Source organism: Aotus nancymaae, unplaced genomic scaffold (genome assembly GCF_030222135.1).
Source record: "Aotus nancymaae isolate 86718 unplaced genomic scaffold, 86718_ANA_hifiasm-v0.15.2.pri h1tg000089l, whole genome shotgun sequence".
Lineage (NCBI taxonomy): Eukaryota > Metazoa > Chordata > Mammalia > Primates > Aotidae > Aotus > Aotus nancymaae.
In genome coordinates, this window is record NW_026988504.1 from 27,078,170 (window position 1) to 27,360,357 (window position 282,188).

Here is a 282,188-nt window from a genome sequence, read left to right on the forward strand (position 1 = left end):
AAAAATACAAAAATTAGCTTGGTGTGGTGGCGCACGCCTATAATCCTAGCTACTCGAGAGGCTGAGGGAGGATAATCGCTTGAACCCAGGAGGCAGAGGGAGATGGAGATTGCAGTGAGCTGAGATCACGCCACTGGACTCCATCCTAGCCACAGAACGAGACTCCGTCTCAAAAAAAAAAAAAAAAAAAGAAGAAGAAAGAAAGAAAAGGGGAATTAATTGTGCTAGGCTGTCTTTGAATGTCATGTTACAATGTGCCACTATCTTTCTTAGGACATGATTATTGCATCTAGTATCTCACGGAAAATATACATTCATTATACCAATAGCCTTTGAAAAGATAGTCTTTCAGTAGAGAGACCTGGAGATTTTAATTTGCGAGTTAACTGCTAAAATTAAAAAAAAAAAAAAAAATGCTGGTTTCCGCAGGGGAGCTGTAAGCTACCCGCCCTCAGTTTTAACAACCAGCAGCGCGTCAGGCCTGAGACAGCCCAGAGCAAAGAGAAGTCTAGCTTGAAGGAAATCTCGCGAGGCCCACGCATTGACATTCGCGAGATTTCGATGCCCTGTCTTCTTCCTCTCTCTGGCAGGACCACGGTTTATCTCGCGAATTTTGGGAAGTTCCGTTGGGTAAGATGGCGGCGGCCTCGAGCACCCTTCTCTTCTTGCCGCCGGGGACTTCAGACTGATCTTTCCCGGGAAGAGTAGGGACTGCTGGTGTCCTGCGTCTCGGGATCCCGGGCCAACTTGTTTTCCCCGTTAGTGGTGGGGAAGGGCTTATCCTTTTGTGGCAGATCCAGGCTCTCCCCGCCTTCAGGATGAAAGCTCAGGGGGAAACCGAGGGTAAGTGACTGAGGGGGAAAGGAGGGGGCGGGACACAATTTGGGGAGCCAGTTTGTGGGAGGAGGTTCCTGCCGATGTCCGATAGGGGCCACTTTATGGGCACAGAGTCCAGGAGAGGGAATGTTTATGAGTTTTAGATTCTCACTATACCTTCCTTGGTGAATATAGAGCTCCGACTTTGGGGTGATGGGGACTCTCAACTTCTGTGAAGATTTCCTGATCGACTAGGGACAGTCGGTTGGGCCTCAGGGCACTTTTGGCTTAAAGTGGTGGGAGACCGGGCTACTGAATACAAAACCAGCTTACATCTCGTTCCAGAAGAGACGTCTGAATAAATATAGGGCTGTGTGTAAACGTACTGGAGGATATTTTGGCATAAATGAAATGATTAGGTCCTTATATTTATTAGCAGCCAGCAGTTCCCTACAATGTCAAGTGTTCAGATCCCGTGCTATTATTGTGTGTTTTTAAACTGCGCTGAATTTCATTGTTTTTTTTTTTTTTTCCATTCTTTTATTGACCGAACTAAGAACTGCAGAAAGACAAACTTTTCTGTGGAACTTTACTAAGATTCTTTAAAGTTCCACACTCTAGTTTAGATGCTTCCTTAGCTTTTTGGGCATAGTTCCTTTGATACAGTGAGCTGTATTGTTTGTTTATCTTATCCAGTTTACTCTGAGCTTTGCAGATTAGGGACCTTGTCTGATTAATTTTTGTATAGTTTCTGGCATGTAATAATTGCTCAAAAAATGAGCGTTGACGTAATAGTCGCTCAAAAAATGTTTGAGCATTGAAGTAAAGATACCTATCAGCAGGTTTCTCAAGGACAACAAGAAGTGTGTTTTGGAGGAGAGGTGGGGCCTGGTGCAGTGACTTACATCTGTAATCCCAGCGCTTTAGGAGCCTGAGGCTGGAGGATCCCTTGAGCCCAGAAGTTAGAAACCAGCCTGGGCAACATAGTGAGACCCTCTCTCTACAAAAACATAAAGAAAATTGGCTGGGCGTGAGGGCCTGTAATCCCAGCACTTTGGGAGGTCAAGGCAGGCAGATCACCCGAGGTCAGGAGTTCAAGACCAGCCTGGCCAACATGGTGAAACGCTGTCTCTACTAAAAATACAATATTAGCTGGTCATGGTGGCATGCCTGTAATCTCAGCTACTTGGGAGGCTGAGGCAGGAAAATGACTCAAACCCGGAAGATGGAGGTTGCAGTGAGTCAAGATTTTGCCACTGCACTTCAGTCTGGGCAATGAAAGTGAAACTTCATTTCAAAAAAATAAAATTAAATAAGTAAATAAAAAATTGGGGCCAGGCAGTGGTTCAAGCCTGTAATCCCAGCATTTTGGGAGGCCGAAGCGGGAGGGTCACTTGAGCCCGTGAGTTGGAGACCAGCCTGGACGACGTGGCAAAAGCCTGTTTCTACAACAGATACAAAAATTAGCTGGGCATGGTGACACAAGCCAGTAGTCTAGCTACTTGGGAGGCTGAGGTAGGCGGATTACCTGAATCCTGTAGGTCAAGGCTCCAGTGAGCCAGGATTGTGTTACTGCACTCCAACCTGGGTGACAGAGTGAGACTCTGTCTCAAAAAAAAAAAAAAAAAAAAAAGGAAAATTAGCTATAGTGCCAGCTATTCTGAAGGCTGAGCTGGGAGGATCACTTGATCCTGGAGCTTGAGAGATCGAGGCTGCAATAGGCCGTGATTATGCCAGTAGTGCACTCAAGCCTTAGCTACAGAGTAAGACTGTCCTTTTTTTTTTTTTTTTGAGACAGAGTTTCACTCTTGTTGCCCAGGCTGGAGTGCAATGGTGTGATCTCAACTTCCTGCAACCTCTGCCACTGGGCTTCAGGTGATTCTTCTTAGCCTCTCAAGTAGCTGGGATTAGAGGCATGCACCACCACACCCGATAGTTTTATATTTTTAGTAGAGAAGAGGCTTCCAAAGTGCTAGGATTACAGGCATGAGCCACTGAGCAGAGCCTGGCTATTTTTTTTTCTTTTAAAGTGGTGAGATCTTATTATGTTGCCCCAGCAGTAGTTGAACTCCCCAGCTCAAGTATTCTCCCACATTGGCCTCCCAAAGTGCTAGCTAGGATTACAGGTGTGAGCCACAGTGTCTGGCTTCCCCAGCACTTTTTTTTTTTTTAATTGAGATGGAGTCTCACTCTGTCACCCAGGCTGGAGTGCAGTGGTGTGATCTTGGCTCACTGCAAACTCTGCCTCCGGATTCAAGCGATTCTCCTGCCTCAGCCTCCTGAGTAGCTGGGTTTACAGGCGCCCACCACCACGCCCAGCTAATTTTTATATTGTTAGTAGAGATGGGGTTTCACCATGTTGGCCAGGCTGGTCTGGAACTCCTGACCTAAGGTGATCCACCCGCCTTAGCCTCCCAAAGTGCTGTGATTACAGGTGTGAGCCACCACACCCAGCCCTCCCCAGCACTTTTAATAGTGTTTGAGGCCAGGCATGGTGGCTCACACCTGTAATCCCAAAACTGGGAGGCTGAGGTAGGTGGATCACCTGAGTTCAGGAGTTGGAGACCAGCCTGACCAACATGGTGAAATCTCGTGTTTACTGAAAATACAAAATTAGCTGGGTGTGGTGAGGTGCACGCCTGTAATCCCAGCTACTCTGGAGGCTGAGGCAGGAGATTCACTTGAACCTGAGAGGTGGAGGTTGCCTTGAGCCAAGATCATGCCATTGCACTCCAACCTGGACAAGAAACACTGTCTCATTAAAAAAAAATGTTTGTCTTAAAATAAAAATGGAAATTGGCAGAAATGTATCCAGAACTATAAACTGGCTAAAACAGTCCCTAAAGTAGTTTTCCAGAAGACGAGGGCATTGTAGGAAGGATTTTGAATCTTTTTTTTTTTTTTTGAGATGTTGTCTCGCTCTATTGCCTAGGTTGGTGTGCAGTGGTGCAGTCTTGGCTCACTGAAACCTCTTACTCCCGGGTTCAAGTAGTTCTCCTGCCTCAGCCTCCCGAGTAGCTGGGATTACAGTCATGTGCCACCATGCCTGGCTAATTTTTTTGTATTTTTAGTAGAGATAGTGTTTCACTATTTTGGCCGGGCTGGTCTTGAACTCCTGACCTTGTGATCCACCAGCCTCAGCCTCCCAAAGTGCTGGGATTATAGGCGGAGCCACTGCGCCCAACCAGGATTTTGAATCTTGATTTAGAAGATCTCATCCTCACTGCCTTGACTCTGATTGACTGATCTTCTATTCACCTTTTTTTTTTTTGGAGTCTTTTTTTTTTTTTTTGTCACTCATGCTGGGGTGCAGTGCCACTATCTCCTCCGCTTACTGCAATCTCCACCTCCTGGGTTCAAGCGATTCTCTTGCCTCAGCCTCCCAAGTAGCTGGGATGACAGGCACCCACCACCATGCCTGGCTAATATTTTGTATTTTTAGTAGAGATGGTGTCTTACCATATTGGCCAAGCTGGTCTGGAATTCCTGACCTCAAATGATCCCCCTGCCTTGGCCTCCCAAAGTGCTGGGATTATAGGTGTGAGCCATTGTGCCCTGCCTTGTAAGCTTTCTTCTTTTTTATTTTTTTGAGACAGGGTCTCCGTCTGTCACCCAGGCTGGAGTGTAGTGACGTGATCTGGAGTGTAGAACGTGCAGAGGTTCACTGTGTAGTGACGTGATCTGGAGTGTAGAACGTGCAGAGGTTCACTGCAACCTCTGCTTTGCCACCTGGGCTCAAGTGATCCTTCCACCTCAGTCTCCTGAGTGACTGGGACCAAGAAATTACCTGGGCATGCTGGGAAGTGAGCCAGTACGCCCAGCTAGTTTCTTGTATTTTTGGTAGAGATGGAATTTCACCATGTTGTCCAGGCTAGTCTCAGTCTCTAACTACTGAGCTCAAGTGATTCACTCACCTTGGCCTCCCAAATTGCTGAGATTTCAGGTTCGAGCCACCGTGCTGGCCTCGTCAGCTTTCAGTACCAACATCACCTGTCACTTTTGCTGTGATCTCCCCACAACTAATATTGAACTTATCTTCCTTTGAACTTTTCAGTAGTAGTATGTCTCTACTTTTAAGAGCATTTCTCAGTTTGTGTTGTATGATGGTTATTTCCACATTAACTCACTCACATCTCACGGATGTCATCTTAGGCATATTGTGTTTTTCATCTCCATTGGTCTGTAGCACAGGTCCTTGCTCATACTGGAGCTTAGGAGGTTCAATCACATGCTTAGTTCAGAAGCCAGTCTTTTCTGTCTTTCTTGGAAATGCATACTTTGGTTATTGACCTGTTTCTTCCTTGTTCATAAAATTTTAGTTTGAATTTAAGTAGGAAAAATATGAATGGTGATTAGAACCTGTTTTCTTTTTCTTTTTTTTTTTTTTTTGAGACAGGGTCTTGCTGTGTCATTCCGGCTAGAGTGCAGTGGCTCGATCATAACTCACTGAAGCCTCGACCTCCTGTGCTCAGGTCATCTTCCCACCTCAATCTCCTGAGTAGCTGGGACTACAGGTGCATGCCCACATGCCAGCTTTTTTTTTTTTTTTTCTGTCACCCAGGCTGGAGTGGAGTGGTGCGATCTTGGCTCACTGCAACCTCTGCCCGAGCAGTGGCTCACACCTGTAATCCCAGCACCTTGGGAGGTGGAGGTGGGTGGATTACCTGAGGTCAGGAGTTCAAAAGCAGCCTGACCAACATGATAAAACCCTGTCTCGGCCGGGCGCGGTGGCTCAAGCCTGTAATCCCAGCACTTTGGGAGGCCGAGGCGGGTGGATCACGAGGTCAAGAGATCGAGACCATCCTGGTCAACATGGTGAAACCCCGTCTCTACTAATACAAAAAATTAGCTGGGCATGGTGGCACGTGCCTGTAATCCCAGCTACTCAGGAGGCTGAGGCAGGAGAATTGCCTGAACCCAGGAGGCGGAGGTTGCGGTGAGCCGAGATCGCGCCATTGCACTCCAGCCTGGGTATCAAGAGCGAAACTCCGCCTCAAAAAAAAAAAAAAAAAAAAAAAAACAAAAAAAAAACCCCTGTCTCTACTAAAATACAAAAATTAGGCTGGGTGCGGTGGCTCATGCCTATAAACCTAGCACTTTGGGAGGCCAAGGTGAGTGGATCACAAGGTCAGGAGTTTAGCCTGATCAACATGGTGGCTCTACTAAAAATACAAAAATTAGTCGGGCATGGTGGCGTGTGCCTGTAATCCCAGCTACTCAGGAGGCTGAGGCAGGAGAACTGCTTATTTTTTATAATTCTTGTAGAGATGGGGTTTCACCATGTTGTGCAGGCTGGTTTGAAACTCCTAGCCTCAAGTGATGCACTTGCCTTTCCCTCCTAAAGTGCTGGGAATATAGGCATGAGCCACTCTGCCTGGCCAGACCTGTTTTCTTGGTCATACTTTTAAATTGATCTCTTAAAATTGTGATACAAAATTAAGGAAGTCAGTATTACCACATTGAAAACCAACTAACCATGGTAAGGCCATGCTCTGATGTTTGCACTACCCATATCGTGCAGCAGATTTCATGCATATCTCGAAATGACTTTGTCACTAAATTGTAGGCTTAATAATTAAACGTGATTAGGGATTTTTTTTTTCTTTGGTTTCCATTAAACATTTGGTTAGAGGCTGAGCATGGTGGCCCTTGATTCTAATCACAGCACATTGGGAGGCCAGTGTAGGAAGATTACTTGAGCCCAGGAGTTTAAGACCAACCTGGGCAAAATAGGGAAACTATTTTTTTTTGAGACGGAGTCTCGCTCTGTCGCCAGGCTCACTGTATAAGCTAGCTGGGACTACAGGCATGCACCACCATGCCTAGCTAATTTTTGTATTATTATTATTTTTTGAGATGGAGTCTCACTCTGTTGCCAGGCTAGAGTGCAGTGGTGTGATCTCAGCTCACTGCAAACTCTGCCCAGCCAGTTTTTGTATTTTTAGTAGAGATTGGATTTCACCATGTTGGCCAGGATGGTCTTGATCTCTTGACCTTGTGATCCACCTGCCTTGGCCACCCAAAATGATGGGATTACAGGCATGAGTCACTGTACCCCATGGTGGTTCAGTTCTGTAGTCCCTGCTGCTCTGGAGGATCACAAGTCTGGGAGGCAGACTGTGTAATGAGCCAAGATCATGCCACTCATTCCAGCATGGACAACAGAGTAAGACTGTCTTAAAAGGAAAAAAAAAGAAAAGTGGCTGGGCACGGTGGTTCACCCCTGTAATTCCAGCACTTTGGGAGGTGGAGGTGGGCAGATCACCTGAGGTTCGGAGCTTGAGACCAGCCTGACTGACATGGAGAAACCCCATTTCTACTAAAAATACAAAATTAGCTGGCTGTGGTAGCGCATGCCTGCAATTCCAGCTACTGAGGAGGCTGAGGCAGGAGAATCACTTGAATCTGGGAGGTGGAGGTTTCAGTAAGCCAAGATCGCACCATTGCACTCCAGCCTGGGCAGCACGAGTGAAACTCCATCTCAAAAAAAAAAGTCTGGAGAGAAAACAGTCCAGCTGGCTGGGCACGGTGGCTCACGCCTGTAATCCCTGCATTTTGGGAGGCTGAGGTGGGTGGATCACCTGAGGTCAGGAGTTTGAGATCCTGACCAACATGGAGAAACCCTGTCTCTATTAAAAATACAAAATTAGTTGGGCTTGGTGGCACATGCCTATAATCCCAGCTACTCGGGAGGCAGAGGTAGGAGAATCGCTTGAACCCAAGAGCCGATATGTGCCATTGCACTCCAGCCTGGGCAACAAGAGCAAAACTTTGTCCCCTTCCCCCGCAAAAAAAAGAAAAGAAAAGAGAACAGTCCAGCTGTATGGTGTTCCTTACATCGGACCCATAATTTGTGTGTCATCTTGCCATTAAAAATATCTTTTAGGGCTGGGCGTGGTGGCTCACGCCTGTAATCCCAGAACTTTGTGAGGCTGAGGCGGGTGGATCATGAGGTCAAGAGATTGAGACCATCCTGGTCGATATGATGAAACCCCGTCTCTACTAAAAAAAAAAAAAAAAATTAGCTGGGCATGGTAGCGCGTGCCTGTAATCCCAGCTACTCAGGAGGCTGAGGCAGGAGAATTGCCTGAACCCAGGAGGCGGAGGTTGCGGTGAGCCGAGATCGCGCCATTGCACTCCAGCCTGGGTAACAAGAGCGAAACTCAGTCTTAAAAAAAAAAAAAAAAAAAAAAAAAAAGGTCTTTTGGCTGGGCGTGGTGGCTCACATCTGTAATCCAAGCACTTTGGGAGGCTGAGGCAGGTGGATTACCTGAGGTCATGAGTTTAAGATAAGCCTGAGCAACATGGTGAAACCCTGTCTCTACTAAAATACAAAAATTCGTTGGGCATGGTGGTGTGCGCCTGTAGTCCCAGCTACTTGGGAGGCTGAGGCAGGAGAATTGCCTGGGCCTGGGAGGCAGAGGTTGTAGTGAGCCGTGATTACGCCACTGCACTCCTCCAGCCTGGACAGAGTGAGACTTTGTCTCCAAAAAAAAAGTCTTCTGTGGATGTTTTGAAGTAAAATGATTTGGAAAACGTTTTAACTGAGATGAAGTGTGGGAATTTATTTTGCAAGAAAAGCTGGATGGTCTTTACAGAACAGTTACTAATATGATGTTTTCTGATTTAAATCGTAGAGTCGGAAAAGCTGAGTAAGATGAGTTCTCTCTTGGAACGGCTCCATGCAAAATTTAACCAAAATAGGCCTTGGAGTGAAACCATTAAGCTTGTGCGTCAAGTCATGGTAAGGATTGTGGTAAAGTGGGTAAAGTGTTTTGCTTAGATAATTCTTTTTTTTTTTCTTTTTTTTTTTTTTTTTTGAGATGGAGTTTCGCTCTTGTTACCCAGTCTGGAGTGCAATGGTGCGATCTCGGCTCACCGCAACCTCCGCCTCCTGGGTTCAGGCAATTCTCCTGCCTCAGCCTTCCAAGTAGCTGGGACTACAGGCATATGCCACCACGCCCAGCTAATTTTTGTATTTTTAGTAGAGACAGGGTTTCACTTTGTTGACCAGGATGGTCCCGATCTCTTGACCTCGTGATCCACCCGCCTCGGCCTCCCAAAGTGCTGGGATTATAGGCGTGAGCCACCGCGCCCAGCCAATTCTTTTTTTTTTTTTTTGGGACACAGTCTCGTTCTGTCACCAGGCCAGAGTGCAGTGGCACAATCTTGGCTCACTGCAACCTCCGTCTCCCAGGTTCAAGCTATTCTCCTGCCTTGGCCTCCCGAGTAGTTGGGATTATAGGCACGCACCACCAAGCCCAGCTAATTTTTGTATTTTTAGTAGAGATGGAGTTTCCCTATGTTGGCCAGGCTGGTCTCAAACTCTTGACCTCGTGATCCACCCGCCTCAGCCTCCCAAAGTGCTGGGAATACAGGCATGAGCCATCATGCTCGGCCAGATAATTATTCTTAATATGCTAAGCTCCCCAGGTAGATGTGTTCAAACTGTCTTTAGTTTTATTTATTATAAAAATCTGAATACATGGTGGTCTCAGTGTTAGAAATCTATTGTATCTATACTATAGATTGAATATCCCTTATCTGAAATGCTTGGGACCAGAAGTGTTTCAGATTTTGGGATATTTGCAGGTATATAATGAGATATCTTGGGGATGGGACCCATGTCTAAACACAGAATTTATTTGTTTCATAAACACCTTATAGACATAGCCTGAAGGTAATGTTATACAGTATATTTAATAATCTATTTAATAGTTTCGTATGTGAAACCAAATTTTGACTGCATTTTGACCTTGACCTATTGTATGAGGTTAGGTGTGAAATCTTTTGTGGCATTATTGTGAATGCTCAAAATTTCAGACTGTGGATCATTTCAGATTTTTGATTTTCAGATTAGATATGCTCAGCTTGTACTAGTGAAGTTTTTGATTCATTCTTTTTTTTAAGACAGGGTTTTACTTTGTCACCCAGGCTCAAGTGCAGTGGCACAATCATGGCTCACTGCAGCCTCGACTTCCCAGGCTCACATGGTTTTCCCACCTCAGCTTCCTAGTCTCTGGGACAGTAGGTGCATGCCACCATGTTTGGCTAGGCTTTTTTTTTTTTTTTTTTTTTTTTTGAGATGGAGTCTCACTCTGTCGCCAGACTGGAGTGCAGTGGCTCAATCTCGGCTCTCTACAACCTCTGCCTCCCAGGTTCAAGTGATTCCCTTGCTTCGGCCTCTTGAGTAGCTGGGACTACAGGTTTGCATCACCACACCCGGCTAATTTTTTTGTATTTTAGTAGAGACAGGGCTTCACCATGTTACCCAGGATGGTCTTGATCTCCTAACCTCGTGATCTGCCCGCCTCAGCTTCCCAAAGTGCTGAGATTACAGGCATGAGCCACTGCACCCAGCTGCCTGACTAGTTTTTCTATGTTTTTTTGTAGAAATAGGTTTTTACCATGTTGCCCAGGCTGGTCGCAAACTCATAGGCTCAAGTGATCCACCCATCCTGGTTTCCCAAAGTGTTATGATTATAGATGTGAGACACTGCGTCTGGCTGATTTTTTTTTTTTTTGAGACAGAGTTTCACTGTTGTTGCCCAGGTTGGAGTACAGTGGCGTGATCTCGGCTCACCAAAACCTCCACCTCCTGGGTTCAAGCGATTCTCCTGCCTCAGCCTCCCAAGTAGCTGGGAACACAGGCACGTGCCACCATGCCCGGCTAATTTTGTACTTTTAGTAGAGACAGGGTTTCTCCATGTTGGTCAGGCTGTTGTTGAACTCTGGACCTCAGGTGATTCACCTGCCTCAGCCTCCCAAAGTGCTGGGATTACAGGTGTGAGCCACCGCGCATGGCTGATTGATTCTTAATATTGGTGAACTCTGGGTTTTCACCAGTTCACTGTCAACCTTTTTCTCTGCAGTATTACTTCTCCATCCTAAGTCATTCACCAGTATAGGGATCCCTTAGCTGGTAAGTAGAAGATGGGTAATTAGGGAATATGTGATGGCTAGTCTCAGAGCTGGGTGTTAAAAAAAAAGTTCATCCAAGGCCAGGCGAGATGGTTCATACCTGTTATCCCAGCACTTTGGGAGGCTGAGGTGGGCGGATCACCTGAGGTCAAGAGTTTGAGACCAGCCTGACCAACATGAAGAAACCCCATCTCTACTAAAAAACACAAAGTAAGCCGGGTGTGCTGGTGGGTGGCAGGCACCTGTTATCCCAGTTAGGAGGCTGAGGCAGGAGAATTGCTTGAACCCAGGAGGCGGAGGTTGTGGTGATCCGAGATCATGTCATTGCATCCAGGCCTCGGCAACAGGCACGAAACTCCATCTCAAAAAAAAGCCAGGTGTGGTGGCTCATGCCTGTAATCCGAGCACTTTGGGAGGCCAAGGTGGGTGGATGAGGTCAGGAGTTCCAGACTAGCCTGACCAACAAGTGAAACCCTGTCTCTACTAAAATTACAAAAATTAGCTGGATGTGGTGACGTGCGCCTGTAATCCCAGCTACTCGGGAGACTGAGGATGGAGAATCTCTTGAACCCAGGAGGTGGAGGTTGCAGTGAGCCGAGATGGCATCATTGCACTCCAGCCTGGGCAACAGAGGGAGACTCTGTCTCAAAAAAAAAAAAAAAATTCATCCGTATGATTCCAGTGGTAGTCAATTAATATAGGAAAACTTTACTGCTATTTTTTGACCTGGGCGGTGGTTATGTGGGTGTGTTCACTTTTTGTTCTCTTCATGTGTGGTTTGTATACTTTTCCTTGTATATATTACACTTCTTTGAAAGTACCTTCCCCTCTTCATAAAATTTTACTTGAGGCTGTGTGTGGTGGCTCATGCCTGTAATCACAGCACTCTGGGAGCCTGAGGTGGGCAGATTGCTTGAGGCCAGGAGTTCAAGACCAGTGTGGCCAACGTAGGGAAACCTTGTATCTGCTAAAAATGCCAAAATTAGCTGGGTGTGATGGGGTGTGCCTGTAATTCCAGCTACTCTGGAGGCTGAGGGAGGAGAATCACTTGAACCCGGGAGGCGGAGGTTGCAGTAAGCCAAGATCATACCACTGCAATCCAGCCTGGGTGAAAGAGCGAGACTCCATCTGAAGAAAAAAATTGTTTTTTACTTTGGGTCCAGAGTAAGTTCAGTTTGGTAGTTTTGTTAGTGTTTAAATGATCAATCAGTATAGAACAAGCAGAACTGAATTTGCTGTCAAAAGTCTATATTTTAGGCTTTACTCTAGTACTTACTGTGTGACTTTGGACAAATTATGTATTCATCTTAGGTCTTAGTTTTCTCATCTGGGAAACAGAGGCACATAATACCAGCTTGCTTTTCCACATAATTTTGTTGTAAAGATCAAACGTGGTAATGGATGTCAAAATATCCTGTTGCTGAAAGATTTCTGTTAAGTGTAAATTTTATAGATGCCTGTGTATCTTCTGGCTCAGGTTTGTATGTAATAAAGGTATTTTTGTTGTGGGTGTTGGTTGAGATGGAGTTTCACTCTTGTTGTCCAGGCTGGAATGTAATGTTGGGATCTCGTCTCATTGCAACCTCCGCCTCCCAGGTTCAAGCGATCCTCCTGCCTCAGTCTCCAGAGTAGCTGGGATCATAGGCGCCCACCACCATGCCTGGCTAATTTTTTGTATTTCTTGTAGACGGGGTTTCACCATGTTGGCCAGGCTTGTCTTGAACTCCTGACCTCAGGTGATCCGCCTGCTTTGGCCTCCCAAAGTGCTGGGATTGCAAGAATGAGCCATGGTGCCTGGCTCAGGTTGTCATTTTTGTTCCTTAAGGCAACCAAATTCTATTTTAAAATATGATCTGTGGCTGGGCGCGGTGGCTCATACCTGGGCAACAGAGCAAGACTATGTGTCAAAAAAAAAAAAAAAAAAAGAAATAGGTTCTGTGAATGATACTGTCATTAGAGAGACTGTGACATAGAGGGATTCCAGGTGGCTACTAAGGCCCTCTCTTGGGGTGCCACTGTCTTGGTTTGGTCACCTTGACTTTCCTTGTCTACTTCTCAAAGATTCAGAAACCTAATTTTATTAATACCTCAAGATTTTAAAGAGTTGTCAACAACTGACATATTAGCCAAATCTCGGAAATTAACATATATGTCAGAATGTTTGTTTGTTTGTTTCTTTGTTTAATTTATTTATTTAGACAGAGCTTTGTTCTTTTTGCCCTGGCTGGAGTTCAATGGCACGATCTCAGCTCACTGCAACCTCCACCTCCCAGGGTCAAACGATTCTCTTACCTCAGAGAATAGCTGAGATTATAGCTGAGATTATAGGCGTGCACCACCATACCCGGCTAATTTTGTATTTTTAGTAGACATGAGTTTCACATGTTCGTCAGGCTGGTCTCGAACTCCTGACCTCAGATGATCCACCTGCCTTGGCCTCCCAAAGTGCTAGGATTACAGGTGTGAGCCACCACGCCTGGCCAGAATGCCTATTTATTAACTTATAACAAAAACTTTAGTATTCCAGTTTTCCCTAGTACTGGTATTCATTGACCAGAGCACCTCTTCTCCTGTGAAGGATCAAGAGATGTCAGATTATTACTAAATTACTTTGGTTTTTTTTTTTTTTGAGACGGAGTTTCACTCTTGTTACCCAGGCTGGAGTGCAATGGCGCGATCTCAGCTCACACAACCTCCGCCTCCTGGGTTCAGGCAATTCTCCTGCCTCAGCCTCTTGAGTAGCTAGGATTACAGGCACGCGCCACTATGCCCAGCTAATTTTTTGTATTTTTAGTAGAGACGGGGTTTCACCATGTTGACCAGGATGGTCTCAATCTCTTGACCTCATGATCCACCCGCCTCGGCCTCCCAAAGTGTTGGGATTACAGGTGTGAGCCACTGTGCCCGGCGAATTACTTTGTTTTGTAAGGGAGAATTGGAGCAGTGAGATAGATTTATTTGCAACATGGAAAAGCCTGAAAAATTATTCTTATGCCATAAAACCGTTCATGTTTTTAGGGACTGGAATGTTTTCTAAAGAGAAACTTCTTCGCTGCATAGGGTTAGGAACACTATGCTAGGTTTTTTGTTCTTTGGACGTCCCTTTTCTGGACTACATGTTCTGTTTATTCTGTGTGTGTGTGTTTTGTTGTTTTTTTGAGATGGAGTCTTGCTCTGTTGCCAGGCTGGATTGAAGTGGCGCGATCTTGGCTCATTGCAGCCTCCGCCTTCTGGGTTTAAGCATTCTCCTGCCTCAGCCTCCTGAGCAGCTGGGACTATAGGCGCCCACCACTATGCCCAGCTAATTTTTGTATTTTTAGTAGAGACGGGCTTTCACCATGTTGACCAGGATGGTCTCAATCTCTTGACCTCGTGATCCACCTGCCTCGGCCTCCCAAAGTGCTGGTATTACAGGCCTGAGCCACTGCACCTGGCCTACATGTTCTGTTTCTTAAGAGTCAATCTTGTTTTCCTAAAATTTGGTTGCATTTCTCAGATTACATGCAAATTACCTTGTTAAATTTGTACACTACCAAATCTCCCGAGCCATCTCATCTCACTGTTTATATCTTAGAATGTAGTCCTTTCCACAGGAGGCAGATCTCATCTGTTACATTTTGTTTTCTTGTTGTAGATCTGGAAATACGTTTTTCTTTTTCTTTTTTGTTTTTAATTAAATAGAGACAGGATCTCTCTCTCTTGCCTTGGCCGGTCTCAAACTCCTGGGCTCAAGTGATTCTCCAGCCCTGGCCTCCCAATGTGCTAGAATTACAGGCATGAGCCATGTGCCTGGCTGAAGAATACCTTTCTCTACACTCATATATATGAATTTTTCTTGCTGTGGATAGTCTACAAAGTCTGTACACTATATAGCATTTATAGACTATCCTAAAATATTACTACTAGGATAATGTGTATGTTTACCCAAAACACTGTTGGCTTGCTTAATTTTCACCTCAAATGTTTTCCCACTTGACACAGGAGAAGAGGGTTGTGATGAGTTCTGGAGGGCATCAGCATTTGGTCAGCTGTTTGGAGACATTGCAGAAGGCTCTCAAAGGTTTGTAAACACTTGAAATATACTGATTCACAAAACCCCCAGTTTAAGAAGGACTGTTTTATACTTAGACTAGAAATATAAATTGAGGTAGGTCAACTTTATATACTAGTTATTGCTATTGCTTTCATTTATGGAGTTGGAATGACCTTTTTGCTAAAGCTTGAAACATTTGTTTTCTATCCTGTTTTGGAGGCTAAGAGATTTAAAAGATAAATGATGAAGGGTAATAAAGATACCTGGGGAAAGTTCTTTTTTCTCTTCACATTTTTTTTTTTTTGAGACGGAGTCTCAGTGTGTTGCCCAGGCTGGAGTGCAATGATGTGATCTCGGCTCACTGCAACCTCCTCCTCTTGAGTTCAAGCGACTCTCCTGCCTCAGCCTCCTGAGTGATTACAGGTGCCCACCACTACGTCCAGCTAATTTTTTGTTTGTGTTTTTAGTAGAGATGGGGTTTCACCATGTTGGTCAGGCTGGTCTCAAACTCCTGATCTCAGGTGATCCGCCTGCCTAAGCCTCCCAGAGTGCTGGGATTATAGGTGTGAGCCACCACGGCTGGCCCTTCACATGTTCTTTTTTGATTAATCTCCATAAGAAGATGGACATTTTTTTTTTCTGAGACACAATCTCGCTCTGTCACCCAGGCTGGAGTGCAGTGGTGCAATCTCTGCTCACTGCAATCTCTGCCTCCGCCTCCTGGGTTCCAACAATTCTCCTGCCTCACCCTCCCGAGTAGCTGGGACTATAGGAGCGTGCCACCATGCCCAGCTAATTTTTTGTATTTTTAGTAGAGACGGAGTTTCACCATGTCAGTCAGGATGGTCTTGATCTCTTGACTTCGTGATCTGCCTGCCTCAGCCTCCCAATGTGCTGAGATTACAGGCATGAGCCACCACGCCTGGCCAGAAGATGGACGTTTTAATTGTAAAAATATTTTCACGATGTTTATGGAGCGAATTTCCAGGAAAGCAAATGTAAAATATAAGTTGTGAGCTTGATTATTCATGCTTACATTGACTAATTCTATTATTATTATTATTATTTTGAGATGGAGCCTCACTCTTGCCCAAGCTGGAGTGCAGTGGTGCGATCTTGGCTCACTGCAACCTCCTCCCAGCTTCGAGCAGTCCTCCTGCCTCAGCCTCCCCAGTAGCTTGGGACTACAGATGCGTGCCACCATGCCTGGCTAATTTTTTGTATTTTTAGTAGGGATTGGGTTTCATCAGGTTGGCCAGGATGGTCTCCAACTCCTGCCCTCAGGTGATCCGCCTGTCAAAGCTTCCCAAAGTGCTGGGATTATAGGCATGAGCCACTGCGCCTGGCCGACTAATTCTATTTTTTGGGAATAATGATAGTAAAAACAGATTTTACTTTGATCTACTACAAATGGCCCTAATTCAGCTGAGTATTTTTTGTTTTTTTTTTTCTGAATTGGGGTCTCATTCTGTCGCCCAGGCTAGAGTGCAGTGGTGCCATCTTGGCTTACTGCAATCACCGTCTCCTGGGTTCAAGCTGTTCTCCTGCCTCAGCCTCCCGAGTAGCTGGTATTACAGGGGCACACCACCATGCCCAAGCTAATTTTTTTTTTTTTTGAGACAGAGTTTCACTCTTGTTACCCAGGCTGGAGTGCAATGGCATGATCTCGGCTCACCACAACCTCTGCCACCTGGGTTCAGGCAATTCTCCTGCCTCAGCTTCCTGAGTAGCTGGGATTATAGGCATGCGCCACCATGCCCAGCTAATTTTTTGTATTTTTAGTAGAGATGGGGTTTCACCATGTTGACCAGGTTGGTCTCGATCTCTTGACCTCGTGATCCACCCGCCTTGGCCTCCCAAAGTTCTGGGATTACAGGTGTGAGCCACTGCATCCGGCCCCGCCAAGCTAATTTTTGTATTTTTAGTAGAGAGGGGGTTTCACCATGTTGGTCAGGCTGGTCTCGAACTCCTGACCTTGTGATCTGCCTGCCTTGGCCTCCCAAAGTGCTGGGATTACAGGCGTGAGCCACCGTACCCGGTGTTTTTTTCTTTTTTAATTGTGGTAAAATGTATATAACATTTACTATTTTCGCTGTTTCTTAGTGTATAGTTTAGTAGCATTAAGTACATTCATACTGTATCATCATTACCACTGTTCATCTCTAAAACTATTTATCTTCCCAAGCTTACATTCTACAAGTGATGTTCCATTCCTGTCTTCCCCTAGTCCCTGGCAGCCACCATTCTACTTTCTGTCTTTATGAATTTGACTACTCTGTATACCTGATATAAGTGGAATCATACAATATTTGCCCTTTTGTGACTGGCTTATTTTGCTTAACATAATGTCTTCAGGGTTCATCCATGTTGGAGCATTTGTTAGAATTTCTTTTTTTTCAACAGCCTTAATTCTGTCTGTCTGGAAAAAAGAATTTCTTTTTTTTTAAGGTTGAAAAATACTCTTCTCTATGTATATACATTTTGTTTATACATTCATCTGCTAGTGGACATTTGGATTGTTTTAACCTGTTGACTGTTGTGATTAATGTGTTGTTAATGTTGAATATTTGTTTTTATGTTCATTTTTATGTTAATCTTCCTTGTTCTGTGATTAGCAGATAAATGTGTCTTAAGTTAAAGGCAACTTTTTCCACATAAGGAGTAAAGTTAAAGGCAACTTTTTCCACATAAGGAAACAGGAGTGGAGAAAGATTAAGTAATTTTTCAAATAGATCTGTTTTTTTTGACCTTTAGTGCTGCATAGGCCATAGCTAAGCCTTACCAATGAACGTTGTACAAATTAGAAACATTTGAACTACTGAATATGTTTATGGCTTTGGAAGGTTGGATCTTTCTGTCTTTGAAGAATATCATTTCAGTTATTTGGAGCATTCTTTGTGACTTCCTTTTTTCATCCTTTCGTAGTAACATCTTTACCAGCAATGACTGATCGTTTGGAGTCCATAGCAAGACAGAATGGGTAAGTAGTCTTTCTGTAGGCAGAAATGTTTAACTTAGTGTTAACTTTGGGTGGCTTTATTTATGTGTCTTCTATTAATTTTTGTTTTGATTTGTTCCTGCTAGACTGGGCTCTCATCTCAGTGCCAGTGGCACTGAATGTTACATCACGTCAGATATGTTCTATGTGGAAGTGCAGTTAGATCCTGCAGGACAGCTTTGTGATGTAAAAGTGGCTCACCATGGGGAGAATCCTGTGGTATGTGTTGTTGATATTTCACTGGAATCTGTGGGGTTTACTTAGGGACATTAATTTTAAAATTGTTGGGGCTTATATAGCTTGGGTTTAGGTTTTTTTCATGAGCCACTGTAGAGATGATGTGATGGGCTACAAAATCAACAGCTATAGAATGGAATTTAGAAAACATGCATCCCATCTCTGACATCATCCAAGGGCTTTGACAAGTGGAAACACCATAGGAACCCTTTTCTTTTTCTTTCTTTCTTTTTTTTTTTTTTCCTTTGAGGCACAGTCTCGTTCTGTCACCCAGGCTGGATTGCAGTGGCATGATCTCGGCTTACTGCAATCTTCGCCTCCCGGATTCAAGCTATTCTCCTGCCTCAGCCTCCCGAGTAGCTGGGATTACAGGTGCGTGCCACCATGCCTGGCTAATTTTCATATTTTTAGTAGAGACGGGGTTTCCCTCTGTTGGTCAGGCTGGGCTCAAACTCCTGACCTCAAGTGATCTGCCCTCCTCAGCCTCCCGAAGTGCTGGGATTACAGGCCTGAGCCACTGCGCCCGGCAGGAACCCTTTTAATTTCATATCAACAAACATGAGCCGCAATTGAACAATAGGTGGTGGGGATACAGAAAAAGATGACTCAGGGTTCCTACCTTCAAAGAAATTATAATCAAGGACAGATAATCTGAAAAATTGTGTAATAGAGATGAATGTAAAATGTGTGTAGCCAGACAATTTGATATAAATTCCATGTATGGCATTACAGAATTCCTAATGTTTTAAGCAAGCTACTGAAAGTTGATTCCTTTAAAAACTATTTCATATGCTTTGACTTTAAATGTCTCACCCTAATCCTGTGGTTCACTAAGTAGGAAGAACATGCTTAAAATATTTTAATATGAGGACCATCTGTAGTTTTAATGATTTTATCGTAAAGCATGTGCTATAGAAAAAGAGAAAGGCTTTTGATGTCTTGAAATGTGCTAAAGTAGTTTTAATATAATTTTTTTGATTTCAGAGCTGTCCAGAGCTTGTACAGCAGCTAAGGTGAGCAAATAACATTGATATTCCTTGATTCTGACAGACAGTGCTGTTCTTCACAGCTAGGTTTTTTTTCTTTTTGTGACGGAGTCTACACTGTCGCCTGGGCTAGAGTTATAATGGCGTGATCTCAGCTTACTGCAAGCTCCATCTCCCAGGTTCACATGATTGTCCTGCCTCAGCCTCCCGAGTAGCTGGGATTACAGGCATGCGCCACCACACCCAGCTAATTTTTTGTGTTTTTAGTAGAGATGGGGTTTCAGTATGTTGGCCAAACTGGTCTCGAACCTGACCTTGTGATCCACCTGCCTTGGCCTCCCAAAATGCTGGTATTACAAGGCGTGAGCCACCGTACCTGGCCTCACAGCTAGGTTTTGAGACTGGTCAGAAGTTATTCTTCTCGGGAACAAGTTTATTTTCTTGGGCAAAGATTTTTCAGAGTCTGTACTTAATCACATTCTGAATTGACCTAGCATGGATTTCACCCTACTCTATCCCAGGGCTTCTTTTTCTTTTTTTTTTTTTTGAGACGAAGTCTTTTTCTGTCACCAGGCTGGAATACGGTGGCATGATCTCAGTTCACTGCAACCTCCACCTCCTGGGTTTAAGTGATTCTCCTACCTCAGCCTTCCAAGTAGCTGGGACTAAGAAGCGTGCACCACCACGCCCAGCTGATTTTTGTATTTTTAGTAGAGACAGGGTTTCACCTTGTTAGCCACGATGGTCTCAATCTCTTGACCTCGTGAGCCACCCCCTCGGCCTCCCAAAGTGCTGCGATTACAGGCGTGAGCCACCCTGCCCGGCATCTTTTTTTTTTTTTTAATTTGAGATGGAGTATTGCTCTGTCGTCCAGGCTGGAGTGCAGTGGTATAATCTTGGCTCACTGCAAACTCTGCCTCCTGGAGTTCAAGTGATTTTCCTGCCTCAGCCTCCCGAGTAGCTGGGACTGCAGGCATGTGCCACCATGCCTGGCTAAGTTTGTATTTTTAGTAGAGACGAAGAGGTGGCTGGGTGCGGTGGCTCACGCCTGTAGTCCCAGCACTTCGGGAGGCTGAGGTGGGTGGATCACGAGGTCAGGCGTTTAAGAGCAGCCTGGCCAAGATGATGAAACACTGTATCTACTAAAAATACAAAAATTAACTGGGTATGGTGGCAGGCATCTGAAATCCCAGCTACTTGGGAGGCTGAGGCAGAGAATTGCTTGAACCCAGGAGACAGAGGTTGAAGCGAGCCGAGATCAGGCCACTGCACTTCAGCCTGGGCGACAGAGGGAGACTGTCTTGGGGAAAAAAAAAAAAAAGAAAAATAGAGATGAGGTTTCACCATGTTGGGCAGGCTGATCTGAAACTCCTGACCTCAGGTCTCCCAAAGTGTTGCGAGTACAGGTGTCAGTCACCATGCTGGGCCTTTTTTTTTCTTTTTTGCAATCGAGTTTTGCTCTTGTTAACCCAGGCTGGAGTATAATGGTACGGTCTCTGCTCACTGCAACTTCTGCCTCCCAGGTTCAAGTGATTCTCCTGCCTCAGCTTCCCAAGTAGTTGGGATTATAGTTACCTGCCATCGCGCTTGGTTAATTATTTATTTTATTATGTTATTTTTTTGAGACTGAGTCTCAAAAATTTTTAAATTAAAAAATTTTAAATTTTTATTTTTTTTCTTATTTTGCCTCAGATTCCCTGCAGAAAGATATTCCAGGGTCTCTCAAACTTGGTACTGATGACAATTTGGATTGGAAAATTCTTTGCTCCAGGGTGGCCTGGTGCATTCTTTTTTTTTTTTGCCTGCCTTCACCTAGCAACCTGGTGCATTCTTGAATGTTAAATAGCATCCCTGGTCTCTTCATTAGTTGCCCGTAATATCTCCTCAGTTGTTACAGTCTTGTCTCCTGGGGCACAAAATCACCCCTGTCTGGGAATTGCTGATCTAGGCTTAGGAATTCCATATAGCTGGGGGTGGTGGCTCATGTTTATAATCCCAACAATTTGGGAGGTTGAAGTGGGCAGATCACTTGATGTCAGGAGTTTGAGACCAGCCTAGCCAGCATGGCGAAATCCTATCTCTTCAAAAAATACAAAAATTATCTGGGTGTGGTGGCTCATGCCTGTAATCCCAGCTACTTGGAAGGCTGAGGCACGAGATGGCTTGAGCCTGGGAGGTGGAGGTTGCAGTGAGCTGAGATCATATCACTGCACTCCAGCCTAGGTGACAGAGCGAGATTGTATCAAAAAAAAAAAAAAAAGAATTATTTGTGGAACAAAATAAATAGAAGGTAATCATTGAATCAGAGAAGGCTTGATAAAATTGAGTATAATGTTATGAATATAACTTTTTCGCTTTGATTTTGGGAAAAATTGTCTCATTTGGAAGGTATATGTGTGATAAACTGTTACAGTAAAAACACTAGGCTTGAAGACAGTCGCTTTCAGCAGGTCGTGGCTTTTTCTATTTTTAACTGAGTGGAAATTTCCATGCTTAAATTCAGAATTAAGACTTTGGGAATTTAAGGAAGTTATTAATACACTTTGTTTTGAGCATAGTGAAGTTCTTAGGTACTACATGATGTCTTAGAGTGTTCACATTGAGGAAATAAATTTCACGTTTAGCCTGCTCTTTTGTGTGTGTGTGTGTGTGTGTGTAAAAGCAATTTTTTTTCTTTTTTTTTTTTATTGAGATGGAGTCTTACTCTTTCGCTTAGGCTGGAGTGCAGTGGCACGGTCTTGGCTCACTGCAGTCTCTGCCTCTTGGGTTCAAGCGATTCTCCTGCCTCAGCCTCCCGAGTGGCTGTAATTACAGGTATCCGCCATCATGCCTGGCTAATTTTTATATTTTTAGTAGAGGCTCAGTTTCACTATGTTGGCCAGGCTGGTAGCGGACTCCTGACCTCCAGTGATCTGCCCGCCTCAGCCTGTCAAAGTGCTGGGATTACAGGTGTGAGCCACCATGCCCAGGCATAAAAAGCGATTTTTAATTTTTCCAAAACTTGCATCAAGGTAAAACAAAGCTCTAGTTGATGTGGGTGTGTTGTGTTTGGGGTTAGCAGTATTGCCCTCAGTTGCCCTCATTATGTGCTCACTGGACAGAAGCGCAATTTTTTTTTTTTTTTTTTTTTTTGAGATGGAGTCTCACTCTGTCACCAGGCTGGAGTGCAATGGCTTGATCTCAGCTTACTGCAACCTTCACCTCCCTGTTTCAAGCAATTCTCCTGCCTCAGCCCCCCAAGTAGCTGGGATTACAGGTACCCACCACCATACCCAGCTAATTTTTGTATTTTTAGTAAAGATGGGGTTTCACCAAAGTATTGGGATTACAGGCGTGAGCTACTGTGCCCGACTAAAGCACAACTTCAAGAAAAGGATTAGCCTTCTGAATCATCAGTTTAATGTGCATATAGGTAAATATACCAAATTTGAACCAGCTTTAAAAAATTAAAATGTGGCCAGGTGCAATGGCTCACACTTGTACTTTGGGAGGCCGAGGCGGGCGGATCATCTGAGGTCAGGAGTTCGAGACCAGCCTGGCCAATGTGGTGAAACTTGATCTCTAATAAAAATACAAAAAAGTAGCCGGGCATGGTGGCTCACGCCTGTAATCCAAGCACTTTGGAGGCCAAGGCGGGCGGATCACCTGAGGTCAGGAGTTCAAGACCAGCCTGACCAACATGGTGAAACCCCGTTTATTAAAAAAAAAATTAAAAAGAAAAAGAAAAAAAATACAAAAAAGTAGTTGGGTGTGTTGGTGTACACCTTTAATCCAGCTACACAGGAGGCTGAGGCTGGAGAATTGTTTGGATTTAGGAGCTAGAGGTAGTAGTGAGCTGAGATTGCATCATTGCATTCCAGCCTGGGCAACAGAGTGAGACTCTGTCTCAAAAAAATAAAAGAAAAAAGAAAGAATGTTTACCTTTACCTGATATTTAGTCATTCAGTATAGATGGTAATGTTAAGTTAAGGAGTATATTTTGCTGCTACTCCTTTTTCTTTTTACTGTCTTCATAGCACTCTGGACTGTAAGTGCTCAGTAAATGCTTACAGAATGTCTCTGCTCAGGGGTCTGACCTTGTCATGGCAGTTTAGTTTTGCAAAGACCTTTTTTATTTTTCAAGTTTGAAAAAAGATATTAAGAGTTAGAATTGTGGAGGTGTATTGGATTCCTAAACCTATCCACAAAAGCCCATTTGGCTGAGAATTGAAGCCAGAATATTGGGTCCTAGAAACCCAGAGGTCACAGTAGTTTATTTTTTCTGGGGTGGATCTGGTCATAGAAATATTTTCTAATGGGTAGTTTCCCTCCAGAGTACCCACTGCCTTTTCTCTGGGTCTCTATCTCTGTCCTAGTGTTTGTTTTCCCTCTCATCTTTGCTCTCATGTTGCTATATACCCACAAGTGTTGACTTCCCAATTTATTTTCTTCTCATTATCTCTGCAATCAAAAGTTTTATTTTCTGTTGACATCCAAAGTCAGTTATATATTTGGAGGAAAGGAGCTGGGTGTGGGGGTGCACACCTGTAGTCCCAGCTACATGAGAGGTTGAAGTGAGAGGATTACTTAAGTCCTGGAGTTGGAGTCTGGCGTGGGCAACATAGGGAAATATCATCTCTACAAAAAAATTAATAAAAAGGAAAAAGAAAGGAAAGGTATTAATGATTGATTTAAACTAGGTTTTATTACTTGGGAACTAATAAAACAACTGGAAAAGAGGTTTTGACCACCTTTATTTTAACTTTCAGACTGCTTGTTAGAACCTTCTCCAGAAAAAAATGGAGCCGAGAGATAAAGGAAAACATTTTCTTTTCTTTTGCTACTTTTCGTTGACACTAGAAAACTTTTTTTTTTCCCCCACTGCTGCCTCCTCAGCAACACTAGAAAACTTTTGAGGAAAAGGGTTAAAGCCAATTATTAAAATCAGTTTTATGGCCAGGCGTGGTGGCTCACACCTGTAATCCCAGCACTTTGGAAGGCTGAGGCAGGTAGATCATGAGGTCAGGAGTTCGAGACCAGCCTGGCCAACATGGTGAAACCTTGTCTGTACTAAAAATACAAAAAATAGCTGGGCTTGGTGGCAGACGCCTATAATCCCAGCTACTCGGGAGGCTGAGGCAGGACAATTGTGTGAACCTGGAAGGCAGAGGTTGCAATGAGCCAAGATTGTGCCACTGCACTCCAGCCTGGGCGAGAGGGTGAGATTCCATCCCAGAAAAAAATAAAATAAAATAAAATAAAATCAGTTTTATATAGTTGTGACTTTTGGCACTTTGTTGTAAGGTTGAATAGTAAATTTATATTGTATTCTCCTCTCTTTCTCCTCTTCCCTGAACTCCTTATAGGGAAAAAAATTTTGATGAATTTTCTAAGCACCTTAAGGGCCTTGTTAATCTGTATAACCTTCCAGGGGACAAGTAAGTATTTTTAATATTTTTGCTTTTGTTTGGAAAAATCAGTATAAACTTATAAGACACCTTATGCTTAGAAATTTGCCAACTCTTCTGCTATTTGTCACTCCTAGTTTCTACTTATACTGCAATCTCTAGCTCAGCTTCCACCTTTATGCCTTTCACAGATATCTTCAGAGGCAATGCCTGCATTAATTGATCATAATGTTGGAAGACAGAATATAATCTTTGAGATGTTCAGCATTCCAATTTCCAGCTGAAAGGAATTAGTTATTGTGGAACTGGCTTATGATTTCTATTTTTAACCTACCTGGGAGTCTGTTAACCTCCTCGGCTTTTTAAAACAGAGATAAAAATAAGCCTTGAAGTGCTAAAAATAGGCATTAATAGTAGTGAAGTCAGTTGAAGTGGCTCATGCCTCTAATACCAGCACATTGGGAGGCCAAGACAGGAAGATTTTTTGAACTCAGGAGCTCAATACCAGCCTGGGCTACACAGTAAGACCCTGTCTCTAGCAGAAAGACAATAACAACAGCTTAGCTGGGCATGGTGATGAGTGCCTGTAGTCCCAGCTACTTGGGAGGCTAAGGTGGGAGGATCACTTGAAATTAGTAGTTTGAGGGTGCCGTGAGCAGTGATTGCGTCACTGTACTCCAATGTAGGCGACGGAGACACTGTCTCAAAAAAGTACACACACACACACGTAGTGACAAAAATCACTTTATTTTAAAAATCAATGTTTTAGGCTGGTCACAGTGGCTCGCGCCAGTAATCCTGGCACTTTGGGAGGCTGAGATGGGTCGACCACCTGAGATCAGGTCAAGAATTAATGTTTTAAAAGTTATTTTTTTTTATTGGATTGTCACTCTGTCACCCAGGCTAGAGTGCAGTGGCGCGATCTCAGCTCATTGCAACCTGTGCCTCCTGGGTTCAAGCAATTCTCCTGCCTTAGCCTCCTGAGTAGCTGGGATTACAGGTGTGCACCACCGTACTGCGCTAATTTGTTTGTTTGCTTTTTTTTTTTGAGACAGAGTCTTGCTCTGTTGCCCAGCTAGAGTGCAGTGGCGCAGTCTCCATTCACTGCAACCCCTACTTCCTGGGTTCAAGCGATTCTCCTGCCTCAGCCTCTTGAGTAGCTGGGATTACAGGTGCCCGCCATGATGCCCGGCTAATTTTTACATTTTTAGTAGAGATGAGGTTTCACCATGTTGGCCAGGCTGGTCTGAAACTCCTGACTCAGGTGATCTGTCTGCCTCAGCCTCCCAAAGTACTGGGATTACAGGTGTGAGTCACTGCGCCGGGCCATATTTTTCAACTATTTAACTCATGTCCTTATCTACTCTCCAGCAAACTGAAGACTAAAATGTACTTGGCTCTCCAATCCTTAGAACAAGATCTATCCAAAATGGCAATTATGTACTGGTAAGACTGCTAAAACCTTAATTTGATATGATTCTTTGAGTTTTTTCCAAGGAGATTAGGGTCCTATTTTATTTTATTTTAATTTTTTGCTAGGGTCCTATTTTATACATCTCTTATAGCCTGTATGATATATCTCCTTTCTCTTCCAAAATGATGATTGCATTTGAACTTCTGAGTATTAGTATCATTAAGTTGTTGGTTACCATAGGTTTTATCTCAAGACTTGTCAGACCTAGACTCCCATCTGACAAACAATAGTCTAATTGTAATTTTTGTTCACCATATTATATACTGTGTGTACTCGTGTACTTGGAAATAATCCCTTTGCTTTGGACATGAAATACATTTGCTATATGCTTGATTACAAGACAGAGCCATTGTAAAAGTATTATGAAACTTTGGGCCGGGTGTGGTGGCTCATGCCTGTAATCCCAGCACTTTGGGAGGCCAAGGTGGGTGGATCACCTGAGGTCAGAAGTTCGAGACCAGCCTGCCCAACATGGTGAAACCCCATCTCTACTGAAAATACAAAAAATTAGCCGGGTGTGGTGGCACACGCCTGTAATCCCAGCTACTCGGGAGGCTGAGGCAGGAGAATCACGTGAAGCCAGGAGGTGGAGGTTGTAGTGAGCTGAGATTGCGCCACTGCATTCCAGCCTGGGCGACAAGAGTGAAACTCTGTCTCAAAAAAAAAAAATTTAGAGTGGTGAACTCGTATCACAGTGTGTACCAAGACAGTCGGGGATTAAATATAAACAAACGTAGATCACTTGTCTTACAGGAAAGCAACTAATGCTGGTCCCTTGGATAAGATTCTTCATGGAAGTGTTGGTTATCTCACACCAAGGAGTGGGGGTACGTGATCCTATTTGGCTTATTTAGAAACATGTCTGATTTAAGTTGAGGGGTCATTACTTTTCATTTCACCTTTAGTTTGTTTGTTTATATATTTTATTTTATTTTTTTGAAACAGAGCCTCACTTGTGGCCCAGGCTGGAGTATAGTGACATGATCTCAGCTCACTGCACCCTCCACCTCCTGGGCTCAAGTGATTCTCATGCCTCAGCCTCCTGAGTAGCTGGGATTACAGGTTTGCACCATAACACCCAGCTAATTTATTCTATTTTTGGTAGAGACAGGGTTTCACTGTTTTGGCCAGGCTGGTCCTGAACTCCTCACTTCAAGTGATCCACCCGCCTTGGTCTCCCAAACTGCTGGGATTGCGGGCATGAACCACTGCACCCAGCCTATTGATTTATTTTTATTCTTATTTATTTTTCTTGAGACAGGCTCTCACCAGGCTGGAGTGCAATAGTGTGATCTTGGCTCACTGCAACCTCTGCCTCCCGGGTTCAAGCGATTTTTCTGCCTTAGCCGCCTGAGTAGCTGGGATTATAGGCGCACGCCACCATGCTCAGCTAATTTTTGTGTTTTTAGTAGAGACTAGGTTTCAACATGTTGGTCAGGCTGGTCTCTAACTCCTGACCTCGTGATCTGCCTGTCTCAGCCTCCCACAGTGCTGGGATTATAGGCATGAGCCACCCTGTCTGGCCTTTTTTTTTTTTTGCGGAGTCTCACTTTGTCACCCAGGCTGGAGTGCAATGGCACGATCTCGGCTCATCCCACCTCCCAGGTTCAAGTGATCCTCCTGCCTCAGCCCCCCTAGTAGCTGGGATTACAGGCATGTGCCACCATGCCTGGCTAAATTTTTATTATTTTTATTTATTTATTTATTTTAAAGATGGGGTTCCACCATGATGGCCAGGCTGGTCTTGAACTCCTGATCTCAAGTGATCCACCCACCTTGGCCTCCCAAAATGCTAGGATTACAGGTGTGAGCCACCACGCCCGGCCATGCCTGGCTAATTTTTACATTTTTAGTAGACACAGGGTTTCGCCATGTTGGCCAGCCTGATCTCCAATTCCTGACCTCAGGTGATACACCAACCTTAGCCTCCCAAAGTGCTGGGATTGCAAACAGGTTTAGCCACTGCACCACCCCTGTTTATTTATTTTTGAGACAGAGTCTTGCTGTGTTGCCCAGGCTGGAGTTCAGTGGTGTAATCATGACTCTCTCTAGCCTCAACCTTCTAGGCCCAAACAATCCTCCCAACTCAGTTTCTTGAGTAGCTAGGACTACTGGGATACCATGCCTGGCTAATTTTTTATTGTTTTATGGAGTGGTCTTACTACATTGCTTAGGCTGGTCTTGAACTGGGATCAAGTGATCAAATGATCTTCCTGCCACTGAATCACAAAGCGTTGGGATTATAGGCATAAGACACTATGTCTGGCCTCATCTTAGGTTTATAAACATATAAGCAGAGAGATAAAATTTGCAGATATTTGTGTATTTTGTGATGATTTTTTTTTGGGGCGGGGGGTAGAGTCTCATCTGTGTCCCAGGCTGGAGTGCAGTGGCGCTATCTCAGCTCACTGCAACCTCCACCTCCTGGGTTCCAGTAATTCTCCTGCCCAAGTAGCCAAGATTACAGGCACGCTCCTGTAATTGTGTGGCCACCATGCCTGGCTAATTTTTGTATTTTTAGTAGATATGGGGTTTTCACCATGTTGGCCAGGCCGGTCTTGAACTCCTGACCTTAGGCGATCCACCTGCCTTGGGCTCCCAAAGTGCTGGGATTACAGGTGTGATCCATAGTGTTCAGCCTTCCTGTGATGATTTATAAGCTGTCAATACCTGTCCTCCCCATTTTTGTTTGTTTTTGTTTTTGAGACAGAGCCTTGCTCTGTCCTTCTAGCTGGAGTACAGTGACCCGAACATAACTCACTTCAGCCCTTAACTCCTGGGCTTAAGTGATCTTCCCGCCTCAGCCTCCTGAGTAGCTAGGACTACAGGCAAGTGCTGCCATGCCTGGCTAACTTTAACAATTTTTTTGGAGATGGGGGTCTCACTATGTTGCCTAGGCTGGAGTGCAGTGATGCAGTCATAACTCACTGTAGACTTGAACCCTGACCTCAAGTGATCCTCTGGCCTCAGCCTCCCAAAGTGTTGGGATTATAATCGTGAGCCAGTGCAACTGGCCCTTTTTTTAATCAATTGTGTGAAATAAATTGTTAGTCCCAGAATCCGTACTTAATCTTCTGCCATACTTCTTTCTTTGTTTTTTTTTTTTTTGAGACAGGGTTTTGCTCTGTCTTCCCAGCTGGAGTGCAGTGGCATGATCATGGCTCATTGCATCCTTGACCTCCCACCTTATCTTTCTGAGTAGCTGGGACTACAGGCACTCACCAGCATGCCAGGCTAATTATTATTATTATTTTTTATTTTTTATTTTGAGACGGAGTTTCATTCTTGTTACCCAGGCTGGAGTGCGATGGCGCGATCTTGGCTCACCACAACCTCTGTCTCCTAGGTTCAGGCAATTCTCCTGCCTCAGCCTCCTGAGTAGCTGGGATTACAGGCATGTGCCACTATGCCCAGCTAATTTTTTGTATTTTTAGTAGAGACGGGGTTTCACCATGTTGACCAGGATGGTCTCGATCTCTTGACCTCGTGATCTGCCCTCCTCGGCCTCCCAAAGTGCTGTGATTACAGGCTTGAGCCACCGTGCCCAGCCCTAATTACTATTATTATTATTATTATTATTATTTTTGAGATGGAATCTCACTGTGTCACCCAGGCTGGAGTGCAGTGGCGTGATCTTGTCTCACCTCAACCTCCATCTCCTGGGATCAAGCAATTCTCCTGCCTTACTCTCCCAATTAGCTGGGACTATAGGCCCATGCCACCACTCCTGGCTACTTTTTTGTATTTTTACTAGAGATGAGGTTTCACCATGTTAGCCAGGATGGTCTCCATCTCCTGACCTCGTGATCTGCCTGCCTCAGCCTCCCAAAGTGCTGGGATTACAGGCATGAGCCACCACACCTGGCCAATTTTTTTTTTTGTATTAAGAGATAGGGTTTCACCATGTTGATGGCTGGTCTTGAACTCCTGACCTCAGGTGATCCACCTGCCTCAGCCTCCCAAAGTACTAGGATTACAGGCGTTCCTGGCCTATTATTTGTTTTTTTAAAGATGGGGTCTCACTGTGTTTCCCAGACTGGTCTCAAACTCCTGGGCTCAAGTGATCCTCCTGCTGCAGCTTCCCAAAGTGCAGCGATTATAGGTGTGAGCCACCATGCCTGCCATCTTTCATAAGCTGCTTTGGAGCATGACTCTTCATATATGTTAAACTACTTTTTTGAGTATAGGTTTATGTAAATGTTAATGCTTTTCTTTATTTGTAATTTACCTGATAAAGATACCATAATGAGTTTTATTTTTCATAGGTCATTTAATGAACCTGAAGTACTATGTCTCTCCTTCTGACCTGCTGGATGACAAGACTGCATCTCCCATCATTTTGCACGAGAATAACGGTAAGACTTTAATTGTAAAGAAACTAATGGTTTTGTTGGGTGCCCAGCTTGCCTTTAATTTCCGGTTTGCTACTCTTAAATGAGTTTGCTGACCTTACCATTTGCACCTTATACACACAACACTTCACACACAAATATATACATCTGTTCACATGTACATCTATACGTGTGTGTGTGTGTGTGTGTGTGTGTGTGTGTGTGTGTGTATATATATAAGTAACCTGAGATAATCAGGTTACTTAGTGTTTTAAAAGTGAAGAAGGGTGGGCATGGTGGTTTATGCCTGTAGTCCTAGCTACTTGGGAGGTTCAGGCATAAGGATTGCTTGAGGCCAGGAGTTTGAGACTGTAGCACACCATGATCGTGCCTGTAAATAGCCACTGTACTTCAGCCTGGGCAACATAGTAAGTTACTGATCAAAAAAAGAAAAAAGTGAAGTTAGCTTTCTAAACTAAAGAACTATAGTAATGGACATTATTTTCTGTTTACCCTTAATACAAGAAAAGATAAAAGAAATGGACTAATACCTCCTTAGGTCTTTTTGTACTTTCACTCATTGACTCCATCCCTTTATTGTTTGCTTGTTTGTTTATTTAAGATGGAGTCTCAGCCAGGCGTGGTGGCTCACGCCTATAATCCCAGCACTTTGGGAGCTCCGAGGTGGGTGGATCATGAGGTTAGAAGATCGAGACTATCCTGGCTAACATGGTGAAGCCCCATCTCTATTAAAAATACAAAAAATAGGCCTGGCGTGGTGGCTCACGCCTATAATCCCAGCACTTTGGGAGGCCGAGGTGGGTGGATCATGAGGTCAAGAGATCGAGACCATCCTGGTCAACAAGGTGAAACCCCGTCTCTACTAAAAATACAAAAATTAGCTGGGCATGGTGGTGCGTGCCTGTAATCCCAGCTACTCGGGAGGCTGAGGCAGGAGAATTGCTTGAACTGAGGAGGCAGAGGTTACCGTGAGCCGAGATCGCGCCATTGCACTCCAGTCTGGGTAACAACAGCGAAACTCCACCTCAAAAAAAAAAAATACAAAACATTAGCTGGGCATGGTGGTGCATGCCTGTAATCCCAGCTACTCAGGAGGCTGAGGCAGGAGAATCACTTGAACCCGGGAGGTGGAGGTTGCAGTGAGCCGAGATCACGCCATTGCACTCCAGCCTGGGCAACAAGAGCAAAATGCCATCTCAAAAAAAAAAAAAAAAAAAAAAGGATGGAGTCTCCCTCTCTTGCCCAGGCTGGAGTGCAGTGGTGTGATCTCAGCTCACTGTAGCCTCCACCTCCTGGGTTCAAGCAATTCTCCTGCCTCACCCTCCTGAGTAGCTGGGACTACAGGCGTGTGCCCCCACACCCAGTTAATTTTTGTATTTTTAGTAGAGACAGGGTTTCACTATGTTGGCCAGGCTGCTCTTGAACTCCTGACCTTAGGTGATCCACCTGCCTTGGCCTCCCAAAGTGCTGGGATTACAGGTGTGAGTCACCTTGTCAGGCTCCGTTACTGTTACTAAAATTTGGCATGGGGGAGTAGGTCTTTCTATGTTGCCCAGGCTGGAGTACAGTGATTAGATCACAGCTCACTGCAGCCCCGAAGTCCTGAGCTCAAGCCATCTGTCTGCCTTGGCCTCCCAAAGTTCTATGATTACAGGTGTGAGCCAGTGCAACAGCTTATCCCTTTAATATAATCCTACTTAAATGCATTCTGAAGAAAAAAATAATATTGGTACTGAGCCCTTCATAAATGATGTTTTTGGACTGCATTGTTTCTTGTGTTTATTTACTTACAAAAATAATTATTGGAGGGTTAGGAAGGTAATTTTCAGGATTTCTAAGTTTCATAGGAAGTACAGGCCATGTGTGGTGGTTTATGCCTGCACTTTGGGAGGCCGAGGTGGATGGATCAACTTTAGGCCAGGAGTTTGAGAGCAGCTTGGCCACCCTGGCACAAGCCCATCTCTACTAAAAGTACAAAACAATTAGCCAGGCATTTTGGTGCATGCCTGTAATCCCAGCTACTCAGGAGGCTGCCTGGGCAACAGAGTGAGACTCCGTCTCTAATAAAAAATAAATAAAGGAATAACTATCTGATAAATTATGGCTGACAAATACTGCAAAAATTACTCTTTTTTTTTTTAGATGGAGTCTCACTGTCACCCAGGCTGGAGTGCAGTGGCACGATCTCAGCTCACTGCAACTTTCCGCTTCCCCAGTTCAAGCAATTTTCCTCAGCCTCTAAGTAGCTGGGATTACCGGCACGTGGCACCATGCCTGGCTGATTTTTGTATTTTTAGTAGAGATGGGGTTTCACCATGTTGGCCAGGCTGGTCTCAAACTCCTACACCTCAAGTGATCCACCTGTCTTGGTCTCCCAAACTACTGGGATTACAGGTGTGAGCTACTGCGCCTTGCCTAAATTAACCTTTTAAAACATATTGTGGATTGGGCAAGGTGGCTCACACCTGAGAGTTTCTGTCTCAAACAAAAAAAAAAGACAAAAAAAAAAAACCCCACCAAACATATTGTGATCCCTATCATTTGTATTGCTTTGAGGAAAACCCTTTTTCTTTCTTGTCCCCAGTTTCTCGATCTTTGGGCATGAACGCATCAGTGACAATTGAAGGAACATCTGCTATGTACAAACTTCCAATTGCACCATTAATTATGGGGTCACATCCAGTTGACAATAAATGGTAAGTTAAATAGTATTTTAGAGTAGAAAGTCAATTTTTCTCAAAGTGCAGTATGGAACAAATGTTTATTCTGGCTCTTACCCCACTTGAATTTCTAGAGGTTGGCCTTTTGTTTTATCCATTGATTTCTCTTTTGTTCAGTATCTGAGTATTCCTCTCCAAAGTCTGCTTATAGAACACATTCTCTGCCCTGAGAGAGAAGGAAGAGAACTGTGCTAATTCCTCATGTTTAACGAGTGCCCTTTTTATCTTATGTTCATTTGGAGTTACATTGGAGTAATAACTGGAGAACATGCCTTAGGATAAATGTTTGATTAAATGCTACAGCATTAACCAACAGCATGTTTGGGAATTGGGGGTAGGAAGTTTCAAAGAGTGAGCTTTTGAGAGTTTGTAAGTATGTGTCTGTGTGATACATACATGTTTAAGAATAGGTGTTTAGATTTTTCATTTTCATATCAAGTCAAAATCCAACCCTTCCACCCTTTTTTTTTTGAAGGACCCCTTCCTTCTCCTCAATCACCAGTGCCAACAGTGTTGATCTTCCTGCCTGTTTCTTCTTGAAGTTTCCACAGCCAATCCCAGTATCTAGAGCATGTGTTCAGAAACTGCAGAACTGCACAGGTGAGTTTTTAGCATCAGGAGCTAATACTTGTTATAAGTGTGAAAAGGAAACTTCAAAATCAGGTCATCGTGGATGTCTTTCAGTCTTGCATGCCTCACTGAAGTATTAACGGGCGTAGATGTTACAGTGCTTTGTACTAGTAAATGCTTACTCTTTTAAAATAAATGGGTGAATAAATGTAGAAATCATGACGGGGAAACTGAGTTGTCAGTGTTTTCATCTTAACATGATCATTATATTGATCCTTGTTTTTCCAGGAATTCCATTGTTTGAAACTCAACCAACTTATGTACCCCTCTATGAACTGATCACTCAGTTTGAGCTATCAAAGGACCCTGACCCCATACCTTTGAATCACAACATGCGATTTTATGCTGTAAGTAATGCCCTATGGAGCTAGAATGTTACAAGTTATGTTTGGACCCAAGATCATAATCTTCCTTCTTAGTATTATTGAGGTCAGATAAATTTCTTCAAGACTGCTGGATCATGTCCTATTTCCTTAATAAGGCAGGAAATTACAGAAATCTCAGAAATGTACTGAAATAAAAGGGCATGAGCTTTCATTAGGAAACAACAATGTACGTTTCTTTGTTGAAATTTTTGGGTGATTGGCTGGGTGCGGTGGCTCACACCTGTAATCCCTGGACTTTGGGAGGCCAAGGCGGGTTGTTCACTAGAGGTCAGGAGATCGAGACCAGCCCGAACAGCATGGTAAAACCCTATCTCTAAGGCCGGGCGCGGTGGCTCAAGCCTGTAATCCCAGCACTTTGGGAGGCCGAGGCGGGTGGATCACGAGGTCAAGAGATCGAGACCATCCTGGTCAACATTGTGAAACCCCGTCTCTACTAATACAAAAAAATTAGCTGGGCACGGTGGCGCGTGCCTGTAATCCCAGCTACTCAGGAGGCTGAGGCAGGAGAATTGCCTGAACCCAGGAGGCGGAGGTTGCGGTGAGCCGAGATCGCGCCATTGCACTCCAGCCTGGGTAACAAGAGCGAGACTCCGTCTCAAAAAAAAAAAAAACAAAAAAAAAACAAAAAAAAACCCTATCTCTAGTCAAAGTACAAAAATTAACTGGGTGTGGTGGCTCATGCCTATTATCCTAGCTACTTGGGAGGCCGAGGCAGGACAGTTGCTTGAACCTGGGAGGCAGAGGTTTCGGTGAGCCGAGATTGCACCATTGCACTCTAGTCAGGGTGACAGAGAGACTCTATCTCAAAAAAAAAAAAAAAAAAAAAAAAGAGGCTGGGCATGATGGCCCACAACTGTAATTTCAGCACTTTGGGAGGCTGAGGCAGGCGGATCATGAGGTCAAGAGATCGAGCATGTGGCTAACATGGTGAAACCCCGTCTCTACTAAAAAAAAATACAAAAATTAGCTGGGTGTGGTGGCATGCGCCTATAGTCCTAGCTACTCAGGAGGCTGAGGCAGGAGGATCGCTTCAACCCGGGAGGAGGAGGTTGCAGTGAGCTGAGATTGCGCCACTGCATGGTGACAGAGCGAGTCCATCTCAAAAAAAAAAAAAAAAAAAGAAAAAAAATTTGGGTGACAGACTCTTAATGGTATTTTGAACTTTTGGAATATCATAAATAGATGTTATAAATTCTTATTGTTTAATTCTTTCAAGTGCCATGAGCTTATAATCTGGAAAGGTCCTGAAAGTACTTACAGAGAGGAAAATGTTGGAAGCGATAATTATGAGGCTGAGCACGGTGACTCACACCTGCAATCCTAGCACTTTGGGAGGCTAAGGCAAGGCAGATCACTTGAGCTCAGGAGTTTGATACCAGCCTGGGCAATGTGGCAAAATCCTGTCTTTTTTTTTTTTTCTGAAACACAGTTTTTGTTCTTGTTGCCCAGGCTGGAGTGCAGTGGCGAGAACTTATCTCACTGCAACCTCCGCCTCTCAGGTTCAAGCGATTCTCCTGCCTCAGCCTCTAGCAAAGTCTTGTTTCTACAAAAAAAAAAAAAAAGAAAAAAATTAGGCAGGTGTGGTGGCTCATACCTGTAGTCTCAGCTACTCAGGAGACTGAGGCACTTGACTGGGAGGCGGAGGTTGCAGTGAGCTGAGATTGCACCATTGTACTCCATCCTGGGTGATGTCTCAATAATAATAATGATGGAATGTTCCAAAACTTCATCTGGACTTGAATTTGAATCTTTTGACAATACACGAAAGTAGTAGTTACCAAATTCTGGCTGCATTATTACTATATAGGTGTTTTATTAAAAATAGAGATTTTGCATTTATGGTTTAGGAACCTCTTTATTATAGATTTCTGAGATAGTTTTTATGCTAGGTAGGTTGGGAAACCGCTAGCATAGCGCATTTACTAAAAAGATTTCTTCTTCTTTTTTTTTTTTTTTTTTTGAGACGGAGTTTCGCTCTTGTTACTCAGGCTGTAGTGCAATGGCGCGATCTTGGCTCATCGCAACCTCTGCCTCCTGGGTTCAGGCAATTCTCCTGCCTCAGCCTCCTGAGTAGCTGGGATTACAGGCACGCACCGCCATGCCCAGCTAATTTTTGTATTTTTAGTTGAGACGGGGTTTCACCATGTTGACCAGGATGGTCTCGATCTCTTGACCTCGTGATCCACCCACCTCGGCCTCCCAAAGTGCTGGGATTACAGGCATGAGCCACCGCGCCCGGCCTAAAAAGACTTCTTTTCAGCCTAATGAGTAATTGATTGGCATTTATAATACCAGTTGATGAACGCATTCACTGTGGAGACTCTGCTGCACTTTTTTGAGCAGTAGGTTTTTTCAGGATACTTTGGGTTGGAATACAATAGGTAACTAAATAGCACTTATAAACTGTTCTTTTTGTCTAGGCTCTTCCGGGCCAGCAGCACTGCTATTTCCTCAACAAGGATGCTCCTCTTCCAGATGGCCGAAGTCTACAGGGAACCCTTGTTAGCAAAATCACCTTTCAGCACCCTGGTCGAGTTCCTCTTATCCTTAATCTGATCAGACACCAAGTGGCCTATAACACCCTGATTGGGAGCTGTGTCAAAAGAACTATTCTGAAAGAAGGTACTGCCTTTCCTTTGGTATGCTTACTGGAAGATGGAAACTTATTTCTCCAGTGATTCTTTAATTTGGTGGCCCATCAAAATCACCTGTGGAACTTAAAATCATTTTTTTTTTCATTTTTGCATAAAAATCAAGCATATTTGCTGGGTGTGGTGGTGCATGACTGTAGTCCGAGATACACGGGAGGCTGAGGCAGGAGAGTCGCTTGAACCTGGGAGGCGGAGGTTGCAGTGAGCCACTCGTGCCACTGGACTCCAGTCTGGGCGACAGAGTGAGACTCCCTCTCAAAAAAAAAAAAAAAAGTCAAACCTCTGGAGCTTTTAACACTACAGATGATGGCCAGGTGTGGTGGCTCACGCCTGTAATCCCAGCACTTTGGGAGGCCAAGGCGGGCAAATCACTTGAGTCTATGATTTGAGACCAGCCTGAGGAACATGGTAAAGCCCCATCTCTAGAAAAAGTAGCCAGGTGTGGTGGTGTGCACCTGTGGTCCTAGCTACTTGGGAGCCTGAGGTGGGAGGGTCATTGCTTGAGCCTGGGAGGCAGAGGTTGCAGTGAGCCCAGATTGCGCCACTGCACTCCATCCTGGGTAACACAGTAAGAACCTGTGTCAAAAACAAAATACCACAGATGCTTTGTTTCTATACCCAGATGAACTGAATGATAATCTCAGTGGGAAGAGCTGGGAATTTAATTTAACTTCCACAAATCATTCTGATGGAACCAATCTGTAGATTAGTATTTAGAGACCACTGCTTTTTGCAATGTTCTTAACTCTTTTTCTGAACATAGTAATGTAACTGGGTGTTTTACTGCCTGTACCTTGCAGCAGATATACATAAGGTAGAACTTGGAGTGGTGTAGTGAAAGAGGCTTTTTTTTTTTCTGAGACAGGGTTACACTCTGTTGCCCAGGCTGAACTTCAGTGGCATGATCACAGTTTACTGCAGCCTCTAACTCCTTGGCTCAAGTGATCCTTCTGCTGTAGCCTCCTGAGAGCTGGGGCTTTAGGCATTTACCACCAAGCCTGGCTAATTTTTTTCTGTAGAGACAGGGTCTTTCTTTGTTGCCCAGGTTGGTCTCTAACTTCTGGGCTCAAGTGATCCTCTCAACTTGGCCTCCTAAGGTGCCGGGATGGGATAATAGGTGTAAGCCATGGAGCTCGGCCAGAAATTTTGATTTCTAAATTTTAGGTTGTTAGGATAGTGCTTCCCAGGTTTAGTCCTGAGTATATTTTCTCTCTCCGTTGTTTGGAGAACTTAATCATACAGATTTTAAAAGGTTTAGCCCTTTTTTCTCTCAGGATTCTGGAATGATGATGATTTTCAAACACAGTTGGCTATTAAAGCCTGGCTGTAAATTTTGGCCCTCCTAGCTAACCATAGTTAATTTAAAAAATCTTAAGTCATAAGCACTCTGTTGATAGACATGTATCAGTGCCAATTGTAGGCAATAAGAAACAGGGAAGGCAAATCAGATCTCTCTTTTTTCCTTTTTTTTTTTTTTTTAAGACAGAGTCTTGCTTGGTCACACAGGCTGGAGCGCAGTGGTGTGATCTTGGCTCACTGCAACCTCTTCCTCCTGGGTTCAAGCAATTCTCCTGCTTCAGCCTCCCAAGTAGCTGGGATTACAGGCATCCAGCACCATGCCCAGGTAATCTTTGCTTTTTTTTTTTTTTTTTTTTAAGACGAGGTTTCACCATGTTGGTCAGGCTGGTCTTGAACTCCTGACCTCAGGTGATCTGCCCACCTTGGCCTCCAAAGTGTTTGGATTACAGGTGTGAGCCACTGCGCCTGGCCATCTTTGCATTTTTAGTAGAGATGGGGTTTCGTCACGTTGGCCAGGCTGTCTCGAACTCCTGACCTCAAGTGATCTGCCTGTCTCGGCCTCCCAAAGTGCTGGGATTACATGCATGAGCCACCACACCTGGCCTTTTTTTTCTTGATATAGGGTCTTGCTCTGTCACCAAGACTGAAAGCAGAGGTACAGTCATAGTTCACTTTGGCCTCAAACTCCTGGGCTCAAGTGATACTTTTGCCACAGGCTCCCCAAGTAGCTGGGATTATAGGCATGTGGCACTACACCTAGTCAGATTTTAAAGAAATTTATATTATACTCTTTATTTCACTGTACATATTTATACAGCAACATTTGTTTTGTAGTGATGGGGTCTTGGCATGTTGTGTAGGATAGTCTCGAACTACTGGCCTCAGGCGATCCTCCCACCTCAGTCTCCCAAATTTTTGGAATTAAAGGTGTGAGCCACTGTGCGGGGCCAGGAGATACTTCTCATGGGTATAAGAATTGCTTTAGAAATGATAAATTTTTAGTAGTTGGAGTAATGGCATAGAGCATATACATTCAAACTTGTGTCACTTCTGTTTCGTGTGTTTAAATGCTGTAAGAAGTCTCTAGATAGCTTTAGGGCATTTAAAAATCAGTTTTCCAAAGGTAGTTATGGAGCTAATCCTACAGAGAGCCATACTTTTTACAAAGAAGGTATATGATCTTTGTGTCTAGGCTGCTTGCACATCTGGCATATGAACATATGATTATGGCCAGATATATATATTTGGAATAAGTACATCATTTTAGATTATAGCCTCTATATCTCTGCTTGCCACACTATGGGCTGCGCAGCTAACAGGTGCAAATACTTGATAGAAAGCAGAGTTCATGGCAGTGCTTCTGGATATCTGTTTATCAAGGAGAAGGAGACACTCCTTTCGCCGCTTTTATTTTCAGAATTCATTTTTACATTTTAGGGATTTTTTTTCTTTTTTTTTTCCCCCCAAGATGGGGTTTCACCATGTTGGTCAGGCTGGTCTTGAACTCCCGACCTCAGGCGATCCGCCCGCCTTGGCCTCCAAAGTGCTTGGATTACAGGCGTGAGCCACCATGCCTGGCCCATTTTAGGGAATAAATTTCTTCATCTTGGAAAATTGAAAGTCTAGCTATTTTTGTTCTGGAGAAATTTATAACAAACTGGCAGGTTCCTTGGAATCTGATTCCTTCTATCATCTATAGATGACATAGTAAGTTTTGTATGTGAAAAAAGTGTGGGCTTTATTTTCTAAGGAGGGAGAGAAAGAATTTCAGTCTGTACATTTAAGGAATATTATTTGTGTGAAGTCTTTTTTTTTTTTTTTTTTTTTTTTTTGAGCAGACTGTCGCTTTGTTACCCAGGCTGGCATTTAGTGACATGATCTCAGCTCACTGCAACCTTCACCTCCCAGGTTCAAGTGATTCTCCTGTCTCAACCTTCTGAGTAACTAGGATTATAGGCATGTGCCACCACATCCGGCTAATTTTTTTTTTTCTTGAGACAGAGTCTCGCTCTGTTGCCCAGGCTGGAGTGCAGTGGCACCATCTTGGCTCACCGCAATCTCTGTCTCCGGGTTCAGGCAATTCTTGTGCCTCAGCCTCCCGAGTAGCTAGGATAACAGGCATGTGCTACCACACCCAACTAATTTTTGTATTCTTAGTAGAGACAGGCTTTCACCATGTTGGCCAGGCTGGTCTTGAACTCCTGACCTCAGGTGATCTGCCTCCCTCAGACTCCCAAAGTGCTAGGATTATAGGTGTAAGCCACTGTCCCTGGCCTGTGTGAAGTCTTATATTTGGCTGATTGTTTTATGATCTTTCTCTTTGCCTTTTAGATTCTCCTGGGCTCCTCCAATTTGAAGTGTGTCCTCTCTCAGAGTCTCGTTTCAGCGTATCTTTTCAGCACCCTGTGAATGACTCCCTGGTGTGTGGTGAGTTGTGTGGGTGGCTAACACGTCTTTAATGGAGCAGTTTGGTCCCTAGGTCTTTTTTGTAAAGTCAGAAGCTAAATCTATCTCAAATAATTTTCTGTATATTTTGTCTTTCAGTGGTAATGGATGTGCAGGACTCAACACATGTGAGCTGTAAACTCTACAAAGGGCTGTCGGATGCACTCATCTGCACAGATGACTTCATTGCCAAAGTTGTTCAAAGGTAGCCTTGGCCCTTTTTCAGCTAAGTCCCATTTAGAGATGGATAAAGAATATTGTTGGGCCAGGTGCAGTGGCTCACACCTGTAATGCCAGCACTTGGGGAGGCTGAGGCAGGCGGATTATGAGGTCAAGAGGTTGAGACCATCCTGGCCAACGTGGTGAAAGCCCGTCTCTACTAAGAATACAAAAATTAGCTGGGCATGGTGGCAGGTGGCTGTAGTCCCATCTACTTGGGAGGCTGAGGCCGTAGAATTGCTTGAACACGGAAGGTGGAGGTTACAGTGTGCCAAGATCACGCCACTGCACTCCAGCCTGGTGACAGAGCGAGACTAGGTTTAAAAAAAAAAAAAAAGAATGTTGTTTTCAGTATTAGCATGAATTTCAAATAAAGGAGCAATTTAGTTATTGCTTTGATTTCACTCTTCTCTGCTTTTGGATTCAAAGTAATCTGAACTTTTTTTTTTTTTTTTCTTTTTTCTAGACAGAGTCTCTCTCTGTTGCCCAGGCTGGAGTGCAGTGTTGCAATCTTGGCTCACTGTAATCTCTGTCTCCGGGTTCAAGCAATTCTTGTGCCTCAGCCTCCCGAGTAGCTAGGATAACAGGCATGTGCTACCACACCCAACTAATTTTTGTATTTTTAGTAGAGACAGGGTTTCATCATCTTGGCCAGGCTGGTCTTGAACTCCTGACCTCAGGTGATATGCCCGCCTTGGCCTCTCAAAGTACTGGGATTACACGGGTGAGCCATTGCACCTGGCTAGCTTTGTTTCATTTAAAAATAATATTACTATGAGAGTAATAGGAAGTAAAGTAGGTAACTTCAGGCCTGGAATTATGGTACTTTAAGGCAGGAGAGAGCCATAATAAAATACATAAGATATTTTTCTCACCTATCCTATGTGCCAATTCTTAACATATATAACATTTTTATCTTTTTTTTTATTATTTTTTTAAATTTTGAGGCAGAGTTTATTGCCCAGGCTGGACTGCAGTTACATGATGACGGCTCACTGCAGCCTCGACTTCCCAGTTTCAGGTGATCCTGCCACATAAGCCTCCTGAGTAGCTGAGACTGCAGGTGTAATAAGCCACTGGGTCCACTGGGCCAGATTTTACAACTTAAATGTTAGGCTGTGCGTGGCAGCCACCTGTAATCCAGCACTTTGAACTTGGGAGGTGGAGGTTGCAGTGAGCTGAGATTGCGCCACTCCACTCCAGCCTAGTCGACGGAGTGAGATCCCATCTGAAAACAAACAAACAAAAACACCAACTTAAATGTTATATGGGAGATACTTAAGCCAGTCTGCATCCCAGAACCATTAATATGTAATTTTTTGAGATTTTTCTACAGCCAGGTCTGGCAGCCTGTTTTTGTAAATAAATTTTATTGGAACACTGCCGTTCATTTAAATATCTGTGGCAGCTTTGTAGCTAATATTGCAGAGTAAGTGGACAGGAAGCATATGACCTACAAAGCCTAATGGACTATGTGGTCTTATAAGAAAAGTTTGCTGGCAGGGTACAATAGCTCACACCTGTAATCCTAGCACTTTGGGAGGCCAAGGCGGGTGGATCATCTGAGGTCAGGATTTCGAGACCAGCCTGACCAACATGGAGAAACCCCATCTCTACTAAAAACACAAAATTAGTCAGGCATGGTGGCGCATGCCTGTAATCTCAGATATTTGGGAGGCTGAGGTAGGAGAATCCCTTGAACCCAGGAAATGGAGGCTGCAGTGAGCTGAGATCAAGCCATTCTACTCTAGCCTGGACAACAAGAGCGAAACTTCATCTCAAAAAAGAAAAAAGAAAAATATGCTGACATATGTTCCAGAGCAAAACATTTGCAAACTGAGGTTTATGAATATAAATTTATCTGGAAAATAAAAAGTGCTTTGCTTTATAATAAACAAGATTTCATTCCTGAAATAGCACTTTTTATAACAGTTGTAGCTTTGGGATGATCTAGGCCATTAAGGTTTAGAACTTGATGGGTCAAGAGATTTTTCTAATGATTCCTTAATTAAAATAAGTTATATATTCCTGTAATTATCATACAAATCCCCCAGAGGAAGACATTTTTTTTCTTTTTTTTGAGACAGAGTCTCACATGGTTGCCCAGGCTGGAGTACAGTTGCATGATCTTGGCTCACTGCAACCTCTGCCTCCCAGGTTCAAGCGATTCTCCTGCCTCAGCCTCCTGAGTAGCTGGGATTACAGGCACCCACCACCATGCCCTGCTAATTTTTTGTTTTTAGTAGAGATGGGTTTCACTATGTTGGGCAGGCTAGTCTTGAATGCCTGACTTCGTGATCTGCCCGCCTTAGCCTCCCAAAGTGCTGGGATTACTGGTGTGAGTCACTGCACCCGGCCTCCTTTTTTTCACTTTGAGACAAAGTCTCCCTCTGTCACCCAGGCTGGAGTGCAGTGGCATGATCTTGGCTCACTACAACCTCAGCCTCCTGGGTTCAAGTGATTCTCCTGTCTCCTCTTCCTGAGTAGTTGGGATTGCACGTGTGTACCACTACGCCTGGCTAATTTTTTGTATTTTTAGTAAAGACAGGGTTTCACCATGTTGGCCAGGCTGGTCTCAAACTCCTGACCCCAAATGATGCACCCCCTCAGCTTCCCAAAGTGCTGGGATTACAGGCCTGAGCCACTGCGCCCGCCCTAAGGAGATATTTTCTTACTGAGTTCCATTATTACCAATTTTCTTTTAGTTCAGTTTGAAATCCAATTATTTGGACTCTTGATTATAGTTGCTTTTGTTGTGTGACTCTTATTAAGAGGTTGACAATTTCATTTTGGCTTAGATTTTTTGAATGAATTTACCCAAAGCTCTGGTATTTGATGGAACTATTATTTACCCTACCTGAAAACTGCTTACTGCAAAACTCTTATGTTGTATCTAAATCTCAGGTCTCATTCAGCAGCTATTGCAATGTTAACTTTGTTTTCTTCTATCTTATCTTGCAGATGTATGTCCATCCCTGTGACGATGAGGGCTATTCGGAGGAAAGCTGAAACCATTCAGGCCGACACCCCAGCACTGTCCCTCATTGCAGAGACAGTTGAAGACATGGTGAAAAAGAACCTGCCCCCGGCTAGCAGCCCAGGGTATGGCATGACCACAGGCAACAACCCAATGAGTGGTACCACTACACCAACCAACACCTTTCCGGGGGGTCCCATTACCACCTTGTTTAATATGAGCATGAGCATCAAAGATCGGCATGAGTCGGTGGGCCATGGGGAGGACTTCAGCAAGGTGTCTCAGAACCCAATTCTTACCAGTTTGTTGCAAATCACAGGGAACGGGGGGTCTACCATTGGCTCGAGTCCGACCCCTCCTCATCACACGCCGCCACCTGTCTCTTCGATGGCCGGCAACACCAAGAACCACCCGATGCTCATGAACCTTCTTAAAGATAATCCTGCCCAGGATTTCTCAACCCTTTATGGAAGCAGCCCTTTAGAAAGGCAGAACTCCTCTTCTGGCTCACCCCGGATGGAAATATGCTCGGGGAGCAACAAGACCAAGAAAAAGAAGTCATCACGATTACCACCTGACAAACCAAAGCACCAGACTGAAGATGACTTTCAGAGAGAGTTATTTTCAATGGATGTTGACTCACAGAACCCTATCTTTGATGTCAACATGACAGCTGACACACTGGATACGCCACATATCACTCCAGCTCCAAGCCAGTGTAGCACTCCCCCAGCAACTTACCCACAACCAGTACCTCACCCCCAACCCAGTATTCAAAGGATGGTCCGACTGTCCAGTTCAGACAGCATTGGCCCAGATGTAACTGACATCCTTTCAGACATTGCAGAAGAAGCTTCTAAGCTTCCCAGCACTAGTGATGATTGCCCAGCCATTGGCACCCCTCTTCGAGATTCTTCAAGCTCTGGGCATTCTCAGAGTACCCTCTTTGACTCTGATGTCTTTCAAACTAACAATAATGAAAATCCATACACTGATCCAGCTGACCTTATTGCAGATGCTGCTGGAAGTCCCAGTAGTGACTCTCCTACAAATCATTTTTTTCATGATGGAGTAGATTTCAATCCTGATTTATTGAACAGCCAGAGCCAAAGTGGTTTTGGAGAAGAATATTTTGATGAAAGCAGCCAAAGTGGGGATAATGATGATTTCAAAGGATTTGCATCTCAGGCACTAAATACTTTGGGGGTGCCAATGCTTGGAGGTGATAATGGGGAGACCAAGTTTAAGGGCAATAGCCAAGCTGACACAGTTGATTTCAGTATTATATCAGTAGCTGGCAAAGCTTTAGGCCCTGCAGATCTTATGGAGCATCATAGTAGTAGTCAGGGTCCTTTACTGGCCACTGGGGACTTAGGGAAAGAAAAGACTCAAAAGAGGGTAAAGGAAGGCAGTGGCACCAATAATAGTACTCTTTCAGGGCCAGGATTAGACAGCAAACCAGGGAAGCGCAGTCGGACCCCTTCTAATGATGGGAAAAGCAAAGATAAGCCTCCAAAGCGGAAGAAGGCAGACACTGAGGGAAAGTCTCCATCTCATAGTTCTTCTAACCGACCTTTTACCCCTCCTACCAGTACAGGTGGATCTAAATCTCCAGGCAGTTCAGGAAGATCTCAGACTCCCCCAGGTGTTGCCACGCCACCCATTCCCAAAATCACTATTCAGATTCCTAAGGGAACAGTGATGGTGGGTAAGCCTTCCTCTCACAGTCAGTACACCAGCAGTGGTTCTGTGTCTTCCTCAGGCAGCAAAAGCCACCATAGCCATTCTTCCTCTTCTTCCTCATCTTCTGCTTCCACCTCAGGGAAGATGAAAAGCAGTAAATCAGAAGGCTCATCAAGTTCCAAGTTAAGTAGTAGTATATACTCTAGTCAGGGGTCTTCTGGATCTGGCCAGTCCAAAAATTCCTCGCAGTCTGGGGGGAAGCCAGGCTCCTCTCCTATTACCAAGCATGGACTGAGCAGCAGCTCTAGCAGCACCAAGATGAAACCTCAAGGAAAGCCATCATCACTTATGAATCCTTCTTTAAGTAAACCAAACATATCCCCTTCTCATTCAAGGCCACCTGGAGGCTGTGACAAACTTGCCTCCCCAATGAAGCCTGTTCCTGGAACTCCCCCATCCTCTAAAGCCAAGTCCCCTATCAGTTCAGGTTCTGGTGGTTCTCATATGTCAGGAACTAGTTCAAGCTCTAGCATGAAGTCATCTTCAGGGTTAGGATCCTCAGGCTCATTGTCCCAGAAAACTCCCCCATCATCTAATTCTTGTACGGCATCTTCCTCCTCATTTTCCTCAAGTGGCTCTTCCATGTCATCCTCTCAGAACCAGCATGGGAGTTCCAAAGGAAAATCTCCCAGCAGAAATAAGAAGCCGTCCTTGACAGCTGTCATAGATAAACTGAAGCACGGGGTTGTCACCAGTGGCCCTGGGGGCGAAGACCCAATGGATGGCCAGATGGGGGTGAGCACAAATTCTTCCAGCCATCCTATGTCCTCCAAACATAACATGTCAGGAGGAGAGTTTCAGGGCAAGCGGGAGAAAAGTGATAAAGACAAATCAAAGGTTTCCACCTCTGGGAGTTCAGTGGATTCTTCTAAGAAGACCTCAGAGTCAAAAAATGTGGGGAGCACAGGTGTGGCAAAAATTATCATCAGTAAGCATGATGGAGGCTCCCCCAGCATTAAAGCCAAAGTGACTTTGCAGAAACCTGGGGAAAGTAGTGGAGAAGGGCTTAGACCTCAGATGGCTTCTTCTAAAAACTATGGCTCTCCACTCATCAGTGGTTCCACTCCAAAGCATGAACGTGGCTCTCCCAGCCATAGTAAGTCACCAGCATATACCCCCCAGAATCTGGACAGTGAAAGTGAGTCAGGCTCCTCCATAGCAGAGAAATCTTATCAGAATAGTCCCAGCTCAGATGATGGCATCCGACCACTTCCAGAATACAGCACAGAGAAACATAAGAAGCACAAAAAGGAAAAGAAGAAAGTAAAAGACAAAGATAGGGACCGAGACCGGGACAAAGACCGAGACAAGAAAAAATCTCACAGCATTAAGCCAGAGAGTTGGTCCAAATCACCCATCTCTTCAGACCAGTCCTTGTCTATGACAAGTAACACAGTCTTATCTGCAGACAGGCCCTCAAGGCTCAGCCCAGACTTTATGATTGGGGAAGAAGACGATGATCTTATGGATGTGGCCCTGATTGGCAATTAGGAACCTTATTTCCTAAAAGAAACAGGGGCAGAGAAAAAAACTATTGATAAGTTTATAGGCAAACCGCTGTAAGGGGTGAGTCCGACAGGTCTGATTTGGTTAAGAATACTAAATGGCATGGCTTTGACACCTAGCTGGGTGAATTAGAAAGGCATATCCAGACCCTGTTAAAGAGACCACAGGGTTACCAAGAAGTCTTTGTTCCTGTGCCAGAAAGAAAAAGTTAAAATACTTGCTTAAGAAAGGGAAGCGGGGGTGGGAGGGATGTAGGGAGAGGGAAGGGCGGGAAACAGTTTTGTGGGAAATACTCACATATATTTTCTTCTCCCTTTTTCCATTTTTAGGCCATGTTTTAAACTCATTTTAGTGCATGTATATGAAGGGCTGGGCAGAAAATGAAAAAGCAATACATTCCTTGATGCGTTTGCATGAAGGTTGTTCAACTTTGTTTGGGGTAGTTGTCCATTTGAGTCATGGGCAAATGAAGGACTTTGGTCATTTTGGACACTTAAGTAATGTTTGGTGTCTGTTTCTTAGGAGTGACTGGGGGAGGGAAGATTATTTTAGCTATTTATTTGTAATATTTTAACCCTTTGTTTTTATACAGTGTTTTGTTCTAAATCTATGAGGTTTAGGGTTCAAAATGACGGGAGGTGGAAGAGCAAGGCTTATATGGTGGTAGGGAGCTTATAGCTTGTGCTAATACTGTAGCATCAAGCCCAAGCAGATTAGTCAGAGCCACCTTTAAAGTTAAATATAATAGAAAAACCAAAATGATATTTTTATTTTAGGATGTTTTAAATAGGGTTCAGAGATCATAGGAATATTAGGAGTTACCTCACTGTGGAGGTATTGATTTGTAATCTCATTTTCCTTTCAAAAAAAAAAAAGCTGGTGGCTTTTTGGGATGTAAACATGTTTTCAGATGCAGTAAGGTTTAGTGTAGGACAGCCTTCCTGACCCAATGGTATGAAAACCATTACAGAATTAATAGTTCTCCTGTTTCCACAACGTGCCAAAACTCTGCATCCCAGCATTTTGTTTGTTTGCAGGAGAACTGATGCCATTCCTAAGAGCTGGACTCATTGTTTCTCTTTATCACAAGGAGAAGGAGTCCAAACTTTAAATCACTCCAATGTATGCTCCCTGAGATAAAACAGTAAAAAATCTGCAGCCATAGTTCACTTAAAACAATTTCAAGCTCACTTGAAGTAATGGGGGCCTGGAATGCTGGGTGAGCATGAAGATAAACCCTTGCTACTATGTAGCAACCCAATTGGACCTTTTTGGAGAAATAGGTCTGAGTCTGGATTCTGGGGGACATCAATAAGAGCCCTTCACATAAAAATATAGAAATCCAGGAGACTGTTTTGAGTGCAACAGAAGTTCTCAGTATTTGGAGGGTCCTCTCAAAATTCTGCGGCCTTACTTTGATATTGACACCTGCACTGTGCCATTCCTGATGATTCCATTCAGGATCTGTATCAGCGGGATGGGGCCTGGTCCCCAGCACAACTCTTCTGGGTTAAAAAAAAAAAAAAGCCAGGTGATTCCTCTGTGTGTTATGTCATAAGTGGAGTGACTTCATCATATATGGAAGATTTCTATATTCAGCTCTTTCTGCAGGTTGGAGTCAGCATAGAGTTGGAAAATCAGCTTTGGCTTTCTTTCCTGTCTCATTTCCTCTAGTGTTCTCCCTTTTCTGGTCATCAGCTCTCAACAACTCTGCTACTTTTGTGTCCCAAGGTAATAAGATGTAGGAAACAAAACATTGCAAAGTGGAGCAAGAAAAGTTACTGGTTACCGTATCAGAGTCAAATGTCTTGGGTGACACTAACGAGGACATGGGCAGGTGATACCAGAGTGCTTTATCTTGTGATGTTGATACAGTAGCAGCCTCTCAGACATTCAGCCAGGTTCAATTTCTCACGGGTTTGTCACCTAGTTTTGAATCCTATCCCGTTGGTTTCTGCAGGAAAAAAGTTACGTGGTTTTTAAAATTTGTTCTGGGTGGGGAAAATCTTACTGGGAATGTACTGAATAGTATCGGGGCTCAGCTCCCCCAAGCAGGGCCAACAAATACCAAAATGAGTAAACTGGGAAGCTTTTCTCTCTTTCTGTCTTCATCCCAGATCAAAGAATCCCGAGTTAGGATCTGGATGAAGGATAAGCCCCTGAATTGTCGATGGGCTCACCCCCACACTGACCCAGCATCTGAACTTGCTTAACAGGGAGCCGGGGCTAAACTGCTTCACCCTGCCTGAGAACCAGGGAGCACTGCATTTCTCCACAGGGTGGAGGAGAAGAGGCAGAATAAACCAAGCCTGGGACACCTCCCTCCTGTCTAGGTGTACTCATTCTTCTGTTTCAAAAGAAGGCAAGGACATGAAGTCAACTTCTACCTATCTTCTGCTGCTGGTGTCTTATGTATTCTCAGTTTGACCTGATTCCTCTTCTGTCTTTTGGCTTAACATTAGGGGTTCTTGGTCATAACCTGCTCTGATGTACATGAAGATTTCAGGTTCAAAATCAATGTGTCTTAAAACAGAAGTATTTTAGCGGGTGGGGGGTGGGGTGGTGGAGACAAACACAGGATATAATTGCCAAAACCAGGCTTGAGGTTGGTGACTCTTGAAAGATTTTCCTTCTTCAGGCCTAGATGGAAAAATTAAGTGCAGCAATATCATGAATTCTCAGAAGCCCTTTCAGGGAGCCAGTGAGTCATATAGTATCCACAGTTGAGTCACTTAAAGATGTCAGTATGGGAAACATTATTCACAATCCTTGGGCAACCTAATTTTTTTTTCCTTCTCCCCTCCTCCCCTGCCCGCCATACATTTCGAGTTAGTTTTTGGCGGGGCAGGAAGTACTTAACAGCTCAGAAACTAGATTGGGAAACATGCTCAGCTATAAGAACTGAGCTTTAAATTTTAAGTTTAAAAATGTACATCAGGAGCAGCTGGGGAGGGTCGTTTTTTAAAAAGAAATCTTTCAAATTTGGTTTTCTGTGCATATGGCCGTTCTGTAAATACTTTGGGGTTTTTCATTTTTTTGAAAGTAGATTCAATCTGTTGTGGGATTTTTTTTCCCCCGAAACATTACAAAATAACCTGTTTATTTACATGCAAATAAACTTCTTTGATAAAAAGTAATGTGCCTGTGTGTAATAAAATTTTAGCCTTTGAATACTTTTTTGATTTGTTCAAAACTCCAGTGAATAAGAGTCAGTCAAAAGTAAATGTCTTCCCTGAGTACTACTTGAAATGGTCCACTGGAATGGATAATTGACCTGTGAAACTTGTCTTCATTCTGTTAATCTGTAGGCCAGTTTTTCTACCATTTGCCATTGTTATTCACCAAATGCATCAGTAGTTTTTGCTGGGAGAATACAGCTCTTAGATGAGACAGAATGAAAAGGCTTTTTTATTCCACTGGCTGAACTCAAGCAAAAACATTAAAAGTACCTGGGACAGAAGGAGAAGACAGACCTGGGATTATGGGTCTGAGAATGAGTTTTCTGTAGCTAGGTCCCTGGTTTTAGGACGCCTCCTCTAGGATTAAAAAAAAGGGGGGCCGGTAGTGGTGACTCACATGAGGCCTGTAATCTCAGCACTTTGGGAGGAGGCTGGAGGATCACTTGGGCCCAGGAATTGCAGATGAGCCTGGGCAACACAGGAAGACCCTGTCTCTACAAATGAAAAAAAGATCCCAGCATTCTGGGAGCGCAAGGTGGGCAGATTACCTGTAGTCAGGTGTTCCTGACCAGCCTGGCCAACAAGGCGAAACCCCGTCTCTACTTAGCTGGGCGGGGTGCTGCGTGCCTGTAATCCCAGTTACTTGGGACGCTTGAACCCGTGAGACGGAGGTTGCAGTGAGCCGAGATCGTGCCACTGCACTCCAGCCTAAGCGACAGAGCGACAGAGTTAAGACTCTTAGCTAAAAAAAAAAAAAAAAAAAAAAATTTTGTACAGTGCTTTAAGAGTTTGGTAATGTGCCTTCCAGCTAAAATGTGCCTATTCTTAAAGATCAACCGCACTTGTTGCTCTTGTTAATTTCTTAGATACATAACAAGTCAGTCGCTAAAACCATTAATTAAAAGGGGTGTGAGGAAGAACAAGTCATAACTGCTTTGGAAGCATACAATTAGCAGTGCTGCTGCTCCTGCCAGGACTGCTGGAATTTATTATACAGTTTCTAGTATTTCACGCTTAGGACATGATTTCGTAGTTTGTTGCTCTTTGAAGGGGCAATGAAGTACAAACCCTGGGTTATTCCTTCGTGGAAATTCGGTCATAAATTATGAGACCTTGAATACCAGAGTTGTTAAAACATAATATAATATGATGACACAGATCTGCTTCTATACAAGGAGCCCCGGAGCCTGATGAAGCGTTTCTACCGGGAAAATGCCCCCGCCTACTCGCTCACACACGCTCGTTTCTCCCGCCAAAGTGGCGTCAGGCTGAGGCTCTCACCAACCAGCGCCCTGATTGGCGGATGGGCAGGCGCTGCAGCCCATTGGGCGCCAGCGGCGGCCCAGCAAGGGAAGTCAAAGGCCCTTCGGCCTCGCCCGCCCCACCCCCACGGACACACGCCCCTCCCCAGGCCGTCGAAAGGGTTGCCGGGCTCCAGCCCAGCACCCATCCCAGACCCCGGCCCCAAGTGCCTCCCCGCAGCTATCCTGAGAGCAGGGCGGGCACTCGGCCTGCCGCTCAGCACAATCAGCCCCCGCCCTCCCAAGCCATGCACCAGGAGACACGCGTCCCGCAGCGGCCCCCCAGGCCTCCCTGCAGCACCCCGTAATGCAATCCACTGGGGCGGGGGAGGCGGCGGCGGCGGCGGCGGCAACCGCGGAGGCGGTGGCGGCGGCAGCCGCAGTGTCCCAATCTAGAGACATCCAGAAAGAGGAGGAAAATGGCTCCAAGCAGGGACCGCCTGCTGCACTTTGGGTTCAAGGCGACAGTGAGTGACAGGGGAAGGGAGCTGGGTGGCCGGGAAGGATGTATGTGCCTTACAGGCTCCTGGGGAACAAGTGACGAGGGATGGGGGGCGCGGGCAGAGGCTGAGTTCTGTGCAGGTGGCTGCGTGCCTATCTGCCTGCGGAGGGAGGAGAGGGGGACACGGGGCAGAAGAGGGGCCCCCGCGCAGAGTGCAGTCATGCTCTTTTCTCTCTCGCCGGTTCGCGAGCACGGGCGCACTGGCACCCACCCCACAGCCCCCCTTTTCCACACGCAAAGGCACTTCCCTGCCTCGCCTTCTCCTGATGGGTTCAGCTGCGTCGGAGGTGCTGGGGGTCGTGCCACCGCCGCCAAGCTCCGGCTGCTTCAGGGCGCACTGTCAGGGCCGGCCCCGGGTGGGGGAGGGGTGGTCTCGTGGCGCCGCCGCCGCCGCCGCGCTCCTCCCCCTCCTGCCCTTCCCCCTCCTCCTCCCAGGCTCTCCGAGGCCCGGGCGTCTCTGCCCAATGAGCAGCGGCGTTGCTGGCAGGTGGGGAGTGTTTTTGTTTTGGGTTGAAGTTGAGGCTGTGGAGAGAGCTGAGCTAGCGACGAGTAGTTGTCGCGGCCGCCAGCGCCGCGGGAGGTGGTGGAGGCCCCGTCGGAGCCGAGAGGTCTCTTGTTCTCGTCCAAAGGCCCCGACTTCGCCCCTCCGCCTCCTGGTCCCCGTCGCGGAACTCCCGGGCCTGCCCTGGGCCCCCGGTCTGTGCACTCCGCTCGCCGCAGCGCCCGGCCCGGGCCACATCCGCCGGCCCCATGAGGAGAGACGTGAACGGAGTGACCAAGAGCAGGTTTGAGGTGTGAGCTTGGGCTCGGGCGGCGTGAGGAGGGCGGGTCGCGCTCTCTCATCCCGAAACGTCCGCTCCGCACGGAGTCTCCTCCCTGGCGGGCGCCGCCACCCACCCACCGGCGGGGCTGCCAGACTCGGCTCCCTTTTCTCGCGACCTGAAAGCCCAGCGCAGCCTGGCGCCCCAGTCCCCTCGCCTGTTCGCCCCCCGTCTCTTCCCACCAGCAGGCCCCGGCGGGGGATTAGCTCGGGCGTCCTAATTCCCCCCATCCCCCAGAATCGCTCCGCTTTTCATTCTTTATACAACCCTTGGCTTGCCGCCTTCTACTCAACAGAAAAAGCATCACGGCTCCGGTCAGCAAGAGCCTGCTGCTTTTCTCGCTGCCACCTTCGTCGTGACGCGTTTGTTGTCTGTTGAGGGAGGAAATTAGAGGCTGGGGGCCATTTCTCCGAGTTTGAGACCTTGGTGCAACTAGGGAAGTGGGGGCAGTAGACTGGGATGATAGAGGCGACCACGGGTTTTCGGTGCTGTGTTTGGTTTGGGTATTGTTCTGATACTTCCTCTTCTTTCCCGTTTAGTCTGTACTTTTGTAGCTCATTGTTTCTGGGAACACTTGGATGTCTACATGCTTTGAGATTGGGACGAAAGTTCAGCAAATCCATTCCGGTCTGTCTTTTAGGAACTTTTTCTCCTCTAGCAAGGGAGGTTTACAGTCCTGGAATTGAGGAGTGGACGATCTTGAAAGCGTCTGTAGTGAGTAGTCACCGTGCAGGAAAGACATTCCATTGGGAAGCAAAGTATTGTAACTACTGGTGAATTACAATAGTATAACAGTATACTGGAAGGTTCTTTGAGGGGACAAGAGAAAGAAACTTCTACAGGAAGAGTAAATGTCACCTGGTCTTTTCTGGCAGAGAACCAGGCTGACCTGGTATCACTCACAGCTCGGTGGACAATCTCACTCGGTGTTTTTCTTCATCTCCATTTGAAAGATGAAATTGTAAGACGGCGAGAAAAAAGTTAAGAAACTCGACTACTAGGTACAGGGAGTGAAAAATTTTAAGGGTCGTCAGTTTATTCCTTGATTGTTTTTTTTTTAAGTTTCATGACTCCTTTTGTGCCACCTTGATTTCTTCTTATTAGAACGGGAAAATGATTTGAGTTGATCCATGAAGATCAAGATATTAAGTGTTCGGGATGAGTTTAAGTTCAGAGCTACAGTGTTACTGTTGCACGCGAGGAGTGGAGAAAATCAAAGAATTGGCCTTCTTAGAGTTTTAGTATTTAACTTGATCACGAGAAGAAAATACTATGGTAGATACTATTTGGTGTTTAATAGGACATTGGATGGCTCTAATGTACAGAGCCCCAGTAGGTTAATTTATGATGGTTTCATTTTCAGTACTACTTTAAAAATCTTGAAAGGGAGTTCCAGATTCTGAAGATTTGAGTTGGAGACAGTCTTTTGCCTATGGAATTATATCTTTATCAGTTTGCTGTTCATTTTAGGTTGAATAATTGTTGGCAAGTATTCTGTTGTATGTGCTTTAAAATTACGTTACTATTTTCTATTTTTATAATTCTTTTATATTTTAATTTACAATCTCTGTAGTGGTGACATACTATAATAAAATACTAAGAAAATTTGTTGCTTTATTAAGAGGTTTCTTTTTAACTTGACTGTGATGTAGCTGGCAGCTAAAGCTTTCTAAATAGGATCTGAGAAGGTTGAAAAAATATTAAGGAGGGAAATCCTTCTTGGACAAAAAGCTGTTCCCTTAGTGTGATGTGAAGTGTTCCATGCCAGAATACAGATGAGAATGGCTAGAAATGATATGTGTTAATGAAGTTAAATGAGTATTCTTAAAACCATTTACCTCTTTATGGACCTAATTTACAAGTAGTGAGAACAATTAGTAAATTGGCTTCTTAGGAAGTAGTAAACTTACTGCTAATTTGTTGAAAATATTTTGAATATTTACTTTCAATCAATAAAAGATAGGCAAATAAAGCAGATCTAAACCTTTACGTCAAATGATTTTTTTAAATCCTCAAGATTACAGTCTGCTTCTTAAAAGAACTGATAATTTGGCCCAGCGCGGTGGCTCACGCCTGTAATCCCAGCACTTTGGGAGGCCAAGGCGGGTGGGCGGATCACGAGGTTAGAAGTTCGAGACCAGCCTGACCAACATAGTGAAACCCCATCTCTACTAAAAATACAAAAATTATCTGGGCGTGGTGGCTCGAACCTGTAATTTCAGCTACTCAGGAGGCTGAGACAGGAGAATCGCTTAAACCCGGGAGGCGGATGTTGCAGTGAGCTGAGATTGTGCCACTGGGCAACAGAGTGAGACTCTGTCTGAAAACAAAACAAAACAAACAAACAAAAAATGATAATTTTACAACTGTAAGCAGATAGCAGGTATGTTACTGAGAATTTTTGTGGATGCATGAAATCTTTATATCACATAATAGCTAATTTCAAATTGTGACTGTAAAAGATTTATTTTTCTTGGATAAGATAACTGAAACTTAAGATTTTTAGTAGTTGATTCATTTAAATCCTTTTATAGTTATGCTTTCATATGTTGTAACTGGAGGCCACACACTTTAAATCTCCCTCTCTGGGTTAGAGCTATAGAAAGAAAAAAAAAACTGTTTAAGTTAAAACCGAGGGAGAGTACCTGTTAGCCAGATGTGTAGCACTCTTTACAATAGCCAAAGTAGATGACTACTGAATAAACAGTCTCGAAGATATTGAGAGATGTGGAAATTCATGTTCCTTGCTGTGTCACCTTGGCATTAAATGTATACATTAATAACCCTTGTAGGTTAACATAGTATGTGCTGAATTCTGTTAGTCACTTAATTAAAATTTGCTATTCAGATTTTTAATGATATTATTCATAGTGAACTTTGCAGCAAATTTTAGTAATTTTCTTTCAAATTTAATGATGGTTATTGAATACTTCCTGCATCCAGACATTGAGCCAGATGTTTTACCTCTGTTACTTCTAGTTTTACGATTCTGTTTTACATCTGAGGAAAGTGGAGGCCTGAGAGATTAAATAAGGTGTTCAAATTGCACAACTAGTAAGTGGGGGAGCCAGGATTTCCAATCTGCATTTTTTTTTTTGACTCCACTGTTATCCTGCTTTGTTTTTAGCATAACTAGCAAAAAGTCTATAAAATTTTTGGAAAAGACCTTTTCTGCAGTTCATCCAGTATATTTTATTTTTATATTTGTTACTCCTGGGCTCAAGCTATTGTCTCACTGGCCACCCAAAGTGTCGGAGTTATAGGTGTGATCACCACACCTGGCCACCTTCATTTTAAGTGCGATATCTGACATTATCTTAACGCTTAGTGAGATTAGTGTTTAAATATCTAGGCTAGCCCTTGAGTCCAAGCTTAGATTTATTTTAGATAAGCCTCTCCACTTTGTCATATTCTTAGTAGGTTCATTTTGTGGGTGTAGTATTGTTGGAGCAAAATTCTGTATTAATGGGTTTATTAAAAAGCCTAACATTAAAAAAGAATCATAGTGGTAACATTAACTGACATTCAGATATCATTTTACAGTTTAAACAGTGCCTAGAGATAAGGACCCATAAGTTAGAAAACGATATGCTCCAATTTGGGTATTTTGAATCCATGTTCATTATTCTTTTTCATTATACCTCACTGACTTTCTTACAAATCTGTAATGTTACATGCAACCTGTAACACTAGCATGTAATATTTGTTTGCCTACCTGCTTCATTTTATTTAAAGTAATGAAAATTTGCCTGGGTGTGGTGACTCACACCTATAATCCCAAAATTTTGGGAGGTCAAGGCGGGCAGATCACCTGAGGCCTCGAGTTGGACACCAGCCTGGCCAACGTGGTGAAACCCCGTCTCTACTAAAAATACAAAAATTAGCCAGACGTGGTGGTGTGTGTCTGTAGTCCCAGCTACTCCGGAGGCTGAGGCACAAGAATCACTTGAACCTGGGAAGCAGAGGTTGCAGTGAGCCAAGATCATTCCACTGTACTCCAGACTGGATGACAGAGTAAGACTCTGTCCCAAACAAACAAACAAAACAAACAAAAACCAAAAATCTTAAAATGCAGCATGACCAAAAGAGCACACTACATTGTGAATGAAGAGACCTGGATATTAGTTTATCTTAATTTTTGCCAGGAACTAACTTGTAACTTTGGTTATTTCTTTTTTTTGAGATGGAGTCTCACTCTGTTGCCAGGCTGGAGTGCAGTGGTGTGATATCCACTCAACGCAACCTCCACCTCCTGGGTTCAAGCAAATTTCCTGCCTCAGCTTACCAAGTAGCTGGGACTACAGGTGTGTGCCACCACGCCCAGCTAATTTTGTATTTTTAGTAGAGATGGGGTTTCACCATGTTGGCCAGGATGGCTTCAATCTCTTGACCTCTGATCTGCTTGCCTCAGCCTCCCAAAGTGCTGGGATTATAGGCGTGAGCCACCGTGCCCAGACTTTTTAAAAAAATTTTGAGACGGAGTTTCACTTTTGTTGCCCAGGTTGGAGTGCAATGGCATAATCTTGACTCATTGCAACCTCCACCTCCCAGATTCAAGTGATTCTACTGCCTCTGGCTCCCGAGTAGCTGGGATTACAGGTGTCAGTCAACACGCCTGGCTAATTTTTGTATTTTTAGTAGAGACAGGGTTTCGCCATGTTGACCAGGCTGGTCTCAAACTTCTGACCTCAACTGATCCGTCTTCCTTGGTTTCCCAAAGTTCTGGGATTAAAGGTGTGAGCCACTGTGCCTGGCCTCTTTTTTTTTACCTTTTGAAACATGGTACATTCTATCATGTACTTATATAGTAGCTTCCATTATTTAAAAATCAACACGTGTGTGAAAACAAAGATAAACCGTTATGTTGCAAGTTACTGTTTCTATTGAGTCATTAAAAGTCTATCACCTGACAAAAAGTTTATGAAATGTATTATTAACATTATGTCCCACATTCTTAGATGTAATCTACTTTTATGTTGAAGATTTTCATTCATTAAATTAGTACTTCTGTTAGAAATAGTCACACATTTATATATTTATTTTACTTATTTATGTATTTTTTTTGAGACCGAGTCTCCCTCTGTTGTCCAGGCTGGAGTGCAGTGGCAAATTGCAGATCACTGCAACCTCCACCTCCCAGGTTTAAGCCTCCCCGGTAGTTGGTACTACTATTAGCCTGCCACCACACTTGGCTAATTTTTGTATTTTTAGTAGAGATGGGGTTTTACCTTGTTGGCCAGGCTGTTCTAGAACTCCTGACCGATCCGTCTACCTTGGCTTCCCAAGTGCTGGGGTTACAGGTGTGAGCCACTGCACCTGGCCTAGCAAGGGTCACACTTTAAAAATCTTATGTTTTAGGTCATTTGTCAGTTTTAACTGTTAGTGTTGATGGATGCTTTTTAATGCTGATTTTTAACAAATCCGTCTCTTTTCCTTCCCAAAGTTGTCTGTTTTCAAATCTCACATCTCATTTTTCTTGCACATTTGTAAGTGCTTTCTTATAGGCCAAGGATCTCATTCCTGCTCCTTAGATTACTGTTTTCCAACTGGTAATATATTAGAAACTGAATTAAAAATTTTAGTATCTGGCCGGGCACAGTGTCTTGGGCTTGTAATCCCAGCACTTTGGGAGGCCGAGATGGGCAGAGCACTTGAGGTCAGGAGTTCAAGACCAGTCTTGGCCAACATGGTGAAACCCCATCTCTACTAAAAATACAAAAATTAGCTGGGTGTGGTGGCGAACACCTGTAATTTCATCTACTCAGAAGGCTGAGGTGGCAGAATTGCTTGAACCCAGGGGGTGAAGGTTGCAGAGAGCTCAGATCGTGCCACTGCACTTCAGCCTAGGCGACAGAGTAAGACTCCATTTAAAAAACAAATTTTCAGTAATCTAACTAGTACTGTGGTTTTTGGAAGGGTATTTTTAGATGTTCAAAATAAAATATTCCGTGACACCAGGAAAATCCAAAGGAGGGAGGGAGAAGAAAGAATGCCCTTAAAGTGACCAAATTTAGCTACTTGTACATAGTTGTCTTTACACTGTTTTCCTACTTGATCTTCCAGACCTAGCGAGACTTAGTGAATTCTTAGGTCAGACCCCTCCCACCCAAATATTGACTCAGAAAAGCCAAGGTATCCATCTGTGGTTTTACAGTTTTATGTCTTAATGTAGTTGGATCCATTAGATACATAAAACATTTTTACTTGACAGCTACTAACAATAGGTGGTGGTACTGAACTATGCAGTAATATTTGTGCTCAATTCATCTTGCTTAGTTATATAACTTTTATACACAACAAAATATGTATTTAATATGATAAATCCAAACCAAATTTGCATTATCGTTTGAAGACTGTCTCTCTTAAAATAGCGATTTTATTGGGTATTCAGCAAAGATTAAATAGCTAGTAGGCATGTGAGTTACACCTCTAGGTAAGTAACCTACTTATTCTCTAATCATGTATCCTCAAACTTGATTTTATGATACTCTTTTAATGAGCCTCTTATCTAACAGTTGTGGTCAGGTGGAAATACAATGAATTTATCAGTTTTGTCCTTCATCCCAGGAATTTCTGATTGAAATAAAAAAGGAAATGCAGTTCCATGAAACTGAGTAATAAGTTGATCTTAGGCATTACTTTGGTGCTAAGACAGAAATTATATCTAACAACATGTAAGTGAAGGTTGGCAATAAATATATAAAACGCCTGTCCAAACATGATCAAATATACTCACCATTGTGGCGTTTGTTGGTGTGACTTTCTGATCAATTGGAGAATGTAGGCAGAGATAATTCTGTAGTCATTTCAAAGTGAAAGCTGGGGAAGCATTCTCAGTTTATTTATTTATTTATTTTTTTCTGAGATGGAGTTTCACTCTTTTTGCCCAGGCTGGAGTGCAACGACTGGATTTCGGCTCTCTGCAACCTCTGCCTCCCGGGTTCAAAGGATTCTCCTGCCTCAGCCTTCCTCCGGATAACAGGCGTGTGCCACCACACCCAGCTAATAATGTTTGTATTTTTAGTAGAGACAGGGTTTTGCCATGTTGGCCAGACTGGTCTGAAACTCCTGACCTCAGTTGATTGGACTGCCTTGGCCTCCCAAAGTGCTAGCATTACAGGAGTGAGCCATTGCACCCAGTTGCAAATAGATTTCAAATGCTTTAAAGGAACTTACTATTTAAATGGAAAAATTCTTTTATAGAGGGAAGAATGCAACTAATGGTCTTTTTTTTTTTTTTTTTTTTTTTGAGATGGAGCCTCGCTCTGTCGCCCAGGCTAGAGTGCAGTGGCGAGATCTCAGCTCACCGAAACCTCCGCCTCAAACACTTCTCTGCCTCGGGCTCCTGAGTAGCTGGGATTACAGGCACCAGCTACCATGCATGGCTAATTTTCATACTTTTAGTAGAGAGGGGATTTCACCAAGTTGGTCAGACTGGTCTTAAACTCATGACCTCAGGTGATCCACCTGCCTCGGCCTCTCAAAGTGCTGGGGTTACAGGTGTGAGCCACCATGTCTGGCCAATTTTTGTATTTATTGTAGAGTTGGGGTTTCACCATGTTGCCCAGGCTGGTCTTGAACTCTTGCGCTCAAGCAATCCATTCACCTTGGCTTCCCAAAGTGCTGGAATCATTGACATGAGCCACTGTGCTCAGCCTGATTCAGTTTTTTATATTGGGTATATTAAACAGGAATGCCTATGAATTTTAATCTAGTTGAACAGTAATAATTTAGTAGTGTTTCAGTCTGCAATTTATACTGCAACTATTACTGTACTCATTGTTAGGCAAATGTGAATAAATGTCTCCCAAGATGAGAATCTGGCACCACATTTTAAGTTGACATCTAAAACACTAGATCAGCCAGCTTTTACCCCCCAGTAGATAGGTAATTCTTCCTTCTCTGATTTGTGGAAAATAAAGCAATGATGTGATTAAACACAGACATTAAAGATCCATTTGTTTTTTAAAAAGAGCACTGCATTGCTAATACCCTTTCCTGACATTCATCCTTATCAGCTTTTTGAATATTCTTTGCACGTCCTTCGTGTAAAGAAAAGAAGGTCATGTTCAACAAAATCGTATCACAACTTACTTCTGCAATTGCTTAATGCAATCTGAAATGCTTCTTTCTACATTCTACTTTCTACCCACTTGTAGAAAAGAAACCTGATATATCTTGGAATTCTCCTAGGACAGGTTAAAACTTTTCTTTAATACTATAACTTTCCTTGTACATTATGAATAGTAGCTGTAGAAAGATGAGAAACTTCATTATTGCTGGGCGAGGTGGCTCACGCCTGTAATCCTAGCACTTTGGGAGGCCGAGGTGGGTGGATCATCAGGAGTTCAAGACCAGTCTGGCCAAGATGGTGAAACCCCGTCTCTACTAAAACTACAAAAATTAGCCAGGCAAGGTGGCATGCTTCTATAATCCCAGCTACTCAGGAAGCTGAGGCAGGAGAATCGCTTGGACCTGGGAGGCAGAGGTTGCGATGAGCTGAGATTGTGCCATTGTACTCCAGCCTGGGTAACAGAGTGAGACTCCATCTCAAAAAAAAAAAAAAAAAAAAATGGAACTTCACTGTTATTCAGTAGTCTTTGTCACAGCTGACTGGGGTTATATAAAAGAAGTTTCCCAAATGTAGATCTAATTTTAAGCACAAGAGAAAATGCACCTTTTTTTTTTTTTTTTTTAAGACAGGGTCTTGCTCTGTTGCCCAGGCTAGAGTGCAGTAGTGCAATCTTGACTCGCTACAACCTCCACCTCCCAGGCTCAGTTGATTCTTGTGTCTCAGAGTAGGTGGAATTACAGTTGTGTGCCACCATGCCCAGCTAGTTTTTTTGTATTTTTAGTAGAGACAGAATTTTACCATATTGGCCAGGCTAGTCTTGAACTCCTGAGTTTAAGCGATCTGCCTGCCTCAGTCTCCAAAAGTGCTGGGATTATAAGTGTGAGCAACCATGCCTGATTAAAATAAGTTTTTAATATAGAAAGAATACCAAGAAAAGGCCAGGCATGGCAGCTTACCCCTGTAATCCCAGCACTTTGGAAGGCCAAGGCAGGTGGATCACCTGAGGTCAGGAGTTCGAGACCAGCCTGACCAACATGTCAAAACACCGTCTCTACTAAAAATACAAGAAATTAGCCAGGCATGTGGGTTCGCCTGTAGTCCCAGCTACTTGGGAGGCTGAGGCAGGAGAATCACTTGAACCCGGGAGGCAGAGGTTGCGGTGAGGCGAGATTGCGCCACTGCACTCCAGCCTGGGCAACAGAGTAAGACTCTGTCTCAAAAAAAAAAAACCAAACAAACTACCATTTTCTCAAGTGTTTGAATTACTTATTCAATAATGTGAAATTTGCGTTATAAATGGTCTCAATAAATGGTGTTCTGAAGTTGTGGTCAAGATCTAGCTGATCCTTCTAACCACTGTCAAATATATATTCAAATGAAATATGTAATTATCTCATTACCTTTTTAGTTTTTGTAATACACATGGTACTATGCCCTGATAAACCTATAACAGATTGAAAGTATCATAAGTTGGAAATGTAGTTACGACCTGGTGCGGTGACTCATGCCTGTAATCCTAGCACTTTGAAGGCTGAGGTGGGTTGATTGCTTGAGCCCAGGAATTTGAGACTAGTTTGGGCAATATAGTGAGACCTCATCTCTACAAAAATTTTATTTTTTTATTTTTACTTTAGGTATATACTATATCCAGCATTTCTCCCCATGTTATCCCCCCTACCCCCGATCCTCACCACTCCCCACTGTCCCTCCCCTACCCCCTCACAACTGCCCCCAGTGTGTGATGCTCCTCTCCCTGAGTCCACGTGTTCTCATTGTTCAACACCCACCTATGAGTGAGAACATTCGGTGTTTGGTTTTCTGTTCTTGAGTCAGTTTGCTGAGAATGATGGCTTCCAGATTCATCCAAGTCCCTACAAAGGACATGAACTCATCTTTTTTTTATGGTTGCATAGTATTCCATGGTGTATATGTACCACGTTTTCTTTGTCCAGTCTATCATTGATGGGCATTTGGGTTGGTTCCAGGTCTTTGCTATTGTACACAGGGCTGCAGTATCTTTATAGTAGAATGATTTATACGTGTGCAAGTGTCTTTATAGTAGAATGACTTACAGTTCTTTGGATATATACCTGGTAATGGGATTGCTGGTACAAAAATATAGTAGAATGATTTATAGTTCTTTGGATATATACCTGGTAATGGGATTGCTGGTATAAAAATTTAAAAATTAGTTGGGCATGGTAGCGCACACCTACAGTCCCAACTACTTGGGAGGGTGAGGTAGAAGGATTATTTGATTTTAGGAAGTGGGGGAGGTTGTAGTGAGCCGAGATCACGCCACTGAACTCCAGCCTGGGTGAAAGAGAGACCTTTTCTCAAAAAAACAAAACAAAACACAAAGGAAATGCAGTTAATACACCTAACCTACCAAATGTAATAGATTAGCCTAACCTACCTTAAGTATGTTCAGAATCCATTAGTCTACAGTTGGGTAAAATTATCTAATACAAAACTGGTTTTGAAATAAAACGTTAAATATCTCGTGTAACTTGATGACTACTGTACTGATAGTGAAAAACAGAATGGTTGTGTGTGTACTCAATGCAGTTTCTACTGACGCATATTATATGTACATAATTGTAACATTAAAAAATCTTAAACCATCCTAAGTCAGGGAATACTGTACTACATACCTAGCAAGCATCCAGTTTTATTCTTTTCTTTACATGTTCTAACTGTTGTCAAATAGCTGAGGTATGGTCAGTATTACTAGAAACAGTATTTTTTCAGAGATGAGTTAACATAACAGAAAAGCACAGGATTCAATGCAGTATCAGGCTGCAAAGTAGGGGAGAATATATATGCTCCACATAATCTTGACTGGAAATAGTGTTCTTTTGTGGAATTAGAAGTGGATACACATTTAGGTTGAAAGTCCCTAACCATCACATAGTACTTGTAGGTAGGTATTACGCTTCGTGCTAATGGTGCTCTTTAAAAATGGAAATAAGATTGAGGTCTAAGCAAAAAAAAAATCATTTTTCTGAGACAGAGTCTCACTCAGTCACCCAGCCTTGAGTACAGTGGTGCAATCTCAGCTCACTGCCACCTCTGCCTCTGGGTTTAAGTGATTCTCTTGCCTCAGCCTCCTGGGTAGCTAGGACTATAGGCATGCACCACCGTGCCCAACTAATTTTTGTATTTTTAGTAGGGATGGGGTTTCACCACGTTGGCCAGGATGGTTTCCATCTCTTGACCTCATGATCTGCCAGCCTCAGCCTCCCAAAGTGCTGGGATTACAGGTGTGAGTCACTACACCCAGCTGCCTAAGCAAAATTTAATGGAGAACTAGTTCAGTAAACTTTCTTGTAGCTTTCATTCACTGCAGCTGAGTTGGACTGTGCAATCTCTGTGAAGTGTTACCATTATTTTAGCTGAAGGAAACTTGAGCATCAGCCTCCTTGGCTGTCCTACAGTAGACTCAAGTCTCTCAGTTTAATGTGTTTCAGTGACATATCTTTTTTCCACCCACTTCTGTTTTACTAAAATAAGACAGTTATAGGAATAGGCCTATGGTTTAATTTGAGACTGGAAATGGAAGTTAAACTGTTGCTTTAGTATTTGTGCTGGGAAGAGAAGTTAAAATACAATTTTCTATTCATCTTAAAATGAGTTTTGGCGAAAAGTAAGTCTTTCTTCTTTTCCCCACCTCACGGAGTGTTGCCAAGTCTGGAGTGCAGTGGCACCATCATGGCTCATCACAGTCTCAACCTCCTAGGCTCAAGCAATCCTCCAGCTTCAGTCTTGCAAGTAGCCAAGACTATAGGCATGCACCACCATGCATAACTCATTTTTACATTTTTTGTAGATACAGGCTCTCCCTGTGTTGCCCAGTCTGGTCTTGAACTTATAGGCTTAAGTGATCCTTCACCTCCCAAATAATTGAGATTATAGGTGTGAGCCATTGTGTGCCACTGTGCCCCGTCTGTAACCATTGTTAACTGTATATTATTATGTATTCTTTCATAAATTATATCTCCTTTCCCTTTCCTTTCCTTTCTTTCTTTCCTTTCTCCCTCCCCTTCCCCTCCCCTTCCCCTCTTCCCTTTCCCCCTTCCCCTCTTCCCTTTCCCCTCCCCCTTCCCTTCCTCCTCCCCCTTCCCTTCCTCCCTTCCTTCCTTGCTTCCTTGGAGTCTCACTCTGTTGCCCAGGCTGCAGTGCAATGGCGTGATCTTGGCTCACTGCAACCTCCGCCTCCCAAGTTCAAGTGATTCTCCTGCCTCAGCTTCTTGAGCAGCTGGAATTGCAGGCATGCACTACCACACCCGGCTAATTTTTGTATTTTTAGTAGAGATGGAGTTTCACTATGTTAGCCAGGATGATCTTGAACTCCTGACCTCGTGATCCATTCGCCTAAGCCTCCCAAAGTGCTGGGATTACAGGCGTGAGCCACCGCGCCTGGCCAAATTATGTATCTATTTCTATATTTTATGAACAAACAAGATTATACTGGACATATAGTTTAGCGCCTCTTCTCCACCTTTGGAAATAAGTTTTAATTTATACAAGTTATATACAAATTTTATTGTATTTTATTTATTTTTTTGAGACAGGGTTTCACTCTGTCACCCAGGCTGGAGTGCAAGAGTGTGATCACAGCTCACTGCAGCCTTGACTTCCTGGGCCTAAGTGATCCTCCCACCTTACCCTCCCAAATAGCTGGATAGGCACATGCCACCATGCCCTTCTAATTTTTTTTGACATTTTTGTAGATATGGGCTCTCCCTGTATTGCTCAGGCTGGTCTTGAACTCCTGAGCTCAAGCAGTCCTCCTGCCTTGGCTTCCCAAAGTACTAGGATTACAGGCATGAGCCACCAGGCCTGGCCTATAAATTTTATGTATAAAATAAAATGTACATGAATAAATTTTTTAAAAATTAAAGCATTAAGTATAACAAAAAGAGCCTCTGACACTACCTGTAACACTGATCCTCTCTGTTCTACTCCTCTCTACTTCAAGAGATAAGGACTGTTACAGACTTGGTGATTATCCTTGTGGAGTTTTTCTGTTTCATTTTGGAGACAGGATCTTCCTCTGTTACCCACGCTGGTCTCCAACTCCTGGTTTCTTTCAATCTTCCCACCTCAGCCTCCCAAAATGTTAGGATTATAGGCATGAGCCATCACACTCTGCCAAGGTTTTTCTTCTCCACGTTTCTTTGTATGTGTGGGTGTTTACATAATTGACCTTCTATTGTGTCTGTTATTCTGAAACTTTCTCTACTACATTTCTTAAAGGTCTGGTCAATCTATTTCTTTTAATTGTTTCATAGTATTCCATTATATGAATATTTCAGTATTTTATTTTCTATTTTCCAGTGGTTTGGCTGGATATTTCAGTTTTTGTTAATTTTTTTCTTTTTGAGACGGAGTCTCTGTTGCCAGGCTGGAGTGCAATGGCACGATCTCAGCTCACCTGCAACCTCTGCTTCCCGGATTCAAGCAATTCTTCTGCCTCAGCCTCCTGGGTATCTGGGATTAGAGGCACCACACCCAGCTAATTTTTGTATTTTTAGTAGAGACGGGGTTTCGCTGTGTTGGCTAGGATGGTCTTGATCTCTTGAACTTGTGATCTGCCCGCCTTGACCTCTCGAAGTGCTGAGTTTACAGGCATGAGCCATTGTGCCCAGTCTTTTCTTAAATTTTAAAAATTTATCTTTTTAGAGACAAGGTCTCACTCCCTCACCCAGGCTGGAGTGCAGAGGTAGGATCATAGCTTATTGCAACCTGCAACTTTTGGGCTCTAGTGATCTTCTCACCTTAGCCTCCCAAGTAGCTAGACTACAGGTGCATGCCACCACACCTGGGCAAGTTTAAAGAAAATTTGTAGCAGTGGGCTCTTCCTATGTTGCCCAGATTGGTGTAAAACTCCTGGCCTCAAGTGATCCTCCCACTTCAGCCTCCTAAAGTGTTAGGATTACAGGTATGAACCAGTTTGCCCAGCCTTTCCACTGGTTTTGAAATGTCATACCTATAATAAAGCTGAATACATTCATAGGTCTGTTTTTGAACTAAGGCCTATTCCTTCCATCTATTTTTAATTTATAATACCGTAGTGTTTATTAATTGGCTTTATACATTAATTTAGGGGAATTGATACCTTTACAGTATTTTCCTTCTCATTCATGAACATGACATGTTTATTCAGCCTTTATTTATTTATTTATTTATTTATTTATTTATTTATTTATTTATTTATTTATTTATTCCTACAGAGAAGCTTGCTCTCTGTAGGCTAGAGTGCAGTGTTGTGATCGCAGCTCATTACAGCCTAAACCTCTCCAAGGATCTGGTGATCCTACCACCTCAGCCTCCTGGGTAGCTAAGACAACAGGTGTACACCACTGTACTCAGCTAATTTTTGTATTTTTTCTTTGCAGAGATGGAGTTTCACCATGTTGCCAGGCTGGTCTCAAACTCCTGGGCTCAAGTGATCTGCCTGCCTTGGCTTTCCACGATGTTGGGATTACATCCATGAGCCACATGCCAGGCCTTATTCAGCCTCTTTTTTTTTTTTGAGACAGTCTCGCTCTGTTACCCAGGCTGGAGTGCAGTAGCATGATCTCGTCTCACTGGAACCTCTGCCTCCTGGCTCCTGTCTCAGCCTCCTGAGTAGCTGGGACCACAGGCATTTACAACCATGCCTGGCTAATTTTTTGTATTTTTTATAGAGATGGGGTTTCTACCTGATGCTTAGCCTGGTCTCGAACTCCTATGCTCAAGCAATCTACTTGCCTCAGCCTCCTAAATTGCTGGAATTACAGGCATGAGCCACTGTACCTGGACTGTTATTTAGCTTTTATTAGCAACCCTTCATAGTATTCTTTATGATCTTAGACAGTTTTTGTTAGTTTTATTTCTTTATACTTTTTTATGTTAGTACAGGTAAGTTTTCTTTTTTCTGTTACATGTTTCTCATCTCTAATTCAGTCAGCAAGTATTTGTAGTGCACTTTTTACATGTCTGGTATTTTTTTTCCCCCACCCCCCTCCTCCATGTCTGGTATTCTTATAGATGCTAAGGGTATAAAAGTGGACAAAACAGACAAAGTCCTACTCTAAAGGAGTTTAAAATCTAGTGAGGGAAGATTGACAACATAGAAAAGTAAATAGTATGCCAGATGTCAATGCTTGTGATGGGCAAAATAAAGTCCAGGAAAAGTGGGAAGGGAGCTGGATATGGTTCACATTTCATAGGGATGGTAAAGGAAGATGTCACTATTAAGGTACCATTTGAACAGAGTTAATGAAATGAAGCAAGGCGTGTGGTTATCAAAGGAAAGATCATTATAGCCAAAGGATAGTAAGTGCAAAAACGAAAGTTGCAGTGTCCTTGATGTATTCTAGGAACAATAGTAGTTTACTGTGGTCAGATCATAGTGGAGTTGGGGAACAGTGGTAGGGATGAGGTCAGAGTTATTGGTGGGAACTGGGGACATGCTAATGGTGGTGGTTAGAGAGCAGGGCAGATCATGAATGGCCTTGTAAACGATTTTAAGCTCTGAATTTTATTCTGATAAAGTAAGCCATACATTCTTAGATCTGTTTTTGAATTGTGTTCTCTTTTCAGCAGAAGAGGAACATCATATAACTTACATGGAGTATCATTCTTGTTCTGTGTAGACTGTGATGTATAACCAGTGTTCTCAGCTTTTGCAATAAACGAGAAAAGAGATGTTAATATTTTGCATCAAGTTGATTATATTAGAGATGGTGTGAGAAGTAATTCGATTCTAGATATCTTTTAAAAGTAGAACTTCTATATATTTCTAATTTCTTTGTCAAGACTCTGTCAACTCAGGCTGGAGTGCAATGATGTGATCATGGCTCACCGTAGCCTTGACTTCCTGGGCTCAAGTGATCCTCCCTCCTCAGCCTCCTGAGTAACTGGGACCACAGCCACATACCACCACCCCCAGCTAATTTTTTTTTTTTTTTTGAGATGGAGTTTCGCTCTTGTTACCCAGGCTGGAGTGCAGTGGCGCGATCTCGGCTCACCACAACCTCCGCCTCCTGGGTTCAGGCAATTCTCCTGCCTCAGCCTCCCGAGTAGCTGGGATTACAGGCACATGCAAACATGCCCAGCTAATTTTTTGTATTTTTAGTAGAGACGGGGTTTCACAATGTTGACCAGGATGGTCTCGATCTCTTGACCTCGTGATCCCCCCGCCTCGACCTCCCAAAGTGCTGGAATTACAGGCGTGAGCCACTGCGCCCGGCTAATTTTTAAATATTTTATATATTTATTTGAGACAGGGTCTTGATCTGTTGTTTGGGCTGGATTGCAGTGGTACAATCATAGCTCACTTCAGCCTCCAATTCCTGAGGCTAAAAGGATTCTTCCACCTCAGCCTTCAAAGTAGCTAAGAGGCAGGTGTGTACCACCATGCCCGGCTAATTTTTTTTATTTTTTAGTAGAGATGAGGTCTTTCTAGGTGGCTCACACTGTTCTCAAACTCCTGATCTCAAGTGATCCTCATGCATTGTTCTCTCAAGTGGGATTACAGGCATGAGCCACTGAGCATGGCCAGTGTTGTTTTTTTTTAAAGAGATGGGGTCTCGCTATGTTGCCCAGGCTGGTTCTCAAACTGCTGGCCTCAAGTGATTCCCCTTGCCTCAGCCTCCCAAAGTTAGAACTTCTATATTTAACTTTTTAAGGAATTACCAAACTGTTTCCCACAGCAGTTACATCATTGTATATTTCCACCAGCAATATACAAGGGTTCAAGTTTCTCCATGTCCTGCCAACAACTATTGGGTGTGGATGTCAGGTGGTATCTCATTGTGTTTTTGCTTTGTAATTATATAATGAATAATGATGTTCACATCTTTTCATTGCTTGTTGGCTCTTTGTCTATATCCTTTGTAGAAATGTCTATTTAGTCCTTTGCCCATTTAGTTTCTTATTTATATTTTATATATATTTATATTTTCAAGAGAGATCTTGTTATGTTGCTCAGGTTGATCTCAAACTTCTTTGCTCAAGCAACCCTGCCTCAAGTAGCTGGGACTACAGATGTGAGCTACCACAACTTCCTGCCCATTTTTTAATTGGGTTAGTTGTGTTTTTATTGTTGGGTTATAAGAGTTCTTTGTTTTGGATACTAGGCACATTCATATCATTTTAAAATAATTTCTATGCATACCTTGTTTTCTCTTGTTGAAAACAGAACATTTTGCATATTATAATGTGGCAACTCTGGAAATTACATTAACTTCCCTTGAGTTTGTTGTTACTACTTGTTTTATTAGTATTGTTTGTTAAGTGTCTTTCTCAAAGTAATTCTGTACAGTCTGTATTTGTCATTTGTGTTATTTGTGACAAATGACAAATGCAAAAAATCTCTCTCCTTTTTTCAGGGGATAGGTGGGTGGTAGAGGATACAGTCTTGCTCTGTTGCCCAGGCTAGAGTGCAGTGGTACAATCACAGTTTGCTGAAGCCTCAAACTTCCAGGTGCAAGCCATCCTACAACCTCAGCCTACTGAGTAGCTAGGACTACAGGTGTGTGCCACCATGCTGGAACTGCCCAAGGAATTCAGCTTGCCTGCTGCCTGAATAGAGTCGATTTATCAAGACGGGAATTGCAATAGAGAAAGAATAATTGACAAAGAGCAGGCTGTGCGGGAGACGAGAGTTTTATTATTACTAAAATCAGTCTACCCTAGCATTTGGTGATCAGAGTTTTTAAGGACAGCTTGGTGGGTGGGGAAGTCAGTGAGCCAGGAGTGCTGATTGGTTAGGGATGAAATCATAGGGAGTCGAGGCTGTCTTCTTGCACTGAGTCAGTTCCTGGGTGGGGGCCACAAGATCAGATGAGCCAGTTAATCGATCTGGGTGAGGCCAGCTGAGCCATCAAGTGCAGGGTCTGCAAAATATCTCAGGCACTGATTTTAGGAGCAGTTTAGGGAGGGTCAGAATCTTGTAGCCTCCAGCTCCATGACTCCTAAACCTTATATAATTTCTAATCTTGTGGCTAATGTTAGTTCTACAAAGGCAGTCTAGTCCCAGGCAAGAAGGAGGTCTGCTTTGGGAAAGGGCTGTTGGTCTTTGTTTTAAGCTAGAAACTCATTTTCTCTCAAGTTAGTTCAGCCTAGGAATGAAACATGACAGCTTGGAGATTAGAAGCAAGATGGAGTCGGTTAAGTTAAATCTCTCTTTTTTTTTTTTTTTTTTTGAGACGGAGTTTCGCTCTTGTTACCCAGGCTGGAGTGCAATGGCGCGATCTCGGCTCACCGCAACCTCCGCCTCCTGGGTTCAGGCAATTCTCCTGCCTCAGCCTCCTGAGTAGCTGGGATTACAGGCAGGCACCACCATGCCCAGCTAATTTTTTTGTATTAGTAGAGACGGGGTTTCACAATGTTGACCAGGATGGTCTCGATCTCTTGACCTCGTGATCCACCCGCCTCGGCCTCCCAAAGTGCTGGGATTACAGGCTTGAGCCACCGAAGTTAAATCTCTTTCACTGTCTCAGTCATAATTTTGCAAAGGTAGTTTCAATGCCTGGCCCACCTTCCTATTTTTGTAGAGACAGAGTCTCACTATGTTACACAGGCTGATCTCAAGCAGTCCTTCTGTTTTGACCTCCCAAAGTGCTAGGATTACATGCATGAGCCACTGCACCTGGGTTAAAATCTCTGTTCCTTTAGCCTAGTGGTCAGCTAATGACCGTGCAGAAATTTCTAAATACATAGAACCACAAATTCTCCCAGTCTTTCCTGAAGGGGTTTATGTAGGGGCACACTTTGAACACATAGCCAGTTAGTTTACAACTCTGGCTTAGCCTTCACTTCTTACTTCTTCTGCAGAACCTCAAGATCAACTAGAGGGTGTTATCAGGTCTTTCCTGAGCATGTACACAACCCTGAGCATGCATGTGGCCTTCTAAGTCTAAGGAATATCTCAGAGCTTATCAGTGCCCTTATGGACATACATTTCCCTGGCTTTTCCCCTCTCTTTTAAGCTTTTTTTAGTTTATTATCTGTTCCTCAATCAGCAGTGACTAAAACATTTGCCTGTAAATGTTTTTGACAAATGGAGAGTAGCTACTTTAGCAATAGGCCAGTTCTGATTCAGACAGTATAAAAACAAACTTTTTGAGCTGGTTTTCCAGGGAGCACCACACAGGTTAAAGCAAATTGTTACAGTTCTTTGGAAATTAGATCTGTTCCATTCCCTCAGTTACCAGTAATATCAGATGTTATTTTTAAGACTACTGCCAACAGGTGCAGTTGGGGTAAATTAAAATGCTAGTCTTACTGAGATTCAGCCGTTTTTCTTGAATGAAGACTCCTTGGGTTATTGCAAGATTTAGTTAATTTTTAAAGTTCAAAAAAATTTGATTTTTCAAAATTGATATGTAATATTTATATATTTGTGGGGTAGATATGAGTATTACAGGCATGAAATGTATAATGATCAAGTCAGGGTACTCGGGGTATCCATCACTGTATTTATCATTTCTATGTGTTGGGAACATTTCAGGTCTTCTCTTCTAGCTACTTAGAAATACACAATACATCCTTGCTGACTATAGTCATCCTGCTCTGCTATGAAACATTAGAACTTGCTTTTTCTATCTAACTGTAAAAATTTGATTTTTGCAAGTTTTGTTGTTATTGTTGCTTTTATGGAGGGGGTGAAATTTTTTTTTTGTTTCTTATTGTGACATTTTCACTGATGTCACCTCTGAGTACACGTTTGATTGGAGGTTTCTGAAGAGCTCCAGTACCTTATCTTGACCTCCAGTTACACAAAAGTAAATGTGCTTTCTCAATTTATAGTTTTTGTTTTGCAGAAGAGTGGCTGCAACAACTACTTGGGCCTTGTCTTCTCGTCCCTTTTTTTATATACTGCTTATTTTTAATCACTGAAGTCACTGATGATAATACACTAATTCTGTGAGTATTGTCTTTGTCCTATATTCCTGAAAAGTAGCACCCAGGTGCAGTGGCTCAAGCCTGAAATCCCAGCACTTTGGGAGGCCGAGGCGGGCAGGTCACAAGATCAAGAGATTGAGACCATCCTGGCCAACATGATGAAACCCTGTCTCTACTAAAAATACAAAAATTAGCTGGGTGTGGTGGTGCATGCCAGGAGGCTGAGGCACAAGAATCACTTGAACCTGGGAGGTGGAGGTTGCAGTGAGCTGAGATGGCACCACTGTACTCTGGCCTGGCAACAGAGTGAGACTCCATCTCAAAAAAAAAGAAAAGAAAAGTAGCTTGAGTTTAAATTCTCTCCGTTTCATTCGAATTCCTTTGTCACATTTGTCTCTTCAGTGTAAATGGAATTATTTTCAGTTTTAGGTTTAGAGGATGTATGATTGGTTTTCAGGAATCCTAGACAATAAGTACAAAAAACAGAAATCATGACCTGACATATTGTAGAAGAAATTTGGCAAGGAAAAATAAAATCTTAATTATAAAATTAATTATAATCTAGCATTTTTTATTTTTGAGATGGAGTCTCGCTTTGTTGCCCAGACTGGAGTGTAGTGGTACAGTCTCGGCTCACTGCAACCTCTGCCTCCTGGGTTCAAGCAGTTTTCTTGCTTCAGCCTCCCAAGTAGCTGGGATTGCAGGTACTCGCCATCACACCCGGCTAATTTTTTTTTTGTATTTTTAGTAGGGACAGAGTTTCACCATATATTGGCCAGGCTGGTTTCGAACTCCTGACCTCAAGGGATCTGCTTGCCTTGGCCTCCCAGAGTGCTAGGATTGCAGGTGTAAGCCATCCTGCACCCCCCCTTTTTTTTTTTTTTTTTGGAGACAGAGTTTTGCTCTGTTGCCCAGGCTAGTGTGCAGTGGTGCAACCTCTGCCTCTGGGTTCAAGTGATTCTCCTGCCTCAACCTTCTGAGTAGCTGGGATTACAAGTGCCTACCACCACGCCAGGGTAATTTTTGTATTTTTAGTAGAGGTGGGGTTTTGCCATGTTGGCCAGGCTGGTCTTAAACTCCTGAATTCAAATGATCCACCTACCTCAGCCTCCCAAAGTGTTGGGAATACAGGCGTGGTCAACCACATCTGGCCATAATCTAGCAATATTGATAATGTGGTGATGTCTGTCATTTTATATTACCTGAAATAGCAAAGCAAAACAAAACAAAACAAAACCCATATAATCATCTTCACTTTTAGTTGAAAGAAACATTTAGCCCTTCAATCAGTTAATCCAACAAATACTTATTTTATGGCTTGTCATGTGTAAAACTCTATGTTTAATCCACTTTCTGAAAGCTTACAGCCTAGTAGGCTAGACAAAATTTAACACAGTAAGACAAAATTTAAGCTCTGTAACAGAACTATAAGCAAAGTGCTATGGATTATAGGGAATTAAAAGAACATACCTACCTAGAGAATATTGGGATTTCTGAAGAGATCTCAAGAAAAGCATCCCTTATCCTTGCAGAATTTCTGGACAAATAGAGAACACAGGAGTGGCAGCTGGGGGCCAAAATACCACTTTTACTATTAATAGAAACTGGGTTGGAAGATCTGGTTTTCAGTGTGTGAGCCAAATTGTATCTGTTAGCTGAAGTCTTATTAGATAGACATACCCCCGCCCCCAGTTGTAAGCAGTGCTATACTGAATCAAGCTTTTCTACCCAGGAGAGAGCCTGGCCCTGAAGAAATGGAGAATACTGGTTCAGAAAAGGTAGAAACACAGAGCTCTGAGCCAAGTTGCACTTCATACTTCTATGGTTTTCCAGTCAAATAAGAGAAAAAGATAAGTTATACTTAATCTCTTTAAAGAAGTACAGAGGAGCCAGGAGTATGTTTAGAGAAAGTTTTTCCTCATAGAAACCAGGAGTGGAGAAGAGGCATTCCTTTCTACAGAGGGGGCCAGAAAAGGTTTCATGGAGAATATACCTAGAGCTGAGGCTTAAAAATGGATAGGTTTCTAGATAGAAGGTGTAAAGCCACAGAGATGAGACAGTAAAAGCTATGTTTGACAAACAAGTAGTCTCATTTAATAAGACATTTGAGTTCTTGATTTCAGTTTTGTTATCCTTTGGGAGTTCATTATCAAACAGGCCGGGAGCAGTGACTCATGCCTGTAATCCTAGCACTTTGGGAGGCTGAGGCGGGTGGCTCACCTGAGGTCAGGAGTTCAAGACCAGCCTGACCAACATGGTGAAACCCTGTCTCTATTAAATACAAAAAATTAGCCAGGCGTGGTGGCACGCGCCTGTAGTGCCAGCTACTTGGGAGGCTGAGGCAGGAGAATCCCTTGAACCTGGGAAGTGGAGGTTGCAGTGAGCTGAGGTTGAGCCACTGCACTCCAGCCTGGGCAGCAAGAGCAAAACTCTGTATTTAAAAAAAAAAAAAAAAAAAAAGGCCAGCTGTGGTGGCTCATGCCTGTAATCCTCCCAGCACTTTGGGACACTGAGGCAGGCAGATTACCTGAGGTTGGGAGTTTGAGACCAGCCTGACCAACTTGGAGAAACCATGTCTCTACTAAAAATACAAAAAATTAGCTGGGTGTGGTGGCGCATGCCTGTAATCCTAGCTACTCAGGAGGCTGAGGTAGGAGAATTGCTTGAACCCAGGAGGCAGAGGTTGAGATGAGCTGAGTTTGCGCCATTGCACTCCAGGGAAACTCCGTCTCAAAAAAAAAAAAAAAAAAAAAATCAAATATTTAGCCCTTAAACAGTCACTGGCTCATTTTCAAGATTTTTTGACTTAAAATATTACCAAAATCACTTCTTTATGATTTTAAGACAGCAAAGTAGAATTATTCCCAGGATCTTTTGAAGATTGCCTAAAAACAATGATAGAAACTCCATTTGAAATTATGAGGCATATGCAATCCTTGTATGGGAAAAAAGAAAAGAGAAAGAAATAGTAAATGACTTAGCAGAGGAGAGGTAGGTGAAACCCAAGTGTTTCCGGAGACTAATGACAAGAGGCAGGTCATGATTTGTCTGTGAAACCCCTCAAAAGTTCAGAACCTGGAGGTACTCCAGGTACCATGTACCATAGAAGGCAGGGATAAGATGGAGGCCGACAACAGGGTCATTGTCCAGAAGTCTATAATGGGAGGATAGACTTCCCTCTCAGTACTCTCTCCCTTAAACCTGAGTAGTTGGGCAGCTACCATCAGCCTTATAGAAGTTAGGAGATTTGTTCTTTCGAGGAATTGAATATGAGACGTTCAGGACCTAGGACCTCAATCCCAGAAGAAGATGGGGCTAAAATTCCAGACAGAAAATGGAAGGCAGGAGCCAATTAAGTGAGAAGTCTACACAATTATTAGTGAATTATTTCCCCATTTCCTTCCCTCAGCTAGCTCCAGAATGCCTGCAACTAAGTAAAAGCTTAGAGGATCTTCCTCTGCAGTAAGAGAATGCCCCCCACCCAATAAAAGAGAATGGTCCCAGAGGAAAGATAGCTGATTTTTAAAAAATACTTTTAGGCATTAACAGGCTTATGCCTGTAAGTGTTGATTTATTAAAAAAATGTATATAAGCATGTTTTTGTTATTTTTATTTTTTTATGGCTGATGGCAGATGACCTCATAAAGTCATTCACGACAAAACTCTTTATACAACTGTTCTGTAAGACAGATTCTAGGAAATCCACAAAAGTCTGAGATTAGTGAAGTGTGGGGAGAAAGAGAGGTAGAAGGGGCTCATATAAGGTTGCCAATGTTTTCTCTTTTTTTGGCGGGGGGTGGGGTGGGGACAGAATCTCGCTCTGTCACAGTGGCTTGATCTCAGCTCACTGCAAACTCTGCCTCCTGGGTTCAAGTGATGGTCCTGCCTCAGCCCCAGAGGAGCTGGGATTATAGTTGCCTGCCACTGTGTCTATCTACTTTTTGTATTTTTAGTACAGACAGGGCTTTGCCATGTTGGCCAGGCTGGTCTCGAACTCCTCATCTCAGATGATCCACCTGCCTTGGCCTCCCAAAGTGGCAGAATTACAGGCGTGAGCCACAGTGCTTGCCCCACCCCCCGCCTTTTTTTTTTTTTTTTTTTTTTAATGAGGAGTTTTTACTCTTGTTGCCCAAGCTGGAATGCATGATCTCACTGCTCACTGCAACCTCTGCCTCCTGGGTTCAAGCAATTTTCCTGCTTCAGCCTCCCAAGTAGCGGGGAGCCACTGCCACTGCATTCCAGCCTGGACAACAGAGCAAGACTCCATCTTGAAAAAAAAAATTTGTCTTAATTTTTTTCATTTTGCCTTGGGTCACCACTGTTTTAGAGATGGGATTGAACAGTTACTGCTGAAGAGCAGAGTTATCAAGCCTTCGTTCTATTGTTGAATTCTCATTTATTCATATATACAATAGTGATACGGCTAACTTTTTCCTCAATCTGATTTTCATTTTGATAATTCTTTTTATGTTTAAGAAAAATAACAGTAATTGTAAACCTATCTTAATCTTAGTGACTGTAGTCCTTATGTAAATTATATTTCTTTATTTCTATTGGTTCTTTTATTGGTAAGAACCTTAAGGTCATCTATTTCAAGTTCCTAATTAAAGAAGCCAGCCTATGATATTCTTGGTATTGAAAAAACTGACTAGAAAATGGAGAGAGCTCACTGCTTTACAAATGAAATCAAGCTATATTTATTTATTTACTTTCTTTTTTTTTTTTTGAGACAGAGTCTTGTCCTGTTGCCCAGGCTGGAGTACAGTGGCATGAACTCAGCTTACTGCAGCCTTGACCTACTGTGCTCAAGCAACCCTCCCGCCTCAGCCTCCCAAAATGCTGGGATTACAGGTGTGAGCCGTTGTGCTTGGCCTCAAATCTGTCTTATACACATTGGCTCCATTTCTTCTAGGTTGATTATCTGCAATAAAATAGAATTACTTTATTCTAAAGGACAGTTCTTCAGATAGTCTAAAAACAACTAAAATGTTCTCCCATTCCAGAGTTTGAATCTCTCATAATCTCAACCAACCTAACTTCCTTCCTTCCTTGTTTTACATTTTTAAAAATTTTTAGCTTTTTTTAGAGACAAGGTCTTGCTCTGTTGCTCAGGCTGGAGTGCAGTGGTATGATCATAGTTGATTGCAGCCTTGAGCTATGGGCTCAAGCGATCGTCCTGCCTTAGCCTCCCCAGTAGCTAGGACTACAGGAGTGCACCACTGTGCCTGTGTAATTTTATTTTATTGTTTTGTAGAGATGAGTTCTTGCTGTGTTGCCCAGGCTAGTCTTGAACTCCTGGCCTCAAGTGATTCTCCTACCTTGGCTTCCCAAATTGGTGAGATTATAGGAGTAAGCCACTGTGCTTGCCTTAGGATACTATTCTTAAAAATCTTTTGTAGACCGGGCAAGGTGACTCATGCCTGTAATCCCAACACTTGGGGAGGCTGAGATGGGTGGATCAGTGGAGGCCAGGAGTTTGAGATCAGCCTGGCCAACATAGTGAAACCCCTTCTGCACTAAAAAGAAAAAAAAATTTGCTGGGTGTGGCAGTATGTGCCTGTAGTTCCAGCTATACTCTGGAGGCTGAGGCAGGAGAATTGCTTGAACCTGGGAGGCAGAGGTTGCAGTGAGCTAAGATTGCATCACTGCACTCCAGCCTTCCAGCTTGTATGATGGAGCCAGACTGTGAAAATAAATAATCTTTCATAGAAACTTAATGAAAATTTTAAACTGTGATAATCCTCTGTTCTCCAAAAAGAATTAGTAAAAATTTAGAAGTAAAGTCAAAACAATTTGGATATAGGAGAAAAAGTATTTAAAAGATTAAAGATACACTGGGTGTGGTGGCTCATGCCTGTAATCCTAGCACTTTGAGAGGCTGAGGTGGGCAGATCGCTTGAGACCATCACCTGGCCAACATGGTGAAACCCTGTCTCTTCCAAAACTACAAAAATTAGCTGGGCATAGTGGCAGGAGCCTGTAATCTCAGCTACTTGGGAGGCTGAGGCAGGAGAATTGCTCCAACTCAGGAGTCGGAGGTTGCAGTGAGCTGAGATCACACCACTGCACTCCAATCTGGGCAACAGAGTGAGACTCTAATCCCTCCCAAAAAAATAAAGAAAAGAAAAGAAAAGAAAAAGATAAACCAGGAAGTCCAATGTTTGACTAATAGGAATTCTAGAATGAGAGGACAGAGAAACAGATAAATTAAACAAAACTTCCAAAATATTTACCAGATTATTCCGGATAATGTATTCCAGATTAAAAGGACTGATAGAATAATAACCTCAGACCAAGAGGATTGATCATGAAATTTTGGTAAACTTACTCAAGATAAAGAGAATATACTAAAAGCTTCCAAAAGTAACTAGAGGTTACATTCAAAGGACCCAAAATTGGAATGGCATTACATATCACAGCAGAAACTTAGGAGGTCAGAAATGCATCAAGTGTCTTCAGATATCTTCAGTGGAAAGGATTTCCATCTTTTTTTTTTTTTTTTTTGAGACTGAGTCTCACTCTCTTGCCAGGCTGGAGTGCAGTGGTGCAATCTCGGCTCACTGCAACCTCCACCTCCCAGATTCAAGCGATTCTCCTGCCTCAACCTCCTGAGTAGCTGGGGCTACAGGCGTGTGCCACCACGCTGGCTAATTTTTTGTATTTTTAGTAGATACGGGTTTTAACGTGTTAGCTAGGATGGTCTTGATCTTCTGACCTTGTGATCCACCCACCTCGGCCTCCCAAAATGCTAGGATTATAGGTGTGAGCTACCGCACACAGCCAGATTTCCATCTTATAATTTTATTGCAAGCCAAATTATCAATCAAATATGAGTCTAGAGTAAATACGTACTTTAGACATGCAAGAAACTTAAAAAAATGAGTTCATATGAGCCCTTTTTTAATAAAGTACTATGAGGTGTTCTCTTAAAAAGCAAACGAGACAGTGTGGGGTGCTGGAAACAATGCAATAAAAGAGAAGAGCTAGTGGAGAGCCCAAGATGACAGTTGCATAGCCAGTCTAGGGAATTTCCTAGAGTGTAGAAAAAGAAAGAACAAAGGGTTCTGGGAATGTTTAGCACCAGATAAAAACAGTATCTTATGCATTTGAGTTGTATGGAAAATATTCAGACGTCACGGATGTTGGAGCAGTTGAGGGAAAAGAGTATAGAAAGTAGAAAAAAAATGTGATCATCATTAATATGTAGGGTGAAAGAGTCCATGGTCCTGTTGTCTGCTTGTCCTGACACTGGGTCGTATCTAAATACTAAATATTCACACTGACTCTTGATTTAAACAAAGATTGTGATAAAATTACACTGAGGACAGCCAGGGTCAATGGCATGTGCCTGTAATTCCAGCTACCTTAGAGACTGAGGCTGGAGGATTGCTCAGGGGTGTCCTCTGATCACTTCTGTGAATAGCCACTCCACTCCAGACATAGCGAGACTCTGTCTCTTAAAAAAAAAAATTAAAAATTCCATTGTTGTCTTTTAGTATTCACCTCTTAGTTCTTTCCTGTGTTTATAGGTGAAGTGAAACTAAGGGAAATGGAGGAGGAGGAGAGGTGGATGACATGAAATAATATTGTCACTTTGAATTTTAGTTTCTTTCCTTTCACTTCATAACTTCAAAAGAAGTTTTCAGTAGGGCATGAAAGATTTCCAAGGTTAAGCAGCACCAGTTCAACATGAAATTCAGTCATATTCAGTTCTTTTTTAAAAATTTTATTTATTTATTTATTTATTTTATTGAGAGAGAGAAACAGGAGGAGAGAGAAAGAAACAGCTAACTCTCACACTGAGTGAGAGAAAGAAAAGATGGAATCTAGGAGGGGAAAGCCAGCTTCCACACTGAGTGGAAGGGAATAGAGAGAGATGGAATTTAGGAGGGGAAGACAGGCTTCCACGAAAGGAGTGTTCGTGGAAGGGGACCCAAACGTGGAGTCCCAGTCATATTCAGTTCTTCAGAGTTCATGGAGTCCTCCAGGTCCTAGACTATTACTGAGGATGGTTAATGTCAAATAAAGGAATACTGAACAGAAAAAAATAAAAGTGTGTATGTACTCTATTTTGGACTGAGAGCAATGAATGGTAGTGGACATAGGTTTTGGTTGAGTAAATAAAACAGAAGTCACCATCAAGGAAAGCTCAGACTATTGAGTCAGATGTTAGAAGGTGTCCAAAGCAGAAAATTTGACCTATTAAGTAATGTGTCTGTTTGCTAAATGTAATCCTTCCGTAGTGTTTTTATCTAGAGATTTCTTTCTTAGGAGAAATTTAGTCATGAGATGGTAATGCACTGGCAGTGGTTTGCTTCTAAAAAACAATTATATTTCTACTAGGGACAAGATGTTGGGTGGAGGAATTATAAACTTACTTTGTTTTAGGTTTATTTGGCCATACAAAAATGTTTTTCCTTTTAGATTCTGGCAAGAAAACTGGCCAACTGGAAAAACATCTGGTGTTGGTTGAGTGAAGGAATGGCATAATCAGTAAAAATTACTTATAGGAAAAAAACATGTTTAAAAAATCTTCTGCAGCTTCAACTCTGAATTTCTTTATGTAAATTGATTCTTAGTCTCTGACATTTTCCTGCCACCAAAAGATTTCACCTATGTTGGCCTACCTTTGTATGTTAGAAATTTTGCTTAGTCTATGAAATTTTTTTTAAATTTCTTAATCTATTAAATTTAGATTGTGAGTCATAGATTTTTTTTTCAACTTAGAGCCTGTTTTTGTAGTATTTGCTATTTAACAACCACCCTGGAACTTTGTAACTTAAAACAATTAATTGTGCAGCCCGGTGGTCCTGCCATCTCCCTAATAGGTCGCTCATAAGACTGCAGCCATTTGGTGAGTTGACGGGCTCAAGTGTCTAAGATGACCTGGCCTCACTTATACTCTGAGACCTTTTGGTATTGCTGTCAGCTGGTTCTCGTTCTCCACATTAGCTCTCATCATTCAGGAGTTTAGTGTGGACTTCTTAGATGGCAGCAGGAGTCTGTCAAGAGGATAAAAGCTTTATTGTCTCCTAAGTCCTAGCCTGGGAAATCACAAAGTGTTATTCCTGCCACATTCTTTTTTTTTTTCTTTTTTGAGCAGGGTCTTGTTCTGTCTCCTAGGCTGGAGTGCAGTGAGTGGCACGATCTCAGCTCACTGCAACCCTCCGCCTTCCCTGTCTCAAGTGATCCTCCTGCCTTAGCCTCCTGAGTAGATGAGACTACAGGTGTATACCACCATGCCCTGATAATTTTTGTTGTTGTTGTAGAGAGAAGGTTTTGCCATGTTGCCCAGGTCTCAAACTCCTGGCCTCAAGCAATCCATTCTCCTCGGCCTCCCAAAGTGCTGGGATTACAGGTGTGAGCCACTGTGCCCAGCCCCACCACATTCTTTTGGTCAAATCAAGTCACTGTATCAACCTAGGTTCAAGAGGTGGGAAATTAGACCCTGTCTTTTGAAGGGAGAAGCAACAAAATTGCATTGCGAAAGGGCATTGCCACAAAGAGGTACGATTCATTAGGAGCTGGGCACAGTGGCTCACACCTTATAATCCCAGCACTTTGGGAGGCTGAGGTGAGCAGATCACTTGAGGTCAGGAGTTCAAAACCAGCCTAGCCAACATGGTGAAACCACATCTGTACTTAAAAACAAAAATTAGTTGGGTATGGTGGCACATACCTGTAATCCCAGGTACTCAGGAGGCTGAGGCAGAAGAATCACTTGAACCCAGGAGGTGGAAGTTGCAGTGAGCCAAGATGGCACCACTGTATTCCCGCCTGGGCGACCGAGTGAGACTTTGTCTTAAAAAAAAAAAAAAAAAGATATGATTCATTGGGGTTCATTATTTACTTTTTGTTTTTATTTTTTTGAGATAAAGTGTTGCTCTGTTACCCAGGCTGAAGTACAGTGGCCAGATTACGGCTCACTGCAGCCTGGAACTCCTGGGTTTAAGCAATCCTCTCACCTCATCCTCCCAAGTAACTGGGACTGTCAGCATGTCTCATCATGTCCAGGTAGTTTTTAATTTTTTTTTCCTTTTTTTTGAGATGGAGTCTCGCTCTGTCACCCAGGCTAGAGAGGGCAGTGGTGTGATTTCGGCTCACTGCAGTCTCTGTCTCCCAAGCTCAAGCAGTTCTCCTGTCTCTGCCTCCTAAGTAGCTGGGACTGCAGGTTCGTGCCACCACACCTGACTGATTTTTGTATTTTTACTAGACACAGGGTTTCACCATATTAGCCAGGCTTGACCTCGTGATCCACCCGCCTCAACCTCCCAAAGTGCTGGGATTACAGGTGTGAGCTACCCTGCCCGGCAGTTTTTAAATTTTTTTCTAGAGAAGGGGCCTCACCTTCTTGCCCAGGCTGGTCTGGAATTCCTGGCGATCCTCGCACCTCGGCCTCCCAAAGTGCTGGGATTATAGGCATGAGCCACCTTGTCTGTCCCATTATTTATCTGTTTTTATAGACACGTCACTTAATTTATAAACACTCAGATATTTGTAGAGAATGCAAAAGGAGGCTAGGTGTGGTGGCTCACACGTGTAATCTCAGCACTTTGGGAGGCTGAGGTGGGAGGATCACTTGAGGCTAGGAGTTTGAGACTAGCCTGGGCAACATAGGGAGACCCTGTCTCTACAGCAAATTTAAAAATAAAAATTTGGCCAAGTGCGGTGGCTCATGCTTGTAGTCCCAGCACTTTGGGAGGTGAGGTGGGTGGATCACCTGAGGTTAAGAGTTCCAAACCAGCCTGACCAACATGGAGAAACCCTGTCTCTACTAAAAAAGATTAAAAAATTAGCCAGGCATGGTGGCACCTGCCTGTAATCCCAGCTACTTGGGAGGCTGAGGCAGGAGAATCATTTGAACCTGGGAGGTGGAGGTTGCGGTGAGCCAAGATCATGCCATTGCACTCCAGCTGGGCAACAAGAGTGAAACTCCATCTGAAAAATAAATAAAAAATAAAAATGTAGGAAAGGAATGCAAGAGGCCATTTAATACTGATTTTGGTTATAATAAATGCTTCATTAGGAAAAGTTATTAGGCTGGGTGCGGTTGGCTCATGCCTGTAATCTCAGCACTTTGGAAGGCTGAGGCGGTCAGATCACTCAAGGTTAGGAGTTTGTGGCCAGTCTGGCCAACATGGTGAAACCCTGTCTCTACTAAAAATACAAAAAACAATTAGCTGGATGTGGTGGCGCATGCCTGTAATCCCAGCTACTCAGGAGGCTGAGGCAGGAGAACCTCTTGAACCCAGGGGGCGGAGGTTGTAGTGAGCTGAGGTCACGCCACTGTACTACAGCAGCCCGGGCTACAGAGCGACTCTGAAAAAAAAAAAAGTTCATTAGAGTAATTTGTAAAATAATGGAACTTGAGTTTTTGATAATTGTGTTCATTTTCGTTCTAAAGTAGACTGAAAACACAGTGTGACTTCTTGTCATAGTCTGTCCCATCACCAGTTTTCTCCTGTGGTGAATATTGGGATCATACTATTGTAACCTCTGCCTCCTGGGTTCAAGCGACTCTTGAGTCTCCGCCTCTCAAGTATCTAGGATTACAGACATGTACCACCACTCCGCCTCCCAAGTATCTAGGATTACAGACATGTCCTCAGCTAGCTAATTTTTAAATTTTTTAGTAGAGACAGGGTTTCACCTTGTTGGCCAGGCTGGTCTCGAACTCCTGACCTCATGTGATCTGCCTGCCTCAGCCTCCCAAAGCGCTGGGATTACAGGCATGATCTGTCATGCCTTGCCTGTTGTATCTTTTAATCCAGCCGCTGCAACTTCCTTTCAGATGTTTTAGATTTTCTGTGAATCTGTCTTGGTTCATTTCATGTCCCAAAAGTTGTATCTATCACACACTTCAAGACCTCTCTACTTTGGTTATGTCACGCTACTGTGACATAATTTCCTTAAACTTAGAGGCCTGGTTGTTTAGCTGAGAGAATCTACTAGGCATGGCCTTAAATCTTGGTATTTCAGAGGAATTTACCGCCCCACCCTTGATCTGATATTTACACTTAGGGCATTTTTTTCCATGCTCCAAAATCCAAAAGCATTTTAAAAAATTTATTATTTTTAAATAATAGAGATGGGGTCTTGCCATCTTGCCCAGGCTGGTCTCGAACTCCTAGGCTCAATCAGTCCTCATACCTCAGTTTCTAAAGTGCTGGGATTACAGGCATGGAGCCACTGTACCTTGCCAGATTTTTTGTTTTAGAAAATAGCCTTGATGGGGCAAGGTGGCTCAAGCCTGTAATCCCAACACTTTTTTGAGAGACCAAAGCAGGCGAATCACCTGAAGTCAAGAGATTGAGACCATCTTGGCCAACTTGGTGAAACCGTGTCTCTACTAAAAATCAAAAATTAGCTGGGCATGGTGGCAGGTGCCTGTAATCCCAGCTATTTGGGAGACTGAGGCAGGAGAATGGCTTGAACCACAGAGGTAGAGGTTGTAGTGAGCCAAGATCACACCACTGTACTCCAGCCCGGGCAACACAGTGAGACTCCATCTCAAAAAAAAAAAGAAAATAGCCTTTTGGTTGGGTGCGTGGCTCACACCTAATCCCAGCACTTTGGGAAGCGGAGGCGAGTGGATGAGTTTAGGAGTTCAAGACCAGCTTGACTAACATAGTGAAACCCCATCTCTGCTAAAAATACAAAATATCATCCAGGCGTAGTGGCAGCTGCCTGTAATCTCAGCTACTTGGGAGGCTGAGGCAGGAGAATCGCTTGAACCTGGGAGTCAGTGAGCCAAGATCTCGACACAGCCCTCCAGCCTGGGTGACAGTATGAGATTCCATCTCGGAAAAAAAGAAAAAGAAAATAGCCATCCTAATGATTGTGAAGTGGTATCTTGTGGTTTCGATGTGCACTTTTCTAATCATTAGTGATGTTGAGCATCTTTTCATGTGATTATTGGTCCCTTGTATATGTTCTTTGGAGAAATGTTTGAATATTCAAGCCATTTGCCCATTTTTTAGTTGGATTGTTTTTTGTTTTTCAGTTTGTAGGAATTCTTTATATATTCTGGGTGTTAACTCCTTAGATAGATATTTGCAAATATATTCTCCTCCTAATCTGTAGGTTCCCTTTTCATTCTATTGATAGTGTTTTTTTTTTTGGCGGGGGGGGAATGAGTCTCACTCTGTCGCCCAGGCTCCAGTGTAGTGATGTCATATCGGCTCACTGCATCCTCCACCTCCCAGGTTCTAGCGATTCTCCTGTGTCCACCTCCTAGTAGCTGGGATTACAGGCGCATGCCACCATGTCCGGATAATCTTTGTATTTTTAGTAGAGACAGGGTTTTGCCATGTTGTCCAGGCTGGTCTTGAACTCCTGACTTTAAGTGATCCACCCACCTTGGCCTCCCAAAGTGCTGGGATTACAGGTGTGAGCCACTGCTCCCGGCCTTATCTGCCGTCTTGAGAAGGCTAAGGGATGCCTAGATAGCTAGTAAAACATTATTTCTGGGTGTGTCTGTGAGGCTGTTTTTGGAAGAGATTAGCATTTGAATCAGTAGACTGAGTAAAGAAAGATCCACCCTCACCAGTGTTGGCCAGCATCATTCAATCAGTTGAGAGCCTGAATAAAATAAAAAGGTGGAGGAATGGAGAATACTGCCTCTCCTTGAGCTGAGACATTTGTTTTCTCTTTTCTGTGGACATCAGAACTCCTGTTCTGGCCTTTGGACGCTGGTAATGCTGCCTCACCTCCACCTCTGGTTCTTAGGTAGGCCTTTGGACTCTGACTGGTTTACGCTATAAGCTTTCTGTGAGCCAGTTCTTATGATAAATCTCTTCTCATATATATATGCATATATATATATGAGAAGAGATTATATATATGTAATTGTTTCTGTTTCTCTCGAAAACCTGGACTAATACATTGTTCAAAAGTTGAGGCAAAATAAAAACGTTTCAAGATAAGCAAACAGAGAATTTGTTAGCAGTCTTGGCTTACCAAAGGAAGTCCTTTAAGCTGAAAGGATGTGGTACCAGATGGTAACTTGAAGAAAAAGAAGAGCAGAAGTTAATTTCAGAGGTAAACATGAACGACAATAAGAAAATGTTTCTTTTATTAACTGAATTAAAAGCATTTGCAGGCTGGGCATAGTAGCTCACATCTGTAATTGCAACACTTTGGGAGGCTGAGGCAGGCTTGCTTGAACCCCACAAGTTGGAGGTTGCAGTGAGCTGTGTTTGTGCCACCAGACTCTAACCTGGGTAAGACGCTGTCTCAAAAAAAGAGGGGGAATTCGCATAAAACAGTAATTACAAAACTGTTTAAGACAATAATTATAAAATTGTTTAAGACACCAGAAGGCAATAAAATGGAACAGAAGAACAAAAGATATGAGACAGAAAGCATATAGAATCAGAGACATGTCTATCAATGACAGTGAATTGTTGACATAAATATATATATATATAGATTAATGGAACAATATTGAGGGTCTAGAAATAATGACAACATTTATGGCCAAGTGATACTTGATTAAAGTACTGAAGCAATTCAGATGGGCAAAAAATAGTCTTTAAAGCAAATGGTGCTGGGTGCAATGGCTCACGCCTGTAATCCCAGCACTCTGGGAGGCCAAGGTGGGAGGATCTGTTGAGTTTAGGAGTTTAAGAATAGCCTTGGGCAACATGGTGAGACCTTGTCTCTACTAAAAATTTTAAAAGTAGCCAGACGTGGTAGAGTGTACCTGTAGTTCCTGCTTCTCAGGGGGCTGAGGTGGGAGAATTGTTTGAGCCTGGGAGATCAAGACTGCGGTGAAAGGTGATTACACCACTGCACTTGACCCTGGGTGACAGAATGGTACCCTGCCTCAAAACAAACACAAATGTAGGACGAGTGCAGGGGCTCATGGCCTATAATCCTAGTTCCCGGGAGGCCAAGGCAGACAGATCGCTTGTGTCCAAGAGTTCAAGACTATCCTAGGCAACATGGTAAAACCCCATCTCTACAAAACATATAAAAATTAGCTGAATGTGGTGGCACGTGCCTGTAGTCCCAGCTACTTGCAGGGCTGAGGTGGGATGATCACTTGAGCCCAGGAAGTTGAGGCTGCAATGAGCCATGATCGTGCCAGTGTACTCCAGCCTCAGTGGCAGAGTGAAACCCTGTCTCAAAACAAATGGTGGTGAAATAATTGGATATCTACATGCAGACAGATGAAGTTGTGCTCTCACCTCACACCACATACAAAAATTAACTCAAAATGGATCTTAGACTTAAGTATATAAGCTAAAACTGTAAGACTTTTAAAATATAAGAGAAAATTTTTATGAAATTGGATTAGGCAAAGGAGTTCCTATATATGACATCAAAAAAATTGTACTTTATCAAAATTAAAAATATTAGTGTGTTAAGAGACACTATTAAGAAGTAGAAAACTCAATCTGGGTGACATGAGAGAAAGTAGTTGCAAATCAAATAATCAAATCATTTAGATAAAGAGCTATTCAAAATATATGAAGAAGTCCAGGTGCGGTGGCTCACGCCTGCAATCCCAGCACTTTGGGAGGCTGAGGTGGGTGGATCACTAGAGGCCAGGAGTTAAAGACCAGCCTGGCCAACATGGTAAAACCCTGTGTCTACTAAAAATACAAAAATTAGCCGGGCATGGTGGTGCATGCCTCTAATCCCAGCTTCTCTGGAGGCTAAGGCAGGAGAACTGCTTGAATCTGGGAGGCAGAGGTTGCAGTGAGCTGAGATTGTGCCACTATACTCCAGCCTGGGCAACAGAGTGAGACCCTGTCTCAAAACAAAAAATTACACACACACACACACGAAGAAGTCTTATATCTCTATAATAAGACACACAACCCAAGTAAAAAATGGGCTTATGATTTGAATGTATATTTCACCAGAGAATATGTATGAATAATTAATAAGCACTTGGAAAAATGATCAGCACCATTAGTAATAAGGGAAAGGCTAAGTGAAGCCACAGTGCTATACCACTTGATCATACTGGCTGAAAGAAAAAGAACAGGCAATAAAAAGTATTGATAAAAATATGAACACATTGAAATTCTTTATACATTGCTGGGGGGAGTCTAAGATGGTACAGCTTTTTTTTTTTTTTTGAGACTGAGTTGTCCTGTTGTTATCCAGGCTGGAGCAATGGCACAATGCAACCTCTGCTTCCCGGGTTTAAGCAATTCTCCTTCCTCAGCCTCCTGAGGAATTACAGGCACCCACCACCACGCCTGATTAATTTTTGTATTATTAGTAGAGATGGGATTTCACCATGTTGGCCAGGCTGGTCTTGAACTCTGACTTCAGGTGATTCGCCTCCCTCGGCCTCCCAAAGTGCTGGGATTAAAGGAGTGAGCCACCGGGCTGGCTGGTACAACCATTTTGGATAACAATTATGATCAATTTCTTAAGAAATTAAACATATTTATTCCTTTTTTTTCTGTTTTTTGAATGAAGACTAGGTCTTAACAGGTTGCCCAGACTGTTCTCGAACTCCTGGACTCAAGTGTTCCTCTTGCCTCAGTCTCCCAAGGTGCTGAGATGATAGGCATGAGTGCCACTGCACCAGCCGAAAACATATTTCTATCCAAAGACTTGTTTGAGAATGATCTTAGCAGCATTCTTCTTAATAGGCAAAAATTGGAAGCAGTATAAATGTCTATCACCTGGTAGATGAATAAACAAAATATTCATGCACTGGAATATTTTATAGTGATAACGAGAAACAAACTACGGATCCATGCTACAAACTACAGAAGGATGGATAAGCTTCAAACAAGGCTGAGGAAAAGAAACCAGATCACAAAGATGATCTATAAAATTTTGTTTTATAGAATTATATGGATTGTATATTAAAAGGAAAACTACAGAGATAGCAAAAATAGTGGTTGTTTGAGGCTAGGGATCATCATGGGGTTTGATTGCAGTGGGCATAAGGTCTCTTTTGGGGGTGACATGTAAAACTGAATTGTGATGATTATACGGCTTTATAAATTTACTAAAATGTCATAGAAATGTATACTTTAGAGCAGTGAATTATATGTATGTGAATTATACCATAGTAAGGCTGTGTTTAAAATGCTATACACCTGGCTGGGTGTGGTGGCTCATGCCTGTAATCCCAGCGCTTTGGGAGGCTTGAGATGGGAAGATCACTTGAGCCTAAGAGTTCAAGACCAGTGTGGGTAACAAAATGAGACCCATCTCTACAAGAAAAACAAAAACAAAAACAAATTAGCCAGGTGTGGTTGCCTGCACCAGTGGTCCCAGCTGCTCGGGAGGCTTTCTTTTAACTGTCTTTAAAAGAAAAAAAAGCAGCTACGGATAGATGAAATTCCACTACAATGACGAGTTAAAAATTATTACCAATTTTGTTTGTTTGTTTGTTTGTTTGAGATGGGGGTCTCACTCTGTTGCCCAGACTGTAGTGCAGTGGCACTATCAAAACTCATTGCAGCCTTGACCTCTGGGCTCAGGTAATCTTCCCACCTCAGCCTCCATGTAGCAGATACTACAGACTTGTGCCACTATGCCCAGCTAATTTTTTTGTATTTTTTGTAGAGGCGAGATTTTACCATGTTGCCCAGGCTGGTCTCAAACTTATGGGCTCAAACAATCTGCTCCTCCTCAGCCTCGCAAAGGGGTAGGATTACAGGCATGAGCCATCATACCCGGCCACAATGTTTTTTAAACAAGAAATGCCCAGACTGGTCTCAAACATGGACTCAAACAGTCTGCCCACATCAGCCTTCCAAAGTGTTAGGATTACAAGCGTGAGTCACCACCCCTGGCCACAATGTTTTCTCAATAAGAAATTTTAGGCTGGGCGCAGTGGCTAACACCTGTAATCCTAGCACTTTGGGAGGCCACAGCGGGTAGATCACCTGAGGTCAGGAGTTCGAGACCAGCCTGATTAACGTGGTGAAACACCGCCTCTACTAAAAATACAAAATAAGCCAGGCATGGTGGCTCATGCCTGTAATCTCAGCTGCTTGGGAGGCTGAGGCAGGAGAATCACTTGAACCAGGGAGGCGGAGGTTGTAGTGAGCCGAGATCGTGGCATTGCAGTCCAGCCTGGGCAATGAGTGAAACTCTGTCTCAAAAAAACAAAAAAAAAATGAAGAAATTTTATGTGGTGGACATCCCTTGAAATAAATGGGCTATAAACTGGATTTTCAAACTTTTGTTTTTTAAAATATTTTAATTGTTATTTTATTTATTGTAGTATAATTCTGTCTCTTGGTATGCTGATGTCAGTCACATCTTATTTGCTAAATGGGTAACATCCAATTTATTAAGTATTTTTATTGCCTTTTTTTTTTTTTTTCAAGGCACTATGCTATAGGGATAACAAAGTGAAAAAGCCACAAAAGGCTGCTGGGAATTTACAATAAAAAAATGGAAGGGATTAGAGTACTTCCAGATTCCTACAGTATAAATAACATTCATTGATTCAGCGATTCCTAGGCACTGTGTGAGTTGCTGACTATATTTTGGTGAACAAAACAGACAAGCTCCCTTTCCTCTCAGAGCTTACAGTCTGGTAACACCAGTGTAGAACTGGTATTCTGAGCTTTGGGATGCTTTGAGGTTTCATAGGAGAAGGAACAGTCATATCCATTTAACAGGATTGAGAAAGACATCATGGAATGGATAGTAAGTGCAATGGGCATTAATCTCTTAAGTGCAATGGGCATTAATCTCTTTCTATTGACAGAGTAGGCAGGTTTCATTGCACAGGTACGCTAAAGAAATTAGCATGAACAAAAAAGCAAGAGCTTGTTTGAGAAGAAGCAAATGGTCCTCAGGTTCTATCTTACTTGTTTTCCCCCTGTCGGTTATACTTTGTACTTCACTATATATCATTAAATCAAAGATGCCATGAATTATAAACTGCAACATTATTTTATACATAGATGCTTTTGATTTTAATTGTAAGATGCATCCTGATTTCACAGATGCTAGAATGTGAAAATGCTTATACCTTTAAAATTTCTGTGATAAAATACATGTAACATAATGTTTATCATCTTACCTTTTTTTTTTTTTTTTTTTTTTTTTTTTGAGACAGAGTCTTGCTCTGTCACCAGACTGGAGTGCTCTGTGACCAGGCTGGAGTGTAGTGGTGTGATCTTGGCTCACTGCAGCCTCCGCCCTCTGAATTCAAGTGATTCTCCTGTCTCAGCCTCCCGAGTACCTGCGACTACAGGTGCCCGCCACCACGCCCAGCTAATTTTTGTATTTTTAGTAGAGGCGGGGTTTCACCAAGTTGGCCAGGATGGTCTCAATCTCTTGCTCTCGTGATCTGCCCACCTCGGCCTCCCAAAGTGCTGGGATTATAGGTGTGAACCACTGCGCCTGCCCATCTTAACTATTTTAAAATGTACGTTACGCAGTTCGGTAGTGTTAAGTACAAGCAATCTTCAGAACTCTTCATCTTGAAAAACAAAACATTTAAAGATAAAAATAAAGTGTAGTAGTCTCCGTTATCCATGGGGAATATGTTCCAAGACCCCCAGTGGAAGCCTAAAATTGAATATAGTATAGAACCCTATGTATACTATGATTTTTTTTTTCTATACTTATATACCTATGATAAGGTGTGATTTATAAGTTAGGCACAGTAAGAGATTGACAAAAAAAAACCCCTAATTATAAAATAGAACAATTATAACACTATGCTGTAATAAAGTTGTGCGAATGTCTCTCTCTTTTACTCACCTGTTTTCAGAGTGTGGCTGACCATGGACCATAGAAAGGAAAACCACTGATAAGGGTGGACTTAGTAAGTTTTAGCGAGTTAAGCTGTACATGGATTAATAAGTTTAGCTGCATATGTCAGAGACCCAAGTTAAAATGGCTTAAATACTTGTTTATTTTCTTTCATATGTAAAGTCCAGTTGTAGACGGTTTTTACTGGCATGGTATCCCTGGAATCATCTGCAGACTTTTTCTAGTTTTCTGCTTGTCTTTAAAACTGTGGCCTTCAACTTCATGATACAAGATGGAGTTACATTCCACTGCAAATGTACATAGAAAAAAAAAGAAAGAAAGAAAAAATAAAAGATGGAGTTACTGTCATCCTAATCCTATTCTAAGCAGCAGAATTGAGAAAGGGGGAAAGAAAGGACGTAACCTCTCTCTTTAAGTACCATCCTAAAATTGTACATAGCACTTTTTCTTACAACCCACTGGTCAACACTTAGTTACTGAAGCATGCCTAGCTGCAAGGGAAATAGTCTTCTTTCCACACAGCCATGTGCTAGCTAAAAATTGGGAATTCTGTATATAGTCTATAAAGCTTGAATATTATCAGTCAGATATTTTAATTTCCTGTTTAGTACTTGGTAGATTTAATTTGAGCAGTAGGGGTCGCTGTTGGAACAAGTATTTATTTCTTTCGTATTTTTTGTTTTGTTTTGGTTTGGTTTTGGTTTTTATATTTGGGACAGAATTCCACTCTGTTACCCAGATTGGAATTCAGTGGTGCAGTCTCAACTTACTACACCCTCTGCCTCCTGGGTTCAAGCAGTTCTCATGCCTCAGCCTCCCAATTAGTGGGGACTACAGGTGCACACTGCCACGCCCAGCTGATTTTTGTATATTTTTAGTAGAGACAGGGTTTCACCATGTTGGCCGGTCAACTCCTGAGCTCAAGTGATCTGCCTGCCTCAGCCTCCCAAAGTGCTGGGATTACAGGTGTGAGCTACTGTGCATAGCCATTTCTTTCCTTTTTTTTTTAATGTGTTTATTTTTTCAGACATGGGGTCTTGCTACCTTTTGCAGGCCAGACTTTGGAACTCGTGGGATCGAGCGATCCTCCCTCATCAGCCTACCAAGTAGCTGGGACTGCTGGCACCCACCACTGCACCTGACTCTTTCCTAGTTTCTTTGTTCAATCTGCCTGCCCTTTTCCACCCAAACTCTGGCTTTAGAGCCTCCTGAAGTGATTTTTTGGGTCCTGTTTGTTTACTAAGCATTTAAATTAAATTTATTACGTTAGTAAACAGATCCCCCAAATGTGTCAAACTGAGATTTAAAAACTGATAGGAAAGACAAAAGTAATGGCACACACACACAAACACAAACTGTTTAATATTCAGGAACTCTATTAAATGATACAATTCTAAATTGGTACAAGTGGCTTCAAAGTTTTTTCCTCAGCTATGTAAGTTATAGAAAAACAATTATAATTTTATACAAATCAACAATATACTAATATATACAAACCAAACCAAGTTGCTTAACTTTCTAAAAACCAGAATATTGAAGAACATTCTACCCCTAGAAGTCATGGCTATTGCAGTATCTGCTTGCATGTTTAGGTGATCCTGTCCTTTGAAACAATGAGAAGAATCTAATTGCTCCCATGTTTTTCCGATGACTACTTCTTTGTAACTGTTTATCGATAGATAACAGAAATATGATATGTCTCCTGTGTTAATATAAAACCAGATTATCTGGCTAGGTGCAGTGGCTCACACCTGTAATCCCAGCACTTTGGGAGGCTGAGGTGTGAGGCTGTGCGATGGCAACCTCTGTGCCTGGCCTAATCCCAGCAATTTCAGAGGCTGAGGCAGGAGAATCTCTTGAGCCCAGGAGTTCAGGACTAGCTTGGGCAACATAGTGAGACCCCATCTCTACAAAAAAAATATAAAAATTATCAAGATGTGATAGCACATTTCTGTAGTCCTGCCTACTCAGGAGGCTGAGAGGGGAGCATTGTTTGAATCCAGAGGTCAAGGCTGCAGTGATAGGACCGCTGTACTCCAGCCTGGGCAAAAGAGTGAGACCTTGTCTCAAAAGAAAAAAAATATATAAATACATTACAACTTTGTGTATTACTGCCTATGAGTGCACCCAGAGAATAATGACCAAAGGGACGCAGTATCTTAGAAACCATGTTATTTAAGAACATTAGAAGAACCTGCTAGGCACAGTGGCTCACAAATGAAATCCCAACACTTTCGGAGGCTGAGGCAGGAAGATCACTTGAGGTCAGGAGTTTCAGACCAGCCTGGTCAACATAGTGAGACTCCATCTTTGTGTATATGTGTGTGTGTGTGTGTGTGTGTGTGTGTGTGTCACACACCCCTCAGGAGATCCTGAGAATACATGCCCTGCGAGACTCCATCTCTACAAAAAAAAAAAAAAAAAAAAAAAGAAGAACCCAACCTTGTTTAGAGGGAAAGGTTATAGTTTAGTTTTGAAAGATTGCCTTCTGAGGAGGGATTGGATTTTTTGTTTTTTTTGTTTTTTGTAGTTGTCATTTTCTTCTATAATCTGTTGCACTGAAACCTGCTAAATGATCAACTTTTTGTTACTAAGTATTGTTGCTTTTTTAACAATCTTTTGTTCCAGTTTCTTTTCATTTCACTGTCCCTTTTAATCTTAGAGAACTGCCTCATCTTTTACTTGGACTAATTTTAATGGATTCCTAATTTTATTTCCTTGCTACTAGTGCAGAGTTCAGTGTCTTTAGGTTTATCTTCCCTATGGTGTTGTTTCATATTTCTAACCTGTATACAGGTTTCCTTCATGGTGTAGCCCCCTGATCCATTTAACAGTCCATTCATTAGTTGTTGTTGTTGTTTTGAGACAGAATCTCACTCTTTTGCCCAGTCTGGAGTGCAGTGGCTTGTACATGCTCCACTGCATCCCTGACTTCCTAGGCTCAAGCGATCCTCCCATCTCAGTTCCGCAAGTAGCTGGGACTACAGGTATACACCATCACATCTGGTTGATTTGTTATTTATAAATCTTTTTACATTTTTTTCCAAGATGGGATCTCACTATATTGCCCAGGCTGGTCTTGAACTCCTGAACTCAAGCCATCCTCCTACCTTGGCCTCCCAAAGTGCTGGGATTACGGGTGTGAGCTACCACGCCCAGCCAATACCTGGTTAATTTTTGTGTTTTTTTAGAGACAGGATTTCACCATGTTGCCCAGAAGTAGATTTATTAATTTCCTGCCATGTATCGGGCTCTGTGCTTAACTGTAAAAATATGGCAGACATAAAAGGCGTGGTCCCTGCCTTCACAGAGCTTTCCATTTATCTGGAATGTAGGTTATTGTAATCATTAGAATATATTTAGGCCAGGCACGGTGGCTCACACCTGTAATCCCAGCACTTTGGGAGACTGAGGCAGCAGGATCCATTGAGCTCAGGAGTTTGAGACCAGCCTGGCCAACATGGCAAAACCCCATCTCACCTAAAAATACAAAAATTAGCCCAGTGTGGTGGCAGGCACCCATAATCCCAGCTAATCAGGAGGCTGAGGCAGGAGAATCTTTTGAACCCGGGAGGTGGAGGTTGTAGTCAACCGAGATTGCGCCACTGCCCTCCAGCTTGGGCAACAACGAAACTCCATCTCAGAAAAAAAAAATTTATTATTATTAATATTTTTTGAGACAAAGTCTTACTCTGTTGCCAGGCTGGAGTGCAGTGGCGCGATCTTGGCTCACTGCAACCTCCGCCTCCCAGATTCAAGCGATTCTCCTACCTCAGCCTCCCGAGTAGCGCACCACGCCCAGCTAATTTTTGTATTTTTAGTAGAGATGGGGTTTCACCATGTTGGCCAGGATGGTCTCGATCTCTAGACCTCATGATCCGCCTGCCTTGGCCTCCCAAAATACTGGGATTACAGGCGTGAGCCACCACACCTGGCCCAAAAATATGTTAAAATTACTCTTTAAATGAGATTGAGGGAGAGTGCATTTTGTCCATGACTTCCCTATCATTTCTGCTTTAATCTCCATGAGATACCAGGATTTTCATGTATGAGTCCATTATTTTGTACATATTATCTTTTTTCCTAGTTAATTTCTGACCTCCTTTTAAGACTTGAATTAGATATACCTCCAGGTAGAATTAGTTGTGCCATCCTTTGTCCTCTCATATTTACTGCTTGTCATCTATCTTTAGTAATTAGTGAGTTACTTGTTTCTGTTTTCTTCATTGTACTGCAAGAGCTCCTTAAGGACAGAGATAGTGTCTTATTTTCTCTTTATCCCATTGTCTAGAAAAGGGACTGATACGTAGGTATTCAGTAATGTTTATTGCGTGACCATAAGAGCAATTTCTGCAATAATTATTAGCAGCGATGGAACTCTCGGCTTCGAAGACACGTGTATGTGCTCTTTTTACTGTGCTTTTGATTGTGCATTTGGTTTTTTACATAGCTCACAAGACAAGCTTATAGTCATGATCTCCTTTGTGGCAAAAACGGTGGCTCTCATTAAAAGTACCCATTGTGAGTAATTTGATTAATTTGTTAAATGGTCACTTGAGATCATCAAGAATGCTATGGTGGTGATTATGAACCACTATTTTCTGCACAGTATATAAACATGAAAGAGAATATTTTCCCTTTTTTTTTTCTTAATTGAGATGGAGTCTCACTCTGTTGTATAGTGGTGCGATTTTGGCTTACTGCAAGCTCTGCAGGCCGGGGTTCTAGTGATTCTCTTGCCTCAGCCTCCTGAGTAGCTGAGACTATAGGCATGTGCCACCACACCCGGCTAATTTTTTTTCCTTTTTTTTTTTTTAATTGTACTTTAAGTTCTGGGGTATATGTGCAGATCTTGCAGAATTGTTGCATAGTACACACATGCCGTGGTGGTTTACTGTTTCCATCCCCCTATCACCTACATCAGGCATTTCTCCCAATGTTATCCCTCCTCAACCTCCCCACCCCCTGCTCTCCCTCCCCTAACTCCCCACCCCCCAACAGATCCCAGTGTGTGACATTTCCCTCCCTGTGCCCATGTGTTCTCATTGTTCAACACCTGCTATGAGTGAGATCATGCAGTGTTTGGTTTTCTTTTCTTGTGTCAGTTTGCTGAGAATGATGGTTTCTAAATTCATCCATGTCCCTACAAAGGACATGAACTCATCCTTTTTTATGGCTGCATAGTATTTGATATTGTGTATGTGCCACATTTTCTTTGTTTAGTCTATCATTGAGGGGCATTTGGGTTGGTTCCAGGTCTTTGCTATTGTAAACAGTGCCACAATGAACATACGTGTGCATGTGTCTTTATAATAGAATGATTTATAATCCTTTGCGTATATACCCAGTAATGGGATTGCTGGGTCAAATGGAATTTCTATTTCTAGATCCTTGAGGAATCGCCACACTGTCTTCCACAATGGTTGAAGTTTACTCTCACACAAACAGTGTAAAAGTTTTCCTGTTTCTCCACATCCTCTCCAGTATCTGTTGTCTCTAGATTTTTTAATGATCGCCATTCTAAGTGGTGTGATATGGTATCTCAGTGTGGTTTTGATTTGCATTTCTCTAGTGACCAGTGATGATGAGCATTTGTTCATATGTTTGTTGGCCTCATAAATGTCTTGTTTTGAAAAATGTCTGTTCATATCTTTCACACACTTTCAAATGGGTTTGCTTGTTTTTTTCTTGTAAATCTGCTTTAGTTATTTGTAGATTCTGGATATTAGCTCTTTGTCAGATGAGTAGATTGCAAAAATATTTTCCCATTCTGTTGGTTGCTGGTTCTGATGATTGTTTCTTTTGCTGTGAAGAAACTCTTAAGTTTAATTAGATCCCATTTGTCTATTTTGGCTTTTGTTGCCATTGCTTTTGGTGTTTTAGTCATGAAGTCCTTGCCTATGCCTATGTCCTGAATGGTATTGCCTAGGTTTTCTTCTAGAGTTTTTATGGTGTTAGATCTTATGTTTAAATCTTTTTTTTTTTTGAGATGGAGTTTCGCTCTTGTTACCCAGGCTGGAGTGCAGTGGCGCGATCTCGGCTCACTGCAACCTCCGCCTCCTGGGTTCAGGCAATTCTCCTGCCTCAGCCTCCTGAGTAGCTGGGATTACAGGCACACGCCACCATGCCCAGATAATTTTTTGTGTTTTTTAGTAGAGACGGGGTTTCACCATGTTGACCAAGATGGTCTCGGTCTCTTGACCTTGCGATCCACCCGCCTCAGCCTCCCAAAGTGCAGGGATTACAGGTGTGAGCCACCGCACCCGGCCCTGTTTAAATCTTTAATCCATCTGCAGTTAATTTTAGTGTAAGATGTAATGAAGGACTCCAGTTTCAGCTTTCTGTGCATGGCTAGCCAGTTTTCCCATCACCATTTATTAAACAGGGAATCCTTTCCCCATTGCTTGTTTTTGTCAGGTTTGTCAAAGATCAGATGGTTGTAGATGTGTGGCGTTACTTCCAAGGCCTCTGTTCTGAAAAATATGGAATGCTTCACAAATTTGCGTGTCATCCTCACGCAGGGGCCATGCTCATTTTCTCTGTATCGTTCCAATTTTAGCATATATGCTGCTGAGGTGAGCACCTCCAGCTAATTTTTTTGCATTTTTAGTAGAGATGCATTTTTTTGCATTTCGCCATGTTGGCCAGGCTGGTCTCAAACTCCTGACCTCAGGTGATCCACCTGCCTCAGCCTCCCAAAACTCTGGGATTACAAGTGTGAACCACTGCGCCCGGCCCAAAGAGAATATTTTCTATTCCAGATTTCTGAACATCTCCTTGAACGACAGCTAATTTTTGTATTTTTAGTAGAGACTGGGTTTCACTGTGTTAGCCCGAATGGTCTCCATCTTTTGACTTCATGATCCACGCGCCTCAGCCTCCCAAATTGTTGGAATTACAAGGTGTGCACCACCACACCAGGCCTTCTTTTTTTTTTTATTTTTGAGACTGGTTCTCACTCTCTCACTGAGGCTGGAGTGCAGTGGTATGATCTCAGCTCACTGCAACCTCCACTTCCCTAACGCAGGCAATCAGTCCTCTCACCTCAGCCTCCTGTGTAGTTGGGATGACAGATGCACACCAGCACGCCTGGTAAATTTTTTGTGTTTTTGGGGCAGAGAACAGAGTTTTGCCATGTTGCTGGGTGTGGTGGCTCACACCTGTAATCCCAACACTTCGTGAGGCTGAGGCGGGTGGATCACCTAAGGTCAGGAGTTCAAGACCAGCCTGGCTAACATGGTGAAACTCCATCTCTACTAAAAATACAAAAATTAGCCAGGCGTAGTGGCATGTGCTGGTAACCCCAGCTACTTGGGAGGCTGAGGCAGGAGAATCACTTGAACCTGGGAGGCAGAGGTTGCAGTGAGCTGAGATTATGCTACTGCACTCCAACCTTGGCTGCAGACCAAGACTCTGCCTCAAAAAATAAAAGAATTTTGTCATGTTGCCTAGGCTGCTCTTGAACTCCTGAGCTCAAGCAATCCACCTGCGTCAGCCTCTGAAAGTACTAGAAATAAAAGGCATGAGTCTGCGCCCAGCCTCTGAGCAGTAACTTTATTAACTAAGTTTCCTATCTATAAATTGAAGATAATAGGGATGATATGAAGATTAAAACCATTAATAAGTGAAAACACCTGAAACAGTATCTGGCATGTAATGTATCCTTCCGACTGCTATTAATTCTTTTTCTTTGAAAATAGGGAATGAATTAAATGCTTCAAAGATCTTTTTCCTCCAAAATTATGACTTTGATTTATCATACCCTCTCTATATTTTTTTTACCTCTTTTCCTGAGAGAATTGCCTTTAAATTATTGAGTTCAACATTCTGTAATAAAATATTAAGTAACACTTGACACAATGATTTTGTTTCTGCAGATGTTCTCAAATAGCGATGAAGCTGTAATCAATAAAAAACTTCCCAAAGAACTCCTATTAAGGTAAGTTTGAATACTAATTTTATAGTGTGTTTTTTTTTGGTGTGTATGTCATATTTCCCTATTTAAAAAATTTTTAACTTTCTGCTAATTTTTAAATGTGTATGGTATTTTATCTGAATTTTTTAATTTCATTGCTTTGTTTAATAATCTTACTCTACATTTTCTAGATGTGAATCAAGATATTTGAAAATTTAGTAGCAATTTTTTCCCTTCCAACTTGTACTTATGATTTTATTTACATGTTTTCCCTTTTCTTTATTCTTGTATAGACAGTAGTATGAAAGAAGTAGGTTTTTTGTTTGTTCGTTTTTGAGACGGGGTCTTGCTCTGTCACCCAGGCTGGAGTGCAGTGGCACAACCACGGCTTACTGCAGCCTGGACCTCCCAGGCTCAAGCAATCCTCCCACCTCAGCCTACTAGCAGGGACTATAGGCACATGCCACCATGTCTGGCTAATTTTTTAAAAAATTTTCTGTAAAGAGAGGTAATCTCACTGTGTTGCCCAGGATAGGCTTGAACTCCTGGGCTCAAACGATCCTCCCACATTGGCCTCTCAGAGTGGTGGGATTACAGACTTCAGCCACTGTACCTGGCCTACAGTAGTTTACTTAAGGTTCACTAAGATTTAGGATAATTACTTCAGTCTGGTAACTGGCCCTACTGTGTTATGGTTTACATTTTTTATTTTAATACTTGTAGAGTTTTTTTGTTTTCACCATGACACTCAAAGTTCCATACCATGGCCTATAAAACCCCTCATGATCAGACAGGGGTGTAACATAAACACATAAACTGGTTTCTGTTTTCAAATATAATTAGCTTTACTACTATGCAAAGACCAAACTGGGGAATAGGAGTGGGGAATAATAAGAAGACTATTAAAGCAATCCATCCAAGAGATGAGGGTGCTATAGATAACCTTTTCTGAAATTTGTTAGACTGCAGGATTGCCTACCCATGCTCTTTCTAGCTTTTGTCAATATTTCTAACCTCATTCTAGTACATGTTTATGAGCTATAAGATGTGTAGTTAACAGACAGATGACATTACAAGTGAAATTGGATGAGGAGAAACTTTTAAATCAACCAGAATTTGCTATCACAAACAAGTCATAAATCTCAGTGTTTTTTTTCTCTTAGGCTGAGGGCAGATGCACAAGAGACCAAGCCAGGTCACCTAAATGATCTTTGATACAGCTTACATTTCTACTTATATTCCATTGCCTAAAGTGAGTCACATTTCCAAGTCTAATAATGATGGAATGAGGAATATATGGGAGGATTATATGAACATATGTAAACAGTCCTGTAGGGACCATATATACACACAGTTACATATGAACCTTCTCTCCTTAATTCTGTCTATACTCCTCAGTCTTCAACATTGGCTACAGTGTAGAGTTAGGTAATGATATTCCAGCATGACCTCTGCCTCTCAGCTTAGCACACTGCCATGCCACGGTTTGGGAATGGGAAAGTTAGAAGTATGTAACTCCTTCTCTGGGATGTGGAAATGAGTAGTCATGAGTTGAGGTATTGGAAAAAGGAGGAAATTAAAGAAAGAAGGTATGTGCCCGTTTTCTCAAGTTTTGGGACACTGGAGATACTTTATAGCAACATTTTTTTTTATTGAGAGCTTGATTTGAATTTACATGTGTTATATTGGAATAACCCTTGTGTGCATTATAGGTTAAATTGGCTCCTTTCTAAGCTAATCAGGGAACTACCATTTATTATATGATTTCTATGGGGAAACGAACTTGAGTTCCAAACAACCAATTCTAAACTTAATGTTGGAAACAAGTCCTTCCTCAATTGGAGACCAAGCAAAATCAGTATCCTGTAAAGGAAGGAAACAGATTTGACACCACAAAATACTTAATATTTATGAATATATTTAAGTATACAAAAATTGGTTTAAGTCTGTAAAATAGTTGGTGGAAATTTTGAAATTTTGTTTAAACGCCATGATAAAATCTTGCCATGTTAAAAAAGAAAAAAAGCAAAACTTTGTTTAAACAATTAAAGCCAAGTAGTACAAAGGCTTTTTTTGATATCTTTGACATTATACTAGATAGAAAACAGTTGGTTAGCATCAATTTTAATAAATCTAGTTGGGGGCATTTGTAATTTTAAAAAGTTCATTGAGTTTAATATATCTTTGAAAGTTTAATAGTTCAAAATTACTTTAAAGTATGTGGCTTTTATGACTGGAACAGTAGATTCCTCTGGGAAGGATAACTGGGTAGTAGGAAGATAAGAGAAGAAAAACTGACTTTTCATTATGCTTTTCTGTATCTTTTTTAAAAGATGTTCTTATTTTTTAGTTTTCATTTTGAAATGGTGTCATATTTAAGCAAAGAGTTCTAAAAATCGGACAGAGAATTTAAGTATATCCCAGCTTTCTCAATTAACATTAACATCTTACATCTCAACAATATCAGTTACCAAAATCAGGAAATTAATGTTGAAACCATTGGCTGGGCGCAGTGGTTTACGCCTATAATCCCAGCACTTTGCGGGAGGCCAAGGTGGGTAGATCACTTGAGATCAGGAAGTTTGAGACCAGCCTGGCCAACATGGTGAAACTTAAGTTTCTTCTAAAAATACAGAAATTAGCTGGGTCTGGTTGCAAGCACTTGCAATCCCAGCTACTAAGGAGGCTGAGGCAGGAGAATCGCTTGAACCTGGGAGGCAGAGGTTGTAGTGAGCCCCACTGTGCTCCAGCCTGAGTGACATAGCAAGACTGCGCCTCAAAAAGTAAAAAACAAAACAAAACAAAACCCACCACAGTTCTGTGAACTAATCTACAAACCTTATTCAGATTCTTAAACTGTTCGGTAGTATTCTTTTTTTTGGCCCAGGATTCCGTCCAGGATTACACATTCCATTAAATTGTTATGCCTCCTTGCTCTTTTAAGAACAGGATTTTATCCACAGCTTCAACAAAGAAAGCAGGACAGCAAGATTTTCTGCTGTATACAGAAAAGTCTCTTGCTGTCACTCAGGCTGGACTGCAGTGGTACAAACACAGCTTACTGCAATAGCTCACCGCCGTCTTGACCTCTCGGCCTTAAGTGATCCTCCCATCTCAGCCTCCGGAATAGCTAGGACTGCAGGTGCATGCCACCACACCTGCCTAATTTTTAAATTTTTCATAGAGATGGGGTCTTGCTATGTTACCCAGGCTACTCTTAAACTCTGGCCTGGCTAATTTTCTTTCTTTCTTTTTTTTTAATATAGATGGGATCTCACTGTGTTGCCCAGGCTGGTCTTTTTTTTTTTTTTTTTTTTTTCGTTTTTTGTTTTTTTGAGACAGGGTCTGACTGTCTTTCAGGCTGGAGTGCAGTGGCATGATCTCAGCTCACTCCATCTCCTAGGTTAAAGTGATTCTCTTGCCTCAGCCTCCTGAGTAGCTGGGGCTACTGGTGTGCACCACTACACTCAGCTAGTTTTTGTATTTTTTGGTAGAGACAGGGATTCACCATGTTGGCCAGGCTGGGCTCAAACTCCTAACCTCAAATTATCTGTCGACCTCAGCCTCCCAGAATACTGGAATTACAGGCATGAGCTGTTGTACCAAGGCTTGATAATTTTAAAGAATATGGTCAGTTTTTAAATAGAATGTCTTCAATTTGGCTTTGTCTGATGTTTACTCTTGTTTTCTCATAATTACATTCAAGTATGCAGTTTTGTAAGTATACTGTAGAAATGATGGTATACCTTTGTCCATTTATCAACAAGAGGTACATGGTGTCAATTATGCTTGTTACTGGTGATACTAACTTTGGTCACTTATTTAAAGTAATGTCTTTCAGCTTATCCACTGCAGAATTATTTTTTTCTTTGTAATTAATAAATTTATTGTTTCTAGAGCTACACTGAATCTATGCATTGTTACACTTTTTTATTATTTTTAGCATCTATGATGTTATATGAAGGTTAGCATTGTGGAATTATGTTTTTTGAGACAGGGTCTCACTCTGTTGCCTAGGCTGGAATACGGTGGGATGATCATGGCAGTCTCAAACTCCTTAAATGATTGATCCTTCCTCACTTCCTGTGTACCTGAGACTACATGCATGAGCCACCATGCCTGGCTAATTTTTTTTTCTTTTGTAGAGACAGGATCTTACTTTGTTGACCAGGCTGGTTTTGAACTCCTGGCCTCAAGTGATCCTCTACCCAGTCTCACAAAGTATTAGGATTGCAGGCATGAGCCACTGTGCCCAGCCTGTTTCCCCTTTTTTACTGATTCTCCTCCTTCCCTATTGAAACAAAGTTTGTGATTAATGGTTTAACATGCAGCAATCCACCTGTTTGCGTAATGTGAAATTCAGTTAGCAAGATTGACAGTACTCCCTCTTAGAGCAAAACCATATGTACCATGTAGGAGTACCACTTGAAAAATGAATGTCTATGTTTATAAGACAAAGACTGTATTTTCCAAGAGTTACTGTGAAGTGACTTGTTTCTCAAAGATTCCTTCTGAGGATGATGTTGATAACTATAAAAATGACACTGATAAGACTGCTTGAGTCTGCGCATGCCCTTTTAATTATAAAATGCGGTTTCAGAATAAGGATTGTTATTACCTATAGGAATACGACATTTTTTCTGAGACTTGATTATGACAAAAGAAAAGAATATGAAATTTTTTTAAAGGGTTGAGGAAAAAAGAATATGAATTTTTCTTTAACTCTTCTGGTATTGGGTCATAATTGTCATGTAATATATCTGTGTAAGTGGGTGGGAGGTGAACTTTATGAACTGAAATGGAAAGAATGAATTAGCTGATTTATTTTTCTTTGTCTAAAATAGTAGAGAGCCAGGTGCAGTGGCTCATGCCTATAATGTCAGCTGCTTGGGAAGCTGAGGCAGGAGGATTGCTTCGGGCCAGGAGTTAGAGACCATTCTGGGTAACATAGCGAGGCTCTGTCTCTTAAAAAAAAAAATAAGAAAGAAAAGAAAAAGAAAGAAAGGAAAAAGGCAGCAATTCATACCGTGTTATAGTCCTGCTAGATCAATTCACAGATGTCATGATGTGCAGGATTCACAGGACTCATCATGTAGTCATACACATAGCTATGATTTGTAAGGAAAGATACAAAGAAAAATCAACAAAGGGGAAAGATGCACAGATAAAGCGTGCAGGAAACCAGAAGCAAGCTTCCAAGAGTCTTCTCCCAGTGGAATCATACAGGGTGTACTTAATTCCTCCAACAAGTTGTGACAACACATGTGAAGCTCATCAGTGAACCGTAGAACCCCTCCCAAAATCCAACGACTCAGGTGCCATTCAGGGGCTAACTTTGCAGGCAGGCATTTCTAAAGATAGCATTCCCAGGCCTGCTGTATTAACTCTTTTCTGCACATGTGCAATCTCATATGCATTTCAAGGAAGTTCACGATGTTGAAGATTTCTTATAGCCTTTCCTTGAGTTTAAATGCTAGGAGTTGAAGGTGTGGAAAAATACATTTCTGTAGTTTTCCTTCCTTTGAAAAGCATTAATAGTTAAGAACATGGACTCTGCAATATGACTACCTCGGTCCTGTCATATATTTGCTGTTAATTGAGGACACAATCCTTGGCATATAGTAAATGCTATAAAATTGTTAGGCATGTATTGTTACTGTTGGTTCTATATTTTACTCATAGACCATAAAGTGATGTGATCAGATTCCAAAACTACCAAAAGTGTTCATCTCTCAACTTGACGGTAAAAATTGGTAGATGTTCCTATATCAAAGGATAGAATACCAATATTACTCTTATCCAGCATTTAATTTTCTGGTCTTCAGGATTACCCAGAACAAAGCAAAGAAACAAAGTCAATAGAAAGATCAAATGTGTACTCAGAGAATGCATACCAACTATTTCTCAGGCTCTATTTAACTCTTTTTTTTTCTTCAGACACAGTTCTTACACATTTGATTATGAGAATAAGTAAATTAAAATGAGATCAGAAGAGTAATGCTATTAGGGAGTTTACTGAGTTTTAAAGAGTACCCATCTGACAATAAGGGAGTGCCATGCTCTGTATGTCTATCTTCCCTACCTCCCCAAAAATTCGTATGTTGAAATTTAATCACTAATGCATTAAGAAATGGGTTCTTTTAGGATTAAGAAATGGATTCTTTAGGATGTGGTTAGCTTAGAAGGTCAGAGCCCTCATGAATGGGATTAGTACACTTATAAAATAAACTTGAAGAAGCTTGTTTACCTTTTCAGCTAGAAGGTGGCATCTTCTAAGCAGAGTAGACATTGAATCTGCTGGTGCCTTGATCTTAACTTCCCAGCCTCCAGAACTGTGAGCAGTATATTTATGCGGTTTATAAATTACCCAGTCTGAGGTATTCTGTTATAGCAGGCCAAATGGATTAAATATAAAAGTATATGTAAAATATAAAAGTAAAAACACAAAAACTTGTAACAGAAATATTCAAACCAGGCCGGGCATGGTGGCTCACACCTGTAATCCTAGCACTTTGGGAGGCTGAGTCGGTTGGATCATGAGATCAGGAGTTGGAAACCAGCCTGGCAAAGATGGTGAAACCTGGTCTCTACTAAAAATAAGCCGGCGCGGTGACAGGTGCCTGTAATCCCAGCTACTCGGGAGGCTGAGGCAGGAGAATCGCTTGAACCCAGGAGGCATAGGTTGCAGTGAGCCAAGATCGCGTCATTGCACTCCAGCCTGGGCAACAGAGTGAGACTCCCTCTCAAAAATATAATTCAAACCATTACAGTGCAGGGCAATTTATTTAATGAAGAGACAAACAGATTTAGTCATTTAGGAGTGTTTTGCTGTGTGGGATGACAACTGATGTTCTTTATGAAGGATGTGAGATGTATAGAAATAATTAAATTACCTTTCTTTAAACTTTAATGTGGTTATAAATATTTGTTGAGTACCTGCAATGTCCCGGATACTATGCTGGATATAGAAATAAACAATTTCTGTCCTGAGGGAGCTCACAGAGCAGTAGAGAAAACAGGCATGGAAATAATCAATATAGAGCTAGAAAAAAGGTTTTGCCTAGGGCATTGTAGCAGTCTCACATGTAGGGCTTTACGCCTAGCATAGAGAGTTCAGAAAATGAGACAAATGAGCTGTGACTTAAAGAGTAGTATCCCATCTCTACAAAAAATACAAAAACTAGGCTGGGTGTGATGGCTCCCACCTGTATTACCAGCACTTTGGGAGGCTGAGGTGGGAGGGAAACCTGAGGCCAGGAGTTTGAGACCAGCCTTCCTAACATGGTGAAACCCCGTCTCTACTAAAAATACAAAAATTAGCTGGGCATGGTGGCAGGCACCTGTAATCCCACCTACTTGGGAGGCTGGGGCAGGAGAATCGTTTTAACCCAGGAGGTGGAAGTTGCAGTTAGCTGAGATCACACCACTGCACTCCAGCTTGGATGACAGAGTGAGACTCTATCTCAAAAGAAAAAAAAAAAAATACAAGGGGTCCTTGAAGAAATGATTGATTCCAGGAACGAATCAAGGGAGGTATAAGAAAGGTCTGAAACACCTTGTTGTGCCAGAAAATAAGGAAGTGTTCAATGAATGATGGGGACATATTCAAAGGACAAATGACACAGTTGGAAGTTGATCCCACTGGCTAAATTTGAAACAGTTTGAGCATTGAAATAACGATAACCCAAATGAGATTACAATTCACTGAATATATGAGCAATCCATGAATCCATATAGGTATAAACACAAATAACAAACTGGAGTCCAAGGGAAAGCTCTTTCTTACAGTAGAACTCCAACTAATAAAATGTGGAAGTAATGGTAAATTTAGAAAATCACCATTTGGTAACTGCAATAGTAATAACTGTTTCAGGAAAAATCAAACTAGTGAGTCAAAGTTTTATGAGAAACAGGATATTTACAATGTCACGGATAGGCACAGCTGCTCATGCCTGTAATTCCAGTGCTTTTGGAGGTCAAGGTGGGAGGACCACTTGAGGCCAGGAGTTCAAGACAGCCTGGGCAACATAGTGAGACTCCTTCTCTACAAAAAAATTTAAATATTAGCCATGTGTGGTGGGGCATGCCTATAATCCCAGCTACTCAGGAAACAGAGGTGAGAGGATTGCTTGAGCACAGGAGTTCAAGGATACAGTGAGCTATCACTGGCCACTGCATGCACTTCAGCCTGGGTGACAGAGCAAGACTCTGTCTCTAAAAAAGCAATTCTTGGCAGGGTGCAGTGGCTCACCCCTGTAATGCCAGCACTTTGGGAGGCCCAGGCGGGCAGATCGTGAGGTCAAGAGATCGAGACCATCCTGGCCAACATGGTGAAACCCCGTCTCTACTAAAAAATACAAAAATTAGCTGGGTGTGTTGGGGAGCACCTGTAGTCCCAGCTACTCAGGAGGAGGATGCAGGAGAATTGCTTCAGACTGGGAGGCGGAGGTTGCAGTGAGCCAAGATCACACCACTGCACTCCAGCCTGGCGACAGAGCCAGACTCTGTCACAAGAAAAAAAAAAAAAAAAGCAATTCTTCTGTCTCAGCCTCCTGAGTAACTGGGATTATAGGCGTGCAACACCACCCCTGACTAATTTTTGTATTTTTAGTAGCGACGGGGTTTCACCATGTTGGTCAGGCTGGTCTCGAACTCCTGGTCTGCCCTCCTCAGCCTTTAAAAGTGCTGGGATTACAGGCGTGAGCCACCAAGCCCATCCGGGGATCACATTTTAACACGAGACTCAAAGGGGACAAACATTCAAATTATATCAGAATTTTTCTCTCCATCCTTATTCAGTATATTTAATTTTTGAGCAGACAGTTAACTTTGCTGTACCCAAACTGTCTGTCATACGTGCCAGCTCAAATGTAAATTCAGTTCTTTTACCCTTAGATGCTTGGAGTCTGTCCCGTGCATGCAGTGTTCAGAGGTCAGTCAGCAATTTGAATAGAATTTGTGCTGCTTTCGGTGGCACGTGCCTGTAATCCCAGCTACTCAGGAGGCTGAGGCAGGAGAATTGCCTGAACCCAGGAGGCGGAGGTTGCGGTGAGCCGAGATCGCGCCATTGCACTCCAGCCTGGGTAACAAGAGCGAGACTCCGTCTCAAAAAAAAAAAAAAAAAAAAAAGAATTTGTGCTGCTTCACGTTGGACATCTCTCCACAGTTTCCAATGTGGTTGCTCTATATTCTCTTCTCTAGTTCTGCTTTGTAGGTTTCTATCCATTTTCTTAAGTGCTCTAAGGGTCCCAAATATAACCTGCCCTCAGGATAAATGCTGTAAAACTAGAAATTATCATTCCCCTACCCCTTTAATATCTGCCTACTTTTGTTCACTTTCCAATACATTCAGGTAGTTTTTTTAATTTTTTAATTTTTTTTTTTTTGAGACACAGTCTCGCTCTGTTGCCAGGCTGGCCAGATCTTGGCTCTCTGAAACCTCCACCTACCAAGTTCAAGCGATTCTCTGCCTCAGCCTCCGGAGTAGCTGGGATTACAGGTGCATGCCACCATGCCCAGCTAGTTTTTTGCATTTTTAGTAGAGACTGGGTTTTATTGTGTTAGCCAGGATGGTCTTGATCTCCTGACGTCATGATCAACTTGCCTCGGCCTCCTGAAGTGCTGGGATTACAAGTGTGAGCCACTGCACCCAGCCTAAGTGGCAATTTTTAATATTTCATTCCAAATTTATAATTGTGTCTGGAAGGTTAGTTCAGTGGAAGCTTACTCAGCCATGACCAGAAGTGAAACCAATTTTATGTTTGATTGTTAACAATATGTTATTGCAAAAGTCAGATCTATACAAAAAGGTATTACTTAAAATACATATCTCACCACTCCAACCTTCCACCCCATTCTCATCCTTCATTTTGAATCATTTCACAAGAGTTTTGTTTGAAGAATGATGACAATTTTTTTTTTTTTTGAGACAGGGTCTCACTGTGTCATCCAGGCTGAAGTGCAGTGGCACAATCATGGCTCACTGCAGCCTTGACTTCTCAGGGTCAGGTGATCCTCCCACCTCAGCTGCCTGAGTAGCTAGGACTACAGGTCCTGCCACCATGCCTGGCTAATTTTCATATTTTTAGTAGAGACATGGTTTTGTCATATTGTCCAGGCTGGTCTCAGAACTTCTGAGCTCAAACTGTCTGCCTGCCTTGGTGCCTCTGAAAGTGCTAGGACTACAGGCGTGAGACACTGCACCTGGCCTGAAGAATGATTCTTGACCTTGACTTTTTTTGAATATTATATCTCATATGCCATCATTGACATTCATATTTTATCAGTTGGATTTGGATTAACTAACATTTCATTTAGAGATTAGAATTTGTAAGTTAATCATCAAAATGTGCTGCAATTCACTGTTTTCATATTTCTGTCCTGGTATATTTTACAACTTAATTGGAGAATTAAAAAGAGAAATGTCCACTTGTTCTGCAGTTTTCTTTAAAAAAAAAAAATGAATTGCTAAACTCTAAATTCACATTTTATAAATGTTTTTATAGTAGGTATGCGCTCCCTCTTTAATTAATTATTAAGAAACATCTGGCCAGGCTCGGTGGCTCACGTCTGTAATTCCAGCACATTGGGAAGCCAAAGCAGGCGGATCACCTGAGGTCAGGAGTTCGACACCAACCTGGTCAACGTGGTGAAACCCCCATCTCTACAAAAATACAAAAATAAATGACCTGGGTGTGGTGGCATGCACCTGTAGTCCCAGCTACTCAGAAGGCTGAGACAGAATTGCTTTTTTAGAGACAGAGTGTTGCTCTGTCACCCAGGTTGGAGTGCAGTGGCCAGTGATAGCTCACTGCACCCTTGAACTCCTCTGCTCAAGCGATCCTCTCACCTCCGTCCTGCTGAGATTGCAGGTTATAGATCAGTTATATTTGCTTTCCATGTTGCTCCTTGCTTAACCCTCCCAGCTCATTTAATCTATCATCAGTTTTAAACCGTCCCTTACATGGGCCTTTATAGTTGGAGAAAATCAAAATATCAGATATCTATTAGAGGAGGTAAATGTGTAAGAAAACATAAGGGAAGATTCCTGAAACCAGTTCAGTTGCTGTTAATAGTTTTTCTGACATCATGCAACTATTTCAATCACCAAAAGCACTTTCTGCTTCAAAACTGAAAATATTTAAAATGGTGTGATAGATAAAGCAGAAATAGACCAATGAAATAGAATAGAGAGTGAGAAATAAACCCTCACATATATGGTCAAATGATTTTTGACGAAGATGCCAGGACCATTTCGTGGGGGAAAGGACGGTCTCTTCAATAAATGGTCTTGGGAAAACAATATTCACATACAAAAGAATGAAATTGGCCCTTACCTTTACAGTATGCAAAAATAAACCCAAAATTGTTCAAAGACCTTTATGTAAGAACTAAAATTATAAAATCCTCAGAAGAAAACAGGAGAAAAACTTCATGACATTGAGTTTAGCAGTGATTTCTTGGATCTGACACCACAGTTCAGGAAACAAAAGAAAAAATAAAGTGGATTACATCAAAATGTAAAACTTTTGTGTATTAAAAGACACTATCAACAGTAAAAATGCAATTCTTGAAATGGGAGAAAATATTTGCAAATCATGTAGGGTATTTTCCATAAAGAACTACAACACAACAACAACAAAAAACCCTGATTTTTAAAAAGGAGGCCAGGCATGGTGGCTCATGCCTGTAATCCCAACACTTTGGGAGGCCAAGGTGGGCGGATCACTTGAAGTCAGGAGTTTGATACCAGCCTGGCCAACATCTCTACTAAAAATAAAAAAAATTAGCCTGGCACGATCACAGGCACCTGTAATCCCTGCTACTTGGGAGGCTGAGGCAGGAGAATTATTTGAACCTGGGAGGTGGAAGCTGCAATGCCTGGGTGACAGAGTGAGACCCTGACTAAAAAAAAAAAAAAAAAGATGGATTACAGGACTTAAAAATAGGTATTTTCTTAAAGAAGAAACACAACTGGCCAAGAAGTAGAACTGGCTAAAGAATGAACAGATTCCCAACATCACTAATCATTAGGGAAATACAAATCAAAACCTCAGATAACAGTTCAGATACATTAGGAAGGTTATTATCTTAAAAATAAATAAGTGATGTGTTGACAAGGATGTGGGCAAATTGGAACCCTTGTGCACTGGTCATGAGAATTTAAAATGGTGCATCTGCTATGGGAAGTTGTATGGCAGTTCCTCAGGAAATGAAACATATGATCCAGCAATTCCACTTCTGGGTATTTACCCAAAATAATTAAAGCAGAAACTCAAACACTTATTTGTACACTGATGTTCATAGCAGCATAATTCACAAAGCCAAATGGTGGGAACAGCCCAAGTGTCCATCAGTGGATCTACAAAATACTGTATATACATACAAGGGGATATTATTCAGTGTTAAAATGAAAGGAAATTCTGACACATAACTACAACATGGCTCAACCCTGAAAACTTAAGTGAAATAAGTCACAAAATGACAAATAATGTATGATTCTTATATGAAAGGGACACAGAAGGATACTTGTATGAGGTACCTAGAATAGTCAACTTTATAGAGACAAAGTATTAATAGAATGGTAGTTGCCAGGGTCTGGGAGGAGGGGTAAATGGGGAGTTACTGTTTAATGTGTACAGAGTATCAATTAGGGAAGATGAAAAAAGTTTTGGAGATGGATGGTGATGATTGCATAACAATGTGAATATACTTAATGCCACTGAACTGTGTACTTTCCAAAACAGTTAAGGCCAGGCCTGGTGGCTCATGCCTGTGATCCCAGCACTTTGGGAGGCTGAAATGGGAGGATCTCTTGAGCCTAGGAATTCAAGGTTACAGTGAATTATGAATACACTACTGCATTTCAGCCTGGGGGACAGAGTGAGACCTGCCTTTAAAACAAACAAAAAAAAGGCCTGGCACGGTGGCTCAAGCCTGTAATCCCAGCACTTTGGGAGGCTGAGGTGGGCGGATCACGAGGTCAAGAGATTGAGACCATCCTGGCCAAAATGGTGAAACCCTATCTCTATTAAAAATATTTTAAAAATTAGCTGGGCGTCGTGATGTGTGCCTGTAGTCCCAGCTACCTGGGAGGCTGAGGCAGGAGAATTGCTTGAACCTGGGAGGCGGAGGTTCCTTGGCCCACTGCACTCCAACCTGGCGCCTGGTGACAGAACGAGACTCTGTCTCAAAAAAAAAAAAAAAAAAAAAAAATTACAACGGTGAATTTTATATATGATTTACCACAATAAAAAAAATTTTCTAGAGCTGGGATCTTGCTTTTGTTGCCCAGGCTGATCTCAAACTCCTGGCTTCAATTAATCCTCTACCTTGGTCTCCCAAAGTGCTAGGATTATAGGTGTGAACCACCACACCTGGCAGAATTTTTTGTTTTTAGAACTCACTCTGGGCCAGGTGCAGTTGCTCACGCCAGTAATCCCAGCACTTTGGGTGGGTTACCAAGGCGGATCACTTGAGGTCAGCAGTTTGAGACCAGCCTGCCCAACAAGGTAAAACCCTATCTCTACTAAAATACGAAAATTAACCAGGCATGGTGGTGGGGTGCCTATAATAATCCTAGCTACTCAGGAGTCTGAGGCAGGAGAATCACTTGAACCCAGGAGACTGAGGTTGCAGTTTCAGATACAGAAATTGCATCACTGTACTCCAGCACTCCAGCCTGGGTGACAGAGCAAAACTTTGTCTTAAAAAAAAACAAGAACTCTGTTACCGAGCCTGGAGTGCAGTGCTGTGATGATAGCTTACTGGAGCCCCAAACTGAACACAATAGATTATTCTGCATCAGCTTCTTAAGTAGCTGGGAACTACAGGCATATACCAGTATGCCTGGCTAATTTGTTTTGTTGTTGTTTTTTGTTTGTTTGTTTGTTTTTTAATTCAGATGGAGTTCTGCTCTTGTTGCCCAGGCTGGAGTGCAATGGCACAATTTCGGCTCTATGCAACCTCTGCCTCCCAAGTTCAAGCGATTCTCTTGCCTCAGCCTCCCGAGTAGCTGGGATTGCAGGCGCCCCACTACCATGCCTGGCTAATTTTGTATTTTTAGCAGAGATGGGGTTTCTCCATGATGATCATGCTGGTTTCAAACTCCTGACCTCAGGTTATCCGCCCACCTCGGCCTCCCAAAGTGCTGGGACTATAGGTGTGAGCCACCGTGCCAGGCCCAACCTAATTTTTAAAATTTTTGTAGAGACAGGGTTTCACTGTCTTTTCCAGGCTAGTCAAACTCTTGGCCTCAAGTGATCCTCCCAAATGGTGGAATTACAGGCTTTAGCCATCATGCCTAGCCAAAGCTACCTTTTTTTTTTCTTTGTTAAAATAGGGAGCCTATGTTGCCCAGGCTGGTTTTGAACTCCAGGCCTCTAGCAGTCTTTTCACTTCAGCCTCCCAAAGACATGGGATTATAGGCATGAGCCACCATGCCTGATCTTCCATTCACTTTTATTTCCACGATTCCCTGACCTATTTGCACAGGTGGCTTATGGTATGGTTTATCAGGCTTTAAGCAAACAACTTACTTGTCTACTTCAAAATAAATATTTATTTACCTTCTGTAAGGCTGAGAAAAATTCTAGACAATAAATGCTTTCTAGCATTGCTGTATTAAAAGAATTTTATAGTTTATTAAATTAGAATGAAATATGTAGAGTTCTAACATTTTTAAAATTGATATTTTGTTTCTTTTTTTTCTAGAGATTTAACATTTTTCATTGCTGTTTTTAGGTTTTATTAAATTATTTTATCTTTTTTTCTTTCATAACTGTAAAATACTTCATTAAGATCCTTTCCAGCAGGGGCTGGGTGTGGTGGTTCACGCCTGTAATCCCAGCACTTTGGGAGTCTGAGGTAGGAGGATTGCTTGAGCTCAGGAGTTCAAAACCAGCCTGCTCAACATAGGGAGATCCTTGTCTCTACAAAAACATTTAAAAATTAGCCAGGCTTGGTGGCATATGCCTTTTGTCTTAGCTGCTCAGGAGGCTGAGGTGGAAGGATTGTTTCAGCCTGGGAGAGCAAGGCTGCAGTGAGCTGTGATTGTGCCACTGCACTTAGCCTACATGACAGAGTGAAACCCTGTCTCCAAACAAAACAAAACAAAAAAAATCCTTCCCCTAGCTGCTTTCTTTTGATAATTGGAGGTGGGAATTTTTTTTTTAAACTTAAAAACAGTAAGAAATTATCATCTTTTGATGTAAGTAATTGAACTTGGACAGCATCTATATGTACATTATCAAGTAAAACATTTTTTTCCAATGTGTTTTATATGGGCAGTATTATCTTTATGAATTGCTCAAGCATTTTGTGTTTGTTCTAAAGAACTGCCTTTGTGTTTGGGTGTATATATACACATAGTCAGTTATTTGTATGCTAAAATCAAGAGCAACTATTTTATCATACTGGCCAGGTGCAATGGCTCACACCTGTAATCCTAGGAATTTGTGAGGCCAAGTGCTTGAGCCCAGAAGTTTGAGACCAGCCTGGGCAACATGGTGAAACCCTATCTCTACAAAAAAATTTAAAAATTAGCCAGGTATGGCGTCAGGTGCCCATAGTCCTAGCTGCTCAGGAGCCTGATGTGGGAGGATCACCTGACCCCAGGAAGTTGAGTCTGGGTGAGCAGTCATTATGCCACTGCTCTACAGCCTGGCTGACAGTGAGACCCTGTCTCAAATAAATACAAATAAATAAAGGTCAACTTATGCAATAAAATTTGTTTTTCTCTCTTCTTTTTAGGATATTTTCTTTTCTAGATGTTGTTACCCTGTGTCGCTGTGCTCAGGTCTCCAGGGTAAGTATGGTTGCCATAGTTACAAGGGGACCATTTCTTCACACTGATGATAACAGCCTCTTTCATAGGCTACCCATTTATTTTAGGTGTTACTTGTATGTTTTCATGTTTCAAGGGATATTATTTCACTAATGACATACCCAGACATAATTTTATGATGGGATTCTACTATACTGACTCTGACTTTTTGTATCTCTTATTTGCATAATATAAACAGGCAACATTTTCGATGAAAAAGCAATAAACATGCATATTAAAAGTTTAGGCTTGACTCAGTTGTGATGAAATCTTGTTTTATTATGTTTTCCTAGTTCATTTTATACAAACACAACACACACATACACAACTCTTGTTTCCAGGAGGGTTGGAAAAAACAACACTTGAGGGATTAATTCTCGTGTTATTTCCCTGTATTCTTCAAGAGATGATAGCTAGAAGTTAAAAAAAAAATGTTGCAGAGCAAACCAGACTTCATTTCCAAAGTCTGTTTCTACATCACACTTAACCATTTTTGTCAGTTGACATTGCTGAGACAAAATAGCAAAACATCATAAACTTACTTTGTCTTATTTTCTTTCCACAACAAAAGCCACATTCAAAAAACTATACCCCTGAACTACTGGGCTCAGGCGATCCTCCTGCGTCAGTCTCCCAAGTAGCTGGGATTACAGATGTATGCTACCATATTTGACTAATTTTTTTACTTTTTTAGAGATGAGATCTCACTGTGTTACCCAGGCTGGTCTCAAACTTTGGGCCACAAGTGATCCTGTCGCCCTGGCCTCCCAAAGCACTGGGATTACAGGTGTGAGCCAGCATGCCCAGCTTCCCAAGTGTCCTTTTTTGTTCTCACTGTTGCCTAGGCTAGAGTGCAGTGATTCAGATATGGGTCACTGCAGACCTCCTTGGCTCAAGCTGTCTGTCCTGCCTCAGCCTCTCATGTAGCTGGGACCACAGGAGCTTGCTGCCATGGCATGGTTGTTTTTTTTTTTTTTTTCGGAGAAACTGGATCTCACTTTGTTTTGCCCAGGCTGATCTTGAACTCCTGGGTTCAAGCAATCCTCACACCCTGGCCTCCGAAAGTACTGGGATTATAGGCATGAGCCACCATGCCCAGCCTCAAGTGTCCCTTTAAATCACTGCCTTAATCACTACCACCATGCCAAAAAAAGGAAAACTTAACAGAAAATTCAGGCTGAGCATGTGGTGGCTCACACCACCCAAAACTTTGAGAAGTAGAAATGGGAGGATTGCATAAGATCAGCCTGGCAACGTATGAGACCTTGTCTCTATAAAAAAATAATTAAAAATTAGCTGGATATGGTGATGCGAACCTGTAGTCTCAGCTACTTGAGAAACTGAGATGGGACAATCACTTGAACCCAGAAGGTTGAGGCTGCTGCACTGAGCTAAGATTGTGCTACTTCACTCCAGCCTGGGCAACAGAGTGAGACCCTATTTTAGAAAAAGGTTGGGCACGATGTAATCCCAGCACTTTGGGAGGCTGAGGCGGATGGATCATGAGGTCAGGAGTTTGAGACCAGCCTGGCCAACATGTGTCTCTACTAAAAATACAAAAGATTAGCTGGGCATGGTGACTTGCATTTGTAATCCATTTGTAATCTCTCTCTCTATATATATAGAGAGAGAGAGAGAGAGTGAGAATAGAGCAGTATTAAGAGTACTGTCCTATTTGATGTTTGGTTTTACCCTCATCTTTTACAGGTTTAAGAATAGAAGAAAGACTTGCTTTTCATCAACTGAACTTTTGTCTCATTTTGGGATTAGAAGTTAGAATTTTCCGGTTAGAAAACACCTTCTGGCTATGATATATTTATCACAACCTGCCCTTTCCTTAACTTCTCTAATTTAAGTGTATGTGGGGGGAGTGGGGGTTATAGTTTTGTTTTTGTTTTTTTGCCAGTGTCTTGCTCTGTCTCCCAGGCTGGAGTACAGTGGTGAGATCATGGCTCACTGCAGCCTTGACTTTCGGACTTATGCGATCCTCCCATCTCACCCTTCCGTGTAGGTGGGACTACAGGCGTGTGCCACCACACCTGGCTAATTTTTTTTTTTTTTTTTTTTTTTTTTTTTTGGAGACAGAGTCTCGCTCTGTTGCACAGGCTGGAGTGCAGTGGTGCAGTCTTGGCTCACTGCAACTTCTGCCTCCTGGGTACAAGTGATTCTCCTGCCTCAGCCTCCCAAGTAGCTGAGATTACAGGTGCGTGCCACCACACCTGGCTAATTTTTGTATTTTTAGTAGAGACGAGGTTTCACCATGTTGGCCAGGCTGGTCTTGAACTCCTGATCTCAGGTGATCTGTCCACCTCAGCCTCCCAAAGTGCTGGGATTACAGGTGTGAGCCACCACGCCTGGCCAACTTTTTAAATTTTTTTATAGAGATCGGGTTTTGCTGCATTGCCCAGGCTGGTCTGGAACTCCTGGGCTTACGTGATCCTTCCACCTTGGCCTCCCAAAGTGATGGGATTATAAATTTGAGTCACCATTCCTGGCCTAAGATCTTTTGTAGCTGCTAGTTTCTAGTACCCACTCATTTATGAGATTATCTAGTTGGAGAATAAAGTATGGGTCAGGAATAAGGCACATCATTTGGGAGTAAGTGGTAGGGCCTGATATATTTTTGGATCCATTTCAGTCATTTGGTGAATTGTGAACTTGAATATTGCCTCTTCCCCTTCATTTTAGCTTCCACTCATTTTGTCTCTTTTTCTTTAAAATAGGCCTGGAATGTTCTCGCTCTGGATGGCAGTAACTGGCAGCGAATTGACCTATTTGATTTTCAGAGGGATATTGAGGTATAATTAAGTGGTGTGTCGCCCCAATTTTCATGTTAGTAATTACAGCATGGAACAGATTAGCCCTAACCACATTAATCTCATTTTCCTTAGAGAAGGGGGACTATTATTTTCAGTTCATCTGAACTTTACTGGAACCTCCAAAGTTCCCAAGAGTTTCTGTGGTTTTTGAGAATGAGCCAAATTATTTCATTTAAATAGTACAATTACTTAGTATTAATAGAACTAGATAAAACTCTTTGGTCCTGAAATACGACTAAAAGTTTGTTTTTGCAGTAGAAACATTTAACTTAACGTTTGCTTATTTTAGTGAAGACATTTTATATGTTTATTGACGAACAAATAGAGTCACAACTTCTTGGGATGGCATTTGTATATATTTTTTTGAGATACGTGTTTTGGTTCTTGAGGAGCCTTTTTTTTTTTTCTTTTTTTTTTTTTGAGATGTAGTCTTGCTTGGTTGCCCAGGCTGGAGTACAGTGGTGCAATCTCTGCTCACTGCAACCTTCACCTCCCGGCTCAAGCAATTCTCCTGCCTCAGCCTCCCGAGTAGCTGGGATTACAGGTGCCTGCCACCATACTCAGCTGATTTTTTGTATTTTTAGTAGAGATGGGGTTTCACTATGTTGTCCAGGCTAGTCTCAAAGTCCTGACCTCGTGATCCATCTGCCTTGGCCTCCCAAAGTGCTGGGATTACAGGCGTGAGCCACCATGCCTAGCAGTGAGACAATTTCTTGTGGAGAACGAAGATTGAATAAGGCCAAAACCATTTACTGAATTGTTTTTGCTAGAGATATTTTTTCCTCCTCTCACTTTTTACCCTATGTTTTATCTCTTAGTATAGCCTGTTATCTATAAAATGGAGAATAGCTTAAGCTTAAATTATTTTAAACTGAATTTGAACTCTGTTGTTCTTAGTCTTCTCATCAGAAAAGTAAAAATAATAACTTCTTCATGGCTTCGTGAGGATTAAATGAGATTTTTTGAGGCTACACAGGATGCTTCACGCCTGTAATCCTAGCACTTTGGGAGGCCGAGGTGGGCGTATCACTTGAGGTCAGGAGTTTGAGACCAACATGGCCAACATGGTGAAACACTATCTCTACTAAAAATACAAAATTAGCTGGGCATGGCAGCACATGCTTATAAGCCCAGCTACTCGGGAGACTGAGGCAGGAGAATCGCTTGAACCCAGGAGGCGGAGGTTGCAGTGTACTGAGATTACGCCACTGCACTCCAGCCCAGGCAACAGAGTGAAACTTCATTTCAGAAAAAAAATATTTTTTTTAAGCTCCAACAGAAATAAATTTTCTTGAATCCATGGTAGAAGTTTTCTAATGCCTGAGGTGAACCTTCCATTATCTTTAGAAAGTGCTTTTAAAATAATACCCACTAGCATTATACTGGATTTTGTTTTTCACAATTCTATAACCTTCATGGATATAAATATTTAAAGCAACACTACCCACAAAATTATTCAGCAAGCTTTTGGGTTTTTTTTGTTGTTGTTGTTTTTGAGATGGAATCTCATTTTGTCACCCAGGCTGGAGTGCAGTGGTGTGGTCTTGGCTCACTGCAGCCTCCATGTCTTGGGTTCAGGCAATTCTCATGCCTCAGACTCCTGAGACGCTGGGACTACAGGTGTGTGCACCACCATGCCTGGCTAATTTTTGTATTTTTAGTAGAGATCGAGTTTTGCCATGTTTTGCCATGTTGGCCAAGCCTGTCTTGAACACCTGACCTCAAATAATTTGCCCACCTCAGCCTCTCAAAGTGCTGGGATTACAGGCGGGAGCCACTGCACCTGGACAGCTTTCGTTAAATTTTTTGTTAACATTTAACCTGTTAAATGTTCATTAAGTCCCTGCTATAAGCTGAGTACTATAGTACACATTTTGGAAAAGATACAAAAAAATAAATGTAGTTGCTGTCCTTCAGTAGCTGTGGCTTAACCCAACTGGGCAGTATATATGCATATAGTGCCATAGAGAACTATAGAAGATCATTTTCTCAAATACAGAATATATTTTACAAGTTGAACAAAATAAGAATATAGGGTTTATGCATGATTCAAGTGATACCAGTTCATCAGGAAAGCTTTCTTAGAGTAAGTTACAATTTTCCTTTTAAATTAATTAGGTCATAATGGAAGCATTTTCTCTTTGTTTATAAATTGTTAAAAACAAGGATGTGTTCTTTTCAAAAGTAATGAGGTGGGTTATCTTTTTGTTTGCCTGTCTGTTTTTACAGGGCCGGGTAGTGGAGAATATTTCAAAACGATGTGGGGGCTTTTTACGAAAGTTAAGTCTTCGTGGATGTCTTGGAGTGGGAGACAATGCATTAAGGTAAAAACATAACAGTTGATTAATCTTCTTGATGGAAGTAAAGAGCAGCACCATCTCACCCAGAAAAGGCTAAAATAGTTTTAAAATTCCTAAGCTATAAAAATGCAACCACACATACTGAAAATAGCCGGTAATAGGAAGTGTAGTTTTAACAATAAACAAGAACAAAGTACAGCCTGAAAAAACCCAGATTCCCCATCATAAGTGGTACTTTTGGAACTTTGAAATGCTTTTTTAAAATTAATTAATTAATTAATTATATTTACTTTATGTTTTGAGACAAGGTCCCACACTGTTACCTAGGCTGGAGTGCCCTGGCATGATCATGGCTCACTGCAACCTTGAACTCCTAGACTCAGACAGTCCTCCCCATCCCGAGTAGCTGTGACTAAAGACGTGTACCACAACGGCTGGCTAGTTTTTAAAAATTTTTTTATAGAGATGGTCTCATTTTGTTGTCCAAGCTGGTTTCAAACTCTTGCACTCAAGCAGTCCTTTTGCCTCAGCCTCCCAAACTGCTGGAATTATAGGCGTGAGCCACAGCACCCAGCCTAGTTCTTTTTGTAAAAACTTTCACTTACTCAAAAGATAAGATAATGTTAATTTAGGCTGACGCAAAGATCAGGGTTCAGTATTATGGTTAACCCTAGCCTGAGCAGTGGCCTCAGTACTTTGGGAGACTAGGTGGGAGGATTACTTGAGGCCAGGAGTATAAGATCAATCTAGGCAGCATGGCAAGGCCCCAATCTCTACAAAAGACTTTTTTTAATTAGCCAGGTTATGTGACATATGCCTGTAAACCCAGCTACTTGGGAGACTGAGGTTGGAGGATCACTTGAGCCTGGGAGGTTGAGGCTACAGTGAGCTGTGATTGTGCTACTGTACTATAGCTTGAGTGACAGAGGAAGACCTTTTCTTTTTTTTTTTTTGGAAGACCTTTTCTCTAAAAATAAATAAATTAAGCAATCATTTAATTTATTTTAAATTTAAAATAATTTTTAAAGTTAGGTTTGAAGAATTTATAATTGAAAATTAATTTAAGCCAGGTCTGATGGCCCAAGCCTGGAATCCCAGTACATTGGGAGGCTGATGTGTGTGGGTCACTTGAGGTCAGGAGTTCAAGACCAGCCTGACCAACATGTGAAACCCTGTCTCTACTAAAAATACAAAAACTTAGCTGGGCATGGTAGTGCTTACCTGTAATCCCAGCTACTCAGGAGGCCGAAGCAGGAGAATCACTTGAACCTGGGAGGTGGCGGCTGCAGTGAGCTGAGATCGCACCATTGTACTCCAGCCTGGGTGACAGAGGGAGACTCTTGTCTCAAAAAAAAAAAAAAAAAAAAATCACAGCCAGGCTCAGTGGCTCACATCTGTAATCCCAGCATTTAGGGAGGCTGAGGTAGAAGGAATATGAAGAAGTGTATAACGCAGGGTCTAGAAGGTTCCCAAGCGCGGGAGCTTCTGTCCCCATGGAGTTCAGGTGTACTGCCCTCCTGGCATATGGTTACTTTCACCAACCCAGAAGCTCTCTGATCCCTATTATTTAGAGGTTTTTACAGAGATTCCTTGATTGTAGACATGATTGAAGACTATTATATTAGGTTGGTGCAAAAGTAATCATGGTTACTTTTCACCAACCTATAACAAAAGATACTATCACTCAGGAAATTACAAGGATTTTAGTGACTGTATGCCAAGAACCGAGGATGAAGACCAAATACGTGTTTTTCCCTTATATCACAGTATCACAGGTATCAACAACCAGTATTACCAATAATATGTTTTATTTTTTAATGACTGGAATTTTGCCCATTTCATTTGAAATCTTTTACTTTTATTCCTACAAAGAACCTTTGCACAAAACTGCAGGAACATTGAAGTACTGAATCTAAATGGGTGTACAAAGACAACAGATGCGTAAGTATTTTATTTTAGGAGGGTAAGTCATAGCCCCTTATGTCTGGCTGATATTAGCTTTAAATTCAGGGTGCTAACTATATCTAGCAAATTTTATCTTGGTTTTGTAGAGGAAAGATTTTTAAAAGAGAAAGTAACATCAAAGTAGAAATGGAATAAGAAAGTTGCTTTGGAATTCTATCTTTGATATTTAAGGTGAAACTTTTAATAATTGTAGTCAATGTATATACAGTAGGGATACAGTAGGGATACTAATAATACACATTACTGGGATTATTTATATTTCTTTTTTTTTTTAGGCTTTCCTACATTAGCCATATTTATATTTCAAGATGCTAGTAGATATCAATTAAAAGCCACAATAAACATAATTTTATCTAAAGATTAAAATCTTAAACACAGGACTAAACAGCTTATGATACTCAGTCCTGAGAGCAGTTATTAAATGAAAATGATTCACTAAATGTGCTAAGTCTGCTTTGGTCATGATCTAAAGGAAATTAAGCTTATTTCTTCATCCTTAAGAGGCTTACAGTCACAGAAATTGGACATAGAAGGTAGTTACTCATTAACTCTACTAATAAGTATTTCTATAGATTGATTTAGAAACCTTTACTGTAAGAGAGGAAATATACTCACCTCTTTCCCCACCATTACTTTACACCAGTAGCACTACATATACTTTAGATAAGTTATCTTTTAATTTTTGCTTCCTTTGAGTACTTAGTGTTAAAAAGATTAAGAATTTGATCACTTGGTATCTAGAAAAGTGACATGTAATTAATACTTCTTTTGTCAGAATCTATTTTATCCCAAGATGCATTGGTGAAAAACATAATACATATGTGCAAGGCTACTATATTACTTGTAATAGCAAAAGATAGGAAACTACCCAGTGTCTATCAGTAGACAACATCTCTGTATAATACTCAGGAGTGATTTTTCAGGAGATACTGTTAAATGATGAAAGCAAACTACAGAGGAGTTTGTATAATATGCCTTTTGTAGGGCCAGAAGACTTTATATATATATCCATATTTACATATTTTCAAAAAGAATGGAAATGCCAATCAACAATAAAATAAGGCCGAGTGCGGTGGCTCATGCTTGTAATCCCAGCACTTTGAAGGTCAAGGCAGTAGGATCACTTGAAGCCAGAAATTCAAAATTAGCCTGAGCATCATAGTGAGACCCTGTCTCTACAAGAATTAGGTGTGGTGGCACATATCTGTAGTCCTTGCTACTCAGGAGGTTGACATGGGAGATTGCTTGAGCCCAGGAGTTGGAGGTTACATTGAGCTATGATCGTGCCACTGCATTCCAGCCAAAGTGACAGTGAGATCCTGTCTCTAACAAAAAAAGAAAAAAGAAATGAAAACATCAGCCCACAAAGATCTAGGAGACCTATCAGCCAAAGAGAAAGTGTGACTTCTATTTGGATCCTAATTTGGACAAATCAACTTGTCAAAAACATGTATGATATAATTGGAGAAAAGTTAACACATTTAGGTATCATATTATATTAAGGAATTAAAGTACTTACCTATTAGAAATAGATACTGAAATATTTACAGGTAAAATGATGTCTGGAATTGGCTTTACAATCCTGAAATAAAAAAGTAGGGAAGAAGAGATGGAATAATTTTTTTTTTTTTTGAGGTGGAGTTTTGCTCTTGTTGCCCAGGCTGGAATGCAGCGGTGCAGTCCTGGCTCACTGCAACCTCCACCTCCTTGGCTCAAGCCATTCTCCTGCCTCAGCCTCCCAAGTAGCTGGGATTACGGCATGCACCACCACATCCAGCTAATTTTGTATTTTTAGTAGAGACAGGGTTTCACCATGTTGGTCAGGCTGGTCTAGAACTCCCGACCTCAGGCAATCTACCCGCCTCAGCCTCCCAATAAATAAAAATATTTAATAGTAGAATATTGATAAATGTTGGGCCAGGCACAGTGGCTCACATTTATAATCCCAGCAATTTGGGAGGCCAAGGTGAGTGGATTACTTGAGGCCAGGAGTTTGAGACCAGCCTAGCTAACATGGCAAAACCTGTCTCTACTAAAAATATGAAAAATTAGCTGGATATGGTGGCACGTGTTTGTGGTCCCAGCTACTCAGAAGGTTGAGGCAGAATCGCTTGAACCTGGGAGGTGGGGGTTGCAGTGAGCCAAGACTGCATCACTGCTCTCCAGCCTGGGCAACAACAGATCAACACTGTCTCAAAAAGAAAAAAAAAAGAGTATTGAGAAATGTTGAAGTTTACTGATGGTACATGTGGATTCTCTGTATTATTTACTCTTGTTTATATTTGAAGTTTCTCATGATTTGTTAAAAATTAAAATGAGAACTTGACCACCAGAAAAAAGTCTTTAATACATAACTTACTTTTTTCAGGCCAGTACCAGTTTATCATCCATCCTTTGTATACCTTGCAAAAATCCAGTTCCTACATTATTGTTATGCAAATGATTATCTTGAGTAGGGATTTAAGTGAAAAAACATGCAGAGCTTTTCTTCTTCATGTTTAACTACATGCTAGTAGATAGCCATTAGCTTTCTGGTTTTTCGGATTTGCAAAATGCATATAGATCTCTTAGAACTCACTTAAGTATCACACTGTTAATTGCTGTTAACATTTTGAAATGTGAATCAAACACAATCTTCCCCTCATGCAAATTTTCATACGCAGCACAGCGTTTCTTCTTTGTGAATGGTATCTGTCTCTTCCTCAATGTGAAGGGTCTTAGGATATAAAACTGCTTTTTTAGGGGTGTGAAAATTTTACAATTCTTATATATACACATTCGTTTAATGAGAACAGTGTCTGATATACCAAGGATGTGTACTTGTCTTGTTTATTCATTATTTTCTCCTTTTTCCATTTTCAGTACATGTACTAGCCTTAGCAAGTTCTGTTCCAAACTCAGGCACCTTGACTTGGCTTCCTGTACATCAATAACAAACATGTCTCTTAAAGCTCTGAGGTAAATTTCTTATAATAAGTATGTCCAGTAATCAGAAAAAATACCTACTTTAAAAAAATAACTGATAAAAGTTGGAATTGAAGGCAACTCTGTTTTATGGATATATTCTGTAGTTCAGAGTAGATATTTTCTTTTACCACTTGCCCAAATTATAGTGATGGGACATATTAAAGTGAAATGATTAGAGGTAACTAGGATTTCTGAACAGGGTAGTACAGTTTATACATGAATGATTAGATTTTTATGAAGTCTTATTTTCAAAAAGAAAAGAGGCTGGGCACAGTGACTCACACCTGTAATCCCAGCACTTTGGGAGACCAAGGTGGGTGGATCATGTGGTCAAGAGATTGAGACCATCCTGGGCAATCTGGTGAAACCCTATCTCTACTGAAAATACAAAAGTTAGCTGGGCATGGTGGCACATGCCTGTAGTTCCAGCTACTCGGGAGGCCAAGGCAGGAGAATCACTTGAACTCGGGAGGCAGAAGTTGCCATGAGCCAAGATTGTGCCACTGCACTCCAGCCTAGGCAGCAGAGCAAGACTCTCTTTTTTTTTCTTTTTTCTTTTTTTTTTTTCCCCCACTATCTATCAGTAATGGCTATAAGCAGGAGACTCCATCTCAAAAAAAAAAAGAAAAGAAGGCCCGTTTTTTCCCCCCTCTATCTACCAGTAATGGCTGTAAGCAGGAGACTCCATCTCAAAAAAAAAAGAAAAGAAGGCACATGTTGTTAATAGCCTAGTGCTTAAAACAGGCATCTGGAGCCAGATTACTAACCATGTACTTTAAGCAAACATAACTAGCCTTTCTGAGCTTTTTCTTATCATCTCATAACATTTTATTAAGGTTTAACAAGATATTAGGCAACGCCATATAAAATTTTGCCAGTATTTGACAGTTTACATGTTATAAGAATGACATGTACATGTGGCTCAACCTAATGTATATAAAGTGCTTTAAAAAGAGTCCCTGAGGCTGGGCATGGTGGCCTGTCATCTCAGCACTTTGGGAGGCCAGGGTAGGAGGATCGCTTGAGCCCAGGAGTTCGAGACCAGCCTGGGCAACATGGTGAAACCCTGTCTCTACTAAAAAAAAAAAAAAAAAATTAGCCAGGCATGGTGGCGTGTCCCTGTAATCCCAGCTGTTCAGGGGACTGTGGCAAAAAGCTCCAGTGAGCTGTAATGGTGCCACTGCACTACAGGCTGGGCAATAGAATGAGACCTTATCTCAAGAAAAAAGAAGATATATAAATTTAGTTAACTAGAGTATAAATAATCTAAAATGTGGCTCCTTTTAGACCTTCCTTGTGAATACTGAACACATATACCTAAGATGGTTTGCTGTGTAGGATAATAAATTTGATAATAAAACAACTTTTATCATTTATAAAATATTTTCACATAAATTATTTATTTAAAAGCCTTGTGAAGTAGATTGGATGGGCATTTTACAGATAAGAAATTCTAAAACGTTGTTGACTGCCGAGTACTGTGATGCAACCATGAGATGCAACTAAGTAAGATATTGCTGCCCTTAAGTTGCTCACAGTCAACTGTTACTGTGGAATAAATGCTATGATATTGAATGAGTACATCAGTTCTGGGAAAACAGAGCTGTGGGGCTAATCTTAGAGAGGTTCGGACAGGCTTCTTAAAGTCACTTGGCTGAAATTAAGCTATTAATATTGGAGAATGAACTTTAACCTGGATATCCTGGCTTTATCTTCTGGGTCTTTTTGGCAGGCAGGAATATTTCAAACAATTTATGGAGTGTTTTCCAAAGAATATTATAGAAAACTTGGAATTCGTCCATAATCCAAATATGAAGCTAGACTGATGAGAAGAGATGGGATCAACAAGGAAACTAATATTTTGAAGGCAGAGATTGGACATAAGATACCCTAAATTCAACCTACAAAAGCAGTACTCTAGAAACATTTCAGATAAGGAAATACACAGGACCTTTGTAATTTTTTTAAATAAAAGTTTAAAAGGCTTCATTACTACTCTGGTACTGTGAGTTGAATATCCCTATTTCAAAAATCCAAAATGCAACTGGGTGCTACTTGAGGGACAGAAGCGAGAGGATCGCTTGAGCCCTGGAGGTCACAGCTGCAGTGAGCCCTGATATTGCTGCTACTGCACTGTAGCCTGGGTGACACAGCAATACTCTGTCTCAAAAAAAAAAGAAAAAGAAAAAACCCAAAATCTGAAATGCTTGAAAATCTTAAGCTTTTTGAGTATTGATGTGACACTCAAAGGAAATGCTTATTGGGGCACTTCAGATTTTCAGATATGGGATACTCAACTATGTAAGTATAATACAAATATTGCAAAATCTGAAATCTAAAACACTTCTGGTACCAAGATTTTTTTTTTTTTTGAGACGGAGTCTTGCTCTGTTGCCCAGGCTGGAGTGCAGTGGCAAAATGTCAGCTCACTGCAACCTCCACCTCCCGAGTTCAAGTGATTCTCCTGCCTGAGCCTCCTGAGTAGCTGGGATTAAAGGTGAGCACCACCACGCCCGGCTAATTTTTGTATTTTTTAGTAGAGACGGGGTTTCACTGTGTTAGTCAAGCTGGTCTCGAACTCCTGACCTCGTGATCCTCCCTTCTCCACCTCCCAAAGTGCTGGGATTACAGGCGTGAGCCACCCCGCCTGGCCACCAAGCATTTAAGATAAGGGATACTCGGTAATACTGTTGCTCGATGGAGAATCTGGTTTTGAATCTGAGCTCTTTATTAATTACTCTGTAAACTAGAATAAATCATTTAATTTCCATTTTCTGTCTAGAGAACTTTGAGATATGTGATAAGTACAAAAGGAATATAAATCTGAAAAACAGTATAATGCTTTGTTTTTGTTCATTAAGCTGGATTTGAGACGACCCTGCTAATGATGGAGTCCCATGTGAATACCACATTGTTAAATTAGCTTTTTTTCTAAATATACATTAGGTAAATACATTTTTTCTTCTGGGAAAGAATGGGAATGTTTTCATTCCTTTACTAAATAGCAAATAAATTGAGATGTTGGTACCTTTGAAATTGGATTTAGTGATATGTTTCTCTTATTTTGTTTTATCCTAAGTGAGGGATGTCCACTGTTGGAGCAGTTGAACATTTCCTGGTGTGACCAAGTAACCAAGGATGGCATTCAAGCACTAGTGAGAGGCTGTGGGGGTCTCAAGGCCTTATTCTTAAAAGGCTGCACGCAGGTAATACTCCATGTAGGGTCTGTGAAATTCAGAAGAATCATGAGCTCTTTGTAGGCAGCCCCAAGATATTTGTCTTGAGGGAAAGGTTAGTTGTATGTATTATTGACCAAAGACACATGCTTACCAAAACTTAAAAGTGTTTTCCTTAGGATAAAAGAAAGAAGAATTAACATCTGACCAAAAATAAATTTGAGGAGGAGGGAGACAAGGTGGGAAGATTATATTAAAGATACACCATGGTCAAGAAGAGTTTCATGCAGTTTAAATTGTGCTGAAAAGAATTGTGCTGAAAAGAAAACTTGCTGTGTTGTCACTGCCTGATACTTTGAACTGGATAGGCAAAGAAGGGAGTCTTAGCAATTTCCACTTGTTTTTTTAACCACCATTTTTTCTTAAATATGCCAAGTGTATAGCAACCTACATTTTATAGTATTGATACTTATTTCCTGCCTGTCACATTACAAATCCAACATATTTTGTCATTAAAAATTTTACTATCTCGGCCAGGCGAAGTGGCTCATGCCTGTAATCCCAGCACTTTGGGAGACCAAGACGGGTGGATCACCTGAGGTCAAGAGATGAAGACCATCGTGGCCAACATGGTGATTCCCTGTCTATTAAAAATATAAAAATTAGTGGTGGCGCACGCTTGTAGTCCCAGCTGCTCAGGAGGCTGAGGCAGGAGAATTGCTTGAACCCAGGAGTCAGAGGTTGCAGTGAGCCAGGATCACGCCACTGCACTCCAACCTGGCGACAGAGTGAGAATTGGTCTCAAAAACAAAAAAAAATTAGGCCAGATGAGGTGGTTCATGCCTCTAATCCCAGCACTTTGGGAGGCTGAGGCAGGTGGATCATGAGGTCAGGAGATTGAGGCCAACGTGGTGAAACTATCTCTACTAAAAATACAAAAATTAGCTGGGTGTGGTGGCACATGCCGGTAATCCCAGCTACTTGGAAGGCTGACCAAGGAGAATTGCTTGAGATTGCAGTGAGCCGAGATCCCACTACTGCACTCCAGCCTAGCAACTGAGCAAGACTCCATCTCAGAAAAAAAAAAAAAAAAAAAAAAAAAAGATTTTACTATTAGTGTTTTATAGTGAAAAATAGAATGGACTAGTTAGCATCTGGAAAGTAATGAGTGGATTTAAATTGTGGCTGACAAACTTTTTTATTAATGGTTACTAAAACCATAACTTGTTCCATTAAAAATGCCCTCATTCTTTTATCATGATGAGAGGGGTTCCATTGTTTGAAAGAGAACTTCAAATGTATGACTGCTTTAAAATAGCAGCTTGAGCTTCTGGTTATTTATGGAATCCTGAAAAATATTGATAGGAATGTATCATTATAATCAGTTACTTACCATCTGTTCTCAGCACTGTAAGCATGGCACCGATCTTCTAGTGGGAGATGAATCCTGGATTCCTTTCTTGGCTGTTTCTTCTCAAAGTTTGTTTATAAAAAACCTTACAAGGGTTGTGTAGAAGTTTGAAAATTATTTTTGCTTCATGGGCCCTCAGCAAAATACTGTCAGATATATTTTATCAGAAGTAAAACCCATAAAAACTAGGCAGTGTTTACTTCATCTTCTTGATTCGATAATACGAATTTTAGTGTGGTCAAAACTGATTTTTAAAACGCTGAGAATCATAATATGAATTATACCGTTATATAATCATAGTTTATTGTTTTCTGATTCATTGTTTCTTCGAAACTTGGTTCGCTGTATTTTGAATATATGAATGAATGTGTACATTCTTTTAAACCATGTCAATAATAATTGTTTTCTTTTTAATCTTTCTAGCTAGAAGATGAAGCTCTCAAATATATAGGTGCACACTGTCCTGAACTGGTGACTTTGAATTTGCAGACTTGCCTGGTAAACATCCCATCTGACAATTCCTCTGTTTTAGTAATTCATTTCAGTAAAACTATTTTAAGAGCTTCAGTTATCAAGACCACTATTGTTTTTCTACCACAACCCTGGCGACACAGTAGACAAACAGATGACTCCTGACATGCTTAACAATACCATTCCTAAGGGCCTTGACATAGATACGATAGGAGGTAGCTAGCTTATGCAGAATTCCATATGAGCTAACTGTAGCTCCACCCCTTTCTTATGTACTTAAACTGTCTACTTTTAAAATGTAAATAATTTACAAATTGAATATTTAAAATTGCAATCAGGCTGGCTGGGCATGGTGACTCACGCCTGTAATCCTAGCACTTTGGGAGGAGAGCACATCGCCTGAGGTTAGGAGTTCAAGACCAGCCTGACCAACATGGAGAAACCCTGTCTCTACTAAAAATACAAAATTAGCCAGGTGTGGTGGCACATACCTGTAATCCCAGCTACTTGGGAGGCTGAGGCAGGAGAATCACTTGAACCCAGGAGGCAGAGATTGCAGTGAGCTGAGATTACACCATTGCACTCCATCCGGGTAACAGAGCCAGACTCAAAAAAAAAAAAAAAAAAAAAGGAAATGTTTATACTCTGAGAGATCAACCACAGTTATTAACATGAAATCATCATCTTACGATGCTAAAAAAAAAAACCTTTCATGGAGAGCTTCAAATGTGTGTGTGCCAGGTGTAGTGGTTCGTTCACTCCTGTAATCTCAGGACTTTGGGAGGCCAAGGCAGGTGAATCACCTGAGGTCAGGAGTTTGAGACCAACCTGGCCAACATAGTGAAACCCCAACTCTACTAAAAAAAAAAAAAAAAAAAAAAAAAGTAGTAAAGTGTGGTGATGTGCACCTGTAACTTCAGCTACTCAGGAGTCTGACACAGGAGAATCACTTGAACCTGGGAGGCGGAGGTTGCAGTGAGCCGAGATTGTGCCAGTACATTCCAGCCTAGGCAACAGAATGAGACGCTGTCTCAAAAAAAAAAAAAAAATGTGTGTGTGTGTGTAAGCACACACATATATGCACATATATTTGCATATGCACTACATACATTACATACACATAAATACATACCATTTGCAGGTTAGGTTTGATGTTTCTTCATCCTTGCAGCAGGCAGGAATCACCGTAAACATAAAAAACTAATTCTACTTTATGTGTATTTTATTGTTTTCCTTCACCCAAATCTTAGTACAGGAGTCTCTTTTTTTTAAACGAGGTTTCACCCTTTTGGCCAGGATGGTCTCGATCTCTTGACCTTGTGATCCACCTGCCTCAGCCTCCCAAAGTGCTGGGATTACAGGCGTGAGCCACCGCGCCCGGCCAGAAGTCATTTTTTACCTACAGGGTGATAAAACGATTCTCAGCATTCGTGAGAGTTGATGCTCTGCCCAAAATTGTTGAGATGATTAAAGTACATTCTTGATTCTTTGATCTTCTTGAAAGATTTGAAAACATAAAAGTTTAGTGACTGCAGCCTCCATCCACTGGCATTAAGTGATCCTCCTGCTTCAGCCAAAAAAAAAAAAAGTTTAGTACATTTTACAATTTTTTTTTTTTTTTTGAGACGGGGTTTTGCTCTTCTTGCCCAGGCTGGAGTGCAGTGGCGTGATTTCAGCTCACTGCAACCTCTGCCTACTGGGTTCAAGCGATTCTCCTGCCTCAGCCTCGCGAGTAGCTGGGATTACAGACATGTGCCACCATGCCCAGCTAATTTTGTATTTTTATTAGAAACAGGGTTTCTCCATGTTGGTCAGACTGGTCTTGTACTCCTCAGGTGATCTGCCTGCCTCGGCCTCCCAAAGTGCTGGGATTACAGGTGTGAGCCACTGCACCCGGCCAGCATCCAATTTTTTAATCTATATTTGTTTCAGTTGCATGATAATGAAAACATGCTGATTTAAGCAGTGATATTAAAACTTGTGGGATTTTGCTTTTTCAGTTGTCCTTGTAACTTATGGACACGACTTCATTAAACAGATATGGCAAGAGAGCTTTTATTTTTAGACCTATACAAAATTAGTAAATCAAGAGTATAAATTGAAGTGCTGATAGTATCTAACATGTTAAGATGTTTATATGTAACTTCCCTTTTTTTTTTTTTTTTTTTTAAGGGAGTTGGGTGGGGAAGATGGTCTTACTATATTGCCCAGACTGGCCTTGAACTCTTGGGCTAAAACAGTCATCCCACCTCAGCCTCCTGGGTAGCTGAGACTGCAGGCATATGTGCCTGTAATATTTTTAAAAATACAACATCTTCGATGTGAGGTGGCTTATTGTGCTACAAATTACTCAGTTGGTTAGAAAACAGCCAGATATTACTTACAAAATATTTGTATTGGGGCTGGGCACGGTGGCTCATGCCTGTAATCCCAGTACTTTGGGAGGCAAAGGCGGGCGGATCACAAGGTCAGGAGATTGAGACCATCCTGAGGAACATGGTGAAACCCTGTCTCTACTAAAAACACAAAAATTTGTTGAGCGTGGTGGCATGCCCCTATAATCCCAGCTACTCAGGAGGCTGAGGCAGGAGAATCACTTGAACCCAGGAAGTGGAGGTGGTAGTGAGCCGAGATTGGGCCACTGCACTCCAGCCTGGGTGACAGAGCAAGACTCTATCTTGAAAGAAAAAAGAGATATTTGTACTGGTTTAAAGATAGTCCCTCTAAATCATCATGGAAGAAATAAAATAATTTATAAAAATTTTAAAAGCATATATGTAACATCTTTGAATGTATATTCTTTTTCATTTGAAATCAATTTAAAGCAAGATAATTTAGAATAATTTTTAAATGAGCCGGGCGTGGTGGCTCACGCCTGTAATCCCAGCACTTTGGGAGGCGGAGGTGGGTGGATCACGAGGTCAAGAGATCGAGACCATCCTGGTCAACATGGTGAAACCCCGTCTCTACTAAAAATACAGAAAATTAGCTGGGCATGGTGGCGCGTGCCTGTAATCCCAACTACTCAGGAGGCTGAGGCAGGAGAATTGCCTGAACCCAAGAGGCGGAGGTTGCGGTGAGCCGAGATTGCGCCATTGCACTCCAGCCTGGGTAACAAGAGTAAAACTCCGTCTCAAAAAAATAAATAAATAAATAAAATAATAATAATACTTTTTAATTGTTATATATTTATAAAAAAATATTTTAATAGAGATAGAGTTTCACCACATTGCCCAGGCTGTTCTGGAACTTCTGAGCTCAGGCAATCCACTTGCCTCAGCCTCCCAAATTGCTGGGATTACAGGTGTGAGTCACCATATGTGGCCAATAACTAACTTTGTTTTCTTTTTTTTTCCTTTTTTTTTTTTTTAAGAGAGAGTTTTGCTCTGTCACCCAGGCTAGAGTGCAGTGGCGCAGTCTCGGCTCACTGCAACCTCCATCTCCCGGGTTCAGGTGATTTTTCTGCCTCAGCGTCCTGAGTAGCTGGTATTACAGGTGCCTGCAACCACGCCTGGCTAATTTTTGTATTTTTAGTAGAGATGGGCTTTCACCATCTTGGCCAGGCTGGTCTCATACTCCTGACCTCGTGATACACCTGCCTTGGTCTCCCAAAGTGCTGGAATTACAGGCTTGAGCCACTGCATTTGGGCCCAATAACTAACATACCTACTTATCTTCCTCCCTTTCTCCCTCCTTCCCTCCCTCCCTTTCCTTCTTCTCCCTCCCTTTCTTTTCCCTCCCTCCCTCCCTTTCTTTCTTCCTTCTTGCCTTTCTCCCTCCTCCCCTTCTCTTCCCTCCCCTCCCCTCCCCTTCCCTCCCCTCCTCTTCTCTCCTCCTCTCCTCCCTTTTTCTTTCTCTTTCTTTCCCATCCTTCCTTTTTTTTCTTTATTTCCTTTTTTTCTTTCCTTCCTTTCTTCATTTCCTTCCTTCATTCCATTTTTTTTTTCTTGTCTTGTTCTGTTACCCAGTGTAGTGCAGTGGTGCAAATATCCGCCTCCTGGGGTCAAGTGATTCTCCTGTGTCAATCTGAGAGCTGAGATTACAGGCATGCACCACAACATGGGGCTAATTTTTGTAGTTTTAGTAGAGACAGGGTTTCACCATGTTGGCCAGGCTGGTCTCCAACTCCTGGCCTTGTGATCCACCTGCCTTGGCCTCCCAAAGTGCTGGGATTATAGACGTGAGCCACTGTGCCCAGCCTGATAACTTGTAAAAAGTACAAAATTGTGTCTGAGTTAGACACAACTGTTTATCTCCATAAATTAGGGTGTTCTTTATATTATAAAACTGAAATATAAGGCCAGGCATGGTGGTTTACGCCTGTAATCTCAGCACTTTGGGAGGCCGAGGCAGGATGGATTACCTGAGGTCAGGAGTTCAAGACCATCCTGACCAAGAAGGAGAAACCCCAACTCTACTAAAAATAGAAAATTAGCCGGGCATGGTGGCACATGCCTGTAATCCCAGCTACTCTGGAGGCTGAGGCAGGATAATCTGTTGAACCAGGGAGGCGGAGGTTGTGGTGAGCTGAGATGGTGCCATTGTACTCCAGCCTGGGCAACAAGAGTGAAACTCAGTAGCAAAAAATAAAAAATAATAAAAATAAAAATAAAAGATGGAAGAAAATGAATGCTGTGGCTGATACAAGATTGCAAGTGTCATCCACAGTTTAATTTTTTTCACTAACTTATTGGTGTCAATTTGAACTTGTAAATATATTTATGCTTCTAAATTACTTATATCCTTATCTGTTTTTTAGGTTTTAAAATTATTTGAGGCCAGGCATGGTGGCTCAAGCTTATAATCCTATAATACTTTGGGAGGCCGAGGCAGTGGATTACTTGAGGCCAGGAGTTTGAAACCAGGCTGGCCCACATGGCAAAACCCTGTCTCTACTAAAAATACAAAAAAAAAAAAATTTTGCTGCCCATAGTCATGTGTACCTGTAGTCCCAGCTACTCAGGAGGTTGAGGCATGAGAATTGCTTGAATCTGGGAGGTAGAGGTTGCTGTGAGGCAAGATTGCACCAGTGTACTTCAACCTGGGTGATAGAGCAAGACTGTGTCTCCAAAAATAAATAAATTTTTTTTTTTTTTTTTTTTTGAGATGAGTTTCGCTCTTGTTACCCAGGCTGGAGTGCAATGGCACGATCTCGGCTCACTGCAACCTCCGCCTCCTGGGTTCAGGCAATTCTCCTGCCTCAGCCTCCTGAGTAGCTGGGATTATAGGCACGCACCATGGTGCCCAGCTAATTTTTTGTATTTTTAGTAGAGACAGGGTTTCACCATGTTGACCAGAATGGTCTCGATCTCTTGACCGCATGAGCCACCGCGCCCGGCCAATAAATAAAATTATTTATTTGAACCTAAACTATGATGTGCTCCATGCTGATCCCAGTCCCATTACAATCCTGTTGTAGCTTTTAACAGATCCTATTATAGCTTCTTCCCTTTGCATCAAAGCTGAGCACAGATCCTCTTGCAGACTAAATCAGAAGGAGCTGGAAGGCAGAAACAAAGTGTATTCATTTTCTTTTAGGTCTGCTATCTGATGAATGTTAAGCATTTCTTGATTTCCTTTTTGGTGATTATTTTCACAGAGCTATCCTTTTTCTTCTTTTCTTTAGCTAAGATACTAATTTTTTTTGCTTTTGTTTTTAGCAAATCACGGATGAAGGTCTCATTACTATATGCAGAGGATGTCATAAGTTACAATCCCTTTGTGCCTCTGGCTGCTCCAACATCACAGATGCCATCCTGAATGCTCTAGGTCAGAACTGCCCACGACTTAGGTAAACATTTCTTGTTTAGCAAAAAAAAAATAATAATAAATAAATTACAGAACAAAAGCTTCCTTCACCCATACTTCTTCCTTGGAACTTTGGAATTTTAAGGTAGACACTACAGACACTTTAAAATTTTAAGGTAGTCCCTTTTAGATGCCCACTTACTTGCTTTTTGTACCTCATTTGATAACATGTAATTGGCATAAACCAAGGGGTAACAGTCCCCAAATTCTACTACTTGCTATCCATACTAGAAAAAAAAATCAACATTTTATTTTATTACTTGAGATAGAAAGAAGGGTATTTACTCTTATTGGTGCTTTTATATAATTCTTTTTTTTTTCTTTCTTTTTTACTCCTCACCTTCAGCTGTCTTGATCGAGTTATGTAATTCTTAAGTAGTTTTTAAAGGTCCGCCCTGAGGTCATTTATGTCATAGTAGTGATATCATGTACATGACAGGGGATACTATATTTAAAAATAAAAAACATTCTTACAGGAATACCTCTTTCATACTGGTAGGCTTTTAAAACAGCCTTATTTCTCTCTGGCTCCTCAGTTTGAAGAATGCTGTGATCCTTTTTTTTTTTTGAGACGGAGTTTCGCTCTTGTTACCCAGACTGGAGTGCAATGGCGTGATCTCGGCTCACCACAACCTCCGCCTCTTGGGTTCAGGCAATTCTCCTGCCTCAGCCTCCTGAGTAGCTGGGATTACAGGCACGCGCCACAGTGCCCAGCTAATTTTTTGTATTTTTGGTAGAGACTGGGTTTCACCATGTTGACCAGGATGGTCTCGATCTCTTGACCTCGTGATCCACCCGCCTCCGCCTCCCAAAGTGCTGGGATTACAGGCGTGAGCCACCGCGCCCGGCCAGAATGCTGTGATCTTTACTTTTTTTTTTTTTTTTTTTTGCGACGGAGTTTCACTCTTATTACCCAGGCTGGAGTGCAATGGCATGATCTCAGCTCACTACAACCTCTGCCTCCTGGGTTCAGTCAATTCTCCTGCCTCAGCCTCCTGAGTAGCTGGGATTACAGGCACGTGCCACCATGCTCAGATAATTTTTTGTATTTTTAGTAGAGACGGGGTTTCACCATGTTGACCAGGATGGTCTTGATCTCTTGACCTTGTGATCCACCCGCCTCGGCCTCCCAAAGTGCTAGGATTACAGGTGTGAGCCACCGCACCCGGCCCCGATTTTTACTTTTTGTAGAGATGAGGTCAGACTTTGTTGCTCAGGCTGGTCTCAAACTCTTGGCTTCCAGTGAATTCTCCCGCCTCAGCTTCCCAAAGTGCTGAGATTACAGGCGAGAGCCACGGTGCCCAATCCGTTACTCTCTTTTGAGGCAGTGTTGCATAGGCCTGCCTCAATCTCCTGAGCTCAAGTGATCCTTTCATCTTAGCCTCAGGAGTAGCTGGGACTAAAGGCATGTGCTACTACACCTGGCTACACATTTTGTTCTCTAAAATAAACTTACATAGTACTTGAAATTAGGTGTGGCTTTATGTGCTTTACAAATACCAATTCAGGGCCAGATGCAATGGCACACACCTGTAATCCCAGCACTTAAGGAGGCCAAGGCTAGAAGATCACTTGAGCCCAGGAGTTTTAGACTGGCATGGGCTGCATGGCGAATCCCTGTGTCTACAAAAAATACAAAAATTAGCCAGGAATAGTGGTGTGTGCCTTGTAATCCCAGCTACTCAGGAGGCTAAAGTGAGAGGATCACTTGAGCCCAGGAGGTCAAGGCTACAGTGACCTGATCACACTGCTGCACTCTAGCCTGGGCAACAGAGCAATTACCTTTCTCAATAACAGTAATAATTTGTTTAACCTCCATAGCACCATATAAGCACTGTTCTCTCCATTTTATAGATGAGAAAACTGAAGCACAAAGAGGCAAAGTAACCTGCTCAGGGTCTCAGCTAGTTAGTGTAGGAGCAAGTATGCAACCCAGGCACTCTGGGTCCTGAGCCTATGAAGCCACTTTTCTTACATGGAACAATCATTGTAAAGCTGTACAACTTTCAGAAAACTTTTTTCTGATGATTACCTGATGATTAACAATAACTGTTTTTTTTTTTTTTTTTTTTTTTGAGACGGAGTTTCGCTCTTGTTACCCAGGCTGGAGTGCAATGGCGCGATCTCGGCTCACCGCAACCTCCGCCTCCTGGGTTCAGGCAATTCTCCTGCCTCAGCCTCCTGAGTAGCTGGGATTACAGGCAGGCGCCACCATGCCCAGCTAATTTTTTGTATTTTTAGTAGAGATGGGGTTTCACCATGTTGACCAGGATGGTCTCGATCTCTTGACCTCGTGATCCACCCGCCTCGGCCTCCCAAAGTGCTGGGATTACAGACTTGAGCCACCGTGCCCGGCCCCCAACAATAACTGTTAAAAGAACTTTTGCAGCCAGGCGCAGTGGCTCACACCTGTAATCCCATAACAGTGGGAGGCCGAGGCAGGGGGATCACCTGAGGTCAGGAGCTTGAGACTAGCCTGGCCAACATGGTGAAACCTCATCTCTACTAAAAATACAAATATGACAGGCATGGTGGCCTACTCCTGTAATCCCAGCTACTCAGGAGGCCGAGACAGGACAATTGCTTAAATCCAGGAGGCGGAGGTTGCAGTCAGCCAAGATTGTGCCACTGCACTTCCAGCCTGTGTGGCAGACTTGAGATTCCGTCTCAGAAAGATAAAAAAGAACATTTGCCTACAATATCAAAATTTCTTAAGAGAACATAGACTTGTTGGTTAAAATTAGTAATATCAAAAGCCTAGAGTAAAGTATTCCTCAGGAGCTAGGGAAGTAATCAAACCTCTCTGAAAATCTTACACATTATCCTTTAAGACTTTAGAGAGAGGAGTCTTCAGCTCCATCTCCCTAAAGAGTTCATTACATTGTTAGAATGGAAAAGCTCTCAACTGTGAAAATCAAAAGTTGTGTTTTAGTCAGATCATGTTTTCCCATTAGGTAGCATTCATTTCTTTCTTTCTTAAAAAAATTTTAAAATTATTTCTTCCCCCCTGCAACTGTGAAGCCTCTTATTTTTTATTTTTATTTTTATTGTTTTGAGACAGAGTCTGGCTTTGTTGCCCAGGCTGGAGTACAGTAGCACAATCTCGGCTCACTGTAACCTGCTCCTCCCAGGTTCAAGTGGTTTTCGTGCCTCAGCCTCTGGAGTAGCCAGGATTCCAGGCATGTACCACCAATGCCTGGCTAATTTTTTTTGTATTTTTGGTAGAGATTGGGTTTTTCGATACTGACCAGGCTGGTCTCAAACTCCTGGCCTCAGGTGATCTGCCCTCCCAAAGTGCTGAAATTACAGGCATGAGTCTCCTCACCCTCTTGGAATTAAAAAAAAAATTTTTTTCTTGAGACAGTGTCTTGCTCTGTTGCCCAGGCTGGAGTGCAGTGATTCGACCTTGGTTCACTGCAGCTTCCAACTCTTGGGTTTAAGTGATTCTCTTGCCTCAACCTCCCAAGTAGCTGGGACTGCAGGGGCACACCACCATGCCCAGCTAATTTTTTGTATTTTTAGTAGAGATGGGGTTTCACCATGTTGGCCAGGCTGGTCTCTCAAACTCCCGACCTCAAGTGATCCACCTGCCTTGGCCTTCCAAAGTGCAGGGATTATAGGTGTGAACCACACGGCACTTGACCAGAATTTAAATTTTTTTTTTTTTTTTTGAAACAGAGTCTCATTCTGTCACCCAGGGTGGAGTGCAGTGGCACAATCTCGGCTCACTACAACCTCTGCCTCCCGGGTTCAAGCAATTCTTCTGCCTCAGCCTCCCGAGTAGCTGGGACTACAGGTGCACGCCATTACGGCTGGCTCATTTTTGTAATTTTAGTAGAGACAGGGTTTCACCATGTTGGCCAGGCTGGTCTCCTTACCTCTTTACCTCTCCTTACCCACCTCGGTCTCCCAAAGTGCAGGGATTACAGACATGAGCCCTCATGCCCAGCCAGAATTTTAAAACTTTTTTTATAGAGATGAGGTCTTGGTATGTTGCCCAGGCTGGTCTTGAACTCCTGAGCTCAAGTGATCCCTCTGCCTCAGTCTCCTGAAGTGCTGGAATTATAGGTGTGAGCCACCACATCTGGCCATCATTTATTTCTCTTTGATTTTCCAGTTGTTAATTATTTCCTATACTTTAGCTTTTATTTTTTGCAACTTAAGAGTTTTATAAGCAAACATATCTTTGTTACCGTTATACAGAGGTCACCCAACTTTTCACAGAAGAGAGTTACTTTTGATTCCCCAATCCTGTGGTTGATATTTAGGTTGGAGTTTACCAGTTGCTTAATAAGAGGTGAATGACTGCCAGCTCAGCTTCCCTTTCTACTGGGCCTCTCTGGGAGCCTGTGGGAGGAAGCAGTTAAGAATTTCCTATTTGGGACAGACCTGTAATTAAGCAGTCCCTTTGTCACATTTTTTAAAAAGCAATTTAAATCTAAGTGAACCTACTTCTAAAACAGGGAAAGAAAATAATTCACTTCAGCAAGAGATTAACTGAAATAGAGTATTTATGTCCATTTCCTTTGTTTTCTAGGAGCAGGCTGCCCTCTGGGGGTAAGCAGTATGCCATCAAGAAGGCTTTTAATGCATTTCATGCATTTTGACATTAACTACAAGCTTCAGTTATATTCTTCTGTGTTCATTAATTGCACCACCCTGAAATGTGGTATTTACAGGACCGCTTTATGATAACTCCATGAAAATGAATGGCAAGATCTGTACAGAGACTTGCTTAGTTGTTAATGTCATTCTATATTATAAAGTTCTTAGAAAATAGGAGATGGCTTACATTCTTACTGTTTTAATAAACTTAGTTTTCAGGGACCAAGAGCTTGACTTTCACTTTTTTTTTTTTTTTTAACAGAATATTGGAAGTGGCAAGATGTTCTCAATTAACAGATGTGGGCTTTACCACTCTAGCCAGGGTAAGTATTTTCTTTAGGTTCCATAGGTTTGTTTCCATAGGTTTTGTTAGGGTTTTTTATTTCAGAAGAACAAGCAGCAAGGGAAATGTGAAATGGTAGCAGAATTGGGGGTGTGAAACAGGGTTTCATGCTATAGCTACAGACCTATTGATACCAATAAGAATACAAACTGCTCTAGAAATGCACACATGCATTGGAGAATATGACACCTCTTCATGAGGCTTTTTTTTTTTTAATTTAAAAATTTTTTTAAGATGGGCTTTTGCTCTGTCACTTAGGCTGGAGTGCAGTGGCACAATCTCAACTCACTGCAACCTCTGCCTTCCAGATTCAAGTAATTCTCCTGCCTTAGTCTCCCGAGTAGCTGGGATTACAAGTGTGCACCAACACCACATCCAGCTAAATTTTGTATTTTTAGTAGAGACAGGGTTTTACCATGTTGGCCAGGCTGGTCTTGAACTCCGGCCACCTCAGCCTCCCAAAGTACTGGGATTACAGACGGGAGCCACTGTACCCAGCCTGTGAGACTTGATTCTCCACAATTTCATAATATAATAAATTAAGCCCGTGCTTCGTGGTACTTTGTGAAAGAAACTTCCTTGGTTATTTTGGCATATGACTAGTGGATGAAAGTAACATTGAAAACCACATGTCTGGTTTTATTTTTATTTTTTGAGATAGAATCTTGCTCTGTTGCCCAGGCTGGAGTGCTGTGGCGCAATCTCGGCTCACTGCAGCCTCCACCTCCCAGGTTCCAGCGATTCTTCTGGCTCAGCCTCCCAAGTAGCTGGGATTACACAGGCGCACACCACCATGCCCGACTAATTTTTGTATTTTAAGTAGAGAATGGGGTTTCACCATGTAGGCCAGGCTGGTCTCGAACTCCTGACCTCAGGTGTTCTGCCCGCTTCAGCCTCCCAAAGTGCTGGGATTACAGGCATGAGCCACAGTGCCCGGCCTGCATGTCTGGTTTTAAATGGAAAGGTTTTAGGAGATTTTCTGTATTCTGAAGATTTTAATACTTGGATGGGTTTATAAATTACTGTATAGTAATATTTAAAATTTTACTGACTTTGACCAGTGTTACGGGACAAGGGGATGGTCGATTGATTTTAGGCAGATTGATAGAATACTAATTAGGTGGGGGCCAGCACATGGCATGACTAAAGGAGCTCATAGGCCAGATGTAGTGGCTCCCGCCTGTAATCCCAACATTTTGGAAGGCCGAGGCAGGCAGATGGCTTGAGCGCAGGAGTTTGAGCCCAGCCCGGGCAACATGGCGAAATTTCATCTCTATAAGAAATACAAGGCTGAGCGCAGTGGCTCATGCCTGTGATCTCAGCACTTTGGGAGGCCAGGGTGGGCGGATCACAAGGTCAGGACATTGAGACCAGCCTTATCAACATGGTGAAACCCTGTTGCTACTAAAAATACAAAAATTAGCCAGGCGTGGTGGCATGCGCCTGTAATACCAGCTACTCAGGAGGCTGAGGCAGGAGAATAAACCGAGATGTGGAGGTTGCAGTGAGCTAGGATTGCGCCACTGCACTCCAGCCTGGGCAACAGAGCAAGACTCCATCTCAAAAAAACAAACAAAAATTAGCCAAGTGTGGTGGCGCATGCCTGTAGTCTCAGCTACTCGGGAGGCTGAGGTGGGAGAATCACCTGAGCCTAGGGAGGCGGAGACTGCACTGAGCCATGATCACACTACTGCACTCCAGCCTGGGTGACCGAGTGAGACCTTGTCTCAAAAAAAAAAGAAAAAAAATTAGCATGACACCAGCTCTGAAACACTAAATAATTCATCAGTGCTGGGCACAGTGGCTCATGCCTGTAATCCCAGTAGTTTTGCAGGCCGAGGTGGGCTGATCACCTGAGGTCAGGAGTTTGAGACCAGCCTGACCAACATGGATAAACCCCATCTCTACCTTTTTTTTTTTTTTTTTAAGTCAAACCTGTGAGTTCAAACAAGGGGTTTCACCATCTTGGCCAGGCTGGTCTTGAACGCCTAACCCTGTGATCCATCTGCCTCGGCCTCCCAAAGTGCTGGGATTACAGGTGTGAGCCACCGCACCTGGCCTTTTGTGTTTTTTTGTTTTTTTTTGAGATGGAGTGTTACTCTGTTGCCCAGGCTGGAGTGTAGTGGTACCATCTCTGCTCACTGCAACCTCCACTTTCTGGGTTCAAGCAGTTCTCCTGCCTCAGCCTCCTGAGTAGCTGGGATTACAGGCGTGCACCATTATGCCCAGCTCAGTTTTGTATTTTTAGTAGAGATGGCGTTTCACCATGTTGGTCAGGCTGGTCTCAAACTCCTGACCTCGTGATCCGCCCACCTCAGCCTCCCAAAGTGCTAGGCTTACAGGCATGAGCCACCTTGCTCGGCCCCCATCTCTATTAAAAATACAAAATTAGCTGGGCGTGGTGGTGCCTGCCTGTAATCCCAGTTACTCCAGAGGCTGAGACAGGAGAATTGCTTGAACATAGAAGGCGGAGGTTGCAGTAAGCCGAGATTGCACCATTGTACTCTAGCCTGGGCAACGAGCGAAACTCCGTCTCAAAAAGAAAAAAAAAAGAATTCATCAGTATACTTAATATTACCTGTTAGTTTTCTGGCCTTAAAGTTTTCTCCTATTTTAAATGTTTCTACTGTAATGTTTGGTTTTGTACTTTGTAGAATTGCCATGAACTTGAAAAGATGGACCTGGAAGAGTGTGTTCAGGTAAGATTATAGATTTTAATTCAGAAATACAGTATGATAGACACTTAAATAATACATGACATCAGAATGTCCAGTTCTCTGCCCTAGTGTAGGACTCTATAGTACCTGACAGCATTGCTGATTCTCCATTAAGTAAGACATCTTCCAGGTAGAGGTGCTCATGGTATGTATCACAGAACTGTGGAAATATATGTCATCAGTCAGGTTGCCATTAGAGAAAAAGGAGGCCTAAACATTCAGGTCATAAAGCCATTAAAAATATTTCCTTAGATCTATAGAGTTATGATACTAGTAAATAATTAAAGCCCCATCGCATGGATCTATATAGCACTGCCTTTCTTTAACTTTGCTGTATCCTATATCCCTGGCATCATTAGCCCTGGAGACCTGACTCTACATAGAACTATGCCCTTAGGGCAAACTGATCTCCTTATTAACAGTTTTTATTTTTTATTTTTTTATTTTTGAGACAGAGTTTTACTCTTGTTGCCCACGCTGGAGTGCAGTGGCACGATCCCAGCTCACTGCAACCTTCACCTCCCAGTTTCAAGCAGTTCTTCTGCCTCGGCCTCCCAAGTAGCTGGGAATGCAGGCATGTGCCACCATGCCTGACTGATTTTTTGTATTCTTAGTAGAGATGGGGTTTCACCATGTTGGCCAGTCTGGTTTTGAACTCCTGACCTCAGATGATCCACTCACCTCAGCCTCTCAGAGTGCTGAGATGACAGCTGTGAGCCACATGAACAGTTTTTATTACCAATTTTAAGAACTTTTGAGATTATTAATTGACCAGGGAAAAATTTTGAGGATGGGACTCCAAAAAACAAAGAGCAATTAATTTTTTAATGGTAAAAATAAAGAAAGGGAGATACGTCAGTAACTGTAAAAGCCACTTTAAAAAAAATTATTTATTGTATGACACTACTTAACAGCTATAAGTTCTTACTAAACTAAAACTTGTTTACATCCATTTATGTCTTATACATGCCTGAGTGTCCTCTATGTCCCTTTCAGTGTTAGTCCTTCTAAACAGACATGCCTGCCTGCTTGCCCACCCGCTTTCTCTACCATGTTTTAACCCCCGTGAAGCTATGTGTAGTAGAAAATAGAGTTGGAGAAGAATTTGAAAAGAAGTGCTGATTTACTTTCAGTCATAACATAACTATGAAAACTGTTCTTCCTACCTGAATGTTCATAGTTAACCCAGATTCCAGTAGTACCTTTCCACCTTTGAGAAAATAACCCAAGTTATTGATCCTGAGTTGTGGTATGCTTTATTAAAAATTTTAGGATGGGCCAGGCACCGTGGCTCACTCCTGTACTCCCAGCCCTTTTGGGGAGGCCGAGGCAGGCAGATCACGAAATCAGGAGTTCAAGACCACCCTGGCCAACATGGTGAAACCCATCTCTACTAAAAATAGAAAAATTATCCAGGCGTGGTGGCGCACGTCTGTAATCCCAGCTAGTCAGGAGGCTGAGGCAGGAGAATCGCTTGAACCTGGGAGGCAGAGGTTGCAGTGAGCCAAAACTTTGCCATTGCACTCCAGCCTGGGCAACAAAGCAAGACTCCATCTCAAAAAAAATAAATTTGAGCATGTTCCAACATTAATTTATTTTCATAGAGCACTATCTTCTGACTCCTTTCTCTGGTGATTCTAAAGACATAGAGCAAAGTCCAGTGAGTAGAGCCTCTCAGCTTCAAGCAGTTCTCCTGTCTTAGCCTCCCAAGAAGCTGGGATTACAGGTGCCTGCCACCACGCTTGGCTAGTTTTTGTATTTTAGTAGAGACAAGGTTTCAACCTGTTGTCCAGGCAGGTCATGAACTCCTGACCTCAGGTGATCCACTGGCCTCGGCCTCCCAAAGTGCTGGTAATACAGGCATGAACCTCTGTGTCTGGCCCCACTCAGACTGGTCTTGAACTTCTAATCTCAAGCAGTTCTCCTGCCTCAGCCTCCCAAGCAGTTGGGACTATAGGCACAAATCACCACATCTAGCTACCAAGGGGACAGATTTTGATTCATTTAAAAAATAAAACACATTTTGAATAGAGCTGTCCAAAGATGAAGACTAGAGATGACTAGATGTATTCAAATGTAGCCTGAGTGGACTCTCATAGAACATGTTCTGGTAGCTGATGAAATTTAAACCGAAAGATTCTGTTATTTGATGATTGATTATTAAAATGCCTGTACTAGAAATGTAGTCAAGAATGAGGTAGGGGTACTGGGCATGGTGGTTCATACCTGTAATCTGAGTACTTTGGGAGTCTGAGGCTGGTGGATCACCTGCGGCCAGGATTTCAAGACCAGCCTGGCTAACATGGCAAACCCCGTCTCTACTAAAAATACTTCAGGCACAGTGGCTCACCCCTGTAATCCTAGCACTTTGGGAGACTGAGGCGGGTTGATCACCTGAGGTCAGCAGTTCAAGATCAGCTTGGCCAACATGGTGAAACCCCATCTCTACTAAAAATACAAAAATTAGCTGGGCATGGTGGCAAACACCTTTAATCCCAGCTATTTGGCAGGCTGAGGCAGGAGAATTGCTTGAACCCAGGAGGCAGAGGTTGCAGTGAGCTAAGATTGCACCACTGCACTCCAATCTGGGCAACAGAGCGAGACTCTATCTCAAGAAATTAAAAAAAAAAATGCCAGGGGCAGTGACTCACACCTGTAATACCAGCACTTTGGGAGGCCAAGTTAGGCAGATCACAAGGTCAACAGATGGAGACTATCCTGGCCAACATGGTGAAACCCCCTATCTCTACTAAAAATACAAAAATTAGCTGAGCATGGTGGCACATGCCTGTAGTCCCAGCTACTGGGAGGCTGAGGCAGGAGAATTGCTTGAACCCAGGAGGGAGAGGTTGCAGTGAGCCGAGGTCGCGCCACTGCACTCCATCCTGGGTGGCAGAATGAAACTCCATCTCAAAAAAACAAAAACAAAAACAAAACAGAAAACCTAGCCTGTAATCCTAGCTGCTTGGGAGACTGAGGCACAAGAATCACTTGAAGGCAGAGGTTGCAATGAGCCAAGATCGTGCCACTACATTCCAGCCTGGGCGACAGAGCAAGACTCTGTCTCAAAGAAAAAAAAAAAAGAATGAGGTATAGGGTTGCTGGGTGTAGTGGCTCACACCTGTGATCCCAACACTTTGTGAGGTGAGGCAAGAAGATTGCTTGAGCCCAAAAGTTGAAGGACCAGTCTGGGGAACATAACAAGACCCTGTTACTACCCGAAAAGGTTTAAAAGTCTCAGGCATGGTGGTGCACGTCTGTAGTCACAGCCACTCAGGAGGCTGAGGCAGGAAGATAGCTTGAGCCTGAGAAGTTGAGGCTGCAGTGAGTTGCGATCACTCATGTTGGTCTGTAATCCTAGAGCTTTGGGAGTTTGAGGTGGTAGGATTGCTTGAGCTCAGGAATTCGAGAGCAGCCTGGGTGACATAGTGAAACCCTGTCTCTACCAAAAAAAAAAACAAAAAAAAAACTAATTAAAAAAATTAGTCAGTCATGGTGGCTTGTGCTTGTTGTCCCAGCTATTCAGGGGGCTGAGGTGGGAAGATTACTTGAGTCCAGGAATCTTAGGCCGCAGTGAGCTATAGTTGTGCCACTGCACTCTAGCCTGGGCAACAGAGCATGACCCTTTATTTTTATTTTTATTTTTATCTTGTTTGAGATAGAGTCTCGCTCTGTAGCCTAGGCTGGAGTGCAGTGGTGCAATCTCAGCTCACTGCAACCTTCGCCTCCCAGATTCAAACAATTCTCCTAGCTCAGCCTCCTGAGTAGCTGAGATTACAGGCATGCGCCACCTCGCCTGGCTAATTTTTGTATTTTTGGTAGAGACGGGGTTTCACCATGTTGGTTAGGCTTGTTTTGAATTCCTGACCTTGTGATCCGCCCTCTTCAGCGTCCTAAAGTGCTAGCATTACAGGCGTGAGCCACTGTGTCTGGTGCAAGACCCTTTCTAAAAGAAAAAAGAATCAGGTATGGCTCTGGATTTTATTTGGATTATACCTAAAATCAGCATATGTATTTCTTTCAGATAACAGATAGCACATTAATCCAACTTTCTATACACTGTCCTCGACTTCAAGTATTGGTGAGTTTGACTTTGAAAGTTTTCTGTGTTTATTGGGTTTAATCAAAAGCCAATAGTATAGTTCAAAAACCCATCTCTTAGTGTCTGGCTGCCATTTTAGGAAAGGATGCTTCCCCAAATTGCCAGCTTACAGAGGACCAAAGGAGTACCTGAGTGAAGTAGGAAACTGAGATAAGAACTGAAAAAGTTAAATGTCTTCTATATCAATACTTGATGACTGAAAACTGCCATGAAACCTATGAGTTCTCTCTTGCAGATAACATACTCCAGCCTGAATGATGTTTAAATTTATAGAGATCCAGGGGATGAGATGGCCCAAAATACAATTTGCTTCACCTTGAGATCAGATGTTACTGGTCTTAAGAATGGAACAAATCAAAGCTTTAACTAAGGGGAGTTCTGTTCCTATTTTCAGGAAGGCTGGGCATGAGGAAGGCATTCTGGATGACTTCTGTATCCAGGCTCATTTTTGGTGTTTGGTGGCACAGTGCTATCCAGAATTGGGTCAAGGTTTCTGTTTCCCTGAACCAGGGATTTAATAAATATTGATGAAGAGATGATGTGATGAGATGATCACACCTGACAGCTGTAAAAATCTTCAGCTAATTAATTGTTGGGGCATGTCCCTGAACCAGATATTCAGTTATTTAGTTCAAATTCCAGAAAATAGTACGAATGAAAAACTTGATTCCCATTTGTCTCTGTAGAGAAGAAAAGTGTTAATTTGAGGAAGGGGTAATTTTTAAGGCTGTCTTACTTTGTTTATGAACTAGTTCATAGTCATTACATGCATTTATTAAATGTATTTAGAGTCACACACCAAAATATCAATCACTGATTGCCAAAAGCATAACCCTACTATCTCCAGTTTTCTTAATTTCACCATGTGGATGTAGTGCTGGCTCCATATTCATCAAAATCAAACCAAAACGTCTCCTTTCCAGTTTTACACAAGCCTCTGGTAGAGGAATGCCAGAAGATATTTCAACATTCTTCCTTGCTCTGTTTGACTGCAGAGTCTGTCTCACTGTGAGCTGATCACAGATGATGGAATTCGTCACCTGGGGAATGGGGCCTGTGCCCATGACCAGCTGGAGGTGATTGAGCTGGACAACTGCCCACTAATCACAGATGCATCCCTGGAGCACTTGAAGAGCTGTCACAGCCTTGAGCGGATAGAACTGTATGACTGCCAGCAAATCACACGGGCTGGAATCAAGAGACTCAGGGTAAAAATGGCTACATAACTCTCCAGCTAGTCTAGTGTTCTCAGCATTTTCTTCTCTCTCTCTCTCTTTTTTTTTTTTTTCAAATTTAGATTTGTATGATTTTTATATTTACTTGAACATTTAACAAGGAAAAAAATAGAATGCAGACCTAAGGGCAGATAGTTATTTCCTGTGGTTCCAGAGATGGAAATTTAGTAGGAAAAGACCCACTGAAGGGAAGAAAAGTAGGTCTCCACCCAGCAGAGTCTCTCTGATAATGTCTAGGGCTTAATAACTTTCCCAGATTGAAAAAAGAAAGAAAGAAAAAAGCACATGCCACATTTTTGTTCTAAAGGAAAGAAAGGAATAACAGAGAAAGTGTTTGGTTAAATGGGATTTAAGAATTTAATTTGTATTTGTGTTTCACATTAAACTCTTTTCCTGGGGTTCATATTTTTTAAGACAACAAGTAAAGTAGGCAGATTTTTACCTTTTCTGTCTTTAAGAGATGGGGTCTCACTCTGTTGCTCAGGCAGGAGTACAGTGGCACCTTCTTAGCACACTGCAGCCTTGAACTCCTCAGCTCAAATGATCCTCCTGCCTCAGCCTCCCCAGTAGCTAGGACTACAGACACACCACTACACCTAGTTAATTTTTTGAAAACCTTGGTTTTTTTTCTTGTTTTAAGACAAGGTCTCCTCTGTTACCCAGGCTGGAGTACAGTGGCTCGATCTTGGCTCACTGCAACCTCTGCCTCCCAGGCTCAAGGCATCCTGCCACCTCAGCCTCCCAGTAGCTGAAACTATAGGCATGTGCCATCACGCCAGCCTGATTTTTTATATTTTTGGTAGAGAGAGCATTTTACCATGTTGCCCAGGCTGGTTTCAAACTCCTGAGCTCAAGTGATCTGCTTTGGCCTTCCAAAGTGCTGGGATTAGAGGTAGGAGCCACCATGCCTAGCCTTAAAAAAACTATTTTGTATTGTGAGGTTTGGACTACAAAAAAAAAAAAAAAAAAAAAAAACTATTTTATAGAGACAAGGTCTTGCTATGTTGCGTAGGCTGCTCTCAAACTTCTGGCGGCCTCAAGCGATCCTCCCACCTCAGCCTCCCAAAGTGCTCAGATTAGAGGTGTGAGTCACTGTGCCATGCCCAGATTTTTACCTTTTCTTTTGACCCTATCCACCATGAGTCTCACTCTGTCGCCCAGGCTGGAGTGCAGTGGCATGATCTCAGCTCACTGCAACCTCTACCTCCTGGATTCAAGCGATGCTCCTGCCTCAACCTCCCGAGTAGCTGGGATTACAGGTGCCCACCACCACACCTGGCTAAGTTGGTTGTTTTTAGTAGAGATAGGGTTTCACCATATTGGCCTGGCTGGTCTTGAACAACTAACCTCAAGTGATCCACCGCCTCGGCCTCCCAAAGTGCTAGGATTACAAACATGAGCCACTGCTCCCTACCAGAAAAAGAAATTTTAAAAAGCTGGAAGAATCTGTATGTTGGGATTGTTCTGCTCAACAGACATTTATTGGAATATCTGCTTTACACCTGCTGTAGGAAAGACAGTGTGCTTATTTAGGCCCTTAATACCAACTTCTAGGCCAGGCACCGTGGCTCAGGCCTGTTATCCCAGCACTTTGGGAGGCTGAGGTGGGAGGATCACCTGAGGTCAGGAGTGCGAGACCAGCCTGGCTAACATGGTGAAACCCCATCTCTACTAAAAATACAAAAATTAGCTGGGAGTGGTGGTGAGCGCCTGTAATCCCAGCTGCTTAGGAGGCTGAAGCAGGAGAATCGCTTGAACCAGGAGGCGGAGATTGCAGTGAGCCAAGATCATGCCATTGCACTCCAGCCTGGGCAACAAAAGTGAAACTCCATCTCCAAAAAAATACCAACCTCTGGCCAGGTGCGGTGACTCACCCTTGTAACCCTAGCACTTTGGGAGGCCAAGGCAGGCAGATCATGAGGTCAAGAGATGGAGACCATCCTGGCCAACATGGTGAAACCCTGTCTCTACTAAAAACAGAAAAATTAGCCAGGCGTGGTGGTGCATGCCTGTAGTCCCAGCTACTTGGGAGGCTGAGGCAGGAGAATCATTTGAACCTGGGAGGGAGAAGTTGCAGTGAGCCGAGATCGTGCCACTGCACTCCAGCCTGGGTGACAGAGTGAGACTCTGTCTCAAAAACAAAAACCAGGCCGGGCGCGGTGGCTCAAGCCTGTAATCCCAGCACTTTGGGAGGCTGAGGCGGGTGGATCATGAGGTCAAGAGATCGAGACCATCCTGGTCAACATGATTAAACCCCGTCTCTACTAATACAAAAAAATTAGCTGGGCATGGTAGCGCGTGCCTGTAATCCCAGCTACTCAGGAGGCTGAGGCAGGAGAATTGCCTGAACCCAGGAGGCGGAGGTTGCTGTGAGCCGAGATCGCGCCATTGCACTCCACCCTGGGTAACAAGAGCGAAACCCCATCTCAAAAACAACAACAACAAAAAAACAAAACAAAAAAAACAAAAAAAACAAAAAACAAACAAAAAAAACAAAAACCAAAACAAAAAACACCTCTGAAAAATCCATGTTGGCCATATGGCCTTGAGCAAATAAGAGTACCAGACCTTACCTTGAGTTCCAGTTGGTCTAAGTTCCTCTTCCCCTCTTCACACATAGAGGACTGTGAGCCTAATTGCACTGGGGGAGGCCTTGCAACCATATTTTTTCTACACCAAAGAGAATAAGAGCCACAGGTCAACTAGAGCGTCTTATGTGGCCTGCTTATATTAGGGTTCCTAGACTGCCTGGCTGTCAGGAATCTCTTCTGTCTCTCAACCCTCAGGAGAGGGATCTGTTATCTGTTTTTGAAGTCTAATATGCTATTGCTTCTGGGCTCTCAAGCAGTCCACCCACCTCGGCCTCCCAAAATGCTGGGACAATAGGTGTGAGTATTTATGTACATATTTGTCCAAAATGACTTGGAAAAAAATTATTTTAAACTATAACATAGCTAGCCAGGCATGGTGGCTCGTGCCTGTAATCTCAGCAGTTGGGAGGCTAAGATGAGTGGATCAGTTGAGGTCAGGAGTTTGAGACCAGCCTGGCCAGCATGGTGAAACCCCCTTTCTACTAAAAATACAAAAATTAGCCTGGTAGAGTGTACCGTAGTCCCAGCTACTTGGAGACTGAGGCAGGTCACTTGAGCCCAGGAGGCAGAGGTTTCAGTGAGCCGAGATTGCAGCACTGCACTCCAGCCTGGGCAATAGAATGAGACTTTGTCTCAAAAAAAAAAAAAAACAAAACCACAACCAAAAACTCAAGTAGCTTCTTTTAGCTATGAGAATACAACTGGAAATCCTTTTTTGGAGAATATAAGAAATTAGTATGATGTCTTTCCTCAGTTGCATTATTACACAAACAGATACCAAAGCTATATGAGTTGTTCTGGTCATTTAGAATAACCTAGGATGGAACAAAGTAGAACCCAGGCCTTCTAACATCTTGACCCATGCTTAGCCTTTGCCCTGCTTTCATGTTCATTGAGCCCCTCGGTAGTTTTTTTTTGAAAAGCAACATTGCTCTTTCTGTTTAAGCCCTCTCTCTTAAATGTTTAATGTTTCTTGTCTTTTTTCAGACCCATTTACCCAATATTAAAGTCCATGCCTACTTCGCACCTGTCACTCCACCCCCATCAGTAGGGGGCAGCAGACAGCGCTTCTGCAGATGCTGCATCATCCTATGACAATGGAGGTGGTCAACTTTGGTGAACTGAGTATTTAATGACACTTCTAGAGCTACGGTGGAGTCTCTCCAGTGGAAGCGACCCCAGTGTTCTGGGCAAGGGTTACAAAGTGAGGGGGCGGGCAGTGTCCAGATCCCCAGAGCCACACATACATACACATACACACACTCACCCCTATCCACTCTAGCTCTGTGACCATGGGACTGAAGTTTGTGATGGCTTTATCAAGTAAATTGGTAAAACTTAACCATTCCTGTTGAGGTGCCCAGAAGAAAATCATAGGCCAAGATAGAGGGAGGGGCATTCCAGCAAACCCAGTGTTACTGCTACTGTGGTTTTTAAATTTTTGTCTAGGGGTTTCTTTGGGGATTTTGGAACATCTGCGTCTGCATCTGCAGTCCTCCAGGGTCAAGAAAAGCATGGAAAGACAATATTTGATGTACCCAGGGACCAGAAAGAAAATTTATTTGCATCTTAGTAATGGTAGACATTCATTGTGACTACAGAGCTTCTGTGCTTCCTTGTTTCCATGCCAACATGCTGAGCATGCTCACAAAGAAGGCTCGTCCATTCCTCCTGTGTTTTAGTATTTGGCCCAGAGGTTTCCTAAATGGTTGCATTGAAATCACTGTGGTCCAAATGTAATTCTTACACACTCAAATTATCACTGTAGCACACTTGTGCACGTGTCTTCCGTTCTCTGTTGCTCCCTCCCGCATTCTTGCTCAGTCTGTCACCTGTTCAGTCTGCTTACTCACTCAATTGTTACTCTTTTGCTGTTGTCGTGTTTACAGTTTGCATTTTGAATGATTAGTTGGGATTACCAAACATTTTTTAAACAGATATCAATAAATATTTTTTTAATTCTAAATTTTACCATTAGGGGACCCTGCCTGAATCTTTGCCAATCTGGAAGGAAACTATCACAAAAGCAAGAAAAGTTATGAGAAGAAATTGACTATTTTGATGAAAACAGATGCTGCCTTTTGGTTTCTATTATATCTTCTGATATATGATAATTTGCATGATATTGCCCAATATTCCACCCTACACATTTTTCCTTCTGTCAGACTCCAACTTAATAAGGAAAGAGAGAGATGTATTATTAGGAAAGAGTGGAATGATAAATCACAAAACCAAGCCTGAAAGTCCCCACCACCGAAGTTGACATTGATGATCAGTTACTAGATATTTACTGAAATCTAGGAGTGATCAGTGGCATCTCTGACCTGTGTCTGTGAGGTGGTTTTGTTTTAGCAGGAATGCTACCAGAGGAGCTGTGTATTCTAGCCAGTCTGTTTCTCTCTTTTTCCCCATTTTAGCCTTTCAGGGATACAAGAATGGCACTATAACAGCTGGTCAACTGTATGTCAGTATTAATGGATTCATATGTTGGCACCCCAAAGGGCCAGAACCTTCCTAGAACCTGTCAGTCATCTCTCTTTTCTGCTCCAGTCTTTTTTTTTTTTTGAGACAGGGTCTCTCTGTTGCCTAGACTGGAGTGCAGTGGCTTGATCTTGGCTCACCGCGACCTCCACCTCCCAGGCTCAAGTGATTCTCCTGCCTCACCCTCCCAAGTAGCTGGGATTAGAGGCACGCAGCACTATTACCTGGCTAATTTTTGTATTTTTAGTAGAGATGAGGTTTCACCATTTTGGCCAGGCTGGTCTTGAACTCCTGATCTCAAATGATCCACCTGCCTCAGCCTTCCAAAGTGCTGGCATTACAGGCGTGAGCCACAGCACCTGGTCCTGCTCCAGACTTCTGAATGAAGTATGAATGTAGCCAGGTGAACCATTGAGGCAGCAGAAAGAGAACATTGAGAGGAAGTAGGAGGTTTAGTGTCTGCTCAGCCTGGGCACTAGAACTAAGGGGGGAATTTAATGTCTAGGACTTAACAGTCAAAGAAGAAGTAACCTCTCTCTCCCCAAAAAGTCAGAGGATGAAGGAAGTAAAATGAGTTTTTAAAGCATAAGAAGTAAATTCCTAAACCCCAAGGTCAGAAACCTGAGTGTGATTTTTAATAGGGTGATTTTGGCGGGTCCTTTAAGACTTTTTTTTTTTTTTAGACGGAGTTTCGCTCTTGTTACCCAGGCTGGAGTGCAATGGCGCGATCTCGGCTCACCGCAACCTCCGCCTCCTGGGTTCAAGCAATTCTCCTACCTCAGCCTCCCGAGTAGCTGGGACTACAGGCTGCGCCACCACGCCCAGCTAATTTCTGTATTTTTAGTAGAGACGGGGTTTCACCATGTTGACCAGGATGGTCTCGATCTCTTGACCTCGTGATCCGCCCACCTCGGCCTCCCAAAGTGCTGGGATTATAGGCATGAGCCACCGCGCCCAGCCCTTTAAGACATTAATGTGCAGTCCATCATAATCTTAGATCATCTTCTGTGTGATCCAGACTATTAAAAGGCTTATTTTATTTATTTATTTATTTTTATTTTTTTAGAGATAGGCTCTTGCTACCTTGCCCAGCCTGGACTCAAAACTCCTGGGCTCAAACCTTCCTCCCACCTCAGCCTCCCAAGTAGCTAGGACTACAGGCGTGTGCTATTGTACCCAGCTTAAGAGGCTTGTTTTAATGCTGCAGTTGCTGATTCTACCAGCATACATAAGAATAAAGTCTGATTTATTTCTCTATTGATTTAGAAGGCAGTCGGATGAAAGGGTCTTAGAAGTCTATACTACCCATCAGTATTTAGCATATTAAATTTATTTTAAATCCTGTTTTATTGTGCCCCTTTAAAAGTGCAAATTACTTGTTTTATTCATTCCTCTCTCCCCTTTATCTTTTTCAGATTACCTTATAAGGAATATAACATGAAACTCAGTTTCCTGGCTGTACCCCTCCACACATACAAATACATACGTGCATGCACACACACTTCCAGATGTGGTTGATAATATTCAGATCCCCAGGTTATTCATTCAAACAAAACTAAAGGAGAAAACTATTCAGGGGCCATCTGCTTTAAAGTTTAAGATTTTTTTTGTTGTTTTTTTAGTGCCTGTACAAATTGACCAAAAAACCCAGATTGATTAATGAATGTGGATTTGAATTGCCTACATTGAGGCTATTAAGGTACTTCTTTACTTAAAATAAGTTTGAAAGACCCTATTCATCAGGTCATGAAGATCTTGGAAATGGTGTTGCTCTACTCAAAGGGTATACCCACAGGCAGGTCCATGGGGACTTGCCCTGGTGATCCCTGCCATTAAGGCAAATTCCAGCCTGTCTGGGCCAAGAATAGTCAAGTAAGAGAGAACGAAGACTCAGGGGTGTGCAGCACTGGCTTGTATTTTGTCAGGCAGAAGTCTTACTCCTTTCTCAAGAAAACTTCAGGCTCATCAAGCTTGGAAGGAAATACATTTTTTATGCTGATTTGCAGCCTATGCCAGCTGATGAATATGCTAGGACTTTGAGAATACAGAGCATGGTAAGTTTTGGTCAGGTGGAAAGGAGCCTGACATCTGAACATAATGCTTCCTCTCTCAACATCTGGGATACTTGTGAAAATTAAGTAAGGATTAATGTAGGAAAAATTCTCTACAGGAAAAGCTAATTGGTCTGTCTGTCTAACTTCATGGCCACTCCAAAACATGCGTTTTATAATGAAAAAAAAAAAAACAGTGAACAGAGAGAAGAGATTTGGGGGTAAGTTAGAAGGTACCCTCAAAGCTACTGCCCTAAACCTACAGGTGGGCAAGGAGGAATTACGGTAGTGTCTCTGGAGAAAGTTCTTGAACATCCAGATCATCTCTTTTCTAAGCAGTTTTCCCTTATTTCATCCCTTACATTTTCCAGCATCATTTGCTACATAAGTGTCTTTTCATCCTCCATCAGCTCCATTGAGCTGACTCCAGCTTATTTTTGCACTGATTTCCAACATTTCCTTCCCACACCCATCCTTTCCCTCTATTTAAAGCCTCCATCTCACCCTCAGTAATGCTGCTGATGTACTCTCAGATGTCTCCAGTCTAACTTCTCTTTGAATTCCTCTCCTACTGCAGGTGCTTTCTTGGGCAGCCTTAAGTTCAATACCTGTCAGGTGGCTCAGGCCATTTTTCATTAGGTGGTCTTTGGTGTTTGCATACTGAATTTGAATTGAGTTGAAAAGCAAACTGTTGGATATGACATTTCCCAGGGAAACCTGGTAAATTTATGATGCTTTATTTTGGACTTTCTAGACTATTTGAGTTATTCAGTATAGCCATAATGCTTCAGTAGCCACAGTCTTTTATTTCACGTAATTGCCTTGTAAAATGCATTGTTATGGCTGGGTGTGGTAGCTCACACCTGTATCCCAGCACTTTGGGAGGCTGAGGCAGGTGGATCCTAAGGTCAGGAGTTCGAGACCATCCTGGCCAAGATAGTGAAAACCCCGTCTCTACCAAAAATACAAAAATTAGCCAGGCGTGGTGGTAGACACCTGTAATCTCAGCTATTCGGAAGGCTGAGGTAGGAGAATCACTTGAACCTGAGAGGCGGAGGTTGCAGTGAGCCAAGATCGTGCCACTGTACTCCAGCCTGGGCAACAGAGTGAGACTCCCATCTCAAAAAAAAAAAAATGCGTTTTTACTAGTTTGATAGCTCACTAATGCCAAGGGGGACTAAATATATGATGAAACTTGTCTTGGTTTGAAGTTGTTAGAAAGTGTGAGAGTGAGGCTGGGCGCTGTGGCTCACGCCTGTCATCCCAACACTTTGGGAAGCCAAGGCTGGTGGATCACGAGGTCAGGAGTTCAAGACTAGTCTGACCAATATGGTGAAACTCTGTCTCTACTAAAAATACAAAAATTAACCGGGTGTGGTGGCACACACCTGTAGTCCCAGCTCCTCAGGAGGTTTAAGGCAGGAGAATCTCTTGAACCCGTGAGGCCGAGGTTGCAGTGAGCCAAGATCGCACCATTGCACTCCAGCCTGGGCGATAGAGCCAGACTTCATCTCAAAAAAAAGTGCACGTGTGTGACTGGAAAGAAGACAGTAAGCATCCTTCCTGCCTGTGTAGTCAGCATGTCCTAAATTGATCATGTTATTGGGAGAAGAGCGCTCATGGGTCATGGTTGACCCTTGGCCATTTTATGTTTATTGTGTTGAAAGTCGCAGACTGTTCATGCCAGTTGCTATCAGTGAGAGGAGGGGTTTAAAGGAAATTGCTCTGTTCTGCCTTTTTCCTCCTTATGTATATGATTTAAGGGTAGCCTTTTATCCTGGTTGTATCCCCAGCTGATAGACTCTCAGTCGTATGTTTGAGCTTTAAACATTTTACAAAAAGATTGCCTATCTGCCCACCAATTCTAGGATCTTTAGTCACCTCAAACCCAGGCACTGTGAATTAGCCAAGTCCTGTTTGAGAAGAAATGTAGGATGTTTGGTTGGAGTTCTTGAGACAGAACCTCTCTCCCCATTAATGATATTAGACCAAAGAATTCTAAAACAGTAGAAGGATAGGGGGGAAAATGGAGTCCCAGGCTTTCCTTGCCTTTATTTCTATCGTAATTTTTGTTTTTTTTTTTAGATGGAGTCTTGCTGTCACCCAGGCTAGAGTGCCATGGCACAAACTTGGCTCACTGCAACCTCAGCCTCCTGAGTTCAGGTGATTCTTCTTCTTCAGCCTCCCAAGAAACTGGGATTACAGGTGCCCACTGCCAGCCCAGCTAATTTTTGCATTTTTAGGAGAGACAGGGTTTTGCCATGTTGGTCAGGCTGGTCTCAAACTTCTGACCTCAAGTGTTCCACTTCCCTCAGCCTCCCAAATTGCTGGGATTACAGGCTTGAGCCACCGTGGCTGGCCAATTTCTATCATAAATTTTAAATGTAAGATTGGAAGATGCAGAGAGCTGTATAAAACCATGTCAGTAGGGTATGATTAACCCAGGTAGTTTAGGAATAAAATTGGGCTGTATCTGTCGGGTGTGGTAGCTCATGCCTGTAATCCTAGCACTTTGGGAGGCCAAGGCAGGCAGATCATGAGGTCAGGAGATTGAGACCACCCTGGCTAACATGGTGAAACCCTATCTCTACTAAAAATACAAAAATTAGCCAGGTGTGATGGCATGTGCCTGTAGTCCCAGCTACTCGGTAGGCTGAGGCAGGAGAATCACTTGAACCTGGAAGGTGGAGGTTGCAGTGAGCTGAGTTTGAGCCACTGCACTCCAGCCTGGGCCAGAGAGCTAGACTCCACTCCCAAAAAAGAAAAAATTGGGGCTGTATCCAAGTGCCCTAACTTGACATTTTGATTCTCCAGCAGAGAGCATAGGTTACCAACCTTGCCTTCTCATTTGGGATAAACACGCGCGCACGCACGTGTGTGTGTGTGTGTGTGTGTGTGTCCGAGTTTTGCACTAATTGCCCAGGCTGGAATGCAGTGGCATGATCTGGGCTCACCTTAACCTCTGTCTTCCGGGTTCAAGCGATTCTCCTGCCTCAGCCTCCCCAGTAGCTGGGATTACAGGTGCACACCATTACCACCTGGCTAATTTTTGTATTTTTAGTAGAGATGGGGTTTCACCATATTGGTCAGGCTGGTTGTTTCGAACTCCCGACCTCAGGTGGTCTGCCCGCCTCAGCTTTCCAAAGTGCTGGGATTACAGGTGTGAGCCACCACACCCAGCCCAGGATAAACTTTAAGTACCATATGAGGCAAGTGAGTTTCTTGCGTGAAGGACTTCTGCAGCTTCCCCCATCAAGTCACATCTACCTGTTGTACACACTATTTTTATTCTTAGACACATCAATTCAGTGTCTCTGAAGCCTTTGATCTTTAGTCAGTACATAACCCCTCAGGTGAAGCTGAGTCGATCTTTGGAGCCCAAGAGAGTTAATTTTCGGGAGAAAAAGAATTAGGGCAAGTTCCCCTGTGGGATGTTAAGAGAAAGTCCATATGCACTTCTTCCACCTCTGCCTTGTGTTTTTTAATAAGTGCTTGTGAGGTTCAGTTTGCGGATGTTGAGTCTCAGTGCTTCCTTAGCCAGAGTGGTTTATTGCCCTTTTATGAAGAAGAACCATGAGCAAGTAAAGTCCTATCAATAGTCTTTTCTGTTTTGTGTTTTATAGTCTTATTTTGAAGAGTCAGCATGGGAAAATGATAGATGAGGTTCAAATAAAGGAGAGAATTAGCTCTATAATTGGGGTACTTTGCCTCAGGTACAGCATCTATCCTGAATACATAGTGACGACTGCCTCACACACGGGTACATTTACTTTCCTCTTTGTCTGATGAACTCCACCCCTTTTTACTGGCAAAGAGGGCTCCTACTGTCTACACACTGAACTGGTTATACAGATGGGTTTCGGCACCACCGGAAGAACCACAAGTGCATCCAGCTGCATCTGGGTGTGGTTTTGGTACTAGGACAAGAGAGATGAGCAGTAAATGACAATCCCTACTCTAGGAAGAAATGGGAAAAGAGAGGTGTCCAGACACATTTACCTTTTCTCTTCTGCCCTGTCCCAAGAACCAAGGATCATCTTTGAAGTGTGATGTCTTTTTTGTTAAATTGGAAGAAAACTGCTTCACTAAGTTTCTTTTGTCATTATCTCATTAATTCAGATCTGTACCACATTGCTGCCCCCCACACGTACATGTTTCTTACCTTAGCCTAAACCACCTCAGCCTTCTCAGCTCTTGAAGTCATTATTCTACTTTCCTCCCCTCCGCCGCCCCCGTTTTTATGGCACTAGAGAATGAAAACCTAAGGTCTTAGAAAATCTTAACTTGAAAAAGTCTCTAACTGGCATGGTTTGACTAATTACTTTTTTCCCCCTATGGACAGATAATTTTCTTTCCTAGTGCTATATAATAGATTTTTAATAAGTGAAACCTTTGCTGCTGCTTTCTCGGGTTTACATTACTTTTTTCCTTCCCTTAAGAATAATTTCTTATCTGTGCTTCTCTGATGACTGTTAATTTCTAATAGCGCAGGAAGGGATGAACTTGTGATTTCTTCTCACTCCCCTCCCCACTGCACTTCCAAATTACAGACTAACTTATAACTCCTAGAGCCTGTTGGCACCTATACAAGATCCATGAGACTGTGCTCCTCAGAAGCTACCCCTGTCCTTTCTCGCCATGCTGTGGCTCTTGGAGCCCCGAGTGTCTGTCACTACCCACTTCAAAGGGTGACTGTAAGAGGAGAGAGGCCTTCTTAATTTTGCATTTCTTAATTTTGTTTGTTTTTCTCCATTCCTGCTTTATGACTTGGCCTTCAGATGCTTCCTACCCTGGCCTCTTCCTTTTTTCTCCCAGGAATTGTTTCCAGGTAACCTGCTGTGTGCACTTCTCAGCTGCTCTGCTCACCTTTGCCCACCTTCCAGTGACCCTGAGAGCACAGATCCAAATAATGTGGCCTGTGCAGAGCTCAGAGAACTGTGAGGACTACCCATGCCTGTCAGACTCTGTTCAGGGACAGAGATGGATGGGTAAACGGTGCTGTTGGAGACATTTTTATCTTCAAACCAGGCTCTGTTTCATCCCTGCACCCCACACCCCCATCCACTCCCCTGAGGGGGTAAAATGCAGAGGTGGTTGGCCGCAGGGTCTAATCCCCTTCTTCCCCAGCTGTGGGGCCTACCCTGGAGTGCTGCAATGTGTGGGAGCTGCTCCTTGTTTCTCCACCAGGCCTGTTCCAAATGCTTAGCCAATCTCTGGAGCTGAGAGTTGCCTATGGGGTAACTTATCATCAGGTTCCATTAGCTCTCCAAGTGACTGTTGTTTCCACCCAGTACTTTTGGCGCTTGAGGATGGGGAGGGGTGTTATTTAAAATAAATAAAATCCGAGGTGGCAGTAGAGGATTCCTTTTGCTTTAAAAATCTTTGGACTAAAAAAAAAATAAAAATAAAAAAATAAGTTTTTATATATATATAAATATATAAAGTAAATTGTTATGTAACTATTATTGTTTCCTGTATGTTCTAATTTTGTTTTATGATGTAATTAAAGAAAATAAGCTGTGAAGACTTTTCATTTTGCTGTGGAAATAGCCTGACTTGGAGCAGTGATTTTTAACTTCCTTGAAGCCTAGAACTACAAAGCCTCCTGAGGCTGAATGGACTTCTTTTTGGCATCCTTACATTTTTAAATACTCCTTAATAGCCTTTATTTAATACTCATTTATTGACTCATTTAATAGCATCTAATACTTTTTAACAGCCATTATTTAATACCCTGAGCTTCACTTGTCCTTAAGAAACAAAGACATACTGTAAATAAGTTGCCTTAATTTGATTGATAAAATTCAACCCAGGTCCCTTCTCTCTATGCAGAGCACTCATTGCCCTTACCTTGACTAGGAAGGAGTCAAGATGGAGTAGTGTGATGGTTAAACACACAAGCTCAAAAGTCAGTTGCCTGAGGTCAAACCTATACCATTTATCCTATATGACCTCAGCCAATTAACCCCCCTTTCTCAGTTCTCCATGGGTAAGATGGGGATTACAGTATCTACTTTGTGCAGTTGTAAAGATTAAATGAGATAATGGTACATAGAAAACACTCACATGTTGGTAGCTTTTATTCTCTTCTTTATCCCAGTGAATATTTCAATACCTAGTCTGTGCTAGAGGCCTCTAGGACATAGAGATACACAAACAAATGCAATAGGGTCCCTATCCTTTTGGTAGAAATAAGTAGTAGAGCCAACTCAGCAAATTAATTTAAATCTATCTACCTTGCCATGAAGCACCCTTGGGGAGCCCTGTGGAATCATAGACCCTACTTCATATCCATTTATTGTCCCACATAAGGTAAAGACCTACCTTTACCCTAGATTAATCCCAACACAGTCCCTTCCAGGGATGTGAGCAATGTCTGCTCAGTTGTTCATATAAACTTTGAACTAAATATTCAGCAGACTCTTAAAAATGACTTGTCTTCCACTTTGTGCCTATGAAAATCTTCAAATGTAGTTTTCTGTATATTTAAAGATTTTCATAGTAAAAGGGAGGGGGAACAGGAAAAAATGTAACAGAGGAGTTAAGATATGACCTGATAACATTTATCTTTTAAGAAAGCACTTACTATTTAATATAAAAGTGGTTCTCTCCTGCTGAGCAGTCTAAAGAAAGAAGAAAAAAAAAATGGTTCTCTAGCTGGGTGCAGTGACTCATGCCTGTAATCTTAGCACTTTGGGAGGCCAAGGCAGATGGATCACCTGAGGTCAAGAGTTCAGGACCAGCCTGGCCAACGTGGTGAAACCCCGTCACTCCTAAAATTACAAAAATTAGCCAGGCATGGTGGCCGGTGCCTGTAATCCCACCTACTTGGGAGACTCAGGCAGGAGAATTGCCTGAACTGGGGTGGGTGGGAGGTTGCATTGAGCTGAGATTGCACCACTTCACCACTTCGCTCCAGCCTGGGCAAAGTAAATTTTTTAAAAAGTGGTTTTCTATGTAGAAAAATGTGACTAGATTCCTATCTGACAAGATACACAAAAATCAATTTCAGGTGGATTACTGACCTAAAAGTGAAAAGCAAAACTAAAATTTAAACTTCTTTTTTTTTGAAATGCAGTCTCCCTCTATGGCCCGGGCTGGAATGCAGTGGCACGATCTCAGCTCACGGCAACCTATGCTGCCCAGGTTCAAGCAAATCTCCTGTCTCAGCCTCCCAAGTAATCTTGGCCAGGCTGGTCTTGAACTTCTGGCCTCGTGATCCACCTGCCTCAGCATCCCAAAGTGCTGGGATTACAGACGTGAGCCACTACGCCCGACTAAAATTCAAACTTTAAAAAATATGTATATGGCCCCTCTGCTGCCATGTAAGACGTATCTTGGTTCCCCTTCACCTTCTGCCATAATTATGTTTCCTGAGGCCTCCCCAGCCATGTGGAACTGTGAGTCAAACCTTTTTTTTTTTTAACCTCTTTTCTTTATAAATTAAAAAATCAAATTAAAAAAAAAAGACAGGTCACGGTGGCTCACGCCTGTAATTCCAGCACTTTAGGAAGCTGAGGTGGGCGGGTCACGAGGTCAGGAGTTCAAGACCAGTCTGGCCAACATGGTGAAATACAAAAATACAAAATTTTTTTTGAAAATGCAAAATTTTTGCTAAAAATAAATTAGCTGGGTGTGGTGGTAGGTGCCTCTAGTGCCAGCTACTCGGGAGGTTGAGACCAGGAGAATCGCAGAGTGAGACTCCATGTCTTAAAAAAAAAAAAAAAAAGTCTGGGGAGATGGCTCGTGCCTGTAATTCCAGCACTTTGGGAGGCCGAGGTGGGCGAATCACGAGGTCAGGAGTTAGACCAGCCTGGCCAACGTGGTGAAACCCCGTCTCTACTAAAAATACAAAAATTAGCCGGGCACAGTGGTACGCACCTGTGATCCCAGCTATGCGAGAGGATGAGGCAAGAGTATTGCTTGAACCCGGCAGGTGGAGGTTGCAGTGAGCCGAGATTGCACCATTGTACTCCAGCTCTCGGCAAACAGAGCAAGACTGGGTCTTGAAAAAAAATACATTTATGACTTTAGGAAAATATTTCAAGATCAAAAAATGAAAGATTAATAAAATTTAAGGTTTTAAAAAAGGCCAAGCACAGTAGTGCACACCTGTAATCCCAGATACCTGAGAGGTTAGGTGGAAGGATCACTTGATACCAGGAGTTCAAGACCAGCCTTGACAACAGAGACCTCATCTCTTAAAACTAAGAAAACAATATAATTTTTTTTTCTAAAAGCCCCATAGCCTTAATTCTAGAGAATAGCTATAGTATTTCCTAAATCTCTTAGAACTGAGTTTTATTTTTGTCTTGTTTTCTGAAAGTCTCGCTGTCTCGCAGGCTGGAGTGCAGTGGTGCGATCTTGGCTCACTGCAACCTCCGCCTCTTGAGTTCAAGCAATTCCCCTGCCTCAACCTTTTGAGTAGCTGGGATTACAGGCACACGCCACTACACCCGGCTAATTTTTTGTATTTTCAGTAGAGACGGAGTTTCACCGTGTTGGTCAGGCTGGTCTCAAACTCCTGACCTCAGGTGATCCACCCGCCTCCACCTCCCAACGTGCTGGGATTACAGGCATAAGCCACTACACCTGGCAGAACTGAGTTTTTTTTAGTAGGTACAGTGATTTGAGTATTGTCTTTAGGAGGCTTCAGTAATTAGTTTTGCCCAAACTAATTGGGAAAAAAAAAGATCCAGCTGGATTGATTTATTCCCTTGTTCCAGACCCCATCCTTTGCCCTACTTTATAGTTTAAGCAGGAGACATTTCCCCCTTGGGGACAATAAAGCCAAGAAAACTGAACACCACATTAAATGTTCAACACATTGGACAACACACTAAGTGTATATACCTTTTAAAAATTAACTTTTAATTTAAAAAGGAAGGGGGCGAGTAAAAATTTTAAATGAATTAGCACACTCTTAGTGTTCAGCAGCCAACACCGCTCATGGCAAAAGCTCTTTCTCAACATGCCAGTTTTTTTGCCTCATAAACTTGGCCAGCTCAGAATGAATGGGCAAGGGAGATTTCCAACAACCATTGCTGCTGAGCAGAAAGACAAGTGAAGCTGGAGGCTACTTGCTTCCTCCCCAGGGGTAAGATGCAAGATAGTTTGGTTCACCTGGAGCCTGGTGAGTCAGCCAAGCATTTTAACAAGGTTTCTGGTGAAGACCGAGCCATCACTCTTGAGCAGTGGAGTTCCCCTGGGCCTAGGTCAGAACCAAGTAGTAGCCATCTGACTTCTGCACTGAAAGCAGTAAAAAGGCACCAATGGGATGAGTCAGGTCCTCAACCTCCAAGCAGCCTACAGTGTGTCTGGCACACCCAACTCATAAAACCCCACTTCACATCTACCTCTTCCTACCTACTCCCCTTGTATACATACGCCAAGCTAACCAGCTCTGGCTTGTGGAGGGGTGGAAGGCAAACATCTGAATAACCAGATGCCAAGCATCTGTTGGCCAGGTGATGTCCAGCAAGCACCTGTCCTGCCTTGTATCATGCCGGGGCCAGGTGGAGAAAAGTGGGGCCTTAGCTTCCCCTCTAATAAACTCCCTGACAACAGAAACTGGAGCATTTTTTACTTCATGAGAATGCATTCATTCAACCACATTTTTCCTAAGCAGTAAATGTCTTTTAGCTATACAAATCCCCCTCCCCTTGACATAAAGTTGGCATTCACAGATGTTTGCCAGCTAATTGGGATGCACCCACTTAACCATCTTCAAAAAGCCTTTTCTTTTTTTTTCTTTTTTTTTTAAGACAGAGACTTGCTCTGTTAGCCAGGCTGGAGTGCAGTGGGGCAACCTCTGCCTCCTGGGTTCAAGCGATTCTCCTGCCTCAGCCTCCCAAGTACCTGGGACCACGGACATGTGCCACTATGCCCGGCTAATTTTTTGGAGAGATGGAGTTTTGCCATGTTGGCCAGGCTGGTTTTGAATTCCTGATTTCAAGTGATCCATCTGCCTCAGCCTCCCAAAGTGCTAGGATTACAGGCGTGAGCCACCACGCCTGGCCCCCAAAGAGCCTTTTAGTCTCATTTAGGAGACAGAATATATGCTCAGCATACTCCTATCACCCTTTATAGGGCTGGCCAGCCACACTCCTCTGCCTCTAAAATCCCTACGTTTTTTCACCACAGCCACAAAGTATGATTCATCCTTAAAATTCTGGACCACCTATAAGAGAGAAGTGGGCACAAAGACAATTTTGTTCTTAGAGCCAAAGAGAACAAGCCATGCCATGAAGAAGAAAGCGGAATCTGAGGCAGAAGTGTTAGCAAGCCCTCCATGGGGGTTTGTGACAGGAAATGGCTGCCTTTTACCTGGTCACTGAGGAGAATGAGGATGCCCCCAGGGCCCTGGTGGAAAAGGCGATGGATCTGATTGGCTGGGAGGGCCAGGAGCTCAGCCAGTTTCCCCATCAACTCTACAGCACTGAGTTCATCCAGAGAGATCTCTTGATAAAAGTCTTGGGGCATGGGTAACACAGAGGCAGGGGTCAGTAGGGGAAGAGGGTTCAGAGATGCACCCACAGGGGGGTGCCAGGAAGATGGCCATGGGTGGGGGAGAAGTAAAGAAGGAAAGAAGTCTACTTCACCTCTCATCCCTCACCTTTTGGGAGGTGTCTGAGAGGAACCCCTAGTTTAAAGACATAGGACACCCATATATATATATATATATATATATATATATATATATATATATATATATATATATATATATATATATATATATATATATATTTGAGACTGAGTCTCGCTCTGTCGCCCAGGCTGAAGTGCAGTGGCACAATCTTGGCTTACTGCAACCTCCGCCTCCTGGCTTCAAGAGATTCTCTTGCCTCAGCCTCCCAAGTAGCTGGGATTACAGGTTCATGCCACCATGCCCGGCTCATTTTCTGTATTTTTAATAGACACGGGTTTCACTGGGTTAGCCAGGATGGTCTTGATCTCCTGACCTAGTAGTGATCCACCCACCTCAGCCTCCCAAAGTGCTGGGATTACAGGTGTGAGCCACCATGCCAGCCTAGGACACCCACATGTTAATGACTGGGACTCAGGTGCATCACAAGATGATGTTCTAATTCCATATGCTAATGGAGTGACAGGTGAGGTAGGGGAGTAGAACATGGTAAAATAAACCCATGGAGACATTCATTCTGGAAGGAGAGGGACTAATCTGGTCATAGAAGGTAGGGGAATGCCAAGAAGGGCATCCTGGGTCCCAGGAATGGTGGGGTATCACCCTCCCCAGAAGAGGTTTCAGGCAGCTACACCCAAATTTCCTGTCTTCTGGAGAGAGGCCAGAACCTCACCTGAGTCAGGGTTCTTAGGAACCTCGTTATCTTGCCTAGAGGCCTCCTGAGCCACATACAAAGTCAGTCGGTGATGGATGGGCCTGGGCCAGGAAAACAGTCTATGTATCAGCCTTATACCTGAACTAACAGCTCCCACTTCTAGCCCCCATCCTAGGAGAGATCCTAGCCTCCTCCCAGGTCCCGAGGGAGGGAGGTCACTAAGCAGTTCTTAGATATTTAATGAATACTGGACACTAAGGGGAGAAAAAATGGGGGGAAAAACCCCACAAATCTTTGTCCCCAGAAATGGAATGATGCAGGTGGGATGGCCACAGGAGGAAGAGGTCACAGGAGCCTAGCTTTTCACCCCAGCCCTGCCAGCCTTGGGTTGTGACCTCAGACTGGTCACTGTCCTCCTTGGGCCTGAGTTTCTTTTGTAAAAGGAGGGAGTGGGACTAAGTGGTCTTTAAGTTGCCTTCTGGCTTAAACACTGTATGAGCCAGGCGCAGTGCTCATGCCTGTAATCCCAACACTTTGGGAAGCCAAGGTGGGTGGATCACCTGAGATCAGGAGTTCAAGACCAGCCTGGCCAACCTGGTGAAACCCTGTCTCTACTAAAAATACAAAAATTAGCTGGGCATGGTGGCAGATGCCTGTAATCCCAGATACTCGGGAGGCTGAGGCAGGAGAACTGCTTGAAGCTGAGGTAGAGGTTGCAGTGAGCCAAGATCACACCATTGCACTCTAGCCTGGGCAACAAGAGTGAAACTTCATATAAATAAATAAATAAATAAATAAATAAATAAAAATGGTATGAAACACACCTACTAGCTAAGTTAATAAGGGCCACTACAGTGGGAAGGGGACCCTGGTTGGCTGTGCCCAGCACCTAGCTCTAATAGTATTGAAAAGACGGATCCCATCAGCAGCCCCGCAGATCTGGATGAGGTCCTGGCGTGTAAGCTTCAGCAGATCCGGGCCTGTAGGGTCAGACAGAGCCAGATTGGGGAAAGAGGCCTGGGATCAAGGGTGGGAAGCAAGGGACACAGTCTATTAGTCTACATATAGCCCTAGTATGCTCAGACATGGGAGTTAGACCTGGATTCAAATCCCAGTTCTGCCACTTGTTAGCTGTGTGTCTTGGGCAAGTTATTTAACCTCTCTGGGCACTGCCATCAAGGAGTAGCATATAAATTATATGGGATCATTCATGAGATGAGAGCCTAACACAATGCTGGGCAACTCTTACGCTCCAATAAAGGTTAAAGGGCCACAATAAGCCAAGACAGAGGCAGGTTTCCTGCCTGAGTGTCCACCCACCCTCAGTCTCTACAGGTCTGGCTCCTGCCAGACACCAGCCTTACCAGTGAAGTTGGCCAGCATCTGGCAGTAGCTGGAGAACCGATGCTGATACAGCCACTGCTGTGTCTCTGAGATGGAGGCTCTATGGTTCAGCTCCTGAGGTATTAAATGGATGGTCCAGGTAATACCGGGACCCAGGGACAGAACAAGAAAGGGAAACAGCCCTTCCCTTGGGAGGTCCCAAGGCTGAGAGCGGAGGCTCCTCCTTGCCCAGTCCTATCAGGTCAGTTACAATATGTGGCCATACCACATCTGGCCACCAGGGGGCAGGGCCACCCCATTCTGGAGCCTGAGATGAAACCGCTGAGAAGACTTTGAGACCCTGGGGCGTGGGAAGGGGAAGGCTCACCTCAATGGGGCTACACCCCAAGGTGTCCAGAGCGAATGGCGGTGAGGAACAGAGCCTGTGAAGAGGAGCAAGAGTTCAGGGACTCTGTGGGACATTGCAGCCAGTCTCCCTCCATCAACACCCATGGGACACAGAGCTTGCTCCCGTCTGTCCTCACCCCACACATTTCCTATCAATTCTCAGCCCCACCCTCAGTCCTGCCCCTTGCCCCATCCCTGGGCTGGGAGCTCTTTTCTTCACTCTCACCCCAAAGGGCTGACAGGAGGTGCTTATCCTGCCTCACCTCTCTGGGGACAGGAGCCTGCAGGAGTGGGGAGAGGTCAGAGCCAGAGAGCTGAGAGGTGGCAGGGGTTTTGCGGGGGACTCCGGCCATGGCGAACACTGTGGGCAAACACACAGCAATGCAGGTTGTTGCTCTCTGCTCTCCACCTGTATATTAAGAACTGACCAAGGCCCTGACAAGTGGACTGAGTTTCCACACGAAAGAAAAGATTAATGAGCCATTGGGCCTGGGGCAGTGGGGAAGGGCCCAGGAAGAGCTGGCCAGGAGGAGTTGCAGCAGGAGGAGGGGGCCAGGCAGAGGGAGCACACAAGGAAGGAGGTGGTGATGGGCCTGGGCCTCTCAGGACAGGCAGCCTGGAGGGCATCAGCTCCTAGAAGCTTCAACAACCACAGACGGGGCGGAAAGTATCTTCTTCAGGAAGCAGTGGAGTCCCGGGGGCTGTGATGGGCCTGCAGCAGTCAGAGCCCTGGAGGCCTGCATTTCCCCATCTGTACAGTGAGGATCTTTATTCCAAGTCTCCCCTCCGGCTCTTGCCCCAACACACGCACCTCCAAGAAGACAGTGCTCTCACAGGCGGTCTGATACTTGTCCCTCTCATGCATGGGCTGTTTCTCCAGCCTCTCACGGTCCGTTTTCAGTTTCCAGTCTGCACCTTTGGGCTGTAGGAGGATGAGGAAAGCCTCAGAAGCTCCTTCTTTTTTTTGAGATGGAGTCTCGTGCCAGGCTGGAGTGCAGTGGCACAATCTCGGCTCACTGAAACCTCCGTCTCCTGGGTTAAGCAATTCTCCTGCCTCAGCTTCCGGAGCAGCTGGATTACAGGCATATGCCACTATGCCCGGCTAACTTTTTGTATTTTAGTAGAGATAGGGTTTCACCATGTTGGCCACAATGGTCTCGATTTCTTGACCTCGTGATCCACCTGCCTCGGTCTCCCAAAGTGCTGCGATTACAGGTGTGAGCCACCACACCCAGGCCAGAGGCTCCTCCTTTACCTGTCTGCCTCCCTTCAGTGGCTCTTTTGGGTTGGCTGTGAGATGGAGACCAAGCCCCATCCCTCTGTGTACAGAAAAGGGAACAGTCCAAGAGGTGGGACACAGCAGGCTGAGGGGCACAGCAATGTGGGACCAGAACCCACACAGCCAGTGAGGCCAGGTGACAGCCCTGTGAGGGAGGAAAACAGGCCACATTGCTGCCTGTACCCTAAAAACCTTGATGAGGCAGCCAGCTGAGTGCAGGTGGTCCAGTGGAAGCCCCTTGTCACTAGGCCTGAAGGTGTCGATCAGGAGGCGGAAAGGGACGCCTTTCTCTCCACCTTTCTTTCGGGGTGTGAACTCTGTGCTGATGCAGTGAACCTGAGATGGAGAAGAAACAGAGAAAACGGGGTGACTCGAGTCCACCCATATGCAAGGGAGTCCACCCAAAACCTGTTATCCTCCTGCCACCTGTCAGCCACTTACTACTACAGCAATTTTCCATCCCCAACCAGTGTCCATTCTATTTTTCTTTTTTTGAGATGGGGTCTTGCTCTGTTGCCCGCAAGTGGCGGCGATCTCAGCTCACTGCAGCCTCCGCCTCTCAGGTTCCTGCGATTCTCCTGCCTCAACCTCCAGAGTAGCTAGGATTACAGGACTTGTGCCCCCATGCTGTTAATTTTTGTATTTTTAGTAGAGATGGGGTTTCACCATGTTGACCAGGCTGTTCTCAAATTCCCAACTTCAGGTGATCCGCCCACCTCAGCCTCCCAAAGTACTGGGATTACAGGCGTGAGCCACCGCACCTGGCCAGCTTCCATTTTTTTTTTTTTTTTTAAGACAGGCTTTCATCATGTTGACCAGGATGGTCTCTATCTCTTGACCTCGTGATCCACCCACCTTGGCCTCCCAAAGCACTGGGATTACAGGCATGAGCCACCGCGCCCGGCCAGCTTCCATTCTTTTTTTTCCATTCATAAAACTTTTATTCCGTTTACATGAATTTAATACACATGTTCTTAACAATTATGCTTGGATTGTTCATGAAAATTTCATAAGACATTAAACAAAGCTAGCCATCATCTCAAGTTATTTCCCTGTTAACTATTTTTACAGCACATGCATGTTAGGCAAGTATCAAAAAAAAAAAATCACAAAAGCAAAAAACCTAAAAAAAAGTTAAATACATGGGTTTTTGTTTTACTGCTGTGCTTGCTATACACAAAGTAATGAACACCAAGCAATTCATTTTTACTGCATCTTTACCTTTACATTTGTTCTTAAGTTGCCTAAAACATTTAAATACAAATAAAATGAGTGTAGCAAAAATAATGAAAGCTAACAGCAGGTAACTTTACAAATAATGGAATGTGAACCGTTTCTGCCCTTATCCAGAGTAAAATGGGTCACAACTTTGTCTAAAGGAGCACTTCTGCAGCTGTAGTCGGAGGTGTGCACATTGAGATTGCGTATTCCACAGACAGACATGGTTTAACATGTGGTATCCATGAGATATGTGTTTCTACCACAGCCTTGTAAGTGCTCCAAACCTTAAAGTACCCACAATTACTACACCTGTGACTGGAACCAATGATCCCTTTTATCCCCCACCAGGACAAACCAATATGTAGGCAGTTTTCTTTGCTTAGACATGGAAGCAGTTCTAACACTGGCCCTTGTGAAGCCACAATGTACCAAAAGTACTAGGCCAAACATTTATAACTTGTATAAAAATTCCACATCCCCATATTGGCCACCTCAAGATGAACAGATTAATTCCCTAAATGTTAACTGGCTCTACTCCCCTAATATTAAATATAAAAACCACATGGGAAATATAGAAATTCAAATAGAAGTAACATAAACCTGTCATAAATCGTAAACAAAAAACTATTTGTGGGACAGCATGGATGACAATCAGTCTACAGTGTAAATTTCAGAATGAGGCAGACAAAAGTTGGAAGGCCGGTTAATTTTCCCTCCTCCTGCTTCCGCTTCATCTCCTTGGGTATCCGACGTCCACAATGTTAAGTTGTCTCTCAGTAATTGCATTATTAGCGTGCTGTCTTTGTATGACTCTTCACTTAATGTATCAGGTTCAGCAATGGCTTCATCAAAAGCTGTCTTTGCAAGAGAGCAGGCTTTCTCTGGGGAGGTCAGAATCTCATAATAGAACACAGAGAAGTTAAGGGCCAGACCCAGTCTGATAGGGTGGGTTGGTTGCATTTCCTTTTTGCTGATTTCAAAAGCTTCTTGGTATGCTTGTTGTGACTGATCCACAATCCCTTTCTTGTCATCACCAGTGGCAACCTCAGCCAAATAATGGTAGTAATCTCCTTTCATTTTCAAATAGAAGACTTTGCTCTCTGCTTGTGAAGCACTGGGGATCAAGAACTTTTCCAAGAGAGACAGTACATCGTTGCAGGTATCTCTTAGCTCCGTCTCAGTTTTCTCTCTGTATTCTCGAGCCATCTGCTGTTTTTTCTCAGCACCTTCCGTCTTTTGTTCAATACTTGAGACGACCCTCCAAGATGACCTACGGGCTCCTACATTTTTATAAGCAACTGAGAGAAGATTCCTCTCCTCATTGGATAATTCAGCACCTTGCTCAGTTACAGACTTCATGCAGGCTGCCATGTCATCATATCGCTCAGCCTGCTCGGCCAGTTTGGCCTTCTGAACCAGCTCATTTTTATCCAGGACTGAATGTTCTGTGTCCAGAGTGGGTGGTGGCGGCGGATGGACAGGGGCTCAGCAGTCTCTGGGCGGCGGTGGCAGCAGCAGCGGTGAGGCTGAGACTCTGCCAGCTTCCATTCTTAAAGCATCACTTTATTAGGTTCTTTCCCTTGGTCAACATCCTTCGGTGGCTCCCCGTGGTTATGAAACCAAAAGCAAAGTTCCTAACCCTGGCATTGGAGCACCTTACAGAGTCGAGCCTTGCTGCACAGCTGCTCTTTCTCATCCGTCAGTGAACCCACTGACCCACCCTGCCCCGCTAATCAGGACCCCAACACACCTGCAGAGTTTTCATCAGAGGCCTCTACCCAGAAAGCTCCCTCTACTCACATCTGAGCCGAGATTTCCTCTTCAAGGGTAGAGTAGCCAGATAAAATACAGGATGTCCAGTAAAGTTTGAATCTTGGATAAACAACAAATAATTTTTAGTATAAGTGTATCTCAACTATTGCATGAAATATACTTAGACTAAAAAAAAAAAAAAGTCATTTATTTATTTATTTTTAGACGGAGTTGCCCAGGCTAGAGTGTAGTGGCACGATCTCGGCTCACTGCAACCTCTACCTCCCTATTTTAAAAAATATTTAAAATTTAAATTTGGCTGGGCTTAGTGGCTCACACCTATAATCCCAGCACTTTGGGAGACTGAGGCAAGAGGATCACTTCGGACCAGGAGTTTGAGGCCAGCCTGGGCAACAGAGTGAGACCTCACCTCTACAGAGAATTTAAGAATTAGCTGGGCCTGGCGGCACATGACTGTAACCCCAGCTACTCAGGAGGCTGAGGCAGGAAGATTGCCTATACCTGGGAGTTCCAGCTGCAATGAGCTATGATAGCATCACTGCACTCCAGCCTGGGCAACAGAGTGAGACCTTCTATATAAAAAATAATAATAAGGCCGGGTGCGGTGGCTCAAGCCTGTAATCCCAGCACTTTGGGAGGCTGAGGCGGGTGGATCACGAGGTCAAGAGATCGAGACCATCCTGGTCAACATGGTGAAACCCCGTCTCTACTAAAAATACAAAAAATTAGCTGGGCACCATGGCGCGTGCCTATAATCCCAGCTACTCAGGAGGCTGAGGCAGGAGAATTGTCTGAACCCAGGAGGCGGAGGTTGCGGTGAGCCGAGATCGTGCCATTGCACTCCAGCCTGGGTAACAAGCGAAACTCCGTCTCAATAATAATAATAATAATAATAATTTAAAATAATAATGACAGGCAAAGTGCCTTATGCCTGTAATCCCAGCATTTTGGGAGGTCAAGATGGGTAGATTACCTAAGGTCAGGAGTTTGAGACCAGTCTGGCCAACATGGTGAAACCCCGTCTCTACTAAATATAGAAAAATCAGCCAGGCATGGTGGTGGTGCATCCCTGTAATCCTGGCAACTCAGGAGACTGAGGCAGAAGTATCGCTTGAACCCAGAAGGCGGAGGTTGCAGCTAGCCTAGATCATGCCACTGCACTTTAGGCGACAAGAGTGGGACTCTGTCTCGAATAAAAAAAAAAAAAAGGTGGCAGTATTTTTCAATTATAAAGGGAAATGTATTCAATGTAGAAAGTGTGGAAAACACTGAAAAAGTATAAAAAAGAATCTAGGCATCTCCCATCACCTCACCTCTCAGAGACAGCTACTATTAGCATTCAAGCATTGTTCCTATCTTCTCTGGGTAAGAAAAAAGCATATATGACATGTATACACACACACACACTCTCTCTCTTTTTTAAAAACTAGAGATCCAAGATGGCTGATCACTAGCAGCTCGGGATTGTAGCTCCCAGAGAAAGCGCACAGAATGAGAGGACGCCACACTTTCAGACGAATTTTTGTTACCCACGGACTGGAAGATTCCCAGTGGAGGAGCCCCATGGGTTGCCAGGGCAACTCTTGTGGCTGGCATGGCAGTTTTGCCGGTGCCCCGGCGCGGCAGTTCTTGGTGCAGAGTGAGCGGGACTGGGTCCCCTTTTGGTCGACGTTTGAAGCTCAGGGAAGGCAGAGTCACCCATTTACCTGATTGAAGAAGGGACTCAAGAGGGAAGCCAGACCAGAGATTCACGGGCAGAAAAGCACCATGAATCTTAATGCTGCTGTTTTGGCCAGCGCAGTGGGTTGCTCAGATTTCGGCACTGGGAATCAACAAATTGGACGTCCACTCAGAGACCTAATTTGAAAGTAGGCAATTACAAAGACGACAGGTGGATGAACTCACAATGATGGGAAGAAACCAGCGTAAAAAGGCTGAGAATACCCAAGATCAGAATGCCTCTCCTCCTACAGGGGATCACAGTTCCTCATCAACAAGAGAACAAGGCCTGATTGAGAATGAGTGTGTTCCATTAACAGATTTAGGCTTCAGAAAGTCGATAATAAGGAACTTTAGTGACCTAAAATAACATGTTCTAGCCCAATGTAAAGAAACTAAGAACGCTGAAAAAAGGTTTGACGAAATGCTAACAAGAATAGACAACTTAGAGAGGAATATAAGTGAATTAATGGAACTGAAGAACACAATACGAGAACTTCACGAAGTATGCACAGGTTTTAACAGTCGAATTGATCAAGCAGAAGAAAGGATATCAGAGGTCGAAGACCAACTTAATGAAATGAAACGAGAAGACAAGATTAGAGAAGAAAGAGTAAAAAGGAATGAGCAAAGTCTCCAAGAAATATGGGACTATGTGAAAAGACCTAATTTACAATTGATAGGTGTACCTGAATGTCATGAAGAGAATGAATCCAAGTTGGAAAATATTCTTCAGGATATTATTCAGGAAAACTTTCCTAATCTAGTAAGGCAGGACAATACTCAACTCCAGCTAATCCAGAGAAAACCACAAACATATTCCTCAAGTAGAGCAACTCCAAGACACATAATCGCTAGATTCACTAGCGATTGTTGAAATAAAGGAGAAAATTCTAAGGGCAGCTAGAGAGAAAGGTCACGTTACCCATAAAGGGAAGCCTATCAGACTCACAGTAGACCTCTCACAAGAAACCCTACAAACTAGAAGAATGGGGGTCAATATTCAGTATCCTCAAAGAAAAGAATTTTCAACCCAGAATCTCATCTCCCACCAAACTAAGCTTCATGAACAAAGGAAAAAGAAAATTTTTCACGAACAAGCAAGCACTCAGAGATTTCATCACCACCAGGCCTGCTTTACAAGAGCTGAAAGAAGCACTACAAATAGAAAGGAACAACCAGTATCAGTCATCCCAAAAACCTACCAAAACGTAAAGAGTATGTCTATAATGAAGAATCTACATCAACTAATGGGCAAAATAGCCAGCTAGCATTAAATCACAATATTGAACTCACAAATATTAATATTAATTCTAAATTTAAATGGATTAAATGCACCAATCAAAGATACAGATAGGTAAATCGAATAAAAAGTCAAAGCCCATCGGTACACTGTATCCAGATCTATTTCACAAGCAACGACATACAGACTCAAAACAAAGGGATGGAGGAAGAGTCACCAATTAAATGGAGAGCAAAAAAAAACAGGAGTTGTAACTTTCATCTCTCACAAAATAGACTTTAATAGTAACAAAGACTAAAAGAAACAAAGAAGGACATTACATAATGGTAAAAGGATCAATGCAACAACAGGAGTTAATGATTATAAATATATATGCACCTGATACAGGAGCACCCAGATACATAAGACAAGTTCTTAATGACTTATAAAGAGATCTGGACTCCTGCACAATAATAGTGGGAGATTTTGACATCACATTGTTAATATTTGATGTATCGACGACATAGAAAATTAACAGGGACATCTATGATTTGAACTTAGACCTGGAATAAGTAAACTTAGTGAATATTTATAGAATTCTCCACCCCAGGTCCACAGAACATACATTTTTCTCAGTATCATATTACACCTATTTTGAAAGTGACCACATAATTGGAAGTAAATCACTCTTCAGCATTTGCATAGCATTTCAGACTTAAATGAAATATTGGTTGACTGTTATTTTCTTCCCTTATTCCTTCCTGTCTCCATTGTTAAGCACAATTATCAGCATAAAAGAGGTTTTTAGTACCTATTTTTAGATTGCATTCCAGCCTGGGCAACAGAGCAAGAATCCTGTTCTCTCTCCCCCTTTTTCTTTCTCTTTCTTTCTCTCATAAAAAAAATAAATAAATAAATAAAAACTAGAAACAAAAATTTATTTTTAAATTTTGTTTTGAGACAGGGTCTCCCTCTGTCACCAAGGCTGGAGTGCAGTGGCGCGATCACGACCACTATAGGTACAGGCTAATTTCTGTATTTTTTGTGGAGATTGGGGTCTCACTATGTTGCCCAGGCTGGTCTCAAACTCCTGGGCTCAAGCAATCCTCCTGCCTTGGCGTCCCAAAGTGCTGGGATTGCAGGCATGAGCCACTGCACCCGCTGAAATAGAAATTTAAATCCAAATTTGGTCTACCTTTACTTTTAGGAAAGCAGTTTCCCTCATCATTAACTATTTTTCAGAGACTTTTTTTTTAAATTTCTTATTTTGTTGTCAGGCTGGAGTGCAGTGATGCCTTCATGGCTCACTGCAGCCTTGACTTCCCGGGTTCAGGTGATCCTCTCACCTCAGCCTCCTGGGTATCTGGGACTACAGGTGCCTGCCACCACACCTGGCTAATTTTTCTTTTTTATTCTTAGTAGAGACAGGGGTTTGCCATGTTGCCCAGACTGGCATTATTTTAATGCCTATAAAATTTCCATTGTATACCAGTACTATAACTTATCTAAAAGTCAATAATCATAGAATGTGCATTTTGACTGTTTAAAATATAAATATACTCATATGAAAAAATGCTGCAGGAACAGCTGGAAAATACCTTTGTGTATTCACTGAACACTGCTATAGGATAAATTTATTGAAATGAAGTTTTCTGGTTTACTCTGGGTAACCAGAGTACAACAACTGTAAACATTTTATCTAAGCAGCAGCTACCAACAGGATGGGTGCATCAGCTTGCATTCTCAGAATGTAAGGCTGTCTGCTTCCCCAAACCTTACCAATAATAATTTTTTAAGTGTTTGTCAAATACACACACACACACACACACACATATAAAATCTTTTTTTTTTTTTTTTTTAGATGGAATCTCACTCTGTTGCCCAGGCTGGAGTGCAGTGGCACCATCTCAGCTCACTGCAACCTCCGCCTCCCAGGTTCAAGCCATTCTCCTGCCTTGGCCTCCTGAGTAGCTGGGACTACAGGCATGCGCCACCACACCCAGCTAATTTTTGTATTTTTTAGTAGAAACAGGGTTTCACCATATTGGACAGGCTGGTCTTGAACTGCTGACCGCATGATCCACCCACCTCAACCTCCCAAAGTACTAGGATTACAAGGGTGAGCCACTGCACCCAGCCTATATGTAATCTTAATTAGCATTTCTCTGACTGGATTTGAACTGTCTACATTTATTGGCAATTTGTGTCTTTCTTATATAAATTGCCCATATCTTTTGCTCAATTTTCTATTTAGCTAAAATATGGCCAGCCGCGGTGGCTCACGCCTGTAATCCCAGCACTTTGGAAGGCTGAGGCGGGTGGATCACCTGAGGTTAGGAGTTCAAAACCAGCCTGGCCAACATGGTGAAACCCCAACTCTAAAAAAAAAATAATAAAAAATAAAGAAAAAAATATGTATCTCTTTTTTTTTTTTGAGACAGAGTCTTGCTCTGTTGCCCAGGCTGGATGGAGTGAAGTGGCAAGATCACTGCAACCTCTGCCTCCTGGGTTCAAGCGATTCTCCTGCCTCAGCCTCCCGAGTAGCTGGGACTACAGGTGCATGCCTCCATGTGTGGCTAATTTTTGTATTTTTAGTAGAGATGGGGTTTCTTCATGTTGGCCAGGGTAGCCTTGAACTCCTGATCTCAGGTGATCTGCCCACCTCAGGCTCCCAAAGTGCTGGGATTACAAACATGAGCCACTGTGCCCAGCCTTTCTTTTTTTTTTGAGATAAAGTCTCACTCTGTCACCCATGCTGGAGTGCAATGGCACCATCTCGGCTCACTGCAACCTCTACCTCCCGGGTTCAAGCTAGTCTCCTGCCTCAGCCTCCCAAGTAGCTGGGATTACAGGCATGACTAATTTTTGTATTTTTAGCAGAGACAGGGTTTCACCACATTGGCCAGGTTGGTCTCCTGACCTTGAGCAATGCGCCTGCCTTTGGCCTCCCAAAGGGCTGAAATCACAGGTGTGAGCCACCGTGCCTGGCCTATACATCCTTTATATAGTAAGGATATAATGCAGCCAGATATGGTGGCTCACACCTGTGATCCTAACACTTTAGAAGCCCGAAGTGGAAGGATTGCTTGAGCCCAGGAGTTTGAGACCAGCCTGGGCAACATAGTGTGAGACTTCATCTCTATAATAATAAAAAAAAATGAATAAAAAATAAACATAGAAATAAAAAATTAGCTTGAACCCAGGAGGCAGAGGCTGCAGTGACCTTGAGCTGATATCGCACCACTCCACTCCAGCCTGTGCAACAGAGCAAGACTCTGTCTCAAGGCTGGGCGCGGTGCCTCACGCCTGTAATCCCAGCACTTTGGGAGGCCGAGGCGGGTGGATCACGAGGTCAAGAGATTGAGACCATCCTGGTCAACATGATGAAACCCCGTCTCTACTAAAAATACAAAAAATTAGCTGGGCATGGTGGCACGTGCCTGTAACCCCAGCTACTCGGGAGGCTGAGGCAGGAGAATTGCCTGAACCCAGGAGGCGGAGGTTGCGGTGAGCCGAGATCGCGCCATTGCACTCCAGCCTGGGTAACAAGAGCGAAACTCCGTCTCAAAAAAAAAAAAAAAAAAAAGAAATAAAAAATTAGCTGGGCATGGTGGTACAGACCTGTAGTCCCAGCTACTTGGGAGGCCAAGGCAAGAGGACTGCCTGTGCCTAGAAGTTCAATAATTCAAGGTTGCACTGAGTTTTTAGTTATGATTACACCGCTACACTCCAGCACTCCAGCCTGGGCAACAGAGTGAGACCCTGACTCTAAAAGAAAAAAAAAAAAAAGAATATAATGCATTGAATGTCATAGGTGGCAAATATTTTTCCCATTTATTGTTTGATGTCTCCTTTTAATCTTGCCTATGGAGTTCCAGACCACCACTTTTCAGGAAGCTCAATTCTGCCCTGTGTTTTGTAGTTTCTTCCATTGCTTTTGTTTATTTGTTTTTGAGACGGAGTCTCACTCTGTCACCAGTACAGTGGCATGATCTCGGCTGACTGCAACCTCCGCCTCCTGGGTTCAAGCGATTCTCCTGCCTCAGCCTCCCAGGTAGCTGGGACTACAGGTGTGCGCCACCACACCCAGCTAAATTTTTTGTATTTTTACTAGAGACGGGGTTTCACCATGTTAGCCACGATGGTCTCGATCTCTTGACCTTGTGATCTGCCCCCCTCAGCCTCCCTAAGTGCTGGGTTACAGGCATGAGCCACCGCATCTGGCTCTCCATTGCTTTAATGTTTGACAAGTCTTCCCCTGTGTTGAGATTTGATCCATATTTTTTCTTCAAGGCCCTTTCTGGCAGTTTTTTTTTTTTTTTTTTTTTTGAAACAGTCGTGCTCTGTCACCCAGGCTGAAGTGCCGTGGTGCAACCTTGGTTCACTGCAACCCTCCTGGGTTCAAGCGATTCCTCTGCCTCAGCCTCCCAAGTAGATGGATTACAGACAAGCCTCTATGCCTGGCTAATTTTTTGTATTTTTTTTTTAGTAAAGACAAGGTTTCGCCATGTTGGCCAGGCTGGTCTCAAACTCCTGACCTCAAGTGATCCACCTGCCTCAGCCTCCCAAAGTGCTGGATTACAGCATGAGCCACCCTGCCCGGCCCAGAGATTCATTCTTATTTCCACCTCACCTATGCCCAAGCTCACCTTCCTTTTCCACCTACAGGGTTGCCACCCCCATCTGCCTCTTCCCAGGCCCAGCTTCAGGCTCACCTGCAGGAAAAGTGATGTCCTCTTGGTTGGGTCCCAGTGAAACTCTGCCGTGTGTTGGGCTGTGAGGGCAGCACTTGGGGTGCTATGACTCCCAGGGACAGTGGCACATCTGCAGGCACAGGTGGCAAAGCAGGGAGCCAGGCTCAGCCTTCCCAGTCCACAAGGACTTCCAAGCCAGAGCACAGGCTGGAAGGGCCCTGGGTCTTTCCCCACTCACCGATGTCCAGGATGCGGTTCCCAGGCCGGCTCCACCTCCACTCAGCCAGCTGCTGCTGCTCTGTGGACTGCAGGCGCCGGTCATGAAACGCCACCTGCACCACACTCTGCAGCCACAGGAGGGCGTGGTGCGCAGTCAGAGGGCGCCGGGCACTGAGGATGGAGCCTTCACACCACATAGGCCGACCTTCCCGCACCTCCCTTCCTACCCCAAGGAGGCATTAGGACTTAGAATCACCAATCCGTGTTCAAATGCCCGTCTGCCATTCACTACTGTGAACCAGAGAAGGAATCTAGAGAACTTGAGCCTCAGTTTCCTCATCTGTAAAAAGGGGGAGTTAACGCCTTCCCACCCTAGGCACGCCACCCATTTCTAGCAACATGTCACTGCTCATCATTTCATAGAATATGTGTAATTACTTGTCTTAGAATGCAAACCTCCTGAGGAAGGGAACCATATCTGTCTCATTATGATGAATCACTAGCTCATAGAACATTTTCTGGCATAGAATGGGGGCTAATTTTTTGAGAAAAGGTCATGTGTGTGAATAACGCTGTGTAAATGTATTTCTAATTTTATTATCATTATTGTTATTTATTTATTTTTTGAGATGAAATCTTGCTCTGTCGCCAGGCTGGAGTTCAGTGGTGTGATCTCAGCTCACTGCAACCTCTGCCTTCTGGGTTCAAGTGATTTCTCCTGTGCCTATAGCTGGGACTATATAGGCGCACCACCACGCCCGGCTAAATTTTTTATTTTTTATTTTTTTGAGACGGAGTTTCACTCTTGTTACCCAGGCTGGAGTGCAATGGTGCGATCTCGGCTCACCGCAACCTCCGCCTCCTGGATTCAAGCAATTCTCCTGCCTCAGCCTCCCGAGTAGCTGGGACTAAAGGCCTGCGCCACCATGCCCAGCTAATTTGTTTTGTATTTTTAGTAGAGACGGGGTTTCACCTTGTTGACCAGGATGGTCTCGATCTCTTTTTTTTTTTTTTTTTTTTTTTGAGATGGAGTTTCGCTCTTGTTACCCAGGCTGGAGTGCAATGGCACGATCTCGGCTCACCGAAACCTCCGCCTCCTGGGTTCAGGCAATTCTCCTGCCTCAGCCTCCTGAGTAGCTGGGATTACAGGCACGCGTCACCATGCCCAGCTAATTTTTTGTATTTTTAGTAGAGACAGGGTTTCACCATGTTGACCAGGATGGTCTCGATCTCTTGACCTCGTGATCCACCCGCCTCGGCCTCCCAAAGTGCTGGGATTATAGACGTGAGCTACCGCGCCCAGCAAATTTTGTATTTTTAGTAGAGTTGGGGTTTTGCCATATTGTCTAGGATGGTCTCGATCTCTTGACCTCATGATCTACCTTCCTTGACCTCCCAAAGTGCAGAGATTACAGGCATGAGCCACCATGTCCGGCCTATTTTTATGATTTTTTTTTTGAGACAGAGTCTGCTCTGTTGCTCAGGCTGGAGTGTAGTGACACAATCTTGGCCTCCCGGGTTCAAGCCATTCTCATGCCTCAGCCTCCCGAGTACCTGGGATTACAGGTGTGTGCCATGACACCCAGCTAATTTTTATATTTTTAGTAGAAGCAGGATTTTGCCATAACGCCCAGGCTAGTCTTGAACTCCTGACCTCAAGTGATCTGCCTGCCTCAGCATCCCAAAGTCCTGGGATTATAGGCGTGAGCCACTGCAGCTGGCCTACACTGTGTAAATGTGTTTCTAAATCTCAGTTCTGCTACTTACTGGCTCTGTGTCCTTGAGAAAACACTTAACCTCTCTGTGCCTGTTTCTTCAATTCTTGCCCACCACTGAGTTGTTGTGAGGGTCCAACTAAATGATGGACTTGAGAGGGTTCTCTGACGATGACATCACTGTGATGACATTGGCTTCCTGCCCAGAGGAACAGTCACACCCAGCCTTTGCCACTTCTGGGAAGGAGTGTACTCACCTTCAGCAGCTGGGGGCACTGGGTAGCATCACACAGCTTGGAGCTGCAGAGCATCCGCACCTCATAGGACTGGCCTGGGAGGGATTAAGGGGATGTGTGAGCCCCACTCTGAGGGGCAAAATGGCACCTGCCACTTCCAATCCAGCTCACCCTGGGCCCAGCTTCTGGAGCTCACTGGCCACTAGCTCCTTCCCTCCCCCAGGCCCAGCATACCCTGGTTCAGGTAGGTAAGGGTCTCCTCCTGCTGCTTCACAGCTGGTGAGGTGGCTGCACAGAGCACATATTGGAACATGGGGCAGGGCAGCTCGGTGCCAGGGATGTTGGGCAGCTCCTCCTGCTTCAAGTAGGGCAAGGGCAGGGGCTCCCTGCCAGGGAGAGGAGGGTTCTGCCAGCTTTCTGCCCTGTCCATCCCATTTTCTAAGGGTCTTTGACTCTCCATGCCAGGCCTTCCCTCTGGGGAGCCCACAGTTTCCTGTAGCAGGCCCCTGAGCCGCAGCCAGGGCCGAAGGGGCCCCCATTCAGCACCTTGGATCTCCAGGAGGCCTACCTGAAGGTGCTAGTCCCAGATCTGTAGCCGTTCTACTCAACAGCTGCCACCAATTACTTGTCTTTGCAACCTCAAGGTCTGCCTGATACTGAGTAAAATCCCAACAAAATGTCCTAAGTGGAATCAGGGTGTTTTTGAGATGTCCCAGGATGCACTAAACTCCGGATACATCTGACCACTTCCCATCTCCAGAGGAGCCCAGGAGCAGGAGCCCCACTCTCCTCAGCTTGAAATTGATGAGGCCTGCCCCAACTTCAGACCAGCACCTTCCCTGGGACCTGGGGGATCCACCCCTTACCTGAGCAGGCTGCTGGGGGGTGCAGGGTATAGATCCCCAGCACTGGGCCACAGGTGCTCTGGCCGGTTGTGCCAAAACAGCATCTTGGAGAGGGAGCAGAGCCGGCTGTGAAACAGCTCAGCGTAGGGTTGGGCTGCACCCTCTAGGCCCCGCTCCTGGGGCCTCCACCTTTATACACAGAGGCACACCTGCAAAAGGGTGGGAGGGGCCTGGCCTCTTATTGGCTCAGGGCTTTAGGACACCGCAGACCTGTAGGGGCAGCCCAGGTTGAGGGGAATCAAGAGCTGGGTCCCCAGGGCTCCCCAGCAATCATTAACAAAGAAGGGGTGATGGGGGTACAGCAAAACAAAGTGACAGGATGGATGTCCACTCCTCTACTGTTTCCAAGAGGCCCAGGGGTAATGAGGGGCACTCTCAAGCTTCAGGATTGGCCCCAGATCTCTAAGCCACACAGAGTCCTGGAGAACCCTGGGCTCGGCCCCTCCCTTGACCCCAAGGGAGAAGCCTGTCCACTCTAGGGCACAGGACAGGCAGACACACAGCCTTGCAGGGACCCACAAATGGGCCTCTGATGCCCACTGCCCTCCCTCCTCTGCCTCACCACACACTCGCTCGCACCGCGCACGTGCACACACACACACACACAGGCAGGACACATGTCCTTTAGCCGGGGGCTGCCTAGCTAGGCCTCTGGAGTTTACAGAAAACAACCTAGTGTGTTGTGGAAACACTGAGGGGTGGCGCTTCCAGGAGAGGGAGGCTTGCGCACAGGAGCTCCCCACTAGAGTGGCCCAGGAGCTCCAGTGGGGCTGGTTGCTTTGCCCCTTCCTTGCCCTGGGGCTTGGAGCAGGCTGTTTATGGACAAATACAGTCAGCCTGGGGGCGGACCTCTTTCCCCACACGGGGCACCTGTTGTCACTGTATACAGACAGCCCTAGCTCCCTGCCCACCTCCTACTACTGTGTTTGGTATAGACCTAGGGCAGAGAGCAGAGATGGGGTCCAAAAATGTGGCTGACTCATGGGACTCTAGCTACCCAGGCTCCCAGATTCTGCGGGGCAGGCCTGGGGTGAGGGGTGGTGGCAGAGCCAAAGAGACGCCCCGTGCCCTGCTCTGCTGCCTTCATCTCCAGGCACATGGCACCAATGGGGAGGATGGGGGAGGCTGGAGGAATGGGGGCATTCCTGCCACTGGGGCCACAGAAGAAACCGGAACCCCTGCGGTCCCCTCCATACATTGTCCCCAAGGCTGCAAGGACCCACCCCACGCCCCAAGCTGGATTCCACACTGGGAAGCACCCTCAAGCCCTTGGGGAGGGCACAGCAGGATCCCAGGAAGAGGGGGAGAGGACGGTAGGAGGGGTCCCTGTGGGGCTTGGTGCTGGCCTGGGGGGAGTCGTGCCATCTGAGCAGGGGTGGGAGGGGTGGGGCAGGGAAGGCCTAGCAGACCAGGGGGAGGCTCGCTCTAGTAGTGGAGGTAGAAAGGGTAGAAGCTGGTGTGGGTGTCCTTTGCCCTTTGGGGCCACCACCCACCACCCGGGGCTGGCTCAGAGCGGTTCTCAACTCCAGAACCCGATCCCCAACCTGCTCACCCTCCATCTCTGAAGCAGTCTGCCCTCCCCGTTTTCCGGCTTCTCAGAGTCTCTGGGCTTTGCCCACATCCAGGTGTTGCTGGGCCCGCTCTAGCTTTCTTGGCTCTCTCTCTAAGGGGAAAAAGCTGGGGCTTGGAACAGATGCAGCTGGGCCGGTCCCAGCCCCCATCCCAATCTTACGCTGTGCCCCCTGGACCAGGCACAACACAGAGTCTGGACAATTTATCCTCAGGTTCAGAAGGGCCTAAGAAAACTTCGGGTCTAGCCCCCCACTCTGCACAGGAGTCTCAGGCCCTTGGACGGTCTGAGGCCCAGGATGCAAAAGGCACTGCTCAGACTCAGCTATTCGAATTCTGGAACTATCTTTTTCTCCCTAAGATGGGGGCAAGGTCTCCTTCCCGTTCACTGTGGTGCTGAGGGTTAAACGATGGTCTGCGGAGCTGCAGCTGATTCAGCTCCTCGGGAGCTCCCCAGGGTAGCAAGAAACCTCACCGATAACCCCAGGGTCCTAGCCAGAGGGGCACAGACATGACATCCCAGAAAACTCCCCACCACAGATCATCTCAGGACAATTTTGGGGGTGCACCTTTTTGAGACAGGCTCTTGCTTTGTCACCCAGGATGGGGTTTTTGCTGTACTCCCATCTCCCCTTCAAGTTAATGATTGATTAACTTGATTCCCCCAACCTGGGCTGCGACCCAGGTCCAGAGGGTCCTAGAGCCCTAGGTGCTCAACCAGTAAGAGGCCCAGGCCCCGCCCACCCTTTTGCGGGTGTGCTTCTGTGTATAAAGGTGGAGGCCCCGCTGGGCGCAGTGGCTCACGCCTGTAATCCCAGCACTGTGGGAGGCCGAGGCAGGTGGATCACCTGAGGTCCGGAGTCCAAATCTAGCTGACCATCATGGAGAAACCCGGTCTCTACTAAAAACACAAAATTAGCCAGGCATGGTGGCATATGCCTGTAATCCCAGCTACTCAGGAGGCTGAGGCAGGAGAATCGGTTGAACCCAGGAGGTGGAGGTTGCAGTGAGCCAAGCTTGCGCGCCACTGAACTCTAGCCTGGCGACAGAGTGAGACTCCATCTCAATAAATAAATAAATAGCACTCCAGCCTGGCGACAGAGACTCCATCTCAAAGAAAGAAAGAGAGAAAGAGAAAGAGAGAAAGAAAGAGAGAGAAAGAGAAAGAAAGAAAGGAAGGAAGGAAGAAAAAGAAAGAAAGAAAAAGAGAAAGAAAGAAAGAAAGAGAGAGAGAGAGAGAAAGAAAGAAAGCAAAAGAGAAAGAAAGAAAGAAAGAGAGAGAGAGAGAAAGAAAGAAAGAAAGAAAGAAAGAAAGAAAGAAAGAAAGAAAGAAAGAAAGAAAGAAAGAAAGAAAGAAAGTGGAGGTCCCAGGAGGGGAGCCCAGTGGGTGCAGCCCAACCCCACGCTAAGCTGTTTCACAGCCGGCCCTACTCCCTCTCCAAGATGCTGCTCCAGCCCAGAAGCCAGGTGAAGGGGTCCCTCCTCCCAGCTAAATGTCCCTAGTGCCTCCGGGTGCACAGTTTACCGGACACCATCTGCCCCGAACAGCATCCTCTGGAGTTAGACCGTGAGTAGGGCTGGCTCAAACCCTCAGTCCTTTCCGCGGGGGTTCTCTCTAGCACCACCCTCAGTCTCTCCTGGGAAAGACTCTGCTCACATTTCAGACTTGCTGCCGGCTTCTTAGCCCTTCCCACAGCCCCTCCCTCTGACGCTCATGTTCTCCACGGCCTATCTCTGGGCTTCGCAGCGCTCTGCCAAAGTCCTTCAAGAAATTATCCAATGTGCAGTGAAGGTTTGTGTACTTTGTCTAATGTTTTTTTCCCCACCAGAGTGAAAGCTCCCTGAGGGCAGGGACTAAGAGAGGTGCACTAGTGTTGGGGTTAAGATCATGTTTCTTTTCTTTCTTTTTCTTTTTTTCTTTGAGACAGAGTTTCGCTCTTGTTACCCAGGCTGGAGTGCAATGGTGCGATCTCAGCTCACCGCAACCTCTGCCTCCTGGGTTCAGGCAATTCTCCTGCCTCAGCCTCCTGAGTAGCTGGGATTACAGGCACGCGCCACCATGCCCAGCTAATTTTTTGTATTTTTAGTAGAGACGGGGTTTCACCATGTTGACCAGGATGGTCTCGATCTCTTGACCTCGTGATCCACCCGCCTCAGCCTCCCAAAGTGCTGGGATTACAGGCGTGAGCCACCGCGGCCGGCTTCTTTTCTTTCTTTCTTTCTTTCTTTTTTTTTTTTTGAGATGGAGTATCACTCTGTTGCCCAGGCTGGAATGCAGTGGCACGATCTTGGCTCACTGCAACCTCCGCCTCCTGGGTTCAAGATATTCTTGTGCCTCAGCCTCCTGAGTAGCTGGGATTACAGGCATGTGCCACTACGCCAGGCTAATTTTTGTATTTTTAGTAGAGACGGGGTTTCATCATATTAGCCAGGCTGGTCTTGAACTCCTGACCTTGTGATCCACTTGCCTCTGCCTCCCAAAGTGCTGAGATTACAGGTGTGAGCCACTGCGCCTGGCTTTTATTTTTTTTTGAGATGGAGTCTCACTCTGTTGCATAGGCTGGAATGCAGTGGCATGATCTCAGGTTCAAGTGATTCTCCTGCCTCAGCCTTCTGAATAGCTGGGATTATAGGCACCTGCCACCATGCCCGCCTAATTTTTGTATTTTTAGTAGAGACGGGTTTCTCCATATTGGCCAGGCTGGTCTCGAACTCATGACCGCAGGTGATCTGCCTGCCTCAGCCTCCCAAATTGCTGGGATTACAGGCGTGAGCCACCGTGCCTGGCCAAGTCTGTTTCTTTAGTAGGCTGTTCTTCAGTGCTCAGAATGACTTCAGAGAGCTTTTCTTTTTTTTTGAGATGGAGTCTGGCTCTTGTTGCCCAGGCTAGAGTGCAATGGCACCATCTCGGCTCACCGCAACTTCTGCTTCCCGGGTTCAAGTGATTCTCCCGTCTCAGCCTCCTGAGTAGCTGGGATTACAGGCATGCACCGCCTCACCTGGCTAATTTTGTATTTTTAGTAGAGACGGGGTTTCTCCATGTTTGTCAGGCTGGTCTTGAACTCCCGAACTCAGGTGATCCTCTGGCCTCGTCCTCCCAAAGTGCTGGGATTGCAGTTGTGAGCCACCATGCCTGGCCGACTTCAGAGTGCTTTTCAAACTTTCCTACATAGTAGATACTATTTTTTTTCTGTTACTCTATTATCGCTCTCCATTCTATAGATGGGGAAACTGAGACAGAGAGGTTAAATAGCTAGCCCAGTGTCACACAGCTAGGAGGAAACAGAGCCAGGACGTGAACTCAAGCCATCGGTCACTGTCCCTGCTCTTAATCACTGTTCTATGCCCCACTCTTCAGGATACATATGTGTGGGCTTTTATTTTTCTTTGAGACAGGGTCTCACTTTGTTTCTCAGGTTGGAGTGCAATGGTGTGATCATGGCTCACTGCAGCCTTGACCTCCCACACTCAAGCAGTCCTCCTACCTCGGATTCCCAAGTAGCTGGGACTATGTGCTAAAGCCACCATGCCTAGCTAATTAAAAAATTTTTTTGTAGAGATGAGGTCTCAAACTCCGTGTCTCAAGCAATCCTCCTACTTCGGCCTCCCAAATTGCTAGCATTACAGGCATAAGCCAGCACACCCAGCCTTTTAAAAACAAATCTTGGGCCAGGCAAGGTGGTTCTTCCTGTCTATTTTCACTGTGAAGCCTTTGGCCACCAGAAGGATCCCAGGCGCCCTCTACTTGGTCCTCTGTGTCTAGTGTGCTGCCCTCGGGAGCCAGAGAGGTTTCCCTAAGACACAGGAGTGACCCAGTTACTTTTCTACGGAGAACTCTCCATGGCCTCCGATAACCCTCAGTGCCATTCTCAAGCTGGGCTGTGGAAGTCCCTGGGTAACTATGGGTCCTATTCCAGCCTATCCATGGCACACAATGGTTAGTGCTAAAAATCATATTTTTGGTAGGAAAACTAACACGGATATTCTTGGAGTCAAATGCAAGGCTTGCACCAGTGTTTAAAATAGAGTCATGTCTTAAAATCCCTCTCAAGTTTGGAGTGAACCACTTTGCCTGCTCCCCCTCCCAGCCCCCCATGGCATGTCCGAATTGCTCCGTCAGTGAATGAGTTTGAGAAGCCCCCTTGTGCAGAGAAAACCAGCTTCTGGATCCAGCACTCAAGGCCGTTCGTTCCCTTTTTCCTGCCTTTGGCGCTCACCACCTCTCTCCCTCCGGGCTTTCCAGTAGCTCCAGAACCGGCTGTTCTGTTTCACACCTCCTTGCCTTTGCCTAGGCTGTTCCCTCTGCCTAGAATATTCTGGTCCCCTCTGCCTTACAGTCCCGCGATGGCCCCAGTTAGCTCAGCTTGATGTGGCCCTCTGTATTACCTCTCTCTGGGTCAGAATCTACAGGAGGGCCTGGCATGCAGGGACAAGGCGCCCCGGTGCCCGGAACCACCCCATACACTTGGTAGAAACTCATGGTTTAGATGGTCTCCAAAGTAGACCCTCGAAGGTCCTGCCTGAACACCCCCGCAACTGGGCTGCTCCATGCTACTTTCTGTGCAGTCTGCAGGGGGCAGTGTGGGCCCAGGCCGGCCGCAGGTCCCTGGCTGCTTCAGCTGGGGCTAGACTTCCCTGCAGGACCTCTCCCCAGGCGGTAACCCCGAGGGAGGAGTTAAAGGCAGGCTCGTCCTCTCTGCCTCAAGTCTCCTTGGCATCACCACACTCACGCTTGTCCTACACAGTAAGCCATGGGCACTCTCACCACCAACACCCAATCCAGCTGCGACCAACTTCATCCTCCCTCCTAAACTACACTCACTCTCAGCCACAGCCCCTCCCCGCCTGCACCTGGCCTCCTCTCCAGCAAAAGATCCTCTTTGAAGAATTCGGGGGTCCACAGTGCTCATCTCTCCAAAATTCTAACCCTCAACCATGCCCCCTCCACAGGGCTCCACTCACTTGCTCACCCAAAGTGATACTCTTGCTGTCACCTTGGTAACAGATGCTTTGTAGGTGGGTAGGGGGAACGGACTGGAGGACAGGACACTATTGGAAGCACAGGGGTGGGGGGCGCAGTGTAGACAAACTGGCACAGGACTGAGGAGGGGCAGCTGAGGGCCAGGACGCCCCGCCCCCACCCCACCATGGCTGCTGTCAGCCCCATGTCCCCAGCCTCAAGGAGAAAAGAAGCAGAACAGAAGAGGACGTGTTCCTGGAGAGAGGGGTTTTCTTCATGGAGGAAAAGGAAACAGCTGTAACCCCATTATCCCCTCACACAAGAACCGCTCTCCCAGAGAGCCTGGCTTTGTGGTGGGGAGAGGGGGCGGCAGGAGGGAGGGTGTGAGGGATTGCATACACAGAGCCCATGTTGTTCCCCTCCAGGAGGCTTCGGGCTCAGAGCGAGGGAACAGCTCACCCAGGGCGAGTTAGGGACAGTGCCACGGGCAGTGGGAGGGTGGCTCCATGCCAGTGTCCCAAGCTCCAGGGGCTGGAGGCAGCAGGGGGTGGGGGGGGGCCTTCTCCAGCCCCTGGGGACCTGGCTGTCCCAGATGCCACAGCCGGGAAGTATGTCAGGCACTTGCGTAAGAGCCTTCTGTATTTCCATAAAATCGTAATTACCGCTGCCTGCCATGAGCCTTAGCTCATTAGAGTGGTATCTGCCTCTTGGGCCCCAGGTGGGCTGGTTGGAGGAGGTAGGGGATGCTTGGGCAAGGCCAGGCCTCTCACTGTGGTCTCTGCATCCCTGGGCTGGGCTGGGACCCTCTTCCCTTCCCCAGCTGGGAGACAGGAACCCAGACTCAGCTCCCAATCACACTGGGCGCCTCCACCCTAGGAGTCCTGATTCTAAAGCTTCAGGGAAAGGTCATCCACTCATGTTTTCTGTCCTGGGTGACCCATGGGGCAGAGGACGAAGATGCAAAGGGCTTGGACTGGAGGTGTTGATGCAAGGACCATCACCATGGGAGGAGAAGCAATTCCCCACATCAGAGAATCTCAGCCACTCAGAGAGGAGACTTCCTGGGGGTCATATAGGCCAGTGGCTCTTAATCTTTTGGGGATCTCAGATGCCCTGAGGAGCAGCTGAAAGCTCTAGACTCTCCCCAGAAAAATGTTTATTATCCTCCGCAATTTTACACAGCTTCAAGGGGTTCATGAACTCCCTGAAGCTCACTTGCAAGTCCAAGGTTAAGAACCCCCAATAATATTATTATTAATAATTAGCAGTAATTAATAGCAACTAATAACGTAAGAATTAACAGGCTGAGCTCAGTGGAACATGCCTGTAGACCCAGTTACTTGGGAGGCTGAGGTGGGAGGATCACTTGAGCCAGGGAGGTAGAGGCTGTAATGAGCCATGATTGTGCTACTGCACTCCAGCCTGTGCAGTAATGTGACACCTTGTCTTGAAATAAATAAATAAATAAAATAACATCCATTTACTATGTGCTTATTCTGTCTATCTCTTTACTTTCTATTTTTTGAGCTGGAGTTTCGCTCTTGTTGTCCAGGCTGGAGTGCAGTGGCATGATCTCAGCTCACTGTAGCCTCCACCTCCTGGGTTCAAGTGATTCTTCTGCCTCAGCCTCCTGAGTAGCTGGGATTACAGGTGCCCGCCACCCCACCTGGCTAATTTTTTGTATTTTTAGTAGACTCAAACTCCTGACCTCAGGTGATCCACCCGCCTTGGGCTCCCAAAGTGCTGGGATTACAGGTGTGAGCCACCACTTCCAACCTGTCCATCTCTTTACATATATTAACTCATTTAATCCTCAGAAGAGTGCTGAGAGATATACCATTATTGCCCGCATTTTAATCCAACTCCTCATTTCAAACTAATGTAATCCAATTCTGCCAATCTGACAAGAAGGAAACTCCAGTGCCTTTGGAGATAGACAGCTCTCTGCCCAAGGTCACAAAACAGGAAATGAAAGGCAGGGCTGGGCTGAGGACTGGTCTCTCTTCATGTGCTAGGCATTGTGCTGCAGGCAGATTTGAAGTCATCCCTGACCCAGGGCTCCCAAGAGCCCACTGCCCACTCTCCCAGCAAGAGGCACCCCAGTCGTCCTATTGCCACTTCTAAGGGAGCCCTCCCAGAGTGTGGCTGTCATTCATCCTCCGGCAGCGGCAGCGCCTGGCCCTCGCTCTGCCTGCCTCTCGTTTCTGCCCTCCGAATCTGAGATGGGGCAACGCTCCTTCCTCTCCAAGAGGCTGGCCTGGCTGCTTCTGCCTCGTCTCTGAGTCACTGCAGTGGGAGTTGTCAGTACTAAGAGCAATGACTCAGACTCAATTCAGGAGAGACCGCTCTGAGACAGGAAGGCTGCAGTCCAGGAAGGACAGCCAGAGGTCATCGCATCCAGCCCCCTCCTCCCCTATGCTTGCCCCACCTCAGGCCTCTGGTGTCCAGATTAGATGGGCCCCACAGTCCTCCAGCTTCCCTGGCTTTCCTCGGTTGCCAGCACCCCGGCTTCCCCTGGGAATTCTTCTCTGTATCTAGTTAGCATCTCTTTGTCCAGGAATCACCACTTCTAGGTTGGTTCCCCCACAGAATACCAGGCTCCAAATGGCCAAGGAAAATGAGAGAAGGAAGCTGTTTTCTTCTCTCTGCCTCAGAGAAAGCACTGGGAAGGGACAAATTTCCCAGGAGAAAGGAGGGAAAGAAAAATAATGGTCTTTCCCTGGCTAGATGTGATGGCGTGTGCCTGTAATCCCAGCACTTTATCCAGGAGACCAAGGCAGGGAGATCGCTTAACGTCAGGAGTTCAAAATGAGTCTGGGGCAACAAAGTGAGATCCCCATTTCTACCCAAATAAAAACTTTTTGTTTTTTGAGAGACAGGGTCTCACTATGTTGCCCAGGCTGGAGTGCAGTGGCTATTCACAGGTGCGATCCCACTACTGATCAGCACAGGAGATTTGACCTGCTCCATTTCTGACATGGGCGGGTTCACCCCTCCTTAGGCAACCTGGTGGCACCCCGCTCCAGGAAGGTCACCATATTGATGCTGAACTTAGTGTGGATACCTGATCAGCATAGCGCACTACAGCCCAGAACTCCTGGGCTCAAGCAATCCTCCCACCTCAGCCTCCTGAGTAGCTGGGACTACAGGCATGTGCCATCTCGCCCGGCTGTTTTTTTAAGCTTTCCTTTCCTGTCTTCCTGTCTTTTCTGGGCTAAGTGCCACTCTGCACTATCTCATTCATTCTCCTACAGTAGGGTAGGCACAATCACTATTTTGCAGATGAAGAAACCAAAGCTGTAGAGTTGGTTGCTGGGCTGGGCGTGGTGGCTCACGCCTGTAATCCCAGCACTTTGGGAGGCCAAGGCGGGTGGATCACCTGAGGTCAGGAGTTTGAGACCAGCCTGGCCAATACGGTGAAACCCAATCTCTGCTAAAAATACAAAAAGTTAGCCAGGCGTGATGGTGAGTGCCTGTAATCCATGTTACTTTGGAGGCTGAGGCATGAGAACCACTTGAACCCAGGAGGCAGAGGTTGCAGTGAGCCGAGGTCCTGCCATTGCACTCCAGCCTGGGTAACAAAAGTGAGACTCCATCTAAAAAACAAAACAAAACAAACAACAAAAAACAACCAGGCTCTAAAAGATTGTGTTATATGCCCAAGGCCACACAGTTAATTAGTGACCACAGAGGTATTGGACCCTAAGGAACTCAAAGCCCCTGCTCTTTGAGAGGAGACAGGGGCACCTCCCCCAGAAGATCTCCAAACTCAGAAGAAGGCCCTGTCTATTCCAGCTCAGGATAAGTGGAGGGCCTGATGTCCCTGTCTCAATGCTGCAAGCATTCCGAAGTCTGAGCTGCCCAGAGAGGGGAGGCTCCACTGGCCCGGGCTGGGCAGGAGGGAGAAGGACAGTCTGGGGCAGGGGATGAAGGAAGGCTGGTCATGAACAGGCTTTTGGGGAGACTGATTTAATGGCGCTCAGTCTCCATCCCACCTTCCTCAGGAAATCTTGAAGTCAGAGCCCCTACAATCATGAACCCTCACTGTGCCCTTGTCCTACTTCTGCCACTGGCAAATAAATCTCTATTCCTGGACACGGTAACCTGAGCAGGGCTCCAATGGTGAGCTCATGCTCGGGAGGGCAGAGATCCTATGAATGGCTGTGTGCACGGGTTGGAGGGGAGCGTGGGGAGGTGTTCACCCTACCCCTCACCCTCCAGACTAGCATAAGGGCCTCCCTCAGCACCCCAGGCCCCCCATGTGCCACTCCCCCACCCACAACCTTACCACCTACAGCAGAGGAGGAGGGAGACTTAAACCCAGAAGTTCCTCCACTCACACCAGGAGAGAAGAAGCCAGATCTGCTGGTCAGAGTCAGAAGGGGCAGAATGAAAGGGGGCTGAGGGAGGGGGACCTGGGAAAATGGGTCCCAGATAATCAACATGCATTAGAAGAAGCATCTTGGCCAGTGTGGTGGCTCACACCTGTAATCCCAGCACTTTGGGAGGCTGAAGCAGGAGGATCGCTTGAGCCTAGGGGTTTAAGACCAGCCTGGGCAACATAGACTCCACCTCTACAAAAAATTTAAAAATTAGCCGGGTGAAATGGCATGTACCTGTGGGTCCCAGTTGTTTGGGAGAGTTGAGCCCAGGAGGTCCAGGCTGAAGTGAGCTGTGATCAGGCCACTGCACTACAGCCTGGGCAATAGAGCAAGACCCTGTCTCAAAAAAAAAAAAAAGGAAAAAGAGAAGGAGGAGAAGAAGAAATATCTTGACTGGGCACAGTGGCTCACGCCTGTAATCCCAACATGCTGGGAGGCCAAAGTGGGAGGATCGCTTGAGCCCACGAGTTGGAGATCATTCTGTGTAACATAGCAAGACTCCATCTCTACCAAAAAAATTTAAAAATTCGCCAGGCATGGTGGCGTATGACTGTGGTCCCAGCAATTAGAGAGGCTGAGGTAGGAGGATCGCTTGAGCCCAGGAGCCTGAGACTGCAGTGAGTTATGATCACACCACTGCACTCCAGCTTGGGTGAAAGAGAGAGACCCTGTTTCTAAATAAAAAATAAAAAATAAATAGAAGGTTATTGTCAGATCAGGTGGAGCGAGGGGCACCTTGGAGGGTGAGGACCTCTTCCCCCACCTCTCCGTATTATCCCCTGATTTAACTCCAGCTGTGGTAGGATCTTCAGGAGGGGAGCGTGTTGTAGTGAAGTTTGGGGACTTTGGGTGTGAGGACTGAGGCCCCATCTCTGCTGAAGTTCAGACACCAAGCCCGGAAAGGGATAGAATCATCCTGCTTTCCATCACAAGGAGGAATTGTCTGGCCTGACTTTGACGCATACACCATAGTCCAGGTGTGTGTATATTTGGAGAAAGTCTTTTCAGGGCATAGAGGCATCCAATTAATGGCACAGATGGGTCCCCATTCTTCCTTCACCAACCTCTGACATCTTTCGATCTTCGCTCTCCAGGAAGTCCTAACTTCGATCTCACTCTCAGCTATCTTGCTGCAGCCCCAACCTATTTCTGTTTCCTGCAACCCATCCAGACGCTACTATGATCTCCCCAAGCTTCCCTCAATCTGGTCACGCCCCCCCATCCCGGGTTTTTCAGTGTGAAACTCCTTCCTCCGCTTTTTTCCCCGCCAAGCCCCGCCCCATCGTGTCGAGCCCCCCAAGATTCCGCCCAGCTCGCCCTCCTGGCCACCGCGGCAGCCAATAGCTGAGAGCCCGCTTTGCATGGCGGCGCGGGGGAGCAGCGGAGGGCGGGGGGCGGGACCAGGCGACCTCCTAAATCAAAGTTGGGCGGCGAGGACTGGGCGGAGGGGCCGCCGGGTGCCGGGCTGGGGCCGGCGGGGGAGGGGAGGGGATGGGGGGCGGGCGCAGAGGACGGCGGAACCGGCCGGACACGGACAGCTCCGTGGCTCCCTCCCTCGGCTCATCCCCGCGGCCCCACTTTCCTCCTCCCCGCGCTCCGAGCAGCATCCTCTGCAGACCCTCGGTCTTCTCGCCCGGGGTCGTCCCACTCCCGCGGCTCGGCGTGGTCGCCTCCCCTCGCCCGCCACCCCGGCAACTTTCTCCGCCCGCGCCCGCGGGTCGGGGGGCTGCCGTGCCCGAGGCTAACTGGGGGCAGCCTCTGGAGAAGGGCTTCAGAGTCCCGGAGACGCCCGCCACCCGCAGCCTGCCAGCGGCCAGCCTGCCGTCGGGTCTCCGCACCCTCTCCGACCCTCCTCCGGAACCATGACCGAGATGAGCGAGAAGGAGAACGAACCGGATGATGCGGCCACCCACAGCCCCCCAGGGACCGTCTCCGCCCTCCAGGAAACCAAGGTAACTTGGGGGGCGCGAGGCCTGTCCCCGTCCCGGGTGTCCCTGGCCCGGGCGCCCTCTTCCCGGCGGGGTCCTCCTGTGGGCCCGGGCGTCCTGAGGTCGCGGTCGCGGGGCCCGCGTGACCACTGAGGCTCCGCGCCACGCTCGGGGGGAGGAGTGGATTGGCGACGAGGGGCCACGAGGAGCCCCGGATCACACCAGCACCGCACGGCCGCGCGCGCCATCGCTACCCTCCGGGGAGGCGGCAACCGGGCTTCGTTGGAGGGATGGGCGCAGGGAGGCCGGAGGGCGCGTGTGGAACGGCGCGGGCGATGGGCGTGCGAGGAGCACCCTCCCGCGGCCGCCGGGTCCCCGTCCCGGGCTCAGTCCGCGCCTCTGTCCTCGCTCCTGTCTCTGAATGTGTCTCTACAACCTGCGTGTCTGTGTCTTGGCGTCTCTCTGTGTGCGTCTCTGCGCGTCTCTCCCCGCGTCTCTGGGTGTTTATCTCCGCGTCTCTGGGTGTCTCTCCCTGCCCCTCCGCAGTCCTGCATTCCCCGCTCCCAGCCGGGTTGGGCTCGGGGACGCGAGGCCGCGGCCGGGGGTGCGCAGCTGCGGAGTCCGCGCGGGAGCCTGCGGCAGCGCGGGCCGTCGGTCGCGGGCGGGGACCTGGGCCTGCGGTTGTGGCTCCAGACCAGAAAGGCAGCCCTACCCCCTACCCCGGGAGCGGGACCAAGCGGTGGGGGAGGGGGGCGGGGAATCGGGTAGAAGCGAAAAGAGAAGTCATCGTAATTAATGAATGTCATCATTAACCCTAATTATGGATGATTGTTACTCCTGCGGGAGTCACCATGAATAAATTACTCCCCGCGAAGGCAGGCGGAGCCCAGACTCCTGGCGCTGAACGGGGTTTGGAGAGACCGCCGCTCACACTCAGCAGGCCCCCCACCCCACTTCTAATCCGTCTGCTCCCTTCCCAAGTTCTAGGTACTGGCGACTGGCCGGCGAGAAGTTTTGTTCTGCGGAAGCAACCTGAGCGGGCCAGGGGATGGGGCAGAAAGGGCTGTGCCAAGGGTGCACCCTGCCCCCTCCCAGACTTCAGGCCAAGACCTCCTCCCTCTCTCTTCCCCTGGTATTTTGTTCCCATCCTGTTCCTGTTCTCCAGAGGTGAAGGGGGACAGTGAGGACCAGAAACGGTGGGCCTGGGCTCCGGAGGAATCGCTGGCTCCCTAGGCTTCTTCCTACTGTCCCCCTTCCTCCTCCTTCCATCTTGACCACCCCGCAGGAGCTGAGGTTAATTCAAGGTCAAGGTCATCAAGGGAGTGACCCTGAGGAGGACCGTCTCCACCCTGATCCTACGGAGGAGGAGACCATAGGATCAGGGTGGAGTCTGGCAGAGGCACCCCAGGGAGCTCCCATCCTGCACCAGGGGACCCAGCGGGTCTCCACGTTTCAGTCTTCACATGCACACCTGACCTTCTCTTGTCCCCTTCTAAAAATGCAACTCTGGTCTGTCAGGCCACAGAGCTGACTCCCATTTAGAGAGCCCAGTCTCTCCTGGGAAAGGACTAAGATGTTTGGGTGGGAGGATATTGCTTGGAATATTTGTGACAACTTCTGTCAAGCAGACAGTCTGGGAGCTGAACCTCCCCTAAGTTCCAACGCCGCTGACCTCGGTTGCCCTCTAGTCACCCTGGGTAGACATACACAGTCCCCCTGCTTGCCTCCAGGGGCTTGGGGGCCTCCCAGGCCCTGCCCTGCTTCCCATACCAAGGCCTGTTCGCTCCAGCCCCCTCCGTGGGAGCTCTGGAAGGCGGGCAGGAGCACAGGGTGGTGCTGCCTCAGCACTCCAGCAGGCTGCCTGCTCAGCTGTGTGTGGGGGGAGGTCAGGGCCTGCAGATCTGTACCTCTCCCTCCTCCCAGCCCAGGGACCCTCCAGTGTCATCACCTCTGGGTCTGAGCTTGGAGATTCAAGGGGCAGGGGAGGGCAGAGTTTACATACCTGAGCCATCCCCTCTGTGCTAGGCCAGCTGGAGCCCTGGCCCTCTGCCTCTCCCCTACACTTCACTCTTGTGAAGGACTCCGCACTAACACAGACTAGGCTGTGGGTCGGGTTTGGGGTATTCAGCAGGGCAGAGGCGGCAGAGAGAGAACCCAGGACCCCCTCTAGCCTCCTTCCATCCCACACTCACCCTGGCCCAAAGAAGCTCCTGTCTCCAGACTGTGTGTGGGGGAGATGGAAGAGAGTGTGGTTGGGTGCTGCCCACCCAGCTCAGTGTGAAGCAGGTATAACAGAGGGGGCCAGTGCCCATCAGGTAGTGACACCAACATTCCAGGCTTATTCATCAGTGTTGGTGCCCCCTGGGAATCGCTGGCCGCTTCCTGCTTGCCCCCAGGCGGGATCAGCCCTGCATCTGAGCCACTCAGCAACCCTCCTAGGGAGTCCTCCTCCTCTCTTGGTCTCCATCCCTTCTTACCACATAGGGCCTGCCCATCACCCCCTTTGTTGCCACCCTTGGAAGGACCCCCTCATGCCAGCTCTGCTCTGAGTCAGCTTGCGCCACATCCGCCACCACCCACTGCCAGATGCCTCGTGCCCTTTCAGGAGATGCTGTGGGGATTGAGGAAATAAGGGGCTGCCAGGGTATGGGGAGGTAGGGGGGAAACAGGCCAGGCCCTGTCTCTAGGATAGGGTTCAGAAGAACAGACTTGGTGGTCCAGGCTCCCAGCTGGACAAACTGAGTGCACTGGGAGGAAGAGTGACCCAGGCGGGCCCAGGGTACACGGCAGCTTCTCTCCATGCCAAAGAATGGGTCCCAGGGAAGTGAGGCACCAAAAATATAGTGGGGGAAAGAGATGGGAAAAGGTCCTCTCCGGGAATCAGGAGCCCCAGGAGCAGGAACACCTGGCCTGGCTGCACCAAAATTCAGTTTGGGTAACCAAACCAGATGTCTCTGGAGTGGGCAGGCAACAAGCCATTTGGCAGAGATGCCCCAATCCAGACCTGTAGCCTTTGACATCTGCCAGCCACCCCAGGTGGCATGTCATTCCTTCCTGCTTCTCCACCCCCCTGGGATCTGGGGCCCACAGCCAAGCCAGAGAGTATCAGCCAGCAGAGTTGGGGCTGCCCTGGTACCTGGGAACATTCTGTTCCAGAGGCCTCTGGTACCCAGCAGAGATGGCTCTTGGCACCGAGACCAGGGGGTACCAGGAAAGGGCACAACCTGGAGGGTAGGGAGACTTGGAACCTCCTATGAGGATTACTATGAAAATAAGGGCCTGGGGGGTAAGGGGGACGTGATTGATGATGTCTTCAAATATTTGAAGGGCTGATGTGTATGGGAGGGATTAGCCCTTTCTGGAGCCAAGGGAGGAACAAGGGCTGATAGGCAAGGAGGCAGGTTAAAGCTCTATATAGGGAAGCACTTTCCAGTGATTGCAGCTGCCCAAAGATGGAATGACTGTCCCAAGAGACCGCTTGCTTCCCATCACAAGAGGTGACCAACTCTTGAGAGGGGATGTGGCCAGGGCATTGCAGGGTGACGAGGTGGGGACTACTCTAGGTGGCCAGTCCTCCAGGTCCCTTCTCACCCTAACCTCTGATTGACCTGGTGGACGAGCCCCTGGCTGAGGGATGGGGCTGAGGGCCCAGATAGGGCGCAGCGCAGCAGGATGCTTCTGGTGCTTTGGGCTCTAGCTGGAACCACTGGTTCAAGTCCTGGCTCTACTGTTTACCAGCTGAGGACTCCTGGGCAAGTGATTTAACCGCTATGAGCCTCGATTCCTCATCTGAAAAGTGGGACAGTAATTATCACTACCTCCAAGGGCCACATTGGGATGAATGAGATGCTGCATATAGAGTGTTGGCTCAGTTCCAGTGTTTGGACCATGACAGCCCCTCAGAGATGTAAGTTTCTGGGGATATTTGGACCTAGAGCCTTGTATTGCTTAGAGAGTATCTAGTTTTCCTGGCCAGGAACGGTGGCTCACGCCTGTAATCCCAGCATTCTGGGAGGCCGAGGTGGGCGGATCACCTGAGGTTGGAAGTTCCAGGCCAGCCTGACCAACATGGAGAAACCCTGTCATTACTAAAAATACAAAATTAGCTGGGCATCGTGGTGCATGCCTGTAATCTCAGTTACTCGGGAGACTGAGGCAGGAGAATCGCTTGAACCGGGAGGCGGAGGTTGCAGTGAGCCGAGCATGCCACTGCACTCCAACCTGGGCAATAAGAGTGAAAAAAAAGAAGAGAATATTTAGTCTTCCCTCTTGGATGTGGGGAAACTGAGGCTCAGAGAGAAGTGAAGTGATTTGCCTTCAGGCTGCAGGTTTAGTTTTGCCCCCAGCCCCAGCACATCCTCCAGCAACCCCGTGTGCTCCATGCCTGAGGTCCCTGGACAGAGCAGTGGATGGTTCACCTGCCTCTTGGAGCCCATCTGAGCCCCTAGAGCCACATGCTGCCCTGGCTGGCCCAGAGCCTGACATGGGCTGGGTTTTGTGTTCTCATTAATTGTCTCTCCAGCGTTCCACCTCTGCTCCAACGCCCAGGCATCTGGGGCCTGGGGCCTTGCTTCTCACAGATACACAAAGCTCACAGTGCTGTCCAGGAAGCTGGGTTTGGAAGGCGCTGAGGACTTCAGTGTGCCAGACACCCCAGGACTTTGGCCTCCCAGCTGGCACACCAGAGCCTGCCTTATGCCCAAACATCCCCTCTGCTTCTCTCTCTGTCTTGCTGCCTGCTGGCCTCCTCGAGGCTGGAGGGGCCACCACTTCCATCCCCTTGGCACGGTGGCCAGGCAGACAGCCATGGCACATAGGCTGCCCGGCGTGCCAGCTGGGAACGCTGGCCAAGTCCCTCTGCCTGGAGCCAGGCTGCTGGCCCCTGTTTCTGTCTCTAGTAGGAAGGAGTGGGCAGGGGTAAGGCGGCTCTCAGTGGGAAGGGAGACGGCCAAGGCTCTGGTTAAGAGGCTTCCAGACTTCTCTCCGGGAAGACTCAGTAGGGTGTGTTTAGGTGAGAGGTGGAAATAGCTCTGGCCTCACCACAGAAGCGACCCTGCCCTCTAGAATGTGGGATCCATGGAGAGTCCAGCCGCTAGCTTATCGTTTGTTTACCAAAGGCCTCTGGCTGAGCGCCTACTATGTGTTGAGAGCCTTCGTGGGGTTGTGAAGCCAGCAACTGTGCCTGTCCCAAAGGGGCTCACAATTTCCTGGGGAGTGAGAAATACATAACAGCCATCACCTGATTGGCACTGTGATGGAAGCTGGGCTGGATGCAGCAGACACCAGAGGAGGGGGTGGGCCACAAAGCAGAATTCCTTTGGAAGAGACTTTCGTAGAAGAGAAGGGCCAGCGGAAGCCTATCGGCAGGATATAGAGGGTACGAGCTGAGTAAGGCAGAGAAGAGGACAAACGTGGCAAAAGCTCAGAGGCATAAAAGCATGGAGGAGTCAAAGAATCCTCATCTCTGGGCTACGGGTTGGAAGGACAGGTTTGGCCAAGGTGCAGAGTCTCATGGCTGGGGTGAGTGCCTTGGACGGCGTCCTGAGGAGCCAGCAAGGGTTTTCAGCAGGGTCGGGCATCACCTCCCCAGCAGCTGCACAGAGAGCAGGTGGAAGCAGGGGCTGTGGCCTTGAACCAGACTGGGGACATCAGGGCCTGAACTAAGGGCTGTGGAGGTGATGAGTCGCTGGGAGGGGAGGGCTGGGGAGACGTTCTGGAGGGAGAGTCAGTCCCAAGGATGAGGATCCAGGACCACCACTCCTCCCACCCCCAGCCTGTTTGAGAATGCGGGTGGATACTATGTTGCCCAGGCTGGCCTCCAACTCCGTGGCTCAAGCGATTCCCTCCCGCCTCAGCCTCTCAGGGTACTGAGATTACAGGTGGAAGCCACCGCACCCGCCTATATATATATTTTTTCTAAATTTGAGTAAATGGTACATCCATACAACAAAATACTTTGTAGCCATAAAAAAGAATGATGAATCTATTTATGTATGGGTATGGAATGATTTCCAGGATTTACTGTTAAGTGAAAGAAAGCAAAGCACGGGAAATACAGTACACCACCATTTCTGCAAGGAAAAGTGGAACTGAACCTCTTAAACTTGTTTCTATCCACCTTCACATCAAAGTCTAGATTTCTTTTGAAAAATGAGAAAAGCTGGCGGCACTGGGCTGGCCTTCTAGAGCAGCCTCGGTTGGCTGGAGGAGACCTGCAGTGGCTCCCTGGGGATCCAGTTTGCCACGGCCCTCACCCCTCCTGACTGCCGCCCGCTCAGCCAGGACTCCTTTCTCCCCGTGGTCACCCACCTGGCTCTTGTGGTACCTGAGACTGCGAAGCATCAGCGGGACCTAGGGAGCCTCTCTCTTGGTGTTTCGTTTTGCTCTGGCCCTTGGCCCCCACACTGCTGCTGCTGCTGTCCCAACAGCCAGAGACCCCCTGAAGAGAAGCCGTCCATGGCCAGCCCCCTCTAGGCTCCCACTCATAGCTCCCTCTTCTCTCAGCTCCAGCGATTCAAGCGCTCCCTCTCCCTCAAGACCATCCTCCGAAGTAAGAGCGTGGAGAACTTCTTCCTTCGCTCGGGCTCTGAGCTCAAGTGCCCCACTGAGGTGCTGCTGACGCCCCCAACCCCACTGCCCCCTCCCTCCCCACCACCCCCAGCCTCAAACAGAGGCCTGTCCACCCCCAGCCCCTCGCCATGCCCAGTCCCACGCCCCCTGGCAGCGCTCAAACCAGTGAGGCTGCACAGCTTCCAGGAGCATGTCTTCAAGCGAGCCAGCCCTTGCGAGCTGTGCCATCAGTTCATCGTAGGTAGGTACCTGGGCGCCGAGGCGGCTATGGGGAGGGGCCAGGGCGGGTGTTGGGGTGTGGGCCCATGGAGCTGCCGGATATTATTGGGTTCTGGCTGTTCAGGGGCCCCAGTACTAACTGTGCCTCTTTTTTTTTTGAGACAGAGTCTCGCTCTGTCTCCCAGGCTGGAGTGCAGTGACACAGTCTTGGCTCACTGCAACCTCCACATCCCAGGCTCAAGGGATCCTCCTTCCTCAGGCTCTGGAGTAGCTGGGATTACAGGCACACACTGCCACACCTAGCTAATTTTAAAATTTTTTATGGAGATGGGGTTTTGCCGTGTTGCTCACGCTGGTCTCCAATCCTGGGCTCAAGCAATCCATCCACCTCAGCCTCCCAAAGTGCCGGGATTACAGGCGTGAGCCACCGCACCCATCCCTAACTGTGCGGCTTAACCCTGGGCAGAGAAGGGAGCATGGCCGGGGTCGGGGTGTACCCAGTGTCCCTGCCGTGTTTACTGACGACTCTGGCTTCCATGCGCCCTCACCCTGACTGTGTGAGGGGTAGGTGCGGGGCCTCAAGGCTGGCACGAGGATGCCCAACCCCTGCTCTCTTCATGCCCTAACGTGCCTCCTTTGCCCTTTGCCCACGAGGGTGTCCTCAATTGCTGAACCCAAATTCTTCCTAGGAAACTCCAAGCAAGGCTTGCGATGTAAGATGTGCAAAGTCAGCGTCCACCTCTGGTGCTCTGAGGAGATCTCCCACCAGCAATGCCCAGGCAAGACGGTGAGTGGGGACCCAGGCAGAGATGGCCAGCTGAGTGCTGCCAGGACTGTCACATGGGGGAGTGAGCCCCTCAGGGTGGCTCCCTCCTGTGGGGTGGGCCCTGGGCTTGGGAAGGACCAAGTTCTCCATGGGCCATGACCTCCTCACACCCTCTCTGCTCTCTCGTCATAGTCCACCTCCTTCCGCCGCAACTTCAGCTCCCCTCTCCTGGTGCATGAGCCACCACCAGCCTGTGCCACAAGCAAAGAGTCCCCACCCACTGGTGAGTGTCCCCTTGGCTGCTGTCCTGCTCCCACTGTGGTGTGATGAGAAATCAACATCCCTGACCAGCCTGGCCAGCATAGCGAAACCCCATCTGTACTAAAAACACAAAAAATTAGCTGGGCGTGGTGGCACGCACCTGTGGTCCCAGCTACTCAGGAGGCTGAGGCAGGAGAATTGCTTGAACTCGGGAGGCGGAGGTTGCAGTGCGCCGAGATGGCGCCACTGCACTCCAGGCTGGGCTACAGAGTAAGACTTCATCTCAAAAAAATAAACAAACATTTCTGAGATGGGTACCTGAGTCACACTGGCACAGCCAGTTCTTGGCTCTCCTACCATTTCCCTTCTCTGGATGCTCCTGTCCTGAATTTGGGGCTCATTCATTCATTCACTCGTCATTCCTTCAACAAGCACTTTATTAAGCACATACTAAGTGCCAAGCACAGAGCTGGACTCTGAGACACAGTAGTGAAGAAGGGGGAATTTATGGCCTAGTAAAGGAGATAGGACTGAAATGGACAGTCAGGCAGATCATCAGTCGATCATCATTAGCATGAGTGCGTTAAGCAGGAAGGAGGGAATAGAGCATAGAATGTGTGCCGAAAGCCCGGTGTGGTGGTTCGTACCTGTAATCCCAGCTACTTGGGAGGCTGAGGTGGGAGGATCGCTTGAGCCCAGGAGTTGGAGTCCAGTCTGGGCAACATGGTGAGACTCTGTCTTTAAACTAAGAGAGAAAGAGAGAGGAAAAAAAAAGCTTGCTGTCTTCATCTGCAAAATCAGGGAAGACTTCCCAGAGATGTGAAGGATGAGGTGTGAGGGGTTCACCCATTCAGGATGTGGAAAGATGGGTGTGGGGCAGAGGGAAGGCTGAGAAAGAAAGGACAAGGAGTTAAAGAAAGGGCAAAGTGGGCCGGGCACGGTGGCTCACACCTGTAATCCCAGCACTTTGGGAGGCCGAGGTGGGCAGATCACAAGGTCAAGAGATCGAGACCATCTTGGTCAACATGGTGAAACCCCGACTCTACTAAAAATACAAAAATTAGCTGGGCATGGTGGTGGGTGCCTGTAATCCCAGCTACTCAGGAGGCTGAGGCTATAGAATCCTTTGAACCTGGGAGGCGGAGGTTACAGTGAGCTGAGATCTGGCCACTGCACTCCAATCTGGAAGACAGAAGGAGACTCCGTCTCAAAAAAAAAAAAATGCAAAGTGAGTGGTGGCTGGGACTGAGGGAGGAAGATGGAGCGGCTATAAAGAGACCATGGGTTCGAGGCCTCGGGGTCCATTTTAGCCTTTGGACTTTCTTCTAAGGGCAATTTCTGTCCCTACAAAAGCGTTCTGGTTGCTGTGTGGATTGGCAGGGCTGGAGTGGAAGGAGGGAGACCAGTTGAAAGGCCACGACAGCTGCTGAGACAGTGTGGTAGCGTGAATTAGGCTGGTAGCAGTGGTGATGGAGGGAGGTGTGCAGGTTCTGGGGGTGCGGGGAGGGAGGGCTCAGCGATGGAGTGGCTGTGGACAGCGAGAAGTCCAGGGTGATCCAGGTTTCTGCGTGAGCACCATGGGAGGACCTGGAGCCATCTCTGGGATGAGGAAGACCTGGGAGGGACACGTGAGGGGGCAGCTGGGGAGCTCAGCCTGGGGCATGCTGAGCCGGGGCTAGAGGTGCAGGGCTTCAGGGCAGAGACAGGCCTTGAGGGTGGATATTCAGCAGGGGCCAGTGGGAAGGTGGACCCTGTCTACGAGACCCTGCGCTATGGCACCTCCCTGGCACTGATGAACCGCTCCAGTTTCAGCAGCACCTCTGAGTCCCCAACACGGAGCCTGGTATGGTGGGCAAAAAGGGGGGAGTCTTTTGGGGAGGGGTGTCTGAACATGACAGTGGGCTCGGGGGCTGAACCCTCTCCTTTCTCTGTCCCCAGAGTGAGCGGGATGAGCTGACCGAGGATGGGGAAGGCAGCATCCGCAGCTCCGAGGAGGGGCCTGGTGACAGTGGTGAGTGGCAGCAGGCACCAGGGGCAGGAATGGGGTACAATGGAGGTGCTCCCTGCTGCCTCTCACCTTTCCCTGCTCCCACCCCTAGCATCTCCAGTATTCACAGCCCCAGCAGAGAGTGAAGGGCCAGGACCAGAGGAGAAGAGCCCTGGACAGCAGGTGAGCCTGTACTGGCACCGACCCGGAAGGCCAGGGTGGGAAGCGGGTGTCATCTCTTCTTGCCATTGATGCATAGGAGGGCAAGAACATGGTGCGTGGGGATTCGCTGCTTCCTCACTTATCCTCGGGGATGGGCAATGCCAGGGTGAGAGGGCATGGGAGGCAGGAGGAGTTACCTTCCCACCCCCAGCTCACTGCCCACTGCAATTACTCCTGCTCTTCCAAAGGCAGGCAACTCCAGGGAACAGCAGGCAGAAGGGGGCTCCCCTCTCCAGCCTGGCCCAGTGCCCGTTGGGGTGGGTGAGCATAGCACATACGAGGGTCTCACTTCTCCCTGCCTTTGACCCAGGACTCACTGTGTCCCCTACAGCCCCCAGGGTGGCACACTCAGACCAAGTGGAGAGTGGGGGGAGTGAGGGTGCTGCTTTCCCGTCACCGACCCAGAGATTCTCCCGCAGCCCCCCAAAGCCCCGCTGCGGAAGGACGTGGGGCCCATGTACTCCTACGTCGCACTCTACAAGTTTCTGCCCCAGGAGAACAATGATCTGGCTCTGCAGTAAGTCCCCTTGGTGACCGGCCCTGCTGAGCAGCTCTGCGCTCCCAGACCTTGGGGCACAGTGTGAGGGGGGCCTTCAAGAACCTTCTTGCCGGGCGCGGTGGCTCATACCTGTAATCCCAGCACTTTGGGAGGCCGAGGCAGGTGGATCACGAGGTCAAGAGATCGAGACCATCCTGGTCAACATGGTGAAACCCCGTCTCTACTAAAAATACAAAAAATTAGCTGGGCATGGTGGTGCGTGCCTGTAATCCCAGCTACTCAGGAGGCTGAGACAGGAGAATTGCCTGAACCCAGGAGGCGGAGGTTGCGGTGAGCCGAGATCGTGCCATTGCACTCCAGCCTGGGTAACAAGAGCAAAACTCTGTCCCCAAAAAAAAAGAACCTTCTTGCATGCTTGAGGCTAGTGAGCCCAGACAGGAGCCGGAGCTGCCCAGGGTCTAACAGTGATTCACGCTAGGGTCATGTCTCCTGCCCTCTGCCTGGGCTGTCCCAGCAAGTGCCTGCTGCACCTGTGGTCACACAGTGTCCTCTGAGGGCATCAAGAATCTTTTCCCAGCGGGGTGTGGTGGCTCACGCCTGTAATCCCAGCACTCTGGGAATCTGAGGCCGGCAGATCACTTGAGGTCAGGAGTTCAAGACCAGCCTGGCTTGTCTTGCATAATGATCAAAAAGACTGGCCTGGCCAACATGTGAAAACTTAAAACCCCATCTCTACTAAAAATACAAAAATTAGCTGGGCATGGTGGCAGGTGCCTGTAATCCCAGTTACTTGGGAGGCTGAGGCAGGAGAATCACTTGAACCCAGGAGGTGGAGGTTGCAGTGAGCCAAGATCACATCACTGCACTCCAGCCTGGGTGACAGAGTGAGACTCTGTCTAAAAAACAACAACAAAAAGGAATCCTCTCTCCCAGCTGAGGACTGCAGGGTCCCAGGTGCCCAGGGACTGCTAGGATGGGGATGGGCAGGACTTCCTGCTCCATGTGCTAACCTAGCTGTGTCCTCCCCAGGCCTGGAGATCGGATCATGCTGGTGGATGACTCTAATGAGGACTGGTGGAAGGTGACTCGGCAGGGTGGGGAGTGGAGGGACCCCGGTAGGCACCCCAGCAGCCCCCACCCTTCATGGGCACTGCCCCAACCTTCTCACCAGGCCCCAAAGACAACCTCTCCTCCAACCACTGGTCCTAGCCAAAACGAAGACCAACCCTTGGGACGTCCTCTCCATTTTGACTCTCCTTGCCTCAGCCTTGTCCCTCTGCTTACCTCATGCCCTTCCCAGCCCAGAAGCCACCTGGCTGGGGGCTGGAATACCTGGAATACGGAGAGCCCCAGATCTGGAGGATAATGGCGTTGGCACTGCTTGGGAGCCAGGTCTAGAGAGAACAGCGGTAGGTAGGAGGGGTGGGGTGTGGCTCAGGCGCTCATTGCCAACCTCGTCCCCAGGGCAAGATCGGCGACCGGGTTGGCTTCTTCCCAGCTAATTTTGTGCAGCGGGTGAGGCCAGGTGAGAATGTTTGGCGCTGCTGCCAGCCCTTCTCCGGGAACAAGGAACAGGGTTACATGAGCCTTAAGGAGAACCAGGTGAGTGCCTGAGGCCCAGCCTGGGGCCCTGCGGTGGAGGCCAGGGAGTCAGGCTTCAGGGTGGGGGCAAATGTCAGGGGGAGGCTGATCCTGGCAGCTGGGGGGAAAGCAGGTTAGAAGGAAGGGGATGCAGGCCCTCCTGCCAGCCCCTGTTGGAGAATTTGGGCTCGTGACTAACAGAGACAGGAGACTAAGTGACATTACAGGCAGCTTGGGTTAGGGCAGGAGCACTAGATTCAGAGTCTAAAGCTCAGGTGTGAACGCTAGCTCTGGCCTTTTGTGTAACTTGAAGCAAGTCCTTTTCCCTTGTAACCTCCTCTGTGATGGAGGTGGGGTAGGGCAGCACAGCGGCTGATCTCCAAGGTCAGCTCTGAAACGCTGCTTCGTGTCTGCTGATGTCCTGGTCTCACTGCTGAGGCCTCTACCCTCGTGAAATCTGCTCCCATCACTCCAGCAAAGGGCTTGATCCACATCTGACACTGGTCCCATCATCCCCCGGAGGGGTCCCCTGGGGGCCGTGGGCAGGACTGAGGGCAGGGCTGCCAGCCATGCCAGGCCTCAGCTCCGTGTCTCTCTGCCTCAGATATGTGTGGGCATGGGCAGAAGCAAGGATGCTGATGGCTTCATCCGGGTCAGCAGCGGCAAGAAGCGAGGCCTGGTGCCAGTCGACGCCCTGACCGAGATCTGAGAGGAGCCAAGGGAACCCAGATACCATCCTTGCCCGTGCCTGTCCCTTGCTTCTGGCCGGGGAGGGGATCAGGCCCCCTTGTCCACTCCATACCCTTCCTCTGTCTGTCTCTCTCCTAGGTGCCACTAACTGTGGCTTAGGAGCCTCTGTACTGAGGAATATTTTATTTCTTGGGTGGGGTGCCCTGAGTGGTATATCCTCTGGGACTTGGTGGGGATGGGGTGGGGCAGGAGGGAATGAGGAAGCTACAGGTAGGTCCACCCAGCACCCAGGCACCCCAGTCCACTTGCTGGGCTGAGTCCAGCCCCAGGGATGGTTCCGGGGAATTTCTTTGATGCTTCTTCCAGACTTCCCCTGCCCACACTGCCTGTGCATGCCTGGCACACCCCTCTCCCCACAGAGCCTCTGCTTGGGTCTGTGTTTGTGTGACCATGCATCTGCTCCTTTGCAAGTGGGGCCTTGGGAGCAGGCCTTTTTTTGTCCTCAGCCCTCCACCCTGGGTGGGGAGGGGACCCAGGGCCATAGGAGGGTCCTGAGTCCACCCTCTGGTCTTCCCCTCTGTCACTCAGTCAATTCTCAGGAAAGTTGTGCAGGAATCTCTCCCATTACTTGAAACCTGGGCTGAAAGAGGAGGGGGAAGGCTGAGATCCCTGGAAGGTGTGACAAATCAGAGACTGTCCTTTCAAGTAGAAAACTCAAGAGCTGGCCGGGTGTGGAGGCTCATGCCTGTAATCTCAGCACTTTGGGAGGCCGAGGTGGGCAGATCACCTGAGGTCAGGAGTTCAAGACCAGCCTGGCCAACATGGTGAAACCCCATCTCTACTAAAAATATAAAAATTAGCCAGGCATGATTGGGGGTGCCCATAATCCCAGCTACTTGGGAGGCTCAGGCGGGAGAACTGCTTGAACCTGGGAGGCGGAGGTTGCAGTGAGCTGAGGAGGCTCTGTCGCGCCACTGCCCTCCAGCTTGGGCGATAGATCCAGACTCAGTCTCAAAAAAAAAAAAAAAAAACAAAACCCAAGAGCTGCCTGGACACGGAAACCCAGTTGAGAACAAAACCCTGGCCCATGCTTGGTCAAAACAACCCCATTTCACTGTCAGGACCTCCAGTCACACAGGAACCACCCACCAGGGGAGCCTGTGACTTGACTATCAGTTCCCATCCCAGGCTTTGCCGGCCTGCCCCAGGAGCCCAACCCTCTGGGCTGACCTTTCTCCTGTGTCTCTCCAGGCTCTGCAGGGGACGGGCAGATGCTGCAGGAGCCCCTTTGCTGGCTGTATCTGCTCCCTTGTCCTGGACACAGAACCCTGGGGAAAAGACTGGGTGGAAGACAGATAAGGAAGGTGGAATGTTCTGTTTGGCTTCCAGGAAAGGGGGTGGGTGGGCACACACAGAGAGGACCCCTCCCTTGCAGGCTGCTTTTCTCTGGTGCCAACTCCCTCCCCCAAGCTCAGACCCTCCTCTATGCCCTTGATTGTGCCCGCCCATGCCACCCCTATTCTGGGCACAGTTACACCCTCCCATGCAGTGGGAGAGACACAGACCCTCCTACCTAAAGGCCCCTGCCCCACTTCTCCCCCGCAAAGTGGGGGTTCAAGCCACACTGCCCTGTTTGCTGCCATGAGGCCCCCCCAGCAATATCCCAGGGGCGGGCCCAATGCCCACTGTACATGAGGCTGCATGATGGGTCTGCTGGGTTCTTGCCGAGCCCCCAGATCGCTAATTAAATGTTTCTTGTCCCAGCCCATCTGCTCTGTGTCTCATTGGGACAGAGGAAGGAAAGGGGCAGGGAGGTGGGGAATGGGGGCTGGGGATGCTGAGAGGGGCAAGGCTGAGAGCGGAAGGATTCCTCCGTCTCTGAAAGGAGGGGTGCTGGGCAGGCGGCAACATGGCAGGGGTCCCAGGCTTCATCCCCTTCCTCCAGCAGCCCCAGGAGGGTGAGGTCTGGGGAGAGCCTAAAGGGGACCTGAGGAAAGGGGTTGGAGGTGTGGGGAAGCTAGAAGGAAACGGGGTGGGGCTGCGGTCACTTTCCGGCTCCACGTGCACCTGAGTGTCGCAGGGGGTGGACACGCACCTGCGCGCCAGGGCCATCGGCACCGGTCTTGCCCACCCAGAGGTGCCCTCCGAGACCGGGCGTGTCGGCGGTCTGGGAGGGCTCAGTACTCGCCCGAGGTCAGCCTCGCCCCCGCAATCCCTCAAGCCCAAGACAGAAACGCTGGCGGCGGGGACAGTCGCGGCCCGTGGGGCCCTAGCATGACTCAGTGGTGCCCGTCATCGGAGCCCGGCACGAAGGGGCCGCACCCCTCCTGCCGCCGCGCCCGCCGCCCACCGCTCTGGCAGAGCTGCCTCCTTTCCCTCCGCCTGCCCAGCCGCGTCATCGCCACGGCGAGCTTGTCCTGTGCTATTTATAGGTGGAGGGGAGCAGGGCGCGAAGGAGAGGCGGGCTGCGGGGGTGCCGGGGCATTGCTGGCGCTGCCGAGATGCGGGGGGTGGGCTGCCTTTCCTGATGAGCGCCCCCTCCTCCGTCGGTTCCGGTTTCCAGCCCCCGCCCCCTGAGCAAGGTAGGCCAGGTGGTCCCAGACCTTGGGTCCCCTCCTTGAGTTTTCTTTGGGTCTCTTGACACTGAGAAGGCCCTGGAGGTTTGGGGTCGAGGGAACCGGGAAAGGAGGGTGGCCCTCCCTCTTCCAGGAAGAAGGGGTCACAAGCCCAGTATGAAGGCTGAGAGAGAGGGAACTCATAAATAGGCACCTACTGTGCCCGAGGAACGGCGCCAGGAACTTGATGTTACTTAATCCTCTCCAGGATCCAGTGAGGCAAGTGGGGGTGTCCTCCTCTCACAGGGGAAGAACTGAGGGACAGCCAGGTTAGGTAGTTTATCCCAGGCCACACGGATTATCCAGCTCAACCCTGCCTCTTTATACAGAGGAAACAGGCCTGGCGTGGGCTAATGACTTGTGCAAGGGCAGGGTCACCCAGCAAATTAGTGATCAAGCCAGGCTTGGAAACTGCCTTTTCCTTCTCAGCTTAGCTCTTTCCCTCCCAGCCCTGGCTTCCTCAATGCCTTTGACCAAGAAGATGGACACAGACACCCTGAGGCACTGGGCCAGAGGCTCCAGGGACTGAGAACCGGAGAGGCTCGCAGCCAAGCCTTCTGCACACCCCGCTGCGTGTCTGCCAGCAGCCTGCAGCTGGCCTGGACGCCCACTCCCCCCAGCCTGTTTGCCGCACTGCTGAGCACAGCAGCTTTTTTCAGGTGGCTGAATCCCCTGGAGCACACTCACAGCCTAGGGCCTGGGAAGAGCTGGTGCCCCACTGCAGCCTTTGCCCTCTTCTGTGTCCACTCGGGGTGGACGGAACAGCAACACCATTGGCCTGGGGCAAAAGATGTCTAGGAAGCCACTGGTGATGCCATCCCACCATTTGGCTCTGTTGTCTCTGATCCACATGTGACCTTCATTCCCCGCCACTACCCACAGGCTGAGCTTCACCTGGCACGTACTGTGTGGGATGAAGAAGATTCCCTGGACTTCAGGGAGATGCAGAAAGAGGAGGGAGTCTGGAGAAATGGATGCTGGAGGTGGGGGGAAGACACAGTGAGTCCCTCTGTGCAACCCCATCCATTTTGCTAGCACTGCTTCCTTTGGCCCCTCAACCTTCTTCACCCCCATTCTCACCCCCTGCCCACCCAGTGCCTGGGCAGGTGGGGGCACTTGCCGAGGAGTGCAGGAAGGCAGCCTCGGCCTCCCTGTGCTTTTCAGGAAGCCAGCCTAGGTTAGCCCTGTTGTAGCCTCAGAGGCAGCACTGGAAGGAGGCCAGGCCCCCGTACCCGCTTCTCCAGCTCACGGCCCTGCAGTAGCAGCTGTGCTCAGTGGCTCTGCTGCACCCCTATCTGAATCACACCCTCCCACGTTGGGAGACTGCAGCCCGGGAATCAGTCAGGCGCCAGTGTTCGTGCAACACCGCGGTTCTGCTCGCCCCACTTGTGTCTGCCACCAGCCTGTGCCAACCTAGCTCCCCACCCCTAGCCTGTTTGCCGCACTGCTGAGCACAGCAGAAGAGTCAGTCACTGGCTCTTCTAGGTCTCTGTTTCCTCCTCTGGAAAATCAAGGGTTGGGTTTGCTCAGGGATTCTTTATGTGGTGAGGGGGTGGGTCATGAGCTCCTTGAAAGGGTGTGGAATTATATGATAGAGACACTTATATGCTCTTGAAAGAAAAAACACATCTTTTTTTACAATTTTTTTTTTTTTTGAGACAGAGTCTCGCTCTGTTGCCCAGGCTGGAATGCAGTGACTCGATCTCGGCTCATTGCAACCCCTGCCTCCTGGGTTCAAGTGATTTTCCTGCCTCAGCCTCCTGAGTAGCTGGGATTACAGGCGTGTGCTACCACACCCGGCTAATTTTTGTATTTTTAGTAGAGACGGGGTTTCACCACGTTGCCCAGGCTGGTCTCAAACTACTGACCTCAAATGATCCACCCGCCTCACTCAGCCTCCCATAGTGCTGGGATTACAGGCGTGAGCCACCATGCCCAGCCCACAAATTAGTTTTGCTATTTTTGTTTTAGAGACAGGGTCTTATTATGTTGCCCAGGGTGATGCAGTGTGTATTCACAGGTACTGTCATAGCTCACTGCAGCCCCAAACTCCTGGGCTCAAGCAGCCCTCCCCACTCAGCCTCCAGAGTACCTGGGATTACAGGCTTGCAACAATGTGCCCAGCAGGATACATCTTTTCTTTTCCCTTTCTTCGTGAGGAAACAAGAGGAGACCTCTTTTAATCAGATTTTCTCAAGGATACAGGACCTGGAAAAGATCCAGCAGTTACTTTAGGAGTTCTTTCTGCTTGGGACTCCTATGGGAGCCGGTCCCTCCTAGGCAGTGGCTTGGGAAGGGGTTGGAGGCTCACGGTGGAAAGAAGTCAACTCCAGGTCTGGGGTGAGGTTCAGAAAGAAGTGGGGAAACCCAAGGTCTTCCAAGAGGTAGCTTCCTACAACTTCATAACCGATCTCTTTCCTCCACCCCACAAAACAAACAACAAAAACAGAACCAGAAAAGCAACTCAGCGGCCACCTGCATTGACCTGTGAGCGAGCAGCACCATCTTCTGGTCCAGGGTGGAAACCAGCTTCTGTGCTGCAGGCTCTGGAATCCCGGGAGGGTGTTATATTGGGTTACCTCATTCTTCTGCCTTTTTTTTTTTTTTTTTTTTGAGACGGAGTCTAGCTCTGTCACCCAGGCTGGAGTGTAGTGGCGTGATCTCAGCTCACTGCAACCTCTGCTTCCCAGGTTCAAGCGATCCTCCTGCCTCAGCCTCCCGAGTTGCTAAAACTACAGGTGCGTGCCACCACATCTGGCTAATTTTTGTATTTTTAGTAGAGATGGGGTTTCACTCTGTTGGCCAGGAAGATCTCAATCTCCTGACCTTGTGATCCACCTGCCTCGGCCTCCCAAAGTGCTAGGATTACAGATGTGAGCCACTTCACCCGGTCCTTCCTGTCATTTTTTTTCTTTTTTTTGGTTGGTGGTGGGTGGGCAGGGTCTTGCTCTGTCACTAAGGCTGGAGTGCAGTGGTGCAACCTTGGCTCACTGCAGCTTTGACATTTTGGGTTCAGGTGATCCTCCCACCTCAGCCTCCTGGAGTAGTTGGGACTACAGGGGCACACCGCCCCCATTCCTGGCTAATTTTTCTATTTTTTGTAGAGATAAGTTTTTGCCATGTTGCCCAGGCTAATCTCAAACTCCTGGGGACAGGAAGTTCTCCTGCTCGGCCTCTGAAAGTGGTAGGATTACAGGCATGAGCCACCACACCCAGCTTCTCCTTCCTGTCATCTAGGAGGGGTCTACTGCATGGAGGGGCTGGGGGCGGGTAGTCTCCAATACCCCTCCTCCTCTGGGCCAGGCCCGGGAAGCAGGTGTCCCACACACCAAGCTGGGAGCTTGGCCAAGACCCTTTCCTTGGAGTCTGGCTGTCGCCCAGGCTAGAGTGCAGTGGTGTGATCCTGGCTCACTGCAACGTCCACCTCCCAGGTTCAAGTGATTCTCTGCCTCAGCCTCCTGTGTAGCTGGGATTACAGGTGCCTGCCACCACACCCAGCTAAATTTTGTATTTTTAGTAGACATGGGGTTTCATCATGTTGGCCAGCTTGGTCTTGAACTCCTGACCTTGTGACTTACCCGCCTCAGCCTCCTGAAGTGCTGGGATTACAGGCATGAGCCATCGTGCCCTGGTAGGCCTCAGCTTCCCCACTTCAAAGGGCAAGAGCTAATGGGTAAAACATACGCCGCTGCTCCAGTGGCAAGGGAGATCCAGAAGTCAGTGCCTTCTCATCCCAGGATCTGATGCATATGATGGGGGGTCTTCAGGACTTTTGTTTTTTGAGATGGGGTCTTGCTCTATTGCCAGGCTGGAGTGCCATGGCACAATCTTGGCTCACTGCAACCTCTACTTCTTGGGTTCAAGTGATTCTCCTGTAATCCTCCCGAGTAGCTGGGATTACAGGCACCTGCCACCGTGCCCAGCCAATTTTTTTTTTAGTAGAGGTGGGGTTTTGCCACATTGGCCAGGCTGGTCTTGAACTCCTAACCTCAGGTGATCCACCTGCTTCAGCCTCCCAAAGTGCTGGGATTACAAGTGTGAGCCACTGCGCCCGACTTCCTTGGGACATATTCTAAGTGTGGGCATCCCTGCCTTCTGCTACCCACCTCCCCCATACAGGATGACACCACAGGCAGAGGTAGGAGGGGTCTGCTGGCCCTGACACCACAGCCAACTTTCCATTCCCACTCAGGTCTTGCCCTTTCCCATCGGCCTACTGCATCCCCTGAAAGGTGCCAACTGGTCACCCCAACAGAAGAGTTCCTCAGAAAAGGGGTGGGGGGCTGGGTGGAGTGTCTCACACCTATAATCCCAGCACCTTGGGAGGCGAGTGGATCACCTGAGGTTAGGAGTTCAAGACCAGGCTGGCCAACAAGGTGGAACCCCATTTCTACCAGAAACTACAAAAATTAGCCAGGTGTGGTGGTACATGCTGGTAATCCCAGCTACTTGAGAGGCTGAGGCAGGAGAATCACATGAACCCAGGAGGGAGATCGCACCACTGCACTCCAGCCTGGGTGACGGAACGACTCCATCTAAGTTTCAACCATATCTCAATAAAGCTGTTTAATGACAGCACAGGCAGTAACCAGTAGTCCATGCTCAGGTCCCAGTTGCAACCCCTACTCGTCAGCTGAGAAGCATAAGGATGGTAAGTGCTTCCTATGGCTTTTGTAAAGAATGTGATTCCTTAACTGACATCACAACTAACTTCTGGTCCCAACCAACACTCAACTTCTTAGGTGCCACTGGTGCTGTGAAGGGCAGTTTGAAGCACAGTATTTTGGAGGCTTGGATAGAAGCCATTCCTTCTCTCCCTACATCCCACTAAAACAAGGTAGAAGACTCACTGAGCAGAATCCTGGCACTTTGGGAGGCCAAGGCAGGTGATCACCTGAGGTCAGGAGTTCGAGACTAGCCTGGCCAACATGGTAAAGTGACACCCTGTCTCTATTAAAAATACATAAATTAGCTGGGTGTCGTGGTATGAGCCTGTAATCCTAGCTACTCAGGAGGCTGAGGCAGGAGAATCGCTTAAACCAAGATCCCACCATTGCACTCAAGCCTGGGTGACAGAGACTGCCTCAAAAAATAAAAAATAAAAAAAAAACCTCACTGAGCAGCCAAAAACCTTGCAAGCAGATAAAGGCTCGTTTTATTTTAATGGCTGATCTATGTAATCACAGAGGCCACTATGTACAGACAAAGGGGGAGCTTTTATTTCTTGGTTTCTTCCTCCTTGGACAAAGTCTTGATGATCTCCTCCTTTTTGGCCTGGAGGCGCTCTTCACGGCGCTTGCGTGCTTCCTTGGTCTTAGACCTGCGGGCCTCAGCCTGGTCACTGGTTAGAGAAGAGAAAAGATGGGTCAGTTTGGGAAGAGATGAGATGCTGGGGAGATAAAGGCACATGCCCAGACCTCTCTTTTTGAGCCTAGGTAGCCTCAGGAATGAGTTGCTGGAACCACAAAGGGCTCCTGCTTCAACTAAACCTCTACAGTCCCTATGAGAACAGGAGGGGTGGGTGTGTACAGGACAGAGGAGTTACACCTCTAATGGAATAGCTGTATTCCTTTGACAGACTGTGAGCAAGTCAAGACTTAGGAATCGGCACAATGTTCTTAAGTATCTAAGAACAACTCTCCAAATAAAGGTCAAAGAACTTTCCCCTAAGACTGTAATGACAATTCCTGAAAAAACTCACGCCAGGAGCTTCTTTCGGGCCTTGTCTGCCTTCAGCTTGTGGATGTGTTCCATGAGAATCCGCTTGTTTTTGAACACATTCCCCTTCACCTTCAGGTACAGGCTGTGATACCTGCAGGGTACACGGAGTGAAGAGATGCTGGTCGGTGATGGATCAGAGGCTGCTTTGTGAGCTGTTCCTCCACCCAAGATCACTAAGCTTGTATGTTCCTTTCCTTTCTCCTACTGTTCCATGAATTACTTCCCAAACCATGACTTTTTTTTTTTCAGGTGGATCACTTGAGGCTGGGACTTTGAGACCAGCTTGGCCAACATGGCGAAACCTCATCTCTACTAAATATATAAAAACTAGCCAGGCGTGGTGGTACACGTGTGTAATCCCAGCTACTCGGGAGGGTGAGGCAGAATTGCTTGAACCTGGAAAGCAGAGGTTGCAGTGAGCTGAGATTGTGCCACTATATTCCAGCCTGGGAGAGAGACAGAGACAGACTGACTCCAAAACAAAAAACAAAAAAAAAAAAACAAAAAAGCTCCCTACCCAGGGCCAGTTAAGACAGTGTCTATGAAAGAACAAGCCATCAAAGCAGCAAATGGGTACTGGGCCCGAGAAGGTGGCTTACATGTGGCGATCAATTTTCTTAGATTCCCGGTATCTTCTGAGCAGTCGGCGCAGAATCCTCATTCTCCTCATCCATGTGACCTTCTCTGGCATTCGGGCATTGGCTGTACCCTTACGCTTACCTGTGGAGATGATGAGTTAGGAATGGGCCACTGTCTCTAATACAGCAAATGAATATAGTTTCAAGTCAGGGTCCTTAACTCATTTAATCCTCACAACCTCATTTTAAGTAGCATTACTTCCATTTTCCAATGATGATCCCAACTACTTAAGCTCCTTCATTTACTCAATTTTAAAGGAAGCATAAACATGGCAGTAATTCCCCATTCCCTTCATACAGAATGTGGGTTTAACAGGCAGTGAACCAAAACAGCATAGCCTGTTGTAAGGAGCTTCCCTCAATCATTCTGACACTAGAAATTAATTTTAGATTTAGGCAGACAACATTCTCAAGGACCCAGCAGAATCCTTGGCATACTGTAGGTAGGGACTTAGTGAATGTGACCTCCTACCAGCAATACTCTCAATTCCAATACCAGCACCAACTTTCTGATTTGCACAGGCAGAAAATACATCAAATATCAAGGAGTAAGAAACGGGCTCAAGATGAGACAGAGTGCAAAGATCTTGAATATATTTCAGTGTAGATGCCAGCACCCATTACTTCTTACCTATGCCCATGTGCCTGCCCTTCCGGCGGGCCAAGGTGTTTTTCCGGCAGCGAGCCCGGGAATGGACCGTCACAGGCTTGCGGATGATCAGCCCATCTTTGATCAGCTTCCGGATCTGCTGACCTGAAAGCAGAGACACTGCTCACATTCTTGGCCCCATGGTCTCAAAAAGGATAGAAATACTGCAACTTGTTTATTTCTTGCCTCCGAAAACCAAACAAAACCTCTATCTTTTCTTTTTCCTTCACCAACAGAAGTTGTGAGAGATACTTTTTGTCTTTCAGACAGTCTCCCTATGTTGCCCAGGCCTGTTTTGAATTCCTGAGCTCATGATCCTCCTGCCTTAGCTTCCCAAGTAGCTAAGATTACAGATGCCTGCCACCATGCCTGGCCTTTTCTACTTTTTATATATATATTAGAGCACACTCAAAAGAACAAGCCTGATACAATGACTCCTCCATTTTATACATCCCCTGAATAATGAGCTTTCCTAGGTTTGTAAAGAGTCAACACAGTCTAGGTATGGTGGCTCACGCCTGTAATCCCAGCACTTTGGGAGGCTGAGGCGGGCGTTATCACCTGAGGTCAGCAGTTTGAGACCAGCCTGGCCAACATGGTGAAACCCCATCTCTACTAAAGATACAAAAACTAGTCAGGTGTGGTGTCATGCGCCTTAGTCCCAGCTACTTGGTGGGTGAGGCAGGAAAATCGCGTGAACCTGGGTGTGAATGCTTGGATCTGGCTGCAGTGAGCTGAGATCTCACCACTGCACTCCAGTCCGGGTGACAGAGTGAGACTCCGTCTCAAAAATAAATAAATAAAAAGAGTAAATTAGCTAGGCATGGTGGTGCACACCTGTAATCCCAGCTACTTGTAGGAGGCTGAGGCAAGAGAAATCACTTGAGCCTGGGAGTGGGGTGGGGGTTGCAATGGTAAGATGGCACCACTGCACTCCAGCCTGGGCAACAAAGTTACTATCTCAAAAAAAAAAAAAAAAAAAAAAAGGCAACAAAACTGTGTTATCATTTATCTGATGCAGGACAAGGGAAGGAGACAGGGTGAAGAGGCAGATCCCAGGTACTCACGCGAGTTAGCATTGGCGATTTCATTGGTCTCATTCGGGTCCAACCAGACCTTCTTCTTGCCACAGCGGAGGACACTAGAGGCAAGCCTCTTCTGAAGCCTGAGCATACTGGACACACAGAAAACATTATTAGACCCTGAAAGCCACTCCTGGGCAAGAATGAACGTCCCCAAGATCCGCCCTTTGCCACCCACACCACGGCTGCGAACTCAAGACTCTTCCCTAAATAATTTTTAAGGCTCTGGGCTGTGCAGCTGGCCCTCCTGGGTTTAGACTTTGAAGCCCAAGCTATGCCTTTACCTCCCTGAGCCTCATGTTTGCATTTCTCTCCTCTGGAAAGTCACGCCAGGGACTTATTGAAATGAACAGGGGGCTTATGCCATTTCTGGTACTCAGCATTTGAAGAATATTCGAGGTGAGTAGACTTGATTTCTAGTCTAGAAACGCAGGCAAGTTACTCTGCTTTCTGGGCTCATTTCCTCGTTTTATCACAGTAACAAGCCACGTTCGGCCATTCATAGAGATTTCCTTTTTGAGTGGCCAAAGGAGTGGAAAGCGTCAATCACCTCACTCGGCAGTGGGAGGCCTGGGGCCTACGCTAGGCTTGCCCTACGTCACGTGAAAGCAGTGATCTGCTAGGCTCCGGTTGTGCCCAGCAAAAAAGGGCCCACGGCTCGGTCCCGTTCGCTGCCTTTGTTCTGCCCGCGTGGGTCGACCCGACACGTGTGCAGCGCGGCGCCTACCCGGGCAGCCTCTCTGGATCTCAGCGGCTGCGACGCTCCCCGCTCCCCCCACTCCGGAGGCCCGGGACGAGTGTGCTACGGCCTACCCCAAACTCTGAGACCCGCCGCTTTAAGGCGGCCTTCATCTCATCTCCCCTAACCCCGGCTGCGGTCCCAAGCCCGATCATCCCCTGCCGGAACGCGTCATCACCGCCGGGAGACCACCGGCCCTCACCTCATGGCTGCGGCCGCAGCAGCGAAAGGAAAGAGCTCGCTTGGGTTTGGCTCCTCCCATTATCTGCGAAGGGGAGAGCCCAAACCCCGCTCCAATTTCGTCTGTATTCCTGTCTGGTTCTTTCATCTTCCGCCACCCCAAACTCACTGATGGCCTCCATAAAGACCTAGAATGATAAACATCTAATATAGGAAATCGGTTTTAAACTTAAAAACATAGAAAGTGTACCCCTTCCGTAGGGAAAGTGGTATAGTCCGACTTCCTACTAGACATGCGCAGCAAGGTTACCCGATCACGTGGTTATTTGTAACCGGAAGTCAGCTGGATTGCGCAGGCGGACTGAGAGAGATTTTGCTAGCGGCCTGGTGTTTGTGGGCGTTCAGGGGGTTGTGGATGCGTGTTTTATTAGCAGGAAAAAAATCATTTAAAGAAGCGAGAGAGAATAATGACAGCAGATATCAGACAAAGGTGACCTCTCATTCACTCTCGTAGTAGATTCAAAGCCCCTGGAGTGCAGAATAGATCACTAAAAGGTGTTAGTGTTTTTACGCCACTGCGGGTCTTTAATGTCTTGGTGCCTCAATTTCCTCCTCTGTAAAGTGGACCTAATCCCAATATTTCTGGCATCCAGTTGTGAAAATTACTTGAGGTAACGTTTGCAGTTAGCAAAGGAAGGCATTAAGACAGCCGACTCTTGGAGGGTGGGAACCAGTCTCATTTGGCTCACAACTGTACTGTGGCAGACATGGATCCTCGATCGAACACACCTGAGAAATACTGCATTGGTTGCATGGACGAATGACTGCAGGAAATAAAATTTAAAAAAAAAAAAAAGGGCTGGACTCGGTGGCTCACGCCTGTAATCCCAGCATTTTGGGAGGCTAAGGTGGGCGGATCACTTGAAGTCAGGATTTCAAGACCAGCCTGGCCAACAAGGTGAAACCCCGTCTCTAATAAAAATACAAAAATTAGACGGGCGTGGTGGCGGGCGCCTGTAATCCCAGCTACTTGGGAAGCTGAGGTGGGAGAATCACTTGAACGTGGGAGGCAGAGGTTGCAGTGAGCCGAGATGGTGCCACTGCATTCCACAGCCTGCGCAACAGAGTGAGACTCTGTCTCAAAAAAAAAAAAAAAAAAAAAAAAAAAAGTCAGGACCACTCAGTTCTTTTCTTCTGATCTGGAGCACCCAATGCAAAAATCCAAGGAGAGCATTCTGGGGTTTAAGAAGTCTACATCTGAATTGAGGCACCAACTCATGATTGGTTCCCGCTGATCACCCTATCTCTTTTATCTCAACTTTCCTGCCTGAGAAAGTAGGAGAGAAAGGGAAGCAATATGCTACTTCCTCACAACAACACAATTAGTGTCGTCCTCATTTTACAGCTGAGGTAACAGATTGAGAACGCAGGTATCTCTGAGTGCAAAGCCCATGCTTTCACGGTTATGCCAGCCTTTCTTGTCTCCAAGGGGCAGGTGGAAACCCTGCTCAGGATTGGAGCTCTTCCTGGAAGGTTTCTAAGAGGCTTCATCTTCACTCACTGCTCCTCCTTCCCCAAGGTGATGTGATCAGAGAAATGACAGGCTGCCCATTCACTTGTTATCAGAATTGAGTGAGGAGGAGGAGTCCCATAGTCTCCTCTCCTGCAGAACACAGCAAACTGGCCTTATTTTAAGGTCACTTGACCTGGAGAGGGTCTTCTCCATCTCTCCTTTCTGTGGAGCAGGAGAAAGGGTGGAGTAGGAAGGAACTGGGTCCTCCTGTCATGACTGACCCTTTCATTGCACCTTACAGCTTTTCCAAACAACCCAGCAATTCATTTAATTCTCCCTCATCCTCCCAATAATCCCAGGTGACACAGAGTCCACAGTACCAGGAACCCCATTTTATAGGAGAAGAGGAAACTGATGCTCACAGAGGTGATTTGTCCAGGGCCATACAACCAGAAGCAGCCTGAGCCAAATTGGCACCAAGGTCTATTGCCCAGAATCTCCTATTCATCTTCTCTCTGCCAGTCATGGCGGGTGGAGTCCAGACCTTGGATGTTTGTCCCTAAATCAGGGGTAAAGGTGGAGCAACTCTAGGTCAAAGGTCATGAGATCTGATTTTACCAGCCTCTGCTCTCACAGCTCCGTATTTCTTCCTCTTTTCTCTTCCAAGAGCAGGGACCTCACCCAGTCCCATTCCTGGCCTTTTGGAAGAGCAGGGGCAGGGGGTAGGAGGGTGTATCCTAGTGACTGATTAAGGTAGAACTCCTGGACCCCTGGGATTTCTTTTGCTGTCTCTGTTGGGCAGCCCCAGAGCCATGTTGGAGGGGGAGAGGCTTTTCTGTTTGGTTTCAGGCAGCCTGAGCCCCACACTGGGGAGAAAGGAGTTAAAGCCAGGTCCCAGGATCACAGGGACCGGGAAGTTCCGGTAGCCCAGGCAGGAGTGGGTTGGAGAGACCCGCAGGAAGAGAGGTTTGGGACAAAAGGGGGGCGGTGCTAGCCATGCCAATCCGCGCTACATCCCCATCAGCGCTCGGCATGCACTGGTAGACCGCCCCCCACCCCACCCCCAAGATCCACGCCTGATTGCTCCCTTCCCGCCCCAGCGGGCCGCCTGAACGCCGCGGCCAGAGGCCCACCTGCGGCCCCCTAGAGCCAGGAGGGGCTTGCCTCCCGGCGGCCGCCAGCCCTTTGGGTGCGCGGAGCCCGCGGAGGGGCTGCGAGGGGCGGGGCCGGGGCGGGCGGAGGGAGGGAGGGAGGGAGGGAGCAAGGGAGGGGAGCGGGGAGATGCTGAGCCTACGGGAGAGGCGGCGGCGGCAGTGGAGAGAGCGGGAGGAGCGAGGCCAGGCAGGAAGGAGGGAGCCGGAGGCCGGGCTGGGTGGCTGGACCGGGTGCTGGCTGCGCCGCGCTGTTCTCAGCTCCCACAGCCTCTCCCATGCGCTGAGGGCGCCCGGCTGGGCCGGGCCGGCGGCGGGAGGGGAGGCTCCTCTCCATGGTCCAGAAGACCAGCATGTCCCGGGGCCCTTACCCACCCTCCCAGGAGATCCCCATGGAGGTCTTCGACCCCAGCCCGCAGGTGAGGCGTCGTGGCTCGGCCCAAGGAGAGGGGGCCGCTCCCGTGCACCGTGTGGGGGTCGGCTCGAGAGGCGCGGGAGAGGAAGGGGTTCTATGCCCGGCACAGAGGGGAGAAGGACGCCCGCGGGCCCCCATCCTTGCAGGCTGTGATTGATGGGCGCTGGGCCTAGGGCTGGGAGGCGATGCTGCAGAGCGGGGAGGGGGCGGGTTGGCTGCCTGTCACCCTCGCCTCCTTGTCTCCCCCGCGTCAGGGTTCCTGCCGCTTGGGCACCGGCTTCAGTGGGCTGAGCGTGGGGGTGTTGGTGGGGAGGATCTGGGCCTTGAGAAGGGGAGGTTGAGGAGGCTAGAAAGCCAGCCAGGCTAGGGGGGCGATGAAGAGCACGCTCGGGGGCGTCTGGCGGGTGTGGGTGGGGCGGAGGTGGCAGGGGGAGATGGTCAGAGGGCGGTGCCAAATGCCAACAGGCCTTCAAAGCTGAAAACACTGGTTCTCGAGGGTGAGGAAAGGGCCAGCTCCGGGCGAGGCCCCCTTCCAGCCACCTGGGCTCCATCTCTGCGTCGGACCTGCTCCCTTCCCCCACACCCACGTTGACTTTCCTCACCCCCACCCCCGCCCCGAGAACGCCTCCAAAGTTTGGAAAGTTGGATCGATGCCAATGCACTGTCCGGGACGGGGAAAAGCTGTTTTACCTGAGGGAGGGGTCTGCTTCTCCATCCCGGCCCGCACACTTTTCCTACGCCCCGGTTACCCCCAGGAAGTGGCATCTTGGTTGCGCTGGGTTCCCATGGGGTGAGCAGCAGGCTCTGGGATGGTCGTGCCAGGGGATTTCTTTGGGCCTGTCCTTCTCCAAGGGTAGCATTAACTCTTCTATTACTGTGGCCACAGTTGTAACCACCATGATAATGTGGTTGATGGGGAGGTAGAGGGGTCAAGTCAGACCTAAAAATACCTTCCTCCACCCCGGGCCCCTTTGAACTTGGGAGGCAGCTGACTGGGCCTTCCCTTCAGCTGTCCCCTGTCCCTCTGAGTGCCACTCCCTTGCCCAGCATAGTGGTGGGGGGAGGGTGGTGTCTGGGACTCACTGGGAGATCCTCTTAGGTTTGTAGGGAGCATCAAGACTAGAGTTTGGGTGTATGTGTGGTTTGAGAGAAAGGTGGGGAGGGGAGGATCTTGGAAGGGTCCCCAGGTGCCCTCCTCTCCCATTTTCCATCCTCTTTCTTCTACCCTGATCCCAGCAGCCACAACCCCCAGTCTGGTTGTGGCTCCTCTAGGTTCTTTGGCCAAAGAAAGTCTAGGAGGGAGACTGAGGGCTGGGGCTTGGAAGCCTGGGCCTTCACTTACTCTCTCCATTCTGGACTGGGCTGAGGCCAACTGTGTGTATGCGTGTGAGCTGGGGAGGGCCAGAAGCAGACCCTCTTACAGGAGGCCTGGAAATACCTGAAGCCCTTAACCTGAACACGCTGCTTCCTGAAAGCTCAGGAGGTGTTTCTTCCACCCAAGCCAGGAACCTGGTCAGTGAGGCTGAGCCAGCCTTCCTGCTAGAGATCTGTGGGGCTGTGTCCTAGGCTCATGTGGGGTGGGGCCGAGGGACATTTAGATCGACGTTGCCTGATGGGTACCATGGGCATGGGGCATGGGCAATGGCAGCTGGGGGCCACAGGGTAGCAGCTTGATCCCTCTTGCCCCTTTGGGGAGGGATGTGGCTACTGTGATTGTGAGGAGAGGGAGCTGAGAAAAAGTCCTGCCTGGGCAAGGGACGAGAGTGGGAGGCAAAGTCTCCCCCATGGTGCCAGGGATTGGGCTGGATGTTTACTCTCCAAATACAGTTCCATGCCCCTACTCCCTCCCCAGAAATCTGGCTCTGAGTCTCCAAGGGAGCTGTCATCCCCTCCCTACTCTGACTAGCGAAGGAAAGAGTTGGGCCCGGGGAGAAGCCAGGCTGGGCCCTGGGTTGGCAGTTCTTCCTCTCTGGGGGCCACCAACATAAACAGCCCCGCTCTGCTCCTGCGGAGGAGGGTGGGGGGACTTTCCCGCTCTCTCCACCCCCGCCCCCAGCACTGCCGGCTGCCTCTCCCTTCCTCTCCCTTCCTCGGAGGCCTGTGCAGCCTGCCCAGCATCTTAATTAGCTCTGCTGCTTAATGAGCCTCCAGCTTCTCCGCGCCTCCCCCTTTCCCAGCGTCTCTGGCTTGGTTTGGGGGTTTCCATGTGGGCCTCCTAGGGCCCTCTTGCACTGGTCCCCACTCCTAGCTGTGGTCTGGGCCCTCTCTGTGAGGATGGGAGACCCCCCTTGGGCTGTACCACCTCGGGAAGAAGGTGCAGGGGGTTGGGGGTGGGGCTGTTCGCATCTGGGATTGCTGTTCCCAAGCTTGGCTGTAGCTGTGGGGCTGGCAAGATGAGGTTGGGAAAGGGCCCTTCTGATTCTACCCTTGGTTCCTTTCCTGGCCTCTTCAGGGCAAATACAGCAAGAGGAAAGGGCGATTCAAACGGTCGGATGGGAGCACGTCCTCGGATACCACATCCAACAGCTTCGTCCGCCAGGTAATGGGGCGCCTGGGCGGAGAAGAGGGAGGTGGCTGGTTGGTGGAGACCAGCGTTGGTGAGCCAGGTCTGCGGTATTCTCCAGCCACCCATCCCTGTGCCATTTGTCACCTGCCTGGAGCCACCCCAGCACCCTGACACCCCATGACCTCTCCTGGATGTGCTGTCAGCTGCACCCACTCACTCATCCCCCGCCCCTGCCTGGCCCCTCCCCCAGCACCAGGCATCTTCCCCTGCTGCCTGCTGGCCTGCGTCATCTCATTCAGGGACAGCCTGGCCTGCCTCCCTCTAGCTTGCTTCGGGCTGTCACCCACTCCCCCTGCCGGCTGTCTGCTTCCATGTCCTCCCCCAGAATCTGTGACAGGGTGGGGTGGAGGCAGGTCCTAGGAAAAGCAGAGTCAGGATGTTTGGGTCCCTGTAGTCCTGGTGAGGCCATAGTCAGGGAAACACACTCCTCGCCTCGAGACATGACTGTCTAAGAAGCACAGAGCAAGGGTGATGGTGACAGGGTGGGGGCGGTTGTGGCATGTGCCTGTTGATTTTATAATGGAGAAGACTGTAGCCTAGCACCCCTGCCTGAAAGGGTGTAAGTGAGAATAGCTTTCTGGGGTCTCCTCTGTTCAGTCAGGAAGCGGCTGTTCTCATCTCTCTGTCAACCCTGAGCCATCTTAAGCTCAGGGTGAGGCATGGAGAGAGGCATGTGGTTGCTATGACTACTTAGCATCTCACCAAAGCCTGGTACCCTAAAAAGGCGAGAGGGGCTTGGGATTAGACCAGGAAAAGGCGTGCACTGAAGAGGAAATGGGCAGGGCATGTGAGGGCAGAGGACAGAAGAGAGGAGGGGTCCCCGGGAGATGAGCCCCTCCCCTCCACCTTGGGCCAGGAGTGAGGGTGATGCCAGGCAGAGCTGCCGCTGATTAGAGTGATGCCCTCCTCTCCGATTCTTCTGTCTCTACAGCACTTGGCACATGTGCGCCTCAGTCTGACTTGGGAGATTCAGGAAGGGGAGCCTTCATTCTAGCCTTTTCTAAGTATAGGAACAGACAGGAAGTCCTTTCTTCAATCACTCCCTCATCCGTCCTGTTGCAGGACTTGGCCAGGGCTAGCAAGGATGCCGCTGTGCTCTTATTGCCCCTCTTGGCAGAAAAGGATCTTGGTTCCTTCAGTGTTTGCCATCCCAGGGGATTAGACCCCAGCCTCCGATTCTTCCTCCTTTTAGCTCCCCTGCTCTGATCCCCAGTAGGTGGTGGGGAGTGGGGGGGCAGTCCTTGCCACATCTCTGAGCTAAATATACCCTAGCAGTTTGCACATGTAGCAACTCTGCTTGTAACCTGAGCCCCCGAGGGAACAGGCAGTTTGGGCCACCCCCTAGGCCAGCAGGGCCAGGCACTGAGGGCGCTGGGATGGAGGTGCCCAGCCGGACCCTGGTGGTGGTGAGCTGGGGATGGAGCGGGGGTGGCAGCGGGTAGGACAGGCTCTCAGGAAAGCTGGCGGAGGGCGGCCTTTGCTCCAGCCTGTCTCCATGCCTCCTCACTGTTTCCCGTCTCCTGCCATTTCCGATATGTGTGCGTGTGCGCATGCGTGCGTGTGTCTGCATATATGTGCGTTGGTGTATGTGTGCGTGCCTGTGTGTGTTTCTGCGTGTGCCTGTGTATCTGCATGTGTGTGTGTCTGTGTGTGCATGTGAGTCTGCGTGTGTGTGTGTGTGTGTGTATGTACCTGTGTGTGTGCGCGTGAGCGTGTGCCTGCGCGTGTGCTGGGGTCAGTGAGTGCCTCTCTGCTAGTCTGTCTCCGTGCTGTTTCCCTGGCTCTTTGACTCTGTGTGCTCCCATCAGGGCGGAGAGTGGAAGCTACACTGATTTTCTTTCCCTCCTTCCTGCCTCTTTCCCCGCTTCTATTAGTGACCCCCGCTAACCCCAACCCTTCTCCCCCGGATCTCCCATTTTCATGATTTGACTGGGAAAGGGATGAGCAACTGTACAGCTAATGACCTGGGGCCCCTGGGGAGAGGTGGGACTTTGTCTTCTCTCTTTCCCAGGACCCCTCCTTGTCAAACTCTTGGACATTCCTGGCCAAGTGACCCTTTTATGCTCTCAGGAAAGAACCCCTACATCTCTGCAGTCCACCTCTTTCCCCACATGACCTCCTACGCCTTGTCCAACATCACCCACATAGTCACACAAATCCACACCTCCTGCCTCCTGCCTTCACCTGTCCCCCTCCCTCAGGGACGTGGATGTCTGGGAGCCCCTCCCCCAATACACCCATGTGGCTGTATGTACGCAGTCATTCACAGCCATGTATAGAGCACACACACTTCAACACACCTGCACATCCCCGCACACACACGAATCAGCACGTGCAGTCCCACTACCAGGTTTGTATGGGCTACACGTGTCTTACACATACGTGTGCGTCCCTAAAGGAGTTCTTTGTGCTCTGGGTTGGTAACTGTGGTCAAAGCCAGCTCCTGGCGCCCAGCAGCCCTCACCTCGGGGAAAGGCCTGTCCCGTATCCTGCTCTTCACATGCCTTCTTTGGTCTGCACCAATCTGGGAATCTTGGGTTCTCTTGTGTCCTACAGAGACTGAGGGTTGGGGCTGTAGGTGGTGAAGTCTGATTCTGGCAGTGCCAACTAGAGGAGCAGGGGAGGTAGGAGACTATCTCCCTCTACCCTTGAGCAGAAGCTGGTAAAATCTGTGGTGGCCGCATCATGCGGCAGGCCATCCACGGCTGAGTTCAGAGCTCGGGCCGAAGCTGGTAGCTGCAGTGCCTGGCATGGACACTGCTGGATCTCGGCTGAGTCTATCTCAGTGGGTGCTGGGGGCAGGGGAGGGAAGGAGCAATGGGAGTGGAGACTCGTCCCTGGCATTCCTCCCTTGCCTTGTGCCCCTATCAGGTTCCCACCCCTCCCCGGGCCCCAAGCAGCTGTCCTTGGGCCTGCCTTCATCTCCTGCTTGCTGCTGTCACCCTCACTAGGGCCACACTTTCCCCAGGGGCCTGAGAAATCTCAGCTCCTGGTCCCTTCCACCTAATACCACCTTCTCCTAGTTCTTTTGGTGTCATGCTGAGCAGGCTGAGACTTGAGGCATCCGTGATGGTGGCACCTCCATGCCTTCCCAGGCCCAAGAGCTGGGGGAGGCAGCACAGGCCGTGAGCTGGCTCTGTCTGTTTTCAGGGCTCAGCGGAGTCCTACACCAGCCGTCCATCGGACTCTGATGTGTCTCTGGAGGAGGACCGGGAAGCCTTAAGGAAGGAAGCAGAGCGCCAGGCATTAGCGCAGCTTGAGAAGGCCAAGGTGAGAAGAATGTGGGGAGTGGCTATGCTGCATTACTCCCCCAGCCCGGGGCCTTACAGAGAGCCTGTACAGACCCAGGGTCCAGTCTTGACCCAGCCACTTCCCAGCACCCCTGCACCTTGTTCCTTGGTCCTCCACCTGCACAATGTGGGCGAAAATCCCTGCCTCCTTATACAGGATTCATAAGTATAATAAGTGCCTGTTATTATATTGTTTCCACACATAATAAGGGCTTGATAAGTGCTAAAAATTTCTTTCTTTCTTTTTTTTTTTTTTGACGCAGTCTCACTCTGTCACCCAGGCTGGAGTGCAGTGGCGCGATCTCAGCTCACTGCAACCTGCGCCTTCCGAGTTAAAGTGATTCTCCTGCCTCAGCCTCCCAAATGGCTGGGATTACAGGCGCCTGCCACGGCGCCCATCTAATTTTTGTATTTTTAGTAGAGACGGGGTTTCACCATATTGGCCAGGCTGGTCTCAAACCCCTGGTCTCGAGTGATCTACCTACCTTGGCCTCCCAAAGTGTCAGTATACATTTCATTGTTGTTGTTTTGAGATGGAGTCTTGCTCTGTCACCCAGGTGGGAGTGCAGTGACACTATCTCAGCTCACTGCAACCTCCGCCTCCTAGGTTCAAGCGATTCTTCTGCCTCAGCCTCCCAAATAGCTGGGATTACAGGCACGCGCCACCATGCCTGGCTAATTGTATTTTTAGTAGAGACAGAGTTTCACCATGTTGGTTAGGCTGGTCTTGGACTCCTGACCTCAGGTGATCCACCTGCCTCAGCCTCCCAAAGTGCTGGGAGTGTCCCTATACATTATAATGAACAATTACAATGCACGTATCCAAGTAACCACCACCCCGTCAGGAAGTTGTACATTACATTGTGGTTTACCCTCTAGTTGCCATCCTCCTCTGTGTGCTTCCTCTAGACCAAGCCAGTGGCATTTGCTGTGCGGACAAATGTTGGCTACAATCCATCTCCAGGGGATGAGGTGCCTGTGCAGGGAGTGGCCATCACCTTCGAGCCCAAAGACTTCCTGCACATCAAGGAGGTGGGTATCTGGAGGGAGGCCAGGGAGTGGGTGCCAGGAGACAGGCAGCCAGAGTGCTAGTGGACCAAGGCTTCTGAGCCAAGCAGAGCCAGGCTGAATCTGCTGTGTGACCTTAGACACATCTCTTCACCTCTCTGAGCCTCTTAGTTTTCTACTGGAAAAATGGGGTGGTAATGCTTAGGTCAAAGGTTGTTGGGAGGGTGTGTCGGGGGGCCTGAACTGGCATGGTGGTGTGCCCGGGACATGTTGGTGCCTGCATTTACTCCAGTGGCCTTTCTAGAGTAGGCTGGGCAAATAGGGAGAGGAAGGACTCTCAGAATTGTGTTGGGCTGGGGGCCGGGTGGTCGTTGGCCAGACAGTATGCTGGTCTCAGAGTTGTCCTGAGAATTGGCAGCTCTACTCAGAGGCTAGAGCCGGGGCTGGGGATCTTTGAGGCTGCCCTCACCTGTTCCCCTCACCTGCCATCCCTGGGGAGGGAGGCAAGTCTGCGTGGTTCCCCTGGAGAGTGACTGCTAGCTGGCCCCTCCAGTTTCCCTCTTGGTCTTTCCACCCACCTGCCATGTTCTTTGCAGAAATACAATAATGACTGGTGGATCGGGCGGCTGGTGAAGGAGGGCTGTGAGGTTGGCTTCATCCCCAGCCCTGTGAAACTGGACAGCCTTCGCCTGCTGCAAGAACAGAAGCTCCGCCAGAACCGCCTAAGCTCCAGGTGTCTGGGTGGGGTGCGGGAGGGGGGCTGCCAACCCCAGCCTGGACTAGGCCTCCATGGCGGCCCCTGGCCCTGAGGGCACAGAGCTGCCTGTGGTATCACCGGTGGGGTTGGAGTACCTCCGGGGGTGCTGCCTGTGAGACGATGAGACCCCCACCCCTACCTCTTTGCTCACAAGCTCCGTTTTCCTCTGCCAACACAGCAAATCAGGTGATAACTCCACTTCCAGTCTGGGAGATGTGGTGACTGGCACCCGCCGCCCCACGCCCCCTGCCAGTGGTAAGAGCCATCGCCATGCAGGGGACTGGGGAGGAGCTCCTGGGTGGGGTGGTCTCCCCACTCCCTGACTCCTCATTTCCCTGCAGTAGGAAGCACCCCAATCCTGAGTCCCCCAGACACATGCAGAGTCCCCCTCTGTGAAGAGTAGGGTACCCCCAAGCTGGGCCTGTCATGTCTCTCCTCTCCCCTTTCTTTGGTAGCTCCATCTCTCTGCCTGATTCCCCTGCCCCCCCCATTCATTTCTCCCAGCCCTGTTCCATTCACCTCTTCTTCTTTCTTTTTTCCCCATCCCCATCCCTGCGTTCTGTACTTGTGTCTCCACGTTCATCTCACTCCTTCTCCCTACCTCGCCTCCCTCCTCCCTCTCTCCTGACTCTCCGGTCCAGGTAATGAAGTGACTAACTTAGCCTTTGAACTAGACCCCCTAGAGTTAGAGGAGGAAGAGGCCGAGCTTGCTGAGCAGAGTGGCTCTGCCAAGACTAGTGTTAGCAGTGTCACCACCCCGCCACCCCATGGCAAACGCATCCCCTTCTTTAAGAAGGTAATTCTCGCTGGGTTCTTGCAAGAGGTGGGGGAGTCAGGGCCAGCACTTTGGTGGAGGGATGGGGCTGTAATGGATTCAGATGTGGTACTAGCCTGTTCTGTGGGCATCAGAGCTTCCTGCTGAGGTGGAGGGAAGGGTAGCGTGGGCACATCCCTCTCCACACACAACTCCACCCTGGCCCCGTCTCCAGGAAGGAGTAGTTCTTGCTCTTGGAAGGTTGCTCCCCCACACCTGGGGCAGCAGGGTCTGGTGGTCATGGACCCTGACCTCAACCCTCAATCCCAGTGGCGTGTTCTGGTATTGGCACCCAGCATGTGAAGCAGGGAATGGGATGGCATTCCTTCTTTGCCCTTTTTTGACTCTCTGGGTGGGCACATAGTGGGTGGGGGCTTTGCTGGCTGCAGAGCAAGACAGTTAAGGGAACCCTGAAAATGGGCAGGTTGGCATGCACTGGGGACAGAAGATGGCATGAGGGTAGGGGCTGCCACCCTCTCCAGCTCTTTTCCAAGACCCAGAAGAGGGTAGGGTATGTCTGAATATTCCAACATCTGCTGGACTGACTGTCAGTCCTGCTCCCAGCCCTGATCCAGGGCCATCTCTGGCTCCCCCTTGGTTTGGGGTCCCATTCCCCTTCTCTGGCTCTGTCTGTCACTAACACGCATGCCCTGTTATCTCTCCTCGTCTGCCTGGCTCTCCCACCCTCTCTTGTCCTGGCTCCTGCCTTGCCCTCTGCCCCTGCCTGGGTCCCCTTCCCTCTCTCCTCCCCCTCCCTCTCTTGGCAATCTCTGGATCCAGCCAAACAGAAGCAGAAGTCGGTGAGTATCACAGCTTTCTGTGTCCTCCTCCCCACTCCCTGGGATGAGCTAGGGGGACCTTCTAACACCCGTTCCCATATCTGCCCATTTCCCCCACCCTTCCTGGTTCTCCCTGGCCATCCCTCCCCACCCCCACCCTGATCCCCACATCTGGGCTCTGGGACAAGGGCGGGGGAAGGCTGCATGGGGGAGCCTGGAGTCTGGGGGAGAGGATCTGATGTCATCTCCACTCTGGGGTTTCCCCTCCCTGCTTCCCCACCAGACAGAGCATGTGCCCCCCTATGACGTGGTGCCTTCCATGAGGCCCATCATCCTGGTGGGACCGTCGCTCAAGGGCTACGAGGTAGGACCCCCTAGAGGGGAGTGGACGCAGAGGGGCCATAGAAAGATCTTCAGACCCCAGAGACATCCCCTAGAAGGATCCAGATCCCCAGGCATCCTCCCCGGAGGGCTACAGACCTTCAGAGAAAACCCCCAGGGGGCCCAGCCCATGGGAAGACCCACACAGAGGAGCCTGGTCCCCCAAAGAAACCCCCAGAAGAGCCCTCCCAGAGATGCCACTTACAGGGATCTTTGGAATCAGAGATCCCAATGGAGACACCTCAGACCCAGACCCCTGCCCACCATCCTCCATAGAGGCCCGTTCAGAAGAAGGTGGAACATGAGGGTACAAATACCCAGCTGCTTAGACTCTGAGTGGCTTTAAATGCTTGCTTTCTCCTCCACCCCTCCCCACAAACCTCCACCCCCAGGTTACAGACATGATGCAGAAAGCCTTATTTGACTTCTTGAAGCATCGGTTTGATGGCAGGTAAGACCCCGGGAGCTGCTTCCCACACCTGCCATGGCTCTCTGCTGCTGGGGTGGGCAGGATGCCTCGAATCACAGTCCTGACACTCTTGGACTGAGGAATAGAAGGCGGTCCTGGAACTGGAGAGTGGGCAGGGCATTCCAGCCCACCCTGACCCCTGACTCCCCTCTTGCCCCATTCCCCAGGATCTCCATCACTCGTGTGACGGCAGACATTTCCCTGGCTAAGCGCTCAGTTCTCAACAACCCCAGCAAGCACATCATCATCGAGCGTTCCAACACACGCTCCAGCCTGGGTGAGCCCACCCCTGCCGTCTTCACTCCCGGCCGTGGGAGGGGTGGGAGGTAGTGGGCGGGACCATCTCCAGAAGAGTTCCCTCCACCCACCACCTCCTGGGAGGCAGCCTGACATTCCCCCATCCACATGACTCCCTGCCCCCAGCTGAGGTGCAGAGTGAAATCGAGCGGATCTTCGAGCTGGCCCGGACCCTTCAGTTGGTCGCTTTGGATGCTGACACCATCAATCACCCAGCCCAGCTGTCCAAGACCTCGCTGGCCCCCATCATTGTTTACATCAAGATCACCTCTCCCAAGGTGGGTGCAGGAGCCTGACCCTGGCCGGGACAGCGTGGTTTAAAAGGAGTACTCTGGAGTCAGGCTGCTTGGGATTAAATCCCAGCTCCACTGCTTACTAATTGTGTGACTTAATCTGCCCGCGTCTTAAGTTTCCTTCTCTGTAAAGCTCCATTGTATTGTCAAGTGTTTCAACCTCGTATGAATGTATAGCACTTAGCAAATGGTCTGATACAACATGTTAGCCATTATTCACCATTATTAGGGTCATGCAGCCCAGTACCCTGCCTCCGCTCTGATTGACCTCCCTCCCTGGGACCGAAAGAATTCTGTGCTTTTTGTTCCAGTGCCACCCAGCTACTTGGCAGTTGGGAGATCTTCCTTTCTTCTTCTTCTTCTTCTTTTTTTTTTTTTTTTTTTAAAAAAAAGACAGGGTTTCACCATGTTGGTCAGGCTGGTCTTGAACTCCCGACCTCAGGTGATCCACCCGCCTTGGTCTCCAAAGTGCTTGGATTACAGGCGTGAGCCACCACGCCCGGCCCTTTTTTTCTTTTTTAAAGTCAGGGTCACGCTCTGTCATCCAGGTCTGAATGCAGTAGTGCGATCATGGTTAATGTAGCCTCTGCCTCCTGGGCTAAAGCAATCCTCCCACCTCTGCCTCCCAAGTAGCTGGGACTGCAGGTGTCCACCACCATGCCTGGCTAATACTTTTATTTTTCGGTTTTAGAGATGGGGTCTAGCTGTGTTGCCCAGGCTGCTTTCCTCTCTTGGTATCAGCCCTTTTGGCTGCAGTGTCCTCATTTGGACTTTGATAGCGGGGAAATCGGTAGGAAGGCTGCCTTACTTCTTGGTTGTATTGCAGCACCATTAACTTTCCCTTCTAGATGCCAGTGGGGATCTGAGAAGCATGGAGGAGGAGTTGAGGTGAAGGATTTGAAATCAGAAGACAGCATGGGCTTAAAATTCTAGCTTTGATTGGTTTACGTATTTATTTATTGTTGTTGGTTGTTTCTTACTGAACTTGGATCTTGGGGGAATTATTTAGCCTCTGATCCTCCATTTCTTCACCTATAAAGTGGGGTTATAATCCCTCTCTTGTGTTATTGTTGAGCGAATTGGTGTAAGGAGCCCAGTATATTCTCTGATTTATGATGGCAGCCAGTCATGGTAACCATTATCATCCCGTGATTGCATCCCGTGAGGTCAGCTCCCTGGACCAGTTACTGAACCTTTTTTTTTTTTTGAGATAGAGTCTCACTCTGTTGCCCAGGCTGGATGGAGTACAGTGATGTGATCTTGCCTCACTGCAACCTCCACCTCCTTGGTTCAAGCAATTCTCCTACCTTAGCCTCCTGAGTAGCTGAGATTACAGGAACCTGCCACCATGCCCAGCTAATTTTTGTATTAGTAGTGATAGGGTTTTACAGTGTTGGCCAGGCTGATCTCAAACTCCTGACCTCAGGCGATCCACCCACCTCTGCCTCCCAAAGTGCTGGAATGATAGGTGTGAGCCACAGCACCCGGCACAGAATGTCCTTTATGGCAGCATTTCCCCCAATCCAGGAACCAACCCAGGATCATGTGTTGACTTTTATTTATTTATTTTTTTGAGACAGAATCTCGCTCTGTTGCCCAGGCTGGAGTGTAGTGGCATGATCTCTGCTCACTGCAACCTCCGCCTCCTAGGTTCAAGCGATTCTCCTGCTTTAGTTTTTTGAGTAGCTGGCATTACAGGCATGCACCACCATGCCCGGCTAATTTTTGTATTTTTAGTAGAGACAGAGTTTCACTATATTGGTCAGGCTGGTCTCAAACTCCTGACCTAGTCCTCCCAAAGTGCTGGGATTACAGGTGTGAGCCACCATGCCCAGGTGACTTTTTTTTTTTTTTTTTTAAGACAGAGTCTTGTTCTGTTGCCCAGGCTGGAGTGCAGTGGCACGATCTCAGCTCACCTCAACCTCTGCCTCCCAAGTTCAAGTGATTTCATGCCTCAGCCTTCAGAGTAGCTGGGACTACAGGTGTGTGCCACCACACCCAGCTAATATTTTACTGTTATTTTTTAGTAGAGACAGGGTTTCACCATGTTGGCCAGGCTGGTCTTGAACTGGCCTCAGGTGATCCACCCGCCTCAGCCTCCCAAAGTGCTGCATAACAGGCATGAGCCACCGTGCTCGGTGATCTCGGCTCACAGTCAACCTCCTGGGCTCAAGGGATCCTCGTACCTCAGCTTCTTTAGTAGCTGAGACCACAGGTGCACACTGCCACACCTGGCTAAATTTTATATTTTTTTTCTAGAGATGGGATTTCGCCAGGTTGCCCAGGCTGGCCTCAAACTCCTGGGCTCACACCTCAGCCTCCCAAAGTGCTGAATTACAGGTGTGAGCCACCACGCCCGGCCTAGTTTTCTTTAATCTGGAAGGGTTTCCCAGCCTTTCTTGAATTTTCACGACACTGATGTTTAGGGAGAGTACAGGTCAGCTATTTTATAGACTGTCTGTCCCTCAGTGTGCGTTTGTGTGATTGTTCCTCATGATTAGCTCCAGGTTTTGCATTATTATAATTGTTGTCGTTGTTGAGATGAGAATAATAATAGTAGCTACCTGACAGGATTGTTGTCAAGACTAACTTGATATGTGAAAAGCACAGAATAATGCTAGTCTGTAGCAAGTGCCCCACACAGGAAGACTATTTTGCTGTTGTTAATATGGAGGGTGTGGCTGGCTCAATGGCTCACGCCTATAATCCCAGCACTTTGAGAGGCTGAGGCAAGCAGATCACTTGAGGTCAGGAGTTTGAGACCAGCCTGGGTAACATAATAAGACCCTGTTTCTTGGCTGGGTGACGTGGCTCACGCCTGTAATCCTAGCACTTTGGGAGGCCGAGGTGGGTGGATCACCTGAGGTCAGGAGTTCAAGACCAGCCTGGCCATCATGGAGAAACCCCATCTTTAAAAAAAAAAAAAAAGAAAAACAGTTAGCGGAGTATAGTGGCATGCGCCTATAGCCCTAGTTACTCAGGAGGCTAGGCTGGAGGCTCGCTTGAGCCCAGGGAATAGTGAACTATAAGCATGTCGCTGCACTTCAGCCTGGGCAACAGAGCGAGAACCAGCCTCTAAATTAAAAAAGGCCGGGTGTGGTGGCTCACACCTGTAATCCCAGCACTTTGGGAGTCCAAGGTGGGCAGATCACCTGAGGTCAGCAGTTTAAGACCACATGGTAAAACCCTGTCTCTACTAAAAATACAAAAAAAATTACAAAAAAATTAGCTGAGTGTGGTGGTGGGCGCCTATAATCCCAGCTACTCGGGAGGCTGAGGCAGGAGAATCCGGGAGGCGGAGGTTGAGGTCAGCCGAGATCACACCATTGCACTCCAGCTTGGGTGACAGAGCAAAACTTATCAAAAAATAAAATAAATAAAAAAATGGAGGGTGGGCGGGCCTATAAACAAGGTTAGAGAAGTTGGGAAGGAGAATCACTACCCTTCATATAGCCCCTAAGAGAGGCAGGCATGAGACCAGGAGAGAGCCTGAGCATTGCATAGGGTAGACACAGGGCTGCTGAGGTCACTTCTGCAGGGCTACCCGGGGCTGAGAGTTATGGAGCATTCAAGGGCCCTAACACTCGCTCTCCATGCTGATGCAACCAGGACCCGCCTCTCTGACTGGGTGCATTGCCTGAGTCTCTCTAGCTCCTCTTCCTTTTGTCTCTCTGCAAACCAGGTACTTCAGAGGCTCATCAAGTCCCGAGGGAAGTCTCAATCCAAACACCTCAACGTCCAAATAGCGGCCTCGGAAAAGCTGGCACAGTGTCCCCCCGTGAGTGCCTAGATCCCGGGGAAGGGAAGGGAGGGAGGGCACTTGGGTCGTCCTGGTTTCCTCTGGCCTGCACGAGAGACAGAGTGACCAGGAACACCGGGGTCAGGCCCGTAGGTGCAGACTGGTTTTCCGGGAGGAGCGCAGGTCTGTCAGTCAAGGACTGGGTTCAAGCCCCAGAAGCACCCTTCTCCGTGAAGAGTCAAGCCCTCTCTCCCAGCCTTGGTTGCCTTATCTCTAGAATGAGGGAGTTGGACAGAGTGCCAAAACGGCTTGCAGTTCTGCTAATCTGTACATCTGAGAGCCCTCCTTCCCTTCTTCCACATCCAGAGGCCTCTTTTTAACCTTGTCCTTCAATCCCTTGACTCTACCCACTGCACCCAGGCCACACCCTCAACCCCCTTGGCCACGCCCCACTCATCCCAGCCCCGTCCCCTAACCCCGCCTCCACAGGAAATGTTTGACATCATCCTGGACGAGAACCAGTTGGAGGATGCCTGCGAGCACCTGGCAGAGTACTTGGAAGCCTATTGGAAGGCCACACACCCGCCCAGCAGCACGCCACCCAACCCGCTGCTGAACCGCACCATGGCTACCGCAGCCCTGGCTGCCAGCCCTGCCCCTGTCTCCAACCTCCAGGTACAGGTGCTCACCTCGCTCAGGAGAAACCTCAGCTTCTGGGGCGGGCTGGAGTCCTCGCAGCGGGGCAGCGCGGTGCCCCAGGAGCAGGAACACGCCATGTAGTGGGTGCCCTGCCCGTCTTCCCTCCCGCTCAGGGGTCAGAACTGGAGTACAGGGAACATGGAGGAGGAAGGGAAGAGCTTTATTTTGTAAAAAATGTGGTGAGCGGCAGCTTCTGGTGTCTGTGGTTTTTGATGGGTCTGGGGCTTCTGGTGCTGGCTTCCTGGGCCTGGTACCATAGGACTGCATCTGCTGCCCGCTGGATCTCAGGCCTGATGGGGGACCTTTTAAGGCAAGGGACTAGGAAGGACGTGCGAGGAAGACTGGTACACTCATTCGCTGGACTCCACAGGGCAGGGGCCCTCAGAGCCAGGACGGCTGGCTCTCCCTATTAAACCTGGACTCTCCCTCCCTGGAACCCTGACTCCTCAAGGCCCCTCAAGAGGGACCCAGAATGTGGGATCTTCTATGACTTGATGCTGAACCTTCCACCATTCTCCCAGTTAAAGAGTCCAGGAAAGGCCCTCCCATGGGAGCCCAGCCTGCCTCACCCTCCTCCCGAGCAAGCCACAGCCTGTCTCTTGATTCCACACCATTAAGTATTAGGTGCTAGGTGAGAGCCAGAAGAAACCCATGAAATCATTCTAGACTGTAGCTTTCAAATTAGCTTTCAGCAACACAGCCCATTTGTTCAATGAATCTTATATGCAAGCTGAGGATGTAGATAATGCATCTTTGCTCTGCCCTATGAGGAAGCCAGGAGAATGGCCTGCCCTCCACTTCCATGGGGACCCCTGAAGCACTTCTGTGCCCTCTCCACCCCACCCCAGATCTCTAAGCAACAGTTTGGAAACTGCTGCTCAGGCCTAAGCCCCATCAAACTATAACCAAGAAATGAGGCCACAGAGAGGGGAACCGTTTGTTCAGGATCACACAGCTTGAAGTGGCAGGGGAGGGACTGAAACCTCTCTTGTGCCCCACTGCCACATGACATTTGGTGATGAGGACACTGGGCCACCTCTTCATCTTCAGTAGGAGGGGGAGACCCAGCAGCCTTCCCCAGCTTGCTGCTTTGAGTCCTTGTTGGGGCCAGGGGAGGAATCCCATCAGCCTTGGAGATGGTGTCATCTGACTAGGGAATGGTGGGAGAAGCATGGGGTTCTGGAAGCCTGAGATTGGGGTCTCGTGAGTTGAAGCTAGGGTCAGCAGGTTTGAGCTGAAATCTCCTGTTAATATATTTGGAAAACTGAAGGCAATGACTAACCCAATCAGCCACTAATAAGTGGCAGTACTTAGCTGTTAATGATGATTAACCCCAAGATAGCATTAATGACACGCACTGAGGAAGTGGTGACTCATGGCTTACGGCTGTCGGCCATGGTTGCCCTGAGAGTTCCTGTGTCCTCACATCTGTTGAAGGTCAGGTGTCCCCTGTCCAGAGAGAGGAGCGAATGGCCTGAGGTCTGTCCTCTGGCTGGGCTCCAGAGCCATTTGTCCCCGGGGCCCCTCCCCTAGAGCCAGCACCCTCCTTCACCCAGTCCGGCCATCTTCGTGCTGTCACTAACCTGCCTTGCTTTGTTGTGTTCTTCTCACCCCTGCCTGATCTGCATGGTGTGTGATGTCCGTCTGCTAACCAGGGACCCTACCTTGCTTCCGGGGACCAGCCGCTGGAACGGGCCACCGGGGAGCACGGCAGCGTGCACGAGTACCCAGGGGAGCTGGGCCAGCCCCCAGGCCTTTACCCCAGCAGCCACCCACCAGGCCGGGCGGGCACGCTGCGGGCACTGTCCCGCCAAGACACTTTTGATGCCGACACCCCTGGCAGCCGAAACTCTGCCTACACGGAGCTGGGAGACTCATGTGTGGACATGGAGACTGACCCCTCCGAGGGGCCAGGGCTCGGAGACCCTGCAGGGGGCGGCACCCCCCCAGCCCGACAGGGATCCTGGGAGGACGAGGAAGAAGACTATGAGGAAGAGCTGACCGACAACCGGAACCGGGGCCGGAATAAGGCCCGCTACTGCGCTGAGGGTGGGGGTCCAGTGTTGGGGCGCAACAAGAATGAGCTGGAGGGCTGGGGACGAGGCGTCTACATCCGCTGAGGGGCAGGGGCCACGCGGAGGGAGGAGGGGCCCTGAGCCCGAGGGAGGGGAGGGAGCGAGGGGCTCACACTCGACATGTGTCCGCCTCCAGGGGGCGCTGTCGCTCTCCTTTCAGATGCCTTTGCTCAAAGCTTGGGGTTTCTCCGGTGTTATCTATCATCCCAGCTCCCGGGTGGCCCTTAAGCCCCAGCTGTCGGTTTTTACCTGCCTGTTGCGGATGAATGGGGGATACCCACCTTTCTGAAGCGTCCCCGTTCTCCCATCTTAAGGGGCTCTCCTCCCTCACCCTCCTAAAGAAAAGGTGCACTTCCTGAACTCTTTCTCCTCGGGGCCCTCAGTGACGGTCCTAAGTGGGATGGCCCTTCTCCCAGGCTGCAGTATGGGGGAAGGGCTGGGCGCTTTTCCTGGAGAGGGAGGCCACAGATTCTTTCCCAGAGGGCTCTCTTCCCCAGACCCCAGATCCAGGGTCCCTCCCTGCCTGCCCCATCCTCCCAGCTTCCTGGCAGTATCGTCTGGTTGGTGAAAGCCACAGCATGGGCACCCCATGGGGAGCTTGTCTGGGGAGGGTTCTGGGTGGAAGCAGGCAGGCATCAGACACAGCACCCTCTACCCTCCATGGCCATGGCAACGTCCAGGGCCCAGAACCCTGAAGAGTGGGCAGCCCGAGACACTGCTCCCCATCCCCACCTCCATGCCTCAGCCTTCGCCTACCCCAGGAATGAGCTTGGCCTCCTACACCCCTTGCCTGCTGCCATTAGAAGAGGGGCCCCTCTGCATCTGAGCCCCCACCCCTGTGCCGCCTGGGTGTGGAGCCCATGGAACACTCTGGTCCGCCTCATTTTAAACCAAAAAATTGCTCCTTCACCCTCACCCTGAGGCCCCAGGGGAGAGGACCCGTGGGTTGGTGCCCAGGAGGTGACCACCACCCCAGGGGTTGCCTTGGGACCTCGGATCTCCTCTGGGGGGCTTGGCTGCTGCTGTTGCTGCTCTGTATTTGCCTCTTGTGATTCTGTTACCCATGTCCACTTCCCCCAGGAGAGGCCTTGGTACTCCCTCTCCCCTGGGGCATCCCTCTGCCTCGGCATCCCTATAGCCCAGCAGCCCTGCCCTTCCCCAGCATCCCAGCTGGGCCAGAGAGAGCCGACTGTGCCAACAAGGACTGGGCCCTGCCCGGCTGCCCGCCTCAGGGATGGGCACCTCATGCCTGTCTCGCCACCTCCTGTGCCAATGTCCCACCCTCCCCCGGGGGGTGGGGTGCAGCTTCCACTTACTGATTAGATGACACCACTGCCCACCCTCTCCCCCTCCCTGTCTGGTGTCCTGTGCCCCCATCTGTCTGTCTATATTTGTCTGTACTCCCCTAGGAGAAGTATTTTGCCATATATAAAACCACCGTCCTGTCCTTTGTGACTGCCTCCCAAGTCTGCCGCTTTGTCCTCGCCACATAGTCGTCAGCCTAGGCACCTGGGAGCTGCCGACATGCGGGGGGAATTGAAGGGGTGGGTGCGGGAAGAAGCTGTGCCCTGAGTCGTTGACTCAAAAGGAGAGATGATCCTTTGACTTTGGCCCTCTGATGGATTACGCCCAAGCCAGGAGCTGCTTGGGCAGTCCCCGCTCCGCACTGGCTGAGCCCCTTACCTGTCTCTCCACAAGCAGAGCCAGAGGCAGTGTGAAGCTCAGTGTTGCTTGGTGGGTGAGATCTAGACCCACTGGTGCAATGTCTTAAATGCACATGCTTGTTTTTCTGCTCCTGTGGCCTCGCTGCATCCCAACACCTCGGGAGAGGGAGGGGCTGAGCTTCTGGCTCCACTAATGCCCCCCTTGTCCCTGCTAACCAGCTTTGGGGGCAGAGAGGCAGACTACTTGTGGGAGCAGATCAGAAAATCAGGGATTCTGCCAGTCCCAGGCAAAGTCAGCAGGTGAGTGGACCCATTCCTGCCATCCCCAGCTGGCAGGATGAGGACTTCTGACGGTTACTGCAACCACCTGTGTCCTGCCTCACACAGTACCCTCAAACTATTTCCCCTCCCTCCTGGTTCTTGTTTTTTCTTTTTTTTTCTGAGACAAGAGTTTCACTCTTGTCTCCCAGGCTGGTGTGCAATGGTACGATCTCAACTCACTGCAACCTCCGCCTCCCGGGTTCCAGGGATTCTCTTGCCTCAGCCTCCCAAGTAGCTGGGATTACAGGCGTGCGTCACCATGCCCAGCAAAATTTTGTGTTTTTAGTAGAGAAGGGGTTTAACCATGTTGGCCAGGCTGGGCTTGAACTCCTGACCTCAGGTGATCTGCTGGCCTTGGCCTCCCAAAGTGCTGGGATTACAGGCGTGAGCCACCGTGCCCACCCTGGTTCTTGTTTTTGCACTGATAGCCCTGGAGGACTAGAGTTCCTGAGTCCACCACCTGAGTTCTGAGGCCCAACATGTGTGAGTGTGTGTGTGTGTGTGTGTGTGTGTGTGGAGGGCAACAGACATCCCCCAAGACCCTGGGATGAGGAGTTAGTGGGTCAAAGAAGAACTGGGCAGGCCCAGAGGTCAAGTGGTTGACCCCAGTTCCCGGGGAGCCAATGGCAACGTTGATGAGCGCCTAGTCTCTGCCTCCCAGCATAGTGTATTTCCCGCTGCCTTCCTACACGATCATTCATTCCTGTGTTTCTTCCTTGAACAAACATTTATTGAGCACCTCCTATGTACCAGGCACAAGTCTAAGTAGGGGCCATAGATGATTTCAGTACAGTATAATGTGCCGTCTGCTGGGTACTGTGGGAACCTGGAAGAGGGGTTAGTCCCATACATAACCTGGGGAGGTCAGCTGAGGCTTCCTGGCAGAGGCGAGGCTTAAGTAGAGTCCAGAAGCATGGTTAGTAGACAAGCAGGGGAAGTGTTCAAGGCAGGGAAAGCAGGAGACGTGCATGACACGTTCCTGGCACCTCACCAGCGAAGTGTGCACTCAAGGTGGTGGCCAGAGAAGGGTTGGCAGGAGCAGGTCACAGTGGGCCTTGAGTCATGTTAAGGAGTTTGGGCTTTGTCCTGAAACTAGTGTGCAGAAATGGAAGGACTGTAAGCAACTAGCAAGACTGCGTTGTTTGCAGTTTGGCACATAGATTGGTAGGCCTAGCTTGGAAACAGCTGTGATAATCCAGGTGCGAAAGGAGGGTTTGCCTTAGGCCACAGCAGTGGGACCAGAAGGGAGGCAAAGATGCCAGAGACATCTAGCAGTCAGATGGCTGGGCGTGGTGGCTCAGGCCTGTCATTCCAGCACTTTAGGAGGCTGGGCTGGCAGGACTGCTTGAGCCCAGGAGTTTGAGACTCATTTATGCAACACGGTGAGACCCACGTTTCTACAAAAAAATTTAAAAATTAGTCCAGGCGTGGTGGCTTATGATTGTAATCCCAGCACTTTGGGAAGACGAGGTGGGCAGATCATCTGAGGTCAGGAGTTCGAGACCAGCCTGACCAACCTGGAGAAACCTCATCTTTTAAAAAAAAAAATTCTAAAAAAAAAAAAATTAGCTGGGTGTCTAGTCTCAGCTACTCAGGAGGCTGTGATAGGAAGGCTGAGATGGGGAGGAGCTCTTGAGCCCAGGAAGTCAAGGCTGCAGTGAGCTATGATCGCACCACTGCATTCCAGCCTGGGTGATAAAGTGAGACCCTGTTGCAATAAATTAAATAAATAAATAAATAAATATTAGAATCTTGAGCTCTTGGAGAGTAATTGGAGGTGGCTAATAAAAGAAAGGGAGGTGGCTGGGCGTGGTGGCTCCCAGCACTTTGGGAGGCCGAGGCAGGCGAATCACCTGAGGTTAGGAGTTCAAGACCAGCCTGGCCAATGTGTGGCAAAACCCTGTCTCTACTAAAAATACAAAAATTAGTCAGGTGCAGTGGCACAGGCCTCCAGCTACTCTGGAGGCTGAGGCAGGAGAATCACTTAAACACAGGAAGCAGAGTCTGTGGTGAGCTGAGATCATGTCACTCTACTCCAGCCTAGGTGATGGAGCGAGACTCTGTCTCCAAAAAAAAAAAAAAAGAAAAGAGAAAGAGAGGTGACTGCTGATGGTGGTCTTCCCAGCTAAAGCAGATGAAAAAAATCAAAGAATTTAGGGGCAGAAATGATCAGTCCATCTTTGGTCAAGGTGGGTTTGAGGTGCCTGTGGGACATTCGAGAAGAGAAGAGGAGGCCAGGCACGGTGGCTCATGCCTGTAATCCCAGAACTTTGGGAAGACCAGGTAGGCAGATCAATTCAGGTTGGGAATTCAAGACCAGACTGGGCAACATGGTGAAACCTCATCTCTACTAAAAGTACAAAAATTACCTGGGTGTGGTGGTGGGTACCTGTAACCCTAGCTACTCGAGAAGCTGAGGAGGCAGGAGAATTGCTTGAACCTGGGAGGTGGAAATTGCAGTGAACCGAGAATGCGCCACTGCACTCCAGTCTGAGTGACAGAGCGAGACTCTATCTCGAAAAAAAAAAAGAGAGAAGAGGAAAAGACAGCTGGGTACATGGTCTGGAGCTCCACAGAGAGGTCTGGAGTGGAGTCTGATGTTCTGAATCAAGGTCGGGTATTATTAACTCCAGTTTACAAAGTTCAGAGCGGTTAAACTATTTGACTGCAGTTGCACAGCCATGGGGCGAGGATTTGAACTCAGATATATGGATGCCAAGTTCTGTGGTGCCTTTGACCCCTAAGTTCAGTGCTAATTCCTTTACCCCAGGATGCATCAGCTTCTGCAAGGGTGGGGGTTGGGGATTGGGAAGGAGGAGGCGGGGTCTGAATGCGTTTCTGTCTGTGTCCCATGTGCCTTCTGCTTGAAATTGCATTTGCAGGCCAGGCGTGGTGGCTCACACCTGTAATCCCAGTACTTTGGGAGGCCGAGGTGGGTGGATCACTTGAGGTCAGGAGTTTGAGACCAGCCTGGCCAACATGGGGAAACCCCATCTCTACTAAAAATACAAAAATTAGCCGGGTGTGGTGGCTGGCACCTATAATCCCAGCTACTTGGGAGGCTGAGGCAGGAGAATAGCTTGAACCCAGGAGGTGGAGGTTACAGTGAGCTGAGATTGCACCACTGAACTCCAGCCTGGGCAACAGAGTGAAACTCCGTCTCATAAAAAAAAAAAAAGAAAGAAAGAAAGAAAGAAATTGCATTTGCTCAGAACTTGCAGGCAAGGCATTTCTAGCTGGCTTGGAGAGACTGCGAGATGGGGGCAGATTCTTGTTTCTTGGTAACCAGAAGCTCTCAACTAACTCTGGTGACACCATCAGCAAGTTAGTGTTTGTCAATGTGTGAGGATTTCAACAACCATGGTCAGCTGCGACCTGGCAGGAACCGAGGGACCGGGGACCCCTCCTACCTGGGACCTTCGTTTCCTTCCCTGACTAGCTGCTCCTGTCTTTGCACTGGATTCTGTTCCAGAATGACTGGTGTGGGAGAGGCCCAGGTCCCTGGTGTGGCCTAAAGTTTCCAGTGTTCTACAATAAAGTCAACTAGGCTGAGGTCACCATGGTCCAGGGACAAGGGGGTGTCCCAATTCAGTATCCTAGAAGAAAACTTCGTCTTAGCTCCAATAATCTCTTCTTCAGAGAAGGGTGCCTTGCTTCCCTACTAAGTTAGGCCTTCTTACTCACTGTCTCTCAGAGGTTTTGTGTGTGTGTGTGTGTTTCTGTGTGCCTGTGTGTATCTGTCTCTCCTTCTAGAACATAAGCGCCATAGAAACCCAGACTGGGACTGGGAGCAGTGGCTCATGCCTGTAATCCCAGCACTTCAGGAGGCTGAGGCAGGAGGATTGTTTGAGTCCAGGAGTTTGAGACCAATGGCGAAACCCATCTCTACAAGAAAAAAAAAAAAAAAAAGAACCACACACAGACACAAAACACAAAAATTACAAACCACACACACACACAAAACACGAAATACAAAAATCAGCTGGGAGTGGTGGCTTGCACCTCTAGTCCCAGCTACTTGGGAAGCTGAGGTGGGAGGATCGCTTGAGCCTGGGAGGTTGAGGCTGCAGTGAGCTGTGATCCCGCCCTGGACTCCAGCCTGGGCGACAGATCGAGACTCTGTCTCAAAAACCAAACCAAATCAAAAATGTAAAGACCTGGACTGGGTCTGTTTTGTCACTTCACATGTTTCCTGGCTCGTATTTGTCAAATTGATGATTAAATGAATGAATGCTTCCTAAGATCCAGATCCTGGGCCTCAAAGCTAAGGCAGATCTTCTCGTCTGTTTTTCGATTTTCTTATTTTCTCTTTTAATTATTTTATTTTATTTTATTTTAATCAGGCAGCCTTCCGAGCCAGAGTATGCTCAGAGAAATCCGCTCTCCTTGTCTGTTTACTGAATGTATTTCCGGCTTGCAGAGTGTCACTTTCAATTCTGCAAAGAGGAGGTGGGGAGGGCAGCATGCGCTCAGAGGTTCCTCCCCCAACCCCCTACCCCTGGGAAACAGATGGTAAAATGCTTAAGACAAGGCTGCTTCCCTCAGCGCCCTCGGTGCCCCACCCCCCAGCCCCAGCCTTAGCTCCTTGTCTCCAAAGGCTGAAATGCAATCAGCCCAGATGGACTCTGGCCTTCAACTCTATCCTTCTAACTCTGGGCACCAAGCTGGGTGGGATGCGAGTCTGTATTTAGTGAGCTATTTTCCTTCTTCCTCCTGCAAACTTCCCAGCCTTCCTCAATCCTCTTTAACTTGTGTTCACCTTCCTTTTTTAATACTCCAAGTGCCATTTCTCAGGCTGTAGTTTAACTCATTCTGCCTTAGTCCGATAACAACACATTCTTCCTGTGTGCCGGGCTCTGGACCATGCAGGGAGGGGGTGGCGCATGCTGGTGAACAAAATATCAACCCCACCCTAGGACACACAGTTGATGGGAGGAAACAGACTTGCCTGTCTATAATCCCAGTGTAGGGAGAAGCCCCATGTGGCTGGAGAACCAAGCCAGGGCTGGGGAAGCAGGTGGCTTTTATGGAGGGGAGCTAAAGGGTTTCAGGCATTTTCCTTTCTGAGAAGGTGAAAGGCACTCAAGGAGGAAATGCAGCAGCAAAGGCACAGTCAGAAAGAGCTGGGCATGTGGGGGCAGGAAGCAATAGATGCAGAGCCTGGGAGACAAGCCTGCGAAGGCAGGTGGGGGCTGTTCATGGAGGGTCTTGAACGTCAGGTGGAGACTCATCTGAATCCAGTGAGCAATAGGGAGCCATTGAAGGCTTATGAGCTGATGGAGTTACAGACTCTGAGCTGTGCTTTAGGAAAGTTAATTAGGACCGTGGGGGAGGATGCCCTGGGAAAGGAGAGGTAGAGGCAGGGAGACCAGTTAAAGAGTTGTTACTGGCCAGAGGTGGTGGTTCATGCCTGTAATCTCAGCACTTTGAGAGGCCAAGGCAGGCGGATCACGAGGTCAGGAGTTCAAGACCAGCCTGGCCAACATGGTGAAACCCTGTCTCTACTAAAAATACAAAAATTAGCTGGGTGTGGTGGCATGCGCCTGTAGTCTCAGCTAATTGGGAGGCTGAGAGAGAATTGCTTGAACCTGGGAGGCAGGGGTTGCAGTGAGCTGAGAACGCATTACTGCACTCCAGCCTGGATGACAGAGCTAGACTTCATCACGCACACACACAAAAAATACAAAAAATTAGCCAGGCGTGGTGACGGGCACCTGTAATCCCAGCTACTCAGGAGGTGGAGGCAGGAGAATTGCTTGAACCCGGGAGGAGGAGGTTGCAGTGAGCCGAGATCCACCACTGCGCTCCAGCCTGGGCGACAGAGCAAGACTCCATCTCCAAAAAAAGAAAAATAAAAAAGAGTTGTTACCTTCATGGAGGGTTGTTACCTTAGTGGAGGTTGTAGGAGGGCAGTGCAGTGGGGTGGAAGGAGCTGGTGTCCTGGCGTGTTGGCTGGATCTCCTGTTAACCACCCCCGCAGCCAGAGGGTGATTTGCCTTTTCGACTTCTGTTTTTGTTTTCTGTTTTTTCCCAGTTTAAGCAAAGAAAGAAATTCACAGAAACTCCCCCTTCGATTCCCTCCCTCCTCCTGGCCTCCTGGTTCTCTCTTGGCCCCTGTACTCCTCTGCCAGGTTATCTGGGGCCTCTCTGCAGGGTCTCCAGCTGGAGGATCTCTCTTCATGCTCCCCACTTTTGGGGGTCAGGAAGCTGTGCCTGAGCAGTGGGTTTGTCAGTGAATTGCAGGAGCACTGATTTATCCTAGAAGTTGCCTTGCCTAGCACCAAAGGGAGACCCTGCCCTTCCCCAGGGGAACACACTTTGAGAAGGCCCACAAGACCCACGCTAGTGAACCGACTGAAGATCTGTGGAGGGTTGGAATATTCTCCCAGCTCAGAGAGGATTGGTGAGCCCTGTCTGTCCTATACAGCTAGTAGGTACAGAAAGTGGGTCACCTGGGGTTTTGCTTCAGTCTAGTGCCCTAGACATGGCACTCAGAGGAGGGAGAGCTGAGATCCGGTTCCGGGCGCAGTGCTGAGTCTCCCCTATTTGCGGTGGTGGAGCAGTTCAGCCGGAGAACCCTGGAGTTTTCGAAGGGCGTGGGGAGAGCTGGAGGCTGGAACCCCCCCTTATTCCTTGGACCTCTCGGACCCTGGACAGGTAGCTCGTAGTCACTGGGATGTTTATAGCGCCCGCGAAGGGCCAGCGTCCCAGAGGGTTCCCAGATCTGGTTGGTGATGCATGGGGTTTCCCCAGCTTCATAGGCGAAGCATACCAGACCCTCCCCGGGGGCGCGGAGCTCCAAGCACCAGGGCCGACCCCGCTCCCGAGGCCGCTGAGTCCTCCTGTACCTGCCCGACCCGGGAAGTGCCATGGGACAGCTGATAGCCAAGTTAATGAGCATCTTCGGGAACCGGGGTAAGGGACGCACAGAACATCCAAGCGAGCGCTTTGATCTCGCTCTTTTCTCGGACTCCTCTGATCTGGGGTCGGACGCACTGGGGGACCTTGGGCTCCAAGGGTCGTGTGTGGGCGCTCCTTGCCTGCCCGGCGGTCTCCTCTGCCCCCGTCCCCGCCTGCTCCTCTTGGGTCCCCGGGCTTCGGTGCGCCCCAGGACGCAGGGCTAGGCGAGCCTCCTTCCTTCCCGCTAAACGGCACCAGCGGCGGGGATGGGGAGCCGCTGCGGGTTTCCTGAGATTGTGACATCACGTTCGGCTCTTTCTCCAGACACTGTCTCTTGGCAAGCCCAGAGTCGCCCTGGACCTTTCAGACACTTTTCTAGAATGTGAAGGGAGGTGGGGGCTCAGCTGTTTTTTCTGCGGTCCCGGAGTGGCGCAGGCGTCCGGGCTGGGTGGGAAGCAGACGCGGTACGGTGGCCAGAGGTCCCCAGCCTGCGGGGGGCGCTCTCTCCTTCCTGGGAGGTCTGGTGGGGGCACACAGTCCCTTGGTCATCGGGTTTGGCCCTGACGCTGCCCTTCCTCCGATGCTTCCAGAACACAAGGTTATCATCGTGGGACTGGACAATGCAGGAAAGACCACCATTCTCTACCAGTCGTAAGGGACTCTCGGGGGGGCGAGGGTAGAGGGCTGGGTCTCCCACCAGACTGACAGGCATGGGGACCAATCACTGGAGCTCTTTTCAGGGCTCCCGGGCTCCTCCGTAGTCCGGAGGAGTGACTGGGAACGCTGCTTGGATCTTCCTAACACAGCGGCTCCTCGGTCTGGCTTTCAAATCCTGCACCTTACGGGCAACCCTAGCTCCGACTGCTTTCCTCCATCTACTCGGGAACGCTGCCAAACGCAGCTCCAGGCCTGCCAAGTGTCCCAACCTGCCTCTCTGCGCTTCGCTCCCTCTAGCGTCAGGTTCCTCCTTTCTCACCCCTGCCCCCTCTGCCTGTTAACTTTCTTCCCCTTCTTCAAACCCAAAGACTCACGAGGCCTGGTAGCTCCTGGTCTAGCAAGCCTGACACATGTGGGTGGTGCTGAGTAAATGCCGATCGCAGCTTTCCCCGATATTCGCTCTCTGGATGGTGGTACCGCTCCCATTTTAGAGCCTCCAAAGTACTTTACTTAGGACAAGCTTTTTCATGAAAAAGTAATACAGGCAAATGATTTCAAAAATATATAAAGGACAATTTCAAACAATGGAGGAATATACAGTGAAAAGCAAGTTTCCTTCTGCACTCCAGCCCCTAGTTTTCCTCCTATTGTAACTTTGCGGTAATTTTTCAGAAGCATTATTTGCATATAAAAGCATGTGTATGTTTTCTATGTCACTTTAAACAAAGCATCTCTCTGATGTCCCTCACTGTGTCTGTTTCATTTTTCTAAACTCTTGCTTTTCAAAGTGTGGTCTGCAGACCAGTCACATAGGCATCATCTGAAAGTTTATTGGAAATGCAAAACCGTGGCCTGGCGAGGTGGGTCATGCCTGTAATCCCAGAACTTTGGGAGGCTGAGACGGGCAGATCACCTGAGGTCAAGAGTTCGAGACCAGTCTGGCCAATATGGTGAAACCTCATCTCTACTAAAAATACAAAAAAAAAAAAAAAAAAAAAAAGGCCTGGTGCAGTGGCTGGTGCAGTGGCTCTTGCCTGTAATCCTAGCTAATCAGGAGGCTGAGGAAGGAGAATTGCTTGAACCCGGGAGGAGGTGGAGGTTGCAGTGAGCAGAGATTGTACCACTGCATTCCAGCCTATGTGACAGGAGTGAGACTCCATCTTAAAAAATAAGTAAATAAAAATAATTAGCTGGGCATGGAGGCAGGCACCTGTAGTCCCAGCTACTCGTGGAGAAGCTGAGGCAGGAGAATCACTTGAACCCAGGAGGAGGAGGTTGCAGTGAGCCAAGATGGTGTCACTGCACTCCAGCTTGGGTGACAGAGGGAGACTCCATCTTAAAATGCAAAACCGGCCAGGCATGGTGGCTTACGCCTGTAATCTCAGTACTTTGGGAGACCAAGACAGCAGGATCACTAGAGGTCAGGAGTTCGAGACTAGCCCATGAAATGGGGTTTCCAACATGGTGAAACCCCATTTCTACAAAAATTAGCCGGGTGTAGGGGGCATGCGCCTGTAATCCCAACCACTTGAGACGCTGAGGCAGGGGAATTGCTTGAACCTGGGAGGTGTGATGGTGCCTACACTCCAGCCTGGGCAACAGAGTGAGACTGTCTCAAAAAGAAAGAAATGCAAAACCCTAGGCCCCAGCCCAGACTCTCTGGTCAGACCCTGCATTTTAACAAAACTCTCAGGTGATTTAACTGCATATTAAAGTTTAAGGAGGCTGGGTTCTGTGGCTCATGCCTGTAATCCCAGCACTTTGGGAGGCCAAGGCAGGAGGATCTCTTGGCAGGAGCCCAAGGCCAGGAGTTCAAGATTAGCCTGGGCAGCATAGTGAGACCCCATTTTTATAAAAAGAAAAAAAAGATATAAAGTTTGAGGGGACTGCTCTAAGATGTTTCCCCCCTCTGGGGTCCTAGCCAGGGCAGGGCTTGGTCTCACTCCTGTCTTCATTCCTCAGGGCCCAGCACAGGGCCTGACCTCCAGCGGGTGCTCAGTGAACCTGGGTGGACTTGTTCTGAGTTCGATTCAGACTGCTTTGGGAGTAGAGCATTTGGGGGCCACAGCTGGGCGTAGGCTGGACTGAGCTCTTGGTGCCCTCTCCTACCTCCCCAGCCTGACCAATGAAGTGGTCCATACGTGTCCCACCATCGGCAGCAATGTGGAGGAGATCATTCTGCGGAAGACCCACTTCCTCATGTGGGACCTAGTGGGGCAGGAGGCTCTGCACTCCACCTGGATCACATATTACTCCAATACCAAGGTGAGGAGGGCACCAGGCTGGAGGGTCTCCAAGGCAGCTGTGTGATATCAGACAGTCATGTAACCTCTCTGAGCCTTGGTTCCTCAACTTGTGAGATAGAGATTATAATGATTGGCAGGGCATGGTGGCTCATGCTTGTAATCCCAGCACTTTGGGAAGCTGAGGTGGGTGGATCACCTGAGGTCAGGAGTTCAAGACCAGCCTGGCCAACATGGTGAAACCCCATCTCTACTAAAAATACAAAAATTAGCCAGGTGTGGTGGCTCGTGCCTGTAATCCCAGCTACTTGGGAGGCTAAGGGAGGAGAATCGCTTAAACTCGGGAGGCAGAGGTTGCAGTGAGCCGAGATCACACCACCACACTCCAGCCTGGGTGACAGAGCGAGACTTTGTCTCAACAAACAAAACAAAACAAAAAAGCAAACCAAACAAAAATTAGCTGGATGTGGTGGCATATGCCTGTAATCCTAGCTACTTGGGAGGCTGAGGTGGGAGAACTGCTTGAACCAGGGAGGCGGAAGTTGCAGTGAGCCGAGATCGCGCCACTGCGCTCCAGCCTGGGTGACAGAGTGAGACTCCGTCTCAAAAAAATTAAATAGAATAAATAAAAGACAATTATAACGGAAGCAGAGTGGTGAGATCTTGAGCCTGCATGGTTTCTTTTCTCTGGAGCTGGTGCAGAGACCAGTGGGGAAACACAGTGGGCAGAAACACGTTTACCAAAGAGAAAGCCCGGCTTTCACGCTACCCTCTGCTGTCCAGTTCAGCATCTTTGTGATTGACAGCACGGACCGGAATTGGCTGCTGACTGCTCGGGAGGAGTTATATAAAATACTGGCCCATAAGGTAAGCCCCCTGCAGTTGGGAGCCCAATGGTACTAGCTGTGTGCCCTCAGGCTGGTCACTTAGCCTCTCTGAGATGCATTACTGATGTCCCAGGTTTTGAGAGCTTCTACACCAGCAGCATGGGCAGGGTGGTTTATGCCTGATGAAGGGCATCAGTACCCTCAGTGCAATTGACTACAGAAGCCAGAGGTGCTGGTTCAAGTTCTAATCCCATCTTTCATTCATTGTGGGACTTTGGACGAGTGACTTCACCTCTCTAATCCTCAGTTTCCCCAAGTATAAAATGAGGGGGATCATCAATTCCCACCTATGGGATTGTCATAAAGAGGCTTTCCATGAGCTGCTGGTGTCATTTGATGTGGTTGCTATCACTTTGGCAGGGCTCCCCATCTCTGCCCCATCTGGGCATGGGCCTCTCTTGCTGGGACAACTGGAGAGGGAGCCAGAGAGGACCTGTGAAGCAGTAGGAAGGCTGGACCCTAGCAGGCTGCCTGGGGCTGGGCCCCTCTGTCCACAGGCTTCTGCGGGATGCTTCTGTCCTGATCTTTGCCAACAAGCAGGACGTGAAGGACTCCGTGAGCCTGGTGGAGATCTCCAGTTCCTTACTGTCAGCACCATCACAGATCACTCGTGGCATATACAAGGCTGCTGTGCCCTCCCTGGGGAAGGTTTAGTGGCTGCCCCATCAGGACCTCCAGGGCCTGGCTGAGCCAATGGATGACTGACCATCGGAATCCTCCTCCTGTCTCCCTCCTGTCAGAATCTGGCTCACAGTTGGCTCCTGGGCCAAGCCAATTGGGCATCTCCCCGCAGTTGAGATGTTGTGGGTAAGCCACGAGCAGACAGCATCCCAGCTCTCAGGGGCTTGTTCTAGTGGAGAGAGAGTTAACACTCCACCTAAACACAATACATACATACATATATATATATATATATATATATATATATAGAGAGAGAGAGAGAGAGAGAGACGAAGTGTTACTCTTGTCACCCAGGCTGGAGTGCAATGGCACAATCTCGGCCCACTGTAACCTCTACCTCCCACATTCAAGCGATTCTCCCGCCTCAGCCTCCCAAGTAGCTGGGATTACAGGCACCTGCCACCATGTCCAGCTAATTTTTATACTTTTAGTAGAGATGGGGTTTCACCTTTTTGGCCAGGCTGGTCTCGAACTCCTGACCACAGGTAATCCATCAGCCTCAGCCTCTCAAAGTGTTGGGATTACAGGCGTGAGCCACCACGCCTGGCTGCAATAATCTTAGGTTCTGAGAAGTGATGTGAAGAATCCCGCTGGATACCAGTAATAGAGGGGAGAGGGATAGGTCTGATTTAGTTCTGGTAGTCAGAGCTGGCCTCTCCTAAGAGGTGACTTTTGAGCTGAGACCTGAATGAAGAGATGGAGACAGCCATGAGGAGACCTGGGTGACAAGCCTTCCAGGCAGAAATCATTGACTTGCTCTGACTTTCAACTTCTTATCTGTGAGGAGGATCATCATACCTCCCAGAGTTTCTCTAGAGTAAATGACACAATTCAGTCCACAAATCTTTCTGGAGGTGCTCTCCTTTGTGCCACGTACTGTTCTAGGCACTGGAGAAACAGCAGTGAGCAGAACAGACAAAAATCCCTGCCCTCATGTAGCTTACTTTCCAGTAGTGGAGGCAGATGATAAACAAGAAAAACATAATCGGTTAGAAAATGATGGCCAGGCATGGCAGCTCACACCTGTAATCCCAGTACTTTGGGAAGTGGAGGTGGGTGGATGACCTGAGGTCGAGAGTTTGAGACCAGCCTGACCAACAGGGAGAAACCCCATTTCTACTAAAAATACAAAAATTAGCTGGGTGTGATGGTGCATGCTTGTAATCCCAGCTACTCGGGAGGCTGAGGCAGGAGAATCGCTTGAACCCTGGAGGTGGAGGTTGCAGTGAGCCGAGATTGCACCATTGCACTCCATCCTGGGCAACAAGAACGAAACTCTGTCTCAAAAAAAAGAAAAGAAAAGAAAAGAAAACGATAAATGGCTTGAGCCCAGGAGTTTGAGAACAGCCTGGACAACAGAGCGAGACTCTGTCTTTACAACAAACAAACAAACAAACAAAAAAACCAAGAATCCGGCTGCGGTGGCACATACCTGTAGTCCTAGCTACTCAGGAGGTTGAGGCAGGAGAATCACTTGAGCCCAGGAGTTCCAGGCTGCAGTGAACTCTGAGCATGTTTCTGCACTCCAGTCTGGGTGACAGAGCAAGATCCTGTCTTGATAAATGGTAAGAGGAATAAAGAGTAAGAAACAGAAATTGGGCCGGCATGGTAGTTCATGCCTGTAATTCTAGTGACTGTAGAGTCTGAGGCAGGAGGATAGCTTGAGGTCAGGAGTTGGAGTCCAGCCTGGGCAACATATCCAGACCCCATTTCCAAAAGCAAAATCAAAGAAAAGGCAGATTGGAAGTGTGTGGAGGGGATGCTGCAATTGTAGGTAAGTTATCTGACAATGGGCACTGAGCAGGTAGCTACTGAGTAATCACCTGAGGGTTTGAAGGAGCTGGGCCATGTAGAAAGGCCCTTACATCAGGCCTGGAAAATTCCCTTTCCTCTTACGTGTCAAGTAGAATCATGGCAGGCTGGGCACCCAGGTGTCTCTTTATTTGAGGCAGGGTCTCACTCTGTCGCCCCCAGGCTGGAGTACAGTTGTGCAAACATGGCTCACTGAAGCTTCAACCTCCTGGGCTCAAGCGATCCTCCCACTTCAGCCTCCCTAATAGCTAGGACTGCAGGTGCACACCACTATGCCCAGCTAATTTTTGTATCTTTTGTAGAGACAAGGTTTGCCATGTTGCCCATGGCTGGTCTCAAACTCCTGGGCTCAAGCGATTCTCCTGCCTCGGCCTCCCAAAGTGTTGGGATTACAGGAATGAGGTACTGCGCCTTGCCCAGGCATCTTTTTGAAGAAGGGGAGACTCAGGCAAGTCAGTCCAAGGGACCACACGTTTCTAGCGGTATCCTTGCCACCCCTTGGGTCAGGAGAACCCTCTCCCACAACCCACAGTCAGTTCAATTAAATCGGCATTTTCTTTCTTTATTTCTCTTTCTTTTCTTTCTTTCTTTGTCTTTCTTTCATTTTTTTGAGACAGAATTTTGCTCTTGTTGTCCAAGCTGGAGTGCAATGATGCGATCTTGGTTCACGGCAACTTCTACCTTCTGGGTTCAAGCGATTCTCCTGCTTCAGCCTCCCAAGTAGCTGGGATTACAGGCATGTGCCACTACATCTGGCTAATTTTTGTATTTTTAGTAGAGATGAGGTTTCTCCCTGTCGGTCAGGCTGGTCTCAAACTCCTGACCTTGGGTGATCTGCTCGCCTTGACCTTCCAAAGTGCTGGCATTACAGGCGTGAGCCCCTACTCCAGGCCCATGTCTGCTTTTTCACCACTAACTCCAGAGCCTCACACAGTACCTGATGCAAAGCAGGTACTCAAGTTAGTTTGTCTCTGTTAATTGAACCACTGGATGTAACTTTGGTTCCTGCATTCAGTCTGCTCTGGGTGCTGGGGACTTGAAGGCCACCATTCTCTTGGGATATGCTGATTGTTTCTGTTCTTCCCTCCCTTCAGGCTGCAAGCCAGGCTCCAGTGGATCTCAGGCCATGGCTAACTGATGTCCCAGCCTGAAGCCAACCAGCAACTTTGGGGTTTTGAATGGCCCATATGGGTGGAAAACCAAGTGGCTATTTATTACTTTTCTGTGGTTCTCTGGTGGGAGCAGCGGCTGCTATGGACAGTGAGATTGACACCATCCTCCCAACTCGTTGCTGAGAAGCTGAACTGCATACCCTGGATTCCTGCAGACAGCACGGCAGAATAAGCTGCCCCTCACACCATGGCCTCAGGCATCCTTTTTGGAGACATCAGGGAAATGCCATTGCAGAATTAGGAAGTGGAACCCTCTCCTCTCCTCAGCCCTCAGCGTCTCCATAGGAAAAATATGTGTGTGTTACGAGGCAGATTAAAAGACCCCTGAGGCTGAGTGCAATGGCTCATGCCTGTAATTCCAGCACTTTGGGAGGCTGGGACAGGTGGATCACTTGAGGTCAGGAGTTCGAGACCAGCCTGGCCAACATAGTGAAACCCCATCTCTACTAAAAATACCAGAAATTAGTGGGGCATGGTGGCACCTATCTGTAGTCCCAGCTACTTGGGAGGCTGAGGTAGGAGAATCGCTTGAACCTGGAGGCAGAGGTTGCAGTGAGCAGAGATTGCACCACTGCACTTCAGCCTGGGCAATGAGAGTGAAACTCTGTCTCAAAAAAAAAAAAAAAAAAAGAGAGAGAGACCCTTGGAATTACTCTTCATTTCCTCAAACACACCCACACCATCAGGCTTTTTGGCTCCTCAGCCATTTTGTCCCATTCCCTTTGGGCAAAGGAGATTCCAGAAGGGTGAAGGAGGTGGGCTTAAGAAGCGGAAGGCAGAGGCAAAAACTGGAAGGGGAAACAGAGGAGGACAGGACGTCCCAGAGAGGGACAGCCCTTTGCACTGCAGGGATTCTACTCTCATCTTCCCATTCCCTCCGGGGTGCTGGCTTTGGTCACAGCTCTTGGACTTTCAGCCGCTCCATAGCATCCCCCTCACTTCTAGTGTCCTTCCAATGTGAATCCCACTTCTTCCAAATATGCCGGATTCCTACAGGGGCTGCTTATTTTGTTTCTTTGTGTAATGATTTAAAAAAATTGTATTAGGATTTTTATAAAGCTGTAATACATGCTATTTTCTCAAGACACACACACACACACACACACACACACACACACACACACAAAGCCGTAATAAATGCTATTGAAAACTGCTCACCTCTTAGTTCTGCCTGCCTGTTCCTCAAACCGGCTTTTGGTCTGAGAGAAGGGGAGGAGCTATCCTGGGGTTGGAAAAGCCCAGGAGACAAGATGGAGATGCAGTCTCTTCATCTGTACATCACTAGATCTGGGACAGTCCTGGGAACAGTCCTTTTCCCAAGCCAGTCAGTGGACATCTGGGGGAGAGCTGGGCATAGATACAGAGGACCCAGGATTCCTTAATCTAGTGGTTTTTTCCCAAAGCGTGGCTATGGAGGAAGAACTCAGGAGTTCTAGCCATTCCCACTGTATTTTGTGCTTTTAAAAATCGGTATCTTGACGCAACCCTCAGATTAAAACTTTAAGGGAAAGTGGGCTGGGCACGGTGGCTCATGTCTGTAATCCCAGCACTTTGGGAGGCCGAGGTGGGTGGATCACTTGAGGCCAGGAGTTCGAGACCAGCCTGGCCAACATGGAGAAACTCCGTCTCTACTAAAACACAAAAAACTACCCAGGCATAGCAGCTGGTGCCTGTAATCCCATCTACTCAGGAGGCTGAGGCAGGAATATTGCTTGAACCTGGGAGGCGGAGGTTGCGGTGAGCGGAGATCGCGCCACTGCACTCCAGCCTTGGCAACAAGAGCAAAACTCTGTCTCTAAAAATAAAAATGAAAATAGCAAAAGGGAGTCTGAATACCACACCCCTATCCCACAGAAACTTACATTAACAGTATGGCATGATGGGGGGATAGCTCAGTGGTAGAGCATTTGACTGCAGATCAAGAGGTCCCCGGTTCAAATTCGGGTGACCCCTCTGCTCTCTGGAGTTCTCGCGTTTTGTTAGTCTCCGGAGGTCCCCTAAAAAGTTCCCGCACAGATGGAACGGGAGGGAGTCGCAGGTCCTGACACCCTCTTTTCCTTTGCAGGCGAGTGAGAATGGAGTCCTGGCCCCTACCAATGGCTCAGCCTGTGTGTATATCCAAGGGTGGAATGCAGTGCGAGCGAGAGCGAGGAGCTCCGGGCTGACCCTTGGAACACGGTGCGGGTGGCCCAACCTCGCAATGGCAGGGCGGAGGCGGCGCACCCCCAGGTCGGCCTGGCCAGTGACCACGACGGCTCTTTCATCGCGGGAGGGTAAGGGCTGGGCTGGGGAAGACAGGCCCGGAGAAGCCGCGTGAGCACGTGGGAGGGAGAAAGAAGCTCCGAGACGTGGCAAGGGGGCTCCTGCAGGGCAGGAGAATGGGACGCTCCGAAGTGAGAGATTTCTAGACGTCTCCTTCCGCACCCCAGGAATATATTTTCTTACACCGTCAGTGAGAATCTTCAGCTCAGAGCTTCAGGAAACAATCCCTGATTCCAAGTGAGTAAATTTTCTGGGAGTTGTATTTTTTCTATCTCTTGTAAACGTCCCACCCAACTTTCCACTTCCCTTTGCGAGCAGCACACCACGCCTGCGCAGCAATAACACTAAGTGACTGCCTGCGTAAAGTTGCCGGCAGAGGGGGTATAGCTCAGTGGTAGAGCATTTGACTGCAGATCAAGAGGTCCCCGGTTCAAATCCGGGTGCCCCCTTGGCTAGGTTTTTGTTTGTTTGTTTTGTTTTTTTTTTTCTTCTTCTTTTCTTTCTTCTTCTTCAAGATCCTAAACTTTTTGTCTCAGGTGTCGATTTTTCCTAAACTATTTGCTTTTCCTCCTAGTGGCAGACGAGGAGAAGTGAGGGACTGCAAGGAACTGGGGATTCAACAGCAATGGCTCTCAAAATGTGGTCCTGGGACCAGCAGCATCACCTGGGTACGCTCGGGCCTCATCCCCGACCTAGAGAATTAGAAACTTGAGGGTGGAGTCCAGAAATCTGTTTTCATATACCCTCCCTATCTCTTGAGTCCAGGAGTTGGAAGCTGCAGTGAGCTATGATCGCGTCACTGCACTCCAGCCTAGGCAACGTTCGAGAACCTGTCTCAAAAAAACAAAATACACACATACACATACACACACACACACATACACACACACACCCTCCAGGTGATTACGATCTCAAGTTCTAGAGGCTTACATTAAAATTTACACGTTTGCTTCTACTGTTTCCAAGTTTTTGTTTCACCCTGAGTTCTTCTTGTAAGATACTTTATAAGACAGACCACGAGTTACCCCAGATGGAGGAATGTGTAAAGACACCGGGGTCGGATCTGGAATCCGTCCTGGGACCTTTCACCTTGACCTCGGGGAAGGCAGGAGGTCGGGGCAACGCGTGGGCAGGCCTGGGAAAGAGGAAACCCGCAGGACGAGGGGGTTGTGGCTCATCACGTGGCCACTTGAGGGCAGCAAGAAGCCGCAGCTGGAGGCGGCTGCCTATCTGATCCTGTTTGAGTCCGCCAAATTGGGATTTAAATTAGACATCAAGAAGAACTTACAGACCGACCTTGCCTTGTTCCATGGTAAGGAGACTTTGCGTTTAGGGCTGGAGGAGGTCGTCCCTGGGACTCTGGGTTCGGCGGAAGGAGGAACTGGCGTTCTAGGAGATTAGAGAGCCTTTGTTTCCTTTCTTAGGTCTTTTTTTTTGACCTCAGTGCCACGGAATCCGCCTCTTCCAGCCCACAGATCCCTTCTGTCCCCAGCCATATCCATCCTCCTGGGGAATGTCTCCAACGGCGCTCAGCGTTCGCGCCTTCCTCTCTGCGGTTTTCTAGTCCCTAGGCCCCAGCCCACTAGAAGCCAGGGTGCCCCCTCACCCCGTCTCCCACTCTATCCAGCGCCCCAGCTCCTTGCTATCACAAGAAGGAAGTAGGTCAGGGGAGGGAAGAGGTGCCTCCGTGTCCTGACCTGATTCCTTGCCGTCTATTAAATCTACATTGCGGGTATTTTTATTCTGTCCTGGAAGGAAAAAAAAAAAAAAAGATGATCCATCCCCAGAGTCTGTTAGAAGGTGGCGGCAAGTGAGGTGAGCCTTCTCCCGGTCTGAGGCTAGCTCTGAAGATTGATTGGGTCTGGCCCTGAGCAAGCCTGGCCTCAGAGAGGCGGGCGGCCTGTGCTACCTACTCGTGGGGAGGGGTCCAGGCTGTTGCAGAGTAGGGGTTAGCCAGGGCCCCTGCACCCTCATGTCTGCTAGGCTGGGGGACAAAACGTGCTGGAAATGGGGGGTGGAGGGATAAGGTGGAGTCATGGGAAGGGGGTGGGATTCGGGCCCCTCTTGGGGAGAGAAGCTGGGAGTCTTTGCTGCAGGGGGAGATTCCTGGGGGTGGGGGGCTGCAGGACAAAGCATCAGAGACGCACAGAATTCCGGAGAACAGCTCAGAAAGTCTCAGAGCTTGAAGGCGCTGGGGGCAGGGGACAGGCAGGGGCCCGTGGCCCAGGGAGGAGGCGCCTGTCCCTTCCTGGGGTCCAGTCCCTCGGGCCTTCTCTCTGCAGCTTTCCCCGGCGGAACAGAGCAGGAAAAGGGAGCCAGGAGCTCAATACGGCGCCCAGGGCGGCTGACGCTTCTAGGGGTTCTCCCAGCCCGAGGGGCTCCCTCCCTGTCCCCTACTCTGCGCCCCTCGCCTTGGGAGCGGCTGCGGGAGCTCTCGGGGAGCGCTCTGGGAGAGCTGAGGGCAGGCGCCGGGAGAGCCCCCCACGACGCCGCTCCCCCCGCCCCGCCCCCTGCCCCAGCTCCCACCCCGGACCCAGCGCACCCCCCCACCCCAGCTCCCCGCCTGCTCCCGGAGGCCGCAGCCTCCCGCTCCTCTCTCGCTCTCGCCTCTCCCGCCGGCTCGCCCAGCCCCGCGCTCTGCCGCCTCCTAGCCGCCAGCCTCTCAGCCAGCCCCAGGGACCGCGCGGCAGGACCCGGAGCCGGGGCCCCCTCCCTCATCAGGGCTGGGGTAGCGAGCAGGCCGGGGGCAGGTCCGGGCACCCATCATGCGGGGCGAGCTCTGGCTCCTGGTGCTGGTGCTCAGGGAGGCTGCCCGGGCGCTGAGCCCCGAGTCCGGAGCAGGTAGGACTGGCCGGAATCGGCCCGGGTGGGCCGGGGGATGGGGAGGGGCGAGAAGGCAGGTGTGGGCATGGGCAGGTGTGGACGGCCTGGCGATGTCCGCGAGGGGAGTATTGTCCGCAGGAGGCTAGGAGCGCTGGGGGCTGCGGGCAGGTGGATGGACAGGGACCCCACTTTCCCAAACACACAGGGTGTGTGAGTGACGGTGGAGACACCGAAGCCTGGACCTCTTCTTCCCTCCTGGAAGGATACTGGCGGAACCTTGCGGGGGGTTCGGGGGGCGGCTCAATGTGGCCATGGGCTCTGAAAGGGGAGAGTTGTTGGGATCCCTGATCACCCAGGCAAGGTTGGATTCTGATGAGACGGGAGCCTCGGGAGGCCCCTGCCCCAGCCATGCCTTCTTTTCCTCTTCTCTGCCACACCCCCCGAGCCCAAAGCTGACCCAGGCTAAGGGTAGGTGGGAGCAGCCAGGGGGATGGTGGAGACACAGCCTCTCTCCCTGGGAAGGCAGCAGCCATTCGGTCACCTTCCCTTGCCTATTTGGTGTCAGTAGAGAGGCAGTGGCCCCAGGAAGAAGCAACTTGCTGCTCCTGCAACCCCAGCCTCAAGGGACCCCCCTCCTCACACCTGCTCCCATCTGCCCTGGCAGCCTTTGGACTCCAGATGCTCTGGCTCTACATGGGGCACTGGGGTGGGGGGTGGAGGGAGGCGTCCCATTCTGCACATTCCTCTTCCCCTCACCAGTTCTCCAAACTGATCTCTCCCACCTGGAAGTCCTTTCTGAGATCTGCCTGGAATCCCTCATGTTAAAACAGGAAGACTAATTTTCATAGTCTCAGTCCTCCTCTCCCCTAGGCGCCTAGACTTTCTCTGGGGCTGGGGAGATGGGTAATTTGCAGCCCAGCCCCTTGACAGAGATGATTAAGAAGATAGAGACCTGTGCCTCACTGACATGGGTGCCCCTTGGGCGGGGTGAGGGAGGGGCTGTTGAGGTGAGTACTGTGGTTGACCTGCTGTCTCAGGGGTGTGCTGGCTCCAGGTACAGTGGCAGTGGCAGTTCTTGACTTCTATGATCCCAGCATGTAGCTGAGACAGGCCTGGGTCCCTGTTGAGAAGAGGATGTTGGGGTGGGAGGGGAAGGGTGCTGATGGGGTGGGAGGTGTGGGCAGAGGGCAGTGGAGCTGACATGTTGAGAGGCTACTGGTGAGAACCATGAGTTTTCAGGGAGACCACACAGAGGGTGGCCAGAGATGTGGCTTCTAGTCCCGCCATCTCACTTGCTGTGTGACTTTGGGCAAGTTGCTTTCCCTCTCTGGACCTATTTTTTGCATTTATAAAGTGAGGCTGTTGGCAAAATCTTTGACTCTTGTTTGTGGAATCATAAAGGACCTTTTCTAATTGCCTTTCCTTTTCGTATTTGCTAGGATCTATATGGGTAAGCGATACCTTCAAGAAAATCACTGCAAACAGGACAGAGTGGGATATGTTATTAGTAATTTCTGGGCTCCTTTGAATCCCCAACCTGCTGTGATCTTCTGAACTCTGGGTGTAACAGAGTTTATGAGGGAAGGATCTGAACCTTTGGCTGGGTTGGGTGAACCCTGGAGAGGGCTGGGGAAGGGGAATTAGGAGGTAACAAGGATGCGCTGGGAGATAGTGGCCAGCGCCCCGCCTGGCTGAGGGCTGCCCCTTCAGAGTCAGGTTGGGGTAGGAGACAGTTAGGGAGACCAGGAAGAGTCAGGCAGGCAGAGACTTGAATCACTTCTCTAAGTAGAGGACACCCTGTCTTCTTGGTGTTGACAGAGATTGAGCCAGGAGAAAGGCACTTTCTCTGCAGCAGGAGGGATTGAGGTTAGATTTAAGGAATCTGTAAGAAGTCAGAGGCGACAGCTGTTGACTCCCAGTCCAGTGTCCTTTTCACAGGCCAGGCTGGACTTCACGGGCAGGAGGACCTATAAGGAGGAAGGGGGTGTCTGGGGAGGCTAGATGTAGGAGAAGGACATTCTGGGGGAGAGTTGCTAAGGAGGGACAGCCTGACCTGATCGGTGTAGAGTCCTTGTAACCAGTGGAAGGGCAGCCGGGAGCAGAACCTGAAGGGATGCTGGCATCCAGCCCCAAAGCTCTGGGTTCGCTGGGCTGGTAGGGGCCTTTGGGAAGTAGCTGAGATCTCCCCTTGCTCCTGATGGACAGGCTTGTTTGGTAGAACCTTGAAACCTCATCTATCATTAGAACAGCAGCAGTAGAGAGATGAGTGGCTCAAAGATAGAGTCAGCAGGGGAGACCAGGCTGACAGACAGGAAGATGGCCTTGGGGTGCACAGCGGGGCCAGGGGAGCTGAAAGTCTGGTCAGATGGAACCAGAGGTGTGACCAATAGACAAAGAAGAGGCAGCTAGAGTTGGCATTCTGGGCTGGGAATGCCAACCAGGAGGCCAGGCTTGGTACCAACCACTGGTGACCCTGACAGCTTCCTCCTTTCTCTGAGGAAGGTCTCCCCATCTACAAAACGAGGGCTTGCACCAGGCTCACGCTTGTGACCCTAACGCTTTGGGAGGCTGAGGTGTGAGGATAACTTTAGACCAGGGGTTTGAGACCAGCCTGGGAAAAATCGACCCCATTTCTATGAATAATTTAGGCTGGGCATGGTGGCTAATGCCTGTAATCCCAGCACTTTGGGAGGCCGAGGCAGGTGGATCACCTGAGGTCAGGGGTTTGAGACCAGCCTGGCTAACATGATAAAACCCCATCACTACTAAAATTACAAAATTAGCTGGGAGTGGTGGCACGTGCCTGTAATCTCAGCTACTCAGGAGGCTGAGGCAGCAGAACCGCTGGAACCTGAGAGGTGGAGGTTGCGATGACCTGAGATCGTGCCGTTGCACTCCAGCCTGGGTGACAGAGCAAGACTCCGTCCAACAAACAAAATTAAAAATTAGCTGGGAATGGTGGTGTGTGCCTGTAGTGCCAGCTACTCGGAAGGCTGAGGCAGGAGGATCGCTTGAGCCGAGGACCTGGAGGCTACAGTGAGCTGTGATCATGCCACATAGCAAAGGCAGAATAGTGAGGTCCCATCTTTTTTTAAAAAAAGGAGGGAAGGAGGTTGGACCAGATTGTCTCTAGGTCTCCAACAACCTGAGACTAAAATGTGAACTTATGGTGGTCAGGCAGCCCCTCTCTCACCCTACACGTCTTCTCTAGCTCTCCCCAGACCCACCCTTTAACCCATTCCAGCTGCCGTCCCTCCGATCGACAGGTGACTGGCTTCTCCTCATTCAGGTCTTAATCAGCTCAAGGGGACCCTCTTCAGAGAGGCCCACCCTGTGGCTCTGTGTAGAGTAGCAACAACCCTAACCCTTTCCTCTGTCTGATTTTCTTCCTAGTCCTTACCACATGATTTATTTTGTAAATGTCTCCCTGAAAAAGACTAGACTCTTCCTGGACACAGGGTTTGTGTCCTCCCCAGCACCCAGCACAGTGCCTGGGACTCAGTAGAAGTGTACTGAATGAATGAGTGAATGAATGAGTGAGTCAGAGGTGGTCACAGACCCCAGACTCTTCCCCCAAGGGACACCCACTGAGCTGAGCTCTTCCTCTGTCCCTTCCCTCCCCTTCCTTGCCCTTGACTCCCCTCCCTCCCTCCCTCTTCCCTTCTGCTACCTGGTGGTCCCTCCCTGCACTTCCTTTTGCTCCCTCCCTCTCCCCAGGTGAGGGTCCTCAGTGGGTCCCTGCCTGCCAGAGGAAGTGGGGAGAGGGTATGGTTAGGGGCTTTGTAACTTGGAGGCAGGATTTCAGTTTAGGGTCTGGAGCCTTCGCTGGCCTCTCCAAAAGCTGGTCCTGTGACCCTAACAGGTGTGTTGCCTGAGGTGCAGCAAGTTGACACACTGAGGGTGCAGCGGAGGAAGTTTCCTCATGATGGGGCAGCATTTGGGGCTCGGGGTTTTATGGGGTTTGGGGTGGGGTGACTCAGGTGTGGGAATTGTTAATTGGTTGAAGAGTGCATGCGGAAATAAAGAAACTGCATTCTCATGGTGAATCGGTTCCTCTCTGGGGGTCTTTGAATTGGCCCTTCTGCTGCTGGAATTCAGGATCTGAAAACCTCTTAACTCTCTTTTTTTTTATAGCCGGTCTCGCTCTGTTGTTCAGGCTGGAGTGCAGTGGTGTGGTCGTAGCTCACTGCTGCCTCAACCTCCTGGGCTCAAGTGATCCTCCTGCCTCTGCTTCCTGAGTAGCTGGGACTGCAGGTGTGTATACCACACCGGGCTAATTTTTTTAAATAATTGTAAAAGAGACAAGGTCTTGCCATGTTGCCAAGCTGATCTCAAACTCCTGGGCTCAGGTAATCCTCCTGGCTTGTCCTTGTAAAGTGCTGGGACTACAGGCATGAGCCACCATGTCCAGCCTTTTAAAAAATTTTAATAGAGATGGGGTCTTGTTATGTTGTCCAGTCTGGTCTCAAACTCCTGGCTCAAGCGATCCTCCCACCTCAGGCTCCCAAAGTGCTGGGATTACAGACGTGAGCCACTGCACCTGACCTTAAACAATTCTTACATAAAAGCTGACCGGGGCCGGGTGCGGTGGCTCAAGCCTGTAATCCCAGCACTTTGGGAGGCCGAGGCGGGTGGATCACGAGGTCAAGAGATCGAGACCATCCTGGTCAACATGATTAAACCCCGTCTCTACTAATACAAAAGAATTAGCTGGGCATGGTGGCGCGTGCCTGTAATCCCAGCTACTCAGGAGGCTGAGGCAGGAGAATTGCCTGAACCCAGGAGGCGGAGGTTGCGGTGAGCCGAGATCGCGCCATTGCACTCCAGCCTGGGTAACAAGAGTGAAGCTCTGTCTGAAAAAAAAAAAAAAAAAAAAAAAAATGCTGGCCGGGCGCAGTGGCTCACGCCTATAATTCCAGCACTATGGGAGGTCGAGGCAGGCAGATCACTTGAGGTCAGGAGTTTGAGACTAGCCTGGCTAACATGGTGAAGCCCTGTTTCTACTAAAAATACAAAAATTAACCAGGCATGGTAGTGCATGCCGGTAGTCCCAGCTACTCAGGAGGCTGAAGCAGGAGAATTGCTTGACTTGGAGGTGGAGGTTGCAGCAGTGAGCCGAGATCACACCACTGTACTCCAGCCTGGGTGACAGCAAGAATCTCTCTCAAATAAAAAAAAGGAGGAGTGAGCCAAAGTGTGGCCTGCTTAATGCTTAATTACACCTATGTTTCTGTCCAGAAGCTGGCATGTAATTTTTTTTTTGAGATGGAGTTTCGCTCTTGTTACCCAGGCTGGAGTGCAATGGCGCGATCTCGGCTCACCGCAACCTCCGCCTCCTGGGTTCAGGCAATTCTCCTGCCTCTGCCTCCTGAGTAGCTGGGATTACAGGCACGCGCCACCATGCCCAGCTAATTTTTTGTATTTTTAGTAGAGACGGGGTTTCACCATGTTAACCAGGATGGTCTCGATCTCTTGACCTCGTGATCCACCCGCCTTGGCCTCCCAAAGTGCTGGGATTACAGGCTTGAGCCACCGCGCCCGGCATGTAATTCTTATTAACCCTGTGAAGATGGTTTCAGTCCTTATGTGAAACCCAGGGAAGGCAGAGGGACTTTGCTGGGTGCTCTGTGTATATTATTTTGTTAAAGAGTCAAAACCACCCACCAAGTTTATGTTTTATTAACCTAATCTGACAGATGAGGAAATTGAGTCTTAGAGAGTATATGTAATTTGTCCGACGTCACAGTCGGTAGGTGGTAGATTCAGGGTTCAGCCTTTAGCTTGTCTGATTCCAAACCTGTGTTCTTTAACTGCTCTGATATTACATTGAAGTTTCATGGGGAAGAGTGTTCTCAGTTCTGTGTATCTCAGGCACTCAGGGCATTTAAAGATGCTCACCTTCCCCCTTCCCTCCCTTCCCCTCCCTTTTCTTGTCCTCCCTTTTTCTCAGCCCAAGGGACAGGATGCGTCAGGGACAGGTGAGCTGGAAGCCGGAGAGAGATGGAATCAGGTTCACCCCCAGTGGCTTGTCCTGGCTGCAGTGGGGGAGACTAGCTCTAGGGCATTAAGGGTGGAGGCTGACCCAGGATAGAGGCTGTGGTGACCTGAACCAGCTGGCGGCCCAGGGCTGAGATGCCAAGCTTGGGTGTTGGGTGAGAGAAGGATGTCTTGGCCCAGGCTCTGGGGCCTCACAACCTGGCCTCCTGAAGTCAGCCCCATCGCCCCTTGCCCTGGAATGGGGCCAGTACCAGCTGAGGGGACTGGGACATTACTGCTGGGCTGTACCCTGCATGCTGGGGACATAGTCTCCCAGGGAAGCTCCCAGGTTCAGGCCCAATGGCAGCTGGAGCAGGGCCCTCCAAGAACCCAGCCCACACGCCAGCCCCACCCCGGGGCTGCCCCTGCGCCCTGGGAAACAGTGGGGATTGTCGGTCACTTTTTACTGCACTTTCTGTGGTTCTGAGCAGGCTGTGGAGCCAGCTTGCCTGAGTTCAGATCCTGCCATGGACTGGCTGTGTGACCTTGGGAGGTTCCTTAACATCTTTGTGCCTCAGTTTCTTTTCTTTTTTTTTTTTTTTTTGAGATGAAGTTTTGCTCTTGTCGTATAGGCTGGAGTGCAATGGCACGATCTTGGCTCAACCTCTGCCTCCCAGGTTCAAGCGATTCTCCTGCCTCAGCCTCCTGAGTAGCTGGGATTACAGGCATGCGCCACCACACCCTGCTAATTTTTGTATTTTTAGTAGAGATGGGGTTTTACCATGTTGGTCAGGCTGGTCTTGAACTCCTGACCTCGTGATCCACCTGCCTCGGCCTCCCAAAGTGCTGGGATTACAGGCGTGAGCCACTGTGCTTGGCCTGCCTCAGTTTCTCCACTTGTAAAATAGATTTAAAACTAGTAACTGTTTCATGGGGTTATTGTGGGGATGAAGGGATTAATGCGTTTAAAGCTGTTGGAATAGTGGTAACACAGAGCAGCATTCTCTGAAACCTGTCATTTTTATTACTCCTGTGATTATTATGACATCCCACTGGACTGCACACTCCTTGGGGCCATGAGTGAGTGAATACATGAATGAACAGTGTGTGTTCTGGAAGCTCTTTGGTAACACATGCAGATGGGTCTTCTCATACGTGTCACTGTGGAACAGGTCCAGGGAAGATGAGGCTCTCCAGGGGAAGGCAGGTGGGGTGAGGAGTGGCAGAGGGTTGGGTAGGTGTGCAACCCATGTGTGAGCACACACGGGGAAGGCCAAGGCTTTCAGGAGAGTCTTTGTGGGCGTGTGCACGGGCACGTGGGCCCCAGCACGTACATGTGAGCAACCAGCTGTGTTGGCTCCTTTCATGAGTTGTGGGGATGACGTCCTGTCCCAGGCAACAGGGGAGGAACGGTGGCCAGGAAACAGATGTGGTATGGGTTGGAAGAGTAAGATTCAGGTCTAGGCCAGGGTAGGGCAGGGTCCTAGTCAAGCTCCCTCTCCATCCCTCACCCTGCCCTCTTTCATGGACTCTTTGCCTCTGACCCAGGCCTGAGTCCTCTATAAAACCTCATTGATATTGCTCACTTGACGCTCATGGCAGCCTGTACAATGGGCATGATCATCAAACCCATTTTAGTCACCAGGGAGCTGAGGCTTAGAGAGGAGAACGGATGGGGCCAAGGTCCCACAGCTTGTGAGTGGCAAGACTGGGTGGAGAGGTCAACCCAGTGTCTCTTCCCTGGCCACCCCCAGCTGGGCCCCTCCCTGTCCTTCCCCATGCTGCAGGCCTCCAGCATCTGGCCTCCTGTCTCAGCTCCAGGTTTGTGATGATCCCCAGCACGCCTCTCTGGGCCACTGAGCCCTTCCCCCAGTTCACTACCGCTCTATCCTGTTCTGGCTCCTGCACAGGCCCCAGGGCGGCTTAAGACCTGGGGAGCTGGGCAGCCCAGCACAGCACAAACAGTTCTGTTTCCAGAGGCAGCTGTGGGCCGCACCCAAGAGAGACTAGACAGCCCTGGCTTGGGCCTGGGCAGCGGGCAGGCTGCCTTCCCAGCCCTGACTCAGGGTAACTGGTAGGCATCTTGGGGAAGGGGTCTGGGAACTGTCCTCCTCCCCATGTTCTCCAGCAGCATCTGGTTGCTATTAGGGGCAGAGAAGTGAGAGGGGGCCGGCAAGGGTCCAGTAGGCGCCAGTAGCCAAGAATGACTTAATTGGATACAATGTCTAATGACAAAGCAGAGCCCCACAGCAGAGTTCTGGCCTCAGCCCCAGGCCTGGGTCTGGCCAAGCCTGGTCTCAACCTCTGTCCTTGCCGGCTCCCAGGAGCTACCCTTAGCATTGCCTCCTCAGTTCTGCAGTGATGGAGCACCTGCTGTGCTGGGCATGGCAAATTTGAAGAAGGTGGAGAGAATCCTGGGGAGCCCAAGTCGACCAGGGAGATGGGCCATAGTCGCACGGGTAGGTGCTCTAGGAGAGGGACAGCCACATCCAGGAGCTCTGGGGAGTGGGGTAGGGAAGGCAGAGATTGAAACAGGTGTCCGACACAGGGTGGGCCTGAAATGGATAACGGTCACAGGTGGGGAATATCAGATCTACCTATCTGATGGTTTTCATATATACATATATACATCCCTATATATACACATACATACATCTCATATATACATCCATAGTAGGTGTGACCATTAGAATGACAATATAAGGCACAACTTTTTGGGGGCATAAATGTTTCTGAAATTGAAAAGGATGGTTTTTGTGTTATTTATTTATTTTAACATGAAATTTTGCTTTTTTGCCCAGGCTGTAGTGCAGTAGCACAATCTCAGGTCACTACAATCTTCGTCTCCTGGGTTCAAGCAATTCTCCTGCCTCAGCCTCCCGAGTAGCTGGGATTATGGGTGCCCACCACCATGCCTACCTAATTTTTGTACTTTTAGTAGAGACAGAGTTTCACCATGTTGGCCATGTTGGTCTCGAACTCCTGACCTCAGACCTCAGGTGATCCACCCGCCTCGGCCTCCCAAAGTGCTGGGATTACAGGCATGAGTCACCGAGCCCAGTCTTTTGTGTCATTTAGAACTAATTTAACAGACCTGGAGCAGTGGCTCATGCTTATAATCCCAGCACTTTGGGAGACCAACGTGGTAGGACTACTTGAGCCCAGGATTTCAAGGGCAGTGTGGGCAACATGGTAAAACTCAGCCTCTACAAAAAAAAAAATTAGCCAGATGTGGTGGCAAGCAACTGTAGTCCCAGCTACTTGGAAGGCTGAGATGGGAGGATTGCTTGAGTCTGAGAGGTCGAGGCTACAGTGAGCTATGATTGCGCCACTGCACTCCAGCCTGGGTGCTAGAGTGAGACCCTGTCTCAAAAAAGGCACTAATTTAACAAGGTAGAGGGAACTGGAGAGGAGATCATGGAACCTAGGAATGGCTGAAAAATGGCCTGTGTGTAGTCACTTTCCAATCCTGTGCCCTGGCAGACATTGCTAATTGATCTTGACAGTCTTTCCTGCTAAATACAAGAGGAGCCTCGGAATTCTCAGAGTTCCTGTGGTCGTCACGAATGGGTTGGAGACGGCATGTGATATGAAACCTGTTTGCCATCCTAGACAGTGTCCAGGTAGTGATAGGAGTCAAACAGTGGTTCTCAATAGGGCAAGGGAGGGGCAATTTTGTTCCCCTGGGATATTTGGCAATGTTTGGAGACATTTTTCATTGTCACAACCTGGGATGGGGAGGGGAGGGTCTCTATTGGCATTTAGTGAGCAGAGGCCGAGGCCGCTGCTAAACCTCTTGCAGAGCACTGAACAATTCCCGCATAACTGAATTATCCAGTCCAACCAACAACCCGATTTAAAAACGGGCAAAAGACTTAACTAGACGTTTCTCCGAAGAAGAGATACAAATGTCCCACGAGCACATGGAAAGATGCTTGGCATCACTGGTCATTAGGGAAGTGCCAATTTACAAAAACAACAGTGAGATACTACCTCATACCCGTTGGGATGGCTACGCTAAAAAAACAGAAAATAACAAGTATTGGCAAGAATGTGGAGAGATTGGAACCTGTGCGCGCAGTTGGTGGGAATGTAAAATGATTCAGCTATTTTACGTGGAAAACAGTGATTCCTCAAAAAATTAGAATTAGAATTACCATATGAGCCAGCAATTCCACTTCTGGGTATATACCGAAAAGAATTGAAGGCCAGGTCTCAAAGAGACATTTGTGCCCCCATGTTTGTAGCAGCATTGTTCACAATAGCTAAAATGTGGATGCAAAACAGGCGTCCATTGACAGATGAATGGAAGCAAAATGTGGTATATCCACACAATAGAATATTACTCAGCCTTCAAAAGGAAGTAAATTCTGCCCTATGCTACGATATGAATGAGCCTTGAATTTATTATGCTAAGTGAAATAAGCCAATCACAAAAGACAAATATAGTATGATTCCATTTATATGAGATACTTATAGTAGTCAAATCGTCCGTACAGGCTGGGGGTGCTGTGGCTCACATCTGTAATCCCAGCACTTTGAGAGCCAAGGTGGGAAAATTGCTTGAGACCAGGAATTCAAGACCAACCACCCTGAACAACATAGTGAGACCCTGTCTTTACAAAAAGTAAAGAGATTAGCTGGGCTTGGTGGCGCATGCCTGTAGTCCCAGCTACTTAGGAGGCTGAGGTGAGAGGATCACATGAGCCCAGCAGTTGGAGACTGCGGTGAGCAATGGTCATTCCACTACACTCCAGCCTGGGTTACAGAGCAAGACCTCATCTCTCTTTTTTTTTTTGAGACAGAGTTTCACTCTTATTGCCCGGGCTAGAGTGCAATGGCACAATCTCGGCTCACGGCAACCTCTGCCTCCCAGGTACAAGTGATTCTCCTGCCTCAGCCTCCCGAGTAGCTGGGGTTATAGGCATGTGCCACCACACACAGCTAATTTTTGTATTTTTAGTAGAGACGGGGTTTCACCATGTTGGTCAGGCTGGTCTCGAACTCCCGACCTCAGGTGATCCACCAGCCTCAGCCTCCCAAAGTGCTGGGATCACAAGCATGAGCCACTTTGCCCAGCCAAACCCCATCTCTAAAATAAAATAAAATAAGATAAAATAAAATAAAATAGACGGGTGAATTGGGAGTTATTATTTAAGGGGTACAGACTTTTAGTTTTACAAGATGAAAAGAGTTATTCAGATGGGGGGCTGGTGCTGGTCACACAACATTAGGAATGTACTTAATGCCACTGAATTGTACATTTGAAAATGGTTAGATGATAAATGTTGTTATGTGTATTTTGCCACAGCAAAAAAATTGGAAGAAGGAATTATCCGGTCCAAATGTCAATAGGACCAAGGGTGAGAGCCCTGAACTGAAAGAACTGCTCCCTGGCTTCTAGTCCTCCAACCCCCCAGGAAACGGGATTATGTGCCATATCTGGCAGAGAAGTAAGAAACTGGTTTGGAAGCTTCCACAGCAATGGCTCTCACCCTTGCCTGCAGAGTTCTTTAAGTCCAGGGCTTCTCAAAATCTCCCCCGAGGATCATGTAAGAAATCGAATGCCCGGGCACCATAGGCCAGCTACAAGTGCTCTCTAGGGTGGGACCCAGGCATCAGGAACTTTTGAAGCTCCCTAGGTGACCCCAGTGTGTAGCTGAGGTTGAGAATAATCACCCTTTGGAGGCAGATCAGCTTGAGTTTGAAACTTATCTCCATGCCTAACCCACTATGTGACTTTTAACTTCTGAGCCTCTGATTCCTGTCTGCAAAATGGAGAGCATCCTGTCTACTGCAGAGAGCTGGTGTGAGGATTAAAAGGATATATGTGAAGTGCCTGGCCTGGAGCTGGGCACGTGACTCTCACTACATGTTGGGTGTCTCCTGTCCTGGTAGTCAAGTGTCTGCAAAGTCAACAACGGCATAGTGTGGGGGTCCTTGCAGGATTCCTGGGCTGGTCTCCCTTCCCGCATCTTCATTCTGGACTGCTGGCACTCAGGTTTCTGTCCCCTTCTCCCAGGTCACGATGAGGGCCCAGGCTCTGGATGGGCTGCCAAGGGGACCATGCGGGGCTGGAACCGGAGAGCCCAAGAGAGCTCTGGGCTAGCGTCAGAGCCGGACAGGACCCAGCTGAGCCAGGACCTGGGTGGGGGCACCCTAGCCATGGACACGCTGCCAGATAACAGGACCAGCGTGATGGTGAGTGCTGGAGGAATGGGAGGGGGAGCAGAGTAGAGGTGGGGGAGGTCTCAGCAGATGCCCGAGGGATGCTTGTCTTACCTGCAAATCATGTATCATTTGGGGTTGGCCCTGGAGGTCAGGGTAGAGAGAAGACTCCCAGGGGACGGGGCGGAAGCAGGGCCCAGACTGGGTCATAAAATCACAGCATCTCAGCGTTTCATAAGCTGCCTACTCCCTCCTGGGCACAGAGACATCAAATGGCTTGTACCAGGATGCACAGCCTGGCCATGGTGTTCCTGACCCTGGACTTGCCCATGACTCAGGGAAGAAAAAGCTGACGGTGGCATTATTAGTCACATCTCAGCTGCATGAGGCCCTTCCCCACCCCATTTCTGCCCCATCTATAGACTGGGGCGCAAGAGGATTAATGGCTACTTAGCCTAAGGGCTGGACACTCAGCAGGGGGCTGAGTAGAGAAAGCAATGAGGGTACAGCTCCTGAGACAGCCTCCTCACCCGGCCCAGGGCGGTTCTGGGGTGCTGGCGCAGGAGGAGAGGCCTGGAGGAAGTGCTCTCCTCTCAGCGTTTCCGGGAGGCTCCTGGAGGCCTCGGTGTGTTTGCAGTGAATCTACGAGTACAGTTGTCCATTTCGGGGAGTGGGTGTGTGTGTCCTGGACGCTACGGTAGCACCTGTGCCAGAGGAATGTATGTATTACGTATGTGTACCTGTTTGTCTGTCACTATGGGCTGTTTGTGGGTGTTTGTGATGAGCGTGTGCTAGTGTGTCAGTGTGCCCGTGGCTGTGTGTAGGTGCCTGTGGCTGGGAGTGACGAGGGTGGATTCTTGGGACGGAATAAGCAACAAGAGGACCTGCTTCTGAGTATAGATTTCTTTATTTTATGTTTTAATAACTATTTTCTTAAATTAGCATGTGCAGATAGTTAAAAAAAGAAGATTAAATAGTGCTAAAATCATAAAACAGGCCCCGCCCCTCCTCGCCCCTGGGGCCCGCCCCTCCTCGCCCCTGGGGCCCGCCCCTCCTCGCCCCTGGGGCCCGCCCCTCCTCGCCCCTGGGGCCCGCCCCTCCTCGCCCCTGGGGCCCGCCCCTCCTCGCCCCTGGGGCCCGCCCCTCCTCGCCCCTGGGGCCCGCCCCTCCTCGCCCCTGGGGCCCGCCCCTCCTCGCCCCTGGGGCCCGCCCCTCCTCGCCCCTGGGGCCCGCCCCTCCTCGCCCCTGGGGCCCGCCCCTCCTCGCCCCTGGGGCCCGCCCCCTCCCCTTTCTCGGAAGGCTCTACCTGGGCTGTTTCTTCTGGAGCTTACTCCCATATTTCCAAGTGACTTGCTTTTCCTGTACTGCTACCTCTGTATTCACCGGGTTTAGGCCTTCTCTGCTCATGGGCGGCCGCGGCACCGGGAGATTCGGCTTGTGTACTCCCTCGGAGCGGCCTTTCACTCTGCCGCTCAGTCTTCCTGCTCAATCCACGTGCTTGGTTATGTACTGTTACCATCACGTAAATAGTGTTCGCTTCTAATCCAGGCAAGATCATATCATTGTTTCTTTTCTTGTACGATTTTGTTTTTGCCTGGATCCTGGCCCCCTCGCCTGCCCTTCCTCACTTAGTTTTCTGTGCTCCATTTTCCTCCACATCCCCTAGCCTCAGTTGTAATTTCCAGTGTGGGCTGGGCATGGCGGCCCATGCCTGTAATCCCAGCGCTTTGGGAGGCTGAGACGGGTGGATCGCTTGAGCTCAGGAGTTCCAGAGTAGCCTAAGCAACATAGGGAGACCCCCATCTCTAAAAAATTAACAATTACCTGGGTGTGGTGGCTCGCCCCCGTAGTCCCAGCTACTCGGGAGGCCCAGGCTGGAGGATCGCTTGAGCCTGGGAGGTCAAGGCTGTGTTGAGCTGTGACCTCACCAGCCTGGGCAAAAGAAGACTCTGTCTCTGAAAAAATAAAAAAGAAAGAAAAAAAGAGATAATTTCAGTGCTGTCAAACCTGTCAGTTCCTTTTTCCCCCGAGAAACTTCTTTCCTGTCTGCACTCCAATCCGTCCGGCCGCTCACCTGCTGCTTCCACAGGCGCCATCCTGGGGCCTCCCTTTCCCTGCATCCTGGGAACCCCTTTGTCTCCCTCTGTGCTGGATCCTCTGTTCCCTTGACCCTGAGTCTTCCATTTCCTGCTTCATCCTTTTGTTTGTTTAGCTTCCTGGGAAAGGTTGCACAGAGGGAAAAACTCCCTTGAGAAACTGCATGTCTGAAAATGCCTTTATTCTGTCCTTTCGTTTGATTGGTGGTTTGACTGGATATAGAATTCTAGATTGAAAATAATTTACTTTTTCTTTTTTTTGAGATGAAGTCTTGCTTTGTTGTGCAGGCTGGAGTGCAGTGGCGTGATCTTGGCGCATTGCAACCTCCTCCTCCTGGGTTCAAGAGATTTTCCTGTCTCAGCCTCCTGAGTATCTGGGATTACAGGCGTTTGCCACCACACCTGGCTAATTTTTTGTATTTTTAGTAGAGACAGGGTTTTACCATGTTGGCCAGGCTGGTCTCAAACTCCTGACTTCAAGTGATCTGCTCGCCTGAGCCTCCCAAAGTGCTGGGATTGCAGGTGTGAGCCACCGTGCCCAGCCTTGAAAATAATTTTCTTTCGGAAGTTTGAAGGCATCTCCCATTGTCTTCTGGCTTCTGATGTCACTGTTCAGAAGCTTGGTGTGATTCTTATTTTTGACCTTTGTATATGCCTGTTTTCCCCTGACTTCTCGAAGCCCTCAGGGTGCTCCCTGTAACCCCAGAATTCTGAAATTGCAATGACATGCCCTTCTCTGGCTGTTTTTGTTTACCATGCTGGACGTTGGGGGATTGTTTCAATCTAGAGACTTACATTCATCAGTTCTGGAAAGTGCTTTTGCTTTATTTCTTTCAGATTTCTCCTTTTTACAGTTTCTTATGGTTAGATGTCCATTTCTGCAATTTATCCTTAAATGTTTTCTTCTCTCTTCTGTTGTCCATCTCTTTTGCATTTTTTGTTGTTTAGTTAGTTTGCTTGTTGTTCTTCTTTCTGGAGGATTTTCTTAATCTTATTTTCATAATGTCACTGATTTTTTCTCTACTATCATATTGTTAATTTCTTTCTTTCTCTTTTTGAGACAGAGTTTCACTTTTGTTGCCTAGGCTGGAGTGCAATGGCGCAATCTCAGCTCACCGCAACCTCCGCCTCCCCAGTCAAGATATCTTCCTACCTCAGCCTCCTGAGTAGCTGGGATTACAGGCGTGCGCCACCACTCCTGGCTAATTTTTCTCTTGTATTTTCAGTAGAGACAGGGTTTCTCCATGTTGGTCAGGCTGGTCTCGAACTTCCAACCTCAGTGATCGCCTGCCTCAGCCTCCCAAAGTGCTGGGATTACAGGCATGAGCCACCTCGCCCAGCCCATATTGTTAATTTCTAAGAGCTTTTTTATTTTCAGATCTATTTTCCTTTCTTTCTTTTTTTTTTTTTTGAGACTGAATCTTGCTCTGTCACCAGGCTGGAGTACAGTGGTACAATCAAAGCTCACTGCAACCTCCGCCTCTCAAGTTCAAGCAATTCTCCTGTCTCAGCCTCCCGAGTAGCTGGGACTACAGGTGCCCGCCACCACACCTGGCTAATTTTGTATTTTAAGTAGAGATGGGGTTTTACCTGTTGGCCAGGATGGTCTCAATCTCTTGACCTCGTGATCCACCTGCCTCAGCTTCCCAAGTGCTGGGATTACAGGCGTGAGCCACCACCCGTGGCCAGATTTATTTTTCTTTAACAAAACAAAACAAAGCATCCTGTTCTTGTTTTCTGGATGTAATATTTTCTCTCTCTGAGGATATTAGAACAAATTTGAGATTTTCTTCCCCACTGCTCTCTGCATTGTTCCTGTTACTGTTTTTTCCTTGTATCTCAGGCTCTGAAATAGTTTGGCACCATGACTTAAACCTGTGTTTATTTAAAATTTTGGGCTGGGCACGGTGGCTCATTCCTGTAATCCTAGCACTTTGGGAGGCTCAAGGCAGGAGGATCCCTTGAGGCCAGGAGTTGGAGACCAACTGGGGCTACATAGTAAGACCTCACCTCTATAAAAAACATAATAAACTTTTGATATTCTGTTTATCAAAATATTATTTTTATATTCATTTTGATTTTTAAAAATATTGCATATATATATATTTTTATATATATATATATATTTTTTTGAGATGAAGTTTAACTCTTGTTGCCCAGGCTATAGTGCAATGGCTTGATCTCCGCTCACTGCGACCTCTGCCTCCTGGTTTCAAGCAATTCTCCTGCCTCAGCCTCCTTGGGCACCCACCACCACACACAGCTAATTTTTTGTGTTTTTAGTAGAGACAGAGTTTCACTATGTTGACCAGGCTGGTCTCGAACTCCTGACCTCAGGCAATCCACCCACTTCAGCATCCCAAAGTGCTGGGATTACAGGCATGAGCCACCGCAGCTGGCTCAAGTATTCTCTATCTTGATTCCTGAGTTTTGGTGCCATCTTACATGTTATACCTGAGGTAGGTGCCTCCTCACCTCACCCTAGTTTGAGCTCTGAGGTGGATCTTCAGGGGACGTGGAATCACTCCCTTCCCAATCTGCCCCGTTTTCCTGATCCTGCAGAACAAGGAGCAAGACTGCATGGTAGGATGGTGGAGTGGAAAGCTGGAAGAGGAGAGGCCCCTACCTGGCAGCTCATCCCCGACCCCATAGTTTTGTTGGGCCATTGGTTGAGTAACTGATAACCTTCTCAGGACCAGACACGCAGGTCAGAAGGATCATGTCCCAGTCTGTACAAAGAGGACCTTTCAGAAAAGAGCCATGGAGTCTCAGACTTCTGGAAGCAATTGTTCGTGGGCGTTCAGAAAGAACAGTGGGGTTCATTAAGAGCCAGTATGGATTCAATAACACCAGAGCTTAAAACAACACCACACATTCTCAGGCTCCACCCTCGATGGACTGCTTCAGAAACACTGGAGCAACAGATTTTGGGAATTTTTTTTTAAATTCCCATATGTTCCTGGCAAAGTTGCAGAGATTTAAAAATGTGATTTTGATGGTCACGTAGGTGTGGGAACTTTTACTTTTTTTGAGATGGAGTGTTGCTCAGTTGCCCAGGCTGGAATGCAGTGGTGTGATCTCGGCTTACTGAAGCCTCCACCTCCCGAGTTCAAGTGATTCTCCTGCTTCAGCCTCCTGCAAGGAGCTGGGATTACAGGCACACACCATCACATTCCACTAATTTTTGTATTTTTAGTAGAGATGGGGTTTCACCATGTTGGCCAGGCTGGTCTCGAACTCCTGACCTCAGGTGATCCACCCATCTTGGCCTCCCAAAGTGCTGGGATTACAGCTGTGAGCCACCGCGCCTGGCCAGGAACTTCTGATCTATAAGATTTCAAACCAATTTTATAACTGGTGACCTGCTCAATCAGCAGAACATGAGGCTTCCACCATCTCAGGGACTTCGTGATCCCCTCTGCAGCTACACATTGGGGGTCCACACAGGAGCAAGGCCACCTGGAAGGAGGCCCCTCTGACTGCCACTGGGCTTGTCCCCAGCTTTGCCTAAAGACAGGAGGACCAGGCTGGAGAACTTATAAGTTCTGATGTCAGGTCAGGAACCTGAAGACCTCATGGGCAGGCTGGAATGATATCTGCCTCGGAACAGATAAAACTACTGGGATAAATATAAATCCTGGCACTTAAGTTTGGAATGAGTTGGGAAAGATGTGGTTTAGCAGCAGCTCATAAGGAAAAGATTTGGGGATCTCCACTTCTTGTGGGCTAGGATGAGTCAGGCACATAAAGTGGCTGCCAAGGCTGGAGGTGGGAAAGCCGGATGCATGATGGAAACCTGGGGACCGGGGCTGGGCTCCGGGGGTCCTGCGGGCTATTTCTTGGGCATGATGGCAGCTGAGGGCTTGTGCTCCTCTTTCAAGGGGCCCTGGGGAGGGCAGCTGGGATGGTGAAGAGACTTACACTCTTGCCCCAGGAGGAATGGTAGAAGGCATCTGG

General features: G+C 46.8%; 8 protein-coding genes and 3 non-coding genes across 27 annotated transcripts; 7 read left to right on the plus strand and 4 right to left on the minus strand.

Moving 5' to 3' along the window:
- Window positions 1–615: 615 nt before the first annotated feature.
- Window positions 616–49,913, plus strand: MED1 (mediator complex subunit 1). Of its 2 annotated transcripts, XM_064369470.1 has the most exons (17): window positions 616–843; window positions 8,454–8,560; window positions 14,719–14,797; window positions 17,696–17,750; window positions 17,855–17,987; window positions 18,990–19,018; window positions 24,337–24,408; window positions 25,750–25,824; window positions 26,606–26,679; window positions 30,118–30,207; window positions 32,789–32,900; window positions 33,400–33,524; window positions 33,783–33,901; window positions 36,361–36,562; window positions 40,222–40,317; window positions 40,435–40,540; window positions 43,516–49,913. In XM_064369470.1, the coding sequence occupies exons 1-17, from the start codon at window positions 819–821 to the stop codon at window positions 46,763–46,765; spliced, it is 4,749 nt and encodes a 1,582-aa protein (XP_064225540.1). In that variant the 5' UTR covers window positions 616–818; the 3' UTR covers window positions 46,766–49,913. The 2 variants fall into 2 exon arrangements, with proteins under 2 accessions (XP_064225540.1, XP_012307363.1); XM_012451940.3 differs by lacking the exons at window positions 616–843; window positions 8,454–8,560; window positions 17,855–17,987 and having other exon boundaries at window positions 14,768–14,797; window positions 43,516–49,045.
- A 1,753-nt stretch (window positions 49,914–51,666) lies between these two features.
- Window positions 51,667–162,584, plus strand: FBXL20 (F-box and leucine rich repeat protein 20). 4 transcript variants are annotated; one of them, XR_010339815.1, is made up of 16 exons: window positions 51,667–51,727; window positions 100,149–100,210; window positions 115,937–115,991; window positions 118,733–118,807; window positions 121,058–121,152; window positions 123,001–123,069; window positions 125,956–126,051; window positions 129,140–129,266; window positions 131,071–131,145; window positions 136,779–136,909; window positions 141,794–141,854; window positions 144,529–144,573; window positions 148,616–148,672; window positions 149,689–149,901; window positions 153,507–159,531; window positions 160,212–162,584. XR_010339815.1 is itself a non-coding variant. In XM_012451937.2 (15 exons), exons 1-15 carry the CDS (start codon window positions 51,680–51,682, stop codon window positions 153,612–153,614), a joined length of 1,317 nt encoding a protein of 438 aa, XP_012307360.1. In that variant the 5' UTR covers window positions 51,667–51,679; the 3' UTR covers window positions 153,615–162,584. The 4 variants fall into 4 exon arrangements, 2 of the variants coding, with proteins under 2 accessions (XP_012307360.1, XP_012307361.1); XR_010339816.1 differs by having other exon boundaries at window positions 153,507–157,898; XM_012451937.2 differs by having other exon boundaries at window positions 153,507–162,584.
- On the minus strand, window positions 98,748–98,854 carry LOC135271769 (U6 spliceosomal RNA). Its single transcript, XR_010339897.1, has one exon. It is a non-coding gene; the product is annotated as a U6 spliceosomal RNA (small nuclear RNA).
- A 5,363-nt stretch (window positions 162,585–167,947) lies between the features above and the next one.
- Window positions 167,948–182,312, minus strand: LOC105717018 (transcription factor CP2-like protein 1). Its single transcript, XM_012451935.2, has 8 exons — window positions 182,173–182,312; window positions 182,012–182,120; window positions 171,545–171,697; window positions 170,894–171,004; window positions 170,346–170,443; window positions 170,063–170,117; window positions 169,716–169,809; window positions 167,948–169,331 (listed from the first exon to the last, which is right to left on the minus strand). The coding sequence occupies exons 1-8, from the start codon at window positions 182,310–182,312 to the stop codon at window positions 169,201–169,203; spliced, it is 891 nt and encodes a 296-aa protein (XP_012307358.2). The 3' UTR covers window positions 167,948–169,200.
- LOC105717017 (14-3-3 protein zeta/delta-like) lies at window positions 172,260–173,997 on the minus strand. The gene has a single exon (XM_064369193.1). It carries the CDS (start codon window positions 173,951–173,953, stop codon window positions 173,234–173,236), a length of 720 nt encoding a protein of 239 aa, XP_064225263.1. The 5' UTR covers window positions 173,954–173,997; the 3' UTR covers window positions 172,260–173,233.
- Window positions 182,313–197,394: 15,082 nt separating the features above from the next.
- Window positions 197,395–212,467, plus strand: STAC2 (SH3 and cysteine rich domain 2). Of its 3 annotated transcripts, XR_010339766.1 has the most exons (12): window positions 197,826–197,928; window positions 204,409–204,715; window positions 205,383–205,480; window positions 205,652–205,742; window positions 207,448–207,563; window positions 207,659–207,731; window positions 207,820–207,890; window positions 208,349–208,446; window positions 209,458–209,509; window positions 209,893–210,030; window positions 210,614–211,473; window positions 211,951–212,467. XR_010339766.1 is itself a non-coding variant. In XM_064369161.1 (11 exons), the coding sequence occupies exons 1-11, from the start codon at window positions 197,839–197,841 to the stop codon at window positions 210,716–210,718; spliced, it is 1,236 nt and encodes a 411-aa protein (XP_064225231.1). In that variant the 5' UTR covers window positions 197,395–197,838; the 3' UTR covers window positions 210,719–212,467. The 3 variants fall into 3 exon arrangements, 2 of the variants coding, with proteins under 2 accessions (XP_064225231.1, XP_064225230.1); XM_064369161.1 differs by having other exon boundaries at window positions 197,395–197,928; window positions 207,451–207,563; window positions 210,614–212,467; XM_064369160.1 differs by having other exon boundaries at window positions 210,614–212,467.
- Window positions 212,468–218,442: 5,975 nt separating this feature from the next.
- RPL19 (ribosomal protein L19) lies at window positions 218,443–222,413 on the minus strand. The gene is made up of 6 exons (XM_012451934.3): window positions 222,346–222,413; window positions 221,390–221,496; window positions 220,305–220,427; window positions 219,635–219,755; window positions 219,016–219,126; window positions 218,443–218,655 (listed from the first exon to the last, which is right to left on the minus strand). Exons 1-6 carry the CDS (start codon window positions 222,348–222,350, stop codon window positions 218,532–218,534), a joined length of 591 nt encoding a protein of 196 aa, XP_012307357.2. The 5' UTR covers window positions 222,351–222,413; the 3' UTR covers window positions 218,443–218,531.
- A 2,735-nt stretch (window positions 222,414–225,148) lies between these two features.
- Window positions 225,149–244,021, plus strand: CACNB1 (calcium voltage-gated channel auxiliary subunit beta 1). Of its 6 annotated transcripts, none has more exons than XM_012451931.2 (14): window positions 225,149–225,406; window positions 227,855–227,941; window positions 231,119–231,238; window positions 232,168–232,290; window positions 232,863–232,999; window positions 233,202–233,278; window positions 234,618–234,637; window positions 234,900–234,980; window positions 235,390–235,448; window positions 235,634–235,743; window positions 235,890–236,041; window positions 239,739–239,834; window positions 240,285–240,470; window positions 242,150–244,021. In XM_012451931.2, the coding sequence occupies exons 1-14, from the start codon at window positions 225,323–225,325 to the stop codon at window positions 242,612–242,614; spliced, it is 1,797 nt and encodes a 598-aa protein (XP_012307354.1). In that variant the 5' UTR covers window positions 225,149–225,322; the 3' UTR covers window positions 242,615–244,021. The 6 variants fall into 6 exon arrangements, with proteins under 6 accessions (XP_012307354.1, XP_012307356.1, XP_012307352.1 ...); XM_012451929.2 differs by lacking the exon at window positions 234,618–234,637 and adding an exon at window positions 233,665–233,819 and having other exon boundaries at window positions 225,259–225,406; XM_012451930.3 differs by lacking the exon at window positions 225,149–225,406 and adding an exon at window positions 226,064–226,914.
- Window positions 244,022–251,023: 7,002 nt separating this feature from the next.
- ARL5C (ADP ribosylation factor like GTPase 5C) lies at window positions 251,024–260,017 on the plus strand. Of its 6 annotated transcripts, XM_064369198.1 has the most exons (7): window positions 251,024–251,211; window positions 251,308–251,469; window positions 252,045–252,105; window positions 254,229–254,376; window positions 255,048–255,221; window positions 255,739–256,048; window positions 258,829–258,898. In XM_064369198.1, exons 2-6 carry the CDS (start codon window positions 251,424–251,426, stop codon window positions 255,928–255,930), a joined length of 621 nt encoding a protein of 206 aa, XP_064225268.1. In that variant the 5' UTR covers window positions 251,024–251,211; window positions 251,308–251,423; the 3' UTR covers window positions 255,931–256,048; window positions 258,829–258,898. The 6 variants fall into 6 exon arrangements, with proteins under 6 accessions (XP_064225268.1, XP_064225266.1, XP_064225264.1 ...); XM_064369196.1 differs by lacking the exons at window positions 252,045–252,105; window positions 255,739–256,048 and adding an exon at window positions 258,037–258,182 and having other exon boundaries at window positions 251,024–251,469; window positions 258,829–258,906; XM_064369194.1 differs by lacking the exon at window positions 252,045–252,105 and having other exon boundaries at window positions 251,024–251,469.
- Window positions 260,018–260,787: 770 nt separating this feature from the next.
- Window positions 260,788–260,859, plus strand: TRNAC-GCA (transfer RNA cysteine (anticodon GCA)). Its single transcript has one exon. It is a non-coding gene; the product is annotated as a tRNA-Cys (tRNA).
- A 686-nt stretch (window positions 260,860–261,545) lies between these two features.
- Window positions 261,546–261,617, plus strand: TRNAC-GCA (transfer RNA cysteine (anticodon GCA)). Its single transcript has one exon. It is a non-coding gene; the product is annotated as a tRNA-Cys (tRNA).
- Window positions 261,618–282,188: the final 20,571 nt, after the last annotated feature.

Bases quoted from the DNA above. Each gene is read 5' to 3' on its own strand.
- MED1 (XM_064369470.1), top strand. From the start codon at position 819: ATGAAAGCTCAGGGGGAAACCGAGG. The intron at 30,208-32,788 runs GTAAGACTTTAA...TCTTGTCCCCAG, and splicing joins CATTTTGCACGAGAATAACG to TTTCTCGATCTTTGGGCATG. The intron at 32,901-33,399 runs GTAAGTTAAATA...TTTTTTTTGAAG, and splicing joins CATCCAGTTGACAATAAATG to GACCCCTTCCTTCTCCTCAA.
- FBXL20 (XM_012451937.2), top strand. From the start codon at position 51,680: ATGGCTCCAAGCAGGGACCGCCTGCTGCACTTTGGGTTCAAGGCGACA. The intron at 100,211-115,936 runs GTAAGTTTGAAT...TCTTCTTTTTAG, and splicing joins CCCAAAGAACTCCTATTAAG to GATATTTTCTTTTCTAGATG. The intron at 141,855-144,528 runs GTAAGTATTTTC...TGTACTTTGTAG, and splicing joins GCTTTACCACTCTAGCCAGG to AATTGCCATGAACTTGAAAA.
- LOC105717017 (XM_064369193.1), bottom strand. From the start codon at position 173,953: ATGGCAGCCTGCATGAAGTCTGTAACTGAGCAAGGTGCTGAATTATCC.
- LOC105717018 (XM_012451935.2), bottom strand. From the start codon at position 182,312: ATGACCGGCGCCTGCAGTCCACAGAGCAGCAGCAGCTGGCTGAGTGGA. The intron at 171,698-182,011 runs GTGAGCCTGAAG...TCTCCATCTCAG, and splicing joins GGACATCACTTTTCCTGCAG to GTTCACTGCATCAGCACAGA. The intron at 171,005-171,544 runs GTACAGGCAGCA...ATCCTCCTACAG, and splicing joins GCCTCATCAAGGTTTTTAGG to CCCAAAGGTGCAGACTGGAA.
- STAC2 (XM_064369160.1), top strand. From the start codon at position 197,839: ATGACCGAGATGAGCGAGAAGGAGAACGAACCGGATGATGCGGCCACC. The intron at 207,891-208,348 runs GTGAGCCTGTAC...ATTCTCCCGCAG, and splicing joins AGAAGAGCCCTGGACAGCAG to CCCCCCAAAGCCCCGCTGCG. The intron at 210,031-210,613 runs GTGAGTGCCTGA...TCTCTGCCTCAG, and splicing joins TGAGCCTTAAGGAGAACCAG to ATATGTGTGGGCATGGGCAG.
- RPL19 (XM_012451934.3), bottom strand. The intron at 219,127-219,634 runs GTAAGCCACCTT...TGTACCCTGCAG, and splicing joins AAGAAAATTGATCGCCACAT to GTATCACAGCCTGTACCTGA. The intron at 218,656-219,015 runs GTGAGTTTTTTC...TTCTCTAACCAG, and splicing joins GCCCGAAAGAAGCTCCTGGC to TGACCAGGCTGAGGCCCGCA.
- CACNB1 (XM_012451928.3), top strand. From the start codon at position 226,783: ATGCGTGTGAGCTGGGGAGGGCCAGAAGCAGACCCTCTTACAGGAGGC. The intron at 233,820-234,899 runs GTAATTCTCGCT...CTTCCCCACCAG, and splicing joins GCATCCCCTTCTTTAAGAAG to ACAGAGCATGTGCCCCCCTA. The intron at 240,471-242,149 runs GTACAGGTGCTC...TCTGCTAACCAG, and splicing joins CCCCTGTCTCCAACCTCCAG to GGACCCTACCTTGCTTCCGG.
- ARL5C (XM_064369194.1), top strand. From the start codon at position 251,231: ATGTTTATAGCGCCCGCGAAGGGCCAGCGTCCCAGAGGGTTCCCAGAT. The intron at 251,470-254,228 runs GTAAGGGACGCA...CTACCTCCCCAG, and splicing joins GAGCATCTTCGGGAACCGGG to CCTGACCAATGAAGTGGTCC. The intron at 254,377-255,047 runs GTGAGGAGGGCA...TTTTCTCTGGAG, and splicing joins CATATTACTCCAATACCAAG to CTGGTGCAGAGACCAGTGGG.